The 288,358-nt window shown below is 41.9% G+C and overlaps 5 protein-coding genes across 5 annotated transcripts in view; 2 read left to right on the top strand and 3 right to left on the bottom strand.

The window, feature by feature from the left end:
• Positions 1 to 9,750: 9,750 nt before the first annotated feature.
• KIAA0319L (KIAA0319 like) lies at positions 9,751 to 100,906 on the bottom strand. Its single transcript, XM_075264481.1, has 22 exons — positions 100,800 to 100,906; positions 99,866 to 99,984; positions 71,355 to 71,521; positions 63,965 to 64,470; positions 57,732 to 57,948; positions 48,259 to 48,360; positions 39,718 to 39,815; positions 36,618 to 36,705; positions 36,438 to 36,530; positions 34,894 to 35,026; positions 32,721 to 32,949; positions 31,426 to 31,549; positions 31,202 to 31,334; positions 28,964 to 29,112; positions 27,880 to 28,031; positions 26,890 to 27,028; positions 23,653 to 23,812; positions 22,188 to 22,330; positions 19,254 to 19,376; positions 17,646 to 17,736; positions 15,008 to 15,102; positions 9,751 to 10,556 (listed from the first exon to the last, which is right to left on the bottom strand). Exons 3-22 carry the CDS (start codon positions 71,494 to 71,496, stop codon positions 10,369 to 10,371), a joined length of 3,105 nt encoding a protein of 1,034 aa, XP_075120582.1. The 5' UTR covers positions 71,497 to 71,521; positions 99,866 to 99,984; positions 100,800 to 100,906; the 3' UTR covers positions 9,751 to 10,368.
• A 5-nt stretch (positions 100,907 to 100,911) lies between these two features.
• NCDN (neurochondrin) lies at positions 100,912 to 120,577 on the top strand. Its single transcript, XM_075264524.1, has 7 exons — positions 100,912 to 101,159; positions 107,076 to 107,252; positions 109,215 to 110,213; positions 112,151 to 112,392; positions 115,641 to 115,865; positions 118,406 to 118,548; positions 119,646 to 120,577. The coding sequence occupies exons 2-7, from the start codon at positions 107,133 to 107,135 to the stop codon at positions 120,080 to 120,082; spliced, it is 2,166 nt and encodes a 721-aa protein (XP_075120625.1). The 5' UTR covers positions 100,912 to 101,159; positions 107,076 to 107,132; the 3' UTR covers positions 120,083 to 120,577.
• A 35,174-nt stretch (positions 120,578 to 155,751) lies between these two features.
• Positions 155,752 to 176,460, top strand: TFAP2E (transcription factor AP-2 epsilon). The gene is made up of 7 exons (XM_075262739.1): positions 155,752 to 155,916; positions 156,593 to 157,039; positions 159,271 to 159,322; positions 172,117 to 172,342; positions 173,052 to 173,170; positions 174,658 to 174,799; positions 176,100 to 176,460. The coding sequence occupies exons 1-7, from the start codon at positions 155,890 to 155,892 to the stop codon at positions 176,386 to 176,388; spliced, it is 1,302 nt and encodes a 433-aa protein (XP_075118840.1). The 5' UTR covers positions 155,752 to 155,889; the 3' UTR covers positions 176,389 to 176,460.
• A 14,500-nt stretch (positions 176,461 to 190,960) lies between these two features.
• On the bottom strand, positions 190,961 to 210,043 carry PSMB2 (proteasome 20S subunit beta 2). Its single transcript, XM_075264584.1, has 6 exons — positions 209,838 to 210,043; positions 206,414 to 206,536; positions 205,499 to 205,569; positions 194,726 to 194,888; positions 191,776 to 191,825; positions 190,961 to 191,159 (listed from the first exon to the last, which is right to left on the bottom strand). The coding sequence occupies exons 1-6, from the start codon at positions 209,926 to 209,928 to the stop codon at positions 191,058 to 191,060; spliced, it is 600 nt and encodes a 199-aa protein (XP_075120685.1). The 5' UTR covers positions 209,929 to 210,043; the 3' UTR covers positions 190,961 to 191,057.
• Positions 210,044 to 286,340: 76,297 nt separating this feature from the next.
• Positions 286,341 to 288,358, bottom strand: part of C2H1orf216 (chromosome 2 C1orf216 homolog) — a 6,970-nt gene continuing 4,952 nt past the window's right edge. The window contains exon 2 of the mRNA XM_075264454.1: positions 286,341 to 287,418. Coding sequence (XP_075120555.1) covers positions 286,543 to 287,391 — 849 coding nt within the window. The 5' untranslated portion in view covers positions 287,392 to 287,418 and the 3' untranslated portion in view covers positions 286,341 to 286,542. The remainder of the gene's footprint in view (positions 287,419 to 288,358) is intronic.

Below are 288,358 nucleotides of genomic sequence, written 5' to 3' on the forward strand. Positions count from 1 at the left end.
GATAAGACAGTTCCTTAAAGGGGCCTCTAGGCTCCGCCCTCATATTCTGTTCCTCAGTGTGACTTAGCATCTGTGCTCTAGGGGTTATGTTCTCCTCCCTTTGAGCCCTTGGAGTAGGTTAACCTCAATTACCTTTCCTACAAAGTCAGGGCTCGTTCACATCAGCGTTCATCTGTCCTTATTGCAGGTTTCCGTTTCCTGCATAAAACAGATGCAGGAGACGGAAGCCTGCAGGAGACTTTCTCACCCATTCATTTGAATGGGTGAGAAGGCTGTCCGGCCGTGAGCGGCAGTGAGCGTTTTGCGCTCTCCGCCGCGAAACCGGGTTTTATAATCTGGACACAGAGTCGGACATGCAGTACTCTGTGTCCGGATTAAAAAATCCGGTTTCGCGGCGGAGAGCCTAAAACGCTCACCGCCGCTCACGGCCGGACCCGGTCTATGGTTTCCGTCTTCTGCCATGCAGAAGACGGAAACCATAGAACGGAGACATGAACGCAGGTGTGAACCCAGCGTAACCTTTTTGCTTGCTGTTACTTCAGCTAAGCGCATTGGTGAGCTTCAAGCATTGGCTGCGTCTGAACCATACATTGCCTTTTTCCCAGACAGGGTTCAACTTAGATTTTTTTTTTTTTTTTAATGTAGATTGTGAGCCCCATATAGGGATCACAATGTACATTTTTTTTCCTTATCAGTATGGGTTTTTTTTGAATATGAGATGGAAATTTCAACTTAGATTTGTATGGGGGTTTATACCTAAAGTGCCATCTTTTCAAAATGTCAATCAAGTCATTACGTTACCAGCTTTTTTCCCTCTTCCACTTCAGAGTGGGAGGAGAAATTACATAAGCTGGATTTGGTGAGAGTCTTGCGGATCTACTTAGACCGGACATCGCCTTTCTGAACATCAGAGAACTTACTGATTAATACCTGTGGTCATAACAGAGGTATCAGAGCCTCTAAACCCACTTTATCCATGTGGGTTAGGGAGGCTATTTCTTGTTCTCTCTGTGCTCAGGGCCTTCTGGTTCCTGAGTTCTTACTGGCCCATTCGACTAGGGCAGTATCAACTTCATGGGCTGAAATACGCTCTCTCTCTCTGGACCAGATCTGCTCTGCAGAAACCTGGAGCTCTCACCTAACCTTTGCAAGACACTATAGGGTGGATTGGTGCACCTCTGAAGCAGCTGCTTTTGGCCATTCAGTCTTGTCATCCACTTGCCAAGATCTCCCTCCCTAGGGGATTAAATTTGCTAGTTCCCCAATCTTGTGCTGCTGTTGGGTGTAGGGGGAATGGAGGATTATATAGATAATCTGTTTTCCCTTAGCCCAAACAGCAGCACAAGGCTCCCTCCCTGTTATCTTGTTGTAATATTTATGTTATATCTGTACTTATTTTTTTTTATGTGTATGAAACTTTATGACTAGGGCGGGGGAGGTCTCTCCGGCCTCTTATAGGAGATTTGTTAGTTTAATTAAAAGTTCCACTTGCCCTAATAGCACACAGGGGCAGGAATACTCCAATCTTTTCTAAGGGAAAACAGATTATCTATATAATCCTCCATTCATTTTTGACTGTTTAAAAAAGGAAGAATTTCATTGGCAATTTTACCCAACCCACTGACACATTAATGGAAATCACTTGGACGGTAATCTTTTTTTACATTTGTTAAAAATGGACCCATTTCTGTTGGGTCCATGTGTTAGTCTAAACAGACAAATATAGAACACAAAAAAAAGACATATGAATATGCTCATTCACTGTCATTATTTCTGATAATGTGGCTTTAGCTGCATTCAGTGCTGGGTTACCTCTAAGTAAATGAAACACCAATTTATTTATTAAAGTAAAGATGGCGGCACACTGAGTGGCTGCCTCAATACAGAGCTCCAAGCTGAGAGCAACCTTTATCTTCATTTTTCACTCTTTTTGTCTGTATCTTCAAGAATCCTCTAACCAAGCAAACTAGCACTATGAATTAGCAACTATAAATCGAATGGAAGACCATGTGGAGTATTTTTTTTCCCTTTTGTTTCTATTGTTAAGCATGGACAAGACTCAAGACCTGATTCAGCTGGAGTTTTCCTGTTTGCACATGTGCCTGTTACCATCCCCCCAGGAGCTAAGGTCAGCATGGACACCATGCGGCATGGAGGAGAAACCTACATGGAAATGTGGACTTGATCTTGGAGATGATTTTTGACGTCTATTGCTGATGTGTGAAGATGCCTACAGCTGACTGGTATTTCTTTCTTTTACTGTGGACACGTGGGACTCTGTTACAGCCTGGGAGCCTACCATCACCCACCTACCCCATAAGTTTATGGAAGCTTGGCAAGAGAGCAGCACCCTGTCTACCTGGATAGCTTCAGACTTCTTTGGGCAGTAGAACACAGTGGTAAGAAGAAAGGAGGAGGGCTTGTGATGAAGGACATTTGGGGCATTTTTTGAGGTTAAATGGACAATAGCGCTGATGCAAGATACCGAACTATCAGCTGTGAGCATGAGATCTCACCACCTACCAAAGGAACTGCCACATGTTATCATGATAGCTGCATATGTCCCCCACCTCTGCAAAAAACGTTTCTGCCTGTTATATCTACATGCTGTGACCCCCCTCCTCATGTCCTCCAACCACATTCGGCTGTATTATTAACATCACTCCGCACAGAGAACTAAATGATTCTGCAGTGTGTGTGTTTCTTTCTATTTAGTTGCTATGATTCCTAGGATTTCTCTATCTGCCATGAGCTTGTATGTGTTTCTCTCTTGTTATATACTACTGTACCATCCATGAAACTGTATCACTGAAATTTCCCCATTGTGGGACTATTAAAGGATTATCTTATCTTATCTTATTACACCTATAACCACAAATCTGCTTGCCCAGTAGCGGAAACTTACGTAAAGCTAAAGCCCCACATAGCAAGTTGCAGGAATAAAGCGTTGTGGAAAAAAATTGCGGTGGAAATGTATTCCTCTGCAGACTTTATGCTGCTATTTTAGCTATACAGAAAACGCCAGCATTTCCGTAGGTATGATTGAAATGTTGATATTTTCAAAAACGCAAGCATTTTTGAAAATGCAGTTTTCCTGCTGCGGGTATTTTTCTGCAATGTGTTAATGTATTAAATTTTTTTTTTTTTTTTTTTTTTTTATACATAATTAATTTTTATAGAAAAGGGACATTTTGGGGAATAATCCACTTACCGTATTTTTCGGACTATAAGATGCACTTTTTTGCCTCCAAATATGGGAGGAAAATTGGGGTGCGTCTTATAGTCCGAATGCAGTGTCCTGTGCGTCTGTGTCCCGTCCCTATCCCATCTGTGCGAAGCAGAGAATGGCTATAGATAGAGGGTACAGGTGGCGCAGGCAAGTTAGAAGAAAGCCTGCGGCACCTGTACTTGTTTATCATGCCCCTTCCTGACATCTGCCGTTTCAATACAGTAGATGTTGGGTCTTAACCACTTCCGGACCGCCCATAGACTATAAACATCCGGGAAGTGGTTGCCTAGTTCTGACAGGACGTACGGTGCGTCCAATCAGAACACAGCAGCTGCACAGAGATCGTGCAGCTGCTGAAGCTGGGAGCCGGCTGTAACTTCAGCCGGAGCTCCCAGAGAGATGGCAGGGAAGGTTTATTCCCGCCCCTGCCTTCTTGATCACTGTGTATACAGCGCTCATGATTCAGCCGCCGTCTGACCCGGCGGTCACGTGATCCGCTGGGCTCAGTGTCTTACAAGAGCTGCTGGGTCCTACAGGACCCAGATCAGCTCTGTAAGTATAAAGAACAGTGTGCAGGAAACTGGATTACTCCTGCAACTGAGGCTAAATGTAGCAGCCTCAGTTATAGGGGAAATCAGCCTCCCTAACAAAAAAGTGATCAGATGTCCCCAAAAGTCTGTTATGACCTTATGGGGATACAATCTGAAAAAAAAAATAAAAATAAATATATATATATATATTTATATATATATGAAAGCTTAAAAAAATTAAAATAAAATTATTTAAAAAAATAAATAAAACAATACGCTAATAAAACGCTGTTATTAAAGGTTATAGCCCCACCCCCGACAACACCATACAAAATAAAAATTGCCATAACGGAGAGTAAAAACTATTTTATAAAGTTTTTCAGTAGCACTTTGTGTTATTAAATAAAAATAAAAAATAAAGTGAAAACCAGACACAATTTCCCTCCTATTATGTTTATATTTTCCCGGATATAAAAAAAATTAAAACACATTCGAAAATAAAAACAAAATAAAAATAAAGCCCTATGTGTCCCCGAAAAAAAGAAGAAAAAATTAGTTGAATGAGACATATGAGAAAAATGTTACAGCCCTCAAAACCGCACATACAAAAAAACAAAACAAAAATGTGTCTGGTACTGGACCACAAATTGGCCTGGTACTGAAGTGGTTAAAAATGGCGGCTGCTCCTGCAGAGCGATTGCCATAGCTACCGAGTCTCCGCTGTATAGGAGACCCGATAGCTATGGCAATCGCTCTGCAAGAGTGGCCACAAGTCTTAAGATCTAATGCCCGCGATCAGGCATTACTACTACTGGTGTTACTACTAGCCGACCTGTTACTGTGCCACGAGGGAGACTCCCCTGACCAGCCTCAATAGTAATATTGTGCATCTCCCATAGACTGCAATACAAGTGTAAGACTTTTTGATTACTTTTTATTGCTATTGTATATATATTTTTAACCGTATGGGTTAAATAGCAATATATTTGGATAGAGGGGACATATACGCACATGGAGATTTTTAAATGTAATGGTGGTCTTTTTTAACTTATTTTTTATTCTTTATTTTTAACTTTTTTCACTTTTTCCCTGTCCCACAGGGGGACTTAAGCCTGGGGTCTCTAATCACAAATAGGTTCCTCATGGGGAATGTGCATAAGCAGTCAGGAGGCCATTGCCCATCCTCCTGGCTGCCATGGCAGCCCTTCGGAACTCTTGATCTTATTGTGAAGGACCCCAGAGGTGGTGATCTTGTCCCCAGATAATCTGGATGTTGTGATCACTATTGATCCAAGCATCCTGGGGGTTAAGCTGCTGGAGTTGGAGTATCCTCTGATTCCAATGGCTAGTCCTGGGTTCAGCTGTGTAACACAGCTGAGTGCCGGAAGTAATGCTGAAGGCACAGCTCCTGTAATATTATGGCGCTGAGCATTGAAGGGGTTGTCCAGGATAAACTGATAATTAATCCCTAACTAAACTCCCTCCCTCCACCTAACTTTTAATATACATCAATTAAATAAAATCCATAATTACCCATATCTCTGGAGTGGTCATGTGACCACCCCAGGGACACTTTCTGATAATCCGGTGATGTTCAGTTTCACCCCTTCTGAAACAGAATGTCACCATTACTCTTCCCCCTCTCTTATCCCCATCAATGCTTACCAAGCCTTCCTGTATCCAGGGACGGCTCATCCCTGTCTTCTAGCAGTGGACAGAATTGCTAGGAAGAGAGGGGAGGGTGGGAAGGGCTAGTAATGGGCAGGATTGCTAGTCAGTGCGAGTAGGAGGGGCTAGGCTTAGTAAGACAGTGAGGGTGAGAGGGGCTATGCTCAGTGAGACGGAGGGTTTTGTAATGGAGTGAGAGAGGAGGGGATGGGCTGAGTGTGAGGGAACTAGTGTAGCAGCTACACAGGAGGATGCACAGCAGGAAGACAAGACTAAGTAAACAAAGGGAGAGAATGCCAGCAGCAACCAGAAACACTCAGAAATCTCTCCAAGCACTGCTAAAGGTATATGGGTGTACTTTTTAACCCATTACTAGTACTAACACGTTTCTAAAAAACAATATACCTGTATATAATATATATATATATATATATATATAATCTGCCCGGAAAACCCCTTTAACTTATACGTCAGTGTGACGTAATAGTACTGCGCAGAGTGGGAAGGGATTAAACAAAGAGGAGAAGTACCATCTATCCTTTATACGTTTTCACCTTTTATGATTCACAATTGGTTTTAGTTTCAAAAGCTAAACTGAACACTAAATCTGAATGTGTATCCTTACCTTTACTACTTGTTAATAAACTGCTCATGTATAATAAACCTCACAAGAACCATTTTCTTCACAACAAGCATTTGGATCTACAAAGAATGTCAACAAACTTTGAAGGTTGCTGAGTAGAGGACAGAAGGGTGGCATATGGGATTGTCTATCCTTTTAGCCTTCACACAAAGACAGCTCATTTTGCAGGTCAGCAGAAGTTCACATAATAGCAGATGCGGCTTTTGTGTGCGTAGAAGAGACAGCGCGCGACAGACAGACAAATCTATACAATTCCAAAAAGACAAGCTATCAAAGAAAATGAAGCAGAAAATAAGTTACTTACTTTCATCAAATGTAACTTTTATTAATTCTAGGTATATCTTATTAGAAAGTAAAGGGAGTTGAAAATTGTTCACTTTAACTGCAGCTTAAAAGGAGATGTTTGAAGAATTTCATGTTCCTGTCTTTGACTGTTTGGGTTCACAACTTTGCTGTTACTGAGCTACCTCCCCTACATATGGTTCTTCGGATGCGGCAAACCCAATTTAAACAGTCTTAAAGAGACATACACCAATTTTTTTTTCCCTCTCCTATGCCCTGGGTGAAATCTGCAGGAGAGATTAAAAAGGAGACTGCCAGCATGTAGGACTTTGTGAAACAATTTGGGCAGGTCATCGTACAGCAGCAGCAAGCTCAGGCACATCAGCCAAAAGCCATGATGGAAGCTGAGATGTGACAACAGCAAGCTCAGGCACAGCATCAGCAGATAAACTTGCAGCTTATGGAGACATTGACGCAGCGCAGCAATGCTTTGGTTGACCAGAGAACGCACGAGAATGTGCTGGTGCAAGAGACACCCAGAGCGTACAGACCGCTGCCCGATCTGCCTGCAGAATTCCCCGTAAAAGATGACAAGGTGGAGGCACAAGGTGGAGGCATGTCTTCAGGTTTTTGAGTGAGTGGCTGAGCGGGAGAAATTGCTAAGGGACCAGTAGTGGCACCCTTCCTCACGGGAGGATCCGCAAAAGGCCTAAGGCCGCATTCACACGGTGTAACGTGCCGCGTGATGTGGCACGTGTACGCCGCGGGACCCTTTGCGTGCCGTACACGCTCCCATTGATTTATTCACGGCCGCAAACTAGCGCGGCGCATACGATCCCTGCTCCCATTGTAATCAATGGGAGCGTGTACGGCATGCAAAGGGTCCCATGGCGTACACGTGCCACATCACGCGGCACGTTACACCGTGTGAATGCGGCCTAAGGACTACCATAAACTGAGGTGAGATCTTGGCACATCTCGGTGTGAATATACATGTACGTACGGGAAGAGTGCACCATTGGACTTTCTCTGAGAAACTCTCATTGCAATCCCAGATGCAGGACCTGGTGTAACTGGTAAAGATGGGTACAACGTTAGTAGTGTACTTGGTTTGTGTATTTGGTGTATTGTATGTAAACCCTCAAATGTACAGCACCATGGTGCTCTAAAAATATATAATTTTAATGACCTGAATTTTCCAAAAGCTTCTGGCATGGCCTAAACCTGAAACTTTTTAGGCTCATCGCCCACAAAGCACTATTATACTCTAAGGTCTCCTCAGACCCTACAGTTTAATAAGGGTACCTGTGGAGATGAGGAAAAATAACAAATACTTATACTCAGCTCTCTGAGTATCTTTAAAGCATCTGACGGTACCCAATGTCCTCTTCAGGCATCTGATTGACGTCATTAGCCCTCAGTAGTTACCCTGGGGTAGTGACGCCAGACTAAGGTCAGAAGAGATATGAAGAGGATGCTAGGGGACTGCTGGACACCCAGGAGAGGGAAGTATAACTGTTGTGTTTATTCACCTATTCCAGTACCGCACAATTTGGGCAATACTGATTCGATTATTCCAACAGGTAGCAGCTGATGTTTTGCTCGCTGCTCCTGCTGGTGATCTGTTTCACTTCCAGTGCCCGGACACTGAAGAACGCTGCAATGCGCTGTGGAGGAAGAAGCAGAGGCTGGACTGGACAGGAGTAGGAATCGGTAAGTAAAATATCATCTGCCATCTGTTGGAATAAATCAATAGGTAACGGGCAATTAAAAAAAAATGCCACCCCTCAGTTTATGCTAGGAGGTGTCGCTTAAGTTTTTTGCCTCATGGCAGGTGTGGCACTGCTTATGTACTGGGTATCGTCTAGTTTCATCAATGTATGCTTCTGTATTTGGCTGCACTGCTCATCAGCTTGGCTTAATGGTGTGCGTGCCATCATGGGCGAGATCAGCCACAGCATGTATCTCTTTACTAATTATATTTGTATAAACAGTCTATAAACTGTGTTGTATTGCAAATTAGACATGACATCTGTCTTCTATTAGGCTTTTATGACAGTTACTGTAACAGGGGGAACAAAGTGACTCATTCTATAACCCTACATTATATAATGGGACGTCAACAACGTTCATAGATTAAGATATATCTTGCTTAGGAAATCTTTCACATTAATAGATCTAAACAAAATTATACAAATCAATCTCAATCTGGAATCAGTAGTTGTCCATACATCTGATTCTAAAAAAGATGTGTCTGCAGATCTGCAGAGACTGAGACTGTTGTCAATTTTTCCCTACGTCTCCTGTATATATCCTTTTGATGTATAAAATGTTTTCATATAAAAAATTTGTGTAAAATAAAATTCCTGCTGGGTGGATGCCTCCTGCTAAATCAGGGCAATAGGTTGAAGCAAAATAAACCTCCAAAAAGTAGTTATCCATTTGGCTCTTATACTATGGGGACAGTATATTCATGAATATAGGGAGATCAGAAAATAGATTATTCTGATTCCCCCTCTAGAGAGCCCACACAGTATGAAATGCTCTCTAGAACCCCCATATGGTATAATATGCTCCCCACACAGTATAAAATGCTCCCAAGAGCCCCTTCAGGTTAAACCCACAAAATGTGATGTATAATTCCACAACTAGAGGGGGAATCAGAATAATCTATTTTCAGATCTCCCTATATTCATGAATATACTGTCCCCATAGTATAAGAGCCAAATGGATAACTACTTTTTGGAGGTTTATTTTGCTTCAACCTATTGCCCTGATTTAGCAGGAGGCATCCACCCAGCAGGAATTTTATTTTACACAATTTTTTTATATTAAAGGTTAGGTTTTACTAATTGTTACATCCAACTACTTTCTCTTTCTATTTTATCCTCTACTCTCTATTTTTCTATGTATTCTAGTGATGGTGTATACCCAGGTGGATCAATTCAGTGTCCTGAAGTTAGGATTTATTGTTTGAAATCAAAATAACTCCAGCCAGATGAATAGAACTCATTTTACATTGCGTGCTTTTTTTTCTTCGATTTTTGCAAGACACATTCAGATGAATAAGCCAGTCACAGAAATTTATGCAACGAATCTGCCATGTATTAACCTTTGCACTTTGGTTGCAGACACCCATGTGAATATATTTATAGATTGACTTTCCCTATGTACTACTGAAAAATAATACCAGATTTAATAAGGACAAATACTATGCTTGTCATATATGTATGACACAATGAGTTTCTTTGTGGTTGGGCAATAAGTTGCGTGATCTGACAACACATTTAGGTTATTCATAACAATATTTCCATATTTTATTTACACTGAATGTGTCAACGGGAGGCTGTGACAGCAATAAAACATCTTTCAATTATCTTTTTTTTTTTTTTTTAATTTTTCAGGAACAAAATAAAGTATGTCACTCATTGAACACTATCCAGTGTCGTAGATTATTTAGTGTCAATAACCAAGTAAGTTTGCCAGATTATTCCTTTAGTCAGTGACAACACAGAAACCAACATAACATTTCTAGAAAAGTATATGTTACAAAATGAACAAGCAGAAGGTTTTGCTGTAATAGCCTGTAAGAAAAAGGAGAGAGGTTGGGCTGTAGAATATGCCCAGTGTGATTCACATTATATCCTTCATGGCATAGTAGTGCATTTATATGTGATTACATTTAACAGTGTGGCTCATTCTTCAGTGTTGGTGACCCAAAAAAAACAAAAACAAAAAAACTGGAGAGAAAAAATTAAGTTACTTAATTAAAAAATCTAGTAGCATAAATCCAGTAGTATTCCCCAATGAAAAATTCCACTTCAAGTATGTCCAGCCTCAATGCTCTAAGAAGAGCAAAGGAGTTGATATTCCTACTAAAATATCAATTTCTTTAAAAGTAGTTCAGGGTAGCAGCTTTATCCACAGAGTAAACCAGTAATGTTGATAAGGACAGTGGGACAACTTGCACTATCCTGCAAAAAATGAAATGACTTCCTGTGTTTAAAGAGCTTATGCTATAATAACTCCTCTCTTTGGTTTTTGGTTTTGTGAGAGGCCTGTCCATTACGCAAAGAACCATTCTGAGGCCTGAGGAGTTTGCCTTTCTCATGATCAGACCAGGTATAAACATTGTCATCGCTGTCCATCTCTGATTCGGAGTGCATCAAGCTTGTATTCTGGGATGGAGATTTCAATTTTACACCTACGGGAAAGAACATAAAACATTGAACATTAAATCATAATAGAAAGTCTGTTATTTTTAAAGGTATAATAATGGTCACTGAAATACTTTTAGTCCCTAAATACTGTATGTGCTGCATGTACAAAACATCAATGGACCAATGAAAATGGAACATCAACAGCTGATCAAAATGACTGTTTAGGCTGCATGCACACGGAGTTATGCCGGGCTTGTAAAAATACTCATTCACAGCCGTACACGCGAGCGCTGCGGACGGCTCCCGAACACTTCAAATTCACTTCAATGGGAGCGCTCGTAACCTCGCCAGCGTTACGAGCGCTCCCATTGAAGTGAATGGGAAGTGTTCGGGAGCCGTCCGCAGCGCTCGCGTGTACGGCTGTGAATGAGTATTTTTACAAGCCCGGCATAACTCCGTGTGCATGCAGTCTTACTCTGCAAAAAGTGGCGATGGCAATGTAAAAACATCACTCATTGAAAGACAGACATCTACCCCAGCAGGAACTGATGTATACAGTAGCTGATTTGCAAAGACTCATTAAAATTATGAATTTTATCCATTAAATAGTTAAAAAGGGAAAACGTCATTAAAAATGCATAAAAACAGATAGGCAACCTGATTTGGGTATAAATATAATGTACGGTAAGTATAAGATTAAACAAGGACAAATAAGATGATAATAGGATGCAAAGAGCTATTAGACCCTAAGGAGAAGTCGCATAATATATTTGTACAAATCATAAATCTAGCCCCACATAACACTACGTATTCAGTTAGGTCTGGAAATATTTGGACAGTTACACATACTTCATGATTCGGGCTCTGCGGCCACCACATTGGATATGAAATGAAACAACTGAGATACAATAGAAGGGTTTACTTTCAGGTTTAATGCAATGGGTTGAACAAAAATAATATGTGAAACATTAAAGGAGCTCTATCAGCAAAATTATGCTAATAGAGCCCCACATATGTGTGAATAGCCTTTAAAAAAAAGCTATTCAGGCATCGTAAATGTTATATTAAACCCCGGTCCCGTTTTTAAATAAAAGCATAAAAACATATATGCAAATCTTACCGAACGTGCACCGGGGGAGGTGATGTACGATGCCGCGTCATCTTCGGGCACGCGTACCTCTTCTTTCTTCTTGGAGCGACGCCCTCTGGTCCTGTTTCTTCTGCCGGCTTCCTATTGGTCTTCTTCCGGCTTGAGGTCTTCAAATCCCGCGCCTGCGTAGTAGCGCTTCTCTCCGGAGCACTACTGCACAGGCTCACTTGCCAGTCCCCGTAGAACTACACGAGCGTACTGCACGCTCGCGAACTGCCATTAAGTAAAATGGCGAGTGAGCCTGCGCAGTAGTGCTCTGGAGGGAAGCGCTACTACGCAGGTGCGGGATTTGAAGACCTCAAGCCGGAAGAAGACCAATAGGAAGCCGGCAGAAGAGACGGGACCAGAGGGCGTCGCTCCAAGAAGAGGTAGGCGTGCCCGAAGATGACACGGCATCGTACATTATCGCCCCCGCTGCACGTTCGGTAAGATTTGCATATATGTTTTTATGCTTTTATTTAAAAACGGGACCAGGGTTTAATATAACATTTACGGTGCCTGAATAGCCTTTTTAAAGGCTATTCACGCATATGTAGGGCTCTATTAGCATAATTTTGCTGATAGAGCCCCTTTAAGGATTTTTGCATTGCATTTGTTTTTTCCTCCCCACATTCCAAGAACCATAATTTTTCAGTTCACAGAGTCACATAGTGACTTATTGTTTGTGGAACAAAATGTATTTTGTAATGGCACCATTCAATATCCTGTGCCATGTGCTGGGGAGCTGGAAAAAATTACAAAATGAGGAGGAATTGGAAAAAAAAAATAAATGCATTTTTGCCAATTTTTACGGCATTCACTATGTGCTAAAACGACATGTTGTTTGTATTCTCTGGGTCTGTGCGATCACGGCGATACCAAATATTATGGAACTTTAAATGTTTTTAAACAATTAAAAACTTTGCAAGACAGAAAAATGTATTTGCGTCACAATTTTCTGACTACTGTAAGTTTTTCATATTTACATGTATGGTGCTGGATGTCTTTTTATGTGGGACAAGATGTAGCTCCTATTGATACCATTTTGGGGAAGGTCTGATCTCTTGTTCTTAAATTATTTTTAGGAGGCAAAGTGTTTAGAAAACAGTCATTTGGTCAATTTGTTTATTTTCCTCACTACAAGGTTCACCACATGGGATAAATATTTTTATATTTTAATAGTTCTGGTTGTTTTTGAGCATGGGGGATACCTATAGTGTTTATTTTTGTATGTGATTTAGGGAAAAGGGGTATATTTTTTCCTTTATGTTCTGGGTCTGATCGCTCATACAATACAGCACGGCAACCACGGCAACCAATCGACACCCTCCAATGACATTAGAGGCAAGTGTAGGCTGGTGTATTATACAGCCGGCATCTCCTGCGTATAGATTTGCAGTAAACTCAATGTTATCTTTGTGTTTACTGACAGTGGCTGAGCCTTTATCAGCAAACTGTGTTTAGCAGATCTGATTGTCTGGACAGAAGAGCAGAAGATAACAGCTCTGAAAGTAATACAGAGAACTCAACCCTCCTCCCCTTCAGAGAGCAGTGTGTCATAGAATCTTTGAGATTATTGGGAATACTCCTTTAACAGCAGTATTATTCCAGTTTTCATTACTATAGTCACTGAGTGAGTGAAAATGACTTTTTCTACCTAAGAACTTTTTCTACCAGTGTGACTTTTTTGACAGCCTATTTATGGGTGCTCATCTTGTCACTCCTTTTCTAAAAAAACAAAACAAACAAAAACCCCAAGAAACCAAAAACACCCCCCCCCCTCATCTTCCCTCTCTCCCTGATGTAAAAAAGAGAGAGATAATTGCCTTTTGTTCCTACAGCCTATCAGCACATCTCTCCTACATACTGTCTGAGTTTTAAGGTTGAAAGGGATTTGGGGATGCTTTAACTGGCTGATAGCAGCCAGAAATATACAATATCACAATCACGCTATTTATATAGCCAATTAAATATATTGTCAATTGGCTATATCTCCAGCTAATATTTCTGGTTACTATACAGCTTGAGATATAGTCATTGGTGTATCAGGGTGTACGAGATATATCCTTGGCAGTGGTTAATGATAAGGCATGTCTACAAATATATATTCTCATCTCCCCTGGCTCTCCTCTAATTATACTCCGGGATCTGAAGAGACCCCAGAGAGTAATAGCAGATAGATTTAGGATGTATTCGGTCTCAACGATACTGCAAATATTGTGACAACCGGACTAAATAACCGACGTCAACAAAATCACATAGGTTATCGTGGTTGAAGTTTGGTTTGTTATTTTTTACTGAATCGCCCATCCCTAAGAGGATCAGTTACTAAAAAATGTTTTTCACTGAAGCTACTTTCTCAGTGATATCAGCACTAGAGATGAGCGAACAGTAAAATGTTCGAGGTTCGATATTCGTTTCGAGTAGCCCCTCAATATTCGACTACTCAAATCGAATATCGAATCCTATTATAGTCTATGGGGGGAAAATGCTCGTTTCAGGGGTAGGCAACGTTCGATCAAATTATACTTACCAAGTCCATGAGTGAGGGTCGGGCTGGATCCTCCGAGCAGTCTTCTCCTTGCAGCGTCCCCACGGTATCTTCCGGCTCTGATTTTACTCTGCCAGGCATCGGGCCTGGGCAGAGCTGACTGCGCATGCCCGTACTACAAGCGGACTTGCACAGTCGGCTCTGCCCAGGCCCGATGCCTGGCAGAGTGAATAAAGAGCCGGAAGACGCCGCGGGGAAGCTGCACGGAGAAGACTTCTAAAGGTAGGATAAGAACCACCGTTGATTGGCCGACTGTATAGCATTCGGCCAATCAATGCTGGTTCTGCACCGAACTTTTCCATTCGAATAGCGAGTGAGTACGAGTATTTCGAATACCGTAGTATTTGATTTAAAACCTACTCGATCGAGTACTACTCGTTCATCTCTAATCAGCACAAGTATACAAGATTTGCAGCACTTTTTAGTGGGGAGAGCAGTGGTTGTGAGACAATGTGCTGAAGGCAATTACAGCAGCCATTCACAGAATACAAACCATCATCATAACTATCAGCGCTGATGGATTTGTATGTCCCTGAACTGCTCTTCTCTATTATGTTGATTGTTCCTGCTGCTAAAAGGTGGTTTATTTGTAACTGCTCATAAGAGTTTGTATCAAGACTGGACTTTCAAACCTTCCCAAATGATAGGAGCTAAGTGTCACGTCAGTGAGACATGCAAGAATAAGACCTTATTGTCTTATTGGTCTTATTCTGGACCTTATGGTCTTGTGTGATAACCAGTAGTACAACTCATTTTATTATTATAAAATTAAAACTTTAGGTACATTTTCTATTATTCCCCATATGTATAATTACCAGTTTTAGTACTTAATTTCAGCTCCATACTTTCTTGGTCGTCTGTAGCATCTAGCATTTTGTATCTACTCTTCCGTTTTGGTTTTCCTTTCTTTCTGCAAGAATGAAGTATAGAAGTTAGCTGAAGTTAGTTCATTATCCATAAATAACATTTTATGTTTTTTATCATCAAAAATGAATTTAGTAAACATTCAATAGCAAATGTTAAAGTGAAACTCCAGTAGTCATTGAAGAATCAGAACCTGCTGTTGCTGATGCTTTGACCTGTACCCACATCTACAACTTTGCAGAGCTAATAATACTATATTGCTTGCCAGGAACTTGCACTGTGAGGATGAGAAAAATAAAAATTTATGAGAAGTCGTCAGTAGTTGATACCTTTATTAATGGCTAACTTAAAAAGTGATGAGTTTTCGGGATAACTAAAAGGATCCCTTCATCAGGCTGGTATAACACAATGTCTGAAGGCAAGCATATTTATACAGGAATAGAGTGTTAGATACAAAATCGATGGAAAGCAGAACATGCAAATAAAGAGTTAAAAAAAACCCATATATATCAGTTCACAGGAAAGTTCTTTGGGTTTATAGTTCCTTTGATCAGTCACGTGGTGTCTAGTTGTTGTAAAACGTCATAAAACCCTGTGACTGGTTTAGCCCCATTTGCAGTGTGTCAAAGGTCATCATGAGTTTATATGAGTTTCTGTTTTTGAAATTTCCTCTTAAAACCAGGATCTTCATGTCATTGACGATATTATGATTTTGATTGCAGAAATGTTTTGGCACTGGGAGGTCCATTCTCTGTTCTCTAATCATATGTCGGTGTGAGTTCATCCTCATCCTAAGTGTCTGGCCTGTCTCCCTTACATACAGGCCCCCAAGACACTTGGTACATATTATTAAATACACCAAATTAGTTGTGCTGCAGGTGAAGGTACCTGGGATCTTGTAGTCTTGATCAGAGTTCGGGATCTTTATTCTATCCGTGGTCAGTTTATGAGGGCAGGTTTTTCTCTCCGCATGGAAATGTTCCTGTGTTAGTTGGAGGTGACAGTGAGCTGTTAATAACCATATTCCTGAGGTTTGGTGGCTGTCTGTAGCACAGGAGAGGGGGGGTCTGGAAATATGGATTTTAGACGGTTGTCTTTTTGCAGTAGTGGATGTAATTTGCGTGTGATTCCTCTAAGCATTTCCAGGTGTGGGTTATATGTGACAACCAGGGGCACCCGATTGTTTTCCTGTTTGGTATTGTATTTTAATAACTCTGATCTTGGTATTCTCGTGGCCCTGTTAATTTGGTTATCAACTGTTCTTGGATGGTAACCCTGCCTCAAGAATGTGTTTTTGAGGCCCCCAAGGTGTTTGTCTCTATCTGCAGGGTCTGAACATATGCGATGGTATCTGATAGCCTGGCTGTAGACAATGGAGTTCTTTATGTGTTTGGGATGAAAGCTATCCCATCCTAGGTAGGTAGGGCGGTCAATTGGTTTCTGATACAGTGATGTCTCAATTTTGCTGTCCTGTATCTTGGTGAGGATGAGGTCACATGTCCTTGCAAAGTTGTATCAACCGTTGCTGATAACCTCTGAGAAGGTAAGAGGGGCATGGTGACCTTGGTGTGACAGAGGGGGACTAAGGGTAGTATGCAAGATTGGAGGGCAATAGGGAGCAAATTATAACAAAACCAGAACAGGTGAAGGGAGGCATTTTCACAAAAGAGGCAGGGCAAAAGAAAAAAGGGAGGGCGTGTGTGAAACTGTGATAAATCTGAAGTTGCATGAAACCTCTCAATAACTGCAGAGAAGATACTTCCTCTTTACACTACAACCCATTATAGATCATGTGACTTACTGAAGAAGGTTAAAATTAGATAAGTAAAGACACAGTGAATAGACAACTATTACTATTGAGAGGATAGTCCTACAGACAATGAGTCCAAAAAAAAACAACCCACCAGTGTCCCCTTGAGTATAGTGTATAGATGCATATGCTAGGTATAGGTCAGTGTTTCAACCATACCAAAAAATGGACTGCAAAAATGGTGAATAGTTTCCATTGGATACAACAGGCACTATATTGATGGCATTTTGTAATAGAGAACAGTAAAGATACCCTATAAAAAAAAAAAAAGAGCTAGTCCTAGTCTTTGGTCTTTAGCCTTGTAGTCTTTCGTTTAATCCTTTGTTTATTATATATAGTATCTATTTATCTCTCTCTCTATATATAGTTATATAGTATCTATACCAAGTACCACTAGCATAATGCAAGGTATGAGTCTGCACAGAAAGATATTACCTATTAGAGCTGATCATGGTCAGACATAAGAACTCAATAAGATTGAGGCATAACATTTTGTTCGGCAAAAGAAATCCTATTTTCTTCAGTACTTGCTGTAGAGAACCACTGTAAAAATACTAGTTTGCTTCACGTCTTCAAAAGCAATATCTTAAAAAAAGAACTGTGATTCTGAGTTACGGCCTTCCCTATAAACACATGTGCAGGACTGGCATTCACTGAGACTCATAAACCCAGACTGGGCTGAAATTCAATAACTGACACATCATAGTGAATCTTTTCTTATCATACACATAATCAGAGTGTAATAACAAAACTAGTGACGGAATGGAGGCAATACCTACCTTCTACAACAACAGATTGTGCACCAGACAAGTAGTCCCAAAGTCACCACACAGACAAAGCTTGTGATAATCACATACAGCACACTCCAGTCTATAAGGCAATAGAAACAGAGACTGTTTTACTTTCAGACACTGTGAAATATCTATGAAATAACAGCTCCATCAGAACCTAAGGCTAGGTTCACACTACCGTTATTGAGTGTCTGTTACTCTCTCATCTGTCAGAGGATAAGAGCATTGGACATTAAAAGACAGGTGTAGACTGAGTCTCCTCCTTATGCATTTATCCATATGTAAAAAAAAAAAAAAAAAAAAAAAGAATCCTAACTTTTTACCTTTCTGATAGAAGAAAACATGGTGCATACAGGACTTTTTCTTCCATTACAAGAGTAAACAAACATGATGGAAGAAAGCGACCGTCATATTGTTTACATTAGAGTCAATGGGAATGGACACAGGGGCTCCGTCTGTGTCCATTACTCTGCTACTATAAAATGGGTTTTCCAAGAAACATAACTATTTATATTTACAAACAATTATTTGTTAAACATTTTAAATATTTTCTCTAACCACCTTACTGGTGACCAGTGACGGCAGTGGCCTCAGACCTCGAGAGAGTCCCATAAAACATAAAATATTCCCCCCCATTATAGATTTCAAATTGGGGCCCCGTAGCTTCGAGTTAAAGAGCACCTTTGATGTCCTTGGGCCCATGCGGTTTTATATACCGCTAGAAAGCCGACAGTGTGCTCACATGGGGCGAACCGGTGTAATGATGTCATTTAGCTCCATGTGACCACTGAGGCCCAATCACAGGCCCCAGTGGTGACGTCTGGGGTATGTGACCACAGTCACTGGCAGAAGAGGACCGAGGAAGATGCTGCAGAGAATTGGACAGAAGAAGGATGCACAGGAGAGGTGAAGTAAGGTGAATATAAGTGTTCGTTACTTTCCATCACCTACCCTGGGCTTCCACTTATACTCTGGGGTCTGAGGCGACTGCAGTGTATAATAATAGCACCAAAATTAACTGGAGTGCCGAACCTCACAAATATTCATCAAATATCGTAGGGTTTGCCTGAAGCGGCTCAAGGGGGACCCTTGGTTGCATTTTATACTGTGTGGGGGCCACTGTGGAGCATATTGTACTCTGTGGGGAAGATATTTGTACTGTAACATATACTGTTTTAAACAGGCTGTAATTACATTGTATGGTCACTATAAATAAAACAAATCCTGTGCGATGCAAATAGAGAAGGGGATAAAGCGCTCACAAAAGTATCACGGTCCCCTTTTATAGTTGATTAGCGGGTGCCCTGGGTGTTAGACCCCCCTGATCTCTTAAACTGTTAGGATCCCGCAGATCAGATGTTTACCAGTACTCTTTGCATGTCAGGCACTCTGCTGCTCACTCACTGTATACTTGATAAATGTAGTTGTTACTATGGTTTTATCCCTTTCAAGAATTTGAGATAGCACTGCAGTACCCATAACCGTTGCTATCAAAGGTACACTGTAGGGAGGAGGCCCCTGTAAAAGTTTGCACCGGGGCCCACAAGAGTTTACTTATGCCACTGGATCCTTAAAGAAAAAAAACCCAAAACTTACCACAGTTGCTCTCGCCATCACCGAACTGACGACGTATAAAGTTCTCCATCCAGAAGGGGTCACATACACATCGCTTGGTGACAGCATTACAGTGACCATGCGCAGAACAATTTAACTGACATGCTAGAGAAGAAACAGTATATTAATAAACTAATGAATACGTTAAATATTTCGTGATTACAAATCATAGTGGTTTCTTAGGAAAAAAAAATCTGATAGCAATAGCCTATTTTGAGGACAGGTCATCAATATTAAAATTGTTTAATGTCTATTCAACTGTGGGATATACTGTACTAACATGTATAACTAATAACTAATATGTATAATACAGAATAATAACCTTGAATTTAGCAATTAAATTATGGTAACTTTTATTAAAATATTTAACCTTTTACAGCTGACTCTGGTTGAAAAATTATAAAAGCTATAAACTACATCACCACACTTAGGTATAACAGTGCACTGTGCAGAATTACAAGAAAATACATGTAAAAAAAACAAACAAACAAATAAAAACCCCACAATTAGAGGTTTTCCAGGCAGCAATTTCTTTGTGTCTCTGGCAGCTGCTGCATCCTCTGCATTTGTTTACCTGGTGTAACTTCCTGCTGTGCAGTTTCCTGTGTAGCTTCTACACTAGTTCCTGTACACTCAGCCCCCCTCCCCTCTCTCACTCTGTTATACTCCCCCTCCCTGTCTCACTAGCTAAATTACCCCGCCAATATCCTCCTCACAATGGCAGATTAACCTTCTCAATGCCACAAAGATCTCTCCCATGTACAGAGGATAAGTGCTTGGACACATTGGATATTTTAACAGTCGCTGGATTACGCATTTTCAAGTGGATTCGGTGTCAGAAATCCCCAACCAAGTGCAAAAGCTGGTGTGAATACAGCCTTACTTGAATCTCTAATACGTTACTGCATTCCAGTTTTAGGCTTTCTGATAGTACAACCAATGTATCCCAAATGGCAGGTGCTGCAATTTGCATAATAAATGACAGTGCTAGTACATTTAATAAAGATTTTAAAGGGGTTTTCTCATCTCAGGCTTTCAGCCACTCTCCTTTCTCCCCTCCCTTTCCTGTTTCTCAGATCATCATGCTGGTAGCTTCTGCTTGCTGTAAGAGGCACCGTTACCTGGATTTACATACACAGATAACAGAGACACTGCTAAGAAACTTATCTAGCCCTTACCAGTGCTTAACACCTTCCCGCTGGTGAAATTTTCCAATTTTTGATTTTCGTTTTTAACTTCCCATGTTCCAAACTCCACCTTTTTATTGCTCCTTTCACAGAGCCATACGAGAACTTAATTTTTGCAGGACAAATTGTTCTACATAATGGTACCATTTATTATTCTGTACAATTTACTGGGAAGCTGGGGTGGAATTGGAAAAGTGAATTTGTGCAACTTACTTACGGACTTTCTTTGCCATACTCTACTTTATATTTTCATATACGGGGGAGGCATAGGTCGTCTTTTTTTTGCGGGGCCTCGTGTACTTTTTAGTTATACAATTTTGAGGAACGTTTATTTCTTTGATCACTTTTTATTAAAATTTTTTTATCAAAGATGAAACATTGAAAAAAACGGCTGTTCTAACTTTTGATTTTTTTCCTGCTACAAGAGTTCACCGTACAGGAAAAATATTTTATTAGTTTGTACACCTGCCAGTTTTGGACACAGAGATACCTAAGGGCTCGTTCACACGGGCACAGAGGGGGCAGATTATGGCGCGGAATCCACGTCATAATCCGCCCCCTCACAATGGTGGTCTATGGAGACCGCTACCAATCTTTTTTCCGTGACCGGCAATATGCCACTCACGGAAAAAATAAGCGAGCTGCCCTTTCTTCAGGCTGCCCTTTCTTTGTGGCAGTACCCTCCGAACTAGGCCCATTCATTTTGAGCCTACTCCGGAGCAGGAAGGCGCGACTGGCGTATTTTGGTCCTGATTTTGACGCGGCTTCACACATCAAAATCAGGACCAAAATACGCTATTCCGTGCCCGTGTGAACTAAGGCTAATGTGTATGTGTTTCACAGTATTTTTTTTTATTTTTTATTTGTGTTCTAGGGAAAGGCGGTGATGTGAATTTCTACTTCCTTTTATTTTCTTATATTTTTTTTTCTTTTATGGGATGCTAATAGATAACAACATAATAGATTAAACATATAAAGACATCAATCTGCACTATAATATGAGTAGCGGTATAAATACTCAGACACAGCCTGTAGACCGAAAGTATGGCGAATACTGGTGTACACACGACAGCCATTCCTGCCATGTCATATTGCGAACTATAGACAGAACATTTTTAGTATCTATTGTACACCACTATTTATCCCACTACTCTACTATATTATAGTACATATTTACAGGTTTCTGTTGTGATATCATTATAGTATCTAACAAATTATTATTTTTTATGTTAAATCAGAAATGTGCTTATACTCATGACACACCCTAGGATAGGTCATCGATATCAGATTGTTGGGGTGTAACACCGGGACTCTCCACTGATTAGTTAATAACAGAGCCAGAGCGCCAGAAGTAACACAATAAAGTAAGTAAGAACATAACAGCTCTGACTACAGTGTAGTGGCTATATAAAAAAAAAAAAAAAAAAACCCAAAACACTTGATAGTCTTCAGTAGTTGATACCTTTTTAATGGCTAACTAATAATGATGACAGATTACAACGTTTCGGAACTCTAGGCTCCTTTCTCAAGTAAATTGTAGTGTAGTGGCTGCACTGAGAAGCTGAATTTCCACTGAATCTGCAGTCTAAGTCATGGAAGTAAGAGACATGATGGAACACAGAATATCCATCAAACAGCTTATTGGCAGAAGTGTAGAAAGTGATAACCCCATCGTTCTGGTATTGATGACACTGTTCATGTATCAAAGCAGAGATAAGTGTTCACTTACTGAATGTATCAATCTCAAGAGCTTTAAAGATAAGAAAATCACTTTGCTGTTTACGAAGTTCATTGCGAAGCGTACAAGCAACCCGGTATCCTTTCATAACCAAGTGAGGAGGCTGATTCTTGACATAGAAAACCACTTTGGTGCTAAGAATAAAAAGGATATAAAGAATATAAAGGTGCACATATATACATACGCAAAGATAACTCTTAAGAGAATTCAGGAGGTAAGTATTGGTAAAGGTGTCTTCCTCGTACACAATGTTTTGTTTTTTTTTTAAACTTTTTTTTAAACCATCTCCGCTGTACCTGACACATCACCCAACTCCTATGTGCCCTCTGCACCCCAACAGCACCATTACATTTTCAGCTTGCAATGGCCAGACTGGGCAGTCCTTAATGTGGAGCATGTTACTGCCTGCTTACTAAGGAATACTACCTTTTCCAGGTGCACCTTGCTCTGTGCGTTTCCTAACACCGCAAATGCTCCATCTGTTAGGACGGCATATGCATCATTATGTAGTCCTGATCTAATAAGTGGCTATAAGGAAACCAATGATAAAACGAGCATGCTCATCCTGAATATAAATGGGCCACAGGCTGTATAGATAACGGTAGGGAAAGGCGGACCTCATTGGGGATTTTTTTTTTAATGATACATACACTTTTGATAATTGCCTTCAATGGATGGTGATGACAGTGATATTTTGCAAAGTGTTTTTATATGAAATATGATTGTTATTGTGGAAATACCTCTTTAAAAAGTCATGCAGCCTGTATGGCCACTTTCACATGGATGTTATCAGCCAGTATTTTCCATCAGTATTTGTAAGCTACAATCAGAAGTGGAGCTGGTGTAAAATTCTTTCCTTTACAAATTTTCTCTTTGTAGGTTCTGATCCTGGTAACACCTCGATATGAATGTATTGAGTTACCTGTACAAACTTTTTCTAGTGCAGTTTTAATTGCAACTGCAATAGTGAATGGTCACTCCTCTCACAAAATGTTTGGTAAATGTATCAATAGATTTGTGTGCCACCTACTAACAACGAGTACACAAGTTTTGACAACAGCATTCATTAATTTGTGCACATATGTCAAAATACTCCTCCAGTTTTATATATATATATATATATATATATATATATATATATATATATATATATATATATATATATATATATATGAGTTTCTGTCTGTCTGTCCTTTATGCGCGACCAAATGACGGTGTATCTTATGTTTCACACACCAAAAGACAGTGTGCAACCAAACAATCTGCCACATTAGTACCGGTAAAGGAGGTACAGTAACACATTTTTCCATGTGTTGTATATGGAGCTCAGTCCCTTTGATTTTGCAGTTCTGTAGCATTGAGTTCAAACAAAAACTATGGATAGAAATGACAATGTTTCTGAACGTAAACTACAGTAATCTACCTTCATCAAAATCTACAAACAAGTAGGATATACCTTTTTTCTGTATACTGTTGGATCTTCTGCACAGTGATGTCAGAATCTAAAACCCCAAGAAGAACCCCAATCTGGCGCATAAACATCCCCTTTTGTCTTTCTATTAACTCGCTGACACTCACGTCAAGAATCATCTCCACCAGATTATTCTTCATGGGGTCTGAAAAACAGAAATAATCCAAAATTTACAGATAGCATAATATGATTAAAAATAATCTGTGAACTGTTGCAGGGAACAAAAACTATTTACTGCCTGTTTCTAGGTCTCCAAACAGGTTGTTAGCAGTCATGTTATATCTACCGATTTTCCACCTTCTGCATTGATTATTATTTAGCTTTTCCTAAAAGTAAGTAATTAAACTCTTAAAAAAAAAATACGAACCTTTTTACATTATACATTGTAATCCTATGGAAAGTGTTTCTTCTTAATTCACATTCAAAGTAAAAAATGGATTTTTGTACTCGCCGTAAAATCCTTTTCTCGTTGTACTGGTATAGACTTGGCCACTAGGAGGCAGTCAATAGGAGTATCAAAAGCTGTCAGCTCCGCCTCTGGGATATACCCTCTCTCAGACAATGTGCCACAACAATAGAAGAGAGACACAAAAAACAAGAGAATACAGAACCAACACCACCAACATGTCCTGAACTCAAAAAAGAACCAAAACAGCTCGGACGGGGAAGACCAAAGGAGGGCAGCAACTGTGGCGGAAGGAGACGTTCTTTTGAGAAGCAGGATTCAGTTCCACAGATATTTAGGGTATCTCTGACCCCACGAATAAGCTCCCGTGTAACAGCAGATATAGATGTGCCTGGTTGATGTTCTGAGTCGGAGTCAGAGGCATTCCCAGGGGAAACAGACAGAGCAAGGGGAGAGAGGATTCTGTCTGTCGGAGTACAGTTGTGAGTTGTGGCCCTATCTGGTGATCTGGCAAGGCAGCCGTACCAAAGTTTCCATCACAGACTGGTTAAGTCTGGCAAGGTCACCTATGACCTGCTGAGGGAGGCCACCCAATCCTGAGAGGGTCTGGGAGGTTCCTAAACTGACTAAGGCTGAAGGCATAGAGAGCAGATGGGCTCAGGCTGGCCGCATAGTAACTATTTATTACAGTGGGCGCATATATAAAATGTAGTAGCACCAGGGGGGCAGAGGGGCAAGTTGGTGCTTCACGGGAGGGCATGGCAGAGTGGGCCCAGGGAAAATAGGGATAACTAATAGGGAAAGATGTCTGCTCACCGACTGCTGCAGAGAGGCTACACAGAAAGGGATCCCAGGTGCCGTGTCTCTAGGGAAGCAGAAAAGGCCTGTGAGAAAAGCTAATGAGGAGAGCAAAGGTCCTCTCTCTTGGTTTCCAATGCTCAGGGAATAAGGGGGAAGGAGAACTTCCCAGGATAGCTCACTGACCAATGGAAGGTCCTAGGAGGAGTCTAGAGTTCAGGAAAAGCCTGGGAAGAAGGAGGAGATATTGCGGCCACTGGCACAGAGAATGGTTGTGGCTCCAACAAGGTCCATGGGTAACTGAACAAGATACTGGGGCCCAGAGAAAGGGGTCTCAAGGTTTCCCCCTGAAAACTGGGTACTCCCTACCCCAAAAGCAAGGGGGAGTCAGGAGGACAACCTAAAAGTGACTCAGGAGGGGGGGAGGGGTGCTGGGTAGAGGAATCTCTCATACTCTCCCATCTTCTTATACTCACCTGTCTGCTGTCTCCAGGTGCCACAGGGTCACCCCCCTCTCAGTGGACACTGCACCTGGGAGTGGGGTCAATTCAAATCTGAAGTCTCCTGGTGTGCAGTACCTTGGATCTGGCTACTAAACAAAGGACAGAGCTGTCTCGTCCCTGCTCCCTCGTCCCTGTGTATCAGTTGAGGGGAACATCTGAACATGTGAGGGTGTGCTGGGTGTAGGGCCATTACAATTTTAGTACTAATAATCTGACTTTAGGATAGATCATCAGTATATTTAGCCCGGAAAACCTTTTGAATGTATATCCACGTTTATGCTATATGTAGCAGACCATGTGTACTGAATGGGCCCATGAAAAACAGAATAGACTGCATACAGGTGGCACACGTCTGTTGTCCGTGTTCTCTGAAGGCTCCTATACTTCCGTGATTGAGCCTGTACTATAAATTGGATAGGAATAGGATCCATACTAGATTTTGCATCACGGCTCGGGACCCCCATTTGGACCCATGAACAACAAGGTCGATGTATGGGTCTATAGGAAAAAATGGGTCTTAGGGCGCGTTCACATCTGCGCCCAACCACAGAGGGGAAGTAGGACCTCCCCAGGGGAGTGGGCTGGCCTAGTTGAGGCCTAGGCGTCGTCCTTGAGTAAAATTCGAAGCTGGCAGTGTGACACTGGCGACTGCGATGGGGATAACGGAGGCCTACGAGGTGGAACACTGACACCTCCCCATACAAATGGAAGCCTCTTCAGGCAGCCACCGGTGAATGGCAGAAGAAAGGGTGGGAGAGGAGCTGGAAAATAATGGGTCTCCTTTACAGCAGGAGGCCGAGGAAAGAAATAGTCCCCCTTGGTAGCCAGTAAGGTGTAGGGGGGAGACCCAAGGAAGAGTACTATGGCTAGCATAGGAGGGGAGGGGTGGGGGAAGAAGAGGGAGTAGAAATACTCACCCATGTAGAAATGTTCTCATACTGACCCTATCTGGCGTCTTTAGGCACCGCAGGGTCACCCCTTCGGTGGAACCTCACAAATAGGAGTAGGGTCACCAGAATATCCAACCGCCAATGCAGCAAGCAGAGGATGGGGACCGGATGACCAGCGAGGTGCAGAAGAAGAGCGCTGCACCCGCAGGGGGATTACAACTAGTGTGGCGTACATACTGAACACCCCGTGTGTCTGAAAGAAAAGAAAAAAAAAAACAAAAACGGTGCAAGACAGAAAGACTTGAGTCAGGTCGTGTCTCCCTCCTACGACAATAGGTTTAAAACTGGATTCATGCACAGTGCTGTAGCAAGGTATAGCCTGAAGGTGGAGCCAACAGCTTTTTTTTTCTGTCTAGTAGTGGCCAGGTCTATACCCATGGTGCTGTGTCCCCCAGTGAAATAAGCGAGAAATTACTTTTCATCCTGTTTGCTTTAGAGCTTGGTGGGTGGCAGCATAGGTAATCACAAGATTAATAAGAATTACGGTCCATGACAATAAGCATTATATTTGTTATAGATTATGTGTTATTGTATGCTTATTTCATAGTCTAAGGACTTCACTCACCTGGCTTTACCTCCACAGTGGCCCTGGCATTACTACTTTCTCCTTTGGCATCAGTCACCTTTAAGTGAAAGGTGTAGGTTCCTTCAACAAGGTTAGAGAGAAACAGGACTGCATGATGATCAGAGTTATTCAACACTTCCTACAAGAAAAAAATAAACTTAAGTGAACTTTAATGATTGCCACATCATCTACAAATCAATCTACTGCCTTTTCTACCCTGTCACCTTGCAAAGTAATGCCTCACTTGAGATGTGTGAAAGACCAGTCAAATAGCAGTGACCAAACACTATGTGTAACTTACATGGCGTGGGATTTAAGCCTTTGTTTAATTTACAAAAAGAAAAAAAAAAAGCAAAACTTAAAATGCAAGCAATGTAAATATTTTACTTTCATAAACCTGTAGAAAAAGTGCTGGATGAGAAGGTGATGCATTGTACATAGGCTGTAATAGCAGAAACATAAGCGGAATATTAATTTAGTGTTTGATCAACCCTTCTCTGAGCGGTTGGACCAGCACTGATCTGCAAGTTATCCTATGGATAGGGGATAAATTGCTTTAGTGGAAAACCTCCTTTTAAGACTAAGGCCTCATGTAGCGAGCTGCAGCCAAATCACGCTGTGGAAACGCATCACAGTTTTTCTGCGGTGCTTTTCACAGAAAGTCCTTGCTCTGTGGACTTTCTACCTCTATTATACCTGTATGGAAAAACTGCAGCGTTTCTGTAGGTATAATTGACGTGCTGCGAATTACAAAAACGGGACGGTTTTTTTTAAATAACAGCATTTCTTCTGCTGATATTTTTCTGCAATGTGTAGATAGGATCTTCCAGAATCCCATTCACTTTGCAGTTAATGTAAAATGCTGCGTTTTTTCTGCAGCATTTCCACAGCAGCCACAATACAGCATTTTCGCAACGTCGGGCCCTGACCGAATACATCTTTTACATGGCATAGCATAATACTAGTAAACTTATCATAGATTCAGCTCACCCCAGCTGCAGGACTGTTTTCATCTCGCTGCCATTGGTAGCTGATAACCCCCTTATCATCTGTGGATTTTGAGCCATCGAGTTCTGCTGTGTTGGTTGGCAATGTAATGACAACATTTCCTGCAATCTTTGCCACTGGTGGTTTATTTATCTCTGTAAAGGTTGTTAATATTAATTGTTAATATATAGTCTGCTACAATTCATCCATAAGTCATTGTATGTTTACATTTCTTACATCTCCTTTATAACTGTAAAGAGAAGTGTTTGACATATGTAAATATATAATCTATGTATATGTTATACTTATACCTGTGTATACCCCTGACTCCTCCATGACCTGTCAAACCCTGGACTATAGTTATAATTGTGTATAATTAAGCTCTGTAAGGGGGCGTTCACACTACCGTCTGTGTCCGACAGGTAGTGTCCGCTCAAAATCTGGCACGGACATTAGGAGCGGACACTAGCTGTGTTCGTGACACTTTTCATTCATTTAAATGGCGATCGGGTGCGTTCTATTGCACTCCGTGCCCTTCCTTCCCTGTCCGCATGTAAAGATGTCCGACTTCTCAAGCGGACAGAAGAACCCTACACGTCGGGTTTTTCTGTCCGCTTGAGAAGTCGGACATCTTTACATGCGGACAGGGAAGGAAGGGCACGGAGTGCAAAAGAACGCACCCGATACCCATTTAAATAAATGACAGGTGTCATGAACACAGATAGTGTCCGCTCCTAATGTCCGTGCCAGATTTTGAGCGGACACTAGGAGCGGACACTACCTGTCAGACACTGACGGTACTGTGAACGCTCCCTAAGAATCTTCTTTTTATTAAATCACCTCTTCAACTCAACCGAAGGAGTGCTTGAATTCTTTATACTGTCTACAACATTCAGGGTATTGTGATATTATAGAGGTAATTGTATAAAATTAGGTATATTGATTTTGTATAGTGTTAATACAATAGAAAATGAAATATTAATATGAGTTATTAATATATAGTGATCAGTAATAGCTGTATTCTAACATTGAGGACTGTCCTTAAACAATAATACAGTTATGAAAAAAATAAAACAACAATACTCACCTTCCTTAACAATCACACTGACTGTGGCCTTGTCTTGTAAGCCTCGCTCATCTGTGACCAACAATGTAAACTCATACTTTCCAACCTGTAGACCAGTAACTGTAGCAGTACTACTGTTAGAATTTTCAATTTTCACACCTTCTGGCCCCCTGAATGGAAATAAAATTTGCCTATTAGTTAAAAATAAAGATATCACAACCCAACAGTCAGAAAGTTAGCAGTCATCAACCTGTTAACAACATCTACCAACTTAGCACTTAAAGGGGTATTCCCATCTCAAGGATCCTATCAATACTCATTGTTTACACAGCGTTTCCATGGTCCCTCCTGTCTGATAACAGTCAGAGGGATGAGTCACTACTCTCTGGGGGGTGGGGGAGGAGTTATCTTGCTGTTATGTATGGCTCAGCCAGCAGGACAATCAGGTGAGCTAATGCAGTTTGCTGATAAAGGATCAGACAGTGTTTTATCTCTCTATGTAGATGCAAAGTTTACATTGTGTTTACTTCCAAGTCCGTTCTCTGTAGAAGCATTGTAAGTGTTCTGCACAAACCTTTGTAATGTAATATACATTACTATGCATGTTAATTGATCTGCATTTATATTAGCTATCTAGTAATGATAATAAATAAGCTCTCAAGGTAAAGACAATGCCTATATCTACAGAGGTACTTCATAGTGTCCTGGTGATCAAAATGTCAAAGCCTGCCCATCAGCTTGTGGAATAATACAGGAAGTGAGAAGAAAAGGCAGCAGGCAAACTGCTAAGAGAGGGAGATGGGAAACCCCTTTAATCAGCTCTTCAATTGCACTGGGCTCACTAGTCGATCCTAATTACAGAACCAAACCAGGAATCAGTGACATAATTGGTATAATTGCATTACAGAAACTTGGTATTAGGCCCTAGTAGTTGAAACAAGCTAATTATGTATGATTAACATTTGCCTCCTGATACTAGGCACTTGCGCGCACTGTGCAAGAGAATTGGAGAACTTTTAATTAATTTCTTTATACATTTGAAAATCATAAAATTTCCAAACAAAAAGGTATTGAAATTGTTCTTACATCTTATTAGATGAGGAATGGTTACAGCATCCCGTTAAAATCTTTCTACGTAAAAATACTATATTCCTTGCATGTTATACCATGATTATAAGATGGCTGGTAGAAATGTGTATGTGTTTTATCCTATAACCAAATGGAGGATAATTTAAAGGAGTTTACCACCAATAAAATTGCTTCCAAACCACTAATGGTATATGCAGTTGTAGAGACTGTTCGAGGCATAATATACTTAACTTTGTTGTCCAAACTTGCTGGTGAGAAAGTTAACTTTTAATCTGTATGCAAATGAGCAATCTGATGCAAGGGAGGCATTGCTGTGAATGCCAGAGCCCTCTTTTCGTATGATGTGGTATTTTTTGGTGTGTTTTTTTTGGCAGCAACATTGCATTTTGACACAATAATGGTATTCCTCACTAGCAGCCCCTATAATAAGGGCTGTAGAGTCAGAGTCATGAAACTGGGACCAATTGTGGGTGGAGCTGGAGTAAGTCACTGACTCTGGATTCAAAATAAAATGATTATAATACTTCATGTTTTATTAGATGCAGAGTTGGCTACATATTTACTTTTAGAAGAATACAATCACTAGCTTTGGATCTTTAGATATAGATTTAGAGGATCTTTACTGCTTGTAAGCCATTTTTGAAAGAGTTAGAGTCGAAGCAGGAGTTTGTTTTGTGAAAATAAAGGAGTGGGAGTTGGTGGTTTGGCCTATGGATGTAACAGCATATCAGAGGATAAGAAGCAATTTGAAGGTGGCATTCTGCCCTCCCTACCTCTCTCTCCGTTGTTTATTGATCGTGTATCTTTTTACCACCCTCCCTCTGAGTATGAGTAGACTGTTTTTGTTAATAGAACAGTTTTTCCAGTTATGTGAGTGTACTATTTGCACTTTTGTACTGTTCTTACGATTGTTTTACCACTTTCTGTACTTTTTCAATGTGGTTGTATTTTCATAAATACCTTTGAAACTAAATAGTGTCATGTTCACTATTTTTTTGTGTGTTAGCCCAAATTGCCTACAAAGCATACACATAAAACAAAATCACAGGATATGTTTTCTTTTTGGTCACTGCGGTTTTCAGTATATGTACAATGCAAAGCAAAACTGTCTTATTGTTGATCCTCTAAAAGAACAACATTTTGTTCACTGCAGTAAATGTAGCTACGCACTGAGTTTTTTCCCAAAGATATGATACAATCTTCTGATCATCTGTACTTCGGCTGCCATCCAGAGTGGTACTATCTACAGGCAGAGTGAGCTCCTTGTCTGGCCCAGCATCAGCTTCAGGTGGCTTGTTGTTTTCTGAAAATGGTGTGGATAATGACAATTAATCTGATGATAACCTAAAATGATATAATAACCATTTTCAGAGTAGTCTTCATAGGAGTCTTACCAGGTTGGACAATCACAGTCACCTCACTTGTAGACTGCTGTCCTGCAGAGTCTGTCACGGTGAGCTGAAATGTGTAGTCACCTTCTTGCAGTGCTGAAAGCTGGAGAGTTGATGTTCTGACACCCTGTATGGAAACAAACATACTTCAGAAACCGCCAACTGAGGTGTCTGGCAGTGGCTGTATCTACTCTTCAGTACACATTCACTATTCAGTTGAGCATGCAAATGTACTGTATGTAGTGATTGGCCAACATCTTACAAAATTCTCGTACATGCATGCTCAGTTTGGCTGAACAGTACAAGTTTGCTAAACTGGAGGGAGTTTAAAGAGGACCTTTCACCACTTTTGGGCACATGCAGTGTTATATACTGATGGAAAGCTGACAGTGCGCTGAATTCAGCGCACTGTCGGCTTTCCCGATCTGTGCCCGGTGTAAAGAACTTACGGTGCCGGTACTGTAGTGCTCTATGGTCAGAAGGGCGTTTCTGACCATTAGCCAGAGACGTTCTTCTGCCTCGCGGCGCCTATCGCGCTGTGCTGTGGAGCCGGGAGGAACTCCCCCCTCCCTCTGCTCACACAGCTCGTCCATAGACGAGCATTGTCAGGAGCGGGAGGGGGGAGTTCCTCCCCGCTCCACAGCACAGAGTGATTGGCGCCGCGAGGCAGAAGGATGTCTCTGGCTAATGGTCAGAAACGCCCTTCTGACCATAGAGCACTACGGTACCGGCACCGTAAGCTCTTTACACCGGGCACAGATCGGGAAAGCCGACAGTGCGCTGAATTCAGCGCACTGTCAGCTTTCCAGCAGTATATAACACTGCATGTGCCCAAAAGTGGTGAAAGGTCCTCTTTAAGTGGCCACAAGGAAACGGCTGAATGCAGAGCTGACTGTACATGCGTGCCATCTAAAACCAGAAAAAGCCATCGGAAGAACACGTAGCAGAGAGGGCGTTCCAGAGGAAGAAGACGCTGTCGCTGGAGAATTTTCTTGCAGCACTGGGGACGCCCCCAGTGCTGTTTGAGTGCTGGGGACCGCCCCCAGTACTGAAAGAAAACTTATTTGCATACTGATGAAAACCGAGATTTCTACCAAACAGCAATTCGATGCGCTTAACCCCTTGGTGTTCGGCCACTTACACAAATACCTATGGCCGAGAGGTATTTGGTCGAATAGTACTTGCTCATCTATAGTCCAGAGAAGTGATGTGCCTTCTCAAACCCCTTCCTGTTGGAGGGATTTTTTGATTCTCATTTTTTACTTCCCGTCTTCCAAACTCCACCAGTCTTATCTCACCTGCATCTCCATGACTTTTCCTTTGCTGTTGGGACTCAAAGACCACTCATAACTGACAATCCCATGGTCATCTGTACTAAGGTTTCCATACAACACAATGGAGTTTTTGGGCAATGTAATAACTTGGTTGGCTCCTGCATTTGCCACTGGTGGATAATCAACAGCTTTGTTTACTGTCAAGTTTGCAGTGGTAGAATTTTTTGCGCCATCAGAGTCTTCAACAGTCAATCTACAGATTGGAACAAGGAAAGACAAAATTAATGAGCAGTAAACATGAGCACTATTAATATTTTGGAATTTTAGATTTCATGAAATCTTATGCTTTCTCGTGAAGCATACTGAGACAGATTCACTACAAAGTAATAAGTGGTAATTAAAACATTTAACTGATATTAGCAATTCCTTAAAGGGATTCTGTAATTAGAAAACCCTTTTTGTAATAAATACATGTAGGAATAAGCCTTAAGAACGGCTATTCTTCTCTCACCTTTTTTAGTCTTATCCTTCCACTGTTCCTGAGGAATTTCTTCTTCCTTGCTTATGCTAATGAGTTCTCTTGCAGCACTGGGGGCGTTCCCCAGCGCTCAAACTGGGAGCATCACTGGGAGCATCGCCAGTGCTGCTTGAAAATTCTCATGCAACAGGTAGAGCCTCCTGTTTCCCTCCTCCCTCAGGTCCCCCTGTCCTCAGGAGTGTTTCTCTGTGCTGGAGGTGGTTTGTTTCCTCTGACTCATGTCAGACAACTCTTGTGTTCGACTCCTTGTTTCTCCTATATTGAGCTTACGATAGGGTTGGTGGTCTCCTGGGCAGCTCTCAATTGATGATCTTGCCTTCTCACCTTGGACTTCCTGCTAGTTCACTATTGGTTCTGGTTTCCTGCTTTAATACTTCTATGGCCCTAGGTTAGGCTCCCTATCTTTGTAGGGTGGTCCCGGTAGCCACTGCTGCCCATTTAGCTTGCTACCTGCTGGGCTTTTGTGTTTTGACTTGTCAAGCCTAAGTGAGGCCCATGCTTGGTTTCTGCTCTCTAGCCCAGGTTCCCAGGCACATCAACTTCTCTTCCCGCCCTCAGGGACTGATGTAGGTTGTCCCATGGTGTTTTGTTACCCAATGATATTAACAAGAAAACTTGATTTTTTTTACTTACTGTAAAATCCTTTTCTTATTGTATTCATTGTGGGGACAGATACCGCTCTTTGCTTTGTCTCTTTTTCCTGGATTGAGTTCTCTTGTGCTTGGGACATGTTAGTACTTTCTACCCTTTTTATCTTCTCCTACTGCTATAGGTACAAACAGATTAACCTACTGACTGTGGCGAGAGTATAACGCATATGGGCAGAGACACTACTATAGAGACACTATTCCTAGTGTCAGCCTCTTAGTGGCTGGGCTTATACCCATGGTGCTGTGTCCCCCAATGAATACAATAAAAAAGGGATTTTACATTAAGTACAAAAATCCAATTATAGTATATGATTTCTTTCTAAAAAAAACTTCAATAAATGTAAATGAAATTTTTTTTTTCATTAGTGTTGTTCTTTTATGTCATTCACATCATATATTAAAGAGTTAGTCCAAGCTATTTTTTTTTTTATATTAGGTCGGCTAAGGTTAAAAGAAAACAAAACAAAAAAACCCAAAACACTCACCTGCTCCCGCTCCTCTGAGCATGGTTCAGTCCTGCTGCTCCAATGTTTGCTTGTGGTGGAGGTCCCTGTCACACTGATGTCCTGGATCCCTTTCCTTTGGCCGCTGATTGGCAACACTGGAGCAGCAGGACCAGATCGCACTGGGAGACATCGGAGCATCAGGGACAGTATGATGCAAGTATGGGTTTGTTTTTTTTTTTTTTTTCCCATCTCCCAGACCTATTTCTTTTCTTTTCCTAGATAACCCCTTTAATCAATGTAGTGATTTTCTGTTGACCATATTATCCCATCAAAATGGGCACATATAAAATGCTGAGACCTGATGTTACAGGTTTTATTCAGCAGTATACTACTGATAAGCTAACCCAGTACACTGTAGCTGCTGCAAACAGCTAATCAGCAGGGTTCAGAATCTCAGATAGGTCCGTTATTATTATATTTCTGGACAAAACCCTTAAAGCAACACATTGAAGCTTGCTACAAAAATGAAGCCATATCTATTAACTTCAATTAAAATGTCTTACCTGAAAGTATAATTTCCAGGTACAAGATTTGTCAGTTTTAAGACAGCAGTGTCTGCTGTGATTTTCTCCTCTCTTAGCGGGCCCTTCAGCTCCTCCCAGTGGTAGCTTACAATTTTTTCATCATCAGTGCTCTCTAAAAATAAAAAAAGGACTTATAAATTATATGTATATGCTAGATGTTTTGGCATGTAACCCCTAGGGGCCACTTTTAATGCTGTAAAAGCAATCAAATACATACATAGGAAAGAATGCGAATAAATAGTCCACAATCTAGCACTTTTGATGTCAGCTGAATGAGGTTTGCTCTATTTACTCTCACTTCATTCTCTTGAAATGTGCTTGGATTGTCTTAGCTCTGTTGCTCACCTTCGCAATTCAATGATCTCCAGCTATTTTTCTAATGGACAGAATCCATTACAGAAATACTATAAGTGCTGCTTAAATGGTCACTAACTTTTAAGACAACTTAGTCCTAGAACATGTGATTCTGGACCAAAATGTAATGCACTTTAATTAAAAATGTGGCTGCTTTCTGTCTATAAAAAAAAAAATAAAAAAATAAAAAAATCATGAAAGTATGTGCCCCAGTGATGGAGGTATTGGTGCCGTTTGTTTCAGCACCGATATATCCCAACTATTAGAAGGGCATCCCTTACCATCCACAGACTTGTACTGGGAGAAAGTTCCTCACAGCTCAGCATCATAGCTGGGCGGTAGGGAATGCCCCCTTTGACAGTCCAAGGCTATGTTAGAGTACAGTCAGAGGGGGCATTCCTTATAGCCCAATGATGACACTGAGCAATGAGGAACACCCTTCTGACAGTAGGGAGATATCGGTGCCAAAACTAACGACACCAATATCTCCACCACCAGGGCACCTACCAGGAAAGCAGAATGTGCGCAACCTCTGGGTGTCAAAATCCACTAATGGACAAGTAGAGGAATAGTGGAAACACCACTATGCAGTGGAAGAAGCTGCTTCACTGCTCCTATTACTTGTATAGGGAGAGGTGCTGCTCGCACTCCCCGTTCACTAGCAGGTTCCGGCATCTGGACGCTACTGCAACTACTGATAAGTGCGAGTGTGTGTGTTGGACCCCACAGATCACATGCTAATGCTAATGAATAGGTCATTAGTAAGAAAAATCTATTCTTAGGTCTAAAATCCTGTGTCATATAAAGTGATAATATATCACTATAGTAGGGATTGGAACTTCCTTTCTCTGACACAATCAGGGAGTTTTTATTTTATTTTTGGATGCATGCAGCCAAGGCTAGGGTGTGCTGACTACACATGGCATTATATTGCTAGTACTGAACTTAAAGCGATACTACATCCTTTTTCTTTTTGCTATGCTATTGAGTCACTGATGTAGATTGAGAATTAGCTATTGCTCACTGTCATCCCATGTCTATAACCTGTACCCATGTCTAGTTCGTGTTTCTGTAAATCACTGCAGAGCTAATATTAAAAAACCTTCCAGGACCTTACACTGGGCACAGGTATATGAAGATTCCTTATAAATAAATAGATATATACTTACGGCTGCCATCAATCACAGTAGAGGTGGTAGGTAATGAAATTTCCTGAAAACGAGGAGACACAATTGCTACTGGAGGTCGGTTCACTCGTGGTTCTATGAGAATGAGATTTATATTCAGGGAAAATGGTTACTGACTTATTTACAAATCCTAAATAAGTACATTTTACAAGGATGTCTCACCTGGTTTGACAGTGACATTCACGAAACCTTCTCCATGTGAGTTCTCACCATCCACAATGACTTTGAACTCGTACAGACCTGCTGTGAGCTGGTAGAGGAGAACATTGGAGAATTTGAGCAGACCTTCACAGTTATTCGATACACTATTACATAATGATCAATACAGTGTCAAAAATAATGGCCTTCTATCCTGAGGCACACATACAAGGTCACATTCTTCACTTCAATTTGAAAATCAAAGTCTGAACATGTATATATGCAGAAACAATGGTGCATCATCTTCTCAACTTCTTAAAGGGAACAACCCAGGCTTTTTTTTCACCATCAATGGGACCCATCATGTGCAGGATTGAAGTAATGACCTGTCTATTGGCACCCCCTCTGTAAAGTTTCTGTTGTAGCAAAGTGAAGTTATAAATGCTATAAAGTCATATGTAAATTAACCTAAGTAATCAATTCCCCGTGAACTAATTCGTAAATAATTCCAACTAAGTGAAAATAGCAAAATATTTCTAAAATGTCAATGCTTTAATGATATGCATTGAAATTGTAAAGCCCGAGTATAAATATTAAAATAGTCACCAACAACTCTCCTTGTCACTTTCTCCCTCAAAGAACAAAAATATTAATTCCTATATAAGTCTCTTTGACGTTTTAACTTGAGAGATAAAACAAGTGGCATTCTGGGGAGGTATAGAAACTCTACACAGTTACTGCTCCAAGAAATGCATTACAGGGCAGTAGTTGTATCACTGAAGTAATTGCTGCAGCTTTGCAACTGCCAGTATTCCAATAGCGGTCTAGCACAAAGGTGTGGAGGCAGCAGCTTGTATAATGTATCGCATTTGCAGTATGTATCAAGTTGCTGACTATTCCTTCTTTCTCCTCACTCAAAGATTTCTATTTAGCTTCCTACGCTGATACATATATTAGACCAGATAAGTGCTAGCAAGGAGATGTTTCTTTAGATATACATCCATTCTCTGCTGTATTCAGGTATTGCTATTTCCATAAATGTATTGTTCAGCAACCCATCTTTCTAAACCGTAATCTACTGTCTCTACGCGTTTCCCTCTAAATTGCAGAGTTCCTCAGGAGGCTTAAAGATCTAAAACCGGTCTATAGATATAAGAGACAAACTATGGTCTAAACAGCCAGCAGATTCTTTGATAATGGCAGTAAAAATCACCTTTCCCTGCACCTCGGTGGTAGGTGTAGGTACTAAAGTCTAGCCATGATGTGGACATGGTATTGGCAGATTATGTTTTTATTTTTAAAATTATTTTACTATAATGTTCAACTTTTTTATTTCTTTATTTTCAAATTGTGTCCCCATAAGGTCATAATAGAAGTTTGGGGGCATTTTAACAGTAATTTTTTATTTTTTTTTGATGGGGAGGCTGATTTCCCCTGCAATTGGGGTGGATCCATTTAGCCCTAGTTGCAGAAGGAATGCAGCCTCCTGCCCATAACTGATCTGGGTCTTCTAGGAGTCTGCAGATCTAAGGCCTGGTTCACACCTGCGTTTAGTATTCCGTTTGGGAAGTCCGTGTTGGCTTCCCACAAATGGAATACTGAACACATTAAAAAGCAGTTAGCTAAGAAACCACATAGACCCCATAGAATATAACGGGATGCGTGTGGTTTCCGCACAAAACATGTGGAGAGAAAAGTGCTGCTTGCAGTACTTTTCTCTCTGCATGATTCGTGCGGACACCGCACGGAAAACACATGGACCCCATTATCGTCTATGGGGTCCATGTGGTTTCTTAGCTCACTGCTTTTTACAGCGTAAGGTATTGCGTTCGGGGGGACCCGAGTGGACTCCCCGAACGCAAGATTGAACGTAGATGTGAACCAGGCCTTACAGTTTCTGATTCCTGTCATAACACAAGACCACCAGGTCAGAGGGGAGCTGCATCATGGTAGCTCCCATAGCTGTATAGACAGAGATCATTGATCGCTGTGTATACAGTGATCAGGAAGGCAGGGACAGTGTTAATCCACCGTAGCCTTCTTTATAGGAGGTCTGGCTGTAATTACACCCAGCACCTTGGTTCTGCAGCTGCAGTTTGGTTTGGAACTGGATAATCTAAGATGTATGCCACCTCAAAATAAATGTATCAGCAAGTTTTTATTTATTAAATCTTTTTTTCTAGTCTGATTTTATTTTCTGATTGTAGATTTTTTTTTAACGCATGAGTATGGGGTTGCCATCTTGCATCTGTTAACAGCATTTAGTGATAAGCTTTAGAGCATAGTAATGGTTATATAGTAAGCAATAGTCTGGGTGTAGATAATTTGTGATATCATCTATTTTCAATAGTTAATGTGTTGATGGATCAGTATGCTCTATAAAGGTTACCTTCTATCGTAATTCTGTCTTGTTGGTGATGTACATGAGGTAGCTGCTGCAATGAAAACCACTACAGAATTGTCACGTATCATCCTATTATTAGGTTTAGTAGCATGAGCGAAAAATTGCAGGATATGGATTTTTTTTTTTTTTTTAACAAATTCTCTTTAAGAGGTAAAAGAATTGACATCATTCATTATTACCTCTCTCTTAGAATAACAAAAAGATGCATTTCTGACACCTAATAAAACAAGAATATTTTCATATGACATGAAAATGGCTCTATGTTTGGCATATATGCTATTAAAAGCTCCCAGTGTATATGCCAAACATTACCATAAGAATTGATGTACCTGCTGGAGTGCCCTTTGGCCAGTATATCATTTTTTGCAGTAGGAAATGACATAATAGACTGTGTTATTCTGTACAAAGATATGGCTATTATATAAGCCTATTAGTGATATACCCTACTGTATGTTTATGTCCCAGTTCTACATTGGAAGTATACTTACTGTATCAAGAACCCCCCTGACATATTCCAGAAGAGTGACGTGAGAAAAGCCTAATACGGCACACAACTAATTTGTCACTGATTTTTAAAGACCTACAGAAAACGTATTAGTCACATATATTCCTAATGGAGTATACATAAATTAACAGACACTAACCAAACGACTTAATTGGCACAGTGGGAAAGAGGTCCCTGCCTGCAAAGGGACACAATCTAACAGTTATGGTGCTTACCTTTGACAATTTGAGAGATTGAGAACGTTTACCCTCCATCTCCCCACTGTAATCTGTAGGATGAGTGATCAACCACCAGTCATAGGTATATACAGTTCCTATAGGTAAATAGAAAATACATAGTTAAGATACTGTACATGCACAACCTCCATAGCTACTTACTGTGTTGTACATTTCCCGGGCCTATTACCTACCCAGTTCATATTACCCATGGCAAGGTGGCTGAAACGATGTAGCCCTTTGTTTCCCCTACTCCTTATTTTCCCCTTTACCCTCAAGGTCACATATTTGCACAACTTGGTTTGTATCATGAAGACACATGCTATTACTTGTAATGTACTTTATATATTTATGAATGTGTTCTGTTTTTTCCTACTTCAATAAGCAGTCTAAAACAAGTATTACGCTGCTGAGCTACTTATTATAAGAGCAACTATAATTCAGGCAAAATGGCTGATAGTTGTTGCAACATCATCAGAAATAACTTCATCGGTGTAGGATAACTGACAAGGTAGTTGTCTAAACCCAAGTAGACTATCTCTTATATCTAGTCTAGAAAGACTACAATTTGGTTTGTTTTTAATGGTATGAACAAACCAGTAAGCATGCAGCAACAGCAATACCTGCAATTGACAAAGAAAGTATCTATTTCAGGGCATTATGCATTTTGACAAGTGCAGGCAATACCGGTCACTGTATCACACTCCATAGAAGAAGAAGAATAGAGTTCTGTGGGCAGTTCAACAATCCTATACAATACAGTCCAAGCTGGGGCACCAGCACAGTTACTAAATCCTTGGCTCAGGATAAAAGAAGAGAGCGCCTGCATTCAGTAACGTGTGATAACAGTCTAGTTTATTGTATTCAGTTGAATGATACTACTTGTCAGATACTGAAGAGTTAGGGCAGGTTGTGCAGCTAAACAAATTCCCCATAAGCCAATAATGTAACAAGTTAAGGTGACTGAAGCTGGTGGTTGGGGTGTGCTGGACAACACTTTGTTTACGTGGGTGTGTTAATATATGACGTTACAATAAGCAGTTACTTACATTGATCACTATACACACAGCTTTTCCTTAGAACAATCTGTACATCTGTATTATGTGTTTAGACGCTTTTACTCTTTTTAATCTGATAGAGATTGTTTCTATGGGAATGGGTGCTGCTTGCCAAAAGGAGCACAATGTGATTCAAAGTTATCACCAAAATTATGGCACAGACTTTTGGCACAAAGTGGGTGATAGGATACAAACTAAAGTACAGATGAACAAAAGTTATACAGCACCAGCCACTGTGATAAAGTAGTTGATGAATTAGGCAGGAGCTTTACTAGAGGAGGTTACCCAAGACATGACTAGAACATAGCTTTGCTATATCCTGGAATTGTACATAACATTTGGTTGCATGGATATGGGTAGCAGGTGAAAATGTGATCTGGATAACGGGTACCTATGATAGAAAGTCAATGGAGGTTATGAATATCCTGTAGCTCCTGAGCTCTCTCCATACATCCCCATGTGACCCAGGACGTAGTATTATGTCCAAGGTCCCTAAGGGGTTAAGACAGCAGACAATATTGGCATCATGGCAAACTAATCATCACACTTGCTTGAGTTTGCGACACAATACCATCCATCAGTATAATTGAAAAGCAAAAATTAAATCTTTATGACGCTTAAATTCGATTTTCATAATAATTTGGAACAGTGTGTACTATGGGGGGCGTCTGGGAAGCAAATTATACTGTGTGGGACCACTGTGGAGTTATACTGTGGTAGAGCATCTTGGAAGCATTTTGTACTGTGTGGAACCACTGTGTAGAGGCTTAGGACCACAAATTTTGACAGTTTGGCGCCCTAAAATTCCTGATGACAGCCTTGTGTGCTATGGCTTTGTCACCACTCACTATAATCTTACACATGTGTTTACTGCTCCATGGCCGTGTCAGCAGTGAACTGTCATGGTCCTATGAATGGAGCAGCAAGCTGTGAGTAAAACTAAGCACAGGCCCTATTCCTGTTCATTTTGCTGCCATGTTCACGGCCTACATACTGCTTGGGCCAGAGCTGAGCAATTAATCGAAAATTAACCACAAGCACATGGCATCCGCCCTATTAGTATGGCGGATATCGGGAAGGGGTTAATATACGCTGAGGTTTCTTCAGGGAAGAATGGAGGCCCATGGCAAACATAAAGAAACAGTGTTACTCACCTCCTCTGAGATCCAGCGCGGATCCTCTTTCAGCCTACTGAATATCAAGAGTTCAGGAGAGGCGAGTAATACTGTTTCTTTTGCTTGCTCACCTCCCACCTCCAAGTGTTACTCAACTCCCCTTCTACTTAACATATCTTGGGTCTGAAGAGACCCCAGTGTATAATAATAGCAGTTCTGATTCAGACATCTTAGGTCCTAAAGAAACTACCGGGTGAATCTTGCAAGATAAAGCTCATGACGTTCACCCACCACATATTCCCAAGCTCCACAAAAGTAATCAACTGTATTGGGGCATGCCGATACAAAGGATTATGAAGTAAGATTATAACAGGAGCAAATGGACACCAAACCATTTTGCCCTTATTATAAACTGCTTCTGGGGATGTGTTTTTGTTTTGTTTTTTAAAGGGATGTGGTTTTTAGGTGTAATCAGATTTTATTGAATTTTCAAAAAAAAAAAAGACCAAAAAAAAACAAACAGAGGGAACATCACATTAATCAGAAATGAATGTAAAACAAAAGAGAAAAAGGGCCATACGCCCAAGGTTCAAAGAGGCCACGCAGGGCCATAAATCAAACAGACGCCAGGGGGAAACCCCTAGCAACCAAAACACAAACCAGGAACCAAAACAACAGCTCAGGAGGAAACGGGTACAACCCCTTATGAACCAAAGTTAAGGGTAAACAGACAACGCACAGGGGAGTCACACGAAATGGGGGTACACAATAGACAAGAAACAAGGAGGGAGAGGTCACTTGGGAGGCAGGGAGGGGAAAAACATGCCCTGAGCAACATGGGGCTCAACTGAACAGGGAGGAGAACTCTGATGTCTCCTGAAACATCACCACAGACGCCAGAGGGCTTCAAACTTGGAGGAATCAGGCAAGTCCCTTGCAACCAGGATGTTTTTTTTTTATAAGGGGGCATGGCCTAAAATAATACATATTAATTGTAATCAAGGTAAAAAGCCAAATTAATCACAATTTTGATTAAGGCCGTAATCACCAAGCCCTAGCTTGGGTTACACTTTTTAGCCACTAATATACAAAAATGCAGTTAGTTTTGACACATTGCATGAAGGTGCTTGTGTGGATAAAGTGCTGGGTAGCATTTTCACAATGTGCTAGGGGTCTATTTTCAAAAAATATATATGTATAGGATTAAAATGATTTTTTATTTTGTAAATTTCGGTTTTATTTGTAAGTGTCAAAACTGACATGGTGACCAGGTGTAGAATGTCCAAAAACGCCAGGCAGCAAGGAATAAAGGAACCATATGGAAATATGGAATCATGCTTACCTTTCCTGTATGCCAAGCTCAACTGCGAACATAACCATTTTTAAATTTGTAGATAATTAAAAGTTATACATTTTTGCAAATATAAGTAATTAAAAATTTTGTAGAGTTTTAAAGATTTTCTGTAAATATTGTGTGGTCACAAGTGGTTGGCTTGATCGTTTACCAATGGATACGACCATGAATGCCGGACCTTCCTAGGGTCAGAAAATCAGCCACGATTTCCTTGTTGTGGCCAGGATATCTTCTGATACATGTAGTGTCTCTGCCTAATAACCCGGCTGCCATAAAAAACAAACAAAAAAAAAACAACAACTCATGGCTGGGCTGCTGACAGGACCCAGACCATAGAAAGTTTCTGAATTCGTGGTCATATCCAATGGCAACCGATCAAGACAACAGACTGTCATCACTAACATATTTATTGAAAATCTTTAAACCACTGCAGAATTTTTAACTACTTATATTTGCAAAAGTATTAAACTTTTAATTATCTACAACTATAAATATCATTATGTACATGGGAATACCCCTTTAATGTATCTTCCTGTTGCTCTTTGAGATGTTGCAAAATGATTAAACAAGATGTAACTACAGCAGCGGTTCTCAACCTGTGGGTCGCGACCCCGGCGGGGGTCGAACGACCAAAACACAGGGGTCGCCTAAAGCCATCGGAAAATACATATTTCTGATGGCTTTACCAGCTGAGAAGCCATGCTACGTTTTGCAGCAGGGAAGATCCTAGTGGGCTGAAGGACCTGTGATGATGTCATGACCATGTGATCGGACTCTGTGGACGGAGCTAATCAGTACAGTGCTGAGTTACGCAGGAAGAGGAAGCTCAATGGAGACTGGAAGGTAAGCTGGAGAGAAGAGACAGCATGTGTAAGCAAGAGGAGGGAAAAGGGGGTTCAGGCTGTGTGTGAGCATGATAGTGGGGTTCAGGCTGTGTGTGAGCATGATAGTGGAGTTCAGGCTGTGTGTGAGCATGATAGTGGGGTTTAGGCTGTGTGTGAGTATGATAGAGGGGTTCAGGCTGTGTGTGAGCAAGATGGGGGGGTGTTTCAGGCTGTGTGTGAGCATAATAGTGGGGTTCAGGCTGTGTGTGAGCATGATAGTGGGGTTCAGGCTGTGTGAGAGCATGATAGTGGGGTTCAGGCTGTGTGTGAGCATGATAGGGGGGTTCAAGCTGTGTGTGAGCATAATAAGGGGGTTCAGGCTGTGTGTGAGCGTGATGGGGGGGGGTTCAGCAGATTTTATGGAAGAGAGCTTTTGTAAATAATCACTATGTTTAAATTATGTTTTATTTGTAGGAATGAGAATACATAATGCATATCAGGTATTTACATTCCTAATCATAACTGTAGCAAAATTAAGGCCCGTTCACACGCGCACAGAGGGGGCAGATTATGGCACAAAATCCACATCATAATCCGCCCCTCACAATGGAGGTCTATTTAAACCGACAGGCTTGTTTTTTGCGTGAGCGGCATGCTGCTTCTCACGGAGAAAAAAAAGCGGGCTGCCCTTCAGGCGGATTCCGTGGCTCGGTGAGCCCTGGCGGCAGCAACCTCCGGAGTCGGCCCATTAATTTGAGCCGACTCCGGGGGGAAGCCGTGACAGTCGTGGCAAGCGTGTTTTGACCCGAGAGTGATGCGGCTCCCCGCGTCACTCTCAGTGCCTAAATCCGCTATACCACACCCTGTGTGAACTAGCCCTTACAGTTATGAAGTAGCCACCAAAATTATTTTTTGGTTTGGGGTCACTGCAACATGAGGAACTGTATTGCGGGGTCATGGCATTAGAAAGGTTGAGAACCACTGAACTACAGCAAAAAGAAATGCAAGAGGAACCAGAAAAAGTACTCGGGGTAGGACAGCAGCCTATTGCTGAGAATTTACTTATGTTCTTAGGGCTTTATACACACCACATTTTGAGGACTTACAAAACTGCGACTCTGATTTTATAGTCACTCTATTATTCAGTACAGCAAATAAGACCTGCCAGGCAATTGTTACGACATTCAATGTTGCTAATGTGAACATGTTAAGTGGCTGCAGTTATTATGTATTATTGGTTGTTCAAAAGTACGTCAGAAAGGATTATATCTAAGGAATGTAATTATATACCTGTTGTTTTCAATAGTTATTTTCTTCTACAAAACTAATTATATAGTAAGTAAAATAAATATACAACACATTTTCCAATGAATCTGTAGGACATCAATGTGTATTGAACAATGTGCCATTCACTGCTGCAGAAGTTCTTGTCCAGTCATTGTACCCTAAACTACGTAAGAAAGAAATAGTCTGGGATGAGGAATAAATAAATGACAAATGCCCACGCTAAGGGAAGGTTTAGGTCAGCATTGTGGCACTAAGCTGCACCGCTGTATAACCTCAGAAACGCTAGCAAGAAATGCACGCTGTATTCCAGATAATCATGGCGTGAACAAGTATGTAGGAGGTTGCATAATGGATGTGATTATACCTCATGGAGGAAGCTTTTCAGATTATTATTCCTGTATAGCCAGTTTTGCCACTAAATACAACAGCTCCTTTACCTAGTCAACCTTGCATAGGAAAACTAAGGGAAAATGAAGAATAGGGGAAGGGGTCCTTAATAATATAGGTTTATGTGTTTGATACGGTCAGTTTCTGTTGCTCTTTTGTGACCCATAAAGTGCAGCATGTTATTCTGCCATGGCAAAAATGCCTTTTTACAATGTGGGGCTTCAGCCCAAAATTTTTTCCTGCTCTCTCTGTTAGAATATACTACAGTCATGGCCAAAAATTTTGAGAATGACACAAATCTTATATTTTCACATCATCTGCTGCCCTCTGGTTTTTATGTGTGTTTGTCAGATGTTTTTATCACATACAGAAATATAATTGCAATCATATTATGAGTAACAAAAGCTTATATTGACAGTTAGAATTAGTTAATGCAGCAAGTCAATATTTGCAGTGTTAACCCTTCTTCTTCAGGACCTCTGCAATTCTCCCTGGCATGTGCTCAATCAACTTCTGGACCAAATCCTGACTGATAGAAGTCCATTCTTGCACAATCAACGCTTGCATTTTGTCAGAATTAGTAGGTTTTTATTTGTCCACCCGTCTCTTGATGATTGACCACAAGTTCTCAATGGGATTAAGATCTGGGGAGTTTCCAGGCCATGGACCCAAAATCTCTATGTTTTGTTCCCTGAGCCATTTAGTTATCACCTTTGCTTTATGGCAAGGTGCTCCATCATGCTGGAAAAGGCATTGTTGATCGCCAAACTGCTCTTGGACAGTTGGGAGAAGTTGATCTTGGAGGACATTCTGGTACCATTCTTTATTCATGGCTGTGTTTTTAGGCAAGACTGTGAGAGAGCCGATTCCCTTGGCTGAGAAGCAACCCCACACATGAATGGTTTCAGGATGCTTTACAGTTGGCATGAGACAAGAATGGTGGTAGAACTGCGAAGGGGAATAGGGAAGAAGATTGAACAGCCCACTTACTTGTAGTTCCACAGAAAATATATATATATTCCTCCACTGGGTTCGATGATGATATTTGATCCAGGAAAGAGTGAAGCACGTGATTACTGCCCACCGACCATGGGACGATTACAAGAAATAAATGGAAAAAGGAATCCAGCTCCACTCCAATTCCATAAAATGTAACTTTTATTGCATCAACTTAAAAAATCCATGAAGGATGCAAATCATGACTAATGTCACAGTAGGTCCATGACAATAAAGGGGAAAGAGCTGACGCGTTTCGAGGTAGAAAAAAGGACCTCTTAGTCGTAGCCTCTAGGCTACGACTAAGAGGTCCTTTTTTCTACCTCGAAACGCGTCAGCTCTTTCCCCTTTATTGTCATGGACCTACTGTGACATTAGTCATGATTTGCATCCTTCATGGATTTTTTAAGTTGATGCAATAAAAGTTACATTTTATGGAATTGGAGTGGAGCTGGATTCCTTTTTCCATGCATTTCTAAGAATGGTGGTAGACCTCACCTCGTCTTCTCCGAATAAGCTGTTTTCCAGATGTCCCAAACAATCGAAAAGGGGATTCATCAGAGAAAATGACTTTACCCCAGTCCTCAGCAGTCCACTCCCTGTACCTTTTGCAGAATATCAGTCTGTCCCTGATGTTTTTTCTGGAGAGAAGTGGCTTCTTTGCTGCCCTCCTTGAGACCAGGCCTTGTTCCAAGAGTCTCCGCCTCACAGTGCGTGCAGATGCACTCACACCTGCCTGCTGCCATTCCTGAGCAAGCTCTGCACTGCTGGTAGCCCGATCCCGCAGCTGAAACACTTTTAAGAGACGGTCCTGGCGCTTGCTGGTCTTTCTTGGGCGCCCTGGAGCCTTTTTGCCAACAATGGAACCTCTCTCCTTGAAGTTCTTGATGATGTGATAGATTGTTGACTGAGGTGCAATCTTTCTAGCTGCGATACTCTTCCCTGTTAGGCCATTTTTGTGCAGTGCAATGATGACGGCATGTGTTTCTTTAGAGATAACCATGGTTAACAGAAGAGAAACAATGATGCCAAGCACCAGCCTCCTTTTAAAGTGTCCAGTGGTGTCATTCTTACTTAATCATGACAGATTGATCTGCAGCCCTGTCCTCATCAACACCCACACCTGTGTTAATGGAGAAATCACTGAAACAATGTTAGCTGGTCCTTTTAAGGCAGGGCTGCAATGATGTTGAAATGTGTTTTGGGGGATGAAGTTCATTTTCTAGGCAAATATTGACTTTGCAAGTAACTGCTGTTAAGCTGATCACTCTTTATAACATTCTGGAGTATATGCAAATTGCCATTAGGAAAACTGAAGCAGTAGACTTTGTAAAAATTAATATTTGTATCATTCTCAAAACTTTTGGCCATGACTGTATATCTAGTTATGTAAATATTTTAATGATTGATAACATGATTGGAAATGATCATTCTTTTTGCCATTCATACACTGATCAGACAAAGGGAGCAGAAAAAATAATAATAATTTAATGGTGTGCAGCACAAACAGATGGCATTACCTTCAGGAGGTTCAGGAAGGACAAAAGCATTCAGCTGAACAGCATTTTTCGGTAAGGTGACCTCAACACTGTCTCCTGCAGATACCACAAGCTTATTGGTGACTAAAGAAAAAAAAAAAAAAAAAAACAACACAAAAATACAGTTAGCTCATATGTGCACACACAATGTAAAATTATGTACAAGCTATAATGCAGATTGGATTGAGTGCTATGAAATATGAATGATGAATAGCCAGGAGTGGATTGAGCAGAAGAGAGAAGTATAAGCATTTCCTATATATTTCCCATTCCTTTTGTAGCCCTACTTGGCTTTGGCTCAAAAAGCCACAGCAAAATCTGCTACAAAAAAGGTGCGTTTCCGCAACATGGAGCCTCAGCCTTAAAGTGCCCAAGAAAGAATAAAGAGATTCAGGATTTCACAAAAAGGAGACAAAATTTGTTAAAGTAGATTACAATATTTATTAATAACACAAATGCTGCCAGAAAATCTAAATTTCTTCAAAAGCTCAGTTATACGGCAAAGTGATTTCATAACAACATTGTGCCCTGTTTTTGTCCATATCCATTAAATGGGTTTAAGTGACATACACATGACTGTGCACATATAGCCAGGCAGCGATTAAACTGCACACGGATAACATGAGGGCACCACCCGTGCCTTCATGGTTCTATTCACTTAGGTCAGTGAGCATGAGCTGCAAAATAAAGAGAATTAGGACCTGTCCTTGGTTTTGCCCCTGGCTGATGGCTCCATACACGCAACTGTGAAAATACATGTGAATGGGTCATAGAAATGAATGCATCAGTGTGTTAGCTGTGAAAAACACTGACAATGCGCATGGTTGTGTGCATGAGCCCTTACACTTATACTAGCTTCGAAACTGTTAGAAAGATCCTGCTACTCCATTCAGTAACAGATCTAAAGATCATAATCAGACATGGTTATGGACATTGCTATGTTTGCAATATGATGCAAATACTGGCAATATCAAATATGTATCTAAAGTTTTCAGCAATGCCAATTTTTTCTTTTCTTTGTGATCCATGTTCATTGGTCCTGATGTGGACTCAATTCATGTGGAAGCAACAGCTTATTGACAGCCAGCATTCTGTTTTAGATGCTTGTACAGTAGATCTATCTGGTGAGGGCGTAATACTTATTCCCTTTCTTCTATTTGTGTTCTTGTTGTGGTTTACAGAGTTACACTAGGGAGCGCATTATTATTTTTTTTCTTTACAGGACACAATGATTAACTGTGACATAATAATGGATAACTGTGATAAAACTAAAAATTCTTAAAAGGACTAATCAGGACCGCACCAACAATAGAAAAATTAGATAGAATGTTAATAAAAAAAAAAAAAAAAAAACAAACGTCAAAAACTGGACTGCTTTATCAGGTAACAATAGGTAACTGTGACAATGGGGTATGGTGATATAATAGGGAAACAGGTGTTTTAAATGTTTAGTTTTGTGTTCATATAATTATTTATTTTTTGCTCTCATTTTCAGAGTCAATACATTGCAATGTTAACGCTGACAAAATGGTGCACTGGTTAAAGTTTGACCAAAGCTTTAGGAGGGATAATGCCTGTGATCAGTGTATAATACAGCCAAGAACTAACAGCTTTGTTGGCTGCCATATTAAAATACTTGACATCCGCTGTTATAGTACACCAGATGTCAGGAAAGGGTTAAAGGGTGAAAGGAAAGAGAACTAGGGGGGAGAGAAGGGAGGGGAAGGAAGGAGGGCAGAGAAGTAGGGTGGGGGTAAGATCAAGTCAAACCACCCCTCCAACCACTATAAACCAGAGAGAACCTCACTGGGGAACGTGCTGACCGCTTAAACAGAAGGGGCATCTTAATCCAAGAGGTGGAAAAAGTCTGAAGTCACCACGAGTGCTAAATGTGGCGGGAATGATTCTATATGTTCATGCTCCTCTGCCATCTCCTTCATCTGCATTATACAAAAGAATTTAGCAACTGTGCTGACATGGGAGTGGGGGGAAGGGCACAAAGTTGTTTACCATTAGTGATGGATTATTATTTAAACTGATTTAAAAAAAAAAATGGCAGAGTAAGGATTTCTTGAGCTTAGAGATGGATGATAGAGAGAACATGACCTATGAAATAAACGAGGATCCCTGTCAGATTATGCCCCATATAACACTACTGGATCACCGGACAGCTCCACCAAATATGGGCCACTAGCCTCTTCGTCTGCGGGTTGTTGGCGTCGATATTTAGCAAATTGCTGCCGTCGATGGTTTGCCTGCTCCGGCATTTCGGCAGCTGTTAAGCTGTCATGCTGCTGAACTTGTTCCTTACACCGTGCCTGTGATTGTTCTGGCATCTCAGCAGCTCGCTGGGACACCATATTAATGAGCGTGTTCTTGGCGTTGATGATCCACATGCTCCGGCGTTTCGGCAGCTGTCAAGCTGGCCTGCCGCTGAACTTGTTTCTTGCACTGTGCCTGGGATTGTTCCGGCATCTCAGCATCTCACTGGGAAGCCATATAATGAGCATGTTTTTGACATTGACGATCCCCCTCAGCTGTGCTTGAGAAGAACTCTGTGACTTCTGGCTAACTTCATAGCTCTCGTTGTTTGCAACAAATTAGATTCTCTTTTTCCAGGCATGTAAAAAATTGGCAAACTGCCAATTTGGATGAAAGCGGTTTGCCCATGTTTGTCAGAATTTGTACACAAAACAACATATTTCGTCCATACAGCAGCAGAGATGGAAACATAGCGGAAGGGCCACGCTTCCACATGGGTACAAAGAACAGAGTAACCATGAGCCCAATGGAAATAATCAATGGAAGGACAATCTATCCACATGAAAACAGAAGTATACATGGCAGAAGCCAAAAGGCCTATAATCCATAAAGGCAGGATGAATGTCCAAACATGACAATCATAGACTAGGACATTTTTCAGACCACATTGACTGAAGAACTACTGTTCAATTATGGAAGACAAGGCAGACAGAAGAACTTGATAGCAAACAGGTCAGATAACGGCTGGGACATAGCTGAGATGTGGCAGGCAGAGACTCTGGCAGCAAACTGAAAAAAGGTCACGACCAGGTAACTGAAGTCATTGCTCAGCCGAAGTGTGACTTACAAAGCTGACTTAAGTACATACAGACAGAAAGAGATTGGAAGGAGAAATTAAAAAGAGCATGCAGAGGTAGCAGGCAGCTAGGTCTTTTGGGAAAGGCAATATGCCAGCAAGCACAAAGTAACAACATTACATTGTAACATCACAATGGGGCATTGTGACCATTATCCAGGAATCATATGTGGCTTGCGACCTCCATCAGTTTGGGTGTAATGGACCCCTTAGTTATTGTAATCAGTGCTTATGGCCATAAGTCATAAATACTGGCAATGCTCAATATGTATCTAAACCTCTTAGCAGTAGGTAGATGTAGTATAGTACCATAGTAAGATATCTGCAAATGCTTTCCCTAATTTTTTTCATTTAATAATTTCTTTTCAATTGCATGTGACCACCTGTCCAAGTTCAATATACAGTATGTCATGTTCTCAATATGAATTAATAATGTAGAAAAATAAAAAATAGGAAAAATATGAATTGAAAAGTTATGTCCTATTTTTTACTGGTACTGAATACATAAAGAAACAGATATGTACTATCTGCACTATATATTTAAAAAAAAAAATACATCAATGCTGCAAGTCAAAGACTTAAAGTATGCTTGTCATCAGAAAAATGCATTTGAAACACCTGAAATAATGAAATCTCAAGAGAATGCAAACAAGGAATGGATGGAAGGAAATGCTAAGTTATATCCCTAAAATTAAATGAGAAAATGCCTACATTTTCTTTTTTTTTTTTATTTGTGGGTTGGCAGAAGGATACGGCAAAGGGCAAGGGAATACTTTGTTTCAATATTGGATAAGGAACAAAAGGAAAGTCTTTCATGCAGAGGACAATGAATTACAGTACACCAGGGAGATAAGACAATACAAGTGGATCCTGAATGGTAATTTTTTGGCTGCAGGGATGCCTCCTGGCCCTGGATATGGGAGAGCAGTCATTCCCTAGGATGGCTGGAACAAACAAGTGCTCTATTTCAAAAGCTAATGGTGTCCCCTCTGCAACAAAGCTGACTGGAAAGGAATACCCCCTAGATACATTGCTAAATATCTACGCCTCAGTGCTTTTATACCTCAGTATACATGCTTTACTCATTGCTGATTTTGCTTTTTCTGTCTGAATTCACTTCTAAAGGCAGGTCATGTGCTAATGTATGCAATAACAGAGTTAATATTAATGATATCACAAAGGTTCTCTAGTTTAGGTAAAACGGGTGATATATCACAGTTGCAAAAAGGGATGACAATTGACTTTTGGGCCAAAGGTGCCAATGTTTCTCAAACAGTGAAGTTTGTGAACTAACTGCATTTCTGCTGTGGTGAAATTGTATCGTGAGTAGACAAACGGCACCATTGATTTCACCGACTAGGAAACCTTGTGTCATTGATACGAGAGGTCTGCTATGAATGTCAGCAAGAGAAAATCGACCAAACTACAGTGGAGCAGCTCACAATGAAAACAAACCAGGGGCTACCAGGGGCCAATGTACCTTTGCTAACAAAGGCTTCAATTTGCACAGCAGTATTGGAATTAGACCACCAATAATTGACAAAGGGTTCTTTGCTGTAAGAGAAATAAGGTTATGGAATGCATTGCCACGGGAGATGGTACACCATATTGAGTAACTCCTGGCCTGTCTAGCTGCTGTCCGTGCTATACATATTGGTTACTCTGGATATTAGCTGGTGGTCATAATCATCTCTGTATATAGCAATTTCATCCTGCAGACGGACTGCTACATTAGGGCAGATTTATGAATGAATCTAAAAGAAAAATGCGTTGTTGCTTGTAGCAGCCAATCACAGCACAGCTTTCATCTTTTTGTACTATAACAACTTAAACCTGTGCTGTAACTGGTTATATGGACAATTAATACAATTATCCCTTTAGTCGCTTTCATAAATGAGTTCAACTAAATAATAAAAGGAATCTATAATCGGAAATAACCTTGTTTGGTTCAAGCTAGTATGTCCAGATGCCTGCTACAAAGTAAACCTCTGCAGCTACTGAATCTCAGACATCATGGATGACCCATAACCATGCAGAAGAATAAGATAAGATAATCCTTTAATAGTCCTACCATGGGGAAATTCAGTAGAAGAAATAGAAGAAAAATACTAAATAATAAATAACAGAAATATTAAAGTATATATTTTAATTAATAAATAAAATGATACATCTAAAATGACCTAGCCTTCCCACGGACTGTACACAAATGTATCATAAACCATAAGTTATGTATGTATGCTACACAATATTGCTAAAATCTTCCATGCATTATTACTGATTTAACCGGAACTCTACACTCAATAATTTCTTGTCAATAACCCGGACTAATTTGCTCAACCCATGCAAGATATATAATATACATGAAATGTGTAAATTTCATCTAGTATTTTATTTACCATTTCACTACTCTAACACTTGCTTTTTTTTGTCAGGTACAATAAAATATGAAGAATGAAGCGCAAGATTATTCACCTAAACAAGATGTGTAAAAAAGTTCCACAGTAATGGTAATAGTACAAAAGTATAATGGCAGGAAGACTTATTCAACTTGTACTATTACAATATTTGACTTGTGGATAATCGGTACATAACAGTAGATGGTTAACCTATAAAGGCTATTAAATGTGAAGGCAATAAGTATATCCTTTTGGATCTCCATCAGCATTTGTAAGATGAGACATGTAAGCTTCTTAAAGAACATTAACCAGGTTAACATTTGAAGTGTTGTCCTGACTGGCTTGACACCAATATCATCACAAGACCTATTTCAGATAGGGAAATGAGCCTAAAAGCAGCTGTAGCTGTACCTGCCTCCACCAACCACACATGAAAAGCAAGCCGGACCACATTTATTGCCTAAAGTATGTTTTAAACATCAAAACTAAGTTGAAATTACAATGTTTAAAAATAACTGTAGAATTAAATGAAGCCAAAAAATTCCAATGACGGTACAGGCTATGGAAGAGTACTGACGGGGTGGGCGGGCTATGACTCTGGCTTGTAAGGCCCACCTTTCTGATTAAACTTAACAGCATTGATATCTCTGGCACCCATGTGCATACAGCCAAAACTGACAGAGTGCTTTCTATCTTTCTGTCAAAAAGGTGGACCTTACAGCCTAAGGTCATCATTTGGGTCGTGGAGAACGCCCCCCTTCAACAGTGCTCTTCCATAGACTTGTACTGAATTCAGTGCACTAGTCAACTCCACAGTGGTATAATACCATCCAATCACTCTCCCCTAGCACTTTGTTTTTACTGATGTTGGAATAAAGGGCTCAGTTTTATGAAAGAGACGCTCTGGGTGAGTGCCACCGCTTTTGATTTTCTAATTTTTTTTTTATAATAATGTCTGTTGAACAAATATACATGCACACAGCCATATCATCATTTCTAGGACTACTCTAAAAGGGTGATAACACCAAATATTAATTTGGAGCTAACTTGGTGCTTTTTTAAAATTTGGCTTTAACGAAGGCAGATTGCGTCATCAGGGAGGCATCTGATTGGCTCCAAATTTATTCTGCAGCAGGACAACAACCCCAAAAATACAAGCAATATCTGTCAGGATTCTCTATTTAGCTGTTATTCTTTTAAGGTTGCCATGTCAACATGAGAGCCTTCTGCAGTTTCAGAAGTTCCTTGGGAGTGTCCAATTAATAGCTGAGGAGGAATATAAAAAAACCCCTCCCTCCTGAACCAGGTTGGCTCTGAACTCGGATCGTGTGAATTGAATTGCTTTTCTGACCCTCGGCTTGTTTCTGCTTATTCGTTTGTCTGATGATTCTGCCTCTGACGTACCCGCATGGAACTTAACCTTAGCTTTATATTGGATATCAGTTTTGTCTCCTGATTCTGCTTCTGCCGACATCTCCTGGTATTGACCATTTGCCTGGAAAATTAAATCTCCTGTTTCAGATCCACCTGTAAGTAAACTGTGGGTTATGGTGGAGTGGAGAGTTTATTTCTGGTACGGATAATGGTGGAGATAACTCGGACCCCAAATTCAGAAAAGTTCACCTGGCCTTGCAGCTAGTGCTGGTGAAGGCGTTTGGAGGTCTGGACTTATCTGACTGTGCAAAATTGGATTTGTTTACTGCTCTTTGTTATCAGATTCCGCTTTTGCTGACATTTGCTCCTAGAACTCAACCATAATAATATGATTAAGAACTATCTTTAGCATAAATAAGAAAAAGTCCTGGCAGTGATGATATGGCCACAAAGAACTCTGGTCTCAACATCGTTAAGTACAGTATGTCTATCATTACAAGAAAAGAGAAGAATTTGAGCAAACCTACATACACATAAGGATTGAGATTAGTTCTCCAGGATGTTTGAAACAAACTCCCTGCTGAATTCCTTCAAGAACTGTGAGCAAGTGTGTGAAGAATTGAGGCCATTTTGATGACAAAAACTGGTCACACCAAATATTGCCTAGATTTATAGTGCTCTTTTGTCCTTTCACACTTGCCTAACATTTTTGCATTGTATCATGTACATATATACATACCTATATAGAGTACAGACCAAAAGTTTGGACACACCTTCTCACTCAAAGAGTTTTCTGTATTTTCATGACTATGAAAACTGTAGATTCACACTGAAGGCATCACAACTATGAATTAATACATGTGGAATTATATACTTAACATAAGGGGGTCTGTCGAGGTCTTCGGCGTCGGTCGAGGTGGGGGGCATGTCAAAAGTTCGCCACGGGGCCCCGCCATTCCCAGTTATGCCACTGACACACACAAATTATATATATATATATATATATATATATATATATATATATACATATACATACACACACACACACACACACACACACACACACACACAGGCTTGCAAAAGTCTTCATACCCCATGAACTTTTTACATTTTGTCACCTTACAATCACAATCTTAAATGTATTTTATTGAGATTTTTAGTGATAGACCAACAAAAAGCACATAATTGTGAAGTGGAGTGAAAATGATACCTGGTTTTCACAATTTTAATCAAATAAAAATATGAAAAATGCGATGTTCAAAAGTATTCAGCTCCTTGTATTCTGATACTACTAAATAAAATCCTGTGCAATCAATTGTCTTCGGAAGTGATTTAATTATTTAATAGAGACCAGCTGTGTGTAATTTAGTCTCAGTATAAATATACCTGTTCTGTGAAGGCCTCAGTGGTTTGTTAGGCTGGGTTCACACAGAGTTATTTGTGCCGGATTTTGACGTGGAATCCGCCTCAAAAAACCTGCCTCCCATTGACTTCAATGGGAGCCATTCACTTCCTTTTTCCGCGAGCGGGAAGAAACCATTACGGAAGACTGGCAAGAAGAAACCCATTGTCGACAGAAAGACATAAGAAATGCCGTTTGTAGTTTACCACAAGTCATATGGGGACACCGCAAACATGTGGAAGAAGATACTCTGGTCCGGTGAGACCAAATTTGAACTTTTTGGCCTATATGCAAAGCGCTATGTATGGTGGAAAAGTAACACTGCTCATCACCCTAAAAACACTTTTCAGGGACAGGGAAGCTGGTCAGAGCTGATGAGAAGATGGATGGAGATAAACACCAGGTAATCCTGGAAGGAAACCTGTTGGAGGCTGCAAAAGACTTTATACTGGGAAGGAAATTCACCTTCCAGCAAGACAATAACCTTAAACATACAGCCAGAGCTACAGTGGAAAGGTTTAGATTAAAAAATATTCATGTGTTAGAATGGCCCAGTCAAAGTCCAAACCTAAATCCCATTGAGCATCTGTGGCAAGACATGAAAATTGCTGCTCACAGACGCTCTCCAACCTATCTGGCTGAGCTTGAGCTATTTTGCAAAGAAGAATGGGCAAAAATCTCAGTCTCTAGAGGCACAAAGCTGGTAGAAATATACCACGAAAGACTTGTAATTGTAGCAAAAGGCTCTACAAAGTATTGCTATAGGCTGAGTACTTTTGCACGTCATTCTTTTCAGAGTTTTATTTGATTAAAATTATGAAAACCATGTATCATTTTTGTTCAATTCACAATTATCTGCTACTTTGTGTTGGTCTATCACTTAAAATCTCAAAATATATTTAAGTTTGTGGTTGTACGGTAACCAAATGTGGAAAAATTCAAGGGATATTCATGCTTTTGCAAGCCATTGTAAATGCATGGTCGATTTTCTTCAGCCCTTCTCATCAGAAGATGCTTCTTGTCTCCTTTACAGATATTGTAAAATTTTTCTTCCATGTGGTTTAATTGCTGATATCTGATCAGAATGCTCTGATAGCACAGGTCTACATTTTATAAATAAGAGATAAAGGATTACAGAGACACAGTATTAGGAAATCATGCATACCTGGTGCTGCTGAACCAGTAGGAACAGGGGTTGGATGTGTGCTTGTGTTTCCTGGCACCAACATTGGTGCCAGTGTGAACGCACTTGGATTTCCTCTACCGGTAACTGATGAGCCATTCAATGGTAGAGATTCTGTGGCATTGACACCGATTATTGGATTTCCAGTGACTGTACTTTCAGATGGTGGAACAACAATGGACAAAGATGAAGAATTTGGCTGTAAGAAAAAAAAAAAAATTTGGAACAAATCACGGAAATACCATTAAAAAGGTTGTTCATGACTAGATATCGATGGTCTAACCTCAGGATTCAGAGGGAACCTTGACTCTATGCTTCCAGTAGATAAAAATCTGATCTGGTCAAGTAAGCAAGGCTTCTTATTACGTTAGGTTAGCACTAGCATTTGGATATTTTGTCCCCCATTCCACTTAAAATATGCGGACAGATAAGTTCTGCATACATTTTATAGTTTATAGGATCTGCTGTGTGACCTAGCGTTAACTGACAAAGCAGTAATCTTCAAAAAGGTAAAGAAATTGATACAGAAAAGATAAATGAAAACTATTGAAGAGAATCTGTCAGCAGAAAAATAAGTATCAATCTAATAACAGAACATTGTAGAGCAGCTTCTATATTTTCCAAAAATGCCTTTCCTACTCTGCATTGCAGCCCTATTTTCATAAACTTTAGGATTTTATTGCAAAACGCATGCAAATTAGCTAAAAATACTGTGTACAGTTCTGGGCGCCTCAATTCAAAAAAGACATCGATATATTGGAGAAAGTCCAGAGAAGAGCAACCAAAATGGTGGAAGGTCTGCAAACCATGTCCTATGAGGAGCGGCTAAAAGAACTGGGATTGTTTAGTTTGCAGAAGAGAAGGCTGAGGGGAGATTTAATAGCAGTCTACAACTATCTGAAAGGTAGTCACAGTGCAGAGGGATCTACCCTATTCTCATTAGCACAAGGAAGTACAAGAAGCAATGGGATGAAACTAAAGGGAAAGAGATACAGATTAGACATTAGGAAAAACTTTCTGACAGTGAGGGTAGTGAGAGAGTGGAATAGGCTGCCACGGGAGGTGGTGGGCGCTCCATCAATGGAAATCTTCAAGTGGAATCTGGATAAACATATAGCTGGGATGATTTAGGAAAACCTGCACTCGCAGGGGGTTGGACCCGATGGCCCTTGAGGTCCCTTCCAACTCTACCATAAGATAAGATAAGATAAAAAAAAGGGCCCTAGGGGCATTTGTTCTCCGGCTAGGGATTCACTCTCTGCTCTAACCATAACGTAACAGAAGCCCAGCTCCTCCCCCAATTGCATGAGTGACTGTTCTACATTGTCACACTTCATCTGCAGTTAGGGCCAGAAGGGAGACTTCACTGGTACTTTTCAAGGCTCAAGCCACACATTGCGAAAAAATTGCATTTTATATTGCAGATTTTTTTTTGTTTTTGTTTTCAGCAGAAGGGAGATGTATATTTACCACTCCTTTTAAAGCCACAACAGCCAAATAGTTTTCCACAATGTGTGGCCCCAGTTTAAGGTATGCCTTGATCGTGTCCTTGAATTGATTCCTCTGGGTATTCCATGTTCCGCAAGTTTGGCCTAGCTGTAGCCTAGTAATTGTCTGGGAAGGCATGAGTAAGGCATTCTAATTCAGTGGCCAATGGTTCTGTAGGATAATGGTTTCATGGCAATCCTCTCAGTTGATGCACAGCATCTTCCAGACACAGCACTGATGCACACTCCTGAGAGTCTTTACATGATAGATGATAACCAAAATCTCACAGGCATACAGGAGAGTAGTCACATACAGCTGTATGGACCATTAGCTTAGTTTTCGTTTTAAGGTCATGGTTCTTCATAACCTGATACTGAAGGTTCATGTAGGACATCCTGTTACAGGTTGTGTGGTGCTGAACCTTCTCCTCAATAGTTGCCTTTTAAAGAGAACCTTTCCCCGCCTCCAACAAGTCTAGCTCTTTACATGAATAGGATTCTGGCACAGTTGGAATTTGAGGGATGTGATTCTGAGCCCTGACACTGGCTGACTCTGATTGGAGATGTGAATCATGTCCACTGCCGGAGACTGCCCTTCTGACATTACACAGCTTAAATAGCACATCAGGAACCAAAACTACCAGAACTTGTAGCTAAGGAATGGTGGAGGCTAGTTTAAAAAAAAAAAAAATTAAAATCACCACTTTCACCAAATAAAGTTCTTAGCATCTGTTAATAAAGAGTCCTTTAAAGAGGACTTTTAATGATCTCTGACATTTGCAGCATTATATACCACAACAAAGCAGTATCTTGTACTGTAGCGGGACGTTGTTCCTGACGATGAGCTGTAAGGTCGGCCCTTCTGACAGTGGAGAGATATCAGTACCAAAACTAACAGCACCGATATCTCTGACACCGGGGCGCATATAGGCAAAGCTAACAGTGTGCCGAATTCCATTTACTGCTAGCCTTCTAGCAGAAAAGTCCTCTTTAAGATGCCTGCCTAAGTAAAGAAAAAGGTCCACTACTCCCATAATTTCTTTAGCAATGGTTATCACTGAGGGAATCAGTTACCTGACCAGAAACATCTTGGCAGCAGAACTTGGTTTTCCCAATGCTGATGGACAATCCTAAGCTCTTGTAAGCCTCAGTAAAAGGGTTCAGAACATTGAACTGATTAAAGCTTTGTTCTAGTGAAATGTGAAACACTGGACACGACACTCACAAAATGCAAAGTGGTGCCAAAATCTGGTGATGCCATTCTACCGAAATATTATACATGTCTATGTATTAAACATTATTTGCTAAACAAATACTACAAAAATTTCCATGTAGATCCTTTATGATGGTGCCATGAAGATGCTGTATATATCAGGCAACAAACAAATTTGTACATAAACAAAGTAGAATAAGCACAGTCAAAGTATTAAATAATTATTACAGTTATTAATGGAAAATGCAATTGCCTGGTTAGGCCATTTTTCGAAGTAACAAAAACCCAATAGTTTTGAGAAAGAATATGAGACCAGACTTTGTACTGGACACCAGCTGCATAGGTAGGTTAGGGCTACACACAAAAATGTCATCCTACTAATATTATAAGTGTGAAAGTTTGTGTGTTTGGATGTTTGTGAGTTTGGATGTTTGTTCCTCAATCACGCTAAAACGCCTGGACGGATTTGCGTGCAATTTTCCACAAACCTAGTTTTCCCTTAGGATTTAGTCACAGGCTACTTTTGGTGCCACTAAACAACATGGCTTCCTAGCAGGAGACTCACAAAAGCAGGACTCCTAGCCCCAGCTATAGACTCACACACACTGCCTGGCATTTCCTGCCTCAACCTGCCTGCACACTCCTTACTGTCACCTCAGGAGTAGCCCTCACTCTACTCACTCACATTTTACATATAGCTTTCCACTATATAACACATCACATTGTCTGTATCACGACATACACAATACAACACATCACATTGTCTGACACAATACAACACATCACATTGTCTGTATCACGACATACACAATACAACACATCACATTGTCTGACACAATACAACACATCACATTGTCTGTATCACGACATACACAATACAACACATCACATTGTCTGTATCACGACATACACAATACAACACATCACATTGTCTGTATCACGACATATACAATACATCACATTGCCTGTATCACGACATACACTATACAACACATCACATTGTCTGTATCACGACATATACAATACAACACATCACATTGTCTGTATCACGACATACACAATACAACACATCACATTGTCTGTATCACGACATACACAATACAACACATCACATTGTCTGTATCACGACATACACAATACAACACATCACATTGTCTGTATCACGACATACACAATACAACACATCACATTGTCTGTATCACGACATACACAATACAACACATCACATTGTCTGTATCACGACATACACAATACAACACATCACATTGTCTGTATCACTAGATACACAATATAACACATCACATCACATTTGCTAGCCCACCAAACTTTTTAAAGCACTTTTACAGTTTCACACGTCTGTGTCCGCCCAATTCTCAAATCACCGCAGACGAAGTCGCGGGTAAAAGCTAGTTGCTCATAAAAGAAAACAAAAAGTTGAAATCCCTGTTGCAGATTTTACTGTAGTTTTTTTGAGCCAAAAAACCTTAAAAAGGAATGAAAAACACAAAGGAAACTCTTATACGTTTCACCTGTTTAGTCCACTTCTGACTTTGGCTCATAAAAATACAGCAAAATCTACAAAAAATGCAGTGTTTCTACAATGTGGGGTCTCAGCCTTAACCATGCTTTTAGGCTGGTTCAAGTGGGAATTAAAAAAAGATCACATCACTATCGATGGCTGGATTAACAGATTCTGTGTGTTACTATAGGTAGTGCACAGGTTAATACTGGAATACTGGATAGCTTGGCATCATTAGGTGATTTACTACACATTTAGAACAGGTTCTTTTCTGGAGAAGCCCATTGATGTTTATATTGGCTCACATCCACATCCTGCTTGCAAGATGGCATGTGATACTTTCAACTTATAAAACTCTGGGACCATTATATCTATGTTAATAAAACGTAATCTCTCCCATCTATAGATTACAGCATAGCGCAGAACAATATAGCATACGGTCACAAACTGTTTTATTGTGGCTTTTCTTTTCTAAATCACATATGTACCATGTAACCATGATTGCTGGGTCTGATAATTTTAGCTCCAGGAAGGAAAAAACGTACAGTTTCAGCTAATAAATGATATTATTTTATAATGAAAAGTTATACAATCTTCTAATATACTTTGTTACTACGGTTTTCTAGATCTGTTTCCTGTCATTCAATCTGCTTACTTCCTAAGGATAACAATGAGTCTGTGGTCACGTGATGGACACATGGGGGTGCACCACTCCTCTTTTATTAATGAGCAGTGCACCTGTGTGTCCATCACATGACCATGGTCTGATTTTTAATCTACTGGAAGTAAGCAGAATGATTGACAGCAAGCAGAGATCTAGAAAACCGTGAGGAATTTATACAAAAAGTAAATTGGAAAATTGTACAACTTTTTATTGAATAATTAATAGAATTCATGGAAACTGGAACCTCTTAAAATGGGTAAGACAATCCCTTTTTATTCTTACTGCTTAACTTCTATATGCATATATTATTTGTAAAGCTCCTTTTGCGCATAACTTGATACTGATAGTCCACAGAATGAGCGGCAAACTCTATCTCAAATCGGCCAAAGGATGGACAGCTTCTAATAGCCCAACCTCAAGGTCCCAGCAGTAAACAATATAAAAAAGAAGAAGCGGCACTTCAAAAAATTCACTGAATAGCTTATTGGATGAATACACCATTAACTGGATTTACTGGAGGGCTGCTTCTTTCTTATTATCCTGCTCACACAAGCTTGATCAGTATCAGTGAACAGCATACAGTCCATATAATAATAGTCAAGATAATAATATATAGATAATCCCTTATACCCAGGCTTTGGACAAACAATTAGCTGGCAACAAAGTTTAAAAGAGTCAATGGTTGTTAGTCTAGTGAATGTTTGCTGCAGTATAAGCACCAGGAAAACATACACATAGTTTCATCCATTATATTAACAAAAGTTAAAAAAACATTGCTGGGCCTTCAATTGGCAGCATACTCTGTAGTCTCTGTTTTGTTTTGGGGTTTGTATTGTTTTGATTGCCTATCTTTAAAGGAGTCATAAATACGGTAGGAGTAGTGCAGCAGCCCTGTTCACTGTATAGCGGTGGCTCTGGAGAAGTGCAGTGGAACTCCTATTGCTTGAATAGGAGAGTCTGCACGTGCTCCCTTTCCACTACTATAGCTTACAGTACCCAGATGCTGCTGGATCACATGATCTATGAGGGGTATGGGTATCAGATCCCCACTGATGACCTCAGTATGAAAAACTCATTTGGGGTAGGGCGACCCCTTTAAGACAAGCCATCAATTTTAGACCAGTGGGAGTTCCACTGAGACTGTCAGAGGTCAGCAGTTTCCTGGAGTGTACAGCTGCCGGCATCGTATATATGCCAGGCACATGTACTTAGTAGCGATGGTTATGCATGCAAGGGTGCAATATATTTCAATTTTCATCAATTAAAAACCTAAAACATATGTTTTCTCATTGATGTTGTTTTTCAGCTAATTTTCTACAACAATTCACTTACGTCTATTATTTGGTCTGCTCCTGAGCTTTTCAAGTCATCTTGCTGGTTCTTCTTTGAAAGCGAATCAACTGACAGCACTTTTTCTGGAACTTGTGGATCTTTTCCATCTCCTACTTGCCTTTTATGTCGAGCAGGAGCCCTTGTTTTCCACCATTCCCTGTGAAATCCTCTATCACGTTCCTCTTTCCTTGTTAAAGTATTTGAGATGCCACGGTACAGTGAAGTCTGTGGTGCACCTTTTTTAAATATATGTACCAAAAGAGAGTCTCTAGAGCTCTCCCTAGTTGTCGAACAACTATGCGGAGTCCTACAGTTAGCAAGGATGCATGTGTTCTCCAACATCCAGAATACATTGCAGGCATGGCTCTGACAGCAAGAATCATGGCAGGAGTGAATAGATTGGGGGCCGTCTGCCACCCTCAAGTAGTGCGTATCATTCTTAGTCCTCAGACCAAACCCAAATTGAATACTACCTTTCTGACATATAGAACTGCTTTGGATGGCATCTGTGGAAAAAAATAAATAAATGAGGATTTTTGTTATTCTTAAACACTAAATTGTTAACAATGACAGCTATTCAACAAAACCATAAAGAACACGGCATTGAATGGACATTATAGGTTCAGCAAGAATCTGTTTAAAGGGGCTCTATCAGCAAAATCATGCTGCTAGAGCCCCACATATGCATGAATAGCCTTTAAAAAGGCTATTCAGGCACCGTAAATGTTATATTAAACTACCCCCCAGTTTTAAAATAACCTAAAAAAGAAAGTGATCTACTTACCGAACGTGCACGCTGGGCGGGCATTCAGGGTGTGTCTTCATCTTCTTCCACGCCTCTTCTTCCTCCGATGTCCTCCGGTCCCGTCTTCCTCTAGCGCTCGCGAATGGACAGTGATAGCCTGGGCGCATGCGCAGTAGCTGTAGTAGAAGCCGCATGCTACTGCGCATGCGCCCAGGCCGTTTTTTAATATCAGTGTCCGCGAGCGAGCGCCGGAGTTGGACGGGACCGGAGGACATCGGAGGAAGAAGAGGCGTGAATGAAGAAGAAGACACACCCTGAATGCCCGTCCAGCGTGCATGATGTGTAAGTAGATCACATTCTTTTTTAGGTTATTATTTTAAAACGGTGGGGGGAGGGGGTAGTTTAATATAACTTTATATGATTTTGCTGATAGAGCCCCTTTAATGTAAAGTTACTCAAAGTTTTCAAAATCTCTGCTTGCTATCAATTATTGGGACCCTTTACTGCAGGCATGTCCAAAGTCTGCTCCACAGGCCAAATGCGGCCCGTTTTATAATTGACATGCTGCGATTTACAAAAACGCAACGATTTCTGAAAATTGCAGCATGTCCATTGAGGATATTTTTCTGCAATGTGTGGATGGGATTAGAAGGAAGACCCCAAAGAAGTGGTGTTGCCTATGCAGTTAATTTATCTATTATCATCAGGTTGTGTATGGCTAAGAGGTAAAGTGACCAAGTATTGAGAAAGTAATTGTATAGCCTTCTATCACATACCATGAACACCATGCAGATTCTCAAGGAATTTGACCAAGCTATTCTAAAACAGTAAAAATAACTGGTGACAAGGATAATACTTGTTTTCTCCTGCACTCTAATTGGATCGCGGGCCTATATTCTTGCCCTGCACAAACATGGATGCTGAACACGATAGGGAGAAGTGTACAGGCGTGAGATTGCTTTCATTCTCTCGCGTTATCTCAGATGCATTATAGAAGCGGTGCAACACACCAAAGATACCAGGTAACATGGTTGTTTATTGATTTGACTGTGGCTGTCTGGGCTCTATTTAAGCAACTCCTAAACACTGTCCCAGCAACCCCTGATGAAAAAGCGTAGTGAGAACCGATGTGAGTGTGTACACTATGGTAATTGCTAGGCATTGGTAGGCATTTTGGCTAAAGCTATGGTGGGGCATTGATTCTATTAACTTTATGGTCCATTTTTGCATTTATTATATTTGCAGTGATTTTTTTGTAATTTGGAATCGTGAATTAAGGATTATACTGGGTTACTCACGGACCGAAATCAACAGTAACACAGCCTGTGCTTTTACCAAGTACTCGCGCATGCGCGAACTGTTATGCCTAGCTCGTTCTGAGAATGAACACGCCTAGGAAAGAGGAATCCTCGCGTACGCGGATTGGTGGGCGAGGACGATAGGCGTGGCCAGAAGTGGGCGGCAACCCGGCTGTATAGACTACTTAACAGCGGGGTAATACAGTGAGTAGCGTCGATCCGTCTAAGTAGCGGGACCAACCTCCGTGGTCTCGCGAACTGCGGTTTTTACCACACAACAATATATAGGGACATCTACCTCCTGATGAATGAAACCAGGGAAACGCGTAGAGGGGAGAACAGTTTTAGCACATTGTAGCAGGGGGATTAACTAGTGAGGGTACTTATAATCAGCAACACCAGCCCTTAGGGATTGACGGGACTGGGGAATTCAGCTGAGACGTGTAGTGTACCTACCTCACCATTTACTCATTAGCCTGCCTGTGCTATTTATTATTATTATTTTGAATTTATGTGGGAGTGCGATTTATCAAGGAAGGGGTACTTTGTGGGCTTGATGACTGATATAACCCAAGAGGGAGGAAGAGGGATGCTGCATCAAATAAGAGTCTTTGGCCCCATCAACATACTTTGTCCTTGAATGGCCACCTACCAGGAAATGAATACATTGTAACATGGATCCTCGTTTTTATTAGTACATTGATTAAAAGTTATGTTTTAACTTTAGTAAGGACATTTAGTGTATGTTTATTTACCGGTGTTGCTATTAGCCTTTGGAATTGGGGGGGGGGGGGGTTAAATTACTAATTGGGACATCCATCCCCTTTTTAAATGAGTTTCCTGTGTAATATATATACACACTGCTCAAAAAAAATAAAGGGAACACTCATATAACACATCCCAGATCTGAATGAATGAAATATTTTCATTGAATAATTTGTTCCGTACAAAGTTGAATGTGATGACAACAAAATCACACAAAAATCATCAATTGAAATCAAATTTATTAACCAATGGAGGCCTGGATTTGGAGTCACCCCCAAATTAAAGTGGAAAAACACACTACAGGCTGATCTGAATTTGATGAAAAGTCCTTAAAACATGTCAAAATGAGACTCAGTAGTGTGTGTGGCCTCCACGTGCCTGTATGACCTCCCTACAACGGCTGGGCATGCTCCTGATGAGGTTGCGGATGGTCTCCTGAGGGATCTCCTCCCAGACCTGGACTAAAGCATCTGCCAACTCCTGGACAGTCTGTGGTGCAACGTGACATGCTGGAGGCGCTACCAGGAGGAGGCCAACAACCCAGCAGCAGGAGCGCTACCTCTCCCTTTGTGCAAGGAGGAGCACTGCCAGAGCCCTGCATAATGACCTTCAACAGGCCACAAATGTGCATGTGCCTGCACAAACGGTTAGAAACCGACTCCATGAGGATGGTATGAGGGCCCGACGTCCACAGATGGGGGTTGTGCTCATAGCCCAACACCGTGCAGGACGCTTGGCATTTGACACAGAACACCAGGTATTGGTAACTTTGCCACTGGCGCCCTGTGCTGTTCACAGATGAAAGCAGGTTCACCCTGAGCACATGTGGCAGACATGACAAAGTCTGGAGACGCCGTGGAGAGCGATCTGCTGCCTGTAATATCCTTCAGCACGACCGGTTTGGCAGTTGGTCAGTAATGGTGTGGGGTGGCATTTGTTTGGAGAGCTGCACAGCCCTCTATGTGCTCGCCAGAGGTAGCCTGACTGACATTAGGTGCAGAGATGAGATCATCAGACCCCTTGTGAGACCATATGCTGGTGCGGTTGGCCCTGGGTTCCTCCTAATGCAGGACAATGCCAGACCTCATGTGGCTGAAGTGTGTCAGCAGTTCCTGCAATATGAAGGCATTGAAGCTATAGACTGGGACGCCCGTTCCCCAGTCCTGGATCCGATTGAGCACATCTGGGACGTCATGTCTCGATCCATCCACCTACGTCACATTGCACCACAGACTGTCCAGGAGTTGGCAGATGCTTTAGTCCAGGTCTAGGGGGAGATCCCTCAGGAAACCATCCGTCACCTCAACAGGAGCAAGCCCAGCCGTTGTAGGGAGGTCATACAGGCACGTGGAGGCCACACACACTATTGAGCCTCATTTTGACATGTTTTAAGGACATTACATCAACGTTGGATCAGCCTGTAGTGTGTTTTTCCACTTTAATTTTGGGGGTGACTCCAAATCCAGGCCTCCATTGGTTAATAAATTTGATTTCCACTGATGATTTTTGTGTGATTTTGTCGTCATCACATTCAACTTCGTACAGAACAAAGTATTCAAAGAGTATATTTAATTCATTCAGATCTAGGATTTGTTATTTGAGTGTTCCCTTTATTTTTTTTTGAGCAGTGTATTTTATTGTCATTGTACTGGCTTTTAAACTAATAAATAGCCATAATGGAAGCGCTCGCATGTAGGTCCATTTTTCATTGCTATTCTATCCTTACAATAGTTTCTCAATATTTTTTTTTACCTGGAAAGACCCTTTAGCGCTTTAATGAGCAGCAAACATTGCGATATTTCCTGGATTGCTCTGGGGTACAGCATTACAGTACACTTCCATGGCATATAAAGAGCATTATCTGACCCATCATGAATGCAAAACAGCAGCATGTCATACTAAAGGAATCATTGTACAGCTGTGACTAGGCACAGGAAAAAGCAACCTATGAACATTAGCTTTTCTAGGAAATCTGTGCATATAGTAGCTGTTTACAAGTCCCTGATACTAGCAACTGTGAGTGAAATGATAAAAATGATCAATATTAAATGTGCAAAGACTATAAAACATGTATGTCTGGTCAAAGTCAAACAACTCTGTCCACAATATTCACAGCTAATAAGTGTGAATAAGATTTCTTTCTTCTGTTCCATTCTTCTGATTGTGAGCTAATTCACTCATACAAAGAACTACTTCTTCTCTCACCTATGCCAGAGTAAAGAAAGGACAAGTTCCAGCTACAGTCTAAACCAAATTCATATTGGCAGGGTTGGTTTGATGCCCAGAATGCCATCTTCACCTTGATCCAATAAACCACTGTTAAATAATACCCAGCACTCACTCATCATTTGGCACCATCTCTTTGTAAAAGCTCATAACATAAGCATGGATACAATATACTAGGAGATTGACCCATCCCCCATGCAAACACACTTTACAGGGAGGACTTGACCTGATTCCACTTCATATACCATGGATGCTCATGTGATATGACAGGGAATGTGTACTAGTCTGGAATTTAGGATGCCCATGCCTGCTAAGAAATATTAACCCTTTAACTGGAACATTATGCTTGAAGGAGGAAAACCGCTTTATTAATTTAGCAAGAATTGTGATTTTTACTGAATTAAAATGGAATTTGAAAGCAATTGTAAGGGAAAATAGCTCTAAACAGGCAGCACCAGATGGGGCACTGGAGGGCAGCAAACGAAGAAGCATATGAAGCAACACAGAACTTTGTGAGCCACTGTACAGCCTGTGTGCATGAAGTGTTTTATGTGTGTGTGTGTGTGTGTGTGTGTGTGTGCGTATGTGTATATATATATATATACAGTGGCGTAACTAGAAATGGCGGGGCCCCGTGGCGAACTTTTGACATGGGCCCCCCCCCGACACCGAAGATCTCGACCGAGTCCCTCCTACGCATTCCTGCGCGCTCTATTATGTCCCATAGTGGCCCCTGCACACAGTATTATGTCCCATAGTGGCCCCTGCACACAGTATTATGTCCCTTAGTGGCCCCTGCACACAGTATTATGTCCCTTAGTGGCCCCTGCACACAGTATTATGTCCCTTAGTGGCCCCTGCACACAGTATTATGTCCCTTAGTGGCCCCTGCACACAGTATTATGTCCCTTAGTGGCCCCTGCACACAGTATTATGTCCCTTAGTGGCCCCTGCACACAGTATTATGTCCCTTAGTGGCCCCTGCACACAGTATTATGTCCCTTAGTGGCCCCTGCACACAGTATTATACCCAATAGTGGCCCCCTGCACACAGTATTATGTCCCTTAGTGGCCCCTACAGGACTAAATACTGTCACAGCTGACCGCTATACCAGGACAAATTGTGGATAAAAAAAAATCTGTATCTTCATTACTATTACCCCCAAATGTCTCACATATCAGTAACTCTTATGGTGAGGCACACAGGGTTTATTGTGAGGGAGATGATGGGGTTAACTGCTATTACTATGAGGCACATGGAGTTACTAAAACACAAGTAATCCCCCCAAATGCCTGATAGTAATAAGTATAGTAACCCCAGTACGTACCTGTGTATCTTCAGTTTCATTTTCCTGGAGCAGCTTCTTCCTCTTCTTCTCTTGCTGGACGGCAGGGATAAGCCCCGCCTCCTCCTCTCATTGGTGGGCAGAGGACAGCAGAGAAAGGAAGGGGGGAGAGAGGGGGAACGTCCTGCAGCGCTGAGAGGAGCCAGACCTGCAGCTCCTGTGTCTCAGCCGTTGCTGCAGCTTCGGGGCCCCCTGTTGGTGGAAAGTATTCCACCAACAGGGGGCCCCGATCATTATACTCGGGGGTCCGAAAAGACCTCCGAGAATAATGATAGCAGCAGTAGCAGCTGTCACCGGGCCCCTAATGTCCCGGGCCCTGTGGCAGCTGCTACCGCTGCTATGGTGGTAGTTACGCCACTGTATGTATATATATATATATATATATATATATATATATATATATATATATATATACACACACACACATACATATATACACACACACGAGGCTCTTCTCAATAACTATAGCAGTGACGCTCCGCGCTATTACAAGACTACAAAATAAACTAAAACGTCAAGAAAACTGCCTATCCACCCCTTTTATTCTTCTATGTTGTTAGCCATGACTAAGGGGTCATATCCCCGAAACGCGTAGGCTTATTCGTCCTTCTGTCCCGTCTGCACAAGGACATATCCATCGACTGCTTTTCCAAGAACAATATATATATATTTTTAACTTGGAGCATGTCTCCACAATAAAATTTGGAAATTTTTTTAAGAAAACGTATCATCCGGCGTGCTGAGACTACTTCAATTTGTTGCTTCTATTGTGTCTGTGCCGGACATGACGTCCCGGGCATCCGGATGACTACAAGCACCTACTACTCCTGCATTAACAGTAAGAGACATTTATCATTTTTGTAATACGGGCTGAGACAAATTTTTCTTCTTTGCATATACTTCTATGTTGTTGTTCACTTTAGTATACTATGTCCACACACCCATTATAACTAATTTCAGAATTCCCGTATTAACTCCATACAGAAAAGTGCAGGTCCGGTAGGATTCACCTGTGATGGAGAAGAGAACACTCAAGCATGTTAAAGAGTAGAATAGGTGCAGCCACGCCGTGTAGATCACCAGTCTCCCTTGAGAGTGCTTTGATACTGGCACAGAGTCAGATGCCAGCTTATTTGTGAAGTAAGTCTCCATGGTGTCTTCCACTGAATTTCTGAGTCTGAAAAAAACAAAACAAAGAAAAAACACTTTTATAGCTAATGTCCTTTCGAATAAAATGTACCGGTAATAAAAAAACTAGAACATGTGAACTTGCATCATTCTGCAATTAAGATTAAATAAATTCTAAAATTATAGTTAGTTACTAACAACTAAATTAGATCCTGGTTTTTTTTCTATTACTAGAGAATATTTATAATATGTTAAATAGCAATTGCGTCTACCATATTTTCCGGACTATAAGGCGCACATAAACTCCTACGATTTCATCAGAAATCGTAAGTGCGCCTTATAGTCCGGTGCGCCTTATATATGGAAGCGGCGGCACACGAGGAGTTAAGTGGCGGCCGCCGGCAAAGTCTACGTGCCGCTTCCATACATTGCAATGGGAGCGCGCTATTCAAATAGTATTCGCTCATCTCTAACTTCAATCGTAACTTCTTACAATTGAAGTTAGAGATACACGAATACTATTTGAATAGCGCGCTCCCATTGCAATGTATGGAAGCGACCGCCGCCAGCAAAGTCTGCCTGCCGCTTCAAACGATTCTACCATTAAAATAAGTTCTTTCCTCTGACCACGTCGGAATAGCCTTAAAGGCTATTTGTCTCCTACCTTTTGCCATAGCCAGCTGCTGCCTTCTTCTTGAGCTGCGTCCTCCCCTTCTGTGTTGTCTTCTATGGGCCTTATGGATGACGCATGCGCAGTCGGCTCTGGCTGTGAGAGCCTGTTAGAGCCGACTGCGCATGCGTCATCCATGAGGCCCAAAGAAAACAACACAGAAGGGGCGGACGCAGCTCAGGAAGAATGCGGCGCTGGCTAAAGGTAGGAGACGAATAGCCTTTAAGGCTATTCTAACGTGGTCAAGAGGACAGAACTTTTTAATGGTAGAATCCCTTTAACTCCTCGCGTGCCGAGCGCTTCCATTCATTTCGATGGAAGCGTGCCATTGAAATGAATAGAAGCGGCTGGCACGTGGGGGGGTTAAGCGGCCGCCGGCAAAATCGGCGTGCCGCCGCTTTCCATCACATATAAGGTGCACCGGACAGCGCTGCGCCTTTATAGTTCGGTGCACCTTATAGTCCGGTGCGCCTTATATATGGACCTAGGCAGGACTATAAGGCGCTCATGGGCAATGCGCCTTATAGTCCGGTGCGCCTTATAGTCCGCAAAATACGGTAATTGCACTATTATATAAGCGTCCATGTTACGCGCGTAATACATTGAAAGCATAGGGGGGAAAATAGCCTCCCATTGATTTCAATGGGGAGCGCACGTATGCCGGCTCCCATTCAAGTCAATGGGAGCTGCTTTTTACTCGCTCATTCTGAACGTCTTTTTACTATCAGAATGAGTGCAGCGTTACATCATGTGAAGGCTCCCTTATATTCTAGGTTCTTAAAAGTAGTCACCTGCTTTGCTTTGATTACTGCTTTGCACACTCTTGGCATTCTCTTGATGAGCTTCAAGAGGTAATCACCGGAAATGGTTTTCACTTCAAAGGTGTGCCCTGTCAGGTTTAATAAGTGGGATTTCTTGCTATATAAATGGGGTTAGGACCATCAGCTGTGTTATGCAGAAGTCAGGTGTGTGCGTCCTACTGAACAGACTGTTAGAATTTGTATTATGGCAAGAAAAAAAGCAGCTAAGTAAAGAAAAACGAGTGGCCACCATTATTTTAAGAAATGAAAGTCAGTCAGTCCGAAAAATTGGGAAAACTTTGAAAGTGTCCCCAAATGCAGTTGCAAAAACCATCAAGCGCTACAAAGATACTGGCTCACATGAGGACCGACCCAGGAAAGGAAGACCAAGAGTCATCTCTGCTGCGGAGAAGTTCATCCGAGTCACCAGCCTCAGAAATCGCAGGTTCACAGCAGCTCAGATTAGAGACCAGGTCGATGCCACATGGAGTTCTAGCAGCAGACACATCTCTACAACAACTGTTAAGAGGAATCTTTGTGCAGCAGGCCTTCATGGTAAAATAGCTGCTAGAAAACCACTGCTAAGGACAGGCAACAAGCAGAAGAGACTTGTTTGGGCTAAAGAACACAAGGAATTAGACCAGTGGAAATCTGTGCTTTGGTCTGATGAGTCCAAATTTGAGATCCTTGGTTCCAACCACCGTGTCTTTGTGCGACGCAGAAAAGGTGAACTCTACATGCCTGGTTCCCACAGTGAAGCATGGAGGAGGAGGTGTGATGGTGCTTTGCTGGCAACATTGTTGGGGATTTATTCAAAATTGAAAGCATATTGAACCAGCATGGCTACCACTTGCAGCATGCATGCTATTCTATCCGGTTTGCGTTTAGTTGGACCATCATTTATTTTTCAACAGGACAATGACCCCAAACACACCTCCAGGTTGTGTAAGGGCTATTTGACCAAGAAGGAGAGTGATAGGGTGCTACGCCAGATGACCTGGCCTCCACAGTCACCAGACCTGAACCCAATCGAGATGGTTTGGGGTGAGCTGGACCGCAGAGTGAAGGCAAAAGGGCCAACAAGTGCTAAGCATCTCTGGGAACTCCTTCAAGACTCTTGGAAGACCATTTCAGGTGACTACCTCTTGAAGCTCATCAAGAGAATGCCAAGAGTGTGTAAAGCAGTAATCAAAGCAAAAGGTGGCTACTTTGAAGAACCTACAGTATAAGACATATTTTCAGTTGTTTCACTTTTTTGTTAAGTATATAATTCCACATGTGATAATTCGAAGTTTTGATGCCTTCAGTGTGAATCTACAATTTTCATAGTCATGAAAATACAGAAAACTCTTTGAATGAGGTGTGTCCAAACTTTTGGTCTGTACTGTACACACACACACACACACACGGAAAAAGAGAGAGATGGAGAAGTAATCAGGGGTGAACCTGGGCTTTCTGCCGCCTGAAGCGGCGTCAGAAAGCAGCCCCCCCCCCGAGGAGGGGCGGAGCTGCGGGGCGGGGTCGCGAGAAAGGGGCGGGGTCGATATGAAGGGGGCGGGTCGAGCGGAAAGGGGGTAGGGCGAAGCGAGCGGCGTTCGCAGGCAGGGAGAGGACCTGCTCTCTGCCTGACTGTGAGGGGCGGCCGCTGGGCTGCGTCCAGCAGGGCCGCCCCAATACACCGCTCGCTTCCCGTGTCGGGCTGCAGACACGGTGACGCTAAGCCAGTCCAGGACAGCTTGTTCTGGACTGGCTTAGGTCAGCAAAAATGCCGCCCTCCCAAGGCCCTGGCATAGCACCGCCTGAAGCGGTCGCTTCAGGTCACCTCATGGGAGGTGCGGCGCTGGAAGTAATATATGTAGAACTATAAACATATAAAAATGTATCTGATATGGTCAATGTAGCAGCAAAGAAGGGAAAAAACAAGATGGCAGAACTGCAGGTTTTTTTTTTCCGTTTTAGCCCGCCACCCATAAAAATGTAAAAGTAATAAAAATATCAGTTAATCCCCAAAATTGCATCAATAGAAATTACAAGTTTCCTGCAAATTGCAGTTTTTATAACATAACTAAACCTATACTATTTTGGGTACTATTCCGTTATCGGGCCAGCAGCAGCGCATTTCAGCACCAGCTTTCGGGACAGCAGTTCAGTTCAGCAGCGGGAATTACAATGACATCCGAGGACTGCTGGCCCGATGCTTGTGCCCAGTAGCCAGTACATCAATGACCCCCCCTCCATCTCCTCCTCCTTCCAGTGCTGCCCCCCAGCTCTCCTTACATCTACCCCGTACCCTCTCCCCGCCACATGACTAAGCCGATGCTGGCCCGATGATAGAGGCCGTGCTTGTGTGTAGTAGGCAGTACATCGATGGATGCCCTCATCCTCCTCTTCCTTCCAGTGCTGCCCCCCAGCTCTTCTTACATCTGCCCCGTACCCTCTCCCTGTAATAGGCCTCACCGTAAATCTTGAGCAATGAATGCTACTAGATAGCCGCCGGACGCTGCAGAAAGTTTGTCCCTCCAGCTCGCTGTAGCTCACCGTTCCTATAGTCGGCGTGTTTCTTGTCAGGGCCTGGATTGAGCCCCGGTGTCTTTCCTTTCGGTCTCGGTACTAGCGCTGAGGTGAGGCCTAGTCGTGTGGCGGGGAGAGGGTACGGGGAAGATGTAAGGAGAGCTGGGGGGCAGCACTGGCAGGAGGAGAAGGATGGGGGAGGGGGGTCATCGATGTACTGGTTACTGGGCACAAGCATCGGGCCAGCAGTCCTCGGATGTCATTGTAATTCCCGCTGCTGAACTGCTGTCCCGAAAGCTGCTGCTGAACTGCGCTGCTGCTGGCCCGATAACGGAATAGTACCCTATTTTGGTATTGCTGTGATTGACCCAGAAAATATATGTAACGTCATTTTGGCTGTACACTGAATGCCACAAAACAAAAATACACATAAGAAAATGGAGCAAATGCAGTTTTTTTTCTAATTCCGACACATTTTTAATACTTCTGCAAATTCCCAGTACATAATGTGGAATATTAAATGGTACCATTTTAAACTACAATTTGCCCTGCAAAAAGTAAGCTCTCGTACAGCCCTGTGAACTGAAAAATAGAAATGAAAATGCAAAGACAAGAAATGGTTATGGCAGAGAAGGGTTAAATATGGGCGCTGCTTGATTTAGTGAATAGTTAATGAGAAACTTCCAAGAAAAGGAACAGCTGCTTGTATTGATGGTAATCCCAGGTGAGAGCGTCTCATGTAAACTGTGCAGCTGAAGCCAAGCAGGATGTGCTTTAATGCCTTCTTATGTCTCAGAAATAACACTACCCCTATTTCTGACACCATGTATAGGGAGCGCCTTTAAGAGAATAACATTATACATTCCTTACTACGCAGTATACGTTTTATACTGTTGTTTCTAGAAGGTAAACGCATAAGAGAGAGAAAATATCTCCTGAGATAGGTAAAGCAAATAGCGAGCTTTATTCTATAAAGAAGACTAAGGGTTATGTCACCAGGTAGCAGAAAAGGCAAATCATATCAATAATACAGCGGCAAAGTAGATAGTCTCTGAATGTGCTCTGTAGTGTTACAATGCCCTATTATTACAGGCAGCTGCTATATGTGTACTCATTGCTCTGGTAACATGCTGAAGGCGCACTGCTCATGTGATACTAACCCTTCAGGCTCATTCACACAAACATATTCCCTACTGCATTCTCTCACTTTTGTACACATATATTACATTCTATCCAGGGCCGGCATCACAGTGTGGGTTTAGTAGGTGAGGCGATAGCAATCTGCTCCACTTTATGTTCTCAGCCTTGTAGACAGTTTAAATCCCTTCCCACCAGTGACATTTTTCAATTTTCCTTTTTGACTCCCCGACTCCCAAACTCCAAACAACCTTTTTTATTCTTCCATTCACAGAGCCAAATGAGGGCTTTATGTTTAGAAAATTTTTTTAAAAAAATTTCTAATAGTAAAATGTATTATTTTGTACAATGTACTGGGAGGCTGGAAAACAAAATTCAGAATGGGGAGTGAATTGTAGAAAAAGTGCATTTGTGTGACTTTCTTGCGGGCTTCTTTTACAGCGTTCACTCTGCAGTCAAAATGACATGTGACCTGTATTCTATGTTTCAGTACGATTCCAAGGATACCAAATTTATTTACATTTTATTTACTTTTTTATATTTCTGTTTATGCAGATGGCGGTTTTTTTTTTGGTTTTTTTTTTTTACTGCGGAGCTAGGTGTACATTTTAGTTATACCATTTTGGGCAGAGGTTCTCAAACTTATTTTGTCTACCGCCCACTTCGAGAATTAATTATTTTCTAGCGCCCCCTCAAATTTTTTTTGACTTTACTACATCTTAAGAATCACAATCGCAGTCATTATGTTAATTAAATTATGTGTGTCATGTGAAAATAAGACTTTCTGATGAGGGTAATGTAAAACACCATTTTGTAATATTAGGAAAACTTTTATTCATGTTATTAAAACAAACATTTCAATTTTAATTTTAAAACTAATCTAATGTGAAGGATGAATTTGATGATTTTTAACAAGTTTGTTAATATCAGGCTCGAATTTACTCAAAAACAGCCGTAAGTCACCGCGTTCGGTAATCTGCAACCGATTTCTCTTTTTAGTTAGCAACGTTGCCACAGCACAGTTCCACACAGCACCACATAGCGTGATCCTATGGGATGACTGAAGGGCCTGTGATGTCATAAAAAGGTCCTGTAGACTTGGATTTACCTTGTACAGAGTTTCCTAAAGGACCTGGCTCCTCTGTCCACTAGCAGCCTGCTCTATATAATAAAGCTTTATCCTAGTGAACAGAGAGACCAGTAGGATTTAGACTGCTTTATATAAGAAAGCAGCACTTATTCCACACCCCCCTCTATCTCACAGCAGGGAGCTAGGTGATGTGTATGTGATGTGTATGTGTGGTGCAGACACAGGCTGGCTCCGTACACTCAGCCCCCCCCTCTCTCCCCCCACACAGCAGGGAGCTACGTCATGTGGCTCCCTCAGCAATGAGCAGGGGGCCAGGTGCTAGTGTCCATAATGAAGTGAATAAAGTAAGATAGTGGACAAACAAAGCAGTTTTGCTGAAGCAGTGTATTTAGGAAAAGTCTTAAATCCACATTAACAAGCAGTATAGATAGAATCATTGTTATGATAACACCCCTTTAAATTAGCCATCGCCCCCCTAAACCGCTTCAACGCCCCCCCAATCTTCTCTGTGCCCTTTACTGCCCCCCTATAGGCCTCCAGCGCCCACAAGGGGGCGTTATCGCCCACTTTGAGAAAGACTGATTTTGGGGAATGTCTATTGCTTTGATCACTTTTTTAAAACTTTTATCCGAGGAAAAACAGCAAACAAACATCAGTACAGCTCTTCAGATTTTTTTTTTCCCCACTATGGTATTCTCCGTACAGGAAAAATCTTGCATGTTTGTGAGTTTGGATGTTTGTTCCTCAATCATGCTAAAACGCCTGGACGGATTTGCGTGCAATTTTCCACAAACATAGTTTTCCCTTACAATTGAAACATAGGCTACTTTTGGTGCCACTAAACAGCATGGCTTCCTAGCAGGAGACTCACAAAAGCAGGACTCCTAACCCCAGCTATAGACTCACACACTGCCTCGCATTTCCTGCCACAAACTGCCTGCACACTCCTTACTGTCGCCTCAGGAGTAGCCCTCACTCTACTCACTCACATTTACATATATATTTCCACTACACACACGGAGGCCCATTGCTCCTGCCTGCAATTAAAATGGACTGGGATTGCAGGCATTAACACTTGACCCCCCTCGCCCTCAAACACCCCTTCCCCTTACGTTCAACGTTGCAGACCGGCTCCTGCCTGCTGACCTCACAGGAGCCGACCTGTTCTGCTGCCAGCCGGGAGCATACTGAATGCTCCCACGCCTTTGTTTAGAATACTACTATCGCGGCTGGGCTATGGACAGCTGCGATAGTAAGGCACGCAATCTCTCATAGACGGCAATACACTTGGATTGCCGTCTATGGAGGCTTGAAATCAAATGATTGCAGGTTCACACCCCTCAGTGGAACGAAGAAAAAAGTAAAAAAAAAAAGAAAAAGAAAAAAAAAAAAATCATCCAACAACACATATAAAACTCCAAACTACTGAGATACATATTAGTTACCATTCCGACCCAAAATGCCCCATCTACTAATAAACTATTTGCCCTACTCCCTCAACGTCACACTCACACGTAACAAACCACCATTTTGGTTCACACTTTGGACTATCATTTCAATAAAAGCTCATCTAACCAATACACATTCCCCAGAATGCTATAGCTAACATTAATCTGGCCCCGCCATATTGTGGTTGCAAAAAAACCCCTTAGGGAGCCTTCACATGGCGTAAACGCATGTGTATTTTGCCAAAATACGACTCCCATTAACTTCAATGATATTTTTCACACGCCTGTAAAATGTCATTGAAGTCAATAGGAGTCTTAATTTTACACGTGTATTTGGCACAAATACACACGCGTTCACTCCGTGTCAAGACTCCCGTACACTCAGTTCACACCACCGTCTGCTCTCCGTTCTTGCGGTTCCATCTTCTGTTGTCACACAGTTCACCCCTTAGTGTGGCTGATGCTGGGTTCACACTACCGTTTGGCTCTCCGTATTAGGTTTCCATCTTCTGCATGCAGAAGCCGGAAACCTGTCAGACCGGGTACGGCCATGAACGGCGGTGAGTGTTTTATGCTCTCCGCCGCAAAACCGTTTTTTTTTTTTTTTTTTAAATCAGACACAGAGTACTGCATGTCCGACTCTGTGTCTGTTTAAAAAAAAAAAAAAAAAAAAAGATTTTGCAGCGGAGAGCATAAAAAAGGTACAGTATGTACATTTCTACTTTACCATAGACCAGCTGAAAGTAAAAAAAAAAAATCCTCTGAAAATAACAACAAATTGTCTGTATTACTACATACACAATATAACAGATCACATTTGCAATCCCACCAAACTTTTTAAAGCACTTCTACAGTTTCACACGTCTGTATCCGCCCAATTCTCAAATCACCGCAGACAAAATCGCGAGTAAAAGCTAGTATCTCATAAGGCAATTGACTAAGGCTAAGGCAGCAGAGCTTCTTAAATGGTCCTTTACTTTCCAGGCAACTTAGTCTCATTTCAGAGACCATGTGATTCTGGACAAAAATGTAATGTACTTACTTTAATTAAATAGGTTTCTGCTTCCTGCATGAAAAAAAGTTTCAGCCACTAGGAGTTCCCCTTCTAGCTAATTTCCAGTTCTCTCCTTTGTTACCAGGGAAATATGGCCATAGATAGATTACATTAGCAAGGCATCTCAGGGAGCTGAGGGGGCACTTCTATTCTCTCTTCACATAGCGAATGGAGAGGAGTTAATTCTCTTCACAACCTGCAACTTTTACTCTGTTCAAAGGACTGAACATTCTGCAAATCACACAGTTTACAATGTAAGAAAATCCTTCTATGCACTTGTATCTACTTCTGGTTGTTTGTATGATTACAGATGGGTTATTGTTCACAGACAAGCACAGTCAGAAAAGTAGCTTACTGATTATTTGTTTTTTCCTGTCTTTTAGCTGCATGCCTGCATGTATTTACCCAGTATTTGCAGTTTCAGTGTTCGTGGATGCCCTATATTATGATCACTTGGGGTTTTCTCAGCTATTTGTTTTGTATTGTACAGTTACTCCTGTCAGAATTACATATAAAAAACAGAAGTATCTGTAATGGATAGTGAAGGGGACAGACTCTTCCTTGTTATAAATACACACAACCTCAAGAGACAAATGTAAAATTTGCCGCAGCCATAATGTGATTATTGGTACCAGAAAAACATAGCAGTACTATGTAGCACAGTAGCTCAGTGGTTAGCTCTGTTGTCTTACAGCAATGAGGTTTAACTCCAACCAAGGGCAACATCTACAAAGAGTTTGTAAGTTTTGCTTGTGTTTGCATGGTTCTCCTTCCACTTGCCAAAAATATACTGATGGCTAAATTGGTTTCCTACATTTTGAGTCCTGTGAGAAAAGTGCAATACTACATGCACACTTGAAAAAAAATGGACATTAACAATGTTCTGGATAAAATGTCTATTTTCGATATTTACAGTTCTATTTTGTATTATCTAGTACTGTTATTAACCAAGTGTCTATTTTCCTTGTCAAGTGTTTGATGTTGTAATGACTGAGTGTCATTTCTTTGAGCGCGCTCCTTGTCCCTGCAGAATTAGGAAACCAGCAACCAACCTGAGATACTATTTAAGTATCAATCCAAAATAACAACAGATAAAACAGTCAGTTTTAAGTGTCCATTTTCCATCAGTGTGTCACTTATTTTTCATGAGTTTTCTTGACATTTGCCAGTTTTTAACGTTTTGCATCAACTATCAGTGAAAAAAAACAACAGATATATACAGTATGTGACTCTGTAATAGGACAGAGTTTATATGATTTTTTTCCCCACAAAATCAATGTCTTATTGATGTGATATGACAGGGTTAATGTCTTACTGATCAGTCTGTATATATTTCTTGCTGTACATGTATAGGATAATTTCCATTACAAATGACTCTGTATTTCGGTATGCTATTTTGTTACTGGTCAGTAGCTAAGCATTTTAGCATTTCTTCAAATTTCCTGGACACTCCAGCTATACCACATATGGTATTTGTCCTTACATAGTCATGAAAACCCCCTCCTAGTTCAAATTGGTATAAAGACCCCCGGGGGTCATTGTGCTAATTAGTCTGAGCAAGGACCATAAATAGGTGCCAATGCATGTCTGGAAACGATCAGAACGATGGGCATATATCAGGACATGAAATATAAAGGGGCTCCCCATCCAGTGAACTATAACATTATTTGTAATCACAGTAGTGTATTATATGTTAAACACTTATTATTTTGTTATATTCTGGTGTGATATCCCCTTAACCCTGTCTAGAAGCCTCTCACCTCTGCCAAGTCAGTCTTCTCTGCACTGGGCTGAAGAGATCCAATCAGATCTAAACAGCTGTCCTTGGCTGATAGACTGTACTTGGTAAAATCCCACATCACTGCAGCAAAGACCTCTGGGAAGGTCGGGCATGATGTTAAAGGGAGCGCCCTCTATTGGGCTGCATGACTGAGGCACTGTCTTCCTAACTACATAATGGAAGACAGATTTGCATATTCTTCCCACGGTGTGATGATATTCATTCTTTGACCAGCTTTGAGTTAACTTATTTTACACAAAAACCCCATTTGCCTACAGACTGTCAAAAAATGTTCCTTACACGAGTGGTTTTCACTTTGATACACATGGGACCTAATAATAACTAGACTGCACAAATGTAAAAAGAGCAACAAAAATGATCTTAGGTTTATTAAAGAGGCTGTTCGGCCAAATAAATTATTTTTAAAATAGGCAGTCCAGGCCAACTGCTCAGTTCCCTCATTGATGTGGAATTTCTTGCCGGCTGTGATGTTCCGGTTCCTTTCCGCTGAGGCCGTACTCAAATGCAGTGGGTCCTTGATTTGGAAGAAAACAGTGGAGCTGCAGGACTGGGTCACACAGAGCGGTACCAAAGCATCGGCGAATGGAAAGTTTGGTTTGTTTTTTTTCTCACGGCCCCAAGCCTATTTAAAAATTAATTTGGGTGTCCATTTTTGAGTCCATCCTTAAAATAGACATTTGTGCACACTGACTGAATGGGGGTTATTCAGGCTCAGTTGTCTGTGCAGTATAAACTGTAAATACTTGAAGCACATGTAAAATAAGTGAACAGTGATGAGCTGCAATACCAACATCCCTTTAATAAGAGTGTCACTATTTCTAGAAAAAAAAAAAATCCTTACTTTCTTCTTAAACAAGGATGTTGCTGTGTATAGAATATCAATAAAATAAACCTACTTGTGAAAAACAAGAGTAGAATGCACTAGCCTGTACATTGTGTCTGCTGGTACAGCAATTACTATACATAGCACATGCAGGACAACAGATTATCTGTCTAAGGAGGAGATGATCTGTGCCAGGCAGCCTGCCAACACTTTCCAATCCTGGTCTCATCCCCGTGCACAGTGCAAACTCAATGAAACTTACAACACACAAAACAAATCTAGAGCAGAAAAAAAGACTTCTACTAATAGATGAAACTCTTACACTACACAAAAGGAAGACATCCAAATGTTCACAAAGCATCTCTTAGGGCATGTTCACACTACCACACCACAGTCAGTTGCCATCATCTGTCATAGCATGAGAACAATGGGCCTTAACAGCAGCAGAGTGGACGGAGCCCCCCTTTGTCTTTGTCTGTTCCCAATGACCATGATATAAAGAGCATGACAAAAAAAAAAGCTTTTGTCATGTATGTTTAATTTTGTAGCAGAAGAAAACGTCCTAGGTGCACAATTTTATTTCTGTCAGAAGAGTAAAAAACTTGATGGAAGAAAGCTTTTGGCATGTTTTTTTACATGAGGAGGAATGCAGACAGGCACAGGAGGTTTCCTCTGCATCTGTTGCTTGCAGCCTTGATCCTTTATCTTAGGCCTGGTTCACATTTGCATTCGGTAATCCATTGAGGCAGTCTGCTTGGGGACTCCCAAACGGAATACTGAATGTATTGACAAGCGGTGAGGTTATGAAATCACACGAACCCCATAGACTATAATGGGGTCCGTGTGTTTTCCACACGAATCATGCAGAGAGGAAAGTATTTCATGAAGTATTTTTCTCTCCACATGACTCGTGCGGACACCGTGGCCAAAACACACGGACCCCATTAAAGTCTATGGGATCCGTGAGCTTTCGTAAAACTCACCACTTGTCAATACGTTCAGTATTCCGACCGGGGGGGTCCCCAAGCGGACTTCTTGAACTGAATACCAAACGCAGATGTGAAACAGGCCTTATACTGCAAATAAAATACAAAAAAGAAAAGAAAAGAACCTGTACAAAAGAAAAGCATGACAAATTTATGATTCTAGTAAAAATGATACATCATTAAAATCATTACATATTGAGATCACTTGTGCCCGAGTCTCACTGGCTACCTGTGGCTAAGGCCTTTCTGGAATGGGGAGGCTTCTATACACCTTAGGCCAAAATGAACAACATGTTTATGGGGCAATCAGCTAAGTAAAAGGTAAGTTCACACCTACTGTATAATGTTTAATGTGTGCAGCAACTTTTTGTTTGCAATTTTAAACAGACTCTGTGCCATGTTGACTTCAATGCAGATGTGAACATAATCTAGCTGTTCAGTCAACAACAAAGGCCAAGGCTACACAGTTCAAATCAAAAGGTAGAACTATGCCTTACCAATAATTTTGTTTTGGTAGCCACCATGACAGCACCAGCAATGGGGAGATTGACCTTTGAAGCAAATAGGAACAGGAACACAGGATAGAAGCATCCTTCACACTCACTTCCACAGTGTTTTATAAATAATAGGATAGGATTATCTATATACTGTAGAATGTAACGGACAATAAATATAAGGGAGGGAAATAAAAGTGTGTTGGTCATAATGGTTCTTGAAATCAAATTAATGGTAAGGCATACTTTTACCTTTAATTTTGCCACCTTCTCAGCATCAACACCGAAGAAATATGAGATGACACTACCACATGCAAAAACTTTTGCCCATCTTGAGACTCATTTTTAAAATATATGAGTATTAGATCACACTTCTGCTTTGCAAAACTGTTCTAAAGAAACTGCTGAATTTTCAGCCCAAAAGTCAGGGCTCCCAATTAAGTTGGATGATCCTTGTTATATAGGCTTTACAAATCGCAGACCTCATCCACCAGACTATAGAACATTTAACAACTTTTTTTTGTTTTTGTTAAAAGTAAGTAACAACTGTACAACAAACATCTAAGGTATGAAAATCTTCTAACATCTTAGATTTCAGATCATTGCAAAAAGAATATAACACGATATCCTGAGATCTGTGCAAATTAGTGACCACCTTTGGGACAAAGGCCGGGTATGTTTTAGCTTGAAGCTCATCTATTCAAGAAGATGAGGGATAAGCCTTTTTCAAAGCCAGATTGAAGAAAATCAAGAATCTGTGAAATATTTGGTTTATACAGGTCATGCATACTGGATCCATACCAGGCGCAGAATTTATTCCAGACTTTCTGATTATTAGCTTCTAGGAAAAAAAAAGTAACGTCAGCTATTTAAGTTTCAACAACATTAGCTGACAGCCCTTTTCTTTCTAGGACAATCCTCTCAATTTCCTTGCTGAGAGATTTTCTAAGTTTGGATAGCAAACTGGTCCCTGAACAAGATCTTCCCTTTCCAGAAGAGGAAATGATTCTTCTGTCACAAAGTCCTGCAGCAGGCAGGAGCACCCTCTTTTGGGCCAATAAGGGGCCACAAAGATCACCTCTATCTTCTGGAGAGCCTCGGAATGAGCAGGAGAGGAAAGAAGGCATAACTTAGGTTGAAGTTCCAGGAATGAACTAAGGCATGCACCACTGTAGAATTTTCCCTCCTGTTCAGAGAAAATCTGTGTGTTTTTTTGTTTGTCTTTAAGGTTAACAAATCTATTTTCTGGTTAGAAGGGCAGAAATCTCTTGGTTCAGAGGCCACTTTCCCAGATCCAGGTAATTTCTGCTGAGAAATGCCACTAAATTTTCATGGTATCCAAACTTTTTCCAAGGAGGTCCAGATTTGGTGAGGTGACACTTTTGTAGGCTGGGGCCCCACATAGCGTAAACATGCTGCGATCGACATGTGTAATTGACACACTGTTTTTGATGCATCGTTTTACAGTACTTGCAAAGTGCATGGGATTGTGGCTAATCCCTTCCACACATTGCAGAAAAATATCCGTAGCCGAGATGCTGTGATTTAAAAAAAAAAAAAATTGCATCGCTGTTGTTTCCCTATAGGTATAATTGAAGCAGAAAGTCTGCATAGGAAAACTCTGCAGACTTTCTGTGAAAAGAGCCGCAGGAAAAACTGAAATGCATTTCCAACGCAATTTTTCCTGCAGCACTTTTTGGCTGTAGCTTGCTACATGGGGCATTTGCATTAACCATTAAAGGAATCCCATCATTCAGATGACATTTTTTCTAAGTACCACGTCGGAATAACCTTAAGAAAGGCTATTCTTCTCCGCGCTGCTGTTCTCCTACAATCCCAGTTTCTCTCGGTACGCAAATTAGCTCTCTCGCAGCACTGGGGGCGAGCCACAGGGCTCAGACAGCCTCAATACTGCGAGAGATTTCTCTCCAGCGCCGCCTCCATCTTCGTCATGAACAGCCTCTTCTTCTGGCGGTGTCTTCTTACTTCTAGGCCTCAGGGGGAGCAGACTGCGCATGCCCACAGGCCCCGAGAAAATGGCCGCTTACAATACTATGCAAGCAGCCATTTTCTCGTGGCCTATGGGCATGCGCAGTCTGCTCTGCCCAAGGCCGGAGGCCTTAGATGTTACAAGGCACCGCCGGAAGAAGAGGCTGAAGATGACGCTGCTGAAGAAGAGGAGGCGGCGCTGGAGAGAGTTCTCTCGCTGCATTGGGGACGTCACCAGTGCTGTCTGAGTGCTGGGGCCCTCCCCCAGTGCTGCAAGAGAGCTAATTTACATACCAAAAAGAACCGGGATTGTAGGCGACCGGCGGCACGGAGAAGACAACGAAAGGTAGGAGAAGAATAGCCTTCTTAAGGCTATTCGGACGTGGTACTTAGAAAAAATGTCGTCTGAATGATAGGATCCCTTTAAAGAGAACCGCTCACATCCTCATAGATGTGCAATATTATATACTGTTAGAAAGCAGACAGTGCGCTAAATTTGGTTCAGCTTTCTAGTAGTATATAATACTGCAAATCTATGAATACACGAAAAACTTCTTTAACATTAAATTCAAATTAACTATTTTATGATATTTTTTTTTATTGCAAATTGCATACTTTTAATTTCTTCACACTCAAAAATTCCCTCCCATCACTGCCCCCACACAATATAGTTGCTCCATCCCTGGTTCCCCAAGGACACTATATGGGGGAGAACCAGTGAAGTGGCCACTGTACTGGGGGGAGGGGAAGAAAAATAATGAAGGGGTCACTGTATGGGCCTTACCACTGCTTTGTTCCCCCTTGCTGGCAAAGGAAAGCCACTGCTGTGGAATTTTCTGAGTAGATTTTTAGGAGACTATATTGAAGATGTTGAGATTTCGGAATCGCCTACCAGACAGCCCTGAGCACTTTGTAGTTGCACTTTTGTGTTTGGAGGCCAAGGTCTGGATATCTGCTGCCCAACTTCCCTGACTTGAGCATCAGTGGTCACTGTTATTAATGAATCTGAGTACCATAGCTCTCTCCTGCCTAGATTTGATTTCTGAAGCTAGAGGCTTAGAGATCTAGTTACCAATAATTGAATAGTCATCTTCTTGCTAAGAGAGTTGATACCTGTCCCAGGACCATAGAATCTGGCACTATAAAGTAGAGTTAGTGAAACTCCAGGCCACCGCTGTTATGCGAGCAATCATGAAGCCTAAGCCTAACATGGCTTCTCTGATGGAGTAAAGGGTTTTTTTTATGAACAGTTAGGATTTTCTTTATATAAAATCTCACCTCGGAGATGAAAAATGTAAAAGGCTGTAATTAAAATGTGGCATAAGTAAGGAATCAGTCAGAAGTTTTTTAATCTTAGAAAGGCTGCTATTTAATACCATAATCTTTGTAAAAGTCTTGTATCTGAAGATATTCTGAATAGTAGGGCTACAAACTGAAAGTGCAAAATTTCTCCTCGTAAGTGCAAACTTGAGAAATTTTTTGGGGAAATAAGATATTCGGATATGAAAATAGGCGTTTTATAGATTTACTGTGACCATGATAGTGTCTTTCTGAATCAGTGGAATGGCGAACTTTATTGGTCCATCTTGGCGCTGATGTACCTGTTGAGATATTTTAGGTTTATGACGGTACAGAATGTACTGTCTGATTTTTGAACCAGAAACACGTTAGAATAATGGATTAGAATTTTTTGTCATGGACTCCCATGAACAAAAAGAGAAAGTCTTTCCCCCACCTTCAGGAGGTCACTGCTATTTTTAGAACTGAGCAAGGAGAAAGTGTCTTCCTCTGCCTCTTTGGGGTAACTCCATTTCCCAGATTTGCCTTTACACCCCTTGCTAGTATTGCGAAAGGTACCAAAACTTTTTCTAAGTCTGGTTTCTCCTCCAGAAAATCCCTTCTTTTTGTCTAACGCTCCTTCTAGTATTTTGTCTAGATCAGATCCAAAAGCAAGGCTCAAAGGGAACATCGCAAGAGATTAATTTTGGATTTGGTATCACGACATGTCCAAAATGATAACCCCAATGCTTTAGCCGCACAAATAAGGATTTAGCCACACTAGTAGTTGTTATATTAGGGATTTAAAGGGCTGTATTAGCCTCCCACATCTATCTGAGGACCCCATCAGCTTTTTGATCCATAGGATCTTTTAGGTGAGAGGCATCTCCAAAAACCAAGGCAGTTTTCTTCACAACTTTTAGAGACTTGAAGGAATTTCATTCAACAAATCAGTATCTTCTGAGGCAAATGGGAATGTTTCTCTAAATGTTTCTCTTTAGGAACCATAAGCTTCCTTTCTGGATTACTCCATTCCTCAATCATTGAAAGCATAATTTTGCGTACAGGCAAAAGTCTACGTTTCTGAGATACAAGAAAATACAGTAAACATTATGTTTTGTACTGAAAGAAGCTCCCCTTTTTCCTCAATATTCATAGTTGATCTAACTGCCTATTCTAACAGAGAATCAGTATCTTCTAATGAAAAACACTTTTTTTTTCCTTTTTCGGATATGGACATTGAGGGAACTATGCTTTCCTCTAAGCCTCCATCCTCTATAGACAAATAACGTATTTCTGTTTTTTAAAAGGTGGCAGAGTTTCAACAGAGTGAATACTAAATGTGCCCTGGAAGCCTCTTATCAAGTAACCTTATATCTTCAGAAATAGTTGTTTTCTCTTGCTGTACAATTGTATAAGTGCAGGAATTGCAAAGTGTTTTTTTTATATGGATTATCCACAATCTTTTTAGAACATATGATACACTTCTTGGAAACTGAATAAAAAGTGAGTGAGTGGTGCATTGGTCACTTTATTCAGTCTCCAAGGTTCTACAGGGCTAAAATATAATACATTTTGCTACACTGGGACCATATTGCTAAGTTGGTTAGACATGTTTCAGAATAACCTTACATTCTTACTTAAGTAGCTAATGAAGAAAATGGCATATGATTGGCCAAATTTGACTACTCATGCCATATACATTATATTTCCGGCCAACCACAGCCAAAATATACGAAAACACTTCTGTCCCTGTCAATCTCCTGTCTCCTGCCAAAAACTTCCGTCTCCTGTTCTCTGTCATTTTTAAAATATTGTTGTTGGTTTTAGTCAACTTTTATATGATGTGCATGGTTAGAGTTCTAGATGAACCACAGTTATCAAACATCATGCAGCATCTGATCATTTTGTCATAATTTAAACTAACACAGGCTTCAGCAAAACAGACCTTCAAAATGTCCATTGTGATAATTTTCTCCCATAATCTTATATAATATCTGTAGTATGTATAATTATAATGTTGTGGTGAGCATTAACCCTTCAGCTCTTTCCCTGCACCGCAGTGCTCTCCGCTCCTCAGCCGTAAACATTTAGGACATATAGGACTGTGCTACAGTTACCTGCTTGATATTTTTTTCTTCAAAGGTTTTCTGTATTGTCTTTAATATAGGAGATGTCACAACATAATGGGCCCTGGTGGAAACCTCACAATCATCTGCCAAATCATGTTCATATATTTTCAGCATTTTGCTTCTATCCAGGTAACAACCACCATGAAGACCTTTCTACAACATATCTGGGGTAAATATTCTTCCCATCTTCTGTCAGTGCCCTCCCATATAGTAATAATGCCCCCTTTTGTGCTACAATCTCCCCAACAGAATCCCTCATTGACTATGTGCTGATGAACAGCTGATATTTTTGCCATAAAAGGGTTAATTTTCTGACAGTGGAAGTATGTTTTATCATAAATCTTCTCACTTCAGCTCTCTAGAGAGCAAGGGTCATAAATTTAGGATGTACAGACTGAAAGCCATAAAAGAAAATCAGAAATAAGATCAAACAAGGAAGGACTTGTGTCTTCATCCAACCTCATCTACTATGTTAGCACTCACATGTAAGAAGAACAAGCCGCTGCCAGACAACTGAGTGGTGTTAGCTTATGTCTCATGGGAATAGAGGATAGGGCATGTTGAATCCAACATGTTCAAATCGTCCTTTTCCCTGACATCTACATTCGGAAAAGAGTCAGCCTTCCCATACGCATTTGGTGTTCAATTTGTCTTGCTGAAAATAGTTACCTTTAGTTCTCAGACAGAGTATCACGATGTGCAAACAAATATAGTGTTTATTTATGGCTGCCTTACTGCTTGCAATTTAATTAATTCCTGATTTTGCAATGCATGCCAGGTTGAACATCATTAGATTTGCACATTTTGTAAGAGCCAAAAAGTCATCTTTTAAATTAGAGACATGTACTAGATTTTACTAAGCAATTGTCACCATGTGTCAGATAGAAAGCCACCAGTCTTAAATGTAGTAACAAAACTATAAAACATACTTCAGATTCATCTTCAGGATTTAGGGGCCAGGAATTCTTGCCAAGGAGCCATAAAAGATTTCACTATTCTACACCCTAAGGCTGGTCTTACACGACAGTAAGTTTAGTCCGCAAATGGTCCACAATTGTGGGTTCTCAATTGCGGGCCATTTGTGGACACATTGTATTCAGTGTGGCCTCTTACACCACCGGATATTTTATCCGTGTTGTGCCGTGACCTAGGTCTGCACCGAATACCGCAGATCCGCAAAGGCCGTGAATTCACGACACGGCACTGACTGTTCCATAGAACTCTATGGGCGCGTGCGGCTGAACACTGACGTCTGCGGAATGACTTTTTGTAGTGTAATAAAGTGTTGCTGATCAGCAAATTGCGGAGCGCAAACACCAGTACGATCGTGTAAGACCAGCCTAAAGGTGTGTGTTCAGGCTGAGTTTTTCAAGGGCAGGATTTTTTAGATGGAATCTGCCTCAAAAAAAACACCTCCCAACTCTTCCATTCATTTCAGTGGTATTCTTTCCAACCCTTCATTCAGCTCAATGGGCTTTGAAGGCGCAATCTATCTGAAAATAGGTGATGGTGCCTTTTTCAAACAGCTGAAAAATCAGCTAGAAGAAAAAAATCTGCTACTGACTTTGACTAAAATGAATGGGAAAAGTTGGGATGTGGTTTCCGCCTCAAAATCTGACTGCAAGAAAACATACCCTAAAAGTAGCTTCAGCATTAGTTAGCTAGAACATTGGATATATGTACAGGTATCTGTATAGTTCCTAATGTAAAAGACCTATAGCTAGAAATCTGTTGCTGTGTAACATTTTCAATTACAAAAATCTCTGAGCAGTGTCAAAGGGGTTTAAGGGCAATACAGCGCGAACATGCAGAAGAAATTCCTTCATGGTCTTCCGCAAATTGCCATGGCAACAACCACCTTAAAGCTGAAGGTTTCTCTGTGACCCCCAACACTCACACACAAAAGTTGAAAGCAGCTAAATCGAGTCCACTATGCAGCTGAGCTATAGTAGTTACCGCAGCCGGTAGCCCCCCAGCGAATTAGTGGTAGCCTGTGATTACCGCACGTGTGGAACTATCCTAAAGATCCTTTCATTCGGGAAATCAGCAGAGGTCTGATACTATAGAACTCACCTATGTGATCATCTCAAGTGTGTCTAGAACTTGGCAAAAGATCAATGCACCTGGATTTTCCCAATACAAGTTTATTTTCAAGCAAAAGGTACAACACAATGACATGTAGAACTTGCAAACATTTAAACTAAAATTTCCTTTTCATAAAAAGATTTTCCAGTCTTACACATGAAACACAAGTTGAAAACAGAGCAGGTGCACAAGGCGGAGTGAAGGCAAGGTTACATATCACTGGCTGTGAGTGAATAGGTGATGAAAGGAGCTGCTCGGGATAAGCCTCGTATTCAGCACATCACTTCAGATGATATTGGTGCTGCTGTGAAATAAATATTTGCCAAGTGATGGAACAATTACAGTAAAGAGCACACGTACTCCATCAGAGTACAGGATCCTTGTTGTGTACAGTATACAGACAGTGGAAACATAACATATCAAACAGATTGTATTTCCCTTCTAATACAAAAAGCACCACAATGTACACCATCACACAACACTGATCATCAGATCCACGTATATGGATAGATGTCTTACTAACAACTATGGGCAAACAAATCCTCAGGGAAAGAGATTATGAATTTTATTGTGGATTCCCTGCCAATCAAAAGAACAGATTTTCTGTAAAACATCTACCCGTCTTTCCCTCCCTCCATTGTACCTGATGGTCACTGTATTATTGTACCATCAAATGTACAGCACCATGGAATTAATGGTGCTCTAAAAATATAATAAATAAAAAATAATTATATCATAAATATATTCATTACAGGGCAACATGGTGGCTCAGTGGTCAGCACTGCAGTCTTGCAGCGCTGGAGTCCTGGGTTCAAACCCTGCCAGAGACAACATCTGCAAGGAGTTTGTATGTTCTCCCCATGTTTGCGTGGATTTCCTCCCATTTCTACAAAGACATACTGATAGGAAAACAAATGTACATTGTGATCCCTATATGGGGCTCACAATCTATATAAAAAATAAATAAATATATTCATTACAACTCATATCCTACACTGGCCTACATCAGGCTAGATCTTTCAACAACAGAAAACATTTCAAGCCTTACGAAACAAAAAAAAAAAAAATCCAGCAAAAAAGAGCAAGGACTGTCGAGTAACTAGAATCCTACATCACACGATAATGGGACAATTCTTCAACCAAAACTTCAACAATTGATCTACTCATTTCTTAGACATTTACAGCCAGTTGTAAAAAGAAGAGTGGATGCTACACAATGGTAGACATGACCCTGTCCGAACTTTTTTGGATGTGTTTTTGCCAATGGTTTCAAAAAGAATTCATTTGTTCAAATTAAATAGAAAAAGGGCTATGTTCTATTGTGAATAAAATATAGTTATATTAGATTCCCAAATTGTTTTATTATTATTTTCTTCACATCTTACAGAGCATCTCAACTTTTTGGGAAATGGGTTGTACAAAGGACGGAAACTGTAAGAATACGTACATGGTAAACAAAGTTCGAAATGCACAATGCCCTTTAATTGAGCTTTGTAGCTCCAAATACTTGATGTAAGAGCAATCCAGCTAATCTTTTCATCTGCCTGGCAGGGATGGAAGGCTTAGGGGTTCTTCCAAGGACTGAAATCTGACTCTGCGGTATCCTCATCCTGTTTCAGCACTCAGCCGGACTGCCTACTTCCTAAGGTTAATAGCTAAATGAAAAATCGCTTGTCCCAATGTCTTAGCATGCAATATAAGGTCTCACTGAAATGAATGTAAACTCAATATAGTGACTAAAACTAGTGTTTTGTTATTCTACGCACCTACCGTAAGTGTACAGAGCAATATTTAGTAGTCATTACCTAAGTGCAAACTAAAACAGTAGTTATATACTATACATAGAAAGGCCAGTTATAGCATCTTATGGCAATATGTGAACATGTCTGTGACCTTAAAAAAAAAAATTAAAAAAAAATTAATCAGTACAATTACAGAATCCTTTGGACTGACTAGTAATCGGACCAAAGGAAAAAAGGGGAAAATGGTTTTTATACTGATAACTTATCCACAGAACAGCACAGATCAGCTGTTCCAGAAACCTTCAGGAACCAGAAGTAGGTGCAGTGGACAAGGAGCACATGTAGGTTACTCCTATACAAGTAATAGGAGCAGTGCTGCATTTCCCCAGAACCACAACAGTAGACTTATCTACCAAGAAAATTTTTAAAAACCCAGAAAAAAACTAACGTACATTTTCAACTGGTTGCTGAAAAAAAGTGCGTAACTTGATGAGTCAATGATTTGCCATCTCTTCCATGATCAGCCAAATCAGTTTTTAATATGGATGGTGGAGTTGTATATGTAAATAATCCCACCACCGATTAGTTGGCTACATTGATTGCAATGCGGACAAACACGGTCTAATGTGTATGGCCAGTCTTACTGTTGCCTATGGTAGTAGGTGTCTAAAGTAGCTGGTTCATATAGTCTAGAAGTAAAACATCTCTACTACAGGTGTGTTTGTGTACCATATAGAGTACAAAGAGAAATGAGTTACATTTTTACGGTGTCGAACACTTACTTTCCGCCTCCTTGTTTGCACACTGTGGGAAAATATTCTGACTTACGTGACTCATAAAACAAAGGAGCCTTGAGTAATTTCATACTTGAATCACAAACCATCTTTAGATAAATAAAAATATATACATAACCTGCAAACAAACATTTCCATACATAATCTACTACTGTCCTACTCAAACTCCTAGAGGATCAGTCTTGGGAGAACAACTCAATTTAATATTAAAGTGCCCTCTATCACGGCTCTTGACGCTTTCATCTCTATGCCAGGACTACTACCTTTGTTGGAAGATGGAAATAAAGGCCTTAGATTATACCTGTAAGAGGTTGCTTTTGTTGCGCGAGGGCCCCTTTAAATCACCTGCACCTTGAGCAAAGATAAGTCTCCTTACAACACAAATCCCAGAAGCTAGGTAGTCAGTAAGGCAGATTTACAAATGTTGCCTACACTAAGAACAGGCAGTTTAAAGACACATAAAAATTATCGCTATGACTTTCAATATAGGATAAAGTTGGTGCATCCTTAGACAAAGTTTACTCCATCAACTTGTTGGCTTACTAGGTGTCAAAATTTCATGGAAGAAAATACTCAACTATCCTCTTCACAGAAGTAGCTTTACAATATTGTATGTATTCTATTAGGTGCTGCTAAGTTTCCACGAGCAGATCCTACTGCCACTCCACAGGCTATACTTATGCATTAAACAGTTTGCCCAAGTGCAAGTAAAAATTACTAAATGTGCTTCACTATTATTATGTGCTGCATCTTCTGTGCTAAGACTGTAGTTGCATGGTTTGTTTACATGAATGACAAGCAATGTGTACACAAAACCTGTCTAAACATAGAAAACTTTCCTTTCGTTGGGTAAATAAGGAGCATTAAAATTAAAACATACCTGGAGTAATGATCATGTAGACTGCCAGACCAAAAAGTTCATATTTCAATGCCCCTGGTGCCGGGGTCACAAGTGCCAAGAAGACCCAACTTCATGTATAGTGCACTCCACAACCCCTTTCTGAGTAAAGATTATTTTAGGGGTCTTCTGAGTGAATTCTTAAAAGTCACAGAAGTATATGCATATTTTTCCAACTACAGTCCTATGAAAAAGTTTGGGCACCCCTATTAATCTTAATCATTTTTAGTTCTAAATATTTTGGTGTTTGCAACAGCCATTTCAGTTTGATATATCTAATAACTGATGGACACAGTAATATTTCAGGATTGAAATGAGGTTTATTGTACTAACAGAAAATGCGCAATATGCATTAAACCAAAATTTGACCGGTGCAAAAATATGGGCACCTCAACAGAAAAGTGACATTAATATTTAGTACATCCTCCTTTTGCAAAGATAACAGCCTCTAGTTGCTTCCTGTAGCTTTTAATCAGTTCCTGGATCCTGGATGAAGGTATTTTGGACCATTTCTTTCTACAAAACAATTCAAGTTCAGTTAAGTTTGATGGTCGCCGAACATGGACAGCCCGCTCTCAAATGATCTGAAAACAAAGATTGTTCAACATAGTTGTTCAGGGGAAGGATACAAAACGTTGTCTCAGAGATTTAACCTGTCAGTTTCCACTGTGAGGAACATAGCAAGGAAATGGAAGACCACAGGGACAGTTCTTGTTAAGCCCAGAAGTGGCAGGCCAAGAAAAATATCAGAAAGGCAGAGAAGAAGAATGGTGAGAACAGTCAAGGACAATCCACAGACCACCTCCAAAGAGCTGCAGCATCATCTTGCTGCAGATGGTGTCACTGTGCATCAGTCAGCAATACAGCGCACTTTGCACAAGGAGAAGCTGTATGGGAGAGTGATGAGAAAGAAGCCGTTTCTGCACGTACGCCACAAATAGAGTTGCCTGAGGTATGCAAAAGCACATTTGGAGAAGCCAACTTCATTTTGGAAACAAAGATTGAGTTGTTTGGTTATAAAAAAAAAGGCGTTATGCATGGCATCCAAAAAGAAACAGCATTCCAAGAAAAACACTTGCTACCCACTGTAAAATTTGGTGGAGGTTCCATCATGCTTTGGGGCTGTGTGGCCAATGCCGGCACCGGGAATCTTGTTAAAGTTGAGGGTCGCATGGATTCCACTCAGTATCAGCAGATTCTTGAGAATAATGTTCAAGAATCAGTGACGAAGTTGAAGTTACGCCGGGGATGGATATTTCAGCAAGACAATGATCCAAAACACCGCTCCAAATCCTCAGGCATTCATGCAGAGGAACAATTACAATGTTCTGGAATGGCCATCCCAGTCCCCAGACCTGAATATCATTGAACATCTGTGGGATGATTTGAAGCGGGCTGTCCATGCTCGGCGACCATCAAACTTAACTGAACTTGAATTGTTTGTCCAAAATCCCTTCATCCAGGATCCAGGAACTGATTAAAAGCTACAGGAAGCAACTAGAGGCTGTTATCTTTGCAAAAGGAGGATCTACTAAATATTAATGTCACTTTTCTGTTGAGGTGCCCATATTTTTGCACCGGTCAAATTTTGGTTTAATGCATATTGCGCATTTTCTGTTAGTACAATAAACCTCATTTCAATCCTGAAATATTACTGTGTCCATCAGTTATTAGATATATCAAACTGAAATGGCTGTTATAAACACCAAAATATTTAGAACTAAAAATGATTAAAATTAATAGGGGTGCCCAAACTTTTTCATAGGCCTGTATATTATGTCAAAAATGTCTCTATAATGCTTTCAGTTTGGTCATAAGATAAGATAATCCTTTAATAGCCCCACAATGGGGAAATTTCAGTGACACAGTTTCATGAATGGTACAATAGTATATAACAAGAGAGAAACACATACAAGCTCATGGCAGATAGAGAAATACTAGGAATCATAGCAACTAAAAAAAAGAAAGAAACACAGACACACTGCAGGATCATTTAGTTCTCTGTGCGAAGTGATGTTGATAATACGGCCCAACTGTGGTTGGAGGACATAAGCAAAATTTGCCTATATAAAGAGATTATATAAAGAGATATTCTAGTTACAACAATAATGGTCAAGTGTGCCTGGAGTGAACGGGCTGCACACATGAGCATTGTTGCACTTAGCCAAGTGTTATCAAGTCATATGGAACTCTTCATTCTCCTGATGGTTGGAGTCCTAGTCAAGGGAACTCCACAGATCTAGCATTTGTCCCTTGTCCTATAGCTAAGGGACAACTTTCATTACTGGAAAATCCCCTTAAAGGAGTTTACTGGGCAGAAAATCTTTTTTTAAGAACATTCTGTTAGTGCTAGTAATGCCAGAAGTTGTTAATACACCCGCATACCTTTTTTTTCCCTCCGAATCCAATAATATCCTGTATACCATGTGAGTTATTGTTGTTTTTCTATGTTTCTTTTTGACTCTGCATTTATAGACGTAATGAGTTAATCTTTTGTGCAACCATGTTCACACACAGTGTTTTGGTTTTTTTTGACAGTTCATTTATTTTTAATTTAGATATGCTCCTGTTTCAGAGGGAGATTTCTTACACATGTTATTTAGAACTATGGTTTCTTTCTCACTTCATGTATGTATTGCTTGTACCTTTAAGTTTGAGGTCACGTGTAAGATCTCACCACCTGTGTTTAATTAACAGATAAGTTTCCTGACAGCATATAAACCAAGTCTGTCAGTAACCATCTATAAGCTATGACTAAGGGAATGAAATATACGTCCCAAAATGTGTAAGCTTGTCTCTGTTTTTATATAAGGATCCACTTTTTTTGTATGTCTCTTTTTTAATCATTCCAAGTTAAATTTTATATATATTTTTTTTGCTGGAGAATTGCTTTTTTTCATACCTTTAGCAGTGTTTGGGTGCATGCACACTACGTAACGCCGGGCGTGTATGAGAGCCGTACACGCCGGCGTTACAGCAGGGCTGCCGAACACTTCCCATTCACTTCAATGGGAGCGCTCGTAAACGCCGCTGTTACGAGCGCTCCCATTGAAGTGAATGGGAAGTGTTCGGCAGTCTGCCGTAATGCCGGCGTGTACGGCTCTCATACACGCCCGGCGTTACGTAGTGTGCATGCACCCTTTGGGGTGATTTCTAGGTGTCTCTGGCAGCTGTTGCATCCTCTGCCTTTGTTTACTTTTGTTAGCTTCCTGATGTGCAGCTTCCTTTGTGGCTACAACACTAGTTCCCTCTCACTCAGCTACCCTTCCTCTTTCACTCCATTACAAAACCCTCCCTGTCTCACTAAATCTAGCGATCCCGCCCATTGATAGCCCCTCCCACTCTCCCCATCTTCTTAGCCTAGCAATCCCGCCTATTACTAGTTCTTCCCACCATCCCTGTCTCACTAAGCCTAGCGATCCCACCATCTCCCTAGATAACTTATTCCGCCCACTACTGAAAGACAGGAAGAGGGGAGGAGCTGTCCCGGATACAGGAAGGCTTGGTAAGTTTTGATGGGGATAGGGGAGAGAGAAGAGTAATGGTAACAAAGCGGTGAAACAGAACCTCACCGGATCATCAGAAAGTGTCTCTGGAGTGGTCTCATGACTATGCGTAGATGATAGTCTCAGAGGAACAAAAAGAGAAGTGAAGTTGCGCCTCCTTGAGATTCAGGGATTTTTGTACTGGGATTTGTCTAATGACTTGTCCTCAAAAGTCCCAATAGCTTCCCTGGACTTATAGTCCTATACAATGGAAGTTGGTGAGGGAGTGGCTTTGGTCCGGATGATGGTTCATCACATTCGGAATGGACAGCTATCCCTGAGGAAATGGCTGTTTGGACAACCATACATTCTGCACGAGTGATATGAGTAATTATTAAATAATTAAGTATTAAATACCTACTTGCTCATCTCTAGTAATTATACATTTTTTTAATTGAAGTAAATTAGATGTTAGGCGGGGGGAGGAGTTTAGTTTAGGTGTTAATTCTCAGTTTATCCTGGACAAACCCTTTAAGTTTGTGGAAAACTGGCCTAAAATTGTGTTAAAATGTGACATCGCACAAAGCTGCCCCACTACTACTAAACAAAGAAATACAATTTACAGCTTATACACACAACTGAGTTTCTTGGTAGTGTGGTGTCCATGATCTGCGTAAAAATAGGCCATGTTCTATTTTCCAACAGATCAGTCTCTCCTGTCCTTTCCACGGCGATTAGTTCTGTAAAGAGAAGGTTCACGCGCAGATCTGTGACACACACAGATAAGGATCAGCTCAGTTGTGTGAATAAGGGCTTAATAAATGCTTTTTTTTTTTCAATAAGATTATAGGTATAACAATAATCATACTAGAACTGCTTCTATGATAAACATACATGGATTTTCTAAGTTAATTTTCCTATAAAGTCATTGACATCAGATAAATGACAAAAAGACCAAATGTGCCCCTATGATAATTTTTTTTTTGTAAAACAGCAAATGCCTATTGGAAAATATGTTTGTTTGTTTTTCTTATCACAAAACAATGTTTTCCCTTAAAATAGCAGGTGTAAATACAATTTACAAGGTTAACCCAAATATTATTGTATAATGTATTATTTTATATTATTGCCATGAAGACCATATGTAAAGAATGGAAAATGGTTGCACATTCTCACCTGAATCATGTCTTATTCATGAAGGGGCAGCAGTAACATTACTACACTCGCTAAGATGGCAGTAGGACAGGAGCTTCTGCTTCTTGATCAATAGTTTACATCAGAGAATATTCCTTGAGCTGTGGATGAAGACAGAACACGTCACCTCTTGTTTGCCTTGTATGTATGAACTGTACCCCATAAAACGGCTTGTTGTTTCACGAAAACTACAGATAACACTGTCACGTTTGCTGCTGTAAGAAACTGTCGCGGTTGGCTAGGAAGAGGCTCCTGAAAACTATGACACGTAACTATACCAATCTATTAAAGCAATTGAGACCACAGTGTCCACATCTGTAGCCCCCTGCCCTTTATTCCCCAACTGTGCCCCTACTCATATTATTAGAAAGCCCATTAATGTCCAAGCTGTGAACATAAAGCATTTACCGCCATCAGCAATGGGATTTTGGATGCAATATTAGAAGCGACAATATGAGTGTAAAAGCTGAGCACCTATGTATTACTTATGGAGTTGAGCCAACAGGATTGTGTGCCATCACTCATGATTAGCGTGTCTTCTTTTACTACAATTTCTCCACCATGGTTGTGCCTAACATTCAGATCATACAATGCAGGTGGATAAGGAGAACATTACTACAGTTGTGGCCAGCTCAGAGTACAGGGCATTGTGTAACAGCACCTGCCTAGTGTGCCCACAACCTGCCAGCTGTCTAGGAGTCTATGCACTGAGCAGAAGCTAAGTCCCAGAACACGGGGCCGTCATGTCCTCCGGACACAATCCAGTGCCGAGCAGTTACACTGCTGATGGAGAGCAATAAGCACACACAACAGGTGCAGCAGAAAACCACATAAACTGTCCTTCCAGTCAGCAGCTCCTCCTGCAACCCACTGCTACACAGGGAGCCGCTACTAGCATGCCATGCACCATACCTACCCGTACGTGCCAGCCGAACCCGCACAGACCTGGAGCGTAGCCCTGCCGTACCTGTCGCTGTCCCCCAGCTACACCCGAAACCCCTCCCCCTGTCCTAAGCTAGCTCCCTCCTCCTCCCGGAAGTGGTGGCTTCAGCTGAGCCTAGGCTTCCTCTCAGTGTCCCCAGCATGGCATCAGTTACCATGGTATCCGCCCCGGGGCTGTGACAGCCTCTGGCATTGGTTGGTGTTGTAAAGCGGAAGTTGTGTAGTGAACGGAGGCCGGAACACGTGTGGTGGTGCTGGAGCAGAGGAGACGGGAGGCCGGAAGGGTCAGTGTGTGCAGCGGCGGGACTACTCGCGATAACCCGGACTGTTACGAGTAAGTCGGGCGAGAACTGTGCGACTATCTTAGTCTCTTTACACACAAGGATAATGCTGCACACTGAGATGTCACTGTACGGGGATAATGCACACTGAGATGTCACTGTACGGGGATAATGCACACTGAGATGTCACTGTACGATGACAATGCACACTGAGATGTCACTGTACTGGGATAATGCACACTGAGATGTCACTGTACTGGGATAATGCACACTGAGATGTCACTGTACGGGGATAATGCACACTGAGATGTCACTGTACGGGGATAATGCACACTGAGATGTCACTGTACGGGGATAATGCACACTGAGATGTCACTGTACGGGGATAATGCACACTGAGATGTCACTGTACGGGGATAATGCACACTGAGATGTCACTGTACGGGGATAATGCACACTGAGATGTCACTGTACTGGGATAATGCACACTGAGATGTCACCGTACAGGGATAATGCACACTGAGATGTCACCGTACGGGGATAATGCACACTGAGATGTCACCGTACGGGGATAATGCACACTGAGATGTCACTGTACGGGGATAATGCACACTGAGATGTCACTGTACGGGGATAATGCACACTGAGATGTCACTGTACGGGGATAATGCACACTGAGATGTCACTGTACGGGGATAATGCACACTGAGATGTCACTGTATGGGGATAATGCACACTGAGATGTCACTGTACTGGGATAATGCACACTGAGATGTCACTGTACTGGGATAATGCACACTGAGATGTCACTGTACTGGGATAATGCACACTGAGATGTCACTGTACTGGGATAATGCACACTGAGATGTCACTGTACTGGGATAATGCACACTGAGATGTCACCGTACAGGGATAATGCACACTGAGATGTCACCGTACTGGGATAATGCACACTGAGATGTCACCGTACAGGGATAATGCACACTGAGATGTCACCGTACAGGGATAATGCACACTGAGATGTCACCGTACGGGGATAATGCACACTGAGATGTCACCGTACGGGAATAATGCACACTGAGATGTCACCGTACGGGGATAATGCACACTGAGATGTCACCGTACGGGGATAATGCACACTGAGATGTCACCGTACGGGGATAATGCACACTGAGATGTCACCGTACGGGGATAATGCACACTGAGATGTCACCGTACGGGGATAATGCACACTGAGATGTCACCGTACGGGGATAATGCACACTGAGATGTCACCGTACGGGGATAATGCACACTGAGATGTCACCGTACGGGGATAATGCACACTGAGATGTCACTGTACGGGGATAATGCACACTGAGATGTCACTGTACGGGGATAATGCACACTGAGATGTCACTGTACTGGGATAATGCACACTGAGATGTCACCGTACTGGGATAATGCACACTGAGATGTCACCGTACTGGGATAATGCACACTGAGATGTCACCGTACTGGGATAATGCACACTGAGATGTCACCGTACTGGGATAATGCACACTGAGATGTCACCGTACTGGGATAATGCACACTGAGATGTCACCGTACTGGGATAATGCACACTGAGATGTCACCGTACTGGGATAATGCACACTGAGATGTCACCGTACTGGGATAATGCACACTGAGATGTCACCGTACGGGGATAATGCACACTGAGATGTCACCGTACGGGGATAATGCACACTGAGATGTCACCGTACGGGGATAATGCACACTGAGATGTCACCGTACGGGGATAATGCACACTGAGATGTCACCGTACGGGGATAATGCACACTGAGATGTCACTGTACTGGGATAATGCACACTGAGATGTCACTGTACGGGGATAATGCACACTGAGATGTCACTGTACGATGACAATGCACACTGAGATGTCACCGTACGGGGATAATGCACACTGAAATGTCACCGTACGGGGATAATGCACACTGAGATGTCACTGTACTGGGATAATGCACACTGAGATGTCACTGTACGGGGATAATGCACACTGAGATGTCACTGTACGGGGATAATGCACACTGAGATGTCACTGTACGGGGATAATGCACACTGAGATGTCACTGTACGGGGATAATGCACACTGAGATGTCACCGTACTGGGATAATGCACACTGAGATGTCACCGTACTGGGATAATGCACACTGAGATGTCACCGTACAGGGATAATGCACACTGAGATGTCACCGTACTGGGATAATGCACACTGAGATGTCACCGTACTGGGATAATGCACACTGAGATGTCACCGTACTGGGATAATGCACACTGAGATGTCACCGTACGGGGATAATGCACACTGAGATGTCACCGTACGGGGATAATGCACACTGAGATGTCACCGTACGGGGATAATGCACACTGAGATGTCACCGTACGGGGATAATGCACACTGAGATGTCACCGTACGGGGATAATGCACACTGAGATGTCACTGTACGGGGATAATGCACACTGAGATGTCACTGTACGATGACAATGCACACTGAGATGTCACTGTACGATGACAATGCACACTGAGATGTCACTGTACTGGGATAATGCACACTGAGATGTCACTGTACTGGGATAATGCACACTGAGATGTCACTGTACGGGGATAATGCACACTGAGATGTCACTGTACGGGGATAATGCACACTGAGATGTCACCGTACGATGACAATGCACACTGAGATGTCACCGTACGGGGATAATGCACACTGAGATGTCACTGTACGGGGATAATGCACACTGAGATGTCACTGTACGGGGGTAATGCACACTGAGATGTCACTGTACGGGGATAATGCACACTGAGATGTCACTGTACGGGGGTAATGCACACTGAGATGTCACTGTACGGGGATAATGCACACTGAGATGTCACTGTACGGGATAATGCACACTGAGATGTCACTGTACTAGGATAATGCACACTGAGATGTCACTGTACGGGGATAATGAACACAGTAATTTTACACTATAGGGATAATGCGCACAAAGATGCCGCAGTACAGGAATAATGCACACATGACAGGCAGTAATGCACACACCTTGGTGTCACACGACAGGCAATAATGCACACACCTTGGTGTCACACGACAGGCAGTAATGCACACACCTTGGTGTCACACGACAGGCAGTAATGCACACACCTTGGTATCACACGACAGGCAGTAATGCACACACATCTCTAAAGGGGCTCTATCAGCAAAATTATGCTGATAGAGCCCAACGTATGCATCAATAGCGTTTAAAAAGGCTATTCAGGCACCACTAATCTAATTTTAACCCCCCGCCCGTTTTAAAATAAACTATAAAAACATATATGTAAATGATACCTGAACGTGCACGCTGGGCGGTCGTGCACGATCCGACGTCATCTTCGGTTCCTCCTTCCTCTTCTTTCTTCTTGCAGCGACGTCCTCCTCTTCTGGATCTTCTCCGCCTTCATCTTCTTCTGTTTTTCTGGCGGGTTGTGTTGAAATCCCGCGTGTGCGCAGTAACGCTCCCTCCAGAGCGCTACTGCGCATGTGCCGCTGCCAGTTTTGTTGTAGTTCTAAGTATCACAAGCATGCACAGAATGCTTGCGAACGTCTTCATATCTGGAAGAAAAGAAGATGAAGGCGGAGAAGAGCCAGGACAGGAGGACGTCGCTAGAAGAAGAAAGAAGAGGAAGAAGGGACCGAAGATGACGTCGGATTGTGCACAACTGCCCAGCGTGCACGTTCAGGTATGATTTACATATATGTTTTTATAGTTTTATTTTAAAACGGGCAGGGGGTTTAAAATTAGATTAGTGGTGCGTGTATAGCCTTTTTAAAGGCTATTCACGCATATGTGGGGCTCATACAACATAATTTTGCTAATAGAGCCTCTTTAACAATCGTCACACCCAGATAAAACATACATACGCAAATAAATATTTGAATTACAGTCATGGCCGTAAGTTTTGGCACCCCTGAAATTTTTTCAGAAAATGAAGTATTTCTACTCAAAAATTATTGCAATTACACATTTGTTTTTTTATTCATGTTTATTTTCTTTGTGTGTTTATTGAAGCAACACACAAAAAAAACTAAGGAAAAGGACAACTTGGACATAATTTCACACAAAACTCCAAAAATTAGCCAGACAAAATTGTTGGCACCTTTTCAAAATAGTGGGTAAATAATTTTGTTTCAAGCATGTGATGCTCGTTCAAACGAAACCTTTGGCAAGTAACAGGTGTGGGCAATCTAAAAAAAAAAAAAAAAACTCATCAAACCACATAAAAAATGAGAGAAGTTGACTCCGTCTTTGCATTGTGTGTCTGTGTGTGCCACACTAAGCATGGAGAACAGAAAGAGGGGAAGAGAACTGACTGAGGACTAGAAAATCCAAATTGCGGAAAAATATCAACAATCTCAATGTTACAAGTCCATCTCCAGAGAGCTTGATGTTCCTTTGTCCACCAAGCGCAACATAACTAAGAATTTTACAACCCCTGGCACGGGACATGGACAGGAGAGAAAAATTGATGAAAGGTTGCAAGTCAAGATAGCCCGGATGGTGGATAGGCAGCCACAATCAAGTTCTAAAGAAATTCAAGCTGTCCTGATCAGGTTGTTTCAGTGTCAGTGTGATCTATCCATTGATATTTGAATGAAACGCTATGGCAGAAGACCCAGGAGGACACTGACACATAAAAAGCTAGACTGCAGTTTCAGAAAATGCTTTTGGGAAAATGTCTTGTGGACAGATGAGACCAAGATAAAGCGTTTTGGTAAAGCACATCATTCTACTGTTTACCGAAAAAAGAGTGAGACCCACAAAGCTGCGTTTGCGTCCTAGGTCTTGGGGCTTTCAGCAGGACAGTGACCCCAACCATACTAAATCACCCAGAAATGGGTAGACACAAAGCTCTAGAGTTCTAAAGTGGCCAGTCATTGAGTCCGGATCTACATCCCATTGAGCACCTGGGGAGAAATCTTAACTTGCTGTTGGAAGAAGGCAACCTTTAAATAGAAAAGGCCTGGAGAAGTTTACAAAAGAAGAGTGGTCCAAAATTCTAGTTGAGAAGTATAAAAAGCTTGTTGATGGTTATAGGAAGCATTTTGATTGCAGTTATTTATTTATTTTTTAACAAAAGGTGTGCAACCAAATACTAGGTTGAGGGTGCCAGTAATTTTGTGTGTTCCATTTTGGAGTTTTGCGTGAAATTATATCAATTTTGCCCTTTTTTTGTGTTCTAATACACACAAAGGACATAAATATGTATAACAAAACACGTGCAATTGCAATAAATTTTCTGGAAGAGATACGTACTTCATGTTCTGGAAATATTAGGTGCCAACACTTATGACCATATCTGTATTTAACAAAAACATCATGTTATCCACTCATGCCTATATACAGTATTTTCTAATAGTAGACATATTCTAAAACTGTATACACTCAGCACTTTACTGTTGTGGACATCTTCACAGAACTTTACACTGAAGCATATCGTTTAAGCGATACGTATATAAACTCATGTCTGTAGCTAAAAGTTTGAACCTGAAAAGCAAAACAAGCAAGAGCCAAAGCATAAAAGTGCAAGGTTTTCCGAGGACATGTATATTTATGTATATACAAAAACACCTGCACAGAATCGCCAGAATAACTTAGCGGACCAGATGCCATAGCCGTTAATGTGTCATAATAATGATAATAAATTTTATTTATTATTATTATAAATTTTATTTATATAGGTGTCATGATTGGGCGCAGGAGATGATTATGTATATTATGTACTTTTCCAGTAGCATTTGAAACAAAGTACCTAGGCTTCAATATTCCAGTGTATTAACCTCTAAGTTCTAGCTCTTATATTCTGTTATGTTCCAAATAATGTTTGCTAGGCAGTGAAAGGGTTCAATGGTTGTTTACACATTTTTTTCCTCTCTTTTTACATTAGGAGTTGCACTTGCGCAGCTAATGTAAGTGAATTCTTCTGTTCCAGCTACTAGAAATAATGTCCACAGGGACAGAGTCGCCCCCAGGTGGCGGCAGCCAGAATTCTGCCCTGGAACGTTGCTTAGAAGTTCTTCGAGCATCAAAGAATGATAGTGAGCAGTTTGCTGCGTTGCTTCTGGTAAGAAATAGTACACTCACAAATTGTGCCTCAATAATGGAATAATGGACACGTTTCAATTTTGAATCTCTATATCCTTGTTTTTGTTTTGGAAAAAAAAAAAACTGAAAAAAAACAAACTATAAAGTTCAGTGAGCTTGCACTGGAGGAGCCGTCTCTATTTGATGCAGGCTTTCTTCTCATATTACCAAACTATTGACCACAGTGAAGAGGGGTCAATCCTAGCCAGTGGCTGGAGGAGAAAGCCTGCATGTAAAATATCGCTGCCTGAACAGGCTGTGGATGACCGCTGTAAACATCCACAGGACAAGAGGATAAGTATCCAGCCTAGCAGTTGGGCCCCCACCGTTCAGGGGAGCAAAGGACTGAAAGTCCCTTAAAGCCTTCTTGTGAATGGAGCACAAGTTTGCTTGTGTGATTTGCACACTGTTCACTTCTATGGGACTGCAGACCCTGCCGAAGATTACAGTTCTATAGACGTGAATGGAGTGCCGGTGCCGGAGCAGAAGGCTCTTGGTTGCCATAGCAATTAAACTTTTCCTGCAGTCTTAAGAGGTTGGAGAGGAGTGAAAGCAACAGAAACCCTCAGGTGCCGCTGTCACATCTGCCCATGGCACCAGAGCGATTAAGTGCCTGCCATCTGAGGCATCTCGCAGGCACTGCTACCCTGTCAGCTGCGTGAAACAGTAGAGACCCTACAGTTTTAGCACCCACTCAGCTACCAGCTCCTGATGCAAGTGCCATATGTAAATCCCAACATCTACAACTACAACAAATGTGAGGTACAAATTAGAGAATTGTTAAAATATAGAATAGTCTGGAACACTCTGTGCAGATTAATCAAATTAATTTGATTAATCGCTCAGTTCTAAACATGAGTGACCAGAAAATAAAAAAACTGTTTCTTAGTACACATGAGACTGGGCCCTGCCCTCTAGCTAGATTGGAGACCCAGAACAAGTAAAATGTCATGTGAATGGGATGAAACTGCAATATTCAGGACTACCAGTACTAACGTAAAGCATTCTGCAGTACAAACCAGTAAAAAACAAGGAAAAGTCTGAAGGGCATATCCAAGCACCAATAGCCCCTTCAAGCAACTGATCAGTGGGGTGACAAGGGTCAGCGCCCACGATCAAATATTGATGTCCTAGCACACCTTCAGTTCTAGGTTGAGACTACTGTCCCTGGCATGTTTTGTGATCTGTCAGAGGATAGGCACAACGGACAAAAAAAATTGTCACATGTGACAGATACAAACAGAAGACACTTGATTTGTATCAGGTTTTGTTTCACACATTTCACATTTTATTTTAATTCGGAAAGCATGCCAGAATACATGCCCTGAGCATGAAAGCAATGTGGCATTCTGCATACTAGAAAAGCCTGCCTTCAAAACCTGTGTCATGTGAATTTTTTATTTATTTTTTTAACCCCAATGATATGTGATATCATTCCGAACTTTGTGGAGTTAACAATTCCCACACATCTGAACGAGGCCTGAGAGTTATATCGCTTACAATTCTAAACTTACAAGCAGCGCCGCACCTCCCATGAGGCGACCCTAAGCGAGCGCTTCAGGCGGCGCTATGCCAGGTCTTCAGGGAGGGCGGCATTTTTGCTAACCTAAGCCAGTCCAGGACAAGCTGTCCTGGACTGGCTTAGCACCGAGTGGTGGTTTGGGGAGGCCACTGGAGCAGCGCTGCTCCAGCAGCCTCCCCTCACGCTCAGTCAGAGAGTAGGCCCTCTCCGTGCCTGCTCTCTGCCGGCGAACGGCGCTAAGCCCCGCTGTCTTCAATTCACCACGCCCCTCCTCTCAGCCACGCCTCGCTCCGCCCCCTCCGGCAGGAAGGGGGGCAGCTTTCTGTAGTTCGCCTCAGGCGGCGAAAGGGTCATGTTCACCCCTGCTTACAAGTACAACTTTTCAGCTGTTAAATTATTGTTCTCACTGCATTTCCTCAGGTAACAAAATGTGCACGAGCCCAGGAACTTGAAGAAGGAACACGACATAGGATCTTTGATGCAGTTGGTTTCTCCTTACCAAACCGTCTTCTGTTTTCTAAGACTGTTCCTGATGGATGTCCTGACTACTTGTTTCGAAGCCTGGCGGTGACTCTTTTGGCTTGCTTCTGTACAGACCCCTCTCTTGCTTCACATCCACAGCTTATTAATAAAATTCCCATTCTGAATGAGACGCTGAATATCTCTTGCCAGGAAAACGTCAATGAATTGACCTCTATGGTAGAAGATGCCTACCAATGTCTTGCAGGCATCCTTGCATCTCCTGATGGGGCAAGGCAGTTGGTGTCTGGTGACACTGTCGCCTCCCTTTGTGAGGCTTATATGAAGCAGAATCATGGATGGACAAATGCCCTCAGAATACTTACATCATTACTCACCTCTCTGCCAGACATGTGTTGGAAAAAAAGCTCTGGTGAACTTCGGTGTTTGCTGGTTAAGCTTTGTGAAGACTTTGACAGTGAAAGTGAAAGCTATAAATTTCACTTAGCAGAAATCCTTCCTGTATTCCTTCCACCATCAACAGTTTTGATTGAGACATCATGGGGAACAAACTGCCTTAAACATTTATCAAGAGGTTTACTTAAAATCCTGAGTAGTAAGCTGAGTATTGCCCAGCGAGACCCAGCATTGAAGCTTGCAGCATGCCTCTCGAATATATATGGATCATCTTGGATCATGATCGACGGCAGAGGAGAAAAGGCAAAATTCTTGTCTTTGTTGGTGAACTTGGCATGTGTGGAGGTAAGAATGCTACTGGAAGACCCCATGCCACTGGATTCAAGACAAACAGTTGCCACAGCATGTTATGCCATGGTTGAGATGGGAATTCAGGAATGTACAAAAGAGGATGGACATCTACTCCTTAGAGAAGAGCAGAAGTTGCAGCTCCTCCAGGTGATGCAGGAAGCTTGTGCAGCTGTCATGTTCTATTTGCAGCAGGTATGTGCTATTGTCTGGAATTCTGTTAGTATATACAATATGGTGGGGACTAAATGTTGTATATTAATATATTAATGCAGCTGGTGGAATTTAAAGTGTTTTGCGGCTTTCCATCAGGATCTCTGTAATTTTTTTGGGCAAAAATTGCAAACCAGGCAGAGTCTAAAAATACTGTAGATACGTGAAGCACGGTGGCTTGCAGCGCTCGAGTCCTGGGTTCGAATCAATACTGTAGATGCAAACTGTACACAAACCAAATGTTCTAGTCATATCAGTTGACCCTTAAAGGAATCCTATCATTAAAACACAATTTTTTCTGGTTGACACGTAGAAATAGCCGCCGTTCTCCGTGCTGCCGTTCCATAGAAATCACGGTTTTCGTTGGGATGCAAATGAGTTCTCTCGCAGCACTGGGGGCGGGCCCGCATGCTCAAACAGCACTGGGGGTGTCCCCAATGCTGCGAGAGAAGTCTCCAGCGCCGCCTCCATCTTCTTCAGGAACGTCCTCTTCATGTGTCTTCTTCCGGCGCAGGCGGTCAAACTTGTAGGCCTCGGGCAGAGCCGACTGTGCATGCCCACAGGCCACAAGAAAATGGCCGCTTACTTACTGTGTACTCTCATTTGCATACCATGAAAACCAGGATTTCTACGGAACGGTGGCGCGGAGAAGACATCTAAAGGTAGGAGAAGAATAGCCTTTCATAAGGCTATTCCTACGTGTCAACCAGAAAAAAATGTGTTTTAATGATAGGATTCCTTTAACCACTTCAGTACCGGGCCAATTTGTGGTCCAGGACCAGACACATTTTAGGTTTATTATGTATGTGCGGTTTTGAGGTCTGTAAAATTTTTCTCGTATGTCTTAGTCAACTAATTTTTGCGTCTTTTTTCAGGGACACATAGGGCTTTATTTTTATGTTATTTTTATTTTCAAATGTGTTTTAATTTTTTTTATATCCAGGAAAATATAAACAAAATAGGAGGGAAATTGTGTCTGGTTTTCAATTTATAATTCTTTTTTTTTTTTTATTTAATAACACAAAGTGTCACTGAAAAACTTTATAATATAGTTTTTCCTCTCTGTTACGGTAATTTTTATTTTGTATGGTGTCGTCGGGGGCGGGGCTATAACCTTTAATAACGGCGTTTTATTAGCGTATTATTTATTTATTTTTTATTATTATTTACATTTTTTTTAAAACTTTTTTATTATATTTTTATTTTATTTTTTTTCCAGATTGTGTCCCCATAAGGTGATAAGAGACCTTTGGGGACATCTGATCACTTTTTTTTTTTGTACTTGAGGCTGATTTCTCGTATAACTGGGGCTGGTACATTTAACCTCAGTTACAGGAGGAATACAGACTCCTGCACGCTGTATACACAGTATGCAGAGCTGATCTGAGTCCTGTAGGACCCAGCAGCTCTGGCAGGACACTGCTCCCGGTGGATCACGTGTCTGCCGGGTCAGAGGGCGGCTGAATTATGGCTGCGTCCATAGCCGTGTATACAGCGCTCATTGAGCGCTGTATACACAGCGATTGAGAAGGCAGGGGAGGTAATAAATCTGCCCTGTCTTCTCTCTAGGAGCTCCGGCTGAAGTTACAGCCGGCTCCTAGTGAAAGCAGCTACACGATCTCCGTGCAGCTGCTGTTTTCTGGTGGACGTACAGGTACGTCCTGGCAGAACTAGACAACCACTTCCTGGATGTATATAGTCTATGGGCGGTCCGGAAGTGGTTAAATCAACTCAATAGCATTCCAGCACCTCCTGTGCTTTATCAGATGTGTAGAAACATTCAATGAGTTAAGTATTAGGAACTTAGAAGAAAAATAAGAGCTAATAATAAAAGAAACGCAAATCCTTATTTTAGACTCCAATTTGTACTGTTGAAAATGAGAGCAAGACTTTTAATTGTAAACTGTCTTATGTTGCAGGTGGGCTGGGAAAAAATAGAAGATCCATTTACACTGGCTTCAGTCAGGTTGCTTGGAGCCTGGCTTGCGGAAGAAACCTCCTGTCTTAGGCAGGAGGTCATCCAGCTGCTGCCTTTCCTGGTCCATTACATGCAAACATGGTTTCAGCGGGGAGTTACCTATAGGTGTCAACTTAGAGAAGCATCTCAGATGGCATTACTGAGCAGCAGCTGGGGTGCATTGTGGCCTGGAGATGCAATAAGGTATGGATGTGCTTTTTCACACCTTCATTTTCGCTACAGACTTTTTTTTTTTCTTCTTCTTTTTTTTTTTAACGTTGTGTGTTGCCAAAGTCCTCATCGCTACTGTTCTTACATCCTATGTAGCTTGTGCTGCACAGGAGTTGCGGAGGAACAAGAACTGTGAATACTTCCGCTTTGTTGGACCTTACCGTTGAGCTAAAAGCTTACTGCCATCAGTTCTGTTTATGGTATAGAAGACTTAAAATCACAAATACTATAATACTTGCCTGTTACCAGTCTTCCTGACCTTGAACCCATACAGTGGCACATCATCCAACCATTGACTGAGTAGTTTTGTTTTGTTCAAACTCAGCAGTGGACACTTCAGCCGTGCCTCTCCATTTTTTTAAACAGCTGGATTCTCTGATGGCTTCTTTTGTGTGGGGCCATTCCAGACCCAAACTGAGATTGTCTGCCCTCCAGAGACCGAAGCTGTTTTTCTTCTGTATGCAAAGGAGTTCTCTCCCAACACTGGGGGCGTCCCCAATGCTGCGAGAGAAATCTCCAGCGACGTCTCTGTGAGCGCAATTCGTGCTAAGTATCACTGTATTGAAGTCCAAATTGTTAAAGACATATTAGCATATGCTAGAGATACGCACAAATTACACAACAGCTGTGGTGTAAATGGTGGTTCTGCTTTATGATGACAATGAAGCAGTATATAACACATTGCATACACAGGAATAGGTTTGGCTAGGATAATTAGCATAACATGATTGGTGGAGAAGTTGTAACAATATTCCTGATGCATGTCTATTGGATAAGAAACTGAAGAGAGGTCACACCTCCCTGAGGGCTGAGAGGGATGTGAGTTCTCTTAAACAAAGGTGAGTTGTAAAATGGCTGCAGGTAGGACAACATGGTCTCAAAATCCAAAATGGAGTCTGTGAGCACATGGCAGGACCACATGTCTGAAATCTAAAATGAAGGTTACACAAGCTGACATCCTCCACATCTCTATCTTCGTTTGTAACGGCTTCTGCCTGCGTTGTCTTACGGTGCTGGCTTCAAACTTCTGGCATGTGCAGTCAGCTCTGCCGTCAGGTAGTGCCTACTGCGCATGCCCGCGGTCATTTTCCTGTGGCCGCTTACACAAAGAATAAAAACAAAACTGTTTCCTCGTGGAGAGGCTGCATACGGACACCGGTGGTTTGCTTTTAAAACCCATTCAAATGAATGGGTTTTAAAACTGACCGGCGGGAAGTCATCTCCTATGCAGTTTCCCCGGGGCTTAGGACAGAAACCTGGCGGACTGGCACAGTACGCACAGGGGTGCAAGTGTTAACACCCCCTTAGTTGTTCATCCCTCACCTCAGGGAATATAATTTTTATATACGTTAGCAATGGATGGATAGTCCTCCCAACTTATTGTGGAAGTACATAGTGTGCCTCAGGATACACAGGGTTTTTTTATGAGTCCAGCTGAAGTGAAAGACTTCCTGCAGCATTAATTTGAGAGATATGGAAGTTACAATAGTTGGTAGAGTGAGACATTGTATCCTTGGGGGAATTACCATTTTGATATCTGACACATTTTGAGAAAGGTAATCTGTTAAGTCCTGAAATTCATTGTTTAATACCATAGTTGGAAAGTAAAATGGAGAAAACCAGTAGGAATCACCAAGGACCACCTGTTTCTAAACACTTGATAAAGCGGTTGTACCCCGAAATGTACATCGTGTTTGTGACCTGAATAAAGAAATTGGATAATTGTGAGAGCGCGGTCCTTGGTGATTCCCTACTGGTTTTCTCCATTGTTCTCCTATTGATCTTCTACACCTTTGGGTGTCCGGACCTGACTGCTCCCTGGTACCAGAGAGGAACCCTCTGCTAAACGGTTCCAGTGCATTCTAAGTAGTTGCGAATGTCTCTCAACTCTACAAGGTGAGAGTCTCTGAATTTATTCTATTTTGCACTCACTTTACCTTGGAATACTACACCATGCAACTTGGTGCTCTTTTCTTTTTGAGACTGTTGTAAAGTAAAGACTCGTTTGAGCGCCAATTATATGGACACTTAGGGGTTAATGCTCGTTGCTAGGGGCTATAGGGGTTAATGCTCGTTGTATAGTGGATAGACCTAGGACCACAGGGTGTACAGGGAACTTATGCTCATTGCTTAGGGGTTTCTTTACTTACCTGTAGCAATGTCAGTGCAGTTCTCTTTCATCCATTTCAATACATGGCCTGGATCGCTTCTCCAGGTCTTCTGTGCAGCCCTGTGAAGAGAGGACTGCCTGATCTCGCGAGAGCACACAGCAGAAGCAGCTCCGACACTGTCCACTGCTAATTGGACAGTGTCAGACTGACGTAGCTCTTGCCTTTATAGTCAGAAATGTCCTTCTGACTGTAAAGGATTAATTAACATACACGGCGCCAGAATTAACGGGGCTCAGAGCTCCAAAACGAGGGGGGCTAGGGAGATAATTCAAAGTGCACCAGAGTCTGTGCAGCAGCGCCTATAACATGGTGCAGAAAGCTGCACAGGCTTGGAGTGGTGAAAGGTCCTCTTTAAAGGGGTTGTCCAGGAAATACAGTTTTCTTCAAGGAGGCCAGGGAAATTAGAAACAAAAAAACAAAAAAAAAAACCTATCATAACGGGAAAGCTGACAGCGCTCTTTTGGCTTTCTAGTGGTGTATAATATTGCACATTGATGAGGATGTGAAAGAACCTCTTTAACAATTTGTACAATTGCCACTTGCCCGTCCTCAACCTTGATGGAAATTTTTTTTCCCTTAACACTTTGAAAAGAAACATGACGGAGGTCTGGCGAGAGATCTGTTAGCCATACAGTATGGCTACATGTGACTTTACTGGCAACAATGAGTGGGTATTTCACCTTAAATTCAACAATATATTATGCCATTCCTCTGGAATACTCTACTCCAGACAATCAGATTAACTGCCAATTTCTACAGCTTCAAGTGTAAACTAAAGACACATCTTTTCAGACAGGCCTATCATAATTCATAACGTAAGCCCTTCTGTAGTAAGAATGCCTAAAAACAAACCCTCCTCTGTTCACACTCCCACATTACCGCACACGATATGATGTCTTTTCAGACTAACTTTATATTTCCAGACACCATCTGCACATTAAAGGACAAAACTGGTGACGGCTGGTAAAGGGCTGCGGAATATGTTGGCGCTGTTTAAATAAAATCTACTATTATTATATGTACATGTCAATCATTCTATTACTCTTCCAGGTTCCTGCTTCCTGCTCTGTGCCATTTGTCTGCTGAAGAAGCTCCACGTAAAATACTAATCGGGGAAGGAGTGCCTGCTCTGCTCTGTGAATACTACCAGCAAAAGTGGGAGATGTTCTCTGAGGAAGGAGTACCTGCGGAAAGCAAATATGAGGCCCAACTGAGTCTACAGAGCTGTTGTGGGGTCTTCCTCAATCTAGTGGTTACAGAGCCAACGCTTATTCGGTAAGTATGGGATCAAAGACTTTTACTCTATCCCCAGCACTGTGTTGTCCACTTCCTCTGTCCATTCAGTCATGACTGCTGAGACCAATCAGTGGCCTCAGTGGTTACTGGAAAGTGAGTGCTGTCTCCAGCTCCTTTCCAGCAATTGGTCGCAGTGGTCACGTGTAGCACATGACTTCCAGAGACGAGGGCACGGTGCAATACTGAACAGACAGTGGTGGCGGGCAGTGGAGTGCCAGAGACAGGTGAGTATGGAATTTTTTTTTTTTTTTATGTTGCACCTCACCCAGCCTCTTTCTTGGTTTGTCCAATTTCTGGACAGCCCCTTTAATAGGGCTGGTTTACTAATACTGTCTAAAATCTAGATGCATGTGGTTAAAGGGCTTGGCCACTTTCAGACCAAATTGACATATGTACAATAAAATGATATACAATTTTCCTTTATACTTTCTGTATCAATTCCTCACGGTTTTCTAGATTTCAGCTTGCTGTCATTCATTCTGTTACTGACCATGGTCATGTGATTTATGGTCCATGGTCATGTGATGAGTACACAGGTGCCGCTCGTTATAGTCACAGCACAATAATCAGACATCTACCTGGTAATCAGCTGTGCACCTGTGTGCTCATCACATGACCATGGACCGTAAATCACATGACCATGGTCAGAGTTTTATTCCTCTAGAAGTAACAGAATGAATGACAGCAAGCCGAGATCTAGAAAACCGTGAGGAACTGATACAGAAAGTATATTGGAAAATTGTATATCTTTTTATTGTACATTTGTTTGTCAAAATTGGTCTGAAAGTAGCCAACCCCTTTAATTACATTCGCACATACTGTGTGATAGATTTGGCACAACTTACACTTGTATATTTTACTTGTGACGTTTGAGTTGGGGCAGAAGTGGAAACTAGGAAAACTAACAAACTTCTTTAACCCCTTAATGACTGACCCCTAGTAAAAATACATCGGCACTGACCGGTCATTCCTGAATGCCCTATAGTAAAATTACGTTGGGCAGTCAGGGTAGGTTTTCAACTGTCAGCGCCGACTTAGGAGCAGGGTTTTAACCCCTTGGTTGCTGCGATCAAACATGCCGGTATTTATAATATGCAGCCTTTGGTCTGGCCCCAGGCTGCTCTGAGCTACCATTACCTGGTTGATGTTGCCAGTCACACTTCCTGTGTGGGTATAGCCCACACGTTCTTATCTGTCTAGTGGCGGAACTTTACCCTTGGTACTGTGTCCCCTAATGAAAACAATGAAGAAGGGATTTTTTGGTACAAAAATCCAATTTTTCTCTACATCAGAATCTCTGTGTTTGAATCCTGCCTTTAGACAGTCAAAGTTCTTAACTGGTCTTGCCTGTTATGCATGTTCCTTACTAGCTCAACGTTTGTAAGATATATTCTTTTCAAGCCATACCTCTAGAAGGTTGTGTAAGAACGCATGTGAAAGTATTTAAGGTACTGTTTGCAGTCATAACATATTGTAGGTCATTTGTCTGTTTCTTGCTTAAAGGAAAATATCACATTGAACATGCAGTGCAGGCCTCAGGCAGCATGTTGTAGTACAGGGAGAGTTGGGCAGATTGATGCATAGGTTTGTGGGAAAGGATTCAGCATAACATGTCATTTACTCATTTATATCTTTGCTCCTTGTATGTTGATGCATCAAAAGTGCCATCAGATTAACCACTCCCTTGAATTACCACATGCAAGGATAGGACCACCTCCTTGAATTCTCAGCGTAGAAAGAACAGAGATCTCAATAGATACGACAGGTTATACTGAATATTTCTCCAACAAACTATATATCATTTTCCTCATCTCATTCTGCCCTTTAACATGCTGCTTTGGATTTCATTTTCCATGTGGCTAAAAGTAATCTCTACTAAATATAAAAAATATAATTTTGTATATAAATGGACAATTACAATAATGTATTGTTTAAAAGGAAACTGTCCCCAAGTTTTATTCCCTTAAATTGCTACTGTGATATAATATCTGAATGTCATACTCCTCATCAAAGGGTTTGTCTAGTTTCAGAGACGAATATTATTGTGTATTTGTATAATAAAGAAATATACAGCCCTTCCTGACAGTTTTCTAGATCTGTGGTTGTTGTTATTCATCTTGCTTTCTTCCAGTGGATAAAAATGAGTCCATGGTCATGTTATAGAAACAGGCGTCTCTTCAGACTGTTATACTTACAGTTATATTCCTATATATAGACAGTAATATATCTAACAATATCCCATAGTATATCGTGCACACAGCTCATTACAGTCACATCCCAGTAATTAGACATCTGCCTGGTAACGAGCTTCATGCCATCACATGACCATGGACTGACTTTTTAATCTAATAGAAATAAGAATGAATGACAGCAAGCAGAGATCTAGAAAACCTTCTAGAATTGATACGAAGAGTATATTAGAAAATTGTATAACTCTGTATTATACAAAAAATAACATTTGTCTCTCAAAATTGTTGTGAAGCTGGGATAATTCATTTCTTTCATTTTGTTTTTACCAGGCAGGAAAGCTGCTTTGTGACCCTTCTGAAACTTCTTATGCAGTGTCTTCCTATGCAGCTGACAAAGGAAGGTCCACTGATTCTGGTGGCAAACATTTCCACTCTGGGACTGATGATGAGCCGGTTACTTGCTTCCTCTCCAGGTAACAGGATCTGTTAAGACCCCTTCCCTAAGCTGCCCATACACATGCTTGATAATGCTTCACATCAAGAAACAAACTGTGTTCGTATGCAGCTGATCGGCTGCATGTAACTCAGAATGTGATACAGGCTTCATATCCAGATGGGATTTTATGCCCTGAGAAAAATAGAAAGTTAGTGTTTTCAGACAATACAGTGCTTACATTACAGGTAAAAAAAAAAAAAGAAAGAAAAACGCGTGGATCTGAGATTTTTTTATTTTGTGAGAACTTTTCACTTTGCAACACTTTTAGGCTGAGACCCCACGTTGCGGAAACACAGTTTTTTTTGTAGCAGATTTTGCTGTATTTTTTTTAAAGTCAAACCCAGGAGTGGCTACAGAAGGAATGGGAATATCTAGAAAGTGCTTATACTTCTCTCTTCTGCTCAATCCACTCCTGCAGCGCGATTAAAATCTCGCACATGCGCTGTACGTGACTAGCTGCTCTGAAGGAAGCAGTGAAGAACTTTAGGAGGAGGGATCATGTTTAAAGAAGGGGGCGGTGAGAACCGGAGAAGGCTGTTGACGCAAGCAGTGCGTTAGAGAAGGCATCCGGTGCTCTGTGCGGGGTAATTAGCATATCAAGAAATGCAGGCTAATTAAAAAATGGCAGCGTGGATCAATGAATGAAAGGTATGCCTGGAATAGCCTTTCTAAAGCCTATGCAAAGATATGCTTATTTAAAAATATATAAAGATATAGCCAATTATAGACTCCCTTTAAATATCATGGACACCTTCTTAGCTTATCTGAACTCCTGTAATGTAGTGGTAGTATTAGTTTGTCCTACATTAGACTGCTGTACAGCCCTTGGTATAAAGACTGTACTTCCCAGAAGGACGCAAATCACCATAACAAGATTTAAGTTGGCAAGAAACACTGGAATATGAGAAGTGATCTGGTATTTTGTAGAATTTTGAATACTGGTCTTGACTTTATCACAAACTGTGCTTTACAATTCATTGAACGTAAAATTTGCAACCTATCAATATATATATTGCTTATTATAATTTTAATAAAAATTATATAGGGTCTAATTGAATCAATTTCTCATTTCAGTCTTTCAGGAAAGTTTTTCTCAAGACTTCTTTTTGGCGGTAATTAAGTTTTTGAGCCGTTGTCATGTGGTGTCCAGTGAACCTGATGAAGACCAACAACATATTGCCCTCAATGATGACTATGCCCAGGCTTGGACAGACATCTCTGAGTTGTGGTTCCTGGGAGTTCAAGCATTCTCTGCCTGCCTTCCTCTGTTTCCCTGGTTGTCTACTCTGGTGCTTACATCTGGCTGGTTACAAGACCTGTTGCGTCTGCTAGATATGGTTTCACCAGGATCTGTGGACTTGGAATTGGTGACGGTACTGCAGGCTCTTCTTACACAACTGGCTCAGACCAGTGTTCCCTGCAGAGAACTTATCCTGTCTCGTGGAGGTGTAGAGAAAGCTAATGTATATGGAATGGCTGCCCTGGAACAATGCTTATCTGAAATGCTCTGAAAACTCTCTTTTAAGCACTATACTAATTTGTCAGTTTCATATTATTTTAATATAAGCACATCATGGTCTCAGCAGTGTTTCCTTCAGCTATCAAACATTTGTCACCCGTCTTGTAGATGGGTAATAGATGTCAAGTGTGAGTCAACCATGTTTAAGTTAGAGTGCCTCTTATTTGAGAAGTGATAACCAGTACAATAAATCATATAATACATACATATTTATAGGCACACAAAGTAATTTCAGAGGTACCTGACTTTTTCAAGCACTTACTTTTATACCTTTAGACATGCACTGGATCAACAAATCCTAAACTGGATTCATTCCGTACCATGGAGTGCGGTGGCTTACTATGGACTTGTTCTTCAGAAGGACATAATATCTGACCATAGACCTTCCACCATAGTATTAAGTAGAAATATCAAAGCTTCCATGGGCAGCTTTTCACAGTAGTGAGATTTGTAGACATGGTTACTATAGGAAATATACTATAGAGTCAGTGACTATGAAAAATAATTATTTAGATAAAAATGAAAAATAAAATTGGCTCTTATCTCACAATCCACTGTAGCATGATGCATACTTTTGAATATCCAGAGCCGCCTGGTATGCTGTGGATCCAGTAGGTGGCGCTTCCTCCTATGACTGTTGTTATTATGAGGCACCACCTGCTGTATCCATGTCAAGGCAGGTGCTTTAAGGTTGCATATAGGAGAGGCATAGTTATTCTCCACTTCAGTAATGCAACACCTGAATATTCTAAGAAGCTACCGTGCAGTCTTTGTAGATACCTATTTATTTATTCTACCTTCTACTTCTTTCCACATGCATGTGTCAGGTTATGAACAGACTTTATTTCAACAGAATAAGGTCACTCCATTTGTTTTCTTATAAATAGGGACAGATTTATTAAAACATTTTGCCTATAGTAACCTATCACAATGCTATTTTCATTTTCAGGAGCAGGATACAAAATGAAAGTTATGGTGCAGCATGTTAGGTTTTTTTGGTGGTGTTTTTTGCTGTCTACCCCAGTATCCATTCGAATGATGCTTTCACTATCTGTGCCACTAGGACAAAGACATCGCTGGCTCTTCATGTCTGAATCCAATCTAAGACTGAGGCACAATGTTGCAAAAAAACACAGGGTTTTTTGTTGTTGGAGATTTTGCTTTGGTTTGTTGCACCAAAGCCAGGAGTGGATTGAGCAGAAGGGAAAATTACAAGTAGGGTACTTCCTATATATTTTCCATTCCTTTCGTAGCCATTCTTGGCTTTAGCTTAAAACAACCCAGCAAAAGCTGCAACAAAAAAGCAGCCTCAACCTAAAGGCATTTTCCTGTTTTACTAGTTCTGTGGAGGATTGCTATGGAATATTTTACTATGTGAAGACCGCTATGGGACATTACAATGTGTGAAGGAGCCACCATGGAATGTTATATGGCGTGGAGGGTCCACCATGAAATAATATACTGAGTGAGGGGTTCACTAATGGAAATTATACTTTGTGGAGGGGCCACTATGGGACATTATACTGTGTGGAGAATCCGCTATGGGATATTATTCTCTGTGAAGGGGCAAATATGGAACATTATACTGTGTGATGGGAACACCATGAATTATTATACTGAATGGAGGGGCCACTGCGTGAAGGAACTACTGTGGGAAATTATCACTGTGTGAAGGAGATGCTATGGGACATTATAGTGTATGTAAATGGGGCGTTATGCCAAGTGGGAGTAGGGAGCCAAATCAAAAGTTTTATATTGGGCACAGTCTTTGCTAGTTGTATCCCTGTATATACACTCACCGGCCACTTTATTAGGTACACCATGCTAGTAACGGGTTGGACCCCCTTTTGCCTTCAGAACTGCCTCAATTCTTCGTGGCATAGATTCAACAAGGTGCTGGAAGCATTCCTCAGAGATTTTGGTCCATATTGACATGATGGCATCACACAGTTGCCGCAGATTTGTCGGCTGCACATCCATGATGCGAATCTCCCGTTCCACCACATCCCAAAGATGCTCTATTGGATTGAGATCTGGTGACTGTGGAGGCCATTGGAGTACAGTGATCTCATTGTCATGTTCAAGAAACCAGTCTGAGATGATTCCAGCTTTATGACATGGCGCATTATCCTGCTGAAAGTAGCCATCAGATGTTGGGTACATTGTGGTCATAAAGGGATGGACATGGTCAGCAACAATACTCAGGTAGGCTTTGGCGTTGCAACGATGCTCAATTGGTACCAAGGGGCCCAAAGAGTGCCAAGAAAATATTCCCCACACCATGACACCACCACCAGCCTGAACCGTTGATACAAGGCAGGATGGATCCATGCTTTCATGTTGTTGACGCCAAATTCTGACCCTACCATCCGAATGTCGCAGCAGAAATCGAGACTCATCAGACCAGGCAACGTTTTTCCAATCTTCAATTGTCCAATTTCGATGAGCTTGTGCAAATTGTAGCCTCAGTTTCCTGTTCTTAGCTGAAAGGAGTGGCACCCGGTGTGGTCTTCTGCTGCTGTAGCCCATCTGCCTCAAAGTTCGACGTACTGTGCGTTCAGAGATGCTCTTCTGGCTACCTTGGTTGTAACGGGTGGCTATTTGAGTCACCGTTGCCTTTCTATCAGCTCAAACCAGTCTGGCCATTCTCCTCTGACCTCTGGCATCAACAACGCATTTCCGCCCACAGAACTGCCGCTCACTGGATGTTTTTTCTTTTTCGGACCATTCTCTGTAAACCCTAGAGATGGTTGTGCGTGAAAATCCCAGTAGATCAGCAGTTTCTGAAATACTCAGACCAGCCCTTCTGGCACCAACAACCATGCCACGTTCAAAGGCACTCAAATCACCTTTCTTCCCCATACTGATGCTCGGTTTGAACTGCAGGAGATTGTCTTGACCATGTCTACATGCCTAAATGCACTGAGTTGCTGCCATGTGATTGGCTGATTAGAAATTGTGTTAACGAGCAGTTGGACAGGTGTACCTAATAAAGTGGCTGGTGAGTGTATATCCTACTAATATTATAAATGTGAAAGTTTGTGTGTTTGGATGCTTGTTCCTCAATCACGCAAAAACGGCTGAATGGATTTGAAAGAAATTTGGCACATAGATAGTTTGTAACCTCGATTAACACATAGGCTACTTTTTATCTTGGTAAATGACATTGCTTCACAACTGTTATGAATTTATGTTCACATACTATATTACACTGCTCTTGGCTGCAGCTTATCTCAGTTAATTGGAGATTCCTGATACAGCTGCTTTATCTCTGTATGTAAACATTCAGCTAACCCTCAGTCCACTCTGTACATGCATTTGCATATTATCTGATCTGCTCCAGGCAACATGCTGACACACTGGATGGTAAAACACATTAAATCCAAATTGCCTGTTTGCTACTTTTAAACATGCCAGGGAAAAAAGAAAATCTAATTTGTTGCAAAATTCTAAAACAACGGCTATGAATGTAGCCAGAAGTCAACAGAGTTCTCCTCTAGCGGAGCTGACGGAGATCATCGGCACCAAAAACACGCTCGCTATATGGTGTCCCAGTCAGCTGCTGAGATGCCAGAACAATCACAGGCATAGTGTGAGAAATGAGTTTAGTGGTAGGCCAGCTTGACAGCTGCCGAAACGCCAGAACAGGCGGATCATCAACGCCATCAACACGCTAACAACACGCTCATTATATGGCGTACCAGCGAGCTGCTGAGATTGCCGGAGCAATCAGGGGCACAGCGCAAAGAACTAGTTTAGCGGCAGGCCACTTTGACAGCTGCTGAAATTCCGGAGCAGGCGGATTATCAACACCAACATCACACTCATTATATGACTTCCCAGCGAGCTGCTGAGATGCCAGAACAATCACAGGCACAGCACAAGGAATGAGTTCAGCAGCAGGCCAGCTTCACAGCTGCTGGAGCAGGCGGATCATCAACGCCAACAACACGCTCATTATATGGCGTCCCAGCAAGCTGCTGAGATGCCAGAACAATCACAGGTATGGCATGAGGAACAAGGTCAGCAGCAGGACAGCTTAAGAGCTGGCGAAACACCGGAGCAGGCAAACCATCGATGGCAGCAATTTGCTGAATATTGGCACCAACAACACGCAGACAAAGTCACGGGCAGAGAGACACACATAAACGACATACAAAATACACGAGTGCAAAACTGGGCAATTCTTATAGGGCCACCACACAAACAAAAAATTAAATATACCCGTGTGAAGCCAGGTCCTCCTGCTAGTGTATGTGTATATACATATTGTCAGGGTCTGGGGTTGCCAGATTCTTTAGTCCTAAAGAAAGGTAGAGTTATATTTTTACTCAAAAACATAGTGCTGCAACGGGGCCACACGGTGGCTCAGTGGTTAGCACTGCAGCCTTGCAGCGCTGGAGTCCTGCTGTTCAAATTGCGCCAAGGGCAAAAAACCGTCTGCAAGGAGTTTGTATGTTCTCCCAGTGTTTGCATGGATTTCCATCCCATATTCCAAAGACACACTGATAGGGAAAAAAATGTACATTGTGAGCTCTATGTGGGACTCACAATTTACATTAAAAAAAAAAATTATATATCTCTCAGCAACAAAAGGAAACAATACAAAAATAAATACCTGCCCGGCTAGGCTCTAACTAAACGTAGAATAGGTTACCTCACCTAGAATAACAGAAATCCAAAAGCCAGTAGAATCATTCACTACACAGCTCCAAGAATATGACCTCTCTGTTTGTTCTTCAGCCAAGCTCTGCCCAAAGTCTGCCCAAAGCAACTTCTTAAGCCTCCTTGACGAAGAGACTCTCTGAAGCTGAGTTGCTGCCAGAACATCCCCAAAGTGTGTACTGGAGGAGGGTGGAGGTCCCACTACCAACCTACCTGCCATTCCTAAAAATCCAGCCCAATACTGAGCATTTACCAAACTGCTCAGCAGACTGCTGAGAACCAACATTCCTTCTGGAGTTTTCTCATCTCACCCACCTTAGTAGTCTGGGTGAGATGTACACCCCCTTCATTACTTGCAGTAATGGACCAGTTGGAGACAGACAGGCGGTCTGTCCCAAGAAGGAATGGATTCCAGAAGGAGCCTAACTCCAAAGAGAGAGTACGGATTGTGACCTGCAGGTGGACCTTGGACCAGTTAGAGACAGACAGGCGGTCTGTCCCAAGAAGGACTGGATTCCAGAAAGGACTTTGAACCAGACTGGTGAGATGAAACCTCATTAAAGTATCTTGCCCTTGGTAGAATAGACAGGGTTCAAGAAGTGAGGTAGTGCCCTGTGTGTGGGCTCGGCTGTTTGTTGTTTTGTTCCTGTGTAAGCTGAATAAAGCCACTTATTTTGGATTGTACCACCTGATCTGCTGTTTATTTGTCACCCAGCGCCACCAACACCTCTGTAAACCCAGGAACACCGCTTACCTTTGCTGCTAAATAACCCCAACTATCACTATACTATATATATATATATATATATATATATATATATATATATACACACACACACACACATATATACACTACCGTTCAAAAGTTTAGGGTCACTTAGAAATTTCCTTATTTTTGAAAGAAAACCAGTTTTTTTTCAATGAAGGTAACATTAAATGAATCAGAAATACACTCTGTACATTCTTAATGTGGTAATTGACTGTTCTAGCTGCAAACGTCTAGTTTTTAATGCAATATCTACATAGGTGTATAGAGGCCCATTTCCAGCAACCATTACTCCAGTGTTCTAATGGTACATTGTGTTTGCTAAGGCTTCGCTCACATCACATCCGAATGGAATACCGAATGCAACTGCAAGCAGTGTGCAGTAAAAGCACACAGACTCCATAGACTATAATGGGGTCCGTGTGCTTGCAGCCAGATCTCCGCAGGGATCATGCGGACAGGAAAGTAGTTCACAATCTACTTTCCTGCCTGCATGATGTGTGCGGCCAGCACACGGACCTCATTATAGTCTATGGGGTCTGCCTGCTATTACTGCACACCGATTGCAGTTGCGTTCGGTATTCTGTTCACGGGGCTAACCATGCAGACTCCCCAAATGGAATACTGAATGCAGATGTGAACAAGGGGTAACTGTGTAAGAAGGCTATTGGATGTTTAGAAAACCCTTGTGCAAGTATGTTAGCACAGCTGAAAATAGTTTTGCTGGTTAGAGAAGCTATAAAACTGATCTTCCTTTGAGCTAGTTGAGAATCTGGAGCATTACATTTGTTGGTTCGATTAAACTCTCAAAATGGCCAGAAAAAGAGAACTTTCATGTCAAACTTGACAGTCTATTTGTGTTCTTAGAAATGAAGGCTATTCCATGCGAGAAATTGCCAAGAATCTGAGGATTTCCTACAACAGTGTGTACTACTCCCTTCAGATGACAGCACAAACAGGCTCTAACCAGAGTAGAAATAGAAATGGGGGGCCCTGCTGCACAACTGAGCAACAACACAAGTACATTAGAGTCTCTAGTTTGAGAAATCGATGCCTCACAGGTCCTCAATTGGCAGCTTCATTAACTAGTACTCGCAAAACGCCAATGTCAACGTCTACAGTGAAGTGGCGACTCTGGGATGCTGGCCTTCAGGGCAGAGTGGCAAAGAAAAAGCCATATCTGAGACTGACTAATAAAAGGAAAAGATTAATATGGGCAAAAAAACACAGACATTAGACAGAGGAAGATTGGAAAAAAGTGTTATGGACAGATGAATCGAAGTTTGAGGTGTTTGGATTACACAGAAGAACATTTGTGAGACGCAGAATAACTGAAAAGATGCTGGAAGAGTGCCTGACGCCATCTGTTAAGCATGGTGGAGGTAATGTGATGGTCTGGGGTTGCTTTGGTGCTGGTAAAGTGGGAGATTTGTACAAGGTAAAAGGGATTTTGAATAAGGAAGGCTATCACTCCATCTTGCAATGCCATACCTTGTGGACAGCGCTTGATTGGAGCCAAATTCATCGTACAACAGGACAATGACCCAAAGCAGACCTACAAATTATGCAAGAACTTTTTAGGGAAGAAGCAGGCAGCTGGAATTCTATCTATAATAGAGTGGCTGGTGCAGTCACCAAAACTCAACCCCATTGAGCTGTTGTGGGAGAAGCTTGACCCGTATGGTATGCAAAAAGTGTCCATCAAGCCAATCCAACTTCTAGTAGGGGCTTCTGGAAGCATGGGGTGAAATTTCTCCAGATTACCTCAGCAAATTAATAGCTAGAATGCCAAAGGCCTGTAATGCTGTAAAAACTTGATTCCAGATTTTGCTGCTGATTTGGCCACATAGGCAGCGACTTGAGACTCCCCACTGGTTAGACTCATTAATTTGGGTTAATTTCGGTTGTGTTTTTTGTGCTACGCTGTGCATGTGTTGCTCCAAAAGGGGACCACTGAGACTATGTCGTCCAAAGGCCCATACAAACATGGAGCCAACCCTTAGATGTGTGATTGTAGAGGTTGCTGCACTCTGTTAAAACTTAGTGTGATCTGTGAGTTGGAAGGCAGTGTGGAAGTGGTGTCCCCATAATCCTCCATAAAATCTCTAAAATAAGTTATCAAGATGACAGTTGTGCTACCTCGTGTTCCACGTTCCAGTTGTCACCATTTGTCAGAAACAGAGAAACAGAATCCTTGAATGTTGAAGTAGTACAGCCATTTCTCCAAAGTGTCCCAGGAGTCATTTTCAACAGGACATCGCCTGACCACACATTGCTTTTATCGATCCATGGCCTAAACATGCTATCATACCCCGCAGCGTTTCTGGATTTGTCTCCCATCTGAGACTTCATTGGTCCACAAGGGGACCTATCAGTAGCCAGTCTTGGAGATTTGTATGCCCAAAGCACATTCAGTGTGGTATAACATTCCTCATACAACCATGGAGTGTGTAGGTGTGTGTATATGTCTGTTTGTAGCACTCATACTCGATACTGAATAAATCAAAATGTTTTGAATATTTGGTTTCCATTTTTATATCATTAATATCTCTATTGAATCTGTGATTTCCATAATTCCAAGACTTTTCTTTCTTGGTGTTACAATTTCAATGTTGAGGAGTATATTTGTACACACATTTACAAACATGGACAATAAATGTAGTAATTGTATTGCTGTCATACCTTGGTTTTGCCACCAGAGGGAGGACTTGCATTATAGTTTGAACAAGAATGCCCAAGAAAATGATAATGTAGCCCTAAGTAACCTCTCTAGACTCATACCCACTACTTCTACAATGTGCAATTTAGAAAAGTAAGGCTACATGGTGCGGTTTCCTCAACATATATTTCTTTATTGTCTACAATATATTTGTGCCAAAACTGCTGTACTGCCTCCCCCCCCCAAAAAAAAAAAAAGAAAAAAAGACGGTATTGGCCCAAATACATCCCAGGTACTGCAATCTAGAAGGATTTGTTTGCGTGAACTACATAAACTATGAGAGTAAGTCTTGTAGTCTTTTTGCCCTGAATATTTGGAAAGCAGTTTAGGGAGGACATATTTGCTATGGATTTCTTTGAGTAAAGACATATAGTAGGGGGTTTCCAGGTTCAGGATATTAGTAACCTATCCTAAGACTAGGTCACACTTTCAGCTATTTGAAAGGGCCTTTTCATGCACATAGTGGCTGTGCAGGGACTTGCAACTTTGTTACGTTGATTATAATGGGAATAATCTGAAATTCCCTGCAAAACTATTACTTAGAGGCCACATGCTTGTAACCGATAAAAAGGAAACATTGCTTTAGCTCCTTCAACATTAAAGTGAAAGGTGATGGATGCATTCGGTGCACCATCTGCATCTGTCATTCTATTAGTATTTCAGTCTGTTATTCTGATCTTATTATGGATCAATACAAGTGAGTAAAACAACCCAGTGTGAAAATGACCTAACATTACGCACCTGAAGCCCATACTAAATCTGAAACTGTCCCTTAATGCCCGGTTGGTTGCGTTTCTAAGCCAAACCTCTGACTCTGAAATTGAGGCTGCCTTCACACGGAGTAACGCCGGGCTTGTAAAAATTCTCATTTACAGTCGTACACGCGAGCGCTGCGGAAGGCTCCCCGAACACTTCCCATTCACTTCAATGGGAGCGCTCCCATTGAAGTGAATGGGAAGTGTTGGGGAGCCTTCCGCAGCGCTCGCGTGTACGACTGTGAATGAGGATTTTTACAAGCCCGGCGTTACTCCGTGTGAAGGCAGCCTGACTCCAACTCTATCATAAATGGCTCACTGTTTCTGATCATTTCTCAGATGCAAAGCTAGTGGGGATATGGGGCAGAGAGACCTACTGATTCTATGGGGCCCACCCCAAGGCCACCATTAGTACATACCCTTCTTTTAACTAGATCAGAGTCTCCAAGACACCTATCTAGTTAAAATGCATCCTACTGCTCCCTTATCTTGTAAAGCAGAAGCCACCTCTATAGTATAAGGGGTTGTTAGGGGGCATTATGTCTATAAAGGGGGAATCCTTTATATATGGGTTCACTATGGGGTGTTATTAATACAAAGGGGAGGAACATTTAGATAAGAAGTCATTAGGGGACATTAGGGGACATTAGCTATTAGGGGGCTTTTTGAATATAAGCGGGGATAATTTATATAAGGGGTCATTAGGGCATAGACTGTATTTATCTCAGGGGGCTTAATATAAAGGGGCAATTAATTTAATTAAGGCAGCATTGTTTATATCACACGCTATCTGTTTATACTGATCGTGTCATGTGATTCCAGCCTCGTCACATAGACTTGTATAAGACAAAGTTGTAATTACATTGCATGGGCGCGCTCAAATAAATGATACAATGTAAACAGAAAAGGGTTCACAGCGCTTACACAAGTCCTATGCTCCATTCAAACAGCTGATCAGTGGGGATCCCAGGTGCTGGAACCCCAACAATTTTTTTATGACCCAGAAAACCCCTTTAGGCGAGGGCCCCTTGTAGTGGGTCGCAGCAAAAAAGTGCTATCCCACTTATCCTGCAGCGCCTTTCACAGAAACCTCTTCAAACCTTCTGCTTCAGTTATACCTATAGGGAAACCGCTGGCATTTCCATATCCATATCCAACTGCAAATGTTTGGAAATTTCCGCTGCGTTTATTTTTCTGCAGTGTGTGGATGGGATTCGCTAGACTCCAATCCATTTTGCAGGGACTGTGAAACGCCACGCGTTTTACCACTGTGTTTATGCCACTTGGGGCTCGGGCCTTAATTAGGAAAATCAATGCGATGAAAATGTCTCAATCTTTTGTCATATTCATACGATTGTCTCATTCTGTATGATTAATATACCTCACATAGCATGACTATAAGCCATTTACTTTGTCAAGCATTGCTTTTATATCGCTTTTAGGCACGAATGTACAAGATCCATTGTGTTTATGCCTATTTTCTATTACAAGGAATGCAAATATTTGATGTCTTCTTATTTCTTCCCAATGTGCCAATATTACACAGTTATCTGCGCTATTCATAAATGTCCCCTTTGTCTGTTTTCATTCATTACAGATAGGTACAGGATGTGAGCCCCAAGGGCAAGGGCATTGCAGATTTAGACAACCAAGACAGAAGACAAAAGAAAGAAATGCTGCTTATAATAACCAAATTTAATACCCTGAGATTGTGGGAATTTGTGTTAAATTGGAATTTCTACAAATGTTACTGCAGATTTGGCACAGCCGGAAAACAGAGAGAGTCCTAGATAAACAGTCCCTGTAGCTGCTGTGTTATGGTTTCAAGCTTTAAGTGGAAAATAGGCGTCCATTTTAGCATGTCAAATCCAATGTTACTCCTTAAATGAAACAGATTCTTACCAAATGTAAGTTCCCACTGAAACGCTTCCACCGCTGTGTAATGACAGCCTAACAAGAGTGGTAAGCCATCCTCGCCATACAGCTAGGATCTAGCAAATCTCCTTCAATAGACAGGTGCTAGAGCGATATTAAAAGACAGGAATAAAATTAATTTTAATGAGCATTGTTAATTAAACCTGGAAATCAAAGGGAGCAGAGTTGTGGGAATTTGTAGCAAAATGAAAATGAAGCCAAATCTAGCTTCAGGGGGAATTGCTGGGATGAAATTAAATGTAATGTGGGCTGTGTTTGTTAATGCCTATCACACATCACAGTGAATTAGTCCTGGAAGCCAAGTGTGCCTGCACTGTGGACGACTGACTAGTGCGGCCTTGCCACAGCCTCATCATAAGAAAAATGCTGATCCTTAACAGGCTTCGTCTTCATTATAGTTTGATGCGGTAAAATTATTTGTGAAACAGCACAAGCCATTCATGTGAGGATGGCTATTCCCCTACAATCCCATTGATGGTAAACTAAAGATGCATTGAGACACAGTAAATTTTGTTAGGTTCAGTGGCCTGATATGGTACCTAATGCAGGGGTCGGCAACCTCTAGCACTCCAGCTGTTGTAGAACTACAACTCCCAGCATGCATACTTGCTCTGCTGTTCTTGGAACTCCAATGGAAGTGAATGGAGCATGTTGAAGTTGTAGTTTCACTGCAGCTGTGAAACAACAGTGCCAAAGGTTTCTGATCCCTGTTACTCTGAAAGTCTGTTCCCTGTTATCTATTTCTTGTTGCTTATATAGTGCCAACAGAGATTTTACACCAGTCCTTGTCCTAAGTGAGGATCACAATCTCAGAAGAGACAACTTCATAGGAAACCAATAAGGCCCCGTTCACACGAGGCAAGAGGGGGTGGATGTTGGCGCGCAATCCACGTCATAATCCGCCCACTCACAATGGTGGTCTATGTAGACCGCTAGCATTCTTTTTTCCACTAGCAGCAACGTGCAAAAAAGAAACGAGCTGCCCTGAATCAGCCACGGTGTCCACCTCGCGACAGCACCCTCCGGACTAGACCCATTCATTTGGGCCTAATCCGGAGCGGAAATCCGTGACGGGATGCCGTGCACTGCATCGGCATCCCGTTGCAGCAGCTGCAACAGAATATGGCACGCGGAATCCCCATGTGAACGTAGCCTAAACTAGTATGTTTTTAAATTCACCAAAGTTTAGGGAAATATATAAACTCCTGATGTTGTCTTTGGCAGAGTCAAACCCCGTATTGCCAGTTTGTAGTGCTCACCAATGTACTACTGTCATGCCAATACGTTTAGCCTTATATTGTATGACACATCATTTACATTGTATAAGCAAGGAACCAGACAACTAGTGATGCTTACTGAACAGCTACAGTGGATGTCCTTGACAGATTTGTATCCATTGGCCATAAGCAGAGTGAATGACAGCAAAAAGAGATCTAGAAAACCATGAGGGACTGATGCAGAAAGTATAATGGCAAATTGTACAAATTTTATTATACAAAAAATAAGATATGTGTCTCAATATTGGTCTGAAAGTGGATAATCCTTTAATTGTATTCAGCCATTTTGGTCTCATAGTATTATCCTATAATAAGATATTAAATCTGGGCTGGTGTAATGGCACATGCACATGACGGATCCACATGCACAGAGCATGTATGGCTCAGAAGTAGGGCCCCTGTGCACTGAGTACAGGCTACATTGCACCAGAAATACTTACCCAGAGGCAATGCTTCTATACCTCCATACATACACACAGTCTATTGAAGCATGCCATTATTTTCTCTTCTATTGGATGAGATTGAAAATACCAGAAGCAGCAACTTGTTCTTATTTCCGTGGGACGCTGATGTTAATTAATAACAGTGTAACTAAAAGAAATGAAGCGTTAATTGGAGATGTAGTCAATATGTAAGCCTGCTGCACAGCTGAGCTGTATTCACAGTACAACAGGACTTCTCTGCTCTCAGGCTGCGTCCTGTTTTCTCCACTGTAAAGTGGTAGGATTCATATACGCAGTAGATTTCTATGAAGACAATGTGAAAACTACAAACCAGAGGGTTTCCCTTAGACTTTTATGTGACTTTGCTATGACTACTGTAACACAGTCACAATACAGAATCTTCCACATGACTTGCATGTGATTTAGGGGTGTGACATTTTTCTACAAAAAGTAAACCTTTTAATTCATGTAAGTTGTGCCTATTGTGCAGGAAAATCCTATGTAGCAGACAAACCATTGCCAGATTTGGCTTCAGGTACCATCTTTATCAGGGCCAGCGTCAGCGCACGGCATAGTCGGGCAAGTGCCGGGGCCCACAGAGCCTCTGGGGGCCCCCCGGCACTTGCCTGTCATGATTTCAGCTCATCGGCGTCCGTCCGCCGATGAGCTGGAATACATACGCGATTAAAGCAGGAGCTGTGAGTTCAGCTCCTACTTTAAAGCTCCGGCCCGGCTTGCGTGTGTAGGCGCGATGACGTCATCACGCCTACACACGCAAGCCGGGCCGCAGCTAAGCAGGAGCTGAACTCACAGCTCCTGCATTAATAGCGTATGTGACTGGAGAGAGGAGCGTCGGGGGATCGATGGAAGGTGAGTGATGGAAGGTGTGTTTGTTTTGTATTAAATATAATGGTGGAACATAATGAAGGGGGCCCATGAAACTGGGGGGCAAATGAAGGGGAGGGGGGGGAACGGCATGACACTGGGGACAGAGATGGAGGGGGCCCAATGAAACTGGGGGCAAATGAAGGGGAGGGGGGAACGGCATGACACTGGGGCAGATGAAGGGGTGGGGAGAGAACAGCATGACACTGGGGCAGAGACGGGGGACATGAAACTGTGGGCAGATGAAGGGGGAGAACGTGATGAAACTGGGGACAGAGATGGAGGGGGGACATGAAACTGGGGGCAAAGGAAGGGTGTATATGAAACTGGGGGAGAGATGGAGGGGGGGCATATAATTTACGGGTGACTGTAGGAGGATTGTACTTTGTGGGAGCACATGATAAATGAATGAGAATGGGTGGAATCAACAAAAGTGGGTGGAGCCAAATTTGCCGCGGTATTTGCCGCGTTGGTGACGCCACACTCCTGCATGACGTCATTTGCTTCATCTGCGACGCACAGTGTCTCGACTCCCCCCGCCTCCTTTACAAGGGGGCCCACTGAGGCTCTGTCGCCCAAAGGCCCATAAAAACCTGGAGCCGGCCCTGATCTTTATGCTGATGACACCCAATTATACACATCTTCCCATGACATCACCCCTGCACTCATACAGAACACCAGTGACTGTCTCTCTGCTGTCTCAAATATCATGTCCTCTCTCTATCTGAAACTAAATCTCTCCAAGACTGAACTACTACTGTTTCCACCATCTAATAGATCTGTCCCTGATATATCCATTGCAGTCTCAGGCCTTACTATAACTCCTAGGCAGCATGCCTGCTGCCTTGGGGTCATGTTTGACGCAGACCTCTCCTTCCCCCCCCATGTTGAATCACTCGCACGTTCATGTCACCTCCACCTCAAAAACATCTCCAGAATACGCCCTTTCCTTACCAGAGATACACTAAAGACACTTATTGTCTCTCTGATTCATTCTCGCCTTGACTACTGTAACTCCTTACTAATTGGTCTTCCCCTCACTAAACTCTCCCCTCTACAATCTATTCTGAATGCAGCGGCCAGGCTCATCTATAAGGCTAGACGCTGCAGCGATGCCTCTGGTCTGTGCCAGTCGTTACATTGGCTGCCTATTCAATATAGAATAAAATATAAAGTTATCACACTCATCCACAAGGCTCTCCATAATGCCGCACCCCCATACATTGCCTCCCTCATCTCTGTCTACCGCCCAACCCGTGTTCTCCGTTCACTCAATGACCTAACACTTACATCCTCTATTATCAGAACCTCCCACGCTCGTATACAAGACTTCTCCCGAGTTGCACCACTTCTCTGGAATACTCTACCCCGGACAATCAGATTAACTCCCAATTTCTACAGTTTCAAACGCAAACTAAAGACGCATCTTTTCAGACAAGCCTATCACAATGTCTAACGTAAACCCTTAACCGTCCTCTGTCCCCGCTCCCACATTACCCCACATGATATGATGTCATCTCAGGATAACTTTATAGGTCCAAGATCCATCCACATGTTACAGGACACGACTGGTGACGGCTCATAAAGTCTTATGTTTGTGTAATGACAGTCACCTCTATTACAAAAGTGTCTGACCTCTGTATAAGTAATACCGCCCCTGCTACCTCTTGTGTCACCCCCTCTACCTCATAGATTGTAAGCTCTTGCGAGCAGGGCCCTCAGTCCCATTGTGTGAAATGATTCTCTTTGTAATGTATCTGTCTGTATTTGAACCCTACAAATTGTACAGCGCTGCGGAATATGTTGGCGCTATATAAATAAAATGTATTATTATTATTATTATCTGTAAGTAGTGTGACAATCACTTGTACATACATCCTTTGAAAACATAATATATTTCTATGGGGTGCTGCTGCTTCTGCTGTAAATGATGATGAATGCAGCAATGGGGGTGGCCCCAGCCCCCAAACATGCCCACTTTCAAGGCCAGCTCAAAATGATGTGACTATTACACATAATGATGCAATCCCCCCATTTTGTTTTACCTAGTGAAGGGCATGAGGGGTCATAAGTAGTGCACCAGGCATAACTCTGTTTCTCACTTTTATCCACAGTCTTTCTCTAGAAATAGTTTACTTATATTACTTTTTATCTTATTCTGGGAAGGCTGCTTGGCAATTGATATACCGTCTACTTTCCTAGTCACCTCCAAAACAATAGGGTGCTACAACACCACATCCCCCTATATTATACACTGAGAGTTTTCCATATCAGTCATGGCATGATCCTTTACATGACATTTTACAGGGTATTCTACTCTATCAGCATATGGTGGTAAACAGTACTTATACGTCTGTAATGGGAAACCTTAGGAACTTTGTATGCCACTTGTACTGGATCTGTACATTGGACATTGCTTTGCGCATGTTCCCTAAAGCAGGCATAGTGACATTGCATTATTAGGAGGAGTTTCCATTTATAAGTTTTGGAAAAATGGGTGACAACCCGAATCAGAATTGTAAAGGCAGCCATGTGGTTTGGACAGTTTTAAAGCTTGAACATAACTCAATGACATATAGATTTTTTTCAACACTATTGTTCTTTCACAACCTTAGCTTGTTTCTGAAGTGTCCCTTTCCCAGATTTCTTCAGCTTGCAATAAATGTAATAATTCACATTGGTGAGAATACAATGAAATACTTTCCGACGCACTCATTCATTAACTGTATTTAATGACAGTGGATGACAGCTGGAATATACGTCCTTATCTATATAAGCTGTCCTCAATGACACATATATTATCACATTACTGTGCAGATGGGGCCCTGACATTCACTTATACATCATGTGAGCACAAATTTTACTGTGTCTATGTAGCCTGTTGTTTCACATCATCCTAATGAAATACCTCGCCTTAAAACAATGTTGTCTCTCATCACTATTTGGAGGCAGACAACTCACAGAACAATGGGTAACAGTGCTGTTTTATTCTCCCTCAGGTACAGTATCCAGGGCATCTTTCCATGGTCTTGTGTAGTCATGTTCTGGGTTCTAAAATATTTCATTCTTTTCTGCCAGACCTCAGTGTATACTTGTAGTACTGAATTCTCTTTAAAAAGTTCAAGTCCTTGAGATTTGAATAAATAGCACAGCTGAATATAAGAAACACTGTTATTTATGTTAGCAAAGAGTAATGCTTTGTTCTCCATTTATCAGGATGCGTTACTTCTAACACAGAATCCTATGGAGAGGGGAAATGGAGGCAGCTGGAAAAAGACACACACATACAGAAACTAAGCTGTGCTACACTTAGCAAGTAAGACAGATTTTGGTTTTTACTTTATCTAGTAAGATAATGCTCTGACACTGTACAGAATGAAGCAATAAATCAAATACGAGCCAGCACATCCACCCCCCATAGACTTCTGTGTGTGAGGTTGAATATAGATACCGTTGTTATTTGTTATAAGAGTCTGAGTGAGGAGAAACAGTCTCATAAGTGCAGAAGGAAAGATATAAGATATGTCACAAAATTCCTTATATTCACTTCCATTATGCATTATAATTGGAGGTATGCTTTAAAGCAGGGGTAGGGAACCTTTGGCTCTCCAGCTGCTGTGAAACTACAACTCCCAGCATGCTCCTTTCACTTCCATGGGAGTTCCAAGAACAGCAGAGCAAGTATGCATGCTGGGAGTTGTAGTTTTGCAACAGCTGGAGAGCCGCACGTTCCCTACCCCTGCTTTAAAGGATTAGTTCAGAGACAACTTAGTTAGATCTATTCCTGGGAAAGTTGGGTGATACATTTTTAAACATGTATGCTAATGTAAAAGCTGTCATCCAACTCCATTATACACATGTATGATTGGCATGGCTGAACAGAGTATGCATACAGAATATGCAGTGTTTTATTTCCTTGTCAACTAAATCATTGGGCAATTGAAAACCAACTACTCAATCTTTACGTTCCCTGACATCTACCAGCTTGGGAGAGTTGGGAGGTCTCCATATATGTTAGATGTTTGACTGCAAACAGAGTGTTAGGACCAGTGGTATAACTAAAGCCTTGTGTGTCCCGGTTCAAACTTTTAGCCCGGGCCCCCTACCTATAGCAAATTTTTGATAGTGATGGCTACGGGTGCTGCAGCAGTATCTCAGATACTTGAAAGGCATACAACTATAGTACCCACAACTGTGATTATGAAATATACAGTGAGTGAGTGAGTGAGTGAGCAGCGCAGCGCCCAGCATGTAAACAAAACTGGGAGCTGTGTGCTATGGGATACAGCTGATCTGCAGGATCCTAACAGTCTAAGAGATTTAAAAGAGCGGTAGAAGGGGCCCCTGCTGATCAACTCTTTGAAGATACTGTGGTGCTTCTTCACTACTATAGCCTGTAATAATAGTGCACAGCTGCTATAAAACAGATGACATATTATGTGGATAGTGAAGGGGCCCCGAACACAACATTATATGCTCCATAGTGGCCCCCACACAACATAATATGCTCCACAGTGGCCCCCAGACAGTATAATATGCTCCACCGTAGCCTCCACATAGTGTAATATGCTCCATAGTGTCCCCCACACAGTATAAAATGTTCTCAAGAGCCCCCCTACAGCTGGTGATATTATTATATTCTGAGTTCTCCTCAGACCCCAGAGTATAATAACCTGAGGCCCAGGGAAAGTGATTAAAAATAACAAACACTTATACTCACTTTGCCTCACCTCTCCTGAGCATCCTCGCTCCATCATGCTCTCTTCGGTATTATCTTCAGTCCTCTTCTGCCTGGCAACTCAGGTAACATGCCCTAGGCGTCACTACTAGGGCTTATGATTGGGTCTCAGCAGTCACGTGAGGTGCCCTATATGACCAATGGGGCCCAATCACAGACCCCAGCAGTGATGTCTGAGGAACATCACCTCAATTACAAGGTCCCAGAGGGGATGGAGAGGACTATCAGCAGCACAGGAGATATGAGTATATTTCTAATTTTTAATCACCTCCCCTGCCTATTAGACATGCCAGACCCCTTCCCATTAACAATATGTGTAGCATTCGGGGAACCAGGCTTTTTCCAACCACTATCATGGTGGTTTGGTGCCCCGGCCATTTTTAACTGGATGTGGACCTCATATCCCTCTGGGACCGATTGCACCCCATACGACTGCGATTGTTATGGCACTGGTTAGGACAACATACAGTACATGTAAAATTAATTTTGCAGAATTGCATTGCAGAATTGACCACAAGGTTTTTACATGTGAAGCACATGTATTTTCAGTGTTTCAAAACCTCTAAAAACTACATAGTCACTTACTATATAGCAAAATCTACATGACCTTTCTCAGATATGTTTAGTGTTGACTTCGCTTCTCTAGTCCGGCGTTCCAAAATATCACTAAAAAACAGTTGAATATAGTGACTACTACATTTTTAAGAAAGTAATTTAACCCCTTAATGATCAGTACAGTAAAGGCTAACTTCACATTTGTGCTGGAGTAGGAGACAAACAAGAAGTCCTGTATGCAGGGCCGCCGATAGGGCAGTACTACTGGTACTGGCGTCAGGGGCCCGGCCAAATTGAAAAATGGGGGGGGCCCGGTTTTGGCCCGCCACCGTGTGCCGGCCCCCTGGCGCCCGTAGCAGTCATTGTGTATGTCCTATTTCAACTCAGATCTGCATCCAGAGAACGCAGATCTGACACAGGTCAGCTCCTTGCTTCGCCGCTGTGCGCCTCTCTCGCTGTCACATATGCGGCTGAAGCGAGGAGCTGACCTGTGTCAGCTCCTCGCTTCGCCGCCTCCGCTACTGGCTTGTAGACGCGATGTGATGACGTCACATCGCGTCTATAACTGTGCGCCAGTGAGAGACAGGCGCGCAGAGAGCTGCGAGGGAACGAAGGAGAAGGTAAGTCAGTCAGTGTAATGTGGAATGTGAAACTGGGGGCAGAGAGAGGACGGCATGACAATGGGGGCAGAGATGGAGGGACATGAATATGGGGGCAGAGATGGAGAGGACGGCATGACAATGGGAGCAGAGATGGAGGGACATGAATATGGGGGCAGAGATGGAGTGGACATGAATATGGGGGCAGAGATGGAGAGGACGGCATGACAATGGGGGCAGAGATGGAGAGGACGGCATGACAATGGGGGCAGAGATGGAGGGGACATGAATATGGGGGCAGAGATGGAGAGGACGGCATGACAATGGGGGCAGAGATGGAGGGACATGAATATGGGGGCAGAGATGGAGGGGACATGAATATGGGGGCAGAGATGGAGAGGACGGCATGACAATGGGGGCAGAGATGGAGGGACATGAATATGGGAGCAGAGATGGAGGGGACATGAATCTGGGGGCAGAGATGGAGGGCATGAATCTGGGGGTAGAGATGGGGGACATGAAACAGGACAGAGATGGAGGGGACATGAAACTGGGGGCAGAGATGGAGGGGGGGACATGAAACTGGTGGCAGAAATGGATGGGCGGACATGAATCTGGGGGCAGAGATTGGGTGGGAGACATGAAACTGGGGGCAGATGAAGGGTGTATATGAAGCTGGGGGAGAGATAGAGGGGGGACATATAATGTACGGGTGACTGTAGGAGGATTATACTGTGTGCGGGCACATGAAAAATTAATGAGAATGGGTGGAGTCAACATAACAGTGGGTGGGGCTAAACTTGCCGCGGTGCGCAAAGCGCACATTTTGTCCCTCTTTTGGTTCTTCAAAAGTTGGGAGGTATGGGTACAGGGGGCAGTGGAAAGATGTTAGAAGGTGGAGGGGGGTGGGGGTGGGATTGTTGGGACATCAGGTGTGCGGCACTGTGGAGAGGGAACGTCTGGGGCAATAATATATAATATATAAGTTTTTAGCTGGAGAACTACAAAGCACACAATAGCTCCAAAGGTCTGTGTGCTTTGTATTAATAATGATGTAGGCTATGCTACTAGCATAGCAGCCTGTTTGGGGGTGGGACTTTCAATATAAAGGAGTGTTCACATTGCGTTTTTGGCCTCCCTTGCCGGGATACGTTGGTAACCAGTCACAATCAGCTCCCCACTTATCCCTGCACGGAGAACTGCAGGCCCCCCTTTTTTTTAATGGCCAGTTCTTCGTGCAGGGATAAGTTGACAGCTGATTCTGACTGGTTACCAACGTATCCCGGCAAGGGAGGCCAAAAACACAATGTGAATAAGCCCTGAGGATTTATTAAGAGGGCTCTTATAAATGGTGTTGGCTCTCTATAGGCGCGGTCACACGTAGCAGATTATACCTGCAAATAGAATCTGATTAAGCCTTGTAATGCTGCTAAATAAAGGGAAATGTAATACAGAATGGGTATGTCGCAAATTAAAGTAGTTTTAAAATGGCGGCGGGGGGGGGGCAGACACTTAGGCTGTATGGGGCCCCAAAATTCCTGATGGCGGCCCTGACAATGGGGGCAAAGATGGAGAGGACGGCATGACAATGGGGGCAGAGATGGAGGGGACATGAATATGGGGGCAGAGATGGAGAGGACGGCATGACAATGGGGGCAGAGATGGAGGGACATGAATATGGGGGCAGAGATGGAGGGGACATGAATATGGGGGCAGAGATGGAGAGGACGGCATGACAATGGGGGCAGAGATGGAGGGACATGAATATGGGAGAAGAGATGGAGGGGACATGAATCTGGGGGCAGAGATGGAGGGCATGAATCTGGGGGTAGAGATGGGGGACATGAAACAGGACAGAGATGGAGGGGACATGAAACTGGGGGCAGAGATGGAGGGGGGGACATGAAACTGGTGGCAGAAATGGATGGGCGGACATGAATCTGGGGGCAGAGATTGGGTGGGAGACATGAAACTGGGGGCAGATGAAGGGTGTATATGAAGCTGGGGGAGAGATAGAGGGGGGACATATAATGTACGGGTGACTGTAGGAGGATTATACTGTGTGCGGGCACATGAAAAATTAATGAGAATGGGTGGAGTCAACATAACAGTGGGTGGGGCTAAACTTGCCGCGGCGCGCAAAGCGCACATTTTGTCCCTCTTTTGGTTCTTCAAAAGTTGGGAGGTATGGGTACAGGGGGCAGTGGAAAGATGTTAGAAGGTGGAGGGGGGTGGGGGTGGGATTGTTGGGACATCAGGTGTGCGGCACTGTGGAGAGGGAACGTCTGGGGCAATAATATATAATATATAAGTTTTTAGCTCCAAAGGTCTGTGTGCTTTGTATTAATAATGATGTAGGCTATGCTACTAGCATAGCAGCCTGTTTGGGGGTGGGACTTTCAATATAAAGGAGTGTTCACATTGCGTTTTTGGCCTCCCTTGCCGGGATACGTTGGTAACCAGTCACAATCAGCTTCCCACTTATCCCTGCACGGAGAACTGCAGGCCCCCCTTTTTTTTAATGGCCAGTTCTTCGTGCAGGGATAAGTTGACAGCTGATTCTGACTGGTTACCAACGTATCCTGGCAAGGGAGGCCAAAAACACAATGTGAATAAGCCCTGAGGATTTATTAAGAAGGCTCTTATAAATGGTGTTGGCTCTCTATAGGCGCGGTCACACGTAGCAGATTATACCTGCAAATAGAATCTGATTAAGCCTTGTAATGCTGCTAAATAAAGGGAAATGTAATACAGAATGGGTATGTCGCAAATTAAAGTAGTTTTAAAATGGCGGCGGGGGGGGGGGGGGGGCAGACACTTAGGCTGTATGGGGCCCCAAAATTCCTGATGGCGGCCCTGCCTGTATACATGGCTATACAACGGCTAGACAACTGACAGACCCCATTATAGTCAATGGGGTTCAACGTGTATTATATAATTAGATGTAACCGGTATTATAGCTGTCCTCATGTCCATTGTTCTGGTCCTCCAACACACCAGAACAACAGACAAGTGACACTAGTATGAACCTAGTGAAATAGTGCTGTCTGTAGAAGACCTTTGCTGTAATATTAGGATATTGTAAATGGTTAGGCACAGTAGCAGCGCCCACAAGTTCCTTTGCAGGACAGTAGCTGCAATACAGAACTCATACTATTCACTATCAACCGAGCCGAGAACAACCTAATGTACTTGCTTATGTGTAAAATGTAATTGTATTTACTAAAATTACTAATTTACTACAAATGTTAAATAAAAGAAAAACGAAAAGAAAAAATATGTAACACTAAAAAAAAAAAAATAACATAACATTTTTACAATATTATTACATAACAGTTACAGTACACCAAGCAATATATACAGTATATATATATATATATATATATATATATATATATACAGTCCTATGAAAAAGTTTGGGCACCCCTATTAATCTTAATCATTTTTAGTTCTAAATATTTTGGTGTTTATAACAGCCATTTCAGTTTGATATATCTAATAACTGATGGACACAGTAATATTTCAGGATTGAAATGAGGTTTATTGTACTAACAGAAAATGTGCAATATGCATTCAACCAAAATTTGACCGGTGCAAAAGTATGGGCACCTCAACAGAAAAGTGACATTAATATTTAGTAGATCCTCCTTTTGCAAAGATAACAGCCTCTAGTCGCTTCCTGTAGCTTTTAATCAGTTCCTGGATCCTGGATAAAGGTATTTTGGACAAACAATTCAAGTTCAGTTAAGTTAGATGGTCGCCGAGCATGGACAGCCCGCTTCAAATCATCCCACAGATGTTCAATGATATTCAGGTCTGGGGACTGGGATGGCCATTCCAGAACATTGTAATTGTTCCTCTGCATGAATGCCTGAGGATTTGGAGCGGTGTTTTGGATCATTGTCTTGCTGAAATATCCATCCCCGGCGTAACTTCAACTTCGTCACTGATTCTTGAACATTATTCTCAAGAATCTGCTGATACTGAGTGGAATCCATGCGACTCTCAACTTTAACAAGATTCCCGATGCCGGCATTGGCCACACAGCCCCAAAGCATGATGGAACCTCCACCAAATTTTACAGTGGGTAGCATGTGTTTTTCTTGGAATGCTGTTTCTTTTTGGACGCCATGCATAACGCCTTTTTTTATAACCAAACAACTCAATTTTTGTTTCCAAAATGAAGCTGCCTTGTCCAAATGTGCTTTTTCATACCTCAGGCAACTCTATTTGTGGCGTACGTGCAGAAACGGCTTCTTTCTCATCACTCTCCCATACAGCTTCTATTTGTGCAAAGTGCGCTGTATAGTTGACCGATGCACAGTGACACCATCTGCAGCAAGATGATGCTGCAGCTCTTTGGAGGTGGTCTGTGGATTGTCCTTGACTGTTCTCACCATTCTTCTTCTCTGCCTTTCTGATATTTTTCTTGGCCTGCCACTTCTGGGCTTAACAAGAACTGTCCCTGTGGTCTTCCATTTCCTTACTATGTTCCTCACAGTGAAAACTGACAGGTTAAATCTCTGAGACAACTTTTTGTATCCTTCCCCTGAACAACTATGTTGAACAATCTTTGTTTTCAGATCATTTGAGAGTTGTTTTGAGTAGCCCATGATGCCACTCTTCAGAGGAGATTCAAATAGGAGATCAACTTGCAATTGGCCACCTTAAATACCTTTTCTTATGATTGGATACATCTGGCTATGAAGTTCAAAGCTCAGTGAGGTTACAAAACCAATTTTGTGCTTCAGTAAGTCAGTAAAAAGTAGTTAGGGGAATTCAAATCAATAAAATGATAAGGGTGCCCATACTTTTGCACCGGTCAAATTTTGGTTTAATGCATATTGCACATTTTCTGTTAGTACAATAAACCTCATTTCAATCCTGAAATATTACTGTGTCCATCAGTTATTAGATATATCAAACTGAAATGGCTGTTGCAAACACCAAAATATTTAGAACAAAAAATGATTAAGATTAATAGGGGTGCCCAAACTTTTTCATAGGACTGTATATATATATTTGGTCTCAGCACAATTATAACAAACAGTTAATAAATCTATAGGAACCTAAAAATATTACACACGTATAAACAAACACTGTAACCTAATTTATTTTCTCTTTTTGTCCTACATAAGCTATAAGTGTATAATCCTGAATATTAACTGGGCTGTCATATGTCCCCCATGTTATTTACCATATGTCACATGTTTTTAACATAAATTAAAATTTTCTGTACCACTGTGCTCATGAACCCTTACAATAAAGCAAAACTGTCCATTAAAGAAGCAACCCACTGACTTTATATGTGATTGACAGATTCAGATACATATACATATACATGCATATACTCTCAGCAACACTTGGCTGACCCTACATGTGTAATTTCTTTAAACTGCACCCTATTCCTGTATGTCTTCCCAGTGTATGAAATGCATGTGGCCCACGGGCCGCAGTTTGAGGACCCCTGGTGTATAGCATTCGGCCAATCAATGCTGGTTCTGAAGCAGGCTCTTCTTTGCTAGTCGGGAGAGCTGGCAGCTTGCGGTTATGCAGGAGCTGACTTTTTCTCATAGGAATGCATTGACCAGCATTGATTGGCCAAATGCTATACAGTGTACAGCATTGTCGTCCGATCTTAGAATCCGCCTCGTCACAGACGAGTCTCCGGCAGAACCAGAGTTGATTGGCCGAATGCTGTACACTGTATAGCATTCGGCCAAACAATGCTGGTCAATGTATTCCTATGAGAAAAAGTCAGCTCCCACATAACTGAAAGCTTCCAGCTCTCCCGACTAGCAAAGAAGAGCCTGCTGCAGAACCAGCATTGATTTGCTGAATGCTATACAGTGTATAGCATTCGGCCAATCAATGCTGGTTCTGAATCAAATCTTTATTGCGAATATGAGTAGTATTCGAATGAGTACAAGTATTTTGAATTCCGTAGTATTCTATCGAATACCTACTCGATCTGCGGCGGCCCGGACCTAACAAAATGGTCCCGGTCGCAATGTCCCGATATCAACTCATCGGCGTCCTACGGACACCGATGAGCTGAATACATAGGCGTTTAAAGCAGGAGCTGTCACAGCTCAGCTCCTGCTTTAACGCTGAGCTCCGGCATTTGTAGCCGCGATGTGATGACATCACATCCACGCCTACAATATGTGTATGAGGGAGAGAGCTGCGAGGGAGCGAGGAAAGGTGAGTGTGTGTGTGTGTGAGAACAGCATGACACAGGGGCAGATGGAGGGGGAGAACGGCATGACACTGGGGCAGATGGAGGGGGAGAGAACAGGATGACGCTGGGGCAGATGAACGGAGGGAGAACGGCATGACACTGGGGCAGATAGAGGGGGGAGAACAGTATGACGCTGGGGCAGATGAACGGAGGGAGAATGGCATGACACTGGGGCAGATAGAGGGGGAGAACAGCATGACACTGGGGCAGATGAAGGGGGAGAGAACAGTATGACACTGGGGCAGATGAACGGAGGGAGAACGGCATGACACTGGGGCAGATGGAGGGGGAGAGAACAGTATGACGCTGGGGCAGATGAACGGAGGGAGAACGGCATGACACGGGCAGATAGAGGGGGGAGAACAGCATGACGCTGGGGCAGATGGAGGGGGAGAGAACAGTATGACACTGGGGAAGATGAAGGGGGGAGAATGGCATGACACTGGGGCAGATGGAGGGGGGGGAACGGCATGACACTGGGGCAGGTGGAAGGGGGAGAACGGCATGACACTGGGGAAGATGGAGGGGGGGAGAACGGCATGACACTGGGGCAAATGAAGGGGGAGAGAACGGCATGACACTGGGGCAGATGAAGGGGGGAGAATGGCATGACACTGGGGCAGATGAAGGGGGGAGATCGGCATGACACTGGGGCAGATGAAGGGGGGAGAACGGCATGACACTGGGGCAGATGGAGGGGGGAGAACAGCATGACACTGGGGCAAATGAAGGGGGGGAGAACGGCATGACACTGAGGCAGATGAAGGGGGGAGAATGGCATGACACTGGGGCAGATGAAGGGGGGGAGAACGGCATGACACTGGGGCAGATGAAGGGGGGGAGAACGGCATGACACTGGGGCAAATGAAGGGGGAGAGAACGGCATGACACTGGGGCAAATGAAGGGGGGAGAACGGCATGACACTGAGGCAGATGAAGGGGGGAGAACGGCATGACACTGAGGCAGATGAAGGGGGGGATAGCATGACACTGGGGCAGATGAAGGGGGGGAGAATGGCATGACATTGGGGCAGATGAAGGGGGGAGAACGGCATGACACTGGGGCAGATGAAGGGGGAGAACGGCATGACACTGGGGCAGAGACGGGGGGACATGAAACTGTGGGCAGATAAAGGGGGAGAATGGCATGAAACTGGGGACAGAGATAGAGGGGGGGACATGAAACTAGGGGTAGATGAAGGGTGTATATGAAAATGGGGGAGAGATGGAGGGGGGACATATAATTTACGGGTGACTGTAGGAGGATTATACTGTGTGGAATCACATGAAAAATGAATGAGAATGGGCGGAGTCAACATAAAAGTGGGCGGGGCCTAATTTGCTGCGGCGCGCTGCACGCGCCGCACATTTTATTCACTCTTTCTAGTCTTCAACAGTTGGGAAGTACAGGTTAGAAGTGCGAGACCCCCCAGTAAGTAGGGCCCCGCCAAAGTCAATTGCCCAGGGCCCCGCAAACCCTGGATCCGCCACTGCACTACATATAGTGCCATATGATTGGCAAGTTATAAAATAGGTAGCAGAACCATAATTTGCAGGAGTGACTTGAAGGGGTTGTCCCATTATGGATACTTATCCTCTATCCACATAATAGGAGATAAGTGTCTGATCAGTGGAGGCCCAATTGGCGGGTCCCTCAGTGATCAGGAGGACTGAGGACCAAATGTCCCTCTAAGGCAGTGATAGGGAACCTTCGTCTCGCCAGCTGCTGTGACACTACAACTCCCAGCATGCTCATTCACTTCAATGGGAGTTCCAAGAACAGCAGAGCAAGTATGCATGCTGGGAGTTGTAGTTTTGCAACAGCTGGAGAGCCGTACGTTCCCTACCCCTGCTCTAAGGCCTCCTTGTGAATGGAGCACCAGTGTGTTTGCATGACTGGCCGTCCATTCACCTTTATGGGACTGTGGGCACTGCTAGAGATTACAATACTTGCAGCCCTATAGAAGTGAATGAAGCATCGATTAATAACATCTATAATGGGACATCTCCTTTAAAGGTACTATTCACAAACATATCAGTGAAGAATGTCTACTGACATATCAAAATATCATGATGTTCTTGGCAAGTTACCTTCATAACTTAAAAAATACAATCGGTATAGATCAAAAAAGGACGCAAAAGAGCATCTCCAAGTGAAAAAATGAATATGTTTCTCTCCTGGGATCTGGTACTGCTGTGAATTGAATATAAAAGAGTGTTAATATAACTGGGGAATGGAGTAGTAGTAGTGAGACAGGAGATTAGTGGACACTTAGAAACCCGCAGTCTGCCCAGGACCTCAGTGTAGAGGTCTCTTCTTTATAAGGTATATATTTCATCATAATACTGGACAGTGACAACACTTAATATACATTCAAGCTCCAATTATTCATTCCATTTTACACTTTCACTGAAGATGTTCTTTTCTAACACTCCTTTCATTCCCTTGTGTACTTCATTGGCCCAATTTCTCTGATGTTACATGACCTTTTCCTGCATTTCACACCATAAAATTACACAGATACAATGTTTGTGCTGGCTCATTGCTACATAGAAGGGGTTTTTCTACATTATTCTGGATTGTATTTCATTTAGACTTTACTATAATGTTCTACTATACGATTTCTCTATTTTTGTACCATTTGCTGTACTGTGCGGTAGTGATATTCACTATACAAATGATATCCATAATTATATGACTCCGTTTTCTATTAGTAATGTAATAACATTTAGTATATTGATTTGCACCTATTTTCAACAGACTTTGCTTAACTCTTTGACCTCTTTTAGCCCTATACCTTTTTTTTTTTCTTTCATTGTAACTGTATTGAGAGCATGTTTTTTGCAAGACAATTTGTGGTGTTTAATGACATTTTTTGGGAAGATATTCTCTGGAAAGATATTGAAAAAAATCTCAGTAATTTTGCCATTACTTTTTATTCTATAAATGTCCCACCAACCATGTAGTTTAAATAACCTGATAAATGTATTCACTGGGCCAATATAATTAAACTGATACCAAATTTATATTATTTTTTTTAGATTTACGGCTTTTGCAAAGTAAAATAACTTTTTAGATTAGCATTTTTTTGTAGTCACTTTCCAAGACCAATAACATAACATAAGATAAGATAAGATAAGATAATCCTTTAATAGTCCCACATTGGGGAAATTTCAGCATGTTACAGCAGCATAGTAATACAGATACAGGATAATACACAGTAATATAATACAGATGTAGGCACGCATATGCTGAGAAGAGAAGATATACTAGGAGTCCATAGCAGCTAAGGAAGAATGGAAGAGAAAGAGGAAGACCTCATGGACATCATCATAATCATTAGTTCTCTGTGCGGAGTGATCTTCGCTTCGTCTGATGTAGATTATACAGCCTGGTTGCAGTTGGAAGAAAGGACTTGCGATAGCGCTCCGTCTCACACTTGGGGTGAAGCAGACGGTCACTTACAGTGCTGCCAAGTCCCATCAAGGTCCCATACATGGGGTGGGATTTGTTCTTCCACATGGAGGTCACCACAGACAGTATCCTTCTGTCACCCACCACCTGTACTGGGTCCAAGGGGCTCCCCAGGACAGAGCTGGCCCTCCTGATCAGCCTGTCAAGTCTATTTCTGTCCCTTCTTGATATACTGCTCCCCCAGCAGGCCACACCGAAAAGATGGCTGAAGCAACCACAAAGTTGAAGAAGGCCCTAAGAAGTGTCCCCTGGACTCCGAAGGCCCTCAGCCTCCTGAGCAGGTAGAGTCTGCTGTGGCCCTTTCTGTGCAGCGCCTCCAGGTCCCCAAGTACTTATAGGTCCTGACTATCTCAATACATGTTCCTTGGATCTCCACTGGGGTCGGAGCACCTCTCCGTTTACTAAAGTCCACCACCATCTCCTTGGTCTTCCCAGTATTAATCCTGAGCTGGTTCTGCTGGCACCATTCAACAAAATCCCGGTTTAAGTCTCTGTATTCCCTATCGTCGCCATCAGTGATAAGGCCGACTATAGCAGAGTCATCAGAGTACTTCTGTAAGTAACAGCTGGATGAGTTGTGCCTAAAGTCAGCAGTGTACAGTGTGAAGAGAAATGGGGCAAGAACTGTACCTTGTGGTGCCCCCGTACTACAGATCACAGTGTCAGACACAGTCCTGGGCTCTCACATACTGAGGGCGGTTTGTCAGGTAGTCTAGGATCCAGTTGGACAGGTGATGGTCCACACCACCAAGGTTCAGCTTCTCCCTCAGTAGCTCTGGCTGAATGGTGTTGAACGCACTGGAGAAATCAAAGAACATTATTCTCACAGTGTTCCCGGGTTTCTCCAGGTGAGAGAGAGCTCTATGAAGAAGGTGGATGATGGCGTCATCTACCCCAATGCCCAGCCGGTAGGCAAACTGGAGGAGGTCCAGAGCGGAGCTCACTAGGGGGCGTAGGTGTGTCAGGACCAGTCTCTCTAGGACCTTCATCAGGAGGGATGTCAGTGCTACAGGTCGGTAGTCATTGTAGCCCATCGGGTTGGGTTTCTTTGGGACTGGTACCATGCAAGATGTTTTCCACAGTCAAGGTACCACTCCCAGCTTTAGACTCATAAAGGGATATTCAGTTTTTAGAAAATATGGGCCAAAAAACAGGATGCATCAATACAAAACACCTCTTAATACATATCCTGTTAAAATTTTAAACTGTGTATCTAGTTTATTTTCATGTCATTGACCACAGCTGTGATGTTTCATTTACAAGCTCACTAGCCCTCCCTGTAAGCAGTTCAGCCAGCAAATGAAATGACACAGCAGCACGTAACCTCTTTGGTACTTGAAGCCACTCATGCCAATGTCAGATGTCAGAGTGATTTATTACCTGGTCAGATATGCGGTGCTGCAAAGACTGAAGAAGAAATATGACACAACACAGACCCCAGGGAGGAAGTTTGCACACAGGTAGTGTGTGTACCCTGTGATTATATTCCAGAAGAGAGGGGTTTGCAGAGAGAACAAGATGATGAGTAATGGGAAATGCAGTTTTTACAGAGATTCACTGCATATAAATAAATGTGATACAAGGAGCAATAAGTAAAATAAATCTGCAGGAAATTTTTGGAACTCGTATAACCTCTTTAATTATTTTTTGTTAACGGAATAGCGTGAGGTCTTATTTTTTGTGTAAAGTATGGACGTTTTTATTGATGCCATTTGGAGAACGTAATGCTTTTTGATTGCTTTTTAGAACACGTGTTTCAATGTCTTAAAGAAAAAAAAGTCTGATATAATTTAAAAAAAAAACAGAGAGTGGGTGAAATAACATTACAGCTGTATTTCTCAGGTCCTTATGGTTCTTTATTTTTATGTTTTATTGTTTATTAAACATTCTGAGATGGGGGAATGAATATGCTAATATGATTTTTTTAAACTTGTTTTATTGAAGATGATGTAACAAATTAAACAATGTGATTTTAACTGTATTTATTTATTTGGTTTTTTTAAACTTTTTTCACCTTTTTAATATTATTTTTTGTCCCCATAGGGAACTTTAGCTTGCAATGATCTGTTTGCTTGTATGAACCATTGTAATACCTATATAGTGCAATGCATTAAACTACCTATTGTTTTCTGACAGTCATTCTATTAGGCCATTCCTTATTTATTTATTTATTTATTTATGTATCTATGTATGTATAACAACCTAAGGGTATGTTGATATGTTCACATGGCAGAAAATGGCTTCCACGTTTGAACATAGTGTACCCGCATCCCGTTGTGGCATTCAGCTATGGATTAGGCCCGAATGAATGGGCCTAATTGGGAGGAAGTCTCGCTCCGCGGACACCGCGGCTGAGTCAGCCACAGAATCCACGGCAATGTAAGGCAGCTTGATTCTTTTTTCCACTACTACCTAGCGGAAAAAAAAATCAAACTGCTCTCATTGATATCAAAGGGAGCCGTTCGTGTAAGCGGATTTTGAGGGAGATTCTGTGTCAAAATCCGCTGTCAAAAACTCAGTGTGAACAGACCCTAATAGGATCTTCTATGAAGGGGTTCTGATGTCTACAGAAAGGAGCCCTCTCCCTTCAAAACCCCTTAGAGTTGCTTTTGACTGTGGCATCTAAGGGGTTAAATGCCCAGGATCAGCAAACTATGTACCGGTCCCTTTGAATTTGAGTGAAAGAGACCCCGCATTATTTAGCTGTAACTGGATGTCTGGCTTTTAGTCTAATATTGTGCAAGTGCGTTCTGATGGTTTGTGTCAACACTGTTTATTGCAGGTTTGGGATGTGACATCCAGTTTCACTTGCAGTACAGAATGGATCCTACATACAATTCTTCTATCTGTGTCGTTCATTGCTGTTTTTACAGCGACCAGGACACACAACATTGAACAGTGCTGACATCTCAGTGTAACCAAGGTCTCTCAGTTTTATCCTTGTCAGTTTGCATCAAGTGACGATAACTGGCACATCGATAACCAGGAGACATTGCACAACCATCCCACACTGCTTGATCCGATTTTTGAGGTTTCATGTGGCTAAAAAACCCTTTGCTTTCAATCTGTCTGTTATGCCCCTCCCATGTGCCACAGGTTGGAGATAGGTGCTTGAAAATTTCATGATTTGCAGATCTTAGCTTGATCTGCTATTTCCTCAATTTGCATAACCTTACAGCTTGTCCTTCTTGGTGTTGTAATTTCAATATTAAACAGTGTATATAATGTCCTATATAGTGTCCTTGAGTAGTGTTGAGTGAATAGTATTCGATCGAATACCTCGCTCCCATAGGAATGCGTGTAAGCGGCCGAACACCAAGGGGTTAAGCATATCAAATAATCACTGCGCTTAACCCCCTTGGTGTTCGGCCGCTTACATGCATTCCTATGGGAGCGAGGTATTCAATCGAATACTATTCGCTCGTCTCTGTTCTGGAGGAGTGATAGAGAAATTGGAAGCTAAATCCACTGTTTTCTACATGTGCTGTCAGAAATATTAATGTGAAGTATATAGGCACTTTCAGACATACCGGACCAATATGTTATATCTGTGGTCTATTACTTTTGTGCTGTGGGAACTATAAAGTATAGGCACATTAACCTCTAAATATATTTAAGAATGTTTCCATCTAACGTCAGCAAAGAAATATCTTACATATGTTACGTTGGGCAATGAAACACAAACTGTTGAACCTTTTGCCATTCAATAATTAGTTTTGCATATATCCTGGATACATATTTGTATTGAATATCTTTATTGGTTCTTTCAGTAGTGTTGTTACTAAATGTATTTTAATATTATACCATTAATTTTTCTGTAAATCTAAAGACCATAACGCAATACATAGTCATTTCTATTATGGGTTAAGCCAAAGCCAACTCCCTGTATACAATACTTGTGACCAAGTATAAAGTCAGCCCTCTGGCGATCACTGAGTGGTAAATGCACGGGATTCACAACAAGGGACTTCAAAGGATTAGGAATGGGAGGGGTGTGAATCTATTCACAATAAATGGATAGAAGAATCCACATGTCCTTTTGTATAACTGCAAGTACTGCTCAGGGCACTAATAATTACAGTAAAGTATAGGAGATGAGTGTAACGGATTCTTCTACCGTACATGCTATACGTCACTTCTCTATATGTCACTTTCTGAATACTAGTGATAGACTTCAAACTAAAATGTCTTCTATATGTAGAATAAAGAAATAATAAATGGACAAATACTGAATAATGTCAAAGGCTATTTTTCATATGTTAAACTAGCTATATCTCTGCCTTGTTATTATTTTACTGCATTGCCAATACAATTGGATGGTAAATCGTCCGTAGTAGGTATTATGGTGGCAAAGTCGTAACCAGCCTTAAACAGCTGTAACAATGTAAAGAGTCGGAAACCACTTGTATAGAAATATTACCAAGTACAAACTGTAAAAAAAAGAGTTTTCTACTTTTATTTACATTAAGAGGTTTTCCAGCGATTAGAAAGTATATTTAACAGGGATCATAACTGAGATCCTAACATAATATACAAGATCATACATCACCGATCGTGCTGGACGTGATTGCTTGGTTTTCCTCCGGGTACTCCGGTTTCCTCCCATACTCCAAAGATATACTGATAAGGAATTTAAATTGTAAGCCCTATATGGGACAGTGATGACAATATCTGCAAAGCACTGGGGAATATGATGGCGCTATATAAGAGAGCCAAAGAAATACACATTAGATAGCTGTCAGTTGAATACATATACTGCCAAGATCTAAATCGCCTGACTTCACTATAGACATGCATTCTTGGCCCAGTTAAGCAGTGCATGTGTACTGAATGGTAGAGGGGGAAAAGTCATGACCATAGTGCTGAACTCCAATTGCTGATTCTTAATAATAATATAATATTAATAATTCTTATCAATTGAGAAGAGTTGAGAGGCCTCCATTTGCATTAGATGGTCATCTAACCCATGGAAATCTTTGGTATACATCCTAATTTGGTATACAATCCTACTTTATACATAAACTTCTATGGGAAATAACTAATGAACTGGACAATGCAGGAACAATTGGGGCAGGTTTTATGGAGAGGGTCATTTTTAACACAAGTCTTCATATCTCCTGCTGCACCAGTGGAGGGTGATCCTGTGCTGATTCCTACGTTATAGCTGATGTAGATTTCATAGACAATTTACTATAGTAAACTGCCATAAATAATCATAATTCTGCGGGCCGGTGGCCCTTCTCACACCACTCCCTTATCATGCCCTTCCAGGAAAGTGGTGAGGGTTGCACAAAACAGAAAAAAGTCAGATTTTTTTTAAATGCAAAAATCCAACACTGATGTTTCAAGTGCCAGCCATCATACCATCATGTTGGTAGAATCATAGCCTAGATTATACATCAGTATGTCAGATTACTTCATTGTCTATGTGGTACTTAACTTACATGCTCAAATATTTAACCAAGTGGTCTCTTACATAAGCTGTATATAGCGCAGAGATTATAAATCAGGGAGCCATGACACTCTGGTTGAGAAGATGACCACATGCCTCAGTGCAACATTATCTTTGTCCTATGTATTATGTGTTTTGCTAAAAATTATTTAGTAGGGGTGCCTAAGGCAATTTTTATCAAGGGGTTTCCAAAAAGTTGAGAAACACAGATATAGTGTAGAATGTATGAGGTAGCACATTCTTATCATCCAAGTCACATATTTTGCATTGAGATCTGCACCCCCACATGTTCTGAAGTAGTACATTATCGAACTGGCTTATAGGACAGCAACGTGTAGTGTGCATATTGTCTGTAGGGCTGTAGAGCTATACAAATATTGTTATACTGATTCATGGCGTGGCCTGAGGTCCTGTATTTGGTCTTGCATATTACATGTCATTACTAAAGAGCCCCACAATAGTTACTGTTAGCTGCTCCCTCTACATATGAGCTGAGTGGATCCAGCCCATCTACAGTAACTGCTGGGATGTTCTGTGGTTGTGTCAGAGCCAGATCTGCATCTGTTTTATTCCCTCAGCCCCAGCATGGAGAAGCCCAGTGTATCCAGCCCTTCATCCATTCACACATATACACTAGTATTATTTAGTTATGTCTACATCCTCCTCCATACCCTGCACTGCCTACAGGGAGAACTGGAAAGGTATCCATTATATTTAGCCTTACTTCTAGTTCTGTAGGATAATACTAGTGACAAACAGATATATATATATATATATATATATATATATATATATATATAGTAAAACAGTACAAGTGATAACTAGTAAAAATAGTCCTGAAAATAAATAGTACAGACATAACCTAATGATAAATTGTAACAAAGTCAATAATCCTATTCTATAAGGGTAGAGATAGCTTTTCTATGTCCCGGTCCTGGTGTAATTCCCATCCCTAGTACAATAGATGGCCGGGTTAATGAGCCACTTACCAGTGAATAAAGAGATATTTTCTGCCTGCACATCTCCAGTCAGCGGGATTGGGGGAGGCTGAGAGCGGCAGTGCTGGCCCTTTAAGGCGCGCTCCTGACCCCCCGGCGCGCTCCCGCCTCTATATCTGGAGTGTATGGAGAAGCCTTAGGCTCAGAGCATTAGAGGGCAGAGGAGCAGCTCAGTACTGGACTCTATGGATACAGCTCCTCGTCTCTGATCCTGAGGACCCGCATTCATATTCTCTCCCTCTGTCCCTATTCATCCTACTTTTCTGCCGGGTCCTGCTGACAACTCTGCTGCCCCCATGTTAGTCCACGCGTACTCTGCCATGGTGAGTAGTGGGCACAGCATATTACTGTCTACCAGCAGTTATCCAGAGCTATATAGGTAGATATACATTACTTTCTATGTGTTTAGGAAGTGCCAGCCTAACCAGATGCCAGCTGAGGGTAATTGGTGCTTAGAGATGTTCTAATTTTACTTTAGAGAATTGAGAGGATGGAGGAAGATGGCATCATAAACAGAAGCATGACTCACTGTGATGGATGGATAGATGGATACAGATACATAGATGGATAGATAGATAGATAGATAGATAGATAGATAGATAGATAGATAGATGGATACAGATACATAGATGGATAGATAGATAGATACAGATACATAAATGGATAGATAGATAGATAGATAGATAGATAGATAGATAGATAGATACAGATAGATAGATAGATAGATAGATAGATAGATAGATAGATAGATAGATGGATAGGTAGATAGAATAGACAGCTAATACTTGATACATGTACTTTTCAGCTGCAGGTATAAGTGGGCAGACATGTATTAGCCATGATCTTAGTGTACTTTATGACTCAGCTCTGCAGAAGTGATCTTAGAACTTGCCAACCCCCTGTGATATGTGTGGTGGATGAGATGAATGTATAGCAGGTGTATAAAAGTCCTATAGTGACCAGTTCTCAGATATAATCCTCTGTTCCTATGTGTTACAGGAGCGCTCCGATGCCCTGAATGGCGCTGCCAGCGGTGGGCGTCTGTCCCAGCTTTCCTCCCTGAACCAGGGGGCTTACTCCTCGGCTCCCCCGCTCTGCCACACTCCAGCTTCTGACTTTCAGCCTCCATACTTCCCTCCCCCGTACCCACAACCTCCCTTATCTTATTCCCAAAGCCAGGAGCCTGGATATCCCCACCTGGGAGACCCCTACACTGGCATCAACCCCATCCATCAGCACCAGCAGACGGCATGGCACACGCAGAGAAGTCGCCAGGAAGACGCAGGACTGCTTTCTCAGGCACACAGGGGGCTCAGCCTGGACCCCAGAAGGGACTACGGGGGGGTTCCCCGTCTGCTGCCAGGGCTGGGAGATGGTGGGCATAGCCTGGCAGAGAGTGCCCTGTCCATACATGCCTTGTCACACCACAACATAGAAGACATGCAGGTAAGGAATGGAGTAAAAGATTGACATGACTGGCTCCAGACTTATCTATATATCACACCTATAGCCAGCGGCATTATTACTGCCCATTATGTCACATATAGCATTGAGAGTATGCAAACAATAAAAGTATGGTATCACCCTCCATGTACTAAGGAGCAGCAGCAATATATGGCCCATGTAATGTCACCTGCATGCTCCTATAGTCCTATACTATCCACACTAATAGATAGTGATAGAGAATATATGTATCTAATCTAATAATCCTCACCCCCCGGGGATGAAGCTCTCTTCTCTAAACTATTGCAGTCACTTTATCATGGTCCAATCTGTACAGTGCAGTGATATTTCAGTGTATGATACCGCTCGAGTGGGGGACACATGTCTGCTATGTTATGTTATAGAAGAGTATTATACAAGGGGAAAATATAGTCTACCATTCAATTACACTGTACAGTAATGCAGTGTGTGTATGTTATGCGTGTGTGGTTATGTATTACGTCCAGTGCCTGTTGTGTATGTAGTGCAGTGTGTGTATGTGTAGGAGTATTTGTGTGTGTGTGCTTATGTATTACGTATAGCACAGTGTGGGTATATGTGTAGGAGTATTTGTGTGCGGTTATGTATTACTTCCAGTGCCTGCTGTGTATGTAGTGCAGTATCTGTATATGTGTAGGAGTATTTGTATGTGTTGTGTATAGTGTGTTCAGTTGTGTTGTACTGTTTATATGTGTAGTTGTGTTGCACTGTCTGTGTATATTGTGTGTGCAATTGTGTTGTACTGTCTATAGTGTCATAGTATCTATGTGTAGTTGTGTTGCACTATTATCTCATCTTCCTTTCTTTGTAATTATCTAATTGCTTAGGGAATTTTCAGAAAATTAGTTAACCCTTTGATCCCATTTCCCTCAATTGAATTCCATATTAAAATCTGGGGCAGAGCACGACCAAAGAAGCAAACTTTTTTTTTAAAAAAACAAAGAAATGAAACGAATCTAACATTACTGTGTCTTGTAAGGGAATCCGCAGACACACAAACGCTGTTACACTTTTATTGCTGATCAGAACAGTAAACCTGCGGTACTTGCGGTCCCTCCTTGCGATATTTTTAATGCCGCTTTGTTTCTTGAGGTTTCGTTCCGCTTTTCCCGTATTTGTATCTATAGTTTCCCGTTATGATTTACAAATACTATGAACGATATTTCATTGCTATTTCATTTGTTTTTGTCTTTTCATGGACATCATTATTATGAATTATTTTGATCTTTTTATATGACAGAATGTAGCAATGTATAAAATCATAATGTACTTGGTATAAACCCAATAACTATTATTAGGATTTGTTTCCCTCGATGTGTTTGATAACAATGATGGTTTCTGTTCGGCATTTCAGCACTTTGATGACTTTTTAGCTGTTTATGTCAGTCAGCAATATTCCCATATATTCACTTTCCCATATATTCACTGGGCTTGCTACATTAAGTATCTGGGAATTGTAGAGAATGGATTGAAGATGTTCTATGTGGAAATGTGCATATATTAGTATTCTAAACAATTATTAGCAACTGTGTATGTACTATGTCCAAAATCTATAATAAATATCCATGATAAAAATACATTGGATTGAATGACCGCAGTGAAGATATATATATATATATATATATATATATATATATATATATATATATACATACACTGGTAAATTCCTCTTCTGTAATGACTTCTCATGAATTCGAGTCTGGAAACTTTACATAAGGCTTAAAAATGACATCTTCTAGCAAATGTAAATGCTGCCAGTCCCAGTCATCCTAAAAGGGTATATATATGGGAAGTGGGTGATGGGATAGGGTAAGAGGAGAGCTACATATAGGAATCCAAACTAGCTAATATAAGCCCAATATATACTCGGAGGTAGCAGATCCTTGTAGCACATATTCAGCTTCTTATCACAAGATCCCTTGCCAGGGCTTTTAATCTGTATTATTGTTTGTTTTTTTAATGATTATTAATTCGTTTAAGAAGATATAAGGCCAAAGTATCTTCTGTATATTTAGGTTTGATTTATGCTAAGCTCCATTTTCCTGTTATAATATATAATCTGGAATGAGACTTGCATTCATAGTAACAAATCTATGGTCATATCTCTGTTTTTTTTGTTTTTTTTTATAATTTACATATACCGTTTCTATTATATTACTATGTAAATAAATCCAAGTTGTCTATTTATTGTTTAGGTGGTGGATGAGTCAGGGGTTAGTTTGCTGGACCAGTCTGTCATCAAGAAAGGTAAGACTTCTGTTATATTCAGCATTACCTATGAGGCACTAGAAAACCTCTTCAGTGAAAATACTGTGGGGTCCCTCTGTTATATGAATACTCGCTTTGACTGATACCTCATAGAATTTTTTTTAAAGAAAAGAATGGCTGAATTCCTTTTTACACATATAAGTAAAAGCTGCTAGTGTTAGTATATTATCTGATTCTTAACCAATAACACACATATTGTATACATTACTATAAATAGGAAGGTATACATGGAGAAGGGACCCTAATAGTCCATTTATGAAAGAAGCTACAGCTTATGCTTACAGAATCCTCCTAGTTCTGTGCCCCTATGAAATACTTAAGAATAATAGCACCAATATTTTTTTTATTATAGTTGTACCAGACATAGTGTCTATTGTACTATTTATTTAGGAGGCATTATATTTTATATTAATTGTAACACTTGTTTTCATGCTTTTATCCTTAATTCCATTTTCTGCAAATACCCTTTAATGAGTGTTTGAGGACTACAGTTTATTTGTATAATATATATATATACATATATATATATATATATATATATATATATTGCACCTAGACAATATTGCTGACTACATACCATCATGTCTGTTAATGTGAATGAGTGCCCATTTATTAGGCTTGTAATACAATTGTCTAAGCCATATATTTCTAAACCTATAACTTATTATAAAATGTTTAGCTGCTTGCATTTGTCTTTAATGGGGTCATCAATGCTAACAAACTAATTGTCAATGTATATATCCACATTAATATAAAATGTTATCAAATACACTAGATTTTCTGTATCATGATCGATGGGGTATGGGATTGGTTGCCCACAATATGATTCTCTTCCTAGACAAATCACTATGATCCCTGTTTCCCTTTATATCTCTATTATTGTCACCTACAGAGGTCTGCTGGTCACTTGAGCAGGTCATATAACACGTCACCATATTTCAAGGAAAATCTGTCTGACCTGTAATTGTGGCTGAGTTTAGATGCTGTGACTTATGAGGGGTGACTATTTATCAATGTACCAGATATTTTATAGTGAGCCTTTATATCGTAGGACAAATCTATAAAAATTGAATCAGATGTGTAAAGAACATAATAATGTCATGATCACGTTAATCAAGTTGTTTTGGTCAAAATATCAATTGCATTAGGATATGTATAGTGTTAATTTCCTTATTACTTTCCCCCTTATATATGCTGCACTTAATCTGGTTCTCATAAGATCCCCCATACAGCAGTTATATGATTTTATGCAATAATTCATTTTATTTTTTTATTTTATGTATATATTATATTTGTGACAAACAGCATTTTGACAAAATATTGTTTAAGGGTCTGAAGTACATGTATTATATAAAACTGCATTGCCTAAATTTAGATGTTATTTTATGAATTCAATCCTGATCGTATGCTATCTTTACATTTAGATACTATAAGTTGCACTATGTCCTGGGCGGTTATGTGATTTTCACTAGTTGTATATTCACAGGCACAATGTATTTTCTTTTTGATACATATGTTGACGTATTGTTCGTATGTGTTTGTCCTTTTTGTTTTGGTGAACTCATGTTTGATCAGTGACCCAGGGTATCATTACATGCAGTTTAAGAGAATTAAGCAGCATAAATGTGTTCATTTTTGAGACTAGAAGACGCCCACATCCAGGATGACTCAGAGTTCATCCTTCCTGTTGTGCCCATTTTCTTGGAGCTCAGTGTATGTGAATGATTATGGACATACAAGACCTGCCTGGTATGCAGAGTGCAGCAGTGGCTGGGCTTCTTCCCTGTATCCTTCCCTTGCTGTGTGCTTACAGGCTCAAGATTTTGGGGAATACTTTTCCAATCTGTACTGTCTGCTTCAATTTCCTGCCCAGCCTTATGATCAAACCTCCGGCCTCTCACAGAGTCCCGGATTTTCCTATTAAAACTAATTATGGGAGACCAGTCTCATATCCCCAAATCCTCCTTTCTGTTCCCCTGCATTTACTGCCTCATAAACCACTAACAATGTCACAACTAAGGACTTCCAGAGAGCTGATTAGAAGAGTCTAGGAAAATGGCTGTTCCTCTTGGCTGTTTAACCCTTGTTTGGCCAGAGCAGAAAATTCCAACCACTGACTTGTGATGCCACTACCTGTAACATCGCACTGATCCATTTAGATAACACTTGTTCATTTTGTTCTAACATTATAGTTTGTAGTCTAGCAATAGAGGCCTAGCGTATGCAGCAAGGCCCCAACTACTGCACTGAGCCAGGAAACTTACAAGTCTAGTTAATGGGTTGGATTTCAGTGGTGTGGGCCAAAAACAATTTAGAAATCATTCTTGGCTCACTCAGTATGAACCACATATGTTTACAGGTTCATTGACTAACATCTGCCAGCGTTGGCCTAGCCGCACTACAATTGTTATGGCATACTTGCTGTGGTGGTTTTTGGTTATTATAGGTAGTAAAATATAAGAAGTATGTATGCTATAGTTGCCTAATTTCTCGGTCCAGATGTGCTTATTGTATATATTTTATATAGTATACATTACATCATAGTGCAATATATAAAACCAATAGATATTTAACATATATATATATATATATATATATATATATATATATATATATATATATATATATATAAGACATAGCTTTTAAAAGTTAAAAGGGGAGCTCATGGGGGTATTTGGTAAATGCACCTTCATATAACTAGGTAAATGCATTGTAAATGGTACATGAATGGAGCCAGATAGACAACAGTTTGCAGGCTGTGTATATATTTGGGAGACTTTGAGCTTCCTTTATAAAGTGTTTCATTGGTTTATGGATCTGGAAGTAATTATCAGGAGCGGAGAAGGATTTTTATGCCGGGCAGACATCAGGGCACTTTGATAAAGATAAAGTCTAAATTATGAGCTTAAAGGCTCATGTGTCTGTAGGCGCATATTATGCAATTGTTGGTGGATATGCTTTTAACTGGTTACACAGCGGTATGCAATGATTCTGGGATTGCAATGTACATTTAATCATAATGTAACAGATAAGGACAATGATACCTCTCTAATACTAAGAGCTTCTTTCATGTGATCAACATATTCTAAATTATACAGCATGTGATAAATATATAGGAGATCAGCAGATGACTTGTTCTGTGGATTTGTAATACTTTTTATCCTAGTACCTTATTTGTAGTATCTTCAGGGATTATTGACTAGCCATCAGGCCTTGTCATTGTACAGCAATTACAAGGTATTCTTGGGTGTGGCTAAGCAATGAAAGTAGTAAGATACAAATTTCTGCTTTGAGATGTATTAGATGTATTTAGATAGGATGAGAACGACCTCTATTTTTTGTGTCTCTGTAAGACATCCATATATTAAAACCATTGAGGTATTTAGTTATAGATAATTGAAGACGATTTTTCTAATATCTTAAAAACCTGGACCTGAAATGTGCTCAGTTTGGTTTCTTTATGCTATGGATTTTGAAAATGTATGTAGTCAGTGGGTTGTCCCTTGTACTTAAGGTTTTGACATGCTTCTGTTGGTTTACCTGAGCCACAGTCCTTGATCATATATTGCTGGTTTATATGGCTGGTAGAGTCTTTATATGCACATAGGGCCTTAACAGCAGTCTATAGAGAGGTAGTACTGATTCACAAGAACTTTCAATTTCTAGTCATTTCTTCTCTTTCCATGGATGTCCTGCACCTTACCAACACAGGGGCAGTAAAGTAATACTAAGGCAACCTTCGGCTCTCCAGCTGTTGTCAAACTACAACTTCCAGAATGCATACTTACTCTGCTGTTCTTGGATCTCCCATGGAAGTGAATGAAACATGTTGGCAGTTGTAGTTTCACAGCAGCTAGAGTGCTGAAGGTTGCTGACCCCTGGACTAGACAGTCTTAAACTGCACCAGACTGTAATGCTGTTTGAATATCTGGTGGAAATACTTATACATACATATATTTGTGAAGATGTAGTCTTGTCCTTGTGTTTCTGTTTGCACCGAGTTGTGCAATTCAATCTACATAAAAAACAGAACCTCAAGCAATAGAAAATTATGCTAATGGTACATTAATGCGAGAAATATATTGCAGCATGTCACATTTGTGTGTTATAGAAAATACTATATTTCATTGGTTTCAGGAACAGGATGCTTTACTTTTTTTTACATCATGGGTTCTTCCTCTTTTGTCCAATGCAGGTATAGGCAATCACTTTTCATTCCTATATTATATCTTAAGCTTCTTTCTGGCCCCATGGTGGATCTTGTTAGCCATAGTCCCTCCCATGACAGATGCAGCAAAGGAGATAGCAGAGCAGAGATGGGGAGGTATTTCTCACATTACATAAACTCTTGGGACCAAGATCTATCAATTAAAGCCACGTACATAGCACCTGATGTATCTGCCTGTATGAACCCTCCAGCATGTGAAATATACTACATTGTGACTGTAACAACTGAATGTATACATACTTCTATTCATTTTAATATATATCTCCTTAATGTGGATGTGGCTGGAGAAACTGCACAGGGAATGGACAGTTGGAGGGTGTACATTCCAGCAGATATATAATATAACTATTCAGGATTGTTAGATTTCCATATTAACCATTTACATATTATATTTAATGTGATGATTAAAAATATCATTGTGAAATGTGGTAAAGATCATTTATAGTCCCAAACTAAAATAACTATAACATGTTAATATCTTAGTCAATAGAAAAAATGACTCTATTTTTATTGGGCATGATTATTTTTAGAATTGTGTGTATTGCACTTTTAGTCATTATTTTGCTACTTAGTGATATCCAGTGGCCAGTAGATAGATGGAACAAAATACTCTGTGCGCTTGACTTCACCTATCAATATGGCCACACTTGAACCTATAGAAACATGACATTTAATGTCAAATAAATACATTTTGGTGGATATGAATCAACTACATTCACCTGCATAGTGCTCTTCCAAAAAATCTCCCTATCAGCACAACCAATTATTCATACATACTGGAAAATCCAACCTACTGTTTCATGTGCAATGTATACTCTAGGAATGATAGAGTTAAAGCTGTTAGCCTATAGAAATTCGCCAGGCAGCGCCTGTAGGATAATTGGCTGTTTACTGCAAATCCATAACAAACATCAAACAGTTTAAGTTATTAACACTGTCATTTCCAGGCCTGATTATTAGTATTATTAGCAATGCAATGGAATTATGGGAAATTTGTGTACGTCGATTAGACTCATCATACTGACCATTCTTCTGACCTGCACTATCAACCTCATCTAATAAATCCCTATATGAAAGACTCTACTTTAACTTTGTCATAAACAGCTCTCAATAACCAGAATGGGTGATTGTTATACCCAAGAATCAAGATAAGTAGCAATTGTCTTAGTGAAACATATAATAGATTCTTCATTCTGTTTATAGAAGTTAGATGTATGATATAGTATTATCATTGTGTTGTCCAGCATTAGCTCTATCTGTTATTTTATACATGCACATCATGGCATAGTAGATAGTGATTACTATAACACTGGAAGGAAACTTATGCCTACTCTTGTCTTAGGCCCCTCAACACCTGGGCCATGTCTTTTTCATAGATGAATTGTGGCCTCCAGGAATTGAATGTTGCAAACCTGTGGTATTACATAACTGTGGACACAATGTCACTAAGGCTTTGCTAGAGACTCGCTTAACTTTTTTAACATCTGAAAAGATCACATAAGTTAAAGGGGATCTCTGGACTATAAGAGCAAAACTTACTTACTACATCCACATGCAATAGTTATACTTTATAATATATATAGCCATTATTAGCCAGACTACTTTGTTGGTTTATATTCAGCACATCCATGTTCACATACAAATTCCTGGAGACCCCTTTAAGATGCCATATTTTTTTTAAATATACAGAACAATGTGATATAATCAAGAATACTATGCAATATTAATCTACAAGCATAGGCGAAACATGGCAGCCTTGGCAGTTGATCATGTACCCCTGATGATGTAGCGACTGCATATGGCAATACAGAGACACATAGGGTCTTAATATTTTGAGTGGCAAATGGCTGAGGGTCTTAGAGACATTGAGCAGGCAGAAAGCTAATAGGGTGAGTACAAGACCTCTATTCTTCTGTGTTGTCCTTAACTGTACACAATTTTCAAGATCCTGATAGGGTTAGAAATGGGACATGAGTTTATAATTGTATAATTATAATGAATATTAAGCTAGATTTTAATTGTTTTATTCAGGCATATTAATTACTTGACGTAGGATGACATAAATTTATTTCACTCTTTTGTTAGTGAATTTCAGTAATACCAATGTTTGGTTATTCCTGGCGCAATGACCTTTAGTATGTGAAAATAGCCCAGATTAGCAATGGCAGGCACTTAATGCGTATTCTAGCTGTAAACTGTCTCCTCCTTCATTTCAGGGAAGTATGTTTCTTTAATGTGTGTTAGCTGCTACTGAAGAGCCCATAGTGACTAGATGACGGCCCCTATAATTGTTAGACACAATTACAATGCCGGCTTACCTATTGTCATCTTGTTCTTGCATCATCCCTGCTCACCTGTCTGCACCAGATCATTCATTATAGGAAGCTGAATGGCACTTTGTTGTGCTCTCTTGTGTAACAATAATTGTCATACCAAGATTTATCATGGCCTTGTATTTGCAGGTTCCATTCAGATCAAACACAATTATTCTAGATCCAAATAATTGTTGTTAGTAGGTTACTAAGAGATATTCACATGTGGCAAACTTGTTGCAACTGAAAATCTGTTCCATTCATCTGAAAGGAATTGTTTTGGTAGTAAGCGCATGGATTTCTGCAAGCCTTATTCCAATAATAACACAGTTGCAGAAATTTCTTAAATAAATCTGCTGCATATATGAATTCGCCCTTATGCAATCTTCAGACTATGCTAGAGGAAGTTACTTCCTCTCTTAGGCTAAAGCCCCACATTGCGGAAATGCAGCTTTTTTTGTTGCAAATTTTGTTGCGTTTTTTTGAGCCAAAACCAGGAGTGGATTGAGCAGAAGATACAAGTGTAAGAGCTTCCTATATATTCCCCATTCCCTTTGGCCAATCCCTTTGGCTCAAAAAATCGCAACAAAATCTGCAACAAAAAAAGCTGTTTTTCCGCAACGTGGGGCCTTAGTCCGGAGCCCCACGGGCTGGAAATGCCGTGGGAAAAATCGAGGCGTTATACAGTACTTGCAAAGTGGATGGGAGTCATGCAAATCCCATCCGCACTTTGCGGAAGAAATCGCAGCTTTGGCAGCGACTTTCCCGTAGATATATGGTTAGAGAAAGTCCATGAACTTTCTCTTCAAAGCACTGTGGAAAGAACCGCAATTCGTTCACGCAGTGGTCCTTCCCGCAGCGCTTTAGCACTGCATTTACGGCCCGTGGGGCCTTAGCCTTATGGAGTTAATATCCTTGTCAACTAGCCAAGCACAAAGCTCACAAGTCTGTGTCTGTATGTAAAGCTTCTGTTTCGCCTCCCTTGGATAGTTCTCCCTGGAACCAATCACTGTTTGTAAACTGTAAACGGCCAGTCCAGGACTATTCAGAAGTAGATTTCTAGTTATTATTTATTACAGACCCATACCTCATGGTGCCAGAAGGTGGTACACTTTCTCTTACATCTCTACTCCACTGTCAGGTGGGTGGTCCCAGGCTATCTGTTCCAATCCAGCACCACCCATCTGACAGAGCCTAATTAGCATATTGGAGTTGAAGGAGGTGGTAATAGGTCCCATTTAACCTGATACTAGTCATCATTTACATGTGCTCACATCTGCTATGTAAGTTTTAGGGTGGCTGTGATAGAACTTTTGCCTTGCAGAGCTGGGATCCTATGTCAACATATGTATAGAATTTGTATATTCTCCCTGTGTGGGGGGGTTTCGTGTAAAATCACAAACCCCTGGTGAAAAAGGTGCATTATGTAATTTATTAAAATAATAACTAGACTTAGTTTGCCACTCAGTAGTCTGGGATATCTATAGGGGGTGCAGAGGTATAAATTGCTACCAGGCCCCCGAGCCGCAGTGGGGCAAAAGGCTTCTCAACAAAAGCTTGATGTTATGCCTTTGATTCTAGAACAGCTGTAGTTGCCACCATACTGTTCAGTAAATCATCTGCTGTCCGTGTAAAACAGGCCAAAGTCATAGATTTGGTGTCTTTTTCTTCAAAACTGTGTTGATTTCATGTTACTTGAGTCATTACATGCAAAATCAAACTTCCACTTTAATCCCAAAATTAAAATATTAGAAAGTTTGTCATGTGAAAACGGAAAAAAATTTGAACACTTAGTATGTAACAAAACCTTCGGACAACTTTAGATTTTCTGTCAGTATTTGTCTCATTAATAAATTTTGCCTCCTTTCTGTGAAATCCTGCCTCTCACTGAGTCTCTGTGTATGGAGTACGGGCTGTGTAAGATGTTGAGAAAATAATTTTAGGGGAGGGTCACTTACTATATATCTCAGGCATTGTATAGCATACAATGGTGTCATATGAAAGAGTAGATTCTCTTCTCTCATGTGACACTAAGGGTGCATTCACACTGAGTAAACGCTAGCTTATTTTGTAGAGTAAAATTACACTTGTAAATTTTGCTATCCCATTGACTTCAATGATATTTTTTTACAAGTGTAAAAATACGCCTGTAAAAAATACGCCTGTAAAAAATACGCCTGTAAAAATACGCCTGTAAAATGTCATTGAAGTCAATGGGATAGCAAAATTTACAAGTGTAATTTTACTCTACAAAATAAGCTAGCGTTTACTCAGTGTGAATGCACCCTTAGACTGCAGTTCTAACTGAATTATTTCTAGATATATCACTGGGTGAATACACAGTTGGGATTACGATATTTTATGCAGCTGCCTAATCTGTATATGATATAAATATCCCAATCCCGACTGTGTTTTCAACAAGTTATATCTCTTGTGACAGGACCAGAGGCAATGTGGTAGAAAGAGTGTACATTTCTTCCAGGTTCCTGTCATACATGTTCTAGGTGCAGCTGAGAAAGCTGTGTTCCTTGCTGGTGGGTCTTACCAAAACCCTGGTAAAATGTCTGGCTTCTGGAGTAGGGGGAGTATTGGGTGCGTCTTAACTCTATTCAGCCACTTCAGGTTTTGGGTTAAATGGGGTTCACTCCTTGTTCCCTGAACTGTCTGTGTATTTTAAGCCAGGCAGCAAACAGATATATGGCTCTCTCTCCTCTTGGGAAACCATTTATGAGTACATTGCTGTGGTTTGTGTTCAGGGAGCTATGCAGTAGGCCCAACTCTCAGTAGTTAGCAAACCTTTGTTGAAGGTAGTAGCCGGACAGCAAGGGTTTTGATTATATTGTAATTGTTTTGGTTTACCTGAAAGGAAAGGGTTCATTCACACAGAGGAAAATAGTGAGGAATTCGGTGTGGAATTTCTGCGCTGAAAAAAAAGCCTCCCATTGATCTGCGCACACTGGGATGCAGTACGACACAATCCAGTATTCTTATTCAGAAACTTTTTATTGGGACAATCTTACGAAAATGGTCAGCATCGTTTACATACTTGTTTATATATATATGGTAATATGTTTCTAGTTTATTGCACTTGATAAAGGGCTTGGGTAAGCCCGAAACATATCAAGTACTGGCCATTTTCATAAGATTATCCTAATAAAAAGTTTCTGAATAAGAATACTGGATTGTGTCGTACTGCATCCCAGTGTGCGCAGATCTCCTAGTTCTCCTCTATACACTGTATCCTTCTTGGTTCAGGTAACTACAGGTTGATCTGCTCCCACTCTCATCTGGATTTTATTAATACCATGCGATTGTTAGTTTTGTGACTCATCACAACCCCAAAATGTGAGAGGCCATCTAGGAAACTATTACAAATTTGAATACCGTATATTGATCATACTACACTTAGTGGCACTCACTCTTTCTCAGTCTATGTACAGTATGCTTACAAAAATGTTTGAGTCCTATAGAGTAAGCAGTTGGTAGAATATATAAGCCATAGATAAAAATAGAATGATCTTTTTTGAACAAACACTTTTCTGTGCATTGACCAATGTTTTAAAATGTGTCAACAGATTGTGGGGAAATGCAGGAAGGGAAGAGACTAAAAAACATGCAGAAAACATATGTAGTAGGGAGTGAACAGATGCACAAGGATGGCAAGCTGGGAATATTAGAACTGCAGACACACACAGACAGAAAAGCCTATTACTGGCTAAAACAGGGGGTTTGGTGTAAAGTATTTTCAGTGAGTGAGTATTAAGAATCTCCTGGTGGATCCCATGATCAGCATTAGAGATGAGCGAACACTAAAATGTTCGAGGTTCGAAATTCGATTCGAACAGCCGCACACTGTTCGAGTGTTCGAATGGGTTTCGAACCCCATTATAGTCTATGGGGAACATAAACTCGTTAAGGGGGAAACCCAAATTCGTGTCTGGAGGGTCACCAAGTCCACTATGACACCCCAGGAAATGATACCAACACCCTGGAATGACACTGGGACAGCAGGGGAAGCATGTCTGGGGGCATAAAAGTCACTTTATTTCATGGAAATCCCTGTCAGTTTGCGATTTTCGCAAGCTAACTTTTCCCCATAGAAATGCATTGGCCAGTGCTGATTGGCCAGAGTACGGAACTCGACCAATCAGCGCTGGCTCTGCTGGAGGAGGCGGAGTCTAAGATCGCTCCACACCAGTCTCCATTCAGGTCCGACCTTAGACTCCGCCTCCTCCGGCAGAGCCAGCGCTGATTGGCCGAAGGCTGGCCAATGCATTCCTATGCGAATGCAGAGACTTAGCAGTGCTGAGTCAGTTTTGCTCAACTACACATCTGATGCACACTCGGCACTGCTACATCAGATGTAGCAATCTGATGTAGCAGAGCCGAGGGTGCACTAGAACCCCTGTGCAAACTCAGTTCACGCTAATAGAATGCATTGGCCAGCGCTGATTGGCCAATGCATTCTATTAGCCCGATGAAGTAGAGCTGAATGTGTGTGTTAAGCACACACATTCAGCACTGCTTCATCACGCCAATACAATGCATTAGCCAGTGCTGATTGGCCAGAGTACGGAATTCGGCCAATCAGCGCTGGCTCTGCTGGAGGAGGCGGAGTCTAAGGTCGGACCTGAATGGAGACTGATGTGGAGCGATCTTAGACTCCGCCTCCTCCAGCAGAGCCAGCGCTGATTGGCCGAATTCCGTACTCTGGCCAATCAGCGCTGGCCAATGCATTCTATTAGCCCGATGAAGTAGAGCTGAATGTGTGTGCTAAGCACACACATTCAGCACTGCTTCATCACGCCAATACAATGCATTAGCCAGTGCTGATTGGCCAGAGTACGGAATTCGGCCAATCAGCGCTGGCTCTGCTGGAGGAGGCGGAGTCTAAGGTCGGACCTGAATGGAGACTGGTGTGGAGCGATCTTAGACTCCGCCTCCTCCAGCAGAGCCAGCGCTGATTGGCCGAATTCCGTACTCTGGCCAATCAGCGCTGGCCAATGCATTCTATTAGCCCGATGAAGTAGAGCTGAATGTGTGTGCTTAGCACACACATTCAGCTCTACTTCATCGGGCTAATAGAATGCATTGGCCAATCAGCGCTGGCCAATGCATTCTATTAGCTTGATGAAGCAGAGTGTGCACAAGGGTTCAAGCGCACCCTCGGCTCTGATGTAGCAGAGCCGAGGGTGCACAAGGGTTCAAGTGCACCCTCGGCTCTCCTACATCAGAGCCGAGGGTGCGCTTGAACCCTTGTGCAGCCTCAGCTCTGCTACATCAGAGCCGAGGGTGCGCTTGAACCCTTGTGCACACTCTGCTTCATCAAGCTAATAGAATGCATTGGCCAGCACTGATTGGCCAGAGTACGGAATTCGGCCAATCAGCGCTGGCCAATGCATCCCTATGGGAAAAAGTTTATCTCACAAAAATCACAATTACACACCCGATAGAGCCCCAAAAAGTTATTTTTAATAACATTCCCCCCTAAATAAAGGTTATCCCTAGCTATCCCTGCCTGTACAGCTATCCCTGTCTCATAGGCACAAAGTTCACATTCTCATATGACCCGGATTTGAAATCCACTATTCGTCTAAAATGGAGGTCACCTGATTTCGGCAGCCAATGACTTTTTCCAATTTTTTTCAATGCCCCCAGTGTCGTAGTTCCTGTCCCACCTCCCCTGCGCTGTTATTGGTGCAAAAAAGGCGCCAGGGAAGGTGGGAGGGGAATCGAATTTTGGCGCACTTTACCACGCGGTGTTCGATTCGATTCGAACATGGCGAACACCCTGATATCCGATCGAACATGTGTTCGATAGAACACTGTTCGCTCATCTCTAATCAGCATCTGATCAATATGGAAGCCATTACACTGACTCAGTGTAGCCTACCAACATAAGATCATAAGTCATTGCTAAAATATTCTGATTTATAGTTTTGTTATCCAGTACGTACCATTCAATGGACACTTCATAGATGGTGGTTTACCATAAATGGTAGAGACCTCATAGCAATGGGCCTAGTGTTCCCTGTCCTGAAAATTCAGTTCCTCTAGAGAATGGAGTCCTACTCAGAGTCCCCCTACCCAGTACCAAAAAGGATGTGAACAAGCAGGCTTAGCTTCTTTCCGTAAATGAGTCATAGCATTTGTGTATGCATTGTATATGTATATAATGTGGTTTAATGTGTCTAATATCTGACCCATGCACAATATTGTTTGTTACTCTCCAGTTCCGATGCCATCCAAGAACAGCAGCATGATGTCCTCTCTCACTGTGAATAAAGAAGGTCTCATAGGAGGAGTATCAAATCCAAATGAGGTTTTCTGTTCTGTTCCTGGACGATTGTCTCTGCTTAGTTCCACTTCCAAATACAAGGTGACAGTGGGAGAAGTCCAGAGACGCCTGTCACCTCCTGAATGTCTTAATGCATCTCTACTGGGAGGAGTACTAAGAAGGTTAGTGGGAATTATTCATATAAACCATCACACTTTGGTTACATGTTTCATAATAAAATATTGGTATTTAATATGGTTAATGCATATTCTTTGGCAGGACAATGTAACCGAGGTCTACAATGACCAACATGAATTTGTAGTCATACTAATGAGGTCCGGAAATACGTAGTTATGACATGTCAAATATTTCTCAGCAAATTATAAATGTGTCAAAACTGAAAAGCAAAGTAACAAATCAAAATGTAGATAATGGGTTGCAATTGAGATAATAGTGGGGAAACCAAAAGTGGTGTGACTGCATTTCAGGCATGTATCTTTGCAGTTGTTGCATTGTAGAAATATTCCTTCAGGAAAAATATTAATTGTAAATATACTATAATGTACATTATATTTTGGCTTTACTATTGTTACACAAAGTATAACTGCAACAACTGAAAAATTTCCATTTCTTCATGTCCTGTAAAACCTAGCTTCAATTACATGGCTTTTTCCAGTGATATTGCCATATCCGTTCATGGGCTGTGAATAGAATTGTAGTTCAACACCAAGTATAAACTTTAATACTAGAAAGAATAAGCCCATGGATAGACCTGGCCATATGTATGGAAAATCAGATCCTGTAACAACAATTCCTTTTTTAATTCAGTCTCAATAAATATTATTCATGCTTGACTTTTAGTTACCTTAACTATTCATTTTTGCTTTGTAGAGCGAAATCAAAGAATGGTGGTCGATGTCTCCGTGAGAGGTTGGAAAAAATTGGTTTGAATCTGCCGGCAGGAAGACGTAAAGCTGCCAATGTGACTCTCCTGACATCTCTGGTGGAGGGTAAGAAATATAAGGACTCAAATACAAAGAATTATTACAACTGTGGAAACTAGAAAGTGTCCAACATGAAAGTCACGGCTTATTTCTGATGGAAATCTATGTTGTACATAACATAGAACTTAATACATAATACTGTATAAAATAACTTAAAGAAAACCTCTAAGGTAACTTCTGATACCTTATCTGAAAGTAGGATATGAGAGCAGGAAAGATTCCTATCTGAGAGCTGAATATAATACATGGCAGGATGAGAGTCCTGATGACCCGGCCACACACAGTTATTAAGCGTTTTACTTGTATCAGAAGACTGTCAATCAAAGTGAGCGTCCAGATGACCCTACCTACACATAGTCATTGGCTGCTTTCCCTGTTTTAGTGTGTGTACATGGAAGGCTGTCAATCACTGAGTGTGGGTGGAATAATTGGGACTCTCACTGTCCCCTCCAGGTTCCTTACTCTGCTTTTTACTTAGAAATACCATTCCAAATCCTATAAACCCTATATATTTCAGTGCTTTTCTCAGCTTTAAGCAGATACAATAACTTTTTTTTCTCTGCCGGTGACACTAAATAATATTTGGTGAAAAGCACTGCATTGAAATGCACTGTCATCAGAATTATTTATCATGGGATACGTCTTTGATGTAGTAATATTGCTCTTTTATCGGAGCAGGGAAATGGTCCTTCTTGGCCTTCATCACTTAAAGTGTCCTAGTTAAGAGCCGTAGCTTCAGCTTTTGTTATTTTCTAGGTAGTCCATTGTGAAGGAATATTTTGAGTTGATCAGTCACTTCTCTAAACCATTTCAGAACTACCGTATGTAAGAGACAGAGGAAGCCGTGTATGGAGCTAGACAGTGTAGTGTTAATCTATCATCGTGGCACCCTGGGCAGAATATGAAAGCTGCTCACTTTATGACACCAGTCTCCTAATAAACAGCACTTTCAGTAGACAGAATATGTCCTCTCCTTCATTCCATGTTTATGCAAATCTCTGTGCCTTGGGCGAATACGCAAAATTACTTTTAATCATGTGTTGTTGTTGGTTTATGAGGAATAAAGAGAGATTAGCAGAGTGTAAAACTGAACGGTATACAAATATAGGACTTCCTATGTGAAGGAGGATTGGTTTAACCTCTGTAGATGCCTCTGTCAATGACACCTGACTGAGGATGGTGATGATGTTACGTAAGGGTCACCAGGCAAGGACAAGCAGACTCTTTATAACAACTAGAATGAATTAGCTAAGGTCTAGGTAACTTACAGAATAGAGTTATGGAGTCTGGTTAGAGGAGTTCTTCAGAATTGTTCCTAGATTGACCTACTGATAATCCAAATGACTGAAGTCTAAGGCACACACATTGTATGAAGAAAATCACACAAGATTCATATGGCTCCATTCTTGTTTTAGGATTAAATTAAGTATGATAAAATGGAGGTAGTGGTAATATCCACACTATGGTACTGACTGGATCATTCTGATTTGTAGGCGAGGCCGTACATCTAGCCAGAGATTTTGGCTATGTTTGTGAGACAGAGTTCCCAGCTAAAGCTGCAGCAGAGTACCTGTGCCGACAACACTCGGATCCCACTGAGCTCCACACGCGAAAGAACATGCTTCTTGCTACGAAGTAAGTGTTACATATTTATTATTCTGTGCATGTATCATGCTGGGATTAATAGGTATATCAATAATCACTGTAGATGGGAAGTTTAGTATACAAGGCATTATTACATAATAGACACCTGCTACAATATAGTTTAACAGAGGATGTACCCTATATACATTAAAAAGTATATTATATGCAGAGGTATAGCTGGGGGTTCAGGAAGGAGAAGGGGCAAAGACATCCAAATGGGTCCTCATCCCAGATACATAAATATATCTCTATACAGTGACCATATAATGGTAGTTTCCCACTCTCCACAGGGCTCTGCAGACCGTTTATGTGAACACAGTGCAGGAAAAACGTCCTGTCTCTTCTTCCAGTTGTGACTTGTCTCTGTAACGTTTGCAACACAGACATCTTTGGTTCCTTAATTTTCCAGGCATCCCACCCACATTTTCCTCATCTTCTCAAAGTACCCATTCTGCTACTATCCCAGTTATAAAATATATAACATAAAATCCCCTGTTCATCTTTACATTATAGTAGATGAATTTAGGGGTCATTATTAGAGACCTCACATCAGTGGGATGGCTGCAGCCATTCACTACTCAGACCTATATACTACAAAGGACATTATACTTCATGAAGGGGCCACAATGGGGCATTTGTCTATTATTTCTCTAGCATTGTTACATTGTGGTACAGTTATCATCTGTACATTCCTCATCATAGGAATCACTTGCACTTAACTTTTTATTGCCTTGCCTCTAAACAGCAATATACGTAAACGGTAGCGCAGCTCTGAGCTATGCTATCTAGTCATGTGACTAGTCTGAACTCTGCACTTTTAGGAATGTTTGGTGGGATAAAAAGTCAGTAATAGGAAATTTGGAGATTAGTGGTTTGAGTACTTGGTCATATTACATTTTTGTCATGGTTGACAATGTGTTACCACTTCCCAGGATCATTAGAGAAACTCGATCTGAAAAAATGTCTTCCAGTCTTGTAGGACCAAAGTGTAGCATAGCATAGAGTATAAAGCAGGTTAGTTAATAAAGTTTCACTAAACAAAGTGATTTGTACCATATAGGTGGCATAATCAGGCCAATCTAAGAGATACTTAAAACTTGCTTACCATTACTCCTATTAAGTCATGTGCCTGCCGGGTTCACCGCTGAGTGATTGGGCCACAGAGGTCACATGGACACCAAGAGGTGTCCAAACATTTTTCCCTCCCCTGGGTCTGATATTAATAACAAATCAGTTTGCCCATCTCTAATGTATACCATGTTATTTCCTAATACTGAGGTTTATATTTTAGGCAGATTTGCAAGGAGTTTTCTGACTTATTGGCCCAGGATCGTTCTCCATTGGGAAACAGCCGTCCATCCATTATCCTGGAACCTGGAGTACAGAGCTGCTTGACTCACTTCAGCTTAATCACTCATGGCTTTGGAGGACCAGCCATATGTGCGGCGCTTACTGCCTTCCAGAACTACCTACTTGAGTCTCTAAAAGGCATGGATAAGATCTTCATGAACAGCACAGGAAATGGACATTCTGCAGGGGAATCCAAACCTACAGAGAAGGAACTGAAACATAGGAAATAGCCCAATGTTATATTCATTATGAGGGCTTGAAAGAAAGGTAGATCTCTTGGAAACCAAGATTAAATCCCAGTGGTGGAGATGAAATCATTCTGCTTTTATGGACTTATCTCCTGGAGTTAAGATACACCTCATAAGGAGGATCCATATTGAAGAGAGAAGGAAAAATGATAAAACATGAAAACATCATGGTACTTGCTGTGGAGATGAAGATATGTTTTTATGATTGCACCTGTCAGTAACATAACACGCACATAGACTGTTGTACAGACTATGAAGGACTTCGGTATATTTTCTACTACGTTACATAAACAAATGGTTAACGTACCGCTAAAATAATGACCAATGTGTTTTCTACAGCATTCCAGGGAACTTCTATAGGGAACACATACAAGAGGTATTTACCTACAATCACAATAAGATATGGTTTAGTGGCTTTTCTGGGCTAAAACATTGAAGTATCCTAAGGATAGGTTATCAATGTCAGATCAGTAGGGGGTCTTACACCGGGACCCCCATCAATCAGCTAGTCTGAGATGCTGAAGCACAGAGAAAATAGAAGGAAGCAGACAGTTTGCCTGCCTACTGAGAATAGCTGATCAGTGAAGGTGCTGGGTGTTAGACCCCACTGATCTGATATTGATGACCTATCCTTAGAATGCATCATCAATATTTTTAGCCTGGAAAACCTCTTTAAGATCTTGGTTGACTCAGGATACACTGTTATTTTAAAACAAGAGGATTTTGTGACATTGTATGAAATACTACAAAATGTCAATTCGCCAACAGAACTGCTTTCTTGGATTCAAGTCATATGGGATAAATAACATGAACCATCTACAACTTGATACACTAATTTTCTGCAAGAGGACAATTGTAATTATTATATTCCACATTACCTTGCCAAACACATATAATATCTGGGGGAGAATGGAGATATTTAGTTTTTCTCAAGTTACATTCTGCTCATATTGAGTAAGAGCAAACATCAACGTAAAAAGCTTTGTATCAATTCACCATTGCTTTACACTAGTAGTGGCCTGCTGCCTCTCCTCGACAGCCATGATGGGATGTGGTGGTAGCACCTACCATATCAATCTTTATCACCCACTCATTCCAGTGAATGGCCCTACTAGATATCCACAGCAGGATGGAGATCCAATGGCTGACTGCAAACTATGTTGTTAATTCATGGCCTTTACATATTTGGGGTTCCTGTTTTTAACGAACTATTTTAAGATCATAAATTATGTTAAAAAAAATTCTGAAATATTTCTCATCCTCTTTGGAAGTGATAAGTATGTGCTCTTTCGACACCCAAACAAAGCTTTAGGCTGGGGCCCCATGGGACGTAAATGCCATTATTTGCCCACAGCTGAGACGCTGCGGGAAAAATCGCAGCGTTTTACAGTGCAAACAAAGGGGATGGGATTCATGCGAATCTCATGCCCACTTTGCAGAAAAAAACTCAGTGCGGACACGCTGCGATTTGCAAAGCCGTTGCGGCTTTGCAAAGCGCAGCATGTCAATTATATCTACGGAAATGCCGGTGGCTTTCCCGTAGATATAATGGGAAGAGTAAGTCCACAGAGGAAAACTCAGTGAACTTTCTCTTCAAAGTGCTGCGGAAAGAACTGCAATGCGATCACGCAGCGTTTTTTTTCTGCAGCGCTTTAGCACTGCGATTACGGCCCATGGGGCCTTAGCCTTACATTCATGCAACCTGCTGCAGCCCAATATTTTTATGAGAATTAACTAGTCCCTCAAAGTAGGTAAGCACCACAGAGGGAAACATCATAAACCAAGCAAGCAATGCATGTTACATAAAATGCAATGATGATTTTAAAAGAGACATTAAAGGGGTTGTCTAGTTTCAGCAAATTAATTTTATTGTTAGTCTAGTGAAAAGTTCTATAGTTTTCCCATGTACTTTCTGTATCCATTCCTCATGGTTTTCTAGATCTCTGCTTGCGGTCATTCATTCTGCTTACTGCCAGTGGATACAAATCAGTCCATGGTCATGTGATACACAGTCGGTGGTCATGTAATACATGGTCCCTGGTCATGTGATGAGGACACGTGACAGCTCCTTACCAGGCAGATATCTGATTACAGTGCTGTGACTATAACAAGCTGTGCACCTGTGTATACGACATGACCATGGATCATAAATCACATGACTACGATCAGATTTCATCCACTAGAAATAACAGAATAAATGACAGCAAGCAGAGATCTAGAGGAATTGATACAGAAAAAATACTGGGAAAATGGTTGACCTCTTCATTATATAAACAATAACAATTTATTTGCTGAAACTGCTCATGAATGGGGTCAACTATGTGCAATGTTTCATCAGACAAAATTATTATTTGAATATGACTTCCCTTTAAGTGCTATGAGGACTCTAGCTGAAGGAAACTCGTGTCTATTTAATTGGATTAATATGTCATTATTGAATTAATGGACATGGTAATATGAGAAAATAAAATCCGCGTGTAAACACTGGGACAGATTTATGAAGACTGCTGTTCCTCACGCCAGTCTTCATAGCACTTCTGCTGGCGGAGAGTGCACTTCAATTATGATGCCTCCTCATCAATGACCTGCACCCTCTGCTGCTCCGTGCCATCTCATAGCTGCCATACATTTCCCACATCGATAATGCCAGATTGCTGGCGTAAGTGATGATAAATCTGGCTGGGCTGATGGCCCAGCTCCCTATCCGTTCTCACCATCTCCCCTTTTCACATAAGTGAGGAATCCGTCCGTTTGCACAAAAAATTGTGACTTTTTTTTTATGCCTTGTACGTCAGTAAGCTGGTAATAACATGTCCCAATGTTTAATAAGAGCTTAGATAAAACACTCAATTTCCAATGCCAAAAGTATCCCTGCTGCTAGCAATATATAGGGTATGCCATTCCAAAATATGTCACTGCCAGAAGATTATTTTGGTTTATAGAGAAGCCATCTGTGGGTTTTCTTATTTATTTATGAGTATCACAATTGACCTGCTATCCAGCCATTGAAACTTGTTTGATATAAGGTTACTTTTACTTTACAGCCCCAAAAAATTGGGGTCACCAATCTTTTGGGTTGAACATTTTCCAGGATGCCGAATTCTTCTCCGCTATTCACGGACAGCAGACATCAGCTCTCCTCACAAGTGTGGTCACGACTGGATAAACCACTGATGAGAATACGTTGCTTTCTGCCCTGGTTTACAGAGACGTTTGTAAATAGTTATTTATGTGTAATTAAATGGGAACATTGTAAAGATGTTCAGTGCAAGCTATTTATAAGCTGAGTGAGTTTGGGGGGTATTATAATTTGGGATATCTCCCCAATCTTGTGTCTGGGGTGTACATGCATCCTTGATGGTTTCTTATATCACAGATGTGTATGTTGTTGTTAAAAATAACACACAAATGAGAGAAAAACCCAAAAATGATCATTAATAAAAAAAAAAAAAATTAAAAAATTAATCTGAGCAAGTGAGTGTCTGTTTGAATAATAACAGCAGCCTAAAATACAGAAAAATTGTTTTTTTCAATGCTTTTCAGCTGTACTTTTCATTCTTGCCTTCCCTCATCCCATATAAGTTTATGGGAAAAGTTTCTGCAGGAAAAAGTTATCATGATGCGCTTTCCAAAAATGTGTGCATGTCCGCAGCTTTTTTTCCACCTCAATATGTGGAAGCTTTCTGCTTCCAGCCCTAAATTAGTTATAGGACAGGCATAGTAAGCAGCACCATATATTTGGTTGGCTTGGAGGCAAGCTGTCACCCAACCCCCACAGATCAGGTATTTATGGCCTATTCTAAAGATAAGCCATAAAAACCTTACTCCTGAACATCCCCTTTAAGCCAATAGTGTCACTGTATATGGCATGAGAAACCATATGAAAAAATAAACCAACATTGTTACAGCCTGGTATATAGGAACTAACAAAGATACATATATAGATATTTGGAGAGAGAATATACAGGCCCTATGTATTCCTACTCACTCTGTGCCACCACATGGTGGAAACACTTGAAGGTACATAGCGTTATATGAACATTAGATAGATTGTGGATTTGTGGTTGGTCACGTGTAGGGTTGAGCGATCGGGATTGGAAAAGATCGGTTTCTGATCGGCGATAGAGTAAATTTCACGATCGCGATTGAAATTCCGATCCCGATCTTTTTAGGCGGGATCGAGGTCGATGGTTATTTCCCACAATGCTTTGCTACTGGCCAAGCATTGTGTGAAAAGCTAACAATGTTATCTAGGTCCCATAGGACTGAATGGATGTAGCCAGCACATAGCCTGTGCCACCATCCGGCCGCCTAACCCCCTGCGCACCAGCTGCATCCATTCATTCTAATGGGAGACTAGCTAACATCTCTAGTAGCTAACACTTACCTGCACAGATGCTGCTGCTGGTCCGGTCCTCGCTCCTCTTCTCACCTCGCAGCCCCCATGTGGGCGGGTACTGGGAAGGGAGACTTGAGTGATGCCCTCACGTCTCCCCACCCTGTACCCGCCCACTCTCTTCTAAGCCACAAGCTCCGCCTTCTTCCTAGGTCTGTAAAACTAACCTGGGAGGCGGGGGTAATGAGGCGAGAAGAGGAGCGAGAACAGCGGGGAGCGAGAACAGCGGCAGCATCTGTGCAGGTAAGTGGACACCAGGGGGACTAAGTAGCCAGAGGATTTTTTTTTAATCACTACACAGCGTGGATTCTAACAATTAAAGCATTAAATTTTTAGACTCCATGCTGTGTAGCGAGTAGGATTGTTTTTAAAATCCAATCTTCGATTATTAAAAAAAATCGCATTGACTTGCATTGGGATCAGAATTGGGATCGGGTTCGAATGGAAAATGATCGGAAATCGGATTTTAAAAACAATCCTGAAATCTCAAGATCAGCTCAACCCTAGTCACGTGCCCAATATAATAGCAGGTATAGGTTCAGGATGACTATTTTCCAATAATGGTTCCTCATGAAATTGACAGGATGACTAAGTGGAGGATGTTCTAAAGAAAACAAAAAAAGCTCACAGAACCACTACTGTATAAATACAATCATTTGTCAGAAAAGACTTGCTTACAATTTATTAGGCAACATTCACACATGGTGGTAGCAGTACAGGACAAAGATATTGTCACACTAAGGGCTAGTTCACACGTGGGCAAAGGGGAGGTTTTTGACAGCGGAATTCGCTTCAAAAACCTCTCCTTTAACATGGTAGTCTATGTAGACCACTAGCTTTTTTTTTCCTCCTAGCGTTTTCCGCCTGAAGAAGCGACATGACCTTTCTTCAGGCGGAAAACGCCTGAAGAATTGCATAGAAGTGAATGGGAGGCGAAAACCGCGCGGTAAAAAACCGCGCGGTTTTTTGCACAGAAAACCGCGCGGTTTTTTGCAAAAAACCGCGCGGATTTCGCCTGCAGTTTCTATAGCACATATAGGAAAAAAAAACCCTAGCGAAAACCGCTAGCGAAAACCGCGTCAAAAACCTCGTCAAAAACCTCGTGGAATGCAAAAAACAGCGTCAAAAAAACTCCTCGAGGTTTTTTACCTCGCACAAATAAGCTAGGCGGTTTTCACGTGTGAACTGACCCTAAGTCTAGCATCAGTATTTGTAACCAAAAACCTGTCTACAAAACATTACTTGCAGATACTAAACAAAAGACTTGTATCAAAGCAACTTAAGTGGTTAAAACTAAAACTGGTTCTTAATACAGTATAGTAATTTGTGTAATAAAAGTAAATTAAGATCCAGCCAGCAAAACACGAGCACAGCATGTTATCAAGAGGCAGTGTAAAGCATGCATGTATGCTGAACTTAGGGGAGAAAGACATTGACACAATTCTATGCCAGTCGCCTATCTCCCCAAAAACAATAAAATGGGCAGTTGAAATCCAATCTTTGCTCCCTGGTCACCTGCCATTTCGCCAGTCAGGGGACCTAGCACACATTTCATTTGAATGGATGATTCAAGACAGGGAACAAATGGTGAGAGACTGTAGTGGGTTGACCCACTGTAATGTAATGTAGCAGCACTGTGCTGGAGATATAAAGAAATCTCATCCACATGCTGCCACTAAAACCCACATCTCAAAATGAACCACACTGCAAAGGTTTCGTTTAATTCTTTGTTTTAATTCCAATGTAAAATAATGCTACAAGTGAGGTCACCTACAGAGAACAAGTCAAAGGAAAAAAAAAAACAGGCGCCTGGTCTGACCTAAAGTAAAGTGTAGGACACCCCTCACAAGCCAGAAAACTGTGTATATGGATGAGAGGCCAAAGCGCTTTGTGTCTCAGCATACAAAAGAGAACAAACATACACCAACATACAGGTATGGAGGCACCCAAGCACCAGCAGGCCCCCAACTATGAGGAAAGAGGAGATTTGGACTTTATTGAGTCCTGGATACTTAGCCTGTGATACCAGGATCTGCAGAATTTTTACTCAGTCCCTCTGAGAAAGGCAACAAACTAACATCCCACAGATCAGCTGTTTAATATAGAAGTGGTGCTTCCTGCTTCACAGGCCATGAAATGTTATGTTCATTGGTTGTGTGGCCTGTTTGGAGCTCCATCCCCTTCAAGTGAGCTGGGATACCAAAAATGTATGGCGCTGTGCAGGGGTGAACCTACCCCTCTCGCCGCCCGAGGCGAACTACAGAAAGCCGCCTCCCCCCGGGGGGAGCGAAGGGGCGTGACAGAGCGAAGGGGGCGTGGAAAAGCAAAGGGGGCGGGGCTTGGCACCGTTCGTAGGCAGAGAGCAGGCACGGAGAGGACCTGCTCTCTGCCTGAGCGTGAGGGGCGGCCGCTGGAGCAGCGCTGCTTCAGTGGCCTCCCCAAACCACCGCTCGGTGCTAAGCCAGTCCAGGACAACTTGTCCTGGACTGGCTTAGGTAATCAAAAATGCCGCCCTCCCTGGGGTCCTGACATAGCACCGCCTGAAGCACTCGCTTCAGGTCGCCTCATGGGAGGTGCGGCGCTGGCGCTGTGCTAGGCAACACTGCAGCGCTAACCTGAATGCTGAGACCTCTTCCATCCGCCAGGGGCCCGGCTGACAGCCTAGTTAGACAAACTATTTCATGTTGTATACTTTTTTTTGGTGTATCTTTCTGAACAGGAAAGTGCAGATTACGAACAGCCATTTGGCAGAGACTTGATGCATTACATTTATTTTTCTGTCTTATATAGCGCCAACATATTCCACAGCTCTTTACAGATATAGTCAGAAATGTCCTAAGTAGGGATCACAATTTAAATTCACTATCAGTATGTCTTTGGAGTGTGGGAGAAAACCAGAGTACCCAGAAGAAACCCATACACACAAACATACCAACTCCAAGCAGGCGATGAATGTAACGGAAAACAAGGTCTGAACAAAACCTTAATGTGAAGCTTTAGTTTTCAGTTTAATAGGCTGTGTGAATAGGGGACACAGTATTTCATTAAAGCATTATCCAGTATAAAATGTTATTTCTACACTAAGCTAAACACACTCCCCTTATCTAACTTCTAACTTACTTAACCAAAAATGTATATTTACCCAGATCTCCGATACAGTCACATGACCGCTCCAGGCATATTTTGTGATTATCCAGTGACGTTCCATTTCCCCGTTTCCAGAAACAGAACATCAGTAATACCATCACCCCATCTTACTTACGCTAGGTTCACACCTGCGTTCTTCTTTCCGTTCTGTGCTTTCCGTCTTCTGCATGCCAGAAGACGGAAAGCACAGACCGGGTCCGGCCGTGAGCGGCGGTGAGCGTTTTATGCTCTCCGCCGCGAAACCGGATTTTTTTTATCCGGACACAGAGTACTGCATGTCCAACTCTGTGTCCGGATTATAAAACCCGGTTTCACGGCGGAGAGCATAAAACGCTCACGGCCGGACATCTCTCTCACCCATTCAAATGAATGGGTGAGAGAGACTCCTGCAGGTTTCCGTCTCCTGCCTCTGTTTTAGGCAGGAAACAGAAACCTGCATAACGGAGTTCACAACGCTGATGTGAACGAGCCCTTACCTGTCTTCCCATCCAGATCTTCTGAGCACAAAACATCACATATTTCAGGAGAATTCAGGGAGGGGGCAGCTCATCCTCTCCTCTGACGTCTGTGCAATAGAGCCAGAGTGCCAGCAGAAGTCAAGACAAGAAGGAGCCGGTGGCACAGTAAAAAGTTATCCCCAGGACAAGATGACAGGTAAGTATGAGTATGATTGGGAAGGAGGGGGGGCTGTTAGGAAGGGCTAGTAGTGGGAGGGTGTTCTGAATGAAGAGCAATGCATCATGGTAGTTGTAAGAAAATAGAACAGGAAGCTACACTTGTAAACAAATGCAGAGGATGGCGGCGGATGCCAGGAGATCCCAGAGAAAGCCAGAAATCACTCCAAACACTGCTAAAGGTATTTGGGTGCACTTATTAACCCAGTAATAGCACTAACTTTTTTTATTTAAAAAAAAAAAAAATGCCCAGAAAACCTTTTTACACAAATGACACTGGATCTATTTATTAAAGGGACGGTCTAGGCTAAAATTTTATTTATTAATTAGGCCGAAGAAGGTGAAAAAAATAAATAAGAGAAACCGATACTCATCTGTCCCCGGTTCTCTGGTCCTACACCTCCGTTGTTGTCCTCTGCTGGAGATACCCGCCACATGTGACTGCTAAGGTCAATCAGCGGCCTCAGCAGAAGGCTCTGTTGCAGATTGTCAAAAATGAGATTTTTCATCAGGAAAATTACTGACTCCATTAAAGAATCCCAATGAACTACATTACAGTCAGTTGGATCTGTTCTCAGGTGGGTGTCCATCATGTATTAAAAAAAAAAAAAATGAATATGCAAGCAGTTGATTTTTTTTTTGATCCTATGCCAGGACAGAAACTGCAAATTCTGATGGATGTGTGAACATTGAGAGACAAAAAAAAAAAAAAAGTCTGTTGTGAGTTATCTAAAAGTATTATATGAAGAGTAGGCATATATCCATACTTGGCAGAGGACTGTATTACAATTCCATATAAGCCTCAGCTCCCTCTCTACATGACTTTTCATGTCCGCTGTAATATTGAAAAACCACTTTTAAATTAATTTACAAGGTTGATGTAGTTAATGTTTCAAGATGTAGAGAAAAGATACATTGAATATTTATAATATTTTCACTGTGCTGAAGCAGTACGTTTTACTGTGGTGCCCACCAGACAGGTTGTAAGAGTGTGACCCCAGTTTCTCTTTGCCAATGGGGGATGGGACATTTGAGATCCTAACCTTGCCCCAGGCACAACATATGCTGCCTCGCACCATCGCCCTCTGCTACTGCCAGGGCGTGAGGATGAGGGGGTGTGGTGGGGTGTGGGAAATGAGTAATTGTTTTATGTTTATTAATCACCTGCTGTGGATGGAAGTAACAGAATCAGTCTGGTTTAGTACAGCCCATCCACAATGTCAAGAGAACTGGTACTGCATAAAGATCCAGGTAACTATCTATCCAACATACAGCTCGAAAAGCTCAGCTTCACAATCTGGGAATCTATCCATTACAGAGAAGAAGGTCAAATTCCCACTAACAATGTTAAAACCTTAAGGAACTAGAGGAATTAATAACATCTCTACAAAAGGTGAATAGGATCAGATTTGTGCGTTAATCTGGCCCATACATCAGAAACCTGGATTGACTAAAACAGCCCAAGATGTATATTTGGATACAGAAACAATAAAATACATCCAAAACTCTTTATCATATTTCCTATGCAGAAAATAGGTCTAAGAAAAAAAAAAGTTCTGTTGACTATTATGATACTTCTAGCCATACAGAGCAGTAAAACTCACACGCCCCCAGTGCTGTTTGAGTGCTGGGGCCCGCCCCCAGTGCTGCGAGAGAACTCATTTGCATAAAGACAGAAAACGGAATATCTACTGAACGGTGGCGCGGAGAAGACATCTACAGGCAAGAGAAGAATAGCCTTTCTTAAGTGTGAGAAAAAAAGGGATTCTAATGATAGTATCCCTTTAAAGATGGTGGCCACTCTGTCATAACTACCAGGTCTCCACTGTAATATACAACGATGATCTGAAGCTAATGCCCGCGATCAGCACTCACAGCTGTTTTTCTGTTGTTTTGCCAGTGATAAAAATTTGAATAAAAAGAGATCGAAGCAATACCTTCCCCAATATGGTGTAATTAAAAAGTATAATTGGCCCCACCAAAAAATAAAATGCCGTATGCATCTCTGTAGATGCAAATATAAAAAAGTTATGGATGTCAGCATATGGTGATACTAAGTTTGGGATTTTTAAGAGGTTAAAGTGTAAATGAAACTATATAAATTTGGTATCCCTGAAATCATATCAAAACATAGAATCCACGTGACATGTTATTTTGGCTGCAGAATGAATGCCATAAAAACGAAGCTCGTAAGAAAGTCGCAAATGCACTTTTTCTCCAATTCCACCCCTTTCTAAAACATTTTTTCCCCATTCCCAGTACATTATACAGCATAATAAGTGCTATCACTATGAATAACAATTTGTTCTACAGTCATTAAGCCCTCTTATGGCTCTGTGAACAGAAAAATAAAAAGTTTTGGGGTATGGAAGGTGGAGAGTCAAACGAAAATCTAGAAATACCACCAGAAGGAAGGCGTTAGAGAGGACTTCTTCCTAGAAGGGTAAGAACAATCTTAATCTGGATTCTGATAAGCTTCTCCTAAAGAATATGGGGGCTACCAGTTGAGAGGTGCAGGCTTTTTGCTTCTGGGTGCAGTATATGACCCGGGAAAAGAATGTTGCCCTGATTCAGAAGTACCAAAGGGACTGGCACTGGTCATTCAAATTTCGTGAACCTACTAGACCCTTCATGGTCAAAAGGACTCCCTCATCTTTTATATACAGTCCTATGAAAAAGTTTGGGCACCCCTGTTAATCTTAATCATTTTTAGTTCTAAATATTTTGGTGTTTGCAGCAGCCATTTCAGTTTGATATATCTGATAACTGATGGACACAGTAATATTTCAGGATTGAAATGAGGTTTATTGTACTAACAGAAAATGTGCAATATGCATTAAACCTAAATTTGACTGGTGCAAAAGTATGAGCACCTCAACAGAAAAATGACATTAATATTTAGTAAAGCCTCCTTTTGCATAGATAGCAGCCTCTAGAAGCTTCCTGTAGCTTTTAATCAGTTCCTGGATCCTGGATGAAGGTATTTTGGACCATTCCTCTTTACAAAATAATTCAAGTTCAGTTAAGTTTGATGGTCGCCGAGCATGGACAGCCCGCTTCAAATCATCCCACAGATGTTCAATGATATTCAGGTCTGGGGACTGGGATGGCCATTCCAGAACATTGTAATTGTTCCTCTGCATGAATGTCTGAGTCGATTTGGAGCAGTGTTTTGGATGATTGTCTTGCTGAAATATCCATCCCCAACTTCAACTTCGTCACTGATTCTTGAACATTATTCTCAAGAATCTGCTGATACTGAGTGGAATCCATGCGACCCTCAACTGTATCAAGATTCCCGGTACCGGCATTGGCCACACAGCCCCAAAGCATGATGGAACCTCCACCAAATTTTACAGTGGGTAGCAAGTGTTTTTCTTGGAATTCTGTTTTTCTTGGATGCCATGCATAACGCCTTTTTGTATGACCAAACAACTCAATCTTTGTTTCATCAGTCCACAGGACCTTCTTCCAAAATGAAGCTGGCTTGTCCAAATGTGCTTTTGCATACTTCAGGCAACTCTGTTTGTGGCGTGCTTGCAGAAGCGGCTTCTTTATCATCACTCTCCCATACAGCTTCTTGTGCAAAGTGCGCTGTATTGTTATCCGATGCACAGTGACATCATCTGCAGCAAGATGATGCTGCAGCTCTTTGGAGGTGGTCTGTGGATTGTCCTTGACTGTTCTCACCATTCTTCTTCTCTGCCTTTCTGATATATTTCTTGGCCTGCCACTTCTGGGCTTAACAAGAACTGTCCCTGTGGTCTTCCATTTCCTTACTATGTTCTTCACAGTGGAAACTGACAGGTTAAATCTCTGAGACAACTTTTTGTATCCTTCCCCTGAACAACTATGTTGAACAATCTTTGTTTTCAGATCATTTGAGAGCGGGCTGTCCATGCTCGGCGACCATCAAACTTAACTGAACTTGAATTGTTTTGTAAAGAGGAATGGTCCAAAATACCTTCATCCAGGATCTAGGAACTGATTAAAAGCTACAGGAAGCGACTAGAGACTGTTATCTTTGCAAAAGGAGGATCTACTAAATATTAATGTCACTTTTCTGTTGAGGTGCCCATACTTTTGCACTGGTCAAATTTAGGTTTAATACATATTGCACATTTTCTGTTAGTACAATAAATCTCATTTCAATCCTGAAATATTACTGTGTCCATCAGTTATTAGATATATCAAACTGAAATGGCTGTTGCAAACACCAAAATATTTAGAACTAAAAATGATTAAGATTAATAGGGGTGCCCAAACTTTCATAGGACTGTAGCTTAGGAACTGACTGTTAGAGGATAGAATGCATGGGCATCGGAGGCCTTCCCCAAAGTCTATTTTGGCAAAGACTTAGTTTGTCAAGTACCATTCTCCTTGGTCCAGTTGGTGAAGACTTAGAAAGCCCACCACTGAACTCAGAGCCTTGCACATGAAAATCAAGGAAGTGAGATTCCTCTCTGCAAAGGAAAAAATGTCTAATGCAATGTTTATAAGGCTGGGACCTTGTTCCTGCTCACTGCTGCAGTTGTCTGATAAAATCTTTACATGTTTTCATTGAATTTGTGCTGAGGCCGAATCTAAGGCTTTCCCAACTGCCAGGAGCTCCTTGCAATTGGATGACATACTGCCTTCTCCTGGTTCCAGGACAAGAATTCCCCAACCCACCAGACTGGCTATAGTTGTGATTAGGTCCTGATACCTCCAGGACCAAGATTTTTACCTGAACAGATTTTCCTTGTAAATCTACAACTATAATGAAATAAGGGCCCTCCTGGAGAAAGATCTAGTCATCCAGAGTTTACATATTCTTGTCCCAGTTCTAATATGTCCATCTGTATATGTCTTTTCCAGGCCTGGATTCACTGTACTGTCAGAATACAAGCCATGAACATACCCAGGATTGATATTGCCTTCCTTAGGGAGGCTCTGGGAAATGTACATATACACCGGGCAGCATTGGAGACCTTGAGATTCTGTTCCTGTGGGAAGAATGAGCTTGCTTTGGCTGTGTGATGTGTATTGACTAGAGATGAGCGAACACTATTTCGAAACAGCCGTTTCGAATAGCACGCTCCCATAGAAATGAATGGACGTAGCCGGAACGTGGGGGGGGGTAAGCAGCCAGCCACTTGCAAAATCTGCATGCCGGCCGCTTCCATTCATTTCTATGGGAGTGTGCTATTCGAAACGGCTGTTTCCAATAGTGTTCGCTCATCTCTAGTATTGACCACTGTCTTGTGCATGCATGGATGACTGGAACACACAATGAAGGGGTGGCTTTCCGGCAATGACATCCCGGGAGACGAATATCCACAGGAGGAACAGGCAAGTAAAATTGGGGGAGCAGCGTATAGAATTGGCTGGCTTCTTTCCATTGATATCCTGGGGTGTGGATATTCCTTAGAACACCACCCCGGATCATTAGCAGAAAGGCAAAAATGTAATCTATATATATATAGGTCATATTACAGTAAAACTAATGTATAATAAAAGGTTATTTAGAAAGGGGAAGGGGGCGCTTATTCTTAAAATATTAATTTATCCCAGACAAGTCCTTTAAGGCTAAAACAGGCTATTTCCTTAAAAGATTACATATATTTCTAGCGTAGAGATGAGCGAGTACTGTTCGGATCAGCCGATCCGAACAGCACGCTCCATAGAAATGAATGGATGCACCTGGTACTTCCGCTTTGACGTCGGCTGGCCGCTTAACCCCCCGCGTGCCGGCTACGTCCATTCATTTCTATGCGAGCGTGCTGTTCGGATCGGCTGATCCGAACAGTACTTGCTCATCTCTACTCTTGTGCAAGATTTATCTGTGCCTGCACTGGATGCTGTGGAAGCTGGCTTATGAAAATGTCCAGGGCCACATGAATCCCAAGACAATGGACCACTTGAATCTATCTTGGTAATTTACATAGTGCATGGACTATAGTCCTTTTTAGACATAATGCATGATTAGAAAGTCCCTATATCATGACATAGTGGTAGTTTAGAGGTTGAAATATCTGTGAGAGATTCTCTTTGAAGGGAACATGCCACCATAAAAGTACAGTATAATCTGCAGGCAGCAGGAGAAACTGATTTTTAGTTGTTATCAGTGAGTGACAGCCATCTCTGCAAGCACAGTCAGAGCAGAAACCGTCAATCAATAGTAGGACCACCCCCTTGTCTCAACTACTGTTTCTAAGCAGAGATCTAAAAGATATATATTAATGATTGACAAGTTATAATGACTCTTTCCCCACAAATCTATACATCAATCTTCTCAGGTCTTCCTGAGCTGCCTCTTCACAGTAACACGCGCTTGTTAAGCATAACATTCAGACCATTTCTTTTTTCCAAGTCCCAAACTTTATTGGGATACTTTATTGAAGCAAGAGTTGTAGAAATCAAAGTAAAAAAAACGCATGATGGGAATGAAGAATTTATACACTTGATGCAGGGATGGACTCCAGGTCATGGATCCCATCCTTATCAATGACCCGCACAGTGAATGAAGGAAGGCTCAGGATAAACCGCTTCTGGAGCTGAAAGACAGAAAATCATAAAAAAAACGGTGTGCGCAAGCAAGCAAACAGCGCCTTCGAAAATGTGTTAACATAAATTAAAGGAATGCAAAGGAGTCAGAAACTGGGTTAAAGGGCTAAAATTAGCAGGTTGTTAACATGGCATTAGGCAGGTAAACACAAATATTATGACACGGCTTTAAAGCAGGGCTGGTAAGAAGAGGGGCTTGTGACCATCGGCTAAAAAAATAAATAAAAAAAAAATCTGTTCTACAACTGGTTTGGAAGAAAACCTAGTAAATAGAAGTCCCACATCATACCCAGTCACAATGTCAAAACTGGTCGTGGAAAAACATAATTCACAAATAAGTGTTAATGTTTCTTCTGAGTTTTTTTTTTTTAATCTCTTTTTAGTTCAGTTTTTATTTTCTTGGTCATATAATGCTCCTAAGAGCTCCCAAGCACAGTATAATGCCACATTAAGAAATATTTTTTTCCTAATTTTTTTTTCGTACTAGGACCTGTACTTGATGGTGGACCCCAGTCAACAGACCTTTACTAAAATTAGTTGTGTACCCCCGATCTAGATATTGTGATATTCCTTTCAATCCCTATACATTTTACACTGTTTACTTACCTCTGCAACACATTTCTTTAGAAGTTCTACTGCCTCTTCCCGTGAGAGATCTAGAACAAAGAATAGACCAGAATGTCATACATAAAAAAGTACAGTTTTAACCCATGTATTTAACCCCTTCCCTGAACAGGTGTTTTTGATTTTCTTTTTTGACTCCCTGGCTTCCAGCCTCTATAACGTTGTTATTTTTCTGTTACAAAGCCATATGAGCGTTTAATATGTGCAGGACAAATTGAACTTTGTAAAGGCACCATTTAATATTCCATATCACATACTGGGAAGCTGGAAATAAATGGGGTGGAAATGGAGAAAAACTGCGTTTGTGTGACTTTCTTACGGTCTTTGTTTTTACAGCATCCACTGTGCAGCCAAAATGACAAGTCACCAGTATTTGATGGGTAGGTACGATTCTGGGGATACCTAATTTATATAGTTTTTTTTACGTTTTAGTTATAATGGTGTGCTAAAGTGAAGACCTCCACAAACCGGTATGACTTCTCCTTTGAGTAATCAGGTTGGTAGGAATGTGTGTAAAGAAAATCTATTATCTCTTAATCTGAATCAAGAAGATTAATGAGGACATTAACAATAAGATGAAAATCAGTCGAGCCGATTGTAGAGAGTCCAGCCAGCCATCTAATGGTGCGGGTACATTGAATTTTAGCACGCCTGACCCGTTATAGGGAATATAAGCTGCTGCTTACGGCATCTGACAGAATCATATTCTCCTTTACCATTGAAAACACATGCACACACAGCTGAGGCAAGTATGCACATGTATGCAGAAGTTACAGATGAGTGGTCAGCCAACATATAAGACGTTGGCCAGTATTTGTCCCTTTTAGTTTGTCATTTCCTGTATTGTCAAGATGATCTATGGAGAAGGGATTTTTTTTTTTTTAAATATTCATTTAGGTAGAAGATCTTTCATTGGAAACCATACGATTGTCCCTGTTCCTCCCTCTTTCTGCACCTTTCATGGGAAAGAAACATGTTCCATATGTGACAAACCCTCCCAATAACCCTAATGCTAATCAATTAGCTATGTTGGTGAGGGAGGCATGACGAAATTCCAGTCTTGGGAGGAAAGTACCACCTTCTGAGAACTGCCGAATGATCTCTATGCGCCACCTCAGGCTATAATGAACGGCATTAAGGCGGGTCAGTTGACTTTACTATGTGCTTCATGCTGAGTAGTATTGACTTAGGGGTCTTTGTTAGAAACTATTCGGAAAAGAAAAAAAAAGTAGGGCAAACAACTTGTGGAGCAAAATTCATAGTATCAGTTATAACCACTTTTAAGGGAATTTCCAACAAAGGACACTTATTACTTATCACCCAAAGATAAATTTCATGATGTACGCGGTCTGAAATCCCAGGGAATGGAAATCTTGCACAGGCGTGCAGATATTTTACCAAATGTTCAAGAATGAGCCTGGGTCTCAAACCACCAAACTCTACAATGTTCTCTTCTTGCAAGTAAAGCCTTACTATATACTATTTTGACAAATATACATCTAGAAACAGCAAAGCCTTTAACAGCTACAGTACCATATATTCTGGAAGCACTAAGAGTACACTAAGACAAGCCATGATTGATTGATAGTATGACACAGAAAGCGACCTGAGGGACTGGGGAAAGAGGGTGTAGGTGATACTAAGGTCCCACCAGGGGGTACTCTACACTCTGTGTCCCAGCAAGGTGTGGGTGTTATCACACCAATGTCTCAGCACTGGTATAACATGTTTGGAGGGCTGCATTGCAAAGCAACCTCTCTAAACTGAGTCTGCTCTGCTACCTCCAGGTTCTACATTCCCTCAAGTGATAAACATAAAAAAAATAGCTTGAGAACTGACATTTAGAAAGCGAGAATCATTATTTCAGAGCTAATGGTTTCTACTTAACTGTGCCAGTGAAATGCCAGATATTTTGGTTAAAGTAGATTGCATCAGATCCCATAGTCTGGAGACCAAAGGACAGGTCTGAGCTCATATTAGCCAAAGTAGCACAAAGCTTTACTTTGTACCGGGGGAATTTGGGGCAACATCCATGCTCATAAATACACTAGACTCAAACTTTGTCTCCATTTTTATTCTTTGAATGCATTTTATTAGTGGAAATGGCTCTCAAGAAGAAATATTGCGAAATTTCGGCTAATAGCAGAACTAAGCTGATAACAAATCTGCTTGAAATCAGTAAAGGTTTAACAATTTACTTATCTCTGCAGTAAAAAACATAGCATGAAAATCCTACATATGAAGGCTATTTTTTCAATGTGTTCAAAAGGTTTTCAATGAATATAGTACACAAGAAAGGTATGTGCAGTACATAGTACACAAGAAAGCTATGTGCAGTATGTTGTAGACTCCCACTAAAAGGTTTTACAGGACTTTGCTATTGATGACTTATTGTTAAGAGTAGTCCCCCAATAGCCAATCAATGTTTTTTGGCTCACTGCATCCCCATGAATTAGATGAGTACATATTAGAAGTGACTACACAGTGTGCTGTCCAGAAGACATGTAACATGTGCATGGCTGCGGCAGTAAAGTCCTACTCAAGCACTGTGTTAATGGTTCCAGTCAGTGGCAGACTCAGCAATCAGGTAATCCATGGGGGAGCAGGGAGTTGTTCCTAAAGAGTCCAAAACGCAATTTCCCACCATCTTCCCTATGTCACACATGTTTGAGATCAAGATTTGTAAAGGGGTAGGAGTTGTACTACAAATTAAATGTGTCTGATTAATGGGGGACCCTCTGATCTCATGAACAGGGTTCCTATATCCCCATTTGAATGGAGCAGTGGTTGTGCATATATTCTCCTTTTATCTCTAGGGGACTGGTGAATAAAGACAAGAGGATAAGGGATAAGTGCCATTCACAGTACAATCCGTTAACAGTTCATGGAATGAGCCCATCTCCACTTATATAAAATGTATTACTCTTCGTACCTGGTTTGTAGTAGCGGTCAAGGATGCTGAGAGTAAGGTAGGCTCCATAGCCGTGAGCTGCAAAAGGTGCCTTTGCCAGGGCTGCTAGATAATCCATATAATAAAGGGAAGGTCCATCTTGTTCATCATAACCAGCCAGCAGCAAGTTAACATGGTAAGGGGTCTGAAATGACATGGATTGATGTTATAACCGGATATAAAAACATGTAGGCATCATTAATAACAGAAATTATTCCAGCTCAACAGATCAGGTATCATTATAAAAACCTTATAGACTAAATGTTTTACTCACTCAGGGCTTCCTAACACACCATAGGCACTAACGCTACTATTTAGTATGTGAAAATTACAAAAAGTGACTAAAAACACTTTTCTTCAAACATTCTAGAAGCAAAAAACACTAAAAGCAGATGGAAACTGATAGTCCTCCATTTACATAGAGCGAATGCTAAATAAAAAGTGATCAGTTACTGTAGGAGTGAAGTTTTTTTTTTTTTTTTTTTTTTTAACTGTGATCAAAGCAATAGACAAAGTCCCCTCAAAAGACATGGGGGCATTCCCTACATCTGAAGAAAAAAAAGGTTTAAAGAGATCCTATCATTAAAACTCTATTTTTTGTCCCTAACACGTAGGAATATCCTTAAGAAGGACTATTATTCTCCTACCTTTAGATGTGTTCTCTGCGGCGCCGTTCTGTAGAAATCCTGTTTTTTGTCGGTATGCAAATCAGTTCTCTCGCAGCACTGGGGGCAGAACTGGGGGCAGAACTGGGGGCGTCCCCGATGCTGCAATAGAACTCTCCAGCGACGCCTCCATCTTCTTCAGGAACGTCCTCTTCACACGTCTTCTTCCAGCGCAGCCGGTCAAACTTGTAGGCCTCGGGCAGAGCCGACTGCGCATGCCTGCGGCCACAAGAAAAATGGCCGCCTACACAGTAAGTAAGCGGCCATTTTCTCACAGAAAAAAGTAAGCTGGCGGTCTACATAGACCTCCATTGTGAGGGGGTGGATTATGACGTGGATTCAGCACCATAATCTACCCCCTCATGCCCCGTGTGAACGAGCCCTTATGATATTTCCTTTGGTCATCTCCTTTCCCATCCCCTGGTAAAACATGATGGATGTGTTTTTTTTTCTACTGTACCATGTATGGTACTATTTAATAGCATCATTGTGTCCTTTTTGACATGTAAATGGTGCAGAATCTGCAGCAAAACGACAACACATTCAAATATGCTCTAAATGGGTAAGTTTACATAAAGTCTACTTTTTTTTTTTTTTGAACAATGAAACTTAGCCTATATCTAATATTACAGCCCAGGTGCTTCAGGGAATTTTTTTTTTTTAAATTTAACGGCCTGAATCTCTGATTGTGGGGGCCAACAGACTGTTTCGCCTTTGCGGGACTGCTACTGAGCAGTAGCCAGACTTTTCCCTGGCCAATCTGTGGTCTACTTTTTCTCCCCAACGAACAAAAACACCTGCATAGTTCAAAGTACCGTAGCATAATATAATATAATTAATAACAAAAAAAATCAACCTGGACAGTATCTGCCAAGATTTACAAGCTAAATGTTGACATCAAAAATGGGGTTGAAATGTTTTACTATACATCACAGGGGCCTTTCCTTTAAATAATTTGGAGAGAGCAGTAATCTATGTAAAACAATTTCTCAATCAAACCATTACTTTGAGTTAAATAAAAGAATAATGAACAAGCCCATGTGAATCGGGGTAGAGATGGCAGCACAACCTGGCTCGGAGTGTCAATGCTCTGGACAGCCAGGCCAGTCGAGGACTGTGTGCATTGGGCAGAAGAGGTTGCAGTTATAGATACTTTAATTTAATTAGCCGCTCTAACATTTATTTATGCCTACACTTCCAAGACGCAGTCACAATTAACAGGAGGAAGAATGGGGAGGGGGATCTCAGTGTTTAAAGAGCGGTGCAGGAGATGTCTCGCTAAAGGTTTGTGCGACTCTCGAGATGCCAGCTTTCTGCATGTGTGAGAAGCTCAGGCATAAATAAAAGGGTGTGAGGCAGTTTTAATTAAACCAATACATCTGTGCCACTTACCATGTCAGACTTCCTCTTGACACGCTCGGGCACATGGGATGAACTGTGAGTTTTACCCATTCAAAACCAGAAACTGATGAGCAATTGATTGCTAACCGCTTAGGATTTTGTACATTACTACATACACACAGGGTCAATATTCTATTACGGCTCATTTTAAATACCAAATAATAGATTTCCTACATCATGCCACATTTAGTTCTAACTTGCATCTGTTTCTGGAGAAACTGTGTGAATGTCAATATACAACAGAACAGTCCCCTAATAGTGTTCATACTAGTTACACTTTTTTAAAATATATTTTCCTCTAACCATTGGGACCACCAATTGCCAGAACAGGAGAATCCAAATCCCTCAGCTACAAAACCATGTGCAGAAGGAGCTGAATTGAGCGTTTGTTTAGCCAGCGCCCTACCTGTCCATTCAAACTCTATGGCATTGATGAGGAGGTCAGAGGGCTGCGCGTTTGACATCTATCCAATGTGTAAGGGCCAGCCTAAGGGAAAGCAGCCGTAAACAATAGACCTATGGAAATCTACAAGAAATGTTCTCTTCATATACACACATAATCTAATATAAACAAGCCTCTGAATCCCATTATTTTCTCTACAACATTGAACGGTGTTTGTGATTTAGCAGAGCGTGAAATTCCACCAAGTTCTCAGCTCCAGGGGTGCAGTGGTGACAAGAGACACTAAGACATGCCGTACGGTGAGACGGCACAGGGGTGGTGACTGACAGTGGTGAGACATCTGGCGGAAGGCAAAATAACAGTAACAAACATGGGGAAAAAGAATGGGGAGAGAACAGGAAGAAACCTGCACAGCAGGAAGGAAGCGCAGGGCAAGTGACACACGCAAGGGCGGGGGCAGAGTCACAATAATGTTATTCATCCTAGGTCAAAAGTTGGCACATCCCTGCTTCATTGCTAATACAATGTAAAATGCATAGTATTTTAGTACACTCGCTGCATAAATACGAAAGAGGCAATAATAATACAAAGCATCAATATCGGGAAAGAGACGAGTTCTTACAAAAAGTTATTGCTGAAAGTTTTATAACTTTATAAAATTCGATAAGAATATGCAAATCTGTCTTCCATGATGTAATTAGGAAGTCAGTGTGACGATATCCCCCTAACCCTGTCTAAGCCTCTCACCTCTACCAGGTTAGTCTTCTCTACACCGGGCTGACGAGATGCAATAACATCGAAACGGCCGTCCTTGGTTGAGAGACTATACCTGGTAATAATCCCAGCATCATTGCAAAACAAAGGCCTCTTGGAAGGTCGAGCATGATGTTAAAGGGAGCAGCCTTTATTGGGCTATATCACTGAGATTTTGTCTTCCTAATTACATCAGGGAAGACAGGCTTGCACATTCCAGTGAGCGCCCTCTATTGGTTTGCAACACTTAGGCACCTGACTTCCTAATTACATCATGGAAGACAGATTTGCATATTCTTCCCATAGTCCCTTGCAAAGTGGAGTGCTAAATTCTTAATAAGTCTCCACACACCTATATGGTGGTCTCTCCCCAAGGAGTGACGCTATCCCCCTAAAATTCGATATTCAGTCATATTAAAAAAGCCAGGATGACACAGATATCAAACTGAGACTTCTCCTTCTGACCCAGGAGTCAAGTAATAGCCTAAAAAAAGAAGTATATGGTTATCTTATTTCCAGACACACTGAAAGTATTACCCAATGCCATTGACTTATATTATAATATATAATGCATGGTCTACTGTAATTTTATATATAGAAAAAAAAAAAAATTATGCCAAAATGACACTCCTGGTGTATACCACCACCGTGCCCAAAAATAAGATGTTAACAGATGCTTAAACCACTAGGACTGCCTGTGATCTGGTTCTCACCATAATTTTGGTAATGCTCTGACCCCATGGTTGCTGGTATAGAACAGATCCTGCAGTTGGCAACTGTTTGGGTGCAGTGTACAGGAATCCAAGAGCCACATATGCATCTTGAGTAAAAGGTTAGGGTATACAATCCTAAACATTTTTTTATGTTAATAATAAGAGTACCAAAAATGACAGCAATACAACAGGAAATTCTCATATCTGCCCACTGCTATACCCATCATCATTTACGGTTAATTTAAAATTTCAATGGATCAATGGATGCAAAGAAAATAAAAAAACAAAGAAGGGTTTCAGTGCATTTTCCCTCTTTTACACAAAAAGCAAACAAACACTGGAAATAATGCGGATAAATGCATGTTTTTATATTAAGCTTACTATGCTAATTTATGAGCTCTCGACTTTGTATGGAGACCCCTGAAAAAAAAAGTCTGAAGTTGAGTATATTTTGCTGATGCTTCGATTCCTCCACGCTCAGCAGGTACTCGCTGCTTAGCACATCTTTGTTGGAGGAGAGTGAGATAGCAACGCTGTCTCAGTTTCAGATCCCCCAGAGAGAGACACTTAAGGGCTGGGGAATTTACACCTGCGATGCCGCAACTGTGTCAGCATTGGTTAGAAAGACAAACATCCAACTTATCACATTGGAGATAGGAGGTAGCACCAAGCTCAATGAGAATGTACAAATAAAACCAAGCTGCTAGCATCTATCCTTTTCACTGTGTGTGACTGGATTTTATATATGTATACACACACACAAATTATATATGACACACACACCCATTGACAAAAAAAAATAAGATATAATGCACTTCAATGTCGGAAGTGTCAGATTGTTTCTAAACTCAGCACTCCGTTATGTCTCAGGCAGATATATAAATGACTTATGACTTCTGTTGTTATCGGATTAGAAACTGGGTCTGCCACAAAAGGATATAAGGCTGAGGCCCAACATTGGGGAGATGCAGTTTCTTTTTGTTGCAGATTTTGTTGCGGTTTTTTGAGCCAAAGTCAGGAGTGGACTGGGCAAAAGGTATACATATAAGAACTTCCTATAGATCTCCCATATCCTTTTGTAGCCATTCTTGGCTTTGGCTCAAAAAACCACAACAAAATCGACAACAAAAAAAAGCTGTGTTTCCGCTACATGGGGTCTTAGCCTAAAAGTCCTTCCCCTGCTGCCCAATAAAAAAGAATTTGAGAGGGGGCGCATGATTAGTCTGAGAGAAGCAGGTTGGTAATTTTGACAAATTGCCGACCATCTAGGCAGTTCTGATCTAGCTGTTAGTAGGTGTTGGAAGTGGCGGATACATGAGCTCACAACAAACAAGATGTTGACACTTAAACCCAGACAGCCCACAGTAGAAGTGCAATCCACTGGTAAGCACAGCAACTCCTACAGTTTCCTTGTCCACCATTCAGACAAAGATGGCAACTTTATTACACACCTGTCTGTACCCGGACCCTTTCCAGGTGCTTCACAGAAGAATATCTGGTGTCACATCATCCATTACACGTCCTGCCATTGACAGCCAGCTACCATCTGCTTTGTTTCTTGGGTTGCTACAGACTGGAACTATTTTTGTGATAAATCCAGGTTTTGTTTGGGATCAGATGATGATCAGGTTTGAGCATGGAGGATGCAAGGTGAGCACTTGTATCCTACCCTGGATGTACTGTGACACCATGGGAAGCCATTGCATACAATAGTCTTCATCCCTAGTAGCGATACAAAGGACACTAAGGTCAGCGATATGTGCAGGACATCTTGCTTCTGCATGTGTTGCCTCTGATGCACCTATGTACAAGACCCTATACATTATCGTACATTCTCTAGAAAAGAGTTCCTCAACCTTTTCAAGAGAGGCATCTCCTACTAACTTACAACAGCTATGTAATTACCGCTATAGTGTCCCCACATGTAACATAATGAACCACAGTGTCCCCACATGCAACGTAACAGCCCAATGTATAACATAATGGTCCCCACAGTGCCCACATATCCAGTGGAGGCCTATATTACATGCTGCACTGCATACAGGTCCCCTGCCCTGAATAGATGGCTGCGGGCACCAAGCTGACTTTAGAATTGCAATGAATGCCTCAATCAGTACTGATGGAGATGCTCATTGAAGTTAATAGCGGACTGGGAGTGAGTTGTGATCTGCATTCATCACATTGCTCCCTACTTTCTCTATGTTGCAGAGCCTGCTGTGACCAATAGAGGAGAAAGTACATAGAGTGGTAGGTGATGAATGTAGCTCACCACTGATTCCAAGGGCTTCACAAATTGCAATGAGAACCTCCATCAGTACTCAGTAAGCATTGCACTTGCAGACGTGTGGACCTGCACGCAATGCAGCATATAATATAGACCAGTGGTTCTTAGTTTTGTGGGTTACACAACGCAGTTTGAGGAGCACTCAACATAGTTAGATTATGTTCATGAGGCCTTAAAGGATTTTCCTGTTAATAATTTAACTTTAGGAAAGGTCATTGATATTGTCTTGGCGAGTGTCTGATATCCAGTTTTCTCGAAATCCGTGCTGCTTCTGCTTCACAGGTCTGTAATGTCAGGTTTATTCATCACATGGCTTGTTTGCAGTACAACCTCCTACCCAAAAAAGGGGTTAAACTGCAACATCAAGTAAAAGTGATGTGCAGAGCTGTGCTTGGTATTCATTAAAGGGGCTGCGGTCCAAACTCTGTGGTCTCTCTGAGGTATGGTCACACAGTGGAAAATTAAGAGGAATTCATATGCAGCCTCTGTCTAGCCATACCGGGATAGTGATTCAGGGCATCAGCATTCCATCATGGCTTTCCGCTGACGCCCAGATGAATGGCGGTCTCGAGCCGCTGAATCCGCAGCAAGATCATTCAGGACGCCTATTTTTTCAGCCTCCTGCTACAGTCATTGCGGGCTGTTTCACTGGGTCAAAGCACTCCTTTAAAAAACTTATGTTCAAATTATCATAGCAATATTAATGTACAGAGGTCACCAGGCAGCTAAGGTGGGTTGTTTCATTGTAAGCAGCTACAAATGTGCAGTGTCAGTGGTTGTATAGTTAGTGTACAGTATAGTAACAGCAGGAACTATGAGCACTATGTGATCTTTAACAATAGCTTACACACCCCACTCCCTCCCAGGCATCACCATCTGCAGTGGCACAGAGCTGCATCTCCGGCATGCAAACACATCTGCCTCTGCCAGTGTCCCCCTACTGAGTTGCCCATCTGGAACAGGTGGGGCGAGTGTGGGCACAGTGGAGACAGAGAGGGGTAAAACAGGTCTGCTATGGGGACAGGGGGAGGGTGGCCATGACTATGAATAGAGGAGAGGAGATGGAACGTGGCACCATGTCACATCCTGCTAAATGTGTTTGCCAAAACGCGTGTTCAATTACCCTCGTTAGCGATATTAACTTTCGGTGTGTATAGTAAATGGATTTCAGCACTTGGGAGACAGGATATTTAAAAATCACAGCTTCACCTGCACCATCTGTTTCTTGGGGTCATGTGAGCACCACAATAACATTACACCGTAGCTGGATAATCCTGGGGAGCAGGCATATTATTAGAGGCATGCTGGAAAGGAGAATAAATGCAACAAACTACAGAAATAGCAGAAGAAAAATAAAACCACTTATAATATGAACTGGAGGATTGAAATTATACAAAGAAATCATAGGAAAATTAAAGTATCAAGTATGATATCTCAGTTTTCTCTATAGACTTGAGAAAATGTTCCACCAGATCAAAGAATTTTTCTATGAATTTTTGGAGTGCAGCATTTTTTTCTTCTTCTATTGAGCAGACTAAGGATCAAGAAGTCCTTTGCTGGCACCTATCTTTAATATGAAAAGCGACACTTATTTCTCATATATCAGAAAATATTACAATCATACACACAGACTTTTATAACCTACAAAAATGAACAAATGACCACACCAGGTGCTGGATAATATACATTTCATACAGTCAGAACCGCCAGACCAGTTTCCATACTACGGTTAGTGATAAGTGCAACTTCACGTTCATTCATCTAGGAAAGGAAAGCTGAACTAGGAGTTAAAAATCCAACAGAGTACTACACACAACGCAAAGATATGCAGCTGTGCAGAATGGAAATGGAAATAATTCAGGCAGCAAACTACCATGGGATACTCTATTAGACCAAGAATGCATCTTCAGTCTACATACTAGGCAATCATACCAAAGCAGACAGTGAACTTCATCTATCATATTTGGTTAGGACACTGACATTCTTTGGGGTAATGACATAAACAGTTGTAACAGCTTGTAATTTCCCTTGGATTCCCCCTGATTCAGCAAATTCAAAGTCTAAGCAGGAGGAATACCTCTGGGAGCAGAAGGATAAACAGAGAAAAGAACCACAAGAGAAGATTTGAACCAATCACATCAACAACTGAGCTGGTGCATAAAACAAGATGCAGCTGAAAAGCGAGTCAATTTAAGTGAGTGCATAGACAGGGTCTTGTACCAGCTTAAGTGCAACAGTTTAAGTGCAAAACAGAATCAGACTCACAAGGGTCGGTACTGTGCAGAGATTGTGGATTTTATTAAAGACTGGCATTTCATAAACTAGTCCTGATATCCTGTGCGCTAGCATAACATACACCCAATTTATTACATGGCTCTTAAAGGGGTTGTCCCATCACAAGGATCCTATCTATACTGCTTGTTAATGTGGATGTAAGACTTTTCCTAAATACACTGCTTCAGCAAAACTGCTTTGTTTGTCCACTATCTTACTTTATTCAATTAATTGTGGACACAGCCCTGACTTATCTGCTCAAAAGTCAAGTGATGTATCTGCTGCTCTCAGGGGGGAGGGAGGAGGGGCTAAGTGCACGGGAGCGAGCCTGTGTATCTAGCTATTCCTGTGTCTACACCATGTGACCTAGCTTCCTGTTAGCAGATAGGGGAGAGGAGCTGCTTTCATTTCTTCTGTTCTCCCAGTTATCAGGCTAGCTAATTCAGTTGTGTTCATTATGGCAGAGACAGGCAGTCTCTGTATGTAACACAGAATGGAGTTGCTGCTGCCTGTACTTCATAGTCCAATATGGGTGGGCGGAGCTACACGCAAATTTGGGGGTGGAGCTAAACGGCAGGTTGCATGTGAAACCCTGCCCACCAAATGATGCAAGAAACCAGGAAGAAAGAAGATTTTACAGCAGTAAAGACTGGTGAGTATGTGACGTGGGAATGATCGGCAGCTCCTACATGGTCCACAGTTAGGACTTCAATTCTCTGCTCTAGATAATTGCCCCAATGGTAAAATAAGCCCTCCAAAAGCCCTTTATAGCATAAGAATAAAATCCTGATTTTCATGAAAATGGAGCCACAACGTGGATTAAGAAAGACATCTTTGAAAAGTGCAGAAGCCGCCTTACAAGGTTTTGCCATTAGTTTGATGTAGATTTTCTTGCTGACAGACTCCCTTTAAAGGGCTCTATCATTGGAAAAAGTCATTTTTAACTAATCACATCCTTGCATAGCCTTTAGAAAGGTTATTCCACACCTACCTTTAGTATGTAAATTGCCTCAGTATTTTTTGAATAAGTCCATTTCCTTTACTAGTCTCAATGCATTTCGCTGCCTGCACAATATGTGCCAGAATTAGTAGACCAGCCATCTAACCCCTTAAACCACAGATTGTCAGTCTAGATTTTTTCCCCATTATGCTACTCATGAAATAAGTATTAGTAATGCCTAATTTGTTAACTTTAAGTGTTAACTGTTAATTTTTGTTTATTTTCATGGGTAATATATGGAAATGTGTGATTTAAACATATATATATTTTTATTATATTTTTTATATTTTTACAGTAAGACTTTGAACTTGTATTCTTAGGGGTCTGATACAACTGTACTGAAGTATATTGTGTAATTAATTCATTTCTATTACATGCTGCCAGGCCTAGGAGCCTTTAATAGCCTTCTGGCTGTCATAACAATGGGTCACTGCTCTCCAATGATGTTCAAGGGGGGTGGTGGTTGGGTTCAATATTGTGCTCTGCCATTTAAGTGCCTCAGTCACAGCTGAGCAAGGCATCTAAAGGGTTAGCAAGTACAATTGGTGCATGTATAACACAGTCCTCAGCTCCTGAGCCCTCTCCATACTACTTTAGCAACACCATGCCATACAGGTACATCACGTGCTGCTAAGTGGTTAATAACTGCGGTGGATGTCGGATGGTTCCATGAATCAGAATAGAAATTTACACTATCCAACTAGAACTCAAACAGTTTTCTGGCATCAGTAATAGCAAATCTGACAGCTTGAGGCGTCTCAGTCCTGGGCCTGTCGTAAGCCCTGCAACTGTCATAAAATCTTTGGTGCAAGACATGTCCTGTGCCCTGAAGATGAACCAGTTTTCAGACGTTCATATTACCCTCACACTGTGCAGAGAGTGTTTGTGCATCATGTGTCAAATGTGTGAGTGGCTGGATTGTGCCAATACGGAATATGAGTAGCTTTGCTGTTGATGTTGAAGGAGGGTGGGGAGAAGACAAACTTCTTGCATAGGGACCTTTGCTGTCAGTCCCCGTCCCTGTGTATGTATATATGTTATTAATATCAAATGTACCCTACATCACTTTTTACATTTTTTTTTTTTTTATAAACTAACATACTGAACAATTGCCCATATTGTCATCTGTAGAGTTTGCAGAATTGTGTTTTAGAAAATTTCACTAGCCTATTGGGCAGTAGACTGCTTGTTGACCCACTGACAACATCTGCATTAAACCAGTTGAATACAGTTTATTTGCAATAAAATCTTTAATAACTTACCCTACTTCTCAGATAGTCAGCTAGATTTCTACGTGTGAAGTTTGCAGCTGCTGAGGGAGACAATTCGTATCCTAAAACAAAAACAAGTTTTCAACATGGCTAATAATAATTCTAAAGTCAGTCATAAACTACAGTAATTCTGGGTCACTAATACACAATGGAGTTGATACATTGCAACTGACGTGTAGTTTGCCAGTCTTAATCATCAGCAGCACTTGTGTGAGATGGGCCAAAAATATGAAGAAGTATATGCCTTTTAAATTTTGGAGTACCTCAGCATGTTAGGGCAACAGACTTGGAAATCTACACCATCTGACAGATATAATGCCAAACTTAACTTAAAGTGGATGAAGTGGTGAAAAAACTATTTTTAGAGAACAGAAATTGCACCTTTTTAAAGCCAGAAAACCATATCTGGTAAGGTTAATTCACTGATGTCTACAAATTGGATGGCCTTGTAAAAAGATTATGATTTTCCTAAAGATGGCATATGTCAAGAATAAAAAACATCTGCAAAACCTTAGTAGCCACAGCAGGCTACATTCACATCTGTGCCAGGGTGTCCATTGTCTATTGTTCTGGTCTTCCGATGGACCAGACAGACTACTAAAAATAGCAGACACATACTGTGCCCTATAATGGGGTCCATCATTTTTTTAATTGAAAATGCTGGACGAAAAATTTGTCTGGTGATTTATGTGGACACTCTCTGAAAGAAGACCGACACCGATATGAACATCCCATCCAGTTTACTACTGAAAGACCATTTATGCTGTTCTCAGATCTTCTACACTTACATAACATGCTGGGCAGACACTAGAAATTAAATAAACACTGCCCACATGGCGTTACTTGTACAGCGAGGCTTTGTATGTTGTGTCACATCTATTACCAGTGTTACTTTTACAGACTCACCATTCCTCATTTTGTACAGTTGTACATTCTTCTGAATGTATTCTGCAAACTGTACTGTGTCCCCAGCCTCTCCCACACACAAGAGCAGGATCTTCTCACTCATCTTGAACATCTTGTCCACATCTGTTGGGAGAAAAATATAACAGTAAATCATGGTGGAAAGACAAGTCATCCAGCATTGTACACAAGAGCTTACTATTGCTAGTACAGACCACAGTGACTCTCATTGATATCTTTCAAACATGTCCTTTAATCTCAATGACCAGTTAACTACAGTAATGTCCATCTTTACCTTTAAATTCCCAGATACAAGTACTGCTTTATGGTTCCACATCTATCTTGAGATGCAGTGAAATGACTACTCATGTGCAGGTCTCTCTAGTTACTTGTATATGGGTTCTGATAATAGCAATGGCTGTAGCCTTGGCTATTTTTGGAACATTTGTAACAAATAAATGGAGAAATCAGAACATTCCAGGCCATTTCTCAGTATGACCAGGAAAAGGGGTCGGGTACCTTTATTCTAGAGATAGAGGAGGGTCCCAGAGATGGGATAGCTTGTTGACAAAGCAATGAATGCAGATAGCAATATTCCTTTAAATAAGCCCATGATCTGCTAAATGAGAATTATTTAAAGGGGCTTTCTAAAATAGAAAACATGGCTACGTCATTCACCTTAGGAAGTGATCAAATGTATTTTAGTAATGCTACAGGATCATGGTGATGCGACCAATGGACATGATGTCACTTCCTGACAGGAAAGCAGACATGTTTTCGAATTCTGCGTGACCCCTTTAAGAACATTTGCTCGAGATCACTGCCCTGTGCATTCAAGGTTAAGACTGGTTGACAGCTTAACTGATTCATAATAGTCAGCAGCAAATCTACCTGTGTAAATGAACAAGTGCACCAACGATCATTCAATGTGAACAATCGCTCATGTGACTGCTTTTTAACAGGGCTGTGAAGTTGGTAAGAAAACCACCAACTCCTATTTTACTACAGCCCAACCCTGACTCCAGCTCCGACTCCTAAATAAATGGCTGATAGCCACTGCCAGACAAACAAATTGAAGCATTCATTGAATTCCTGACAAACTAAATCTTTCCCGGATATAAAAAAAAATTAAAACACATTTGAAAATAAAAACAACATAAAAATAAAGCCCTATCTGTCCCTGAAAAAAGACGCAAAAATTAGTTGAATGACACATACGAGAACAATGTTACAGCCCTCAAAACCGCACATACGAAAAAAACACAAAAATGTGTCTGGTCCTGGACCACAAATTGGCCCGGTACTGAAGTGGTTAAGAAGGACAAGTTTACAATTCAAGTAGAAACAAGTGATATCAGGCTGTCACCAAGGTTTAAATCGCTAAGCAGCTCAATGTGAGTGGACAACAATATTTGTTCCATGCTTTACTCACATAAAGGACATACAATAGTCGCCAGATACATGTCATTTGTATTGCCACTGTCCTGAGATCACTAACCTTATTCATCGGGATTATAAAACATTACCTGGACACTTAAACACGTATGTACGGAAGCTGCAATTTACAGAGTTACCATTTATATCACATGATATAAACATGTATGTAAAACTATGTGCTAAAATGCACCAGCAGATCTATCATTCACAACTGTCTAACCAAGAATGGACCAATTACAGGAAAGAAGAAGAGTCCTGGACAAGCCCTCATAGGTGGAAGAGAATCACATACTTGTATATTACTAATTTATACCTAGGATTGTATTACTGACTATTTTTACATTATATTAATACAAACCTATGTATACTTGGATATAGTGAGGAGAAACAAGCAATATGGAAAGATGAGAAATACTATGGGGATTTTACAGATGATGCAAGCAGAGAGAAGGCAGGAAGCCCAGAACTGCTCCACATTCTTTCACTTTCATTTCTGAACAGCTCCCCCATGATGTAGCAGATTTACAGAAGGAAAAATATATCTTTGTACCGTATTAGCCAGTGGATATGAAACATAAAGAAGACTCTCAATCTTTATATTTCAGATTTACAGATGCACAGCTCTGAAGCCAAGCTGTAATGTATAAACTGGGCCACACATACTCCGTCACCCTGTGTTAAAGGGGTTTACTGGGTTAAAAATAGTGATGATCTATTGTAAAGTCAGGTAATTGATTAGCAACTGTCAGCAGCTAATACACAGAGAATGGAGCAGGAAGCAGACAGTTGTTGTTATCTGTGTAATGGTAATGAACACATTGGCTATTACATAGAACAGAGCTGTCTCTGAAAAGAGCTGATTGATGGTGGTGTCAGGTATTGGATCCCCCCATCTATCCCTAGGATAGGTCAGTAATATTGTTAGTTTGAAAAATCCCTTTAAATATTGCAGGCTTAACCTCAGGACAGAGCATCAATATCTGATCAGTGGGGGTCTGATAACTAGGACCCCCACAGATCATCTCCGTGAAGCAGCAGCAATACTTAGGTATGCACTGCTTCTGCTTTCACATTCATTCGCAATGGACGATGTACAGAGGCTATCAATGGTACAACAGAAGACCGGAAAAAAGCATGTGCAAAAGTTCACCTAACGGCGTAGATTTACACCAGTTTTCTTCTGATAAATCTCCCTCACAGTTTAACGATAAGTGCAGTTTGGTACATAGCTAGAAAAAAAAAAATTCTTATTTTACTGGTGTCTGATTCCCTGTGTCATGAAAAATACCCCTCTGGCCCTGCACTAGGCATGACTTTACAAAATCCTGAAAGTAGAAACCTGTCTATCATATGGATATGACCTAAATGTCTTAGGTGGTAAAGTTTTATTACAGCCCCTAGAGCGCCCCCCTGATCTAGGCACCATGAACATAGATCACACAGTTGGAAGTGTATCAAATACTGTATATCAGAGGCATACACTATTATGACAAGACTCAGTGTGCTTTGACAAATATTAGACACTTTCCTACTTTCACTTTTTTAATATTATTTTGTGCTATAAAACTGTCCCACACTGCTAATAAATCTCACATATTTTTGTCAAAATCCTGATACATCTGGAACAGTATATCTGCCCTATATTTGTCTGGTGTATTCACAAGGAAAGCACAATATGTCAAAGTGCTGGATCCCCATATGCTCCCATCTGTATAACGTAGCAATCGAGGGGCAGAAGAGGAGATGTGTTGCACAATTGGTATACATGCGATCATAAATTTCCCTTTGTGCCCGAGTATTTGGTCAGGTTTCTAATGTAGAATTTGCATTGAACACCATAGAAGTGACTGTCCAGCTCCTCACAATATACAGAGAGCTGGGCACCAGGCAGGCATATGGAGGGGGCTTTGTCTATAGGGCTTTATCTATAGGACCTGCAGGTGCCGCCACTACCGTGTCCCGGTCACTATGTAGGCTCCCGGTCACTCACCATGCTTCATCTGGATGATGCTGTTGGCACACACTGTATCTGCCGCCACCAGCACATAGTCGCGGCCCTGGATACCGATCAGATACTCCATACTTGAACACAAGCGACTTTCTTTCTTTTCCCGGTAGTCCGACTGCTAAACCCGGCCTCTGGACGTTACACAGCAAATTACCGCAAGGCCTAGACAGTTGCGCGATAATTTTACGTCATCACTAGCCGCCGCCGTGAGGAATGCCGGGACTTGTAGTTGTGTATGTCATGGGAATGTTTTGCACCGCGACCTGGAAGAACATGCCTGTAGACTTGAAGAATTCATTTTTCTGCACTACTTTCAGATATGCAGGCTGAGAGCCTCTAGATACAGTTACATTTGTTATATGTACAGACAGAAACAACTGTTTCAAAATCTTATTTACCACAGCAAAAGCTTTACCTGAGTCTTCCTCTTGAACAGGTTCTACTTTATGAAAATCAAGAAACATATAGATGCTTTCTTTTAGAAACAGCACCACACCTGTCCACAGGTTGTGTTTGGTACTGAAGTGAATGAGGCTAAAATGTAATTCCTCAAGTGGCCTGTTGACACATGCCAGAAGATGCTGCAGTGAATGGGGAGTCTACTCCTGTTCAAGTAAGTTCACGTCTGCATTGGAGTCTCAGTCAAAGTGTGCACCGAAAATCGCAACATAAAAAAGTGCTACAAGTCTGACTTCTTAGACCTGGTTTTTCGATATTCTGTTTGGGGACTCTGCTTGGGGACCACCCCAAATGGAATACTGAATACATTAGAAAGTGGTGAGCAATAAAAGCACATGGACTATAATGGGGTCCGTGTGTTTTTCAGGCGGTGTCCGCACAAGTCATGCGGAGAGGAAAGTAGTTCTTGAACTACTTTTCTCTCTGCACACAGAGTTCTATTGGGAGGCTTTATTTGGAGGCTGATTTTGAGGCGGATTCAGCGTCAAAATCAGCGCCCAAAAACTCCATGTGTACTGACCCTAATTAACCCATCCGTAGCACTAACAGACCTTTATTAAAAAAAAAAAAAAAAAAATTCTGCCTGGAAAACTTAGAGGTTTTCTACCTCTGCTTTAGAGAAAGACCTCTGCTTTAGAGTGAAGCAACTTCACTCTTTGACCTGTCAGAGGTGTTCATGCTTTGTAGCTATGCTCAATTAACATATATTTCTGTAGATGGGCTACTTTAACTGTAGGACAAACGGTGCCTCTGTATCAGACCTTACAGTATTAATAATATATATATATATATATATATATATATATATATATATATACATTTTTAAATAATCCCCCACTTTTCCTAGAACACATAGGAAAGCACTTAAATACTATGAAACACCTGCACATTAGGTATCCCTGTGTCCATAAATACCTGGTCTACAGACAAATCTAAAAATATTTCCCCCATAAGATAAGTGCCATAGCAGGAAAAAAAAAGCACGGAACCAACGTTTTTTTTGCTGTTTTGCCTCTGATAAAAATTTGACAAATAGTGATCAAAGCAATAGACATTCCTCAAAATGGTATAACTAAAAAGTACACCTGGCCTTGCAAAAAAGGTGCCCTATGCAATCTCTTACGCGAAAATATGAAAGTTGTGGGTGTCAGAATATGGCGACTTTTAGAAAAATAACAATTCATTTTGCAAAGCTTTAGATCTTAAGAGGTTAAAATGTAAATCAGATTATATAAATTTGGTATCCCTGGAATTGTAAGGAAACAGAATACAGGTGACGCTGGGTTCACACCAGCGCTCGATTTCTGTTTTCAGGTTTCGGTTTTCTGCAGCCAGAAGATGGAAACCTGACAGAACGTGTCCAGTCGTGAGCGAAACCGTTTTTTTTTAACCGGACACAAAGTCCTGCATGTCCAACTTTGTGTCCGGTTAAAAAAAAAAAACGGTTTCGCCGCGGAGAGCACAAAATGCTGGGTTTGAAAAATGACTGCAGGTTTCCGTCTCCTGCCCAGTTTCGGGCAGGAAACGGAAACCTGGATAATGGAGACCCAGGGCGCAGATGTGGATGAGCCCTGACATGTCATTTTGGCCGTGAAGTGAATACCGTAAATACAAAGCACATAAGGAAATTGCACAAATGCGCTTTTTTTTCCAGTTCCAATAAATGGTACCATTATGAAGTTCAATATGTCCTGCAAACATTAAGCCCTCGTATGGCCCTGTGAACAGAAGTATGAAAAAAGTTATGGGGTTTGGAAGGCGGGGAATCAAACATGAAAATTTAAAAATTTCACCGGCAGGAAGGGGTTAAGAGCCCCTCAGCTGTCCTGAATTTGGATGTTATGGGTGAAAGGTAACAATTTCAACTCTGCCTACATTGGCTGGTAATGCCTGTGTAGGGAGGCACGATGAGAGCCGAGCCAAAGACTTCACTACAACTGGCACTTGAAGGCAACTCGGTGGAAATGAGTTTAGGTGAGTATAACTTTTAAAAAATCTGTATGTAATATATTCATAAGCTTGTCACTGAGGGGGTATGGGGCATTATATTGTGCTGACATTGAATTATGTTGGTGGGACACTAACATGTTAAAATGGCCCATGTTGTGTAGAAATTAGACACTTCCTTGTTTATCCAGAAGTCTTTCAGAATATGCCTCTTAAGATTCTATAGAACTGTCTTGTACAAAGTGGTCATTAAAGACTGTGAAAAGAGAAGGTCTCCTGCCATCAAAGCCATTTTTCACCTTAGGATATGTGTTATCATGATCCGATTGATTTCTCACACAGGTTTAACAGGTCACGTTACACTTGAGTTGCTCTGCAAGAAGACCATTGAGTTATTCGCAATAGGTTATAACAATTGACTACATTAGCTGTGATTCTCCCTTACCTATGTTAAGTAAATTGTGACATGTCTGCTACACAGAATATGGAACGTTTGTCCAGATTTTTAGGTTCTTTACTGTATTATTCTCTTTTCACGTCTGCACCATTACAAACAAAAATCATAATTCTCACAAGGCACCAACTAGAGTTGCCAGAGTTTGTTCTTCAGTACTGATACTTAGTGCAGTATGAGGAGTCTGAATACTAAAAAAATACTTTGTCAAAAAAATACACAAGAATACTATTATGTGATGTGCTTGAGATTAATGTACCATATATACTCGAGTATAAGCCGGATTTTTAAAGGGATTCTACCACTAAAACACATTTTTTTCTAGTTAACACGTCGGAATAGCCTTTAGAAAGGCTATTCGTCTGTTACCTTTGGATGGGCTCTCCGCCGCGCCGTTCGTTCAAAATACCGGTTTGTACCGGTATGCTAATGAGTTCTCTCGCAGCGATGGGGGCGTCACCATCGCAGGAGCAGCGATGGGGGCGTCCCCATTGCAGCTCGAAAACCCACCGCAGCGCCGCCTCTATGGTCTTCTGTATCCTCCCCTTGCTTCTTCAGCGTCTCTGTCGGACGCCTGTGCAGTACGCTCTGTTAGGCGAAGATTGCCGAACGTACAGCGCATGCGCGAAATTGCGGTCCCAGCCATAGTGCGGGCACTGCAATTTCGCGCATGCGCAGTACGTTCGGCAATCTTCGCCGAACAGAGCGTACTGCGCAGGCGTCCAACAGAGACGCTGAAGAAGCAAGGGGAGGATACAGAAGACCATAGAGGCGGCGCTGCGGTGGGTTTTCGAGCTGCAATGGGGACGCCCCCATCGCTGTGAGAGAACTCATTAGCATACTGGTACAAACCGGTATTTTGAACGAACGGCGCGGCGGAGAGCCCATCCAAAGGTAAGAGACGAATAGCCTTTCTAAAGGCTATTCCGACGTGTTAACTAGAAAAAAATGTGTTTTAGTGGTAGAATCCCTTTAAGCACAGTTTTAGTGCTGAAAAAGCCCCCCTTGGCTTATACTCGAGTCAAGCTTGGGTGGGGGTTGGCCTATGACCAGTCGCAATAGTAATGTATAGAATCTCCCATAATATAGTGAGGAAAAAAAGAAGCTTTAAAAAAAAAAAAAATAAAGTTCTAAATCACTCCTTTCCCTAGAATACATATAAAAGTAGAAAATTACTGTGAAACACATACACATTAGGTATCCCTGTGTCTGAAAGTGCCCAGTCTACTGAATATAGGGTATCTGCTCCTTTTCCGTCGGGAAGGGGTTAATAGGAGCACTGCAGATACCCTGTATTCAGCCAGAATGAATTCCAAGTGGGGGAAAAAACCCAGTCCTCAAGCTCAGAGAAGGGGCAAACAGACAACCAAAACACCCCCTCCCCTTCCCCATCACCCAGCAACTACACCCAAAAACTCCGACCATTTTAATTTTTGAAAAATTACCAGTAGCTGCTGCATTTCCCCCCTAGGCTTATACTTGAGTCAATAAGTTTTCCCAGTTTTTTGTGGTAAAATTAGGGGGGTCGGCTTATACTCGAGTATATACGGTAATATGAAAGATTTATTAAAGTTTCACTCCCGCAGCTGTGCTCAACAAAGGAAATACAGACTGCACACAGACCATATTTCAAGGACATAACATTATTGTGTGAATAAGTCCTTAGTCAGTCACTGTCCAATACCTGCCTGGCAGTGGCGTAACTAGGAATGGCAAGGCCCCGTGGCGAACTTTCGACATGGGCTTCCCCCCCCCCCCCCGACCGACGCCGAAGACCTCGGCCAACCCCCTCCTCTGCATTCCTGCGCTCTCTATTATGTCCCTCAGTGGCCTCTGCGCACAGTATTATGCCCCTTAGTGGCCCCAGTACACAGTATTATGTCCCTTAGTGGCCCCTGCACACAGTATTGTGTCCCTTACTGGCCCCTGCACACAGTATTATGTCTCACTGTGGACACCCATAAACAATTATTATACTCTGGGGTCTTTACAGACCCCAGAGTATAATAATCGGAGACCCGGGGGAATAAAAACATAAAAAAAAACACTGTTGCTTATGAGTCGCCCCGGCTCGGCCTATGTAGATTCACGGTGCGAGCAGGCCCGACACCGGGGGCGGCAGCGCCTTGAAAAAGGGAAGGTTTAAGCAAAAATGGATGAAAGAAAAATAAAGAAAAATAAAAGTTTGTCGTGACGCCAGTTGGGGTTTCGGCTTGAGGTGAAGCCGGGCACTGTAGATAGGGCCTCTGGGAATAGGTGGTGATGCAGTGCCAGATGTTATACCCTCCCCAACCAGGGCAGGTCCCAGGGCCAGATGATATAGGTGAGGAAGTGATGATTTCCAGGAGGAGTAACAGAGGATCGATGAAAGAACACAGTCCAGACAGGGGTTAACCAAACACTTACAGTTTACTTCTGTAGTCAGCAGGAGATAACAGATGTTACAGGAGGATTCACCTTGCTTCAGTATAGTGAGATGCCAGTCCTCCCTTTTACCACTAGTATGATTCAGCCTTCCATTGCTGCTCACACTCTCTAATAGATTTCCTCTGGTCCTGGGTTCCAGGAGCTCAGAGGTTAAGTACAACCGGGTAGATGTGGAAGGACCTGAGCCTCCTCAATTTTTTGTTATTTGACAACCGGGTAGATCCCCCTTCTGGACAGCAGGTAACGCGAGTTCTTTGGGATGCTGGATGCAGACACCCCAACTCTGTATGTTACTGAGCCTCCAGGAATCTTGCATTCACTAGGCCTCAGTCCAGTGAATTTCTCAATGTTCTTAGTGTTTCTCACACTAGTTAGGAATTGATGGTCCTATAACTGCAGCCCTGTGCCTGTGAGGTCTCATCTCACCTCTGCAGGTCTCCGGCCTCCTGTGCTGTTCTATCACACCATGTGGCTTGCAGCACCCACTGCACCCCCACACACCTGCTCCTCTCTCTTGCACACTCCTGCCCAGGATCTGAAAGAGAGACCCTCTTCCAGTCTGTAGCTCCACCCCTTTTCTTAAAGAGATAATGGCTGTGGAACTTTGTGTGTGCTGACAGGTTGACTGGATCGCACTATACCTTCACAGTACGCAGTGTAGATCACATAAGATGACATTTGTAGTGACCCACTCTGTGGGGCGCTACATTCCCCCCTTGTTAAAAGTAGCACGTCCCGGGCTACCCTTCCGGTGAACTAAGAAGAGGGTTAGTAGACAGTAACATGAACATCATAGTGTTTGAAGGACATTACATACAAGTGTAAACTTCATATGTAAGTAAATTCCCTAAGGAGAAAAAGTGCAACTTACTCAAGATCAATTTAAACTTTCACAAAAACATTCAAGTAAGCACAATTTATGTAACCCGTTAGTCTCTGGTTGTGTATTCCTTACAACCCAGCAACATTCACGGTTGCTTTCCTTGCGGATTACAGCCCCAAACCGCTTAGTCCACCTCCTTAACTCCGAGTGCAGCTGCGGAGGATTTTGGAACATTCATAATTCTTCACTGCACAGGCTGTTTTGATGGCTCCTATCCGACAGGCCGCCATATATGAAAACTCCCCCCAACCCCCGAGAGTGTTGGTGCACCTGCATAAATTGCATTCCATGCACTTGAAGAGGTTGGTAGGCAAATGGAAGTTTTAAAAGTTTCAATACCACAAGAAAGTTATTGTGGCAGGAACCCTGAAAAACTAAACATTGTCAAGCACTGGCACAGTTCCTTTAGTCCATTCTCTCTTGGTAGCGCCATGCTCAGGAGAGTAAGTATTAATGCACAGTTCGTATTTCTGACTCACCTACTAGTGCAATCCGTTAGGGAGCCGGCACTGCAATTAAACCTGTAACGTTGCATAAACTGAATTGAACATATACAAATACAACTCAACTATCTGTAAACATATTGGGTTAGAACACCTTTACTGATTGTCCCTGTAACGTATGGGGAGTTGCTTCTCCGTCTGTCCGCATGGATAGACAGGTTCCCTCAGGATACGGATGGATCCGTCCTTGAATTCAATAAAGCTCATATCAGGATTCTGCAGGGCCATCATGCGCAGTTGGGCCTTACCGGATTCTGACAATAGGCTTTCTACAAACTGTTCTTTTAGCATCCTATCTTCATCCTGAATACTATCTGGATCTACTTGTTTAATAGCCCATAAGGCTTCTTGTAGATTAAGGGCAAAATCTCTCACAGTGTCCTGCGGTTTTTGCTTACAGCTGAAAAACCGCATCTTTATCTCTGATGTGGTGCGGGTGTCAAAGGTGATCCTGAGTTTGGTAAAAATGTCCTTTACAGATCTTTTATCATTCAATGGCCAGGATTTCACTTCCGTTTGTGCTGCACCACCAAGTTGACTTATTAATATTGCGACCTTTTGCTCCTCTGTCATAGGGTATAGGTCAAACAGGCTACTCAGCTTTTCTTTAAAGTCTCTGAGGCTATGGGACTCGCCTGTATACTGGGGCAGCCAGGATGCACCTGGAATGTATGGCATTGTTAAGGGTAATATAGGTGCCATAGTTACTTGGTTGTGACCACGGTTAGAGTCTATGGGGGAATCAGAGGGGCCTGGGGATGAAGATGAGGATCCACTTACTTGATACATCACCCCCCCCTTGTTAACCCCAGCAAGGCCACACTCACCGCACTTGATACTGTGAAGCGTTGATCCGGATGGATGGATTGATGCTGGTCTGGCTGCTACAGAGACTTCTACAGTTGGCAGGGGTAGACTGCAATTGGGGATGATGCAATCTGTATCTTTCACTGCTTCTTGCACAGGCATGTCACATGTTCTGCACTCAGTGTGGCTTGCAAGAAAGAGACACCAACCCTGCAGCTCAGTGTAACTTGAATCATACAACTGCTGTTCATTGCTATTTTGGAAAGCAGGGAAAATTTTGAAAAATGCAACAGTCTTTTTGAACAAAAATAAAAGTTTTGCGCACTTTCGCTATCCTGTTCGTGACGCCAAAAAAGGTGAGTCGCCCCGGCTCGGCCTATGTAGATTCACGGTGCAAGCAGGCCCGACACCGGGGGCGGCAGCGCCTTGAAAAAGGGAAGTTTTAAGCAAAAATGGATGAAAGAAAAATAAAAGTTTGTCGTGACGCCAGTTGGGGTTTCGGCTTGAGGTGAAGCCGGGCACTGTAGGCAGGGCCTCTGGGAATAGATGGTGATGCAGTGCCAGATGTTATACCCTCCCCAACCAGGGCAGGTCCCAGGGCCAGATGATATAGGTGAGGAAGGGATGATTTCCAGGAGGAGTAACAGAGGATTGATGAAAGAACACAGTCCAGACAGGGGTTAACCAAACACTTACAGTTTACTTCTGTAGTTAGCAGGAGATAACAGATGTTACAGGAGGATTCACCTTGCTTCAGTATAGTGAGATGCCAGTCCTCCCTTTTACCACTAGTATGATTCAGCCTTCCATTGCTGCTCACACTCTCTAATAGATTTCCTCTGGTCCTGGGTTCCAGGAGCTCAGAGGTTAAGTACAACCGGGTAGATGTGGAAGGACCTGAGCCTCCTCAATTTTTTGTTATTTGACAACCGGGTAGATCCCCCTTCTGGACAGCAGGTAACGCGAGTTCTTTGGGATGCTGGATGCAGACACCCCAACTCTGTATGTTACTGAGCCTCCAGGAATCTTGCATTCACTAGGCCTCAGTCCAGTGAATTTCTCAATGTTCTTAGTGTTTCTCACACTAGTTAGGAATTGATGGTCCTATAACTGCAGCCCTGTGCCTGTGAGGTCTCATCTCACCTCTGCAGGTCTCCGGCCTCCTGTGCTGTTCTATCACACCATGTGGCTTGCAGCACCCACTGCACCTCCACACACCTGCTCCTCTCTCTTGCACACTCCTGCCCAGGATCTGAAAGAGAGACCCTCTTCCAGTCTGTAGCTCCACCCCTTTTCTTAAAGAGATAATGGCTGTGGAACTTTGTGTGTGCTGACAGGTTGACTGGATCTCACTATACCTTCACAGTACGCAGTGTAGATCACATAAGATGACATTTGTAGTGACCCACTCTGTGGGGCGCTACACTTACCTGTCCCCCGGCTCCTATGCTGTTGGCCGCCACTCTGGTCCTTCTTTAATGACATCGGACGTCACATGACCCAGGACGCAGGCCGGGATCATGTGACGTCAGACAACTACCGTAGGCCTGAGGCCTGCAAGGATCGTGGAGAGGTAAGTAACAGTGTTTGTTTCGTTCCCTTACCTCTCCTGGGCCTCTGATCATTATACTCTGGGGTCTGAAAAGACCTATTTCCTAGGAATATGAATTGGCACTCCTTATGGCATTCTCCATGTTCCTTTCACACATCGCAAGTCCCTCCAACTGCTTTCAATACTTGATATGATATTGGTAGACGAAGAGAAAGGAAGGAGGACGGTTCCTCCCTTCTCTTGTAATGTGGCCGGCACCACAGTAAAACTGAATGGCTATTTGGTATGGGCATTGAACAGAAAACATGTTTGATGCTGGGCAGTGCACACACCTTATTCTCTTTTAAAGGGGACCTTCCTTGTCCTCATGAAAGTGTGGTTTTAAATACAGCTAGAAAACTGAATTAATTGCACTGTTGGTTTTCCCATTATGTGGCCTGGGGCTGGAGATGTCAATGCTGTTAGTTTTAGCACCAACATCTATCCACGATCAGAAGGGTGTTCGTCATAGCTTAGCATCATCGCTGGGCTGTAATGAACGCCACCTCTGACAGCACTCTAATATAGCCCTGTACCGTCAGAGGGGGGTGTTCCTTACCGCCCAGCGATGACACTGAGTTGCAAGGAATGCCCTTCCAAGTACAAATCTATGGACGAGTACTGTTGGGGGAGGAGGGTCTTCCTCAGAGCCCAGTAATGATGCTGAGCTATGAGGAACGCCCTTCTGATCGTAGGTAAATGATGGTGCCAAAACTAATGGCATTAATATCTTCAGCCCTGGTGCATATACTGGGAAAGCCAACATTGGACTGAATTCAGTGTAGAGGCCTAGGAGAGGTGATACAAAAAAATAATAATAATAATGTTACTCGCCTTCCTTGGACTCATGAGCAGCGCTCTATTCTCTTTGGCACTTATGCCTGACATCAGCAACCGCAGATTGGGTCTCAGGGGTTACATTAGCATCTCATACGCCAGTGTTGACAAGAAACTACCATCTGAATTTAAGATTCAAGTCATTCTCATTGAGATCTTGGACAAAGAGTTTGAATTCTTGGGATGACCCTGACCACACAATAACTATATCGTCTATATATCGAAGCCACAGTGTAATACACTGTGACCATTTATCTGAGTGTTGTCCAAAAACGACAGTGTTCCCATCTCCCCAGATAGATATTAGCATACGAAGGTGTAGAGGGGCACCCCATTGCGGTGTATCTAGGTGTGTGGTCTTAGACATCTTCGGAGAGACAGCCACAGTATATCTCCTATAATCAGATATATATTTCAGTTGTAACGAATAGGAGACTATATTATGTGAATTTAGCTTCACCCAGCCCTTCAATTAACTGGACTGGGAGTGTTACCTCAGCACTACAACATGCATTTGACTGCTATATACCCAACCATCAATACCCTATCCTCAGTAGGGCCGAATCTATTACCCCACTAACATAGTGTTCTAGTATCTACACTATTCACCGCACATCTTAGATACCCTTGGGGCTGTCCTTTTTGCCTGTATTTTAACCCTGCTTAATAAAAGCTAAGTTTTAATTTTTATTTTCTATTTGGGGGCACCGTTTTTGTGAAACTATTCATTTGGTGGTAGTCCCAGATCCAGCATTATTTACTAATGGTGGTAGCATACCTGAAAAGCAAATCTGATTCTGTGTTACTCCAGGTTCAGGAGGTGCACCCTCCTTTACTCCTCTTTCATCTTGATTAATGACTTAGACTTTTAGATCATCTGTCTTTCACTGTTTCACTGTGCATTCAAGATCTGGCTCTCTCTTCTATTCCGTTTCGGGTGTATTCCACATTGACATGGCAGAATGCCAGTGGCAAGAAAGGTGAGGGAAGGGATTACAGCCCAGGCAATACTTGCAAAGCTAATTTACAGAAAACACGAGACAGGATTAAGATTTTCTTTGGGTATGCTATACTATGAACAGCAACATAAGGATGGTGGCTGCTTGTTTATCTTAGCATATACAAGCCACCAGATGTACAATTCTTATTTGGCGCTTACTCTTCCTGACACTTATACTTTGTGGTATGACAGCATTGGCTTCCATCAGCAAAGCTGTGAAGAAGGTGCTTGTAGTTAATTTTCTATTGTATCATCTATATGAAGGTACTTATTGATTACATTCTAGATGAGATATTGATCATTTAACATAGTGATAATTATTTGTCACTTATTTGTATAAGTGTTGTGCTGTACACTAGTAACAACTCCATTTAATCTGCCAAATATCACTTTACCGTAAGAAACTTCACAATCTTGTGTGCTCACTTATGTCACATAAATAAAAAGCTATTCAAGCTGTAGATTTATTTTACAGGTGTTAAAACAAAAAAAACTAAATCTAGAAGCAAATGGAATAATGTCAAATTGATTGAAATATTGTTTTGTGGTTAAAATGATTTCTCTCCAGAATGAAAGGAAAGTACTGTATACACTCACCGGCCACTTTATTAGGTACACCATGCTAGTAACGGGTTGGACCCCCTTTTGCCTTCAGAACTGCCTCAATTCTTCGTGGCATAGATTCAACAAGGTGCTGGAAGCATTCCTCAGAGATTTTGGTCCATATTGACATGATGGCATCACACAGTTGCCGCAGATTTGTCGGCTGCACATCCATGATGCGAATCTCCCGTTCCACCACATCCCAAAGATGCTCTATTGGATTGAGATCTGGTGACTGTGGAGGCCATTGGAGTACAGTGAACTCATTGTCATGTTCAAGAAACCAGTCTGAGATGATTCCAGCTTTATGACATGGCATTGCATTATCCTGCTGAAAGTAGCCATCAGATGTTGGGTACATTGTGGTCATAAAGGGATGGACATGGTCAGCAACAATACTCAGGTAGGCTTTGGCGTTGCAACGATGCTCAATTGGTACCAAGGGGCCCAAAGAGTGCCAAGAAAATATTCCCCACACCATGACACCACCACCACCAGCCTGAACCGTTGATACAAGGCAGGATGGATCCATGCTTTCATGTTGTTGACGCCAAATTCTGACCCTACCATCCGAATGTCGCAGCAGAAATTGAGACTCATCAGACCAGGCAACGTTTTTCCAATCTTCAATTGTCCAATTTCGATGAGCTTGTGCAAATTGTAGCCACAGTTTCCTGTTCTTAGCTGAAAGGAGTGGCACCCGGTGTGGTCTTCTGCTGCTGTAGCCCATCTGCCTCAAAGTTGGACGTACTGTGCGGCGTTCAGAGATGCTCTTCTGGCTACCTTGGTTGTAACCGGTGGCTATTTGAGTCACAGTTGCCCTTCTATCAGCTCGAACCAGTCTGGCCATTCTCCTCTGACCTCTGGCATCAACAACGCATTTCCGCCCACAGAACTGCCGCTCACTGGATGTTTTTTCTTTTTCGGACCATTCTCTGTAAACCCTAGAGATGGTTGTGCGTGAAAATCCCAGTAGATCAGCAGTTTCTGAAATACTCAGACCAGCCCTTCTGGCACCAACAACCATGCCACGTTCAAAGGCACTCAAATCACCTTTCTTCCCCATACTGATGCTCGGGTTGAACTGCAGGAGATTGTCTTGACCATGTCTACATGCCTAAATGCACTGAGTTGCCGCCATGTGATTGGCTGATTAGAAATTAAGTGTTAACGAGCAGTTGGACAGGTGTACCTAATAAAGTGGCCGGTGAGTGTAAGTATCATATGTCGGCGATAAGACGGGTGTATTCTATGTAGGACACTGCAGATGCTGTATCAGTCTGACAATTTTCATAGATAACTTTTATTTGCATCTTAAAATAACTGCACTATGTAGTATACGAGAATCCAACAGATAAAACCCCCGAACACTGTCCTGATCAGGTGTTTTGAGCGCCAGAAGCCATATACTAGGTGTTTACTAGAAGCAGACCTTGTCCAATTCAAGTGGATGGTTGCAGGGCTGCAGTTCCAGGTCCACTGCTACACTGTATGGACCAGAAACTCCATACACTATAGTGGTGGCACCAAGAACTGCAGCCCCCATCCCATTCACTTGAATAGGAGCAGGGTTGCTTCTGCCCTTATACCTAGTGTGTGGCTTCTGGGAGATGGGGTCGAGCACCATGACCAATCTGAAACTGATCGGTCTTGTGGATAGTTTATAAGTATCAAATACTTTCAGATCCTGGACAATGCCTTTATAGAGGAGCTGGTATAGAGGGATGCAGTCGGAGATTCTTATTGTGTAGACGTAGGGTCCCAACCCTTAATATACTTGGAAGAAAGAACGTCACACTTGGAGTGCTGGGAAATTTCATATATTTTGATTCAAGCAGTGATGATAGAAGTAGAGTTAAATGTTTTTCGGAATAACAATACCTTCTTCAGACTCTACAGCAACAAAAAATAAATAATAACAAAATCAATAATCCATGAAGGGCACAAAACAAGCAAAATTATAATAAAGAAAAGCCAAACTTTATAAAGGGTCATAATTGTAGAACTTCCAAACAAATTATACATCAATCATGATCTTCATAAAGGATAAGCAAAAACAACAAAAGAAAAAAAGGGAGAACAAAACAGGAATACACAGAAATATATCTGTTTTAAGGTTAAGGTTTAAACTGGTGCTCAATAGGGTTGAGCCGATCTTGACTTTTCAGGATCGATTTTAAAATCCGATTTCCGATCATTTTTCATTCGAACCCGATCTCGATCCCAATTCCGATCTCAATGCAAGTCAATGGGATTTTTTTTATTAATTGGAGATCGGATTTTAAAAGCAATCCTACCCCCTGGTGTCCACTTACCTCCAGAGATGGCTGGTCCTGTGCCCCGTGCCTTCATTCTTCGCCTCGCTGCTGCTCCACGCTGCTTTTCTTCCTTCGCTGCCCCCTCCCTGCCAGGTTAGGAGAGTGCGGGCGGGTTAGGAGAGTGTTGGCGGGTACTGGGAGGGGAGATGTCACGTCTCCCCGCCCTGTACCCGCCCACACTCTAAGCCACAAGCCCCGCCTACCTAGCGCTTTAAACACTAACCTGGGAGGCGGGGCAGTGAGGCAAGAAGAAGGAGGGCACCGGATCAGCCATCTTTAGAGGTAAGTAGCTGCTAGAGATTTAGTTTAGCCTTCCATTCGAATGAATGGAGACAGCCGGCGCGCAGGGGGTTAAGGCTGTGTGTCGGCTGCTTCCATTCATTCCTATGGAACTGCAGCGGAGCCTTCACACTGAATATACAGCGTATACTCAGTGTGAAGGCTAAGCAAAGCATTGTGGGAAAAAATCACCGATCTCGATCCCACATAAAAAGATTGTGTTCGGAATTCCGATGGCGATCGTGAAATTTTCTCGATCGTCGATCGGAATCCGATCTTTTCCGAACACGATCGCTCAACCCTAGTGCTCAATAAAAATAGGTGCTCCACAAAAATTGGGATCAAAGAGAAAATTAAATGAAAGTCAAAGTATACCTTGATGTTTGAGGCAATAAACATAAGAGGGCTATCTCCATGTAAAGCGGTAAGATTCAGCATGAACTGCGGGCTATGAACAACCAATGGTCAATCTCATTGTAAACTTACATGGATGGCTAAAGTTTTGGTGGTATCACATGATAAGTACCGTATTTTTCGGACTATAAGACGCACTTTTTTCCCCCAAATTTGGGGGGAAAAGAAGGGTGCGTCTTATAGTACGAATGTGGCGCCTGGCACCCGCTGTAATAGAGAGGCGGAAGCCGGCAAGTGATAGACGCCATTACAGGTGCCGGGGCCTGTAACATCGCTGCGCTTCTCTGCTCTGCATGAAGCCAGCAGCGGGAGGAGTGATGCTGCTATTCCGCTCCTCCGTCCCCCCGCCGCTGGCTTCATGCAGGGCAGGGCAGCGATGTCTCAGGCCCCAGTGTCTATCCCTCCCCGGCATCCGCCTCTCTAGTACAGCGGATGCCGGGTCAGTATCGGTGGCCCTTTCTCCCCCGGGGCCGGTCCCCACCGGCCCCGTACCTGTAAAGTTGCAGGCCGGCTCCTGCGCGGCGATATCGCAGGAGCCGACCTGTTCGGGTGACAGCCGGGAGCCTAATGAGGTTCCCGGGCCTGTCACGGCTATATTAGTATTGCGGCTGGTCTCTATGACCAGCCGTAATACTAATAGACAGAATGTCCCATAGACGGCAATACAGTTGTATTGCCGTCTATGGGACTTGCAATCAAGCGACCGCAGGTTCAAGCCCCGGGGGGGGGGGGGATTAAAATAGTAAAAAAAAAAAAAAAAAGCTTTAAAAATATGAAATAAATAAAAGTTCTAAATCACCTCCTGTCCCTAGAATATATATATAAAAGTAGAAAATCATATATCATAAACCACCGGGTTTTTTTTCAATAAAAGGTGATCTAAGAAATATTCCCCAAAATGGTATAACTAAAAAGTACTTCTGGCCCCGCAAAAAAAAAACACTCTATGCATCCCCGTACAGCTGCAGGGTCATCTGTCAATGTGGCCTTGCAGCTGTTGCAAAACTACAACTCCCATATATTAAATATTTTACCATTTTTTGCTTCAAAATTTTTTTTCCCTATTTTCCTAGGTGCGTCTTATAGTCCGAAAAATACGGTATGTATAATGTAACAAGCTGCTAATGAGCACTGTGCCCTAATATGGTGTAATACACCTATATACACGTGATTAGTATGAACAAATGTGTTGTGCCGATAAGCACCACACCATAACATGGTATATACTGTGTATATAGAGTGCAAATCACCGATATATAATAAAGAAATGGGGGATGTATGCTCATTACCTTCGTCTGTTTCCATACAGGGTCCGCTGTATGATAGGTAAAAGTATTGGAATCAGTATGAATATGCGCTATAAGCAATGGTAATGATGCCATGACGTCACCTGGCGTCATTGCCATTGATTTTTTGTTGATGTAGAGTCTGAAGAAGGTATTGCTATACCGAAAAACGTTTAACTCTACTTCTATAATCACTGCTTGAATAAAAATATATGAAATTTCCCAGCACTCCAAGTGTGACATTCTTTCTTTCATTTATAGAGGAGCTGTTACAAATTACAAAATACTAAAACTTGATTTGACTGCCACTGCGCCCCTGATTTGTTCGAAGATGTTTTTTTAAAAAAATAAATAAAATTCCAAAAAATGGATGGACGGATTTTGTTTTTATCAGGAACAGTAAAAGGTTTCCTCCCACATGACAGATAACAGCTGATGTACGTATAACGTGCCAGGAGCCATATCTTTAGAATGGGTGGGCCAATTTTAAAAAAAAAGTCCCCAAATTGTGCAGGGCGCAGCAGCAAATAAAGTCATTTAGTATGTTGTGCTTGTCTGCACGGTCCTTTTTAAGCGAACATGGATGTTAAATAGATTTACAGAAAGTGAAGCCGTGGAAAAAGAAGATCCAACGTCTTCTGTCATTTCTTGTTTATTACATCTCCAATAGAAGGCACACTTTAACTACAGCCCACACATAGCATGGCTACTAATTAAATCGTCATATTCTTGATGTAAGAATAATGTTGTAAGAATTCTAAGTTTCCATCCATTGCTACATAAATCAGATTTTTTGTATCGTTGCTGCATGCGAGTGACCCTGACTATAGAAGAGTGGGTGTCAGGTGGTAAAGATGACCCAGTGCTGGCACCAAAGCGCAGACTTGAAACAGATTCCTTATGACAGATTTTTTTTTTTCAGTGTTTCCCTTTCCAGCACAATTCTCTGTCCACTGTCACCAAGCCTAAAATGATTGAGACAGATAGACATTTTGGTGACAGCATTGGCCCTGGAGCAGAAGATCCCCTCCTTCTATATTGTGAAGGTCACAGCACATGGTATATGCAATATCCAGATACATGCATGTGTATACTTTTGCATAACATGTGGATACTGTTTGCAAATTTGGTGCCACCAAGAAAAAAAGAGCTAGAAATGAAACTCTGATATATTTATTTCTCTTCTATTAATTGTGATATTAAGTGACAGACATGGAGTAGTATTAAACATCCACTTTGTAGATGAGAATATTCTATGGTTCTAACAAATATAACAGCAGGAGTTGAACCTAACTATTAAGCTGCCTCAGGCAGCAAATATAATATTGCCCATTCATCCTTTACATAACAAAAACTGGTATTCCAATTGTGCTCATTATGAGTGACAGATATTATCACTTTATTCATTATAAGATCATTTATCAAGATAGCAGCAAGAAATGGTTTATATTCTGAGCAAACTAAAAACCAATCCCAAAAAGAGGTGAATCAGGGTGGACTGGGAACTTAGTGATCCTAGAGAAAAAAAAAAAATCTTAAATGGCCCCATGTGGAAGGTGGGACCAAATTCAGAGGGGCAGGGCCACCAGGAGTAAGGGTGAAGAAAATGTTAACTGTAGCCACTTTTGTGGTAGGTAGGCCTATGTAAAACATGTAGGCAGAGCCTTTGACTGTAAATGGGGCCAGTGCGCAAGGAATGTGAGTCAGGAGACCTGATATGTTCTCTACTGGTATGTGGTTAAACACATGAGTGCAATGCAATATAAAGAGGAACATAATCCAATAAAGGCATTGTAAGCAGCAGTCTAGCTAGGTTTTTTCTCCTAGGGTAAACATTAAGTTTCCCCCTCCCCCAGTAAATAAAAAACATTTTAAATTTGTTTATTGACCCATGAGGCCATTTACCATTGAAATCATCATTACTACATCACCTGACATTGTATTTAAATAGATCTCTGAATGTTATTTCAGATGCAGCAAGTCAAAATAGCCTTTTTGTGACTCTCCAACCAGATCTGGTGCTAAGACATCTGCCCAATCTTCAGGCAGTAGCTTCTCTCTTTCTGCCACTTTCAGACGTACTTAAAGAGATTCTATAATTAGTATCCCATACTTTACTACTAACATGCAGGAATAGCCTCAAGAAAGGCTATTCCTCTCCTAACTTTAGAAGTCTTGTCAACATCACCGTTCCGTAGATATTCCCGGATTTCGTCGTTATGCAAATCAGTTTTCTTGCAGCGCTGGGGCACATTCCCTTGTACTAAAACAGCACTGGGGGTGTCCCATGTGCTGCTTGAAATCTCTCCAGCGCCACCTCCATTCTTCTTCTAACACGCCTCCCGTCACATCCTCTGCGATGTCTTCTTTGGACGCTGGTGTCTTCGGAATCTAAATCCCAAGTGTACTGCATGCACAGTACTCTCGTGTGAGCAGCCACAAGAAAATGGCCACATACATGCACAGTCGGAGGCGGCGCTGGAGTGTTTTCAAGCAACACAGGAGGTTTCATCCCTGGCTCTGCTCTCATCTTCTGACTCTCTCCTGCTACGACCTCGGCTTGCCTTCAGAATCCTGCCCCTTGATTACGATTTTGTACCGCTCTGCTCTCCTCTTACCAACCCGGCTTATTTGACCTCTCTCCTGGATTACACCTCTGTACTGCACTGACCTCTCCTTGACAACTAGTATTGAATGACTACTCTATTAGTGTAATGCTGCCATCTTCTGGTTACTGCTTTCTGCATCTTCAGATCTTCATCATGTCTTTGGAAGTTTTCTGGTAAGTGATTTCAGTTTCTGGGTCTGCTGAAACTAGTGGTGCGCTGTGTGTCCTGTGCTCTTTGACCTGTAACTGACTGTAACAGTAGCTTACAAGTCCATCCCAACAATCAGGGGCTCTAGCGAACATCTCTAGAGGTTCGGGTTTTGTGCAGCTCAGAGTGGGCTGGACACTCATTGTAGTTTTTTTTTCCTGTCTGGTGCTGGGAATCACTACATAGCCTGGTGCTGCATTTGATTCTTAACAATGATACTGTGTGTGCAGGGGCCACTATAGGGCATAATGCTGTCTGTGCAGGGGCCACTATGGGGCTTAATACAGTGTGTGCAGGGACCACGGTGGGACATTATACTGTGTGGAGGGGCCCCTATGGGACATACTGTCTGGAGGCCACTTTGGGACATTATAATGTGTGTAAATGGGGTGTTATACTGTGTGGGGCCAGGAAAGGGGGCGCTATTTTGTATGTGGGGTGCCAAGTCAAAAGTTTGCTGTGGGGCCATACAAAGTGAAATATGTCAGTTTTGAAAAATAAGGCCATGTCCTTAAGGTACTTTTAGGCGGTGTCCTATCAGGGAACCTGATCAAAAGGTTTTTCCACCATAAACTGGCCCATGAAGTATTTCCCTTTAAGTATTGCTGCTTCCTCTGTAGCCAAGTGAAGGTATAAATGTCAGAAAGCATAAAAAGTTATATGCAAATTAAACTAATTAATCACAATGGGTGGGGCGCAGCTTCAGTCTAGTTGCTGTCCACTTGCTAGTCACACCTCCAGCGGATAATTGACATCTCGTGATTAGGTTTTTCTTTTGATCGTCCGCATCAGGTAGCGGGGGGAAGGTGTGCGTCTATATACACTCACCGGCCACTTTATTAGGTACACCATGCTAGTAACGGGTTGGACCCCCTTTTGCCTTCAGAACTGCCTCAATTCTTCGTGGCATAGATTCAACAAGGTGCTGGAAGCATTCCTCAGAGATTTTGGTCCATATTGACATGATGGCATCACACAGTTGCCGCAGAATTTGTCGGCTGCACATCCATGATGCGAATCTCCCGTTCCACCACATCCCAAAGATGCTCTATTGGATTGAGATCTGGTGACTGTGGAGGCCATTGAAGTACAGTGAACTCATTGTCATGTTCAAGAAACCAGTCTGAGATGATTCCAGCTTTATGACATGGCGCATTATCCTGCTGAAAGTAGCCATCAGATGTTGGGTACATTGTGGTCATAAAGGGATGGACATGGTCAGCAGCAATACTCAGGTAGGCTTTGGCGTTGCAACGATGCTCAATTGGTACCAAGCGGCCCAAAGAGTGCCAAGAAAATATTCCCCACACCATGACACCACCACCACCAGCCTGAACCGTTGATACAAGGCAGGATGGATCCATGCTTTCATGTTGTTGACGCCAAATTCTGACCCTACCATCCGAATGTCGCAGCAGAAATCGAGACTCATCAGACCAGGCAATGTTTTTCCAATCTTCAATTGTCCAATTTCGATGAGCTTGTGCAAATTGTAGCCTCAGTTTCCTGTTCTTAGCTGAAAGGAGTGGCACCCGGTGTGGTCTTCTGCTGCTGTAGCCCATCTGCCTCAAAGTTCGACGTACTGTGCGTTCAGAGATGCTCTTCTGGCTACCTTGGTTGTAACGGGTGGCTATTTGAGTCACTGTTGCCTTTCTATCAGCTCGAACCAGTCTGGCCATTCTCCTCTGACCTCTGGCATCAACAACGCATTTCCGCCCACAGAACTGCCGCTCACTGGATGTTTTTTCTTTTTCGGACCATTCTCTGTAAACCCTAGAGATGGTTGTGCGTGAAAATCCCAGTAGATCAGCAGTTTCTGAAATACTCAGACCAGCCCTTCTGGCACCAACAACCATGCCACGTTCAAAGGCACTCAAATCACCTTTCTTCCCCATACTGATGCTCGGTTTGAACTGCAGGAGATTGTCTTGACCATGTCTACATGCCTAAATGCACTGAGTTGCCGCCATGTGATTGGCTGATTAGAAATTAAGTGTTAACGAGCAGTTGGACAGGTGTACCTAATAAAGTGGCCGGTGAGTGTATATTATGTCCCACAGTGGCCTCCTGAAACCTCTATTATGCCCCACAGTTGTCCACCCAACTCTATTATGCTCCATAGCCGCTGTGGGGCATAATAGTGGTTGCAGGGGGCCACTGCTACTCTTTTTTTTTTTTTTTAAAGGACCCCCCACCTTTTTATAAGATACCAGTAAAACCGATATGTAAGTGAGCCTGTCTGTGCACCCTGGGCGTTCCTCCAAGCCACCGTGCACCCCCCTGCGTCATACCTTGAAACCGGCCCCTTTTTAGCTTGTGCGTCAAAAATTCCTCCTCCTCTCCCCCTGTGACCACCTCCAGCGTCTCTCATCTCACTCCTGTACATTGAAATCTCGGGCATGCGCAGTAACACTCCCTTCTGAGCGCTACTGCACATGCCTGAGCGCCATTTTCTTGTAGACAGACGAAGAAAGCATGCAAGAAATGGTGATGAGAGACGCTGGAGGCGGTTACAGGGAGAGAGAGGAATTTTCGGAGCGCAAGCAAGACGGGGCAGTTTGAAGGTATGACGCAGGAGGTGCATATAGGTTTTTGTTTGGGGAGTGTCCAAGCAGACTCCCCGAATGGAAACCTGAACGCAGATGTGAACCAGGCCTAAGCATCACATTAGAAAATACAATTCTAGTATGTATAATGGTAGACATGTATAGAAGCAAAGATAGATAGATAAATAGATAGATAGATAGGAGATAGATATACTTACACATATACCCATCTACTCACACACATAAAGTCATATACAACATATACACACACCTAGCTACACACATACAGGACTCACACAGTATATAAGACACATAATGTAAACACATATTTTACCTAAGAACATATACTTACCTTTGGCTGAATTGCTGTGCAGCTCTGCCTGGCTGTGACATCGCAATAGACTTCTCCCCTCACACTCCGATGCTGAGGGGGAGGGGCGGCACAGCACGCTGATGTATGCAGGGAAACTTTTGCAAATAGCGATGGGCAGCCCCTGCAAATGTCAGTGATTTATCTGCTGCCGACATAATTCTGATGGAACCGAAAGTATGGGGCACCTGAGGATGTTTGCCCCCGCCTCTCCTCCTAACGCCGACCCTGGATAGTTCCCATATTGCAACAGGACCTTTGATGACATCATCACAGACATCATCAAAGGTCCTTTAATTTCAATACTGTTAGGTTTAAAAAAAAAAAAAAAAAAAAAAAAAAGTCCCGTGGCTGCCGCCCCCTCCTGAGCTGCCGCTCTGAAGCGGCCACCTCACATCGCCTCATGAGAGGTGCGGCCCTGACCTCAGGGGCTGAGAGAATTGTGAGGGCGATTTCAGTCATTCCCAAGAGACGTGATGAGCAAGGGGACAGAATGACTAGGCTGAAGTTGCTCTCCACCCCTAGTAACTACTTAGGTTAATTTGCATACAGGGACTGTTTGATACGTGGCCAAATTATGGGTGGACATTTTGCTTTTAGGCATTTGTTGTGTTGTGTTATGCAGAAATTGCTATGTGACTTATCCATATAGATACTACTTTTTAAGTATTGGTGCTTTGTAGAGAAGGAAAGATGAAGGGTTATAAGTCGTATATAAACAGTCTGTGATGTAAAGCATAGTCAATTTCCCTGGGTTTCAGCCATCTTGATATGATAGATTTCATAAATCTATCACACCTCTGGCTGTGTATGTATATTTGTTGTACCGCACTCTGTTTTCACAAGGTGCCAGTTAAGGCCAATCGATATTCCAGAGAGACTGACAGCACTCAATAATGTGTTCACTGATTCTGTGGCAGAAACACCAATCCATAAAAAAAACTGCTGCTGTCCACCTTTCAAAATATTTCTTCTCTACCTTACCAAAGATCATATTTGCTTATCTCACTTAGGTATAATCTCCCAGTGTCTCTTCTCTGTCTCAGATTTATCTCCCATGTGGTATCTCACTCACCTCCCCAGATATAATCTCCTTCCAAGTGGTAACTAAAGCCTCACGAGTCTTGATGGGGTTCAGCTTGGACCCCACTTCCCTTACAACTTCTTTCATGGCCACCTGTAAAATAAGAGCTATATGGTGGCTTTGGCTGAAACACTTGTTGTACGACCAAAGATCGACCCTGATGTAAGTAAATGGAGTCGCATTGCAATTTAGGGAATGTTGCTATCGTGACTGTTAGTTAGGGACAAGATTCAGCTCCATTCACTTACATTAGTATGTCACAGCCAAAGTCACTATGTATTCTAGCCTAACTTTTAGCTGAATCTTTTACATGACCCATGTGGAAAATGGGGTATAGGGCGGCACTCCGAAAGACTCAAAATTAATTTGGGTGTACGATCACTGGAGAACTGACCAATTCCCAAGTGGAAACCATGTAAAAAAAAATGTGACGGCTAAGCAGGTGATGTCATATGGTAGTATGAGGAGAACCGATGATGGGTGGTGAGAATTGTATGCATGGCCTATTGTGAATAAACACTTTTTTGCAGAAAAAAAACGGAGTGCCGTCACATTTTTTGTATGATTTTACATGACCTATTGATGTAGCCCTAACAGCCAGGGTCCCTTCCTAAGTCTCCCAAGAGTTGATTGTGCCCCCCACAAGTTAACAGTTCCCCCAAAAGAGATATAGTTCCTCTCACAGGTAATAGTTCCCTCCAAATACTATTCAGGGCTCGTTCACATCTGCGCCCCGGTCTCCGTTTTGGAGGTGTCCATTTCCTGCCCGAAACTGGACAGGAGACGGAATCCCATTCATTTGAATGGGTTTGGAAACTGTCCAACTGTGAGCGCCGGTGAGCGTCTTGTGCTCTCCGTGGAGAAACAGTTTTTTTTTAACCAGACACAAAGTCGGACATGCAGGACTTTGTGTCCAGTTAAAAAAATAAATAATTTTGCCGCGGAGAGCACAAAACTCTCACAGGCGCCCTCGGCCGGACACGGTCTCCCAGGTTTCTGTCTTCTGTCGGCAGAAGATGGAAACCTGAAAACAGAGATCGGGCGCTGGTGTGAATCGTTTCTCTTCCCCAGTCTCAACTTCCCAACTCTCTCCAACTGTATCATGTTACCCACTCCCTAAGTCTCTATTTACAAGTGAAAGGGTAACAATGTTTTGAACTTTTGACTTTCAGGCTCCATATCTAACCATCCACTACAGCTTCCAACATGAGACTACCATGAATTTATAGACAGTAATCTTGGCTATCTCATACATAAAATTGAATTGCAACTATTTAGCATATAATTAGTTATGCAGATTCTTGCCATGTAACTGCAATGTTACTGTTTTGCTCCTGGTGGTGGAAAAATCTTTTTCTTGTTGTATACTACAAATTACAACCTGTTCTCACATTCACTAATAGTTTGGTGTGTTATTAAGTTGATTCCAAAGCAAAAGGTCACTGGTTCAAATCACGGATCAGCCATGAAGAAGATTTCTAAGAAAAGAGAAACAGTATCATCCAACTCATCAATAGTGGTCTCTCGGACAAGAAAATTGCCAAAAGGCATCATGTCAGTGCCATGACAGTTGGAAGAATACGAAATGAAGTCTCCATCCATTCAAAAGCCAAGAAGTGGATGTCCAGGCAAAATATCGGAGTCAACAAGTTGGCTCATACAAGGTCTATCAGCTCTGGCATAAGAAAACGGCAATGACAATTCTGTTAGATCCCATATAAGCATCCTCTTCTCCAATGGGTACATTTCACTTTAAGTGTGTGCACTCAAATGACCAGTTGAGTGAGTTACAATATGTAAGTAATTAAGAAGTAGGTATTTCATTGCCTCTTCTATGAGATTTCTTTCCCTCCCTTGCTAAAACTGTTAACCTTCTCTTTCTATATTTACATAAACTAGTTTCAGCCTTGATATATTTCTAATCTGCACCACTTAATGATGAATTACCATATCAGACTAGGTAGATGTTCTGTCTACCGCTGTGGAGAACCCGTCTTTTGCTGAGACAAAATATACTCTGTTCTTGTTCCATTCCCTTCCCTTAAGTTTTAATTCTGAACAGCCGGCTCCGTTCAGCCTCACTGGTTCGCCATGGCTCATAATTTGTGTTAGGATTAATTAACTAATTACCGACAAATGTCCGTTGGCGAGAGGCTGCCTCTGCATGTCAACTCCAAGTATTTAATTATTTTAATCATTTTCTTTCATCTTCACAATTTATGCTTTTGCAAGACGGTTTCGAGGCATCTTTTAATTATTATGCTGTTTTCTTTTTTTTCTAGTTTTCCTGGGGTAAGATGCATATATCCTATCATATTAACCCTCTACTTTTAGCAAACTCTTGTTTTTTGTGAGAGGTAAGGTGCCCTATACATTGCATTTATTTGCTATAGTATGTCCGACATTGTATAGGACTGCCACGATTAAACTCTTTTTTTGGATTCGCTTATACGGTATAAGATGTTGATTAAAAAAATTTCACAGTTCTCAGCACTGATAGTTGGGTAGTGTTTCTTCTTTATGTTATGTAGAATGTTAGTTTAAATATATTTAGGAAATGAATTTGATCTACAAAAGCATCATTAATATATTGATAATTATTTGATTAGTTGATGACCAACAGCTGGAGATCCATGTGGATTTTCCAAGTTTCCCCTTGATTATGGCAGCCAATTATGGAGATGTGATGTTGTGTCTACATATTCTTATGTCATTTCCCTGCATTTAAAATAAAGGCCCCAAGTAGCTAAAGCAGTGGAGCCATTATTTTTTAAGACTGTAAGTTTATATAAAGCTAAGGTCTCACTTTTTGTTGCGGTTTTTTAAGCCAAAGCCAGGAGTGGATTGAACAGAAGGTAGAAGTATAAAAACTTTTTTTTTCCCATTGCTTTTGTAGTCATTTTTGATTTTGGCTCAAAAACTGCAACAAAAACAGCTGCATTTCCGCAATGTGGGGACTTAGCCTCAAAGAGTATTTTAATTTTATTATATTGGGCATGGAATTGCCCTTAAGCCGTGTAGTCATTAGAGGGCAATCTTTCCTATTCTGATGTTGCACCTCATGTAGGTAAGGTTATGTTCACATCTATGTAGGGGCACCATCAAGAGCTTCTTTACAGATTCTGCAATACTTGTCGTGCTGTTATTTTTCCCATAAAAACAGATACTAGAGATGAGCGAGTAGTATTCAATCGAATACCTCGCTCCCATAGGAATGCGTGTAAGCAGCTGAACACCAAGTGGTTAAGCGTCGTGAATATTCAATGCGCTTAACCCCTTGATGTTCGGCCGCTTACTACTCGCTCATCTCTATCAGATACCCCACTCTGAACGCCAACTGACCCCATTAAATGTCAAAGGGAACCATTGGGTACTGTTGGGGCCAGTCCTTATTTGACCAGATCCTAATATGGGGACCAGAAGTACATTTCTTATATGCATCTAATTCTGAATGCTTATCTTGTATTATGAAAATAAATGTATTCCAGTTTATATACCCTAAGAGTAGTGTTTTTGCATAGTCTCCTGGACCTCTTTGTACATTTGATATTTCTTCACATTGACAAGACCAAATCACAGGACTTCATTTGTAGTTTCATAAAGTTTTTTTCGTTTACAAAAGTAGATGCCCCAGGAAAGCCCATTAGAAGGAAGAGACAAAGCCATTACTAGAGTAACGCGTTATTATTCCTTAAATAATGACTGAATTGTTATCAGAATGATGCCTCTGTCTGTCACTCGAACCTCTTGGGAAACCTCTGTGTAATGTGTATGCATCCTAACCGCAGGTCACTTTATAATGGGGCAGAAGCAACTCTTTCTTATGGTAGGAGGAGCTGTTAGAGCTGATTTCATGTCATTTAGAATCTGTCACATTTTTAGCAATTGGATGGCTAAAGCTTTTCTTGAGATGTTAGTAAACTAAAGCATTCTAATGATATGATTATATGGGCAGCATATTAATCTGAAAAAAGTAATGCAAAAAACATAAAAGGCACATAATGTTATTTTATATATAAATCCTGTTTGGATATCATTTATGGCACTTTTACTTTATTGAATCCATTCAAGGTGTCGGGGGAATCATAATACCCCAGAGATATGCTGTCTGTAAAGGAAAATTAATTAACAGGCCAAGATTGGCTACAGCCGATCTTTGACCTGGAGAATCACGAAGACACATGGTGTTTGGTGTATCAAGGTGGATTCTAATTTAATGGTGCACAAAGGTGGTTTAAATACAATACAGACAAGAGCAGGTTGGACTATTCTAACATGGTTGGCATAAAATGATTGGTTATAAGATAAACCTGGCACATGACTATTGGCTGAGGCCTCATGTAATTTGCATATCATTACAGCTTAATGGACTTTGTACTTTGTCCTTAAACAAAGAAAGTTTCAAAAACACTTATGTGTGAACTAACAGCTTACACTATGTCTATATGCATATATCATGGAAACATAGATAAGATGTCATGTTGGTGCTAAATGAGTCTCAGTGACCTCCATATACCATGAAGATAAGATATACAAATAGCCAGCTGCGACTTACTTACACAGTTTATGTGTGAAAGGTTACAAGATGACTGACAAAATACAAAGATGGAGGATTTGACTCTAACAAAGGTATCCATAGTAAAAGTCACACGTATAAACCTAGATATACATTTATGGATTTAAGAAACAAAAATGGTGATGTTTCTTTTCTGGAAAAATCTTGAAGTAAAAGAGCTGACATGTTATAATTTACCAATATCGGGGTAAATGTACCAATAAAGAAACCTTAAAAAAATACTGAGGCAAAAACCACAACCGAAATGCATCACTTTTTCCCCATAGCCTTTTCTGAGGGTTTTTCTCTGTGGACTTTCTGCCATTTCCACAGGTTTAATTAACATACTGTGATTTTCAAAAACGTTGGCGTTTTTGAATATGCAGCTTTTCTGCTGCAGATTTTCTTTCTGCAATGTGTGGATGCAGTTACCCAGAATACTATTCATTCTGAAGGTAAACAATGTGTTTTTGCTGTGGCATTTTGGACTTCAGCCTTAAGGTAAGGCTCCATGGGCCGCAAACGCAGCGCTAAAGGGCTGCGGAAACAACTACGGTGTGAACGCATTGCAGTTCTTCCCGCAGCCCTTTGAACAGAAAGTTCATGGAGTTTTCCCCCCGCGGACTTTCTGTTACAATTATATCTACGGGGAAGCCATCGGCGTTTCCATAGATATAATTGACATGCTGCTTTTTCAAAACCGCAACAGTTTTGGAAATCTTTTTCCACAAAGTGGGGATGGGATTCACATGAATCCCATCCACTTTGCATGTACTGTAAAACGCCGCAGGAAATATCGTCCATGGGGCTCGAGTCTAAAGGGGTTATCCAGGGACTTCAAAGTATCTTACCTGCTTCAGACAGTTGTTGCAGCTGGACTTATGGGTTTCAGGCTAACCCTTGGTTCACATCTGCATTTGGTAGAGAGAGTCTGTATGGGGACCCCCTGAATGGACTACCGAACGCATTTGCAAGCGGTGTGCAGTGAAAGCACACGGATCCCATGCGGACAGGAAAGTGGATTCAGACGTACTTTCCTGTCCGCATGTTCCCTGCGGAGATCTCGCAGCAAGCACACGGATCCCATTGTGGTCTAATGGGATCCGTGTGCTTTCACCGCTCACCGCTTGCAAATGCATTCGGTAATCCGTTCGGGGGTCCCCATGCAGACTCTTCTGAATGGATTACCCACGCAGATGTGAATGAGGCCTTACTTTGACTTATGTGTAAATTACAGTGGTACCGCACACTCCCGTGTAGAAATCGTGAAGGTGCAAGCAAAAATAGGGTCCTCCAACCCTGTCGACATCCAAAAAGAAAAATCTGCTGCACACTCTAATTTTTCAGTGAAACATGAAGTCTTTTATTGCAGATACAACAAAAATTGATGCGCCATGGACTTAAAGGCATATACAGTCCTATGAAAAAGTTTGGGCACCCCTATTGATCTTAATTAGAGATGAGCGAACACTAAAATGTTCGAGGTTCGAAATTCGATTCGAACAGCCGCTCACTGTTCGAGTGTTCGAATGGGTTTCGAACCCCATTATAGTCTATGGGGAACATAAACTCGTTAAGGGGGAAACCCAAATTCGTGTCTGGAGGGTCACCAAGTCCACTATGACACCCCAGGAAATGATACCAACACCCTGGAATGACACTGGGACAGCAGGGGAAGCATGTCTGGGGGCATAAAAGTCACTTTATTTCATGGAAATCCCTGTCAGTTTGCGATTTTCGCAAGCTAACTTTTCCCCATAGAAATGCATTGGCCAGTGCTGATTGGCCAGAGTACGGAACTCGACCAATCAGCGCTGGCTCTGCTGGAGGAGGCGGAGTCTAAGATAGCTCCACACCAGTCTCCATTCAGGTCCGACCTTAGACTCCGCCTCCTCCGGCAGAGCCAGCGCTGATTGGCCGAAGGCTGGCCAATGCATTCCTATGCGAATGCAGACTTAGCAGTGCTGAGTCAGTTTTGCTCAACTACACATCTGATGCACACTCGGCACTGCTACATCAGATGTAGCAATCTGATGTAGCAGAGCCGAGGGTGCACTAGAACCCCTGTGCAAACTCAGTTCACGCTAATAGAATGCATTGGCCAGCGCTGATTGGCCAATGCATTCTATTAGCCCGATGAAGTAGAGCTGAATGTGTGTGCTAAGCACACACATTCAGCACTGCTTCATCAAGCCAATACAATGCATTAGCCAGTGCTGATTGGCCAGAGTACGGAATTCGGCCAATCAGCGCTGGCTCTGCTGGAGGAGGCGGAGTCTAAGATCGCTCCACACCAGTCTCCATTCAGGTCCGACCTTAGACTCCGCCTCCTCCGGCAGAGCCAGCGCTGATTGGCCGAAGGCTGGCCAATGCATTCCTATGCGAATGCAGACTTAGCAGTGCTGAGTCAGTTTTGCTCAACTACACATCTGATGCACACTCGGCACTGCTACATCAGATGTAGCAATCTGATGTAGCAGAGCCGAGGGTGCACTAGAACCCCTGTGCAAACTCAGTTCACGCTAATAGAATGCATTGGCCAGCGCTGATTGGCCAATGCATTCTATTAGCCCGATGAAGTAGAGCTGAATGTGTGTGCTAAGCACACACATTCAGCACTGCTTCATCAAGCCAATACAATGCATTAGCCAGTGCTGATTGGCCAGAGTACGGAATTCGGCCAATCAGCGCTGGCCAATGCATTCTATTAGCCCGATGAAGTAGAGCTGAATGTGTGTGCTAAGCACACACATTCAGCACTGCTTCATCAAGCCAATACAATGCATTAGCCAGTGCTGATTGGCCAGAGTACGGAATTCGGCCAATCAGCGCTGGCTCTGCTGGAGGAGGCGGAGTCTAAGGTCGGACCTGAATGGAGACTGGTGTGGAGCGATCTTAGACTCCGCCTCCTCCAGCAGAGCCAGCGCTGATTGGCCGAATTCCGTACTCTGGCCAATCAGCACTGGCTAATGCATTGTATTGGCGTGATGAAGCAGTGCTGAATGTGTGTGCTTAGCACACACATTCAGCTCTACTTCATCGGGCTAATAGAATGCATTGGCCAGCGCTGATTGGCCGAATTCCGTACTCTGGCCAATCAGTGCTGGCCAATGCATTCTATTAGCTTGATGAAGCAGAGTGTGCACAAGGGTTCAAGCGCACCCTCGGCTCTGATGTAGCAGAGCCGAGGCTGCACAAGGGTTCAAGCGCACCCTCGGCTCTGATGTAGGAGAGCCGAGGGTGCACTTGAACCCTTGTGCAGCCTCGGCTCTGCTACATCAGAGCCGAGGGTGCGCTTGAACCCTTGTGCACACTCTGCTTCATCAAGCTAATAGAATGCATTGGCCAGCGCTGATTGGCCAATGTATTCTATTAGCCTGATGAAGTAGAGCTGAATGTGTGTGCTAAGCACACACATTCAGCTCTACTTCATCGGGCTAATAGAATGCATTGGCCAGCGCTGATTGGCCAGAGTACGGAACTCGACCAATCAGCGCTGGCTCTGCTGGAGGAGGCGGAGTCTAAGATCGCTCCACACCAGTCTCCATTCAGGTCCGACCTTAGACTCCGCCTCCTCCAGCAGAGCCAGCGCTGATTGGCCGAATTCCGTACTCTGGCCAATCAGCACTGGCTAATGCATTGTATTGGCTTGATGAAGCAGTGCTGAATGTGTGTGCTTAGCACACACATTCAGCTCTACTTCATCGGGCTAATAGAATGCATTGGCCAATCAGCGCTGGCCAATGCATTCTATTAGTGTGAACTGAGTTTGCACAGGGGTTCTAGTGCACCCTCGGCTCTGCTACATCAGATTGCTACATCTGATGTAGCAGTGCCGAGTGTGCATCAGATGTGTAGTTGAGCAAAACTGACTCAGCACTGCTAAGTCTCTGCATTCGCATAGGAATGCATTGGCCAGCCTTCGGCCAATCAGCGCTGGCTCTGCCGGAGGAGGCGGAGTCTAAGGTCGGACCTGAATGGAGACTGGTGTGGAGCGATCTTAGACTCCGCCTCCTCCAGCAGAGCCAGCGCTGATTAGTCGAGTTCCGTACTCTGGCCAATCAGCGCTGGCCAATGCATTCTATTAGCCCGATGAAGTAGAGCTGAATGTGTGTGCTTAGCACACACATTCAGCTCTACTTCATCAGGCTAATAGAATACATTGGCCAATCAGCGCTGGCCAATGCATTCTATTAGCTTGATGAAGCAGAGTGTGCACAAGGGTTCAAGCGCACCCTCGGCTCTGATGTAGCAGAGCTGAGGGTGCACAAGGGTTCAAGTGCACCCTCGGCTCTCCTACATCAGAGCCGAGGGTGCGCTTGAACCCTTGTGCAGCCTCGGCTCTGCTACATCAGAGCCGAGGGTGCGCTTGAACCCTTGTGCACACTCTGCTTCATCAAGCTAATAGAATGCATTGGCCAGCGCTGATTGGCCAGAGTACGGAATTCGGCCAATCAGCGCTGGCCAATGCATCCCTATGGGAAAAAGTTTATCTCACAAAAATCACAATTACACACCCGATAGAGCCCCAAAAAGTTATTTTTAATAACATTCCCCCCTAAATAAAGGTTATCCCTAGCTATCCCTGCCTGTACAGCTATCCCTGTCTCATAGTCACAAAGTTCACATTCTCATATGACCCGGATTTGAAATCCACTATTCGTCTAAAATGAAGGTCACCTGATTTCGGCAGCCAATGACTTTTTCCAATTTTTTTCAATGCCCCCAGTGTCGTAGTTCCTGTCCCACCTCCCCTGCGCTGTTATTGGTGCAAAAAAGGCGCCAGGGAAGGTGGGAGGGGAATCGAATTTTGGCGCACTTTACCACGTGGTGTTCGATTCGATTCGAACATGGCGAACACCCTGATATCCGATCGAACATGTGTTCGATAGAACACTGTTCGCTCATCTCTAATCTTAATCATTTTTAGTTCTAAATATTTTGGTGTTTGCAACAGCCATTTCAGTTTGATATATCTAATAACTGATGGACACAGTAATATTTGAGGATTGAAATGAGGTTTATTGTACTAACAGAAAATGTGCAATATGCATTTAACCAAAATTTGACCGATGCAAAAGTATGGGCACCTCAACAGAAAAGTGACATTAATATTTAGTAGATCCTCCTTTTGCAAAGATAACAGCCTCTAGTCGCTTCCTGTAGCTTTTAATCAGTTCCTGGATCCTGGATGAAGGTATTTTGGACCATTCCTCTTTACAAAACAATTCAAGTTCAGTTAAGTTTGATGCTCGCCGAGCATGGACAGCCCGCTTCAAATCATCCCACAGATGTTCAATGATATTCTGGTCTGGGGACTGGGATGGCCATTCCAGAACATTGTAATTGTTCCTCTGCATGAATGCCTGAGTTGATTTGGAGCAGTGTTTTGGATCATTCTCTTGCTGAAATATCCATCTCCGGCGTAACTTCAAATTCGTCACTGATTCTTGAACATTATTCTCAAGAATCTGCTGATACTGAGTGGAATCCATGCGACCCTCAACTTTAACAAAATTCCCGATGCCGGCATTGGCCACACAGCCCCAAAGCATGATGGAACCTCCACCAAATATTACAGTGGGTAGCAAGTGTTTTTCCTGGAATGCTGTTTTTTTTGGACGCCATGCATAACGCCTTTTTGTATGACCAAAGAACTCAATCTTTGTTTCATCAGTCCACAGGACCTTCTTCCAAAATGAAGCTGGCTTGTCCAAATATGCTTTTGCATACCTCAGGCGACTCTGTTTGTGGCGTGCTTGCAGAAACGGCTTCTTTCTCATCACTCTCCCATACAGCTTCTCCTTGTGCAAAGTGCACTGTATTGTTGACCGATGCACAGTGACACCATCTGCAGCAAGATGATGCTGCAGCTCTTTGGAGGTGGTCTGTGGATTGTCCTTGACTGTTCTCACCATTCTTCTTCTCTGCCTTTCTGATATTTTTCTTGGCCTGCCACTTCTGGGCTTAACAAGAACTGTCCCTGTGGTCTTCCATTTCCTTACTTTGTTCCTGACAGTGGAAACTGACAGGTTAAATCTCTGAGACAACTTTTTGTATCTTTCCCCTGAACAACTATGTTGAACAATCTTTGTTTTCAGATCATTTGAGAGTTGTTTTGAGTAGCCCATGATGCCACTCTTCAGAGGAGATTCAAATAGGAGAACAACTTGCAATTGGCCACCTTAAATACCTTTTCTCACAATTGGATACACCTGGCTATGAAGTTCAAAGCTCAGTGAGGTTACATAACCAATGTTGTGCTTCAGTAAGTCAGTAAAAAGTAGTTAGGAGTATTCAAATCAATAAAATGATAAGGGTGCCCATACTTTTGCACCGGTCAAATTTTGGTTTAATGCATATTGCACATTTTCTGTTAGTACAATAAACCTCATTTCAATCCTGAAATATTACTGTGTCCATCAGTTATTAGATATATGAAACTGTAATGGCTGTTGCAAACACCAAAAATATTTAGAACTAAAAATGATTAAGATTAATAGGGGTGCCCAAACTTTTTCATAGGACTGTATGTGCAAAGTAGAAAGATCAATTGGTAATGGGACGTTTCAGTCATCCGACCTTCCTCATGCCTGATCTACAAAATAATAAAAGTCAATTACCATTCAGTAGTAATAAATTCAGTATAATAAATGTAGACATAATAAATGAACAAGCACAAGAAAAAAGTCATATGAACATGCATAAACCAAACTGGAGGAAGCCACACAGAAGAGCAAAAGAAAAAAACCAACAATGAAAGTATATGTAAAATGGATTCAGAACGTCGGGCATGAACCCACGAGCCTGAGAGTTTCATGCTCTACCAATAGCCCAATCGCAAGAATATTGAGCTGAAAACAAAAGGGCTTCTTAAAAAAAGTTATGGGACTTGGAAGGCAAGGAGTTAAAAACAATAATCGAAAATCAAAAAATGCCTGTGGTGGGAATGGGTAAAGGCTAAACTTGTTTTTATTACAAAAAAAAAAAAATACATAATAATAAAAAAAAAAACTGAAAAAAAAAAAGGCCACACTTACCCAATACCAAAAAAACATGACTCTGTAGGATGCAGATAGGCCTTTTAATATATGATAGAAACATCTTAGGTGCATAATGCTGATGTAACACCCAGACACCTCTATTCGTGCACTTCAACGGTAATGGCACCTTGGAACCGTGCATATTTTGGCAGAAATATTGACTAATGCCACATGGTTATTTAACCTCTTATGCAGTATACAGGTATGGAGGTGCTGGGCGGCCAGTCTGATCTAACAATATGGAAATGAGCAATAGGCTCTTTGAGACTGAGCACCTCACATTTTCATGTAACAGTTATAGGTGTGTGTTTTGTCAGTATTGTGCACCTGAGCTGTTTCTATCATACATATCAAGGACGTTCTGCATTCTACATAGATCCATGTTTCACTTGGTATTGGGTAAGTGTGGCGTTTTTTCTGTGATGTTTTATACTTGTGTTTGCATTTGATAAAATCCTAGAACAAAACTACCTAGGTACGAGAGGAGTTATGCTCACTTGGCTGCTCTGCTATAGCTTATAGGTTTTAATTTGGGCATTTAATTTAACCATTTCCACAACCACGTCACATAAATATACATCGAATTGCAGTGTGTAGCCATATATTTAGTCACCCTTCCCCTGGCAATAGTGGGGCTCCTGCTTGAGTTAGGTAAGGCTGTAACTAACATCTTCTGGTCTGATTGATTCAGGTCCTGATAATGGTATCTGGACCAAAGGCTGCTAATCGCAGTTAGGTCGGGTTCAAATCTGCGCCCCGATCTCAGTTTTGCAGGTTTCCGTTTCCTGCCCGAAACTGGACAGGAGACGGAAACCTGCAGTCATTTTTCAAACCCACTGTCTGCCAGGTTTCCGTCTTCTGTCAGTAGAAGACGGAAACCTGAAAACGAAGTTCAGGCGAAGGTGTGAACCCGCCCCTACGTGTCATATGCTCCTTTGCTACTGTGACACAGTCATTGCTGGGTCCCTGCAGCACAGGACTATAAAGACGTTATAATTAACATTGGGTCATAAATTAATAAGGTCCTCATCAGGGTGCCTATTAGCAGAGGTATTTATAGTATGTTGGTAGTCCCCCTGAACCATATATTCAGTGATCGCTGGGGGAGAAAGGTTGGCGCGAGAGCTTATACTGACTTGGTTCACCTCTCTTATATTACTCTATGATTAGGGTTGAGCGATCGGGATTGGAAAAGATCGGATTCCGATCGGCGATCGAGTAAACTTCATGATCGCGATTGGAATTCTGATGCGATCTTTTCCAGCGGAATCGAGGTCGGAGATTTTTTCAAGATCGGCTAAACCCTCAAGTGACTTTTCCCATAGAGAAGCATTGACTAGGGTTGAGGATCGGGATCGGAAAAGATCGGAGCCCGATCGATGATTGAGCAAATTTCACGTTCATGATCGGGATCGGCTGGGAAATGATCGGATATCGGATTTTGATATCAATCCTGAAATCTCAACATTGGCTCAACACTATCTATGATGGATTCTTTTGATCACCTGATTGGTTCCTTCCTGAATCAATGAAGCATTAATTGATTAATTGGCAGGAAAGAACCAATTATAGTAATCACAAGATAAGTTTGTTGCAGTAACTTCTGCATTGCTTAAAGGTGCACTGTTGCCCACCATGCAACCCAAGACATATCCCCAGGTATCAGAAGGGCTCCCTGCTGACCAGATTTTCTTTTTTTTTTTGCCATTATCTATTGGAATGTATTAGTAGGTAATAGCAGATGTTAATTCTCACCTCTGCAGTAAGGGGGCCTTAGGAAAAGTATACTGTGCTTGAGTACACTAAGCGAGCAGTATTAGGGGGACCCCAAACATAACTTTGCTTGGGGCCAAAGAAATGCAAAATCTGACACTGATTTAATATGCTGTATACACTCACTACTTCTGTTCTGTTGGTCTCTAAGATTTTATCTGTCAAGAATGACAGAAGATACATTCTGTGCCACTGTTAGTGTTAGTTCAAACCACTAAAATAAATAAAGTAAAAAAAAAATATATAAACTCCCTCTATATAACGCAATCACAAAAATAAAAATGATGGAATTTTTTCTTCCATTCCCCCAATAATAAAAGTTGATCATTTTCATGTAAATCATTATTTTATTCAAAGGAAAACATAGGGGAAAGGTTCCTTATGAGCATGCCTTAGCTCTAAATTCGCAGGAAAGCTCTTTTACCCTCCTTTGCGTTTGTAAAAAATGATACATGAATATTGAGATGAGTGAATTTTTCAAAAATTCGATTCAGCTAGTTTGCCGAATTTTCTTAAACAACTTGATTCGATCTGAATTAATTTTCAGCGAAATGTGTTAAAAAACAGTTATTTCCTGGCTGCGGAGAGCCTGTATAGTATTGTAGAACACTGTGCCTTGCAGCAACACATATAGGGAGTCTGCTGTGGTAGTGAAACAATACTGTGAGTCAGTATATCATGCTGACCAACTAACTCAAGTGTGAACTCAGCCTTACAGGTCAATGTTAATGCCAGGTATAAAGAACCGTGCAGAGGCCCAAGATCCTACTGTAGCATAATGTAGCCTGCTGACCTCTCTCTGCACTAAGAACACTGGAAAATGCTTGAATCCAAGATGGTTGAGGGTATTTATAGGGCTGTGACATCACAGGGCTGGAAGGCTGCTGATTGGCTGCACACATGGTATTGTGGGGGTGATCCCATGTTCCCAGAGTTCCCTGCCCCATGTCCTAACATGCGCTGCAGCCATTTTAGGAACATATGTGATTTGTTACCACGAAGTGTGAGGAAATCCAGATTCAATGCGAATCGAATATGTACCAATGGTATAGGATTAATTCTGCCAAAAAAGAAAGCCAACATACAGTTCCATTGAGGAGAAAAAAGTTATGGGTGTTGAAATGCATTGTTTTCAAACGTGCAAAATTAATATAACATTAAAATAACATATAAAACATATAAAGTATAACTTAGAAAAATACAGCTCATTTTACAAAAGCAAGCACTCAGAAGACTACTGAAAGAAAAGTAAAAAATATATCATCTAAAATGCACCTAATCCAGAATGTGATAACATTGGTGTTATGATTTAGATACAAGGCCTCACAAAAACAGGAGCTGTTGTAGACAACTAATTAAAACCATCACAGTACTACAAGCCAAGGCAGACCCCCAGATGTCTTCATCACAGCCTGCCATGAGGCTGAATCTGAGAGTCTGAATGCACTTCAGGCTGAAACCAAAACAGATAATAGTATACAAACAAAAAGAGACAGAAACCAAGATATATATAAAAAGTAACAAAGTAAATATTTATTGAATATAACAGAATAAAAGACATACAAAACAACGGAGGACAACACAGGAGGATCCACCAGAAAATACCGCAACCCTCCCACTAATGACCAACTGGAAGTGACCCCTGAAAATATACAAGTTCATAAAGATGTATTAAAAAATAGTGGTACATACCTGTCAGAATCAAATATATAGTCCAAATGGTTTCTGTCTCTTTTTTGTTTGTATACTAATATTGGTTTTTGGAAACCAGTTTTCTTCATTTTTGGGTAAAAATTGTTTGGTTTTGAAACCAAAACAGAACCAACCATTGACTTACAGAGCCATCCAGGAGCAGGTGAATAGTCACATTGAGGAGAGGCTGACTCAAGACAGAAGAATTATCCAAAAGCAGGCCAAGGGTTAAAATCCAATGGGTAAATAGGCATTTTTTGATTAACAATTTAGAAAGTAGGAGGGGGGAGGGTGTTTAGATTAGTGTAGGGCTTTATGGTTACCCTGGACAACCCCTTTAAGGCCGGAGCAGACAGGTGAGTATGTTTTGTTTTCATATTACATCTGTCCTGGACTTTGGAGTTTGCCCAATTCCTGAACAACCCCTCTAAGAATAATGTCCCATAGTGCACACAGTATAATGTGTAGCATGACTAACATACTGAATCCATAGGCGTTAATAGTCATTTGACCCCCCCCCCCCCCCCTTTTGCATCTAAAACAGCATCTACTTTTCTGGGTAGGTTTATTGCAAAATTCTGGAGTGTGTCTGTGGGAATGTATCATTCAACAAGAAGAGCAGGTGGGATGTCAGACAAGGATGTTGAATTAGATGGCCTGTCTTGCAGTCTCCAGTCTTTTTGTGAATCTAGTACATGCAATTGGTATTTGATAATGTCAGGGCTCTGAGTGGGTCTGCCAAGTTCTTCCACACCGAATACACCCAGGGTGGAGTTTCTATAATATCCAAACACTACCATTTTTCAATACCTCTCTCAGTTGAACTTGAAAAATTTTACAAAGTGACTTGTTGCAGTGGTGGCATCTTATTTCAGTACCACACTGGAATTCAGTAAGCTCTTTAGAAGAACCTATTCTTGAATAAATATTTGTAAAAGCAAACTACATGGCATGCTTTATCAATCGGACTGAATAAAATACGTGAATTCAATTATTAACCCCTTTACTACCGGGCATCTGCTGTACCAATACAGTGGATTCCAGGTCTTTAAAGCTGCATAGCTACCAGGTCTCTGCTGTAATGTACAGTGAACTCTAATCACAGGTGTTGCAGGTCAAGACCCCCCCATCCCCCCAAAAAGTAGGAAGGTACCCGGCCAGCTCCCATGCCAACCTGTTCCTCTGACAACCGGAGCCTACTGAAAGCTCCCAGGCTTGTCATAGGCATATTCCTGTTGAGGCTAGTCTATGACCAGACTCAATAGTAATGTAGTGAAGAAAAAAAAATTCAAATCACCCCTTTCCCTAGAATTCATATAAAACTAAAAAAATTACTATAAAATACGTACCACCTGGTCTCCAAATATTTTTCCGCACAATGAACGTTGTAGTGAGCAATAAGGGCAAAAGTGCCGAACCGCTATTTTTTCGCTGTTTTGCTTATGATAAAAATTTGGATAAAAAGTGATCACAGCAATAGACATTCCCCAAAATGGTATAACTAAAAAGTACACCTAACCCCACAAAAAAAGGAACTCTACGTATCACCTTACATGGAAGTATAAAAAAGTTACAGGTATCCAAAGTTTTATATTTTTGTTAAGGGGTTCAAATGTAAATAAAAGCGAAGTTTGTAAGAGAGTCATACATATGCATTTTTTTCATTACTTCCACCCAATTCAGAATTTTTTTTTTCCAGCTTCCCAGTACATTGTACAGAATAATAAATGGTACCATTAGGCTGAATTCAGACGGGGTTTTTTGTTTGGGAATTTGACGCAGAGGCCACCTAAGAATCCAATCCAAAAAATGGTTAGCCGCAACTGGATGCCCGTGCAGTGCACCGGCATACAGTCGCAGAATTCCGCTCCGGATTAGGCCCAAATGAATGGGCTTAGTCGGGAGGGAGGTGTCGGGTGGCGGTAGTCCGTGGCTCAGCCGCGGAATCTGCCTGAAGAAAGGGCAGCTTGCTTCTTTTTTCCGAGAGTGTGGGAACAAACCACTTACAGAAAAAAGAAATGACCGTCTCCCATTGATTTCAATGGGAGGCGTTTTTTTGGTCAGGATTTTGACGTAGATTCCGAGTCAAAATTCTGACCAAAAAACCCCGTCTGAACATTATGAGCCTTATGAAGAACATTTTATCCTGCAAACATAAAGCCCTCATATGGCTCTGTGAATGGAAAAATAAGCAAGCGATAGGGTGTGAAAGGCGGGAGTCATAAATGAAAATCGAAAAACATCAGTGGTGGGAAGAAGTTAACAGGTGTGATCCAGTACTTTCTGTATATGGTGTATCTCTGTACATCCATACATTATTGGTGCTAAAAAGTAATTTTTTTTTGGTGAAGCTACTAAAGAATAATGACACAAAAGCAATTGCAATAAAGTTCCCATTTGCTTCATTTTGTGTTACTGTGAAGTTTATAATTATTAGAGATGAGCGAACACTAAAATGTTCGAGGTTCGAAATTCGATTCGAACAGCCGCTCAATGTTCGTGTGTTCGAACGGGTTTCGAACCCCATTATAGTCTATGGGGAACAGATACTGTCTGGAGAGTCACCAAGTCCACTATGACACCCCAGGAAATGATGCCAACACCTCTGGAATGACACTGGGACAGCAGGGGAAGCATGTCTGGGGGCATCTAACACACCAAAGACCCTCTATTACCCCAACATCACAGCCTAACAACTACACACTTTACACACTGAATACCACCTCTCAGACAGTAGGAAAACACCTTGAAACATGTGTATTTGGCACTTGCAGTGAGGAGAGCTTGTCACCAGCAGTGAATTTGGCCCTTGTAGTAAGTTGAGGTTGGCACCAACATTTGTTTTGAAAATCAGGGTGGATTGAGCCTCTAACCAGCAGAGTTTGGGCAAATTCATGGTGGAGGGAGCCTCTAAAAACCCCAGTTTGGACCAATTCATGGTGGAGGGAGCCTCTAAAAACCCCAGTTTGGACCAATTCATGGTGGAGGGAGCCTCTAAAAACCCCAGTTTGGACCAATTCATGGTGGAGGGAGCTTCTAAAAACCCCAGTTTGGACCAATTCATGGTGGAGGGAGCCTCTAAACAGCCCAGTTTGGGCAAATTCATGGTGGAGGGAGCCTCTAAAAACCCCAGTTTGGACCAATTCATGGTGGAGGGAGCCTCTAAACAGCCCAGTTTGGGCAAATTCATGGTGGAGGGAGCCTCTAAACAGCCCAGTTTGGGCAAATTCATGGTGGAGGGAGCCTCTAAAAACCCCAGTTTGGACCAATTCATGATGGAGGGAGCCTCTAAACAGCCCAGTTTGGGCAAATTCATGGTGGAGGGAGCCTCTAAAACCCCCCAGTTTGGACCAATTCATGGTGGAGGGAGCCTCTAAAAACCCCAGTTTGGACCAATTCATGGTGGAGGGAGCCTCTAAAAACCCCAGTTTGGACCAATTCATGGTGGAGGGAGCCTCTAAACAGCCCAGTTTGGGCAAATTCATGGTGGAGGGAGCCTCTAAAAACCCCAGTTTGGACCAATTCATGGTGGAGGGAGCCTCTAAAAACCCCAGTTTGGACCAATTCATGGTGGAGGGAGCCTCTAAAAACCCCAGTTTGGACCAATTCATGGTGGAGGGAGCCTCTAAAAACCCCAGTTTGGACCAATTCATGGTGGAGGGAGCCTCTAACCAGCAGAGTTGGTGGAAATCCGGGTGGAGGGAGCCTCTAACCAGCAGAGTTGTGGGAAAGCAGGGTGGAGGGAGCCTCTAACCAGCAGAGTTGGTGGAAATCAGGGTGGAGGGAGCCTCTAACCAGCAGAGTTGTGGGAAAGCAGGGTGGAGGGAGCCTCTAACCAGCAGAGTTGGGGGAAATCAGGGTGGAGGGAGCCTAGTATTAGCAGAATTGTGCAACGCTTATGGTGGATGAGTATGAGGATGCGGAGGAATTGGAGAGGTTGAGTACAGACATGGAGTTTCATGTTGGGGTGCTTTACACAGGTGCGCACAAAAATGAAGGCTTTATCCAGTGGTGGTTCATTTTTATCAAAGTGAGCCGCTCGGCACTCTCAGCTGACAGACGGGTGCGCTTGTCAGTGATGATGCCACCGGCTGCACTGAACACCCTCTCAGATAGGACGCTGGCGGCAGGACAGGACAGCACCTCCAAGGCATATAGGGCAAGTTCAAGCCACAGGTCCAACTTCGACACCCAATACGTGTAGGGCGCAGAGGGGTCGGAGAGGACAGGGCTGTGGTCGGAAAGGTATTCCCGCAACATGCGCCTATACTTCTCACGCCTGGTGACACTAGGACCCTCCGTGGCGGCACTTTGGCGAGGGGGTGCCATCAAGGTGTCCCAGACCTTAGACAGTGTGCCCCTCGTTTGTGTGGACCGGTGAGAACTTGGTTGCCTACTGGAGGAACTGCCCTCCCTGCCGCCAACGTCACATGCTGGAAACATCTCCATCATATTCTGCACCAATTGCCTGTGGCAAGCATTGATGCGATTGGCCCTCCCCTCTACCGGAATAAAAGAGGAGATGTTGTTTTTATACCGGGGGTCAAGGATAGCAAAGATCCAGTACTGGTTGTCCTCCATGATTTTGACAATACGCTTGTCGGTTGTAAAGCACCCCAACATGAACTCAGCCATGTCTGCCACAGTGTTAGTTGGCATGACTCCTCTGGCCCCACCGGAAAGTTCAATCTCCATTTCCTCCTCATCCTCCATGTCTACCCATCCGCGCTGCAACAATGGGACGATTCGAAGTTGCCCGGAAGCCTCCTATATCACCATCACATCATCGGACAACTCTTCTTCCTCCTCCTCCTCCATTAAACGCAGTGAAGCGGACAGATGTGTGGACCTACTCTCCAGCTGTGACGGATCGGATGCTATCCCTAACTCCTCTGTGTGATCTGAGTTATCCCTGATGTCAATCAGGGATTCTCTCAGAACACACAAGAGCGGGATTGTAAGGCTCACCATCGCATCCTCAGAGCTCACCCTCCTTGTGGACTCCTCAAAGACCCGTAGGATGTCACAAAGGTCTCTCATCCATGGCCACTCATGGATGTGAAACTGAGGCAGCTGACTTTGTGGCACCCTAGGGTTTTGTAGCTGGTATTCCATCAAAGGTCTCTGCTGCTCAACCACTCTATTCAACATCTGAAACGTTGAGTTCCAGCGTGTGGGGACGTCGCACAAAAGCCGGTGTTGTGGCACATGCAGGCGTTGCTGGAGAGATTTTAAGCTAGCAGCGGCTATTGTCGACTTGCGAAAGTGGGCGCACATGCGCCGCACTTTCACCAGTAGCTCTGGAACATTGGGGTAGCTCTTTAGGAAACGTTGCACCACTAGGTTGAAGACGTGGGCCAGGCATGGAACATGTTGGAGTCCGGCAAGCTCCAGAGCTGCTACCAGGTTCCGGCCGTTATCACAAACGACCATGCCTGGGCCCAGGTGCAGCGGCTCAAACCATATTGCCGTCTCATCGAGGAGGGCATCCCTCACCTCGGAGGCAGTGTGCTGTCTGTCCCCCAAGCTGATCAGCTTTAGCACAGCCTGCTGACGTCTACCAACGCCAGTGCTGCAACGTTTCCAACTCGTAGCTGGGGTCAATCTAACAGCGGAGGAGGAGGCGGTGGCGGAGGAGGAGGTGGTGGCGGAGGAGGAGGCGGTAGAGGAGGAGGAGGAGGGGGGTGTTCTTCTCGTGTCCCTGCCAGGAATGTTAGGCGGGGAGACGAGGTACACCGGGCCAGTTTGGGAAGCAGTCCCAGCCTCAACTACATTCACCCAGTGTGCCGTCAGTGAAATGTAGCGTCCCTGTCCGCATGCACTTGTCCACGCGTCGGTGGTCAAGTGGACCTTTGTGCAAAGCGCGGAACTAAGGGCCCGCCTGATGTTGAGTGACACGTGCTGGTGCAAGGCGGGGACGGCACACCGGGAGAAGTAGTGACGGCTAGGGACGGCATAGCGAGGTGCCGCAGTTGCCATCAGGTCCAGGAAGGCGGGAGTTTCAACAAGCCGGAACGCCAACATCTCCTGGGCCAGCAGTTTAGCGATGTTGGCGTTCAAGGCTTGCGCGTGTGGGTGGTTAGCAGTGTATTTCTGCCGCCGATCCAATGTCTGAGAGATGGTGGGTTGTTGTAAAGAAGCGCCTGATGGTGCCTTTGATGGTGCAGGAGAAGGAGATAAGACAGGAACAGGCGAGGATGAGGGAGAAGTCAACAAAGTGGCGGAGGCAGATGAAGTGGTGTCCTGGCTCGTCCTCTGGAGTGCATCGCCAGCACAGTCAGCAGTGGCAGTGGCAGAGGCAGAGGCAGTGGCAGAGGCAGTGGCAGTGGCGTGAACGGCAGGCGGCCTTTGTCCTGCCGTTGCTGCCTGCCACTGATTCCAGTGCTTGGATTCCAAATGACGGCGCATTGAAGTGGTGGACAGGTTGCTCTTCTCAGAGCCCCTAATCAATTTCGAGAGGCAAATTGTGCAGACAACACTATATCTGTCCTCGGCGCATTCCTTGAAAAAACTCCACACCTTCGAGAAACGTGCCCTCGAGGTGGGAGTTTTTCGGGGCTGGGTACGAACTGGAACATCTTGGGAGATTCCGGGTGTGGCCTGGCTTCGCCTAAGCTGCTGACCTCTGCCTCTGCCTCTAGCTACCCTTTTTGGTGCTGCACCTGCCTCAACATCCACACTACTTTCCCCGCTTGACATCCCCCCTGTCCAGGTCGGGTCAGTGTCCTCATCATCCACCACTTCCTCTTCCAACTCCTGTCTCATCTCCTCCTCCCGCACAATGTGCCGGTCAACTGGATGCCCTGACGGCAACTGCGTCACATCATCGTCGATGAGGGTGGGTTGCTGGTCATCCACCACCAAATCGAACGGAGATGGAGGAGACTCTAGTGTTTGAGCATCTGGACACAGATGCTCCTCTGTTAGGTTCGTGGAATCGTGACGTGGAGAGGCAGGTTGAGGGACAATGAAAGGAGCGGAGAACAGCTCTGGGGAGCAGGGACAGTTGGGGTTATTGTTCTGTGAAGCTTGGGAATTTTGGGAGGAAGGAGGACAAGACTGTTGGGTAATAGGAGGAGAGGAGGCAGAGTCTGACTGGCTGCTGGACAATGTGCTGTAAGCGATCTCAGACAGCCATTGCATGACCTGTTCCTGGTTCTCGGGCCTACTAAGGTTTGTACCCTGCAGTTTAGTTAATGTGGCAAGCAACCCTGGCACTGTGGAGTGGCGCAATGCTTGCTGCCCCACAGGAGTAGGCACGGGACGCCCTGTGGCTTCACTGCTACCTTGCTCCCCAGAACCATTCCCCCGACCTCGCCCACGGCCTCGTCCACGTCCCTTTCCGGGAGCCTTGCGCATTTTGAATTCCCAGTTAGAAATTCGCACTATATACCAGTAGCAAAAATTGTGGGTGCACGTAACCCCAATATATTCTTTGAATTCCCAGTCAGACAATGGCACTATATACCAGTAGCAAGAAATGAGGGTATTTATAACCCCAATATATTCTTTGAATTACCAGTCAGAAACTGGCACTATATGGCAGTAGCAAGAAATGAGGGTATTTATAACCCCAATATATTCTTTGAATTCCCAGTCAGACAATGGCACTATATACCAGTAGCAAGAAATGAGGGTATTTGTAACCCCAATATATTCTTTGAATTCCCAGTCAGACAATGGCACTATATACCAGTAGCAAGAAATGAGGGTATTTATAACCCCAATATATTCTTTGAATTCCCAGTCAGACAATGGCACTATATACCAGTAGCAAAAATTGTGGGTGCACGTAACCCCAATATATTCTTTGAATTCCCAGTCAGACAATGGCACTATATACCAGTAGCAAAAATTGTGGGTGCACGTAACCCCAATATATTCTTTGAATTACCAGTCAGAAACTGGCACTATATGGCAGTAGCAAGAAATGAGGGTATTTGTAACCCCAATATATTCTTTGAATTCCCAGTCAGACAATGGCACTATATACCAGTAGCAAGAAATGAGGGTATTTATAACCCCAATATATTCTTTGAATTACCAGTCAGAAACTGGCACTATATGGCAGTAGCAAGAAATGAGGGTATTTGTAACCCCAATATATTCTTTGAATTCCCAGTCAGACAATGGCACTATATACCAGTAGCAAGAAATGAGGGTATTTATAACCCCAATATATTCTTTGAATTCCCAGTCAGACAATGGCACTATATACCAGTAGCAAGAAATGAGGGTATTTATAACCCCAATATATTCTTTGAATTACCAGTCAGAAACTGGCACTATATGGCAGTAGCAAGAAATGAGGGTATTTGTAACCCCAATATATTCTTTGAATTCCCAGTCAGACAATGGCACTATATATCAGTAGCAAGAAATGAGGGTATTTATAACCCCAATATATTCTTTGAATTCCCAGTCAGACAATGGCACTATATACCAGTAGCAAAAATTGTGGGTGCACGTAACCCCAATATATTCTTTGAATTCCCAGTGAGACAATGGCACTATATGGCAGTAGCAAAAATAGTGGGTGTATATAGCCCCAATTCTATTGCTAGGGGACTTGCAGTGTATTTCTGGGGTGAAGGTGGGGGGGCACACCATTGGAACGGGTATCGGGGGTATATATCGGGTATACGGGAATACACTGTCAGTGTATTCCATTCAGGATCCTGGGAAAGCTGGGTTGCGGCGATTGAGCCCGTCAGTGCCACGTTACACTGACAAGCTTCTCCCTGGAATTGAAGTTATATGTAAGCCCAATATATTCTTTGAATTCCCAGTGAGACAATGGCACTATATGGCAGTAGCAAAAATAGTGGGTGTATATAGCCCCAATTCTATTGCTAGGGGACTTGCAGGGTATTTCTGGGGTGAAGGTGGGGGGGCACACCGTTGGAACGGGTATCGGGGGTATATATCGGGTATACGGGAATACACTGACAGTGTATTCCATTCAGGATCCTGGGAAAGCTGGGTTGCGGCGATTGAGCCCGTCAGTGCCACGTTACACTGACAAGCTTCTCCCTGGAATTTAGCTCTTATAAGAGCTGTTGGTTGTCTTCTCCTTCCTATCCTAGCCTGTCCCTGCCTACCCAGAATCTAAGCCCTAGCTAACTGGACGGAAACCTCCGTCCCCGGTGAATTGCAAGCTCAGAATGACGCGAAGCTGGGCGTCGCTGTTCTTTTAAATTAGAGGTCACATGTTTTCGGCAGCCAATGGGTTTTGCCTACTTTTTTCAACGTCACCGGTGTCGTAGTTCCTGTCCCACCTACCCTGCGCTGTTATTGGAGCAAAAAAGGCGCCAGGGAAGGTGGGAGGGGAATCGAGTAATGGCGCACTTTACCACGCGGTGTTCGATTCGATTCGAACATGCCGAACAGCCTAATATCCGATCGAACATGAGTTCGATAGAACACTGTTCGCTCATCTCTAATAATTATGTAATGTATGAAAAAACATTGTTATCCTTAAAAGCTGAATGCTAGATATAGTTGCTTATGCTTGAAACTGCTATAATGTTAAATGATAAGATGGCGCCTATGTCCAAGATGGGTGCAAGAAAAACAAATGCTTGGCTTGCTGCCACAAGACAGCGTCAAAAGGTCACCACGCAGAAGCGGGAGCAGCTGGCTATATATGGCACTGCTTAAACTTTTTCTGTTTGATTGAGATGTATCATACCAATCAGGAATGATTATGAAGATTTACGTTGTTATGATATAACTTCCTTTCTCTGGTACTATTTAACCCTGTGTTTTCAATAAAAAGTGCGTCAGCACAGATTCTTTGGTCAGCCTTAACAATTAGGATGACGACAGTTACCCAAGATTATTGGTCAATTAGTCTTAAACACGACTATGACCTTATCATTACCTTACAAATGTTGTCTATGTGGTATACCCAATAGAGTACCAAGGCTGGCCATATACATATCTCTTCCAACTCCTTCTCCATATATGTGCATACTGGGATTTGAGAATTCTCTGAAAGAAGAGAGTGGAGAAAACCAAATTTCTATGGCAATGTCCAGTCTAACTGTCCAATATACTTACAAAATGCTGTAAGTGACATCAGTATTCTGCAAGGAAGTGACATTAAATTTCCTACATCCATACCCTAACAGGGCACTTGGATAGTGGTGTCAAATTGGAACATTTCCTGTTAGCGTAAAGGTGTAGCCATTTTTGCATATCTCGAAATCTAACTGTAAATGTTGTACAAGATCCACATTAACTTCCCATTTACACTGTAAACATACATAATAATGATTTAAGTTCCTCAGTTCCAATAACTGAGAGCAAGTGTTGGCTCACAGGGTTAATCTGTGAAAAGTCTTGGATGTCTGCTTTGTTTCCTGTGCTGATCTAGCAGGTTGAAGAAAGAGAAGTGGAGAGCCAGAGGCAGGAGATGCGTTGAGGTGTCTCAGACAGAGAAGATTTAATGCTCTTGCCTGCGGATCACCTGAGCAGATGAGAGAAGGCTGCAAGGAAGGATTGCCAGAGATGGGGAACGCAGCCGTCATTTTTCAGATTGGCAGATATCCTCTGGACATATGTTAAATGCCTCTATGATGGGATGGGGGGATGATGCGTGCACAGCATTGTATATCTAAGTGCTCGGTATCCATTGTGGTTTATTGTGACTGACTATATATACTGTATATACAAGTGATATGTATACTGTGTAACTCAAGTCAGTAGAAAATGGCATAAATATATATCATACCATTTTGTAACGCCATTGTTACTGAGATGTGGTTCCATTTTAAAGTCTATACTTTTCTCAACTTGAACATGTCGAAATGGTTTTACCCTGAGAAACTTTGACCTGGTATGACTGCTGAGTGTTGACTGAATGGGACGTTTGGTACACTGGATTGTGTCATGAAAATCAGATTTATAATATAAGTGAAAGAAATGTAAGATTTCCAATTCTATTCACAATAGGTATTTACACTTTTTTTCAATGTTTGTGAGCCCTGTAGCCTTTAAATTTTATTCTTAAGGGAACCATGTGCAAGTTTTAACTTGTAGGTGAGTCTGCACAAATATGTTTAAGATTTGCCTACAGTTTAGCTACGTGTGATGCCCAATTAAGGGGGCAGACAACACACAGCCTGGGGGCACACACGATGGTTTGGGAAATTGGTGAGAATTAAGGTATAGTATAGGGCAAACACAAAATTGGAAATATTGGGTGGAGGGGGGGTAAGGCCCAACATGGCCTCCTGCAGCAAAAAAAAAAACGTGCAGGAAAAACCGTGGCGGCGGAGCATCACAGTTCTTCCCGCAACACTTTGGACAGAAAGTTTGCAGGTGAAAGAGGTTTCCTCTGTGGACTTTCTGCTTCAATTATGCCTATAGGGAAACCGCCGGTATTTCCATAGGTATAATTGGCATGCTGCGATTTCCAAAACAGATTTGGAAATAATCATGTGTCCATTTTTTTTTTACTACAAAGTGGGGATGGAATTTGCTAATACTGTGACTGTATAACATTGAGTTTTTTTCTGCGGTGCATCCATAACAAGATTGCCATTTGAAACAAAAAAGATACATTCACCATGCCAGGCATGTCAACTCGCCCACTATTCCAGGGAGTCTCCTGGTACCCTCACCTAGGTCACCGGAGCAATAGCCTCTTTCATCTGGCTCATTTATAGTTATATATCAGTAATGCAAAAAAAAAAAAAAAAATATTTAAAGTGATCACTAAATGGTGTAAATAAAAATGACACAATTGTTTATTTTACTTAATTAGTAATCTGGGGTCTAATATTATTATAGTGGGTCAGAATATATGTAACTGTGCCCTTTAGTGAAAACCATTCCCTTTAAAATTTGCGATTTGTGAATCACTTTTGGGCCCTCCCAGATTATTGTTTCTGCTGTGTTGGTAGTAGACGCCTTATAATACAGACATTTAAAGAAATAACTCAATCCCAACACTTCTGCCACTTCCAGTAAAGCCCTACAAAACGTTAATAAGTTTCTGGTGGCCAGATGAATGGAGAATGACTGTACATTGAATAAACACCTGTCAGGTGCAAAAAGGGAAAGTTCCTATGCTTGTGGGGAAATAACTTGTGCATTTCTTGCATATTTTATAAACCCCATTACAATGAAGTAAGGCCGTTAATTTGGAATATTGATACTGCGCCGTGTTTTCTTGTCTGTATAATATTGTACTTATGCAAGAGGCTAAAGTATTCTCTTATGCATAAAAAATTCTTTGTCTGAAAATATGTTCCATGATTGGGGTGTTTTATGGATTTTTGCATACCTCAGATGAATGGAGAAGTTGGAGAAATTATTACAACTAACCTAAAGCCATATTCACACTGCATGTTTTCCTACTGATCTTATCGGCCTTGTTTTTAAGGTAATGCGCTGCAAGAAGTATTCTGCCCCATGTTGTTGGAGTTTCATTGCTAGAAATAGTGCAGCTAATATGGCCGGTAGCCACACACTGATTAAACCTAGCCCTAAAGCAGTAACTGCAGCAAAAAAACAAACAAACAAACAATCCTCTGTATTGGCTTTCTGCCATGGATTGCACAGCCAAAATACCTATCAAGTATTTTGCCCATGTCGACCCACACAATAATTTATTCCTTTATACTTTTAGATATATTTCTTTCTTTTGGCTCAAAAACTTGCAGTTGTTGATTTGTTTTTGACCTATGAAATGTTATTAAGACGGGCAACACAGTGGCTCAGTGGTTATCACTGCAGTCTTGCAGCGCTGGAGTCCTGGGTTCAAATCCAGCCAGGAACAACATCTGCAAGGAGTTTGTATGTGCTCCCTGAGTATGCATGGATTTCCTCCCATTGTACAAAGACATAGTGATAGAAAAAAAAAAGTACATTGTGATCCCTAAATGTTATTAAGACTAAGGACCCGCGTTGTGGGGAAAAAATGCAGAATTTTACGGTACTATCAAAATGAATGATATTCTGGTTAATGCCATCCACACTTCAGGAAATGCAGGAGAAAAAGCTGAGGAAAATCTGCATTTTCTAAAATACGTGTTTGTGAAAAGCGCAACACGTTTATTTTAGCTGTGGAATCGCAAATGTGGAGGATATCCGCTTGTCTAACCTCCTATTTTGGATTCCAGAGCCATGTGACTCCATACCTACAGCTGTCAGAAACAGGGGCCAACTGTGAGTGACTATGGCTGGCCAAATTCAAAGACTAAGTTGCTAGTAATGAAGATTCCACACCACACAAGAGTTGGTATAAGAGCTCCTCTCTTAACCTCAGCAGTGCACACACAGAAACCTTTATTACACATGTGCAGGTTTTTATATCCAAATACATGAAGTAAACAACAGCAAGCTCTATCATGAGTCTGATTGTTTGGTTGGGGTATCCGCCTCCTGTAACATCAGCTCCAGGGCACTCCCTCCAGGAAGGCAGTGACCTTCTGCAAGGCCCCTTCCTGTGATGTGGCTTCCTGTCATGTGGTTTCTTGTGATGTTGTTTCCTGTGATGTTGCTTCCTGTGGGAGTGGCTTCTTGTGGTGATGTTTTTTGTGGGAGTGCCAGGACCTCCCATGAGAGCATGGAAGACCCTGTAGACTCCTTGTGTCCACATGGTCGGGGCCTACACCTGAGGACACATAGAGGCCATCTTGTTATGCAATATATTTAGTTTCAAACTTAAGTACTTATACTACATTTAATTTTAAGGATAACAATGTTTTTGTGATTCATATATTTACAACCTTCACACAGCCGTTTTACACTCCACTTTGTTTAGACAGCTCACCCCCCCTCCCCACACCAACTTAATGGGATGTAACTTCTCTCCAGTTTCTTATCCAATAGCCATGTACCAGAACTATTTTACAACTTTGCCACCAATCATGTTATGCTAATAATACTAGTGCAACCTGTTCTTTGTCTGTACAATGGATTTAAACTACCTCTTTCCCTCCATTAAAGCAGAACCCACTATATACACAATGGCTAGCATATACTTCAACCTTATTAATTTGGACTTAAGTACGGTGATACTTAGAATGGATTGCGCTCACACAAGCCTTTCTTATTTTTTTTAATAGTACAATTAAAAATTCCAGCAAAAATTTAATGGAAAATGCAACAAAAAAGATGCAGCATTTTTTAGGTATGTTTCAAAACGTGGGGCCTTCACCTAAAACTGCTGATATTACCTATTTTATTGCCCTTACAATTTACCTGATACATTTCTTAATTTCTATAAGTTGTTATAATAGAAAATCATTGTGTTCATAATCATTCCCACCTTATGCAATTATGGCATATCTATAACATGTAACATAAATGCCAGACAGGTTTGGGTCACACCTCATGGACCCCCACATCTACTGAGAATGTGGGTCAATGCAGTCTCTATAGAACTCAATGACAAGTATCCATGCTTGTACACAGCTCACTCTCTATAGGAGTCTGCAGTAGTTGCAGAAAGAATTGGATAAAAATGTATCCTTGTAACAGTAACATACTTGGATTTGTGGACTGACATGACTGCAGCATTACTTGAGCACAGAAGATGATGGAACTACCTCTTTGCCTATTGCTGTATGCTTTCCACATTACTGTGTGTAATGAACCAAGGTGTAATATTCCTGCAGGGCAGTGGAGGCCCAGGCCAAGTGAGAAGCTATGAAACTGGGGAAGGTCATATGTTGTCAGAGAAAGGTGAGAAAAACGACAGAGGTATTTGACCCACTGACCCCCTCAGTGAAAGGTATTATGTCATTTGTAGGAAAAGAGAGACGGGTGTGACAATGTTTGATTTGTAATTCCATGAAACCCTTTATACATACAGTATTTAGGATTACATTAATGTAGAGTTCAGAGATAACTATTAATTTTCACCAAGACAAAGTGAACCTGATGCATTCATTAATAATATACATAGTATGGGTTAGATAACCAGTTCTAGAGATGCTTCTCAGAGATATTAAGCTAAATGTGATGGAATTCTGGCAGAAGTTGCTCGACAAAACTGGTGAGTATTTAAGTACTTACTAGGCAATACTAAAAATGTCTAGAAAAATGGGGTCAATGTATCAAAATAAGCCAAGCCAGAGGTGACATAAGGCATAGGAAAGTGTCTAATGTGTCTTCTGCCTACTTACTCTTGTTTAAGCTCCCTAAAATTGAAAAAGCCTGTAGTAATAAATCTCCCTAATATATTGTTTGTCTTCTAGATATGTAGGCATGGTACTACTGTATGTAAACATACCGATCTGCTTATCCTGTGTCATCTGACTGTTTTGCAATGTCTCTACACTGAAAGAGACATCATTATAAATGTTATCACTGAAACAGGCCAAGATGTTAGGCAAAAGGTTCACTGCAGGATGCAGACAGGCCCAAGTGGTATATAGAAGAGACTGCACAAGTACTAAGTGGGGCGTAGCTATATAGCAGACCTGCAGTGAACCATTGAGAGGGCCTCATAACACATAAAATATGCCACTATTCTAAATGGCACAAGGTAAGTAGGACCCCATTACTGACTTTGCATTGGGCCCAAGAGCTTCAAATTATACTTCTGGATGCAAGACACTAATAAACCATCTACTCATACACCTCCAATTTAAGGGGCTGTGAATGCCTACTATTCCAAATACACATAACGTGAGGTACACAATGCTGGCCTACAGTCTATTAGTGATCAGTATCACTTTAACCATAGGGTCAATGGTTTATCATCACATTCCATATGGTAGCATGGGCCCCCTCATCTGACCCAGATCAAGCGGGACAGTCCTGTATTTTGGATGCTGTAATGCTGTTCTGGGCGGCAGGCAGTGATTTCAACTTTATCTGTATCCTTAGAATACAGATATAGTAGAGGTTAAATACAACAATGGGGTACGGAGCTATCATCTCCAAGCTCTATTATTCAGCCTTCAACTGATGTTGTCTGTGGCAGAGAAGTACAGTGAGCGGTGACTTGCAGATATCATTACAGCCTACTGGTCTGTGGGAACAGGGTTAGGTGAGTATTCTTTGTTTTCTTGTTTTTACGTGTAACATTGGTGGTTATGAGGGGGCAAGAGGCCTCATGTGGGGCTTTGAAAGGAAAATTAATTATGTGTCCACTTGCAAAAAATTTGAAAAGGCCACCCTGATCTATTAAAATGGCCCTGTTAGAGATGCCCATACTACTAGATCAGGTGGACTGTCCAGCACCTATAAGCTAGTACCACCGCCCTATTTTTCCGTCAACCAACATAACAAGGCCTCTTTGCATCCTGTAAAAAAGAGCTATTAACTATGAGGTATGAGAAAATATTTTGGTCAAGGTATGCAAGCTTGCAATGTTATCAAGTGACTAGCACCTTATATAAGCCTGGCACTAGGTTCACCCTAGCGTTTGGGTTTCCATCCTTTGGGTCCGTATGGGTATGTGAAAGAAAGAAACCCTGTCCACTTAAAAAGCGGTTACACGCAGAAACCCAAGGACCACATTCCACTGATTTTATACTGAAACCGGCAGAGAGAACAGTCCAACGCAGATGTGAACTGAGCCTTATCTGTGTGCATTTGAACTGCTACATATCTACCCCCTTCACGCATGTATGCGTGTGAGTGGATGTTTTATTAGTGTCTTGTACCTGCGTAGCCTCCACCATATACCAACTGTCTGCATCCTGCTTTGAGCCATTGCTTCATCTGACATCACATAAAGATGTGGGAATGATTCTCTACTGTGCTTAGGGAAACCTTTTCACGCAAAATGTGTTGTCCAAGGCGACAAATAACTACAACATCACATGAATCAGAGAATTAATGCTTAATAACAAGTGTACGGCACAATTTTAAACTGACTTGTGCTGTATTCTATCACTATTATAGGAGTAAACTGCAAGATCGAATAAAAAATATTTTTTGCACCATTAGAATGTCATATTTTGAAATGTGTTGTATATGTAGGATTCCCAGATGCATACAGAGAATCGCTATTGTGTATAAAGTCTATACTAATCTTCTAGCTCTAAATTCATCATTATGTTTCAGACTGAGAACAAAGTGATAAATCCGATGCGTCTGTAGATAGTGTACAGATTCTGCTTTGCCTTAGGCATATTTCAGATCTAAAATCTACCATGCCACTTTATCCCACTTCTTCCACCATAACCATAGCCAAATCCTTCGAGGTTAATTCCTAAAACAGTTTCAGCTCCTCGCTAATCAGTTTATTTTTTGTTAAAACCCTCTACTAGTCTCTGCTGAAATTCATGTACCATTTAGCTGCCCCCTGAATTAAAAAGGGGAGTCAAGCAAATTCAAATAAAGGGGGTGGGGAGGCTATTCATTTCTGCAGCTGGCAGCCCTCCCTTCTCTCAAGTCTGCCTTCCGGGCACAGAAATTGTAAAAGAAGAAACATGTGCTAACTACAAGTTCTCCTATACACCTGCTTAACAGTTACATTTAGTTTCATGGCTATCAAGATTAGAGATTTAACAAATTGTGAAGATAAACTGCTCAGAACTCAACTGTTTATCTGTAGAGGGGGGTGAATTCGGGGCAGGTCTTTGTCCAAGTAATTTTTATTGGCGGATCTGATGAGAGATGAGTGCTCTTAGGCATCAGGGAGCAAGAGATGCTACAGAATGCAGCTTAGCTTTAAGATTAGAGCAAGCATTGCAACATACAGAGACTCCCACTGATGCACAAAGATGGCTCTTTGTGCGAGATCCCAAGCAGAAGACTTTAAACCTCTCTTCATGTTGGTGAATGAAAGAGTGAAAAAAAGAATTCTTGTCCCCCTCTTTCACCTCCCTTTACAAATGCTCCACCAAGTGCTAAGTGTGTTAATCTAATTACACAGAGCATTGGCGCTGTCTGTACATCTCTCTTGTTATTTCTTCACATGGACTAACACGTCTGCTCACCGCTTGCTACTTAACACACTGCTCCCTTATTAAAACATTGACTTTGTGGAGAATGATATCCCTGTTTGCCCAAGTCTGCAGAACACTTGCTTGATACAATGAATTCGACATGACACGTTGGCTGCGTCTCTGGTCTGCTAGAGAAAACCTGCTTGAAGTTACTCATTTAATGCTATACAGCAATTGTTCACATCAAAGAGGTCACAATAACAAAATTAGCTACCACGGGGCAAGAAATGTTCATTAATAACCCTACTTTATACACACAACTTTATTCACAAGACACAATTATTGCCGTAGTCCCAAGATCATTTCCAGTATTTCCTCCATAGGTAACGGGGAACCTGTCATCCTGATAATACAGTGAGGAGAGCGAAAAGGAAAGACACCGAACGCTCTGAGTGCAGTATTTAAACCATAGATCATGGAATAATGTGAGAAAGCAATATGGTAACCAGTTAGCCTCTCACCTGATGGGGTTGTGAGTAGTCACAACCCCTTACATAGCCTTTGAGTAGATAACGCAGGCGAGAGTGGCAGCGGATGTGCTCATGCTCTGGAAAACTGGAGAGACAGTGGGTAGAGGACAAGAACTAAAGGTCCGTTGTAGAAGAGGTTCTGCACTCGCTGACAATAGGACAAGACATAAACCGTAATAACCAAAGTGGATTCATTATTGAAATTAGTAGAACAGCACGACATGTTTCGGGCCAAGTCGGGCCAGATGTGTGCACAGTGAAGTCTAGTGATATTGAGCTATAGAGATGGCGGCCCTAATAGACTGATATTTAGGTTTCCATAAAAATATTTAAAGAGGTCCTTTCATTTTCTCTAAAACAGAATGTGTTTTATACCATTACAAAGCTGTCCATTAGCTTTAACCACTGGTATTACTGCACTTTCAGAGGTGCAGGTGACGGTGGGGAAAGCACCCCTAATAGTACACTTACATAGTCTTATAGGGGGCATGCAATGATGTTAGGCTGTAAAGATCGCGGCATTTTACAGTATCTGTAAAGTGGATGGGATTCATGCAAATCCCTTGCCCACTTTGCGTTTCAAACCGGCGCGGTTTTGGAAATCGCAGCATGTCAATTATATCTATGGAAACACCGGTGGCTTTCCCGTAGATAAAATGGTAACAGAAAGTCCTTGGAGGAAAACTCCGTGAACTTTTTGTTCAAAGCACTACGGGAAGAACCGCGATACATTTCAGCTATGGTTTTTCCCACAGTTCTTTAGCGCTGCGGATCGTCCTGTGGGGCCATAGCCTAAAAGCAAAACTAAGTTTCCCATAGCGTCCAATCTTAGCACAGTTTTCATTTTGTATTCTGCTCCTGAGAAAAGAGAGATGCATTTGCACTTGGTTGCTATAGGCAACTAAGACAGGTTTGCTTTTAGACCGAGTAATAAATCTGTCCCAAAAAGCACTGAATTCAGCTCATGGCAGGTTTGTAATAGTGTATAATGGACATGAAAGGTCCTCTCTAATATAACTCGTCATTGATTCACTTAAATTCCTGCTTATTCTATGCTTAAGGCTAAGACCCCATGTAGCGAGCCACAGACAAAAAAACACTTTGGAAAAGACTGCAAAGGAAATGCATTACAGTTTTTTCCACAGCGTTTTCCTTTGCAGACTTTCTGTCCCTATTATACCTATACAGAAAATGCCAGCATAGGTATAATTGACATGCTACGATTTACACAGACGCACGCGGTTATGAAATCGCAGCATTTCCAGATTTTTTCTGTAATGCGTGGATGGGATTGGCCAGAATCCCATCCACTTTGCAGGTAAAAACTGCGTTTTCACAATGTGGGGCCCCGGCCTAAAACAATCATCCCTTACGCTGGGTTCACACCTGCGTCTGGGGTCTCCGTTCTGTGGTTTCCGTCTTCTGCATGCCAGAAGACGGAAACCACAGACCGGGTCCGGCCGTGCGCGGCGGTGAGCGTTTTGCGCTCTCCGCCGCGAAACCGGATTTTTTTATCCGGACACAGAGTACTGCATGTCCGACTCTGTGTCCGGATTATAAAACCCGGTTTCGCGGCGGAGAGCGCAAAACGCTCACTGCCGCGCACGGCCGGACAGCTTTCTCACCCATTCAAATGAATGGGTGAGAAAGTCTCCTGCAGGCTTCCGTCTCCTGCATCTGTTTTATGCAGGAAACGGAAACCTGCAATAAGGACCGACGACGCAGATGTGAACGAGCAGTCCGTCATGGAGACAGTCCTACTTAGTGAATAATTGACTGTTACTTAGCATTGAATGAGCAGAGGTATAAATAAACCTTACTGAATCTAACCCCAAAAACTTATACATCTATCGTCCCAGCTCCTCTTGCTATATTATTTTCTGACTGCACAATGATCTGCTTTTCAGGGTGACATATTCACATTATAGAAGAGATTTCATGTTGCTGTATATCTTTAGTATTAACTTTAGTATTCCCATCTGTGACATTCTTTGATTTTTGATGATCATTTTTGACTCCCTGTTTTCCTAACCACATAACTTTTTTTTATTTTTGCTATTCACAGAGCCATATGAGGGCTTAAAGGGGTTGTCCCACGTCGCATACTCACCAGTCTTCGTTTCTGTGAATTCTTCTGTCTTCCAGCTTTATCTCGTCATTGGTGGGCGGGGTCACATATGCAAAGCCAAGCGGCGAGATGCCGCCGGCCCTGCATGCGCGCTCATAGACCAGTCTAGCCTTCACAGTGCAAATACAGACCCGACAGGGTGTCGGGTCTGTGTTCGCATTGTGAAGGCTAGACTGGTGTATGAGCGTGCACGCAGGGCCGGCGGCATCTCGCCGCTTGCTTTGCATATGTGACCCCGGAGCGGAATAACAGCATCGTTTCTGCCGCTGCTGGCTTCATGCAGGGCAGAAGCATAGCGATGTTGCTGGCTTCACCTGTGCCGGCGTCTAACTGTCCCTGGCATCCGCCTCTCTATTACAGCGGATGCTGGGGAGTTTTAGACGCCGGCACAGGTGAAGCCAGCAACATCGCTATGCTTCTGCCCTGCATGAAGCCAGCAGCTGCAGAAGCGATGCTGTTATTCCGCTCCTCCGCCCCGGAATAGCAGCATCGCTTCTGCCGCTACTTGCTTAATGCAGGGCAGAAGCATAGAGATGTTGCTGGCTTCACTTGTGCCGGCGTCTAACCCTGTATTGGCGGCCTTTTCCCCCAAAGGGTAAACTACCCCCCCCCCCCTCCAGGCTGGCTCCCGTGCACTTAGCCCCTCCTCCCTCCCCCTGAGAGCAGGCAGACACATCACTTGACTCAGGAGCAGCTAGGTCAGGGCTGTGGCCACAAAAAAATGAATAAAGTAAGATAGTGGCCAAACAAAGCAGTTTTGCTGAAGCAATGTATTTAGAAAAAATCTTACATTCACATTAACAAGCATTATAGATAGGATCCTTGTGACGGGACAACCCCTTTAATGTTTGTGGGACAAATTGGACTTCATAATGGTACCATTTATTATTCCGTACAATGTACTAGGAAGCTGGAAAAAAAAATTCAGAATTAGGTGGAATTGGAGAAAAAGTGCATTAGTGCGACTTTCTATGTTTTGGTACAATTCTAGCTATACCAATTTTATATGGTTTTATTTACATTTTAACTCCTTAACAACAATCTAAAACTCTGCAAGAAAAAAAAAACTTTTCTAAAAATCGCTGTATCCTGACACCCTTTCCTCTTTTATGTTTCCGTGCCCAGGGCGTCTTTTTACAGAGGGCCAGGTGTCCTTTTTCAGTTATACCATTTTGGGGAATGTCTATTGTTTTAATCACTTTTTATTCAAATTTTTATCAGACGCAAAACAGTGAAAACACACAGGTTCGGAATTTTTTTATACTTTTTTCCTGCTACGGCGCTCACCGTATGGGAAAAAAGTTTGTAGGCCTGGTGTTTTCGAACACAGAAATCCCTAATGGGTATGTTTCACAGTATTCTTTTTAACTTTTACGTCTATTTTAGGGAAAGGGGGGTGATTTGAACTTACTTCCGTTGTAACGGAAGATAAAGTTGTGCATCCAGGAAGTTACAAATGTAGACAAACATGACGGAAGATAGTGTCCGTCATGTTGTTTACATTAGTGTCAGGGGCGTAACTACCGTGGTAGAAGTGTTAGCAGCTGCCACAGGGCCCCGGATACTAGAGGGCCCGGTGACAGCTGCTACTGCTGTGGATTAAAAAAAAAAAATAGGCCGTTACCTGCTGGTGTAACTCCAGCATGTAATGGGCCCTATTTACTGGAGCGCAGAGGGCTGCCTGAAGATGGAGAGGAGCTGCCTCCTCCACAGTCCATCTTTTAACAGTAGTAAAGCCAGCAATTGCTGTCTGGGCCCCTGCTGCCCCTGCTGCCTCCCGGCACTTGCATGGTGACAGCGGGCAGGAGAAACTATTATCTCCTGCCCGCAGTCCCCAGGCCCTGTGTCGGCATCTATACTAGTAGATTGAAGGACCTGAGACATGACGTCATCAAAGGTCCTTTAAACTACTAACATAGATTCAGTGTCTTTTGTGGGCGGAGCTACCCACATCGTACAGGTCAGTTTACAATGGGGGGAATGAGTTGTAGGCTGTGAGCAAGAGAAAGGAATGGGGGGTGCAGACTGTCAGCAAGAGGGGTACATGGGTGTGCAGGCTGTGTGTGAGAAAGTCTGCACCCCCATTCCTTCCTTTCTCACACACAGCCTGCACACCCATGTACCCCTCTTGCTGACAGTCTGCACCCCCAATTCCACCCTATGTGAGCAAAGAGGGGGAATCGGGGTGCAGGCTGTGGGTGAGCAAGAGTGTGGTGAAATGGGGAGTTCCCCTCTCCACATCACCTTCTTGCTCGCACACAGCTTGCACCCCCATTTCTCCTCTTGCTTATACACACCCTGCACCCCACGTCACCCTCTTATTCACATACAGCCTGCACGCCCATGTACCCCTCTTGGAGGGGGCCCCATGTCAAAAGTTTGCCACGGGGCCCCGCCATTCCTAGTTACGCCACTGATTCGTGTCAATGGGAACAGACACAGAATCAGTCTGTATCCGTTCTCTGCAACAGTTTGATGTCCGTTGCTGTCCTTCTATGATGGAAGACAGAACAGACATAACCTTAGGCTTAACTATTGGGATCAGGCAATGATCAGGCAATTTGATCAGGTCCTATGTTATATTGTTATAGTCACATCAAAATAAGACAGTACTTCTGTCTCTGATCATGTCCCTGTCTGTGGCAGGTGATGTAGGAAACTGTATCAGGCTGGGGCTCCATATGGCATAAACGTTGCAGCAAAAAGGCTGTAATTTCTAAAACCATTGTGATCGTGGAAATCGCAGCATGTCAATTATACCTACAGAAACGCCAAAAAGTTGCGAAAAGTGCTGTGGAGAAAACCACAATGCGATTTCTGCAACATTTTTTCCAGTAGCGCTTTTTCGCTGCAGGCTGCTATATGGGGTCTTAGCCTCATAGAGGTTTTTAAGTATTTATTCCTGGATTCAGTTATAACAATATATATTAAAGTGGAAAATAGCACAATCTAGATCCAGGCTGCATAAATAGTTGAAATCTGTGTCCTATATGACTGATGCCTGCCCACCCTGAGTTGATTTTGTTTCTAGCAGAGGACATTAGCCTGACAGAGTGTGTAGCAGGACAAGCTGTCAGCTCTTGTTATGCTTCTAGCATGAAGTGATAGATTCATCTGCATCTACTCTGCTCTCTATTCAATGGTCCTTTCTCCGCTACAGCAGTGGGTTAAACCCTAACAGGTTGAGCAGTGTGAGGGAAATACACAAAGAAAATCACCAGGTCTCCCAAATAGAAACCCCTCTGTAGCGCTTGCTCATTTTTTGTGAAATAAGGATATTCCATAGCTCTTGGTAAAATACACAATATTCTCTTAAATTTGCCATTCGGATTGAAATAATTAACAATGGAATCACAAATAATGACAATGACAAATTACATTTGACTCAAAGGGACTCAAAGCTCAGGGTGTGTTGTGGAGCAGGGGAGTCAGTGGCTGCCGTATTGTCACTCATCACCAATACCCACAAGGGTCAGCTGTTTTACAGAAAGCCAAGTTAAAACCACTAAGCCACCATGCATGTTACATTCTAAGTAAATCCTAAGTAAAGAAGCTGAAATCTGGTAAAAAAAAGTTGGTAAAATAATTATTTCAGCTTTGCAATTTAGCTATTGTGTTCAGACAACAAGTCCATTTTACAAACCCATAGATGCTCTTTTTGCTGTATTACAGGTCTATGTATAAGTGTCGATGATACAGAAAATATAGTCAAATGCTATTCTGTCTATACATCAAATGTCATGATCATGTTGCCAGAATGACCCTTGTACAGGACCAGTTGTAAATAAAATGTGGTCCTTCGTGGCTAAAACTAAACCTGAAGCCCAAAAATGAAATGTCTAAATTTCATCTCCATATTATTTTAATTCCCATGAAACGCTTGATGGGTTAACAAACTTCCCAAAATGCTGTTTTGAATTCTTTGAGGGGTACAGCTTTGAAAATGGGGTGCTTTATAAGGGTTTCTAATGTATAGGTCTTTATAATTCCGTTCAGAAATGAACTGGTCCCTAAAATTGTTACTTATTTCAAAATTTCTATCAAATTTACTATTTTTTTTATAAACATATACAAAAAAACGGAAAAACAAAATCTCAAAATCACTTGTGTAACTCTAACCGTCTCCAAGTTATTGCCATTTAAAGTGACTCATGTCAGTCTTGAAAAATTAACCCTGCTCCTTAAGTAAGGTACTTTTAGGCTGTGTCCCTAGAGGGTTCATCATTACAGGGGTGTACAATTCCAAGGGCAACTGGCTGGACTCCCCACGTATTCATAGACTACAGAAGATTAGACAGCACTCCAAGGGATCAACAATAGCTTGCTTTTATTATATAGATGCTAGTATCTAAAAATGAATGAATCAAAGGGTTAAATCAGTAAGAATTCAGACCTTCAATACTCAGGTGATGTCAAGGCAACATTTCGGCTTAGTATCACAGATGATACTAGCTGTGCCTGGATATTGAAAGGCATTAAGGCCGGGTTCACACGGAGTATTCTGGCTCGTCATTTGGTATGTAGACACCGCGGGAGGATTTGCGGGCCGTATACGCTCCCATTGTTTTTTCTATTTTGCAGCCGTGATTTTGCACGGTACCGGCTCCCATTGAAAACAATGGGAGCGTATATGGCCCGCAAATCCTCCCACGGCGTCTACGTACCAAATGACGAGCCAGAATACTCCATGTGAACCCGGCCTTATACTGAAGTTAGGGGATGAAATGGAAGTTGAACTTAAAGAGGACCTTTCATCAGATTGGGCACAGGCAGTTCCATATACTGCTGGAAAGCTGACAGTGCGCTGAATTCAGCGCACTATTGGCTTTCCCGATCTGTGCCCCGGGTAAAGCGCTATCGGTCCCGATACCGTAGCGCTTTATAGTCAGAAGGGAGTTTCTGACAGTTAGCCAGGGACGCCCTTCTGCCCAGCAGCGCCTATCGCGCTGTACAGTGTGAGCGGGGAGGAACTCCCCCCTCCCTCTCCTGATAACACTCGTCTATGGACGAGTTGTATGAGCAGAGGAAGGGGGCGTTCCTCCCCGCTCACACTGTACAGTGCGATCGGCGCTGCTGGGCAGAAGGGCGTCCCTGGCTAACTGTCAGAAACGCCCTTCTGACTGTAAAGAGCTACGGTACCGGGACCGATAGCGCTTTACCCGGGGCACAGATCGGGAAAGCCAATAGTGCGCTGAATTCAGTGCACTGTCAGCTTTCCAGCAGTATATAGAACTGCCTGTGCCCAATCTGATGAAAGGTCCTCTTTAAGTATAAAATACAATATAATTGTGTAATAGAAAAAATAAATAGATGACCAAGTCCTAAGAATAAATGAGAATTAAGAAGGAAGGGGGGTGCTATCCTTACCCATTGTACCTATGAGATATCTTCCATTATAGCCATGGCCTATGGTATGTTTATGGTTTATGTTATGATTATGGTTTGCTATTAATGTTACTGTCTTTGTGTATATACGCTATAGGTGCCTTAAGATTACTATTTCGGTGTTGATAGACTTGTGCATTGAATAATAGGTGCACTAGTCAATTATACATATTATATAGTATATCTATTGTATCAATACTATTATTTCCATGTATTGCATTTATATTTACACATAGTATTGTACCTAAATTCTTTTTGGGGTATTTTTTTCCTAGTGTCTATGGGTGAGGAGGTTAGGTTTCTGGGGGTGTTTTTCCATCCTACTCTTCAATGTGAATCTCTCATTTTATATTTATTCTCTTGCTTTTGTATTTAACAAAGGACTATTTTATTGTTTGATACAGGGTGCCTCCATAGTTTTAGTTGGTAAATATCATAAAACAGACAGAAGGGAATTTTCTTCAAAGCTTTATCTACATTGCTATGCATGTAAGAAAGTACTGGTCATTTCTTACTCAAGACATACCTTTCATATCTTTGTGTCACTTTATTAGTTCACAGCATATATTATATAAGGGTTTACTATGAAGAAGACCATTTCTTTCCAGCAACCACATTCTCTGAATGGACAATACTGTTTACATGCATTTATATACCTTTCTAAGAGTCATAAAACAATATGGTAGCAATATCCAGTAGTTGGTACTCGGAACACGCATAATGAGGAATGCATCCCTTCCATCTCCTAGTGACTTCATTATACAGAAAGCAACTTGAATGGTATTGAGATCTCAGAGAGAGAGATTATTACATAGACGTGACTGTATTAATTACAATATAAAGAACATCAATAAAGCAGAGGTATAACACAGGAATAGATATTTTCTAATTTGGCTAAATGCTAAAGAGCAGCCATTGCAAGAACAGAGAAGCAACTTTCCAATATCTTTGGTAGTATTTAGGATAGGAGTCTTCAGGTGTCTTTAAGGTAGAGGGTAAAATGTACGGTAGTTTATAGTATTTGTTATGCCGTCAGGAGCTGGGGTTTTGTTTTTAGGGGTTGTCTTGTCTGTACTGATAGTTTGAAGATGCTGCTTGTGATGAGTTGTGTTAGAACATTCCTGTCATCTGTCAAACTTGGGAGAGGGAGCAAGCAAGAAAGGCTTGTATAGAGGACATACCAGTAGGGGTGATTGAAACAGAGCTTCAGAATAGTAACAGAGAGCATTCACAATGTCTGATTCTTTTGTCTGGATTGTACCCAATACATGAATTGTAAGGATAATATATAGTATGAGTTTGGACATGGGTGAACACATTACATGTGCAGTCAACAGACCTCAGCAGCCTCTAATGTAATTTATGATGTCTCTGTAACTAGAAGAGTCTGGTAGACCAGGAGAGGGTCTATGGGGTTTGAAGAGACTCCAGAGCAAAGGTGTAGTTAAGGGCTCGGTGCTGCCACATATTTAATTGGGTCCCCTACCCAGATATACCAATATTATCACTTTACAGTGATGGTATTGTGATAGATAGTGGCTCTACACAGGACTCTGCAGACAGTTTAAGTACTATACTATACAGGAAAAATGTAGTGACTTACCAGTGACGAGGCCATTGCAGGAAATTACCGCTCTCAACAATACAACAGTAAAATGTTGGGCTGCCACAGTTTCACTGTCGTGACATCTCACTCTATATGCAAGCAAAGGTAATAGACAGCTGAGTGCAGGTAAATGGAGAGTGGACATTATAATGCTTGTCTGCTGCATGCTTTAAAATTTATGATAGGACAACCCCTTTTAATTAATAGTTCCCATCAATTAATAATGCCCCTGTTTACCCTAATTAATAATACTCCTGTATTATGACCCCATTAATGACCACTGATTGGCCTCATCAGTCACGTGTGGTGAGGAAACCTGTAGGCTGCAAGCTACTACAGGCCCGTGGCCTACAGGTTATAGAATGGCAGAGCAGAGAGATACAGTCCTATGAAAAAGTTTGGGCACCCCTATTAATCTTTTTAGTTCTAAATATTTTGGTGTTTGCAACAGCCATTTCAGTTTGATATATCTAATAACTGATGGACACAGTAATATTTCAGGATTGAAATGAGGTTTATTGTACTAACAGAAAATGTGCAATATGCATTAAACCAAAATTTGACCGGTGCAAAAGTATGGGCACCTCAACAGAGAAGTGACATTAATATTTAGTAGATCCTCCTTTTGCAAAGATAACAGCCTCTAGTCGCTTCCTGTAGCTTTTAATCAGTTCCTGGATCCTGGATGAAGGTATTTTGGACCATTCCTTTTTACAAAACAATTCAAGTTCAGTTAAGTTTGATGGTCGCCGAGCATGGACAGCCCACTCTCAAATGATCTGAAAACAAAGATTGTTCAACATAGTTGTTCAGGGGAAGGATACAAAAAGTTGTCTCAGAGATTTAACCTGTCAGTTTCCACTGTGAGGAACATAGTAAAGAAATGGAAGACCACAGGGACAGTTCTTGTTAAGCCCAGAAGTAGCAGGCCAAGAAAAATATCAGAAAGGCAGAGAAGAAGAATGGTGAGAACAGTCAAGGACAATCCACAGACCACCTCCAAAGAGCTGCAGCATCATCTTGCTGCAGATGGTGTCACTGTGCATCGGTCAACAATACAGCGCACTTTGCACAAGGAGAAGCTATATGGAAGAGTGATGAGAAAGAAGCCATTTCTGCAAGCACGCCACAAACAGAGTTGCCTGAGGTATGCAAAAGCACATTTGGACAAGCTAGCTTCATTTTGGAAGAAGGTCCTGTGGCCTGATGAAACAAAGATTGAGTTGTTTGGTCATACAAAAAGGCGTTATGCATGGTGTCCAAAAAAAACAGCATTCCAAGAAAAACACTTGCTACCCACTGTAAAATTTGGTGGAGGTTCCATCATGCTTTGGGGCTGTGTGGCCAATGCCGGCACCGGGTATCTTGTTAAAGTTGAGGGTGGCATGGATTCCACTCAGTATCAGCAGATTCTTAAGAATATTGTTCAAGAATCAGTGACGAAGTTGAAGTTACGCCAGTGATGGATATTTCAGCAAGACAATGATCCAAAACACCGCTCCAAATCGACTCAGGCATTCATGCAGAGGAACAATTACAACGTTCTGGAATGGCCATCCCAGTCCCCAGACCTGAATATCATTGAACATCTGTGGGATGATTTGAAGTGGGCTGTCCATGCTCGGCGACCATCAAACTGAACTGAACTTGAATTGTTTTGTAAAAAGGAATGGTCCAAAATACCTTCATCCAGGATCCAGGAACTGATTAAAAGCTACAGGAAGCGACTAGAGGCTGTTATCTTTGCAAAAGGAGGATCTACTAAATATTAATGTCACTTTTCTGTTGAGGTGCCCATACTTTTGCACCGGTCAAATTTTGGTTTAATGCATATTGCACATTTTCTGTTAGTACAATAAACCTCATTTCTATCCAGAAATATTACTGTGTCCATCAGTTATTAGATATATCAAACTGAAATGGCTGTTACAAACACCAAAATATTTAGAACTAAAAATGATTAAGATTAATAGGGGTGCCCAAACTTTTTCATAGGACTGTAACAGCTTCCTTATCTGACATATATTTCAACTGGAATGGTGGCCTTTAAATGCCGATACAGTTTAAATTTTTGTGTGTGTTTGCAGCGACCTCGGAGTGAGCCTCACAAAAGCGCCGCTCCTTGCTAGCTATGCCTATTTGGCTATCCCTCTAAAATGGTTATTCCTATTACCTACTATTAATGACCTATCCTCAAGGGGAATATGGTTTTCAACACACAAAAGTGGGAGAGATGTATCAAAATCCTCCACATACTTTTCATCTCCTGTCAGCTGCAACTGACCAGCTATGTACCATATTTACCTATCCCTAAAAAAATAAAAACCCAAAAAAATGAACATTCCTGTGTGCACTATTATACCCCTTAGTGGCCCCTGCACACAGTATTATGCCCCACAGTAGCCCCTGTACACAGTATTATGTCCCATAGTGGCCTCTGCACACAGTATTATGCCCCATAGTGGCCTCTGCACACAGTATTATGCCCCATGGTGGTTCCTACACACAGTATTACGCCTCACTGTGGACACCCTCAAACAATCATTATACTCTGGGGTCTTTTCAGACCCCAGAGTAAAATAATTAGAGATGAGCGAGTACTGTTCGGATCAGCCGATCCGAACCGCACGCTCCATAGAAATGAATGGAAGCACCTGGTACTTCCGCTTTGACAGTGGCCGGCCGCTTAACCCCCCGCGTGCCGGCTACGTCCATTCATTTCTATGCGAGCCTGTTGTTCGGATCGGCTGATCCGAACAGTACTCGCTCATCTCTAATAATAATCATAGACCCAGGGGGGATACCAACATAAAAAACACTGTTACTTACCTATCCCTGGCTCTGCTGTACTCCTCGGTGGTGTTCCACCATCTTCATTGACGTCTGAGACGTCACATGACCCAAGACACAGGCCACAGTCATGTGACATCAGGGACGTCACACAACTAGGCCCAAAGCCTGTCTGGAGCCCGGAAAGGTAAGTAACAATGTTGTTTATGTTCTCTTACCTCTCACGGGCCTCCGATCATTATACTCGAGTATAATAATGTGTTTGTGGGGCCCGCGGCATCGCTTACCGATCCCGGCCACTGCCAGGATCGGTAATTAAATAGGGCCTGAGCCGGTAACGGCCTATTAAAAAACCCAAAAAAACCCCACATCGGTAGCCGGTGTCACCGGGCCCCTAATGTCCCAGGCCCTGTGGCAGCCGCTACCACTGCTACCCCAGTAGTTAGGCCTCTGCAAACGAAAACTACTATGTCTTACTTTCGAAGGGTGCCTTATATTAGGCAATTCAACAAAACTCCAGTTATGTCTTCCTTTCGGGGGGGATGACTGATTTTTGGGGAAACACGGTAGAAGAATTTATCCTAGCCATGAGACAAGCTATTCCCAAGTACTGAAGGTATACTGATTCCCCCTCCAGGGCACAGAGTTAGAAGTCCTCAACTATATTATGCACTTGGAGGAGCTTGTTACTCCTGATACCCAGGCCTACTAATTGAACTGACTTCTGCGGTCCTTGCTGCATAGTTCTCCCTACCTGGAACTAAGGGTTGTGATATAATGGAGACCCATAGGCTGTATTCACACAGAGTAACGCCAGGCGTTTTTTGTGTGTTTTTTGCACATAGCGCCGCGTTTACGCCGCGTAGCGCCGCGTTAACGCCGTGTATACGCCGCGTTAACGCCGGGCAATGCCACCGCTAAATAGCGCGGCGTTAACGCGGCGTATACGCGGCGTTAACGCGGCGCTACGCGGCGTAAACGCGGCACTATGTGCAAAAAACACACAAAAAACGCCTGGCGTTACTCTGTGTGAATACAGCCATAGAGGTCTCAACTAGCTTAGGGACTTTCCATATCCAATCCTCTCCTATAAGTTCTCCTTCTCCACTCTTGGTATACAAACCTATTTCACGGTTCCCTTCCCTTAGAAGTTGTTCATATAGCTTCTGATGTTTTAATATGTTGGACAATTTCTATCCTCATAGATTTGATGGAGAGGCTCATAGGAATAGGCCAGTTAGTCTTTTTTTGTTATTTATTATTATTTTTCCCCTTTGCTCTATAGTGTTTCTTTCTTTTTATTTTGATTTTGATCTCTTATATTGTTATTATGGATTATGTATAACCTTGCCCACTCAAACCATGTTATATAACACAGTCTTGCTAAGTGCTCTCCTGTTGCCCTATGAACAATTAGATGGCAGTAAATTGTCATGGAGAAGAATACATATAATTTTTGGGCAATGACTGCTTATCCAACTTTGTGTCCAGTTAAAAAAAACGGTTTCGCACAGTTGTTGGCCCCAGCCACGGACATATTCGCTTTTGGAAAAGTTGTGAGGTTGGAGAAAAAATCGGCACTTACGACTATTTAAGTTGTAAATGACTTTATAGTCATAGTCACAAATTGCTGATAACCATAGTATTGAATTGCCCCCCTCAGATTTTCTTATTAATGTGTTAAAAATGTTTGAAGCAGCCGTCATTCCCAATGAGAGAGTCAAAACTTTGTTATACAAGATGCAATCATAACATGTTTGGAACATCAACCAGTCTGGCAAAAACATCACAGTAGGGTTTTATCCATTGGTTCAGTATTGTCCTTACTATAGTCTTCCTATATACATAATTTATAATACTACTCAATATGTACTGAGTAGATAATAATAATAAAATAAATATTTCCACTGGAAAAGGAGTAAAGAAACAAGGAAAAGTGAAAAAAGGTATATCGTCCAAATGACCTGAGGCTATATTTGTAACACCCTTCACTTACTTCCTATTCCCGCAGCCTGCGCACAGCCATTCACATAAAGAGAGGTTTAAGCTTCTCCTCTGCCCTAGGCCATCAGCCCTTCAGTATCCCTTATCAGTGGGATAAAATGCAGGCACTGAGCCTGAGGCAGCGTCAACACTGTTTTACTCTGCATTTAGTCCATTCTCCAGTGCCTGAAGAAGGTTATCACTGCAGCCTCAGCCCTTTACAGCTTCTGTCTAGGAAACTACATATTAGCCCTGTGGCTATCAACATGGCTACTAAATCTTATTGCTGTACTGCAATCAATACAGGACAGATTAAACACCTATTGTGGCTTGGAATTAATTTACCAAACATGTTGTTTCTCCAAATCTCTATTGCCTTAAAAATTCTGAATGTTATTTTAACTTTATCAGCTTTAAGGGAGAAAAAGAAGAAAAAAAGGGTAAATTTGCAATGCATGTACAATCGAGCTTCATTTTCATCTTTGTAAAGAAAACTCTTATCCTTCTTTGTCTTTGTGTTAGTTGCGTTCCCTTTACCACAGCACTACAATGGTGCTTTTGCATGATAAAGTTACATTTCTATTGCAGAAAAGAAACACACAGATTGTTTGTCTGTATATATCTGGTCTTGGTAGATGGTATTTCATAAAAAAGTAACCCATGTAGACATCCAACAATAGTATTTTATTAGTTTACAAATTACAGTCCTATGAAAAAGTTTGGGCACCCCTATTAATCTTAATCATTTTTAGTTCTAAATATTTTGGTGTTTGCAGTAGCCATTTCAGTTTGATATATCTAATAACTGATGGACACAGTAATATTTCAGGATTGAAATGAGGTTTATTGTACTAACAGAAAATGTGCAATATGCATTAAACCAAAATTTGACCGGTGCAAAAGTATGGGCACCTCAACAGAGAAGTGACATTAATATTTAGTAGATCCTCCTTTTACAATGATAACAGCCTCTAGTCGCTTCCTGTAGCTTTTAATCAGATCCTGGATGAAGGTATTTTGGACCATTCCTCTTTACAAAACAATTCAAGTTCAGTTAAGTTTGATGGTCGCCGAGCATGGACAGCCTGCTCTCAAATGATCTGAAAACAAAGATTGTTTAACATAGTTGTTCAGGGGAAGGATACAAAAAGTTGTCTCAGAGATTTAACCTGTCAGTTTCCACTGTGAGAAACATAGTAAGGAAATGGAAGACCACAGGGACAGTTCTTGTTAAGCCCAGAAGTGGCAGGCCAAGAAAAATATCAGAAAGGCAGAGAAGAAGAATGGTGAGAACAGTCAAGGATAATCCACAGACCACCTCCAAAGAGCTGCAGCATCATCTTGCTGCAGATGGTGTCACTGTGCATCGGTCAACAATACAGCGCACTTTGCACAAGGAGAAGCTGTATGGGAGACTGATGAGAAAGAAGCCGTTTCTGCAAGCACGCCACAAACAGAATAATGTTCAAGAATCAGTGACGAAGTTGAATTTACGCCGGGGATGGATATTTCAGCAAGACAATGATCCAAAACACTGCTCCAAATCGACTCAGGCATTCATGCAGAGGAACAATTACAATGTTCTGGAATGGCCATCCCAGTCCCCATACCTGAATATCATTGAACATCTGTGGGATGATTTGAAGCGGGCTGTCCATACTCGGCGACCATCAAACTTAACTGAACTTGAATTGTTTTGTAAAGAGGAATGGTCCAAAATATCTTCATCCAGGATCCGGGAACTGATTAAAAGCTACAAGAAGCGACTAGAGGCTGTTATCATTGTAAAAGGAGGATGTACTAAATAGTAATGTCACTTCTCTGTTGAGGTGCCCATACTTTTGCACCGGTCAAATTTTGGTTTAATGCATATTGCACATTTTCTGTTAGTACAATAAACCTCATTTCAATCCTGAAATATTACTGTGTCCATCAGTTATTAGATATATCAAACTGAAATGGCTGCTGCAAACACCAATATATTTAGAACTAAAAATGATTAAGATTAATGGGGGTGCCCAAACTTTTTCATAGGACAGTATGGTGTTCTGTGGTTGCCCAGGATTATCCCAGGACGTTAGCTTCTTCTTACAAGGATTGCACTGCACAGGTGAACTGGTGGCTTCCTCAGTGGGCCCATGAGCCAGGTGGGCCCCCAGCTTACCCTGGCTTGGCACAGTACACTCATTGTATTTCATTAATATACTTATCGTACAGCATTTCAACCAGGCCATGTGGCCGTATAATATACTAGATTATTTAGGAAACTACTCAGTTGATTTATATATACCATAGGCATACTGGGAGACTGAGATGACATCTAGGTGCAGAATCAGGCCAACCAGTATCCTTCCTCCCTGGGCCCCATCTTCTAAATAACACAGCAGAGGCCCCACTCAACAATAGTCCAGGGCCCTACTTCAAGGCAGGAGCCAGGCGGCAGGCTACTGACAGGACTCCAGGAGAGAAACAAAGGCTAAGCAGGAAGTTAAGACTGAAAAATATTTTTTTTAGTAAAAAGGTTCCTTTTTAGGAAAATGCTGAGCTGCCTTTGACCTGGCACAGGTGGGCACAATGAAGTCATCCCAATATCTGTACCAAAAAGCCATGCATCACCTGCAGTGTAGAAAGGAAGAGGTAAGTAATACTTCTTTTTGTTAAATCCTTTTCTATGAGAAACAGGAGAGGGAACCAAGTACAAGAGGCCACAGTGGCATATAGGGAGGTACAGAGGATGACAAAAGGAGGAACTGCGGTGGACCCTCCTACTTTTTAAGCATTTTTAATGTGTGGTATCATGAAAGGGGTTAATACTAACAATACTAACTTTCAGCCCTAACACATTAAAAAAGTTAACCTGTGTTACTACATTATTTTCTAGCAGGCACAGAAATAGGGGTAGCAGCAGGGTATGGAATTTGTGGGAAAATGGTGGGAAAAACTAGGAGCCAAAGCTGTTCATTTGACAAACATTGCAGAAATGAGTCCTGGCTGGAAGAAGTCATCCTGATGGTCTGAACCACATGGAAAAGACAAAAAAAACTCCAATAATTGACTGTAAATCTTCAGCTTTAATTACTGAAAGTCACATGGGCATGTAATGTGTCAGGGCTGGCACATTGTGCATCTGTGTCAACAAATGGAAACATGGTTTTTCTAAAGGAAAAATGCCAGGAAAGAGGCCATGTACCATGTACCATGATGTACTATGGAGCATCTTTTCCTTCTCCAGAGGTGGGTGAACCCATAGCAAACTATAGAAAGCGGGGGGCCACACGGTGGCTATACAGGGCTCACAATCTACATTAAAAAAAAAAAAAACTATAGAAAGTGCTCCTCATCTAAAAAAAAAAAAAAAAAAGATACCCACCCAGCTATCTTTGTTTGTGTGATGTGACCCCCCCCCCCCCATTGTCAGATCAAAAATTCCCCTTATTTGGACCCCACATAGTATAAAACCCTCTTTTTCTGGCTCACACAGTATACTATCTTTTTCTGAAGCATCACATACTAAATGACCCCCTTCTTCTGCCCCATCACATGGTATATGACCACCTTTTCTTAGCCCCCCGCTTGGTATATGACGTGCTTTTTTAGCTCCCATATGGTATGACCCTTTTTTTTTATTTGCCCTCCACAGTATAAGATACCGCTTATCTTATGGCCCCCAAAATATGACCCCTTTCTTATCTCACACCCTCAGTATATGAACCATTTCTTATGCCCCCCCCCCCCCCCCAATATATGACTCCTTTTTTGTCACCTAAACAGTATATGGCCACTTTTTATGGTCCCTACATAGTACCTAGCTCTTATTTATAGCCTCCACACAGTATATGGCACACAGAGTTGCAACCAATAATTGCACTGTAGCTGATGCTGAACAATGCCAGAATGCTTTACACTTGTTCCTTGTATAAATATTTTATAGCTATATATTCTATTAAAGATTATACATATTTGTGTGCTTGACTCCTTGTTATTTCTAATCACAGTACCTTGTAGGGCTGTCAGCACAGGTTATAATGATTTATTTCTTATTCAGGACCTCAGCTCCATTCTTGTAAAAATTGTAATTGTATACCTAGGCAAATGAACAGAAAAGGGCTTTAGTGGCAATGCATCAATGGGCTTCATTAACTGCTGCTGCCAACTGCCACTCAGATTTGCCCCCGCTATTTGACTGACAGCGCTCTCCTCTGCCTCAGCACACAGTACTAACTGTACTGTGCTTATCTCATGACGACACACTGCTGAACTTCCTTCACTTCCGGGTGCAGTGTGTCAGCATCAGACATGCACAGTACAGTTAGAACTGTGTGCTGAGTCACAGGAAAGAGATTTCAGACAACTAGTGTGAGCAGGGCTGAGCAGCAGTTAGCATCAGCAACCCACTGATGGAAAGCAATGCCCCTAAAGCCCTTTTCTGCCCATTTGTATACGGATAAAAAGTGGATTTTTGCAAGAATGGAGCTGCGGTCCTGAATAGGAAATATATCATTGTAAACTGTGCTGCCAGCCCTACAGGATACTGTGATTAGTTTCTCTCTCAATTTTCCGCTAACAGACTCCCTTTTAAATATATTCATGTTCTCTGCATGCCAATTCCCCCCCACCAACCCAAAAATTGATAGAACCCGTTTAAAAATTTGTATATTACCTTTGTTTCTATTAGAACACACATTGTACAAGTTAAATCACCTACAATTGGCCTATAGTCAGCATTTCACCATACACATTAAGTGCTGACATTTGCATATAAGGGTTATCCAGCTTCTACTATCAATAGCCTACCCTTAGGATGGATCATCAAAATTAGATTTGGGAGGGTCCAACAGCCAAGATTCCTGCAGATCCGCATTTCAGTGACAGCGCAGATCCCAGTATTGCTTGCATGCCAGGATCTGCATTGCTCACTAACCATTTAATTGATAGCGGTTGCTTTAGGTACTGTAACGCTGTCCCTTAGAAGTCTATGTCAACATTACTGGGAGCCGCACTGTCCCATAAACAGCAGATCTTTATGGGTTCTCTATCAGATGCTCATGAGTATCCCAAGGATAGGCCAATAATATAAACTAGTTAACTCACTAAATGGGCTTGAACCGCTGTACAGTGAACATCATAGAAAACAAAACTGATCACAGTGCAAGTAAACATTAAGTAAAGGGGGGACTCCGCTCTGATTATGTCATACGGACATCCAACAAGTGTAGGCTATAACAAGCTTTTTTACTTATTTATGATGATTATTTACTTATTTTTATTGTCTGCTGTATTTTTCAATTTAACCAACACTATTTCCTGACAAGCACCTTTATGTCGCTGCCTGCAATGACATGTATTTTAGGTGTATGAAATTTGCCAGCACTGACCTTAGATTTGTAAGACCACACTTTGCTTCCTGACCCTGGTCCTTTGCTTTGGGAATATTATCCACAAGTTGTCAGTGATTAATTTTAGAAACTGCACCTGGGCAACGACTTGCCCATATCGGGATGTTTTAAGGAGTAGCCCACCTCCAAACTGAGAAGTGTAAAGCTGGATTCACACTGGGTTTTTTGGGCTGGATTTTGATGCGGAATCTGCGTCAGAATCCGGATCAAAAAACGCCTCCCATTGAATTCAATTTGTCCCTTTTTCCGCAAGCGGTTTGTTCCCGCGGCACTCCCTCCCAACTTGGCCCATGGAATGGCCAGTCATGGCGGAATGCCAAGACTGGATGCCAGTGCACTGCACTGACATCCAGTCGCGGCTAGCCATTTTTTGGACCAGATTCTGAGGCAGCCTCCGCTTCAAAATCCGGTCATTGCTTTACCTGAACCAGGACGCTGTCATCCCATTTTCAATTTGGCCTAGATAATGACAACAGAATTGAAAGGGGGGGGGGGATCCATATTAGCTTCTTGCTTCTACCTGGTTCCCTGTATCAGCTGTGATTTTACCAATTGGTATGGGATAACTAGGTAGAACCAGCTATATCCCACCCCTTGCGTAATCCTACTGATCTAAACCATGTGTAATGTTCTGTAGATCAGGACTTAATACTGCATGAAGGCACTTCACCATGGTGGAAAAGCAGAACCTCACCTGGATAGTGTCTTATCTACTAGATCTGTGGAACATTTGTGTACAGAACATTATTACAGAGGAGCAATTTCCTATACCAACCAATCAGATTAGTACTTTCATTTTCTAAGGAGCCTTGGACAACTGACACCAGATTGGTTACTATGAGAAACTGCCTCATTTTACTTTTCAACCACTTTAGATAAATCATTTTTCATTACATCTTTTGCTTTTTCAGCACATATTAAAGTTTTTGCAAGGACGGTAGCTGTCTGGTGATCTTCCTGACTTCAGTGGAATCCTTTGCACCCAAACGTTATACCCTGGCAAAGCTGGGTACGAAGTAGTGCAACGCGTTCAGCATTTAACTCATTGCTTGTTCAAAAATAGTTGATATAACAAATTGTTTGATGTGCAAATTAAAATAATAAGAGCATTTTATTTGTTGCCACTTTATTTATTATATCATTAAGGTGAATAAATGCAGTAGTGATATTTCCACTTCCGGTACTTTGATGTAAATGTGGCCTTCAATAGCTTTGGCTGAACATAAGACTATGTTTTTATGAATGTTTTTATGACTACTCTTAAGAGTTCAAGGTTAAAGAATCTTGGGGTGAATAACATGGTATAATATGAATTTTCTCTTTCTCATGCTACTTCCTTAGTAGGTGACTTATTGCAGCCATGTTGGATGTACCTCAAGATCTCTTTGCGGTTGTCTAGGATAGTGTCAAAGCTCTCCTGAAGTCTGTTTTGCTGATCCTTCACCCGTTGTTGAAGGCTTCTGATCCATCTCAGAAGAGCCAGTCTTCTATACATTGTCAATTGCGCATGATGTTTCTCTTTTTCTTGCTCCTTTAGTTTTTCCTTGTCCTGTAGACTCTGGAAGGCTTCTGTCAGTGTCTGTGTAAGGGATTCGGAATCTGATGATGAATCATCTTCAGAGTTCTCCATTTCAGGATCCTCCTGTTGAGTTAATGTCAGATTAGAAGTACCTTTGGTGCCTTCCCATGTAGTTCCAGTTATACTGTCAGGACTGTCAATGCTAAGTGAACTGCTAGCATAACCATTGTCTTCTAATGGTGATCCTGGCCATTCATTGCACCCCTTTGGTGCCTCTTTAGCTAGTGTGTCCATCCCTAACTGCATTATTTCTGCCCCTTCTGGGGGGCTTCTAACTTCTTCCTCTGATGAAGACAAGCTGATTCCTTCAGATTTGACTGCCTTCATTTTTACCATTGAGTTCTTCTTTAGATTAGTTCTATTATCTTCTAATGGAATTTTGTCACTGTCTTCATTTAGTTTTTCTTCCTGGTCACCTTCATCCCTCTTCTCCTGTCTCCAGTTTTCATTTTTATCATAGACCTCTTCCAAAATGTTAAAGTTAGTGTCCTGCTTCCGCTCTTTGTCACTGGAAAATGGTATGTTTCCCAGAGGCTTGGCACCATAAAACTGAGATTGGTGAGGGCTGGCTTCAGGTTTCTGTATGGAAAACATTGCAACCCAAGTTGTCCTTTCACCGATCTGTTAAATTGAGAAGTGTATGAAAGTCAAATTCTCATTCTTCATATCTAATCAAACATGTCACTTATAAATATTACATCTGTAGAAAATAAATTTAGGGCCTTATTTACCACTAACCACTGGAGTGTCAGTGCCTAGGGCAGTGCCTGGTGGGGGGAAGCTTGTGCTGACAGTGCAAAATATGGCTACCACAGGATTTACTATGAAAACTGGGAGGGAATAGCAAGGGTCACATACATGACATTGTTAGCATAGAGAAGGTGAGTTTGTGTTACTGAGTGTTAGATTGGGTGTCTGATATGCTGTCAGGAGTGTAGTGTCAGGCAGGAGCAGGAAAGGGGTGTGATTCTGAGTTGTGACACTGCCTGCCTCTGATTGTAGCTCTGTATCACGTCCCCCCACCTGACACCACCCTTCTGACACTGCTAGGCAGTGCATAACTGCACATAACCACAAGAGCTAATAAATGTTCAGGACATTGCCTATTGTTAGTCATATTATGTTTTCCACCATTGGACACTTTGGGAAATGTAGTCAAGTAAGTGTAGGGTATTCCCAAGAACATGACCATATTTAGATTTATAGACAATTAAAAGTTAAATATTTTTGCCAATATAAGTCATTAAAAATTTTGCAGAGATTTTAAAAATTTCTCTAATAATCTTAGTGGTGATGACTGTTGTTGTAATTTATTGCCAATGGATATGACCATTAATGCAAGAACATTCTATAATCTGAAACTCAGTTGTGATTTCCTTATCGCAGTTGGAATATGTTATTGTGCATGTAGTGTCCCTACCTGATAACCTGTCCACTATAGGCTGGGACCTACGTGATGTGTGGCAAAAAATGCGGTGTTTTACAGTATGTACAAAGTGGATGGGATGGCTAATCCCATCCATATATTACAGAAAAATATCCACAGCAGAAATTCTGCGAT

Source organism: Leptodactylus fuscus, chromosome 2, assembly GCF_031893055.1.
Source record: "Leptodactylus fuscus isolate aLepFus1 chromosome 2, aLepFus1.hap2, whole genome shotgun sequence".
In the NCBI taxonomy this organism is placed as follows: Eukaryota; Metazoa; Chordata; class Amphibia; order Anura; family Leptodactylidae; genus Leptodactylus; species Leptodactylus fuscus.

Coding starts and splice junctions, on each gene's coding strand:
- KIAA0319L (XM_075264481.1), bottom strand. CDS start 71,496: ATGGAGACTTACTTCACAAATAAGCTGGCATCTGACTCTGTGCCAGTA. Junction 36,706..39,717: donor AATCTCTCAAATTGTCAAAG/GTAAGCACCATA, acceptor CTCCTCTACCAG/CTCACAGCAGGTCTGTACGA. Junction 32,950..34,893: donor CCTGGAAATTATACTTTCAG/GTAAGACATTTT, acceptor TCCAATCTGTAG/ATTGACTGTTGAAGACTCTG.
- NCDN (XM_075264524.1), top strand. CDS start 107,133: ATGTCCACAGGGACAGAGTCGCCCCCAGGTGGCGGCAGCCAGAATTCT. Junction 112,393..115,640: donor TGGCCTGGAGATGCAATAAG/GTATGGATGTGC, acceptor TTACTCTTCCAG/GTTCCTGCTTCCTGCTCTGT. Junction 118,549..119,645: donor GTTACTTGCTTCCTCTCCAG/GTAACAGGATCT, acceptor TTCTCATTTCAG/TCTTTCAGGAAAGTTTTTCT.
- TFAP2E (XM_075262739.1), top strand. CDS start 155,890: ATGTTAGTCCACGCGTACTCTGCCATG. Junction 173,171..174,657: donor CCTGACATCTCTGGTGGAGG/GTAAGAAATATA, acceptor TCTGATTTGTAG/GCGAGGCCGTACATCTAGCC. Junction 174,800..176,099: donor AACATGCTTCTTGCTACGAA/GTAAGTGTTACA, acceptor TTTATATTTTAG/GCAGATTTGCAAGGAGTTTT.
- PSMB2 (XM_075264584.1), bottom strand. CDS start 209,928: ATGGAGTATCTGATCGGTATCCAGGGCCGCGACTATGTGCTGGTGGCG. Junction 206,537..209,837: donor CATCATCCAGATGAAGCATG/GTGAGTGACCGG, acceptor TTCTCCCAACAG/ATGTGGACAAGATGTTCAAG. Junction 194,889..205,498: donor CTGACTATCTGAGAAGTAGG/GTAAGTTATTAA, acceptor ATGTCATTTCAG/ACCCCTTACCATGTTAACTT.